Below are 238833 nucleotides of genomic sequence, written 5' to 3'. Positions count from 1 at the left end.
CAAAACGTTTTCAAAATATAAGAGAGAGAGAGAGAGACAGAGACAGAGACAGAGACAGAGAGAGAGAGACAGAGAGAGAGAGAGTGTGTGTGTGTGTGGAGGCGGAGGGGAGTTAAGAGTCGGAATATTGATCGTTCGTGATCTTCCGGGAGGATTCCTTGAAAGGATTGTAATTGCCTAGATGTTTATAGAGATTCTCAGTCATGCGGGTCATGGTTGTCCCAAAGGTTGTGTGTGTGTGTCACAAAGGTGCTTTTTCAAAGAGGAAACTGGGCTTTCGTGTACGTGCTTGTGTGTGTGTTTGAAGACGTTTCGTTTCTCATCCAGAGTTGAAAAAGCTGGGATGAGAAGCGAAATTTCTTCAAAGAAAAACAACTCCAGTTGCCTCTTGCGCCAGTACAATCCTACAAGCCAAGCTTATTGGAGACAATGTGGTGTAAAAAGCAGGCAAAAGATTAATATCGGATTCTTGGAAGCCTCATCATTTTATAGGACCCAAGTGTGATCCACTGTCAAATAATTTCCACTCTGCATACATGCATCAACCCTAACGTTGATCTGAGCGTTTTTACACCAACAAATGAATGCCACAAAAGTGCTTCTAAAACTCAGATCACCTTGCTTTTGCATGATTTTTTAAAGAAGTCCTTATAAACCAACATTAAATCATATGCCCCTTCTGTATTAGCAGTGAGCTCTCATGGATCCATAGGTTTTGATATTAGATCTGATCCTTAGATTTTATACAGGATTCACCTCACATCACCTTTTTTCATCAGTCTGGCTGATCTGACAGCTTTTGGTATATCTGTGGTGCAAGAAACACAGCTTTGATTTCCTATGATTTTGTACAGAGATTATATCCTCCTACCCATCACAATCATGGATCCGATTCAAGACATAGGTTTTATTGACAGAACTGAAACAGCACGGAAGAACAATAAACATTCTTTTCTGGCCTTTTCTCGTAGAAAGCTTTTAAGTCATTTCCATGTGCCTCACAAATGTGTGGAACTGTTCCTTTCCTGGCACAAAAACTTGAATCTTACCATTGATTATTCATGCTAATTATTTTAATATGGCATGAAGAATTATTTACCTGAACCAATAAAGGTAGTCCTCCACATACTACCACAATTGAGCCCAAAATTTCTGTTGTCAAGTGAGATATTTGTTAAGTGAGTTTTGCCCTATTTTACTATCTTTCTTGTCACAGTTATTAAGTAAATCACCACAGTTGTTAGTTGTTAGATTGGGTAATGGAAAGGCACACTCAGGCTTAGGCAACAACAGCTCTTTATTGTAACAGAACAAGTATGTACAATCCAGCGAAGGTTCAGTCTGACAGCAGCCCTTTTATAGGTAGCTGTCAGACCCTTTGACCAATGAGATTAAACTTTTGTTCCCGCCGGAACAGAGGACCTTGGTGGAAACCATTATAACAGTTGCTAATATCTAACACCCCTCCCCTCTCAGATGGAATCAACCGACTGGTGACGTAGTCACGCAGGTAGGCGGGGTTTTTGGTAGCTCTGCCAGACCTGCGCAGTTCAGTCGGAGGGTGTTCTTCGGACAGGTCAGACAGACTTGTTGGCTCTGCTCCTGGAATCTTTCACAGGCTCTAGCTGGAGCTTCTAGAGCCGGTTCACTTGGAGCTCGCTGCGGGCCTGCAACACAAGTAGATAAGTATCCCAGTGTCTTCAGGTTTGAGTTGGCTGTGGAAGGAGTGACTTCATGCTCCTTTTGGGTAGGGCTTTGGCTAACTCGTACAGGAGTTACCTCTGGCTGCCTAAGAGTGGAGTTGGAGAGGCGGCCACGGAGTTGGTCAACGTGCCTTCTCCAATTCCGACCGTCCTCGAGCTCTACGAGATAAGAGTGAGGCCCGGTGATGCCTATCACTGTGGCAGGAATCCACAGAGTTCCCCCGGCGTAGTTGTGGGTGTAACTGAATTCCCTACGCTAAAATTCTGAATTTTGCTTGTTGAGTCTGGGGGTGATGCGGCAGAATAGTTTGGGTGTAGCCGGTCTAAGTGGGACCTTAACCAGCAACCCATAAGAAGCTCAGAGGTAGCACTTGGCGTGATGTGTTGAATTAGAAGATAATGATCAACCCATGTTAGGGCCTTTTTTGCAGATCTCACCATTCTCTCTGCCTGACCATTGGAAGCCGGATGGAATGGCGCGACCAGGGCATGTCTGATTCCCTGTGCTGCTAAGAAGGTCTCGAATTGCATGGCCATGAATTGGAGTCCGTTGTCAGAGACCAGGACATCGGGCAGGCCGTGTGTGGAGAAAAGTCTCTGTAGTACCTTGATGACTGCTTCTGCCATAGTGGAGGTCATGAGGACTATCTCTAGCCACTTCGAGTAGGTGTCCACAACTACTAAGAATGTCTGGCCATGAACTGGGGCAGCAAAATCTATGTGCACCCTAGACCATGGTGCTTGAGATCACTCCCACTCCTTAGCGGGTGCCTCTGGGGGAGCTGGTCTGGACTCCTGGCACGGTGTGCAGGTGGCCACCCATTCTTTGATCTCCCTGTCCATGTTAGGTCACCACACGTAACTCCTAGCCAAAGACTTCATCCTGACCATTCCAGGATGCCCTATGTGTAAAGCCTCTAATACTGCAATGCACAGTTTGGGTGGAACAACGACCCGGTCCCCCCACTGCAAACAGCCATTAATAACAGACAATTCATCTCTTTTACAATAATACATTTTGAAATCAGACCCAACAGGCCCCTTGGGCCACCCCCTCCACACCCAGTTCAAAACTTGTTTGATCGTGGAGTCTCTTGCAAAGTGGCGGGCAAAGTCACTAGACAAGACAGGACCAGTCTCTAAGCAGTCAATAAGAAGGACTGGTGTCTCGGGTGTAGGGTCCGCAAGTAGTTCTGGCAGTGGGCAGCGACTCAAGGCATCAGCATGCCCCAAGGTTGAGCCAGGTCGATGGATGAGGCGATAGGTGTAGGCTGCGAGGAAAATAGTCCATCTGGTCATTCGCGGTGACAATGACACAGGAGTAGGCCGGTCCCCAGCCAGCAAGCCCAATAGTGGTTTGAGGTCCATGATAAGTTCAAAATCACGACCGTAGAGGTACTCATGGAACCTTTTTACACCGGCCACTGTAGCCAAAGCCTCACGGTCCAGCTGGCCGTAGTTCCGCTCAGCAGCAGACAAGGTCCTTGAGTAATAGGCTATGGGTGCCTCGGTTCCATTGGGCATGCGGTGGCTGAGGACGGCTCCGACGCCAAATGGTGAAGCATCGCAAGTTAACACAAGTGGCAGAGTCTGGCTGTACTGGACCAGGAACGTGTCTGCTGACAGAAGTATCTTTACCGTGGCAAATGCGGCAGCTTCGGCTCTGCCCCAGGACCACTTCGCATTCTTTGCCAGGAGATGATGTAAGGGCTCAGCAACGGTGGCTTTCTGTTTAAGAAAGACGCTATAGAAATTAAGGAGCCTGAGGAACGCATGCAGCTCGGTCTGATTGCGAGGTGTAAGGGTGTCCTGGATTGCTTTAATTTTTTTAGTGGTCGGGTGAATCCCAGAGCTGTCGATGAGGTACCCTAAGAATTCAACCCTTGGCACGTTAATTTGGCATTTTTCTTTTTTGAGACGGAGGCCTTTGTCTCTAATTCTGATCAAAACTGTTCGTAAACATTTGAAAAGTTGCGCCTCATTTGCAGCTGATACCAAGATGTCGTCAAAATAGGGGACGACTCCTGGAATCCCCTGCAAAAGCCATTCCATGACACTTTGGAACAGTCCGGGGGCGATACTAACTCCAAATTGCAGGCGGTTACATTTGAATGCACCCCTGTGCGTCACAATGGTTTGGGCCTCTGCTGTAGCGCCATCTACAGGCAATTTTGGGTATGCCTGCGCCATGTCCAATTTAGCGAATCCTTTGCCGGGGCCTAAGGAATGTAATAAATGCTGTACAATAGGTACAGGGTAAGCGCTTTGTTGTAACACTTTATTAATTGTGCACTTGTAGTCCGCACAGATGCGGACTGACCCGTCAGATTTGACAGGTGTTACTATAGGGGTCTCCCAGTGTGCGTGATCAACCGGCTCTAGGATTCCCTAGCCTATGAGCTTGTCAATTTCCAGATCAAGTTTAGGGCGGAGAGCGAAAGGTACTCTCCTGGGTTTTAGCCTGATGGGGGCTATGTTGGGGTCCAAATTAAAAGAGATTGGGGTCCCCACATACTTACCTAGAGTGGTGCCAAAGATGTCCTCAAACTCCTTAAAGAATTCTTTGGTGCTCTCATCTTTCAAGGCGTTGATACCGTTCATTTCTAGGCCCAGGGCTTCGAACCAGTCAAGCCCCAGGAGGCTCTACAGGTCACTGCTGACCACTGTCACTGGGAGCTGGCCGCAGAAGTTTCTGAATTGCACCTGGAAGGTGCCCTGGTCCACGATGGGGACTTGGTTCCCCTGGTAATCGCGAAGGTGGATGTCAGGGGCACGTAGATGCTGCTTCTTCAGGCTCGGGATAGCCTGCCTGAGTGTAGACTATGGTCAGTGATGGTCAGTGATGACCCTGTGTCGATCTCCATTTCACATGGAGAGCCCTCGATGAGGACTGTGACCTTCAGCTTTTTTGGCCGCCTTGTGCGGACTTGGCCGATTGAGGTGTGGTAGGTGACTCTGGAGTCACCCTCTGAGTGCCATGGTGGTGGCTGCCATGCCCCTTGGTTGGGCCTCTGCTGGCGGTTAGGTCGGCTTCTGGGCTGCCAGGTCGTTGTGGAGTGCTCGCTTCTGCAAACCTTGGCGATATGTCCCTTTCTCTCACAATGCGGCATATGGTATCACGGAAATGGCAAGATGATCTGGCATGGTCCCCTCCGCAACTTGCGCAAGGCAGGAGATGCAGTTTGAAATTGCGCGCCGGCTTGGTGTAGCTACTACGCATGCGGCAACTGTCATCTTCGCTTTCTGAGCCCTCAGCCTTTGCAGCCTCACGATGTACGCATGCGCTCTTTTGCACGTCTTGTGGAGTGCTTTGGCACTGCAGGGTTTCCTGTAGATTTAACAGCAGATTCGGATGCCCTGGCTTTGTCCAAGGCAATTTGTAGAGTGAGATTAGATTTGGCAAGTAATCTCCTCTGTAAATTAATGTCCCGCACACCGCATATGATGCGGTCTAGTATGAGTTCGTCTAGGTCTCTGAACTCGCAGTACACTGCGGCCTTTCTTAGCACCGCAACGTACTCATTGATCGATTCGCCTTCCTTCTGATTGCAAATATTAAATTCGTGCCGGCGGACGTGCTTAGACGGCTTGGGAGCGTAGTGTGTCCTCAGCATCTGTTGGAGCACTGACCAAGTGGCCGATTGGTGCTGCGTTGGCTCTGATAGGTCTTTGGCTGTTTCAAACACTTCCCGTCCACAGTAACCCAGGAACATGTTCTTCTTGCAGCCTTCAGAAAGGCTCATGAGGTCGTTGGCTTCGAGGAATACGATTCCCAGTGTTCGGTTACTGGGTCGTACGGAGTCGATGGGGCATGCATGGCCATTTTGTGTTCTGAGGGCGTTTTGAGTTTGCCACTCAAAAATGGCTGCTCAAAGCTGCGCAGAGCTCCGGGCTGGATTTAGTTGCTGGATTGCTACGTTCTTTTCGGTTCGCCTAGTTGCCTTCCAATCCCACCTTCGTCGCCAGTGTTAGATCAGGTAATGGAAAGGAACAACAGCTCTTTATTTTAATAGTACAAGTATGTATAATCCAGCAAAGGTTCAGTCTGACAGCAGCCCTTTTATAGGGACCCTTCGACCAATGAGATTAAACCTCTGTTCCCGCTGGAACAGAGGACCTTGGTGGAAACCATTATAACAGTTGCTAATATCTAACATTAGTAACAAAGTTCTTAAGTGAATCTGACTTCTCCATTGACTTTGCTTGTCAGAAGGCCAAAAAAGGTGATCACATGACCACAGGATATTGAAACTATCATAAATATGAACCAGTTGCCGTGGATCTGAATTTTGATCAAGTGACCGTGGGGATGCTGCAATGGTCATGTGTCAAAACGGTCATGTTACTTTTTTCAGTGCTGTTGTAACTTTGAATGGCCATTAAATGAACTATTATAAGTCAAGGACTACCTGTAATGTTTCTTTAATTGCTCCAGATATTTTCTGCCTACGATTTTTCTGAGCAAATATATTAAAGCAGATTGATTTCAATAAGCATTTTTTCTTCCAGACAGATCTGACTACTAGCCCTGGCTACTCACTTAAATTTACATTATTAATAAATAATGTAAAAGAAATAAAAACCTTATGGTAGGCTACATCAAAAGGAAAGTTAGCAGCACAGTCCCTATAATATATCCCCTCCTGGCCATGTACCTATGAATTTCTTAGGTAAGCATAGCCAATAAATTCATTTCATGTTTTTTACAAATATCCAAATCCAATCCAATAAGTATGGTGTATCTAAAGCAGTAACATTTGGGCTTTTTAAACCTAAAATCTTAAAACACTAATTTAGAGAGTGAGTCCTATTGAACCCCACTGTACTTACAGTATTTGAAATAAATATACTTGTAATATAAGTAGAAAATAAATGATTTGTCAAAGCATGTAGTTAAAAGCATGAATGTGATGTTTTGTATATTTCTAGAAGTTCTCCATATCCGGTAATATCACATTTATTTCTATAGTTTTTCAGCTGAATCTGTCCATCATTGGAAAGTAATTAGGAACAAATTCAGCTGTTGAAAATATGTAAATTTTGTATCAATTTACAGTATTAAATAATTATGCAATTTTTGTTTATTTCAATTAAATCCTGATTAAATGTATTTGCTTGTATAGTAACAGCCACAACAATCAATTTACAGAGATATTTTATATAGTAGTTTTGAATGGTAAGTTCGGGAAATAGAATGGAACAGATTTCTAAGTAAACATGCATACGATTGGGCTGTTAAATATTTTTGAAATAAACATGACTATGGCATGCATGGAAAAAAATATAATTAATAGATTTTGTTGCTATCATTTTTGTGATAGTTTGTAATTTGTTAGATTTCTGGAAATAATGTAGGAAAAGACACAGAGACTGAAATCATAAGAAACATATATATATATTTACGGCTATGTAACAATTTGTGATGCATTCTTCTGCACGTGAATCAAACTTTTCCCTTTGTTCTTTTCCATCACTCTTTATGTTTTTGAACTTCTGTGATAACCTCTCAATAAAGACGTATTTTAAAGTTACCATCATTTGAAAAAGACAGGAGCAGTTTCTCTGTTAAATCTAGTTCACATATTCAAGTTTCTCCATGAAATCCTTTGTATAATAAACAAAAATATAGTTCCATTTTTATTTGTTTGTTTGATTTGCAGGTCTGAATGGCAGGTCATGTTTTGGGAAAATATTGTCGCTTCCTTGTAACAAAACTGAAAATATGAGTTGTATAGGTGTTATTGTAAGGAAGATCATTCCTATATTGACAATGTATAAGCTAACATATATGAGGTGTGAAATGTTTGTATGACAGGCCTGATACTGATTTTGGCAATATATACAATTATCAATGTCTAAACTGTTAGTTTCTGCCATTTGTTCATGTGGCATTTGTTCATTGAGATCCTCTGCCTTAAACTTCTGCTTCCAAACATTTTACTTGTGGTTCAGACTTGACTTCCACTTCTTCCTTTTTTCCATTCTTTAGGCCCTGCTCTGGAGGTTGGTTTTTTGCATTTAGTTCTTTGATGGTCTTGGTTTCTATTTCATCTTTCTTCTCCTTGCTTGAAAATAGAGATGTTTTCTTGTATCTTTCATCAAATTGAAAAACAAAGTTGATTAATCATTAATCGCCGTACAGACATTCCAAAAATGAAAGCCATTATTGTATCTTGAACTGCACTTACTTGAAAGGCTGCGTCAGGTGTCAGTAATGTATTTATTTATTGAGCATATGGCATCTACAAAGCTCATGCAATCACTGTTATACAAATTTAGTTTAAATAAAGCATCAGCATATATCTATATATCTCTATCTCTATATAGGTGGAGGCTTGATTTTACACACACACACATTTTTATATATACATACATACATACATATACATACATATACATACATACATGTATATGTTTTATACAGTATAGGAGATACCATAATATATTAAATTATTAGCTCATAACCTCTATTTATTTATTCCAATCCTCTTTCCATGAACGTCACCACAATTTCTAACGTTGGATTTTCCCCTTACCAAAGGGACCCCCCCCTCGTGGAGTACTGTGAAGCCGTTACCATGGCAACTCCACAGCGCTGTACAGTAGAAGCCATTTTAAGGCGGTATAGTAGAAGCCATTTAAGGCACAACAGGCTGTATCTTAACAGAACATACACCCCGAGAGGTGTTAGGGGTGTCTTATCTCCACAGTATTTGTTTCCAGAGAGTAAGTAATCTATGTACCAAGTTTGGTTGAAATTGTTTGAGGCGTTCCAGAGTTATGCTGGAACGAACACACACACACACACACAAACACACACACACACACACACACACCATAATGTGTCAGTAATTGATGTTTCAGAAACATTTTTCTGAAAGCCTTTTCATCTGCTATGACAGAAACAAGGTTTTACCATAAACCACTTTGATTTTTTAAAATTAAGAGATGTAGAAAAAATATTTACTCACTGCCACTGCACTATTGCCAAATTGCAGATTTTTCTATCTGAACATACATTATACATTCATATATGAGTATGCCTTACTTATGTTTATGCTGCATCAAGAAGGCATGAATATTTAATGATTAAAACTACCGGTCTAATTGGTGACTTAGAACATTCTCTATACAGTGAGAAGAATGCCCAAGTCCTGTTACATATGAAAAGATAGCATTAGCGTCTACATATATGTTGTTGATAGAAATGCATGCATGTGCAAAGCAACAGGTTTTACTTACTTTTTGATATAGCAGATAGCTAAAACCATTGCAGCTGCACAGAAGAAGAGGGCAAGCACCAGAAGCACGATAGGTACAGCTGGAAAGAAGAAAGAGGTAACCTTGAAATCTTGGAGATTAAACAATCTTTTTTAAAATTTCTGGTGGCAGTATTAATGTTTTCTGGGGGGAAAATTCAAAATGCCTTTTTTTTCTCCAGTGTTCATAGATAGGACTCCAATGGCAGAAGAGTTTATACCATTCTCCACAATTGGTCGGATGTTGCAGTGGGATTCCTTTGCAGAATTTTAGGCCTTGAGCAGCTGGATTTTTCTTTCAATATATTTCTGCCTCACTCTATGTACAAGCCCACAAACAAGAAGAAACTAGCAAGTAAACATGGAGGGAAGTATGTAGTGGGGTACCGCAAAGCTCTGTCTTAGGCCCAGTACTCTTCAATATCTTCATCAGTGATTTAGATGAGGGGATAGATAGGGAACTCATCAAATTTGCTGATGACACCAAGCTGACAGGAATAGCCAACACTCCAGAAGATAGGCTTAAGATACAGAAGGATCTTGACAGAATTGAACATTGGGCCCTATCTAAGAAAATGAAATTCAATGGTGAAAAAAAATAAGGATCTACGTTTAGGTAAGAAAAACCAAATGCACAGGTATAGAACAGGAGGTACCTGGTTCAATAGTAATTGTAAGAGGGATCTTAGACTCCTAGTGGACAATCACTTAAATATGAACCAACAGTGTACTGCAGCTGCCAAAAAAGCTAATGCAGTCATACGCTGCATAAACAGAGTGTTAGAATCAAAATCACATGAAGTGGTGTTAATAACACTTTATAATGCCTTGGTAAGAACATACTTGGAACAGTGCATCCAGTTTTGGTCACTACAATGTAGAAAAGATGTGGAGACTCTAGAAAGAGTACAGAGAAGAGCAACAAAGATGATTAGGGATCTGGAAGCTAAAACATATAAAGAATGATTGCCGGAATTGAATATGTCTAGTTTAATGAAAAGAAGGACTAGGGGTGATATGGTAGTAGTGTTCCAATATCTCAGGGCCTACCACAAAGAAGAGGGAGTTAAGCTATTCTCCTGAAGGCAGGACAAGAAGCAATGGATGGAATGTGACAAGCAACTAGAACTAAAGAGAAATTTCCTGATAGTTAGAACAATTAATCAATGAAAAAACCCGCCTCCAGAAGTTGTTAATGCTCCAACACTGGACGTTTTTAAGAAGAAATTGGACAATCATTTGTCTGAAATATTATAGGGTTGCCCGCCTGAGCAGGTGGGTGGACTAGAAGAGCTCCAGGGTCCCTTTCAATTCTGTTTTTCTGTTAAGCATAATTTCTTACTGAATCTGAACTGGGATTAAATCGAATTGTTCTGGTTTCAAGATTAGCTTTGTGTCCTTGTTTATTGATCAACAATTAAACACAGACTAAATTTGGTTTTATGTTGCATTGGACAACATTGCCGCAATTTAGTTGTGAATGTACTTGCCAACCCCTCCGTCCTCAAAGCATGGATGCAAATCTCCATTCAATTATTTGTTCTTAGCTAACTGTATTGTCTGACTGCAGTTACAAGTTGGAATATTCTTGCTGTTGGTGTTTCTTTTCACCAAGTGAAATTGAAGAATTTTTAATTTTAGATATTTTAATACTAGAATTTAGAGAGGCAGCTACTAGTAATATTGCTATTACTTTGTTTAAAAAAATCTTTGAAACTGTTAATTTTGGGCAGAGTCTTGGGTGAAAAAAAAGACAAATATTTTAATGGCTTAGAAGTCCCCTCTGCTTTAAACAGAATTGCTTACTGTGAAAAAACTAATAACAACACATTCCTTTTCTGAAGACAAATTGGTGAGGCTAATATCAATGTAACTTGCTGAAAAAACTAAGGTAGTGGAATAGATTGTTTGCATTTCAGTGTCCAAAGGTATTCTTTTCAACATGTGCAACACAAAAACCAACCTACAGCTTACAAATCCATACCCATATCTAAATAGGACAAGAGAACATTTGTTCCTATTTTCAATAATCAGGGTCCTCAGTTACAGAGTCAGTTTGGTGTAGTGGTGCAAGCGCCAGGCTAGAAGCCAGAGGACTGTGAGTTCTAGCCCCACCTGAGGATTGAAAACCAATTGAGTGACCTTAGGCCAGTCACTCTCTCTCAGCAGTAGAAAGCAGGCTATAGCAAACTACCCTGTTTCCCCGAAAATAAGACCTCCCTGGATAATAAGTCCAATCGGGCTTTTGAGTGCATGTACTAAAATAAGCCCTCCCCCCAAAATAAGACCTCCCCGAAAATATTGCATCAGAGAAGCAGCCATGAGGTGACCACGCTCGCCACCTCTGCACTTCAAAAATAATAAGCCTTCCCCAAAAATAAGGCCAAGTGCTTATTTCGGGGGTCAAAAGAAAATAAGCCACTGTCTTATTTTCGGGGAAACACGGTAATTCTGAATTCTTGCTAAGAAAACTGTAGGGATTTGTCGAGATAGTCGCCAGGAGTCAACATGCTGACTGAAAGGCATCCTTCCTGCTCCCCATGCCCTCTATTATGCCAGAGCTCTTTCTTGCACTTTCCAAAATACTTTTGAGGTTTTTCAGCTGTACAGACTCATGGTGTGTTGCTCACTCATTTCCATTTTCTGAATGTATTCAGAGCACTCTTAGAAATGAAATTGGTAGAGGAGGATGACTAAGGAGTCACTTAACCCATAAGAGCTCCCAGTTTAGTATTAATAGTAAGTAGTAGGAGTGATAGAAGTGGCAATAATAATATGGCCCAAATTTTGGGGGAAACAAAAAAATTATCTTAGATTTTAGACCTTTTTAATGTAGACCCTAATTGAATTATAAAGAGTTTTCTAGTTGAGAGGATGAAAAAAATCCAAGTAATAACATTTTCTTGTACTACTTTGGTATATTTAAAGCTCTTCGTGTACATTGTCTACATATAATTCCTACCAAATATGTATCTTGTAAGTCAGGTAGCTGGAAGGTAGGGAAGAGAAATGTTGACGCCTGAGGGAAAGCAGCAACCTAGTGCATCCAGATTTAAGATTTGGAGTAGCAACTCTCCAGCCACTATGTTAGAGCAGCTCTCCCATTGCCTTATTTGGATTGTAGAATTGGTGGCTTAAAACAAGTCAAAAGTAAAAGACTACATTTCTGGTTATAATGGTTTGATTCATCTTACCACCTCAAAAGCACACTTTTAAAGTTCCCCACTAAGCCAGCAAAAATTGTAAACCTGAGCTGTTCTTTTGTCCTCTCTCTAACATAAAAACATGAAACTCAAAGCACCCCGTATGGCTATTACCTCCAAATGGGACACCTTCATTTTTAAAGGCAGTTCGTTTATCAGTGAAAATCAAATTTTCCTTCTCGGGAGTAGGTTCGGGAGTAGGCTCGGGAGACAACGTTTCTGTTACACATATGATGCGATACTTTGGGGGCTTTTGGGTTTGTGGTAACTGAGTTGTGTCAACCCCTGTGGAGGCATCCTGAAATGAGGCTGTTAAAGTGGAGTTCATCTTGGTGGAACTGTCTGGTAATGAAACGGTGCTTTCTTCCGGGATGCATGAATTAATCCACGTATCTGAAAAGAGGACAAGAAAACAGTGCAGTGAAATTTGTTGATGCACATTCTTAAAAAATAACAGAATGCAGGAGACATCTTACTAAGGGTTATTCTAAAGCAGTGTTTCTCAAACTTGGCGACTTTAAGTCCTCTGGACTTCAACTCCCAAAATCCCCCAGCCAGCATAGCTGGCTGGGGAATTCTGGGAGTTGAGGTCCACAGGACTTTAAGTCGCCAAGTTTGAGAAACACTGTTCTAAAGAGCTAAAAAGAGTAATATACCAATCCTATTAGATTGCTCAGAGATATCTGATATTAAAGTATTTGTCAGACTTAACTCTTCGCTTGATTTATACCAGTAAGATTAATTTTTGGAAGAAGCTGCTGTCTTCATTCTTCCTCCCTGTTCCACTGATTGTTTGTAAATGGGAGAGGGTTCATTTAGATCACTATAAAGTAATTTCATTTAATTTCTGCATCTGGATATGGTAGCTATCCAGATGTTGGTTGAATTTATCCCAGTGATATTTTCTAACAAACCTTATGCTCAAACTTTCTTACACTTAGGTCCAGTAGTTTCAATTTTTTCTTTCAATGATTTAGATGAGGGGATAGAAAGGGAACTCATCAGATTTGCAGACGACACACTCTAGAAGGACCTTGATAGACTTGAGCACTAGGCCCTATCTAGCAATATGACACTCAATGGTGAGAAAAGTGAGGTTCTACATTTAGGAAAGAAAAACAAAACAAATGCAGGGGTATAGAATAGGCCCAATAGTAGTAACTGCAAGTTGTATTCTTGGAGCCCTAGTAGAATATGAGCCAGCAGTATGCTGCAGCTGCCAAAAAGCCAATGCAGTCCTAGGCTGCATTAATAATAATAATAATAATAATAATAATAATAATAATAATAATAATAATAATATATTAAATTTCTAGACTGCCCCCTCTCCCCGGAGGGACTTAACAAAGTAATAGATTCAAGATCATGTGAAGTATTAATACCACTTTATAATGCCCTGTTAAGACCATACCTGAAATATTGCATCCAGTTTTGTTTGTCACGATATTAAAAACAAAATGAGAGCAGAGTGTAGAGAAGAGCAACAAAGATGATTAGGGGACTGGAGGCTAAAACATATGAAGAATAGTTGCAGGAATTGAATGTATCTAATTTAATGAAAAGAAGGGAAGACAAGTAGCAATGTGTTCCAATATCTAAGCAGTGTTCCAAAGAAGAGGGGGGGGGGGGTTGTCAACCTATTCTCCAAAGCACCTAAAGTCAGGATAAAAAGCAATGGATGGAAACTAATCAAGGAGAGAAGCAACCGAGAACTAAGGGGAAATTTCCTGACAGTTAGAACAATTAATCAGTGGAACAGCTTGCCTCCAGAAATTATGGGTGCTCCAACACTGGAGATTTTTAAAAAGAGACTGGACAACTATTTGTCTGAAATGATATAGGGTTTCCTGCTTGAGCAGGGGGTTGAACTAGAAGACCTCCAAGGTTCCTTCCAAATATGTTATTCTATTATTCATTTACATTCGCAATTTTTATTGTTGGGCTTTTTCGATATTGGAAAGACAATGAAACATCAGGCTGTAATTGAAAGAGAGAAATGCTATGAGGTGGGAATGCTATTGTGTCATGATTGAGATCATAAGCCACCATAAGATTGTGTTCTAAATCTTTCTCTATCTCTATCTGTCTATATCTATATCTACATCTACATCTACATCAGTGGTGGGTTTCAAAATTTTTTGGAACCTACTCTGTGGGTGTGGCCTCCTTTGTGGGAGTGGCTTGCCAGCCATGTGACCGGGTGGGAGTGGCTTGCCGGCCATGTGACCGGGTGGGAGTGGCTTGGCAGTCATGTGACCGGATGGGAGTGGCCAAGACAATGTCACTGAATTTTTTGCCCCAATGAATGATCTACAAAAAGAAGATATCAAAAAGGAAATTTATTATTTTGTGCACTTACTACTTAAATAAGATTAAAATAAGTACACAAAACAATAAAAGAGATACTTACAGAAGGCAAGTAGCTTACTACTTACTACTTGCATTTCAAAGGAAATAAATACATATTTAATTTTACACATGTTAACAGCTGTTGGAATTGTGTTTGCACAACAGTGGAAAAAACAAAGATATGAAAATGAATAAATATTAGAATGTGCAAGAATGAATAAATTGACAATTAAAACCAAGAAGGCTTTGAATACTTTTTCATGTGGAATTTGTTCTATCAATTGCTAACTAACAGAAACAGCAATTAGAAATCTAAAAGTATGAAAGAAAACACCAATTATGAAAGGAAAGGTCATTAAAATGTATAAGGAAATATTATTAGTACTTGATCATTATTAATGTGTAGATAACTGCAGGACATTACATACCCACAAACACAAACTATGACAGTGCCAGGAAAACACACACACACACACAAACAATTTCCCCCCCAAAAGACTGCAGATGAAACCAGTTTTTTTCCCTAACCCTAAGAACAGGAAAGACAAAGCCACAGGAATAAAAACCATCAAGGCATTGTGGGAAATTATAAAGGACAGTGCCAGGAAGCTCACAGAACCAGCAACCACCTCACAATTACCTAAACAACCAGGTATCACATAGAAACACACAAAATCTGGCAAAGCTGCCTTGCACCAACCTGGCCTGCCCATAGAAAAGAAGCCACCTTGAGACACATACCATACACCAACCTGTACACTTAAAAGCAACATATTGCATCACAAATAAAACATTTGCAAAAAGGAATAACATTTCTTGTAATAAACATTCTATAAACAATAAATAAATAAAAATTCCCTAAAAATAATTAAAAACCACCAGGTTCAGAGAACACCAAAGGACCCCACAGTCCTCTCCCTCATCTTTTTCCTTTTTGTCCTTTGACTTCTCCTCCTCCTCCTTTCCCCACAAACCCATCTAGCACTGATGATGTTACCTAGTTTGGTAGTGAAATGTCTGTAAAAAAAACCACCAAGCTCAGAAAGCAGCAAGGATCCCACTTTCCCCCACCTCCTCCCTCTTTCTCCTTTTTGCCCCCCCCCCCAAAGACTGCAAATGAAACCAGTGTTTTTTTCCCCCCTAACCCTAAGGACAGGAAAGACAAAGCCACTGGAATAAAAACCATCAAGGCATTGTGGGAAATTATAAAGGACAATGCCAGGAAGCTCACAGAACCAGCAACCACCTCAGAATTACCTAAACAACCAGGTATCACATAGAAACACACAAAATCTGGCAAAGCTGCCTTGCACCAACCTGACCTGCCCATAGAAAAGCACCCACTTTGAGATATATAAACCTGGTCTGAACACTTTTAAGCAACATATTGCACCACAAAGAAAACATTTGCAAAAAGGAATAACATTTCTTGTAGTAAATATATTTTATAAACAATTAAAACATAAAAATTCCCAAACAATAATTTAAAAAAGATATTCTATAAATAAAAAAAATCCTTAAAAACCATTGTTAAGTATTCCACCAGCAATAATTTATACTATAACTATTTTAAGGTATTGTACCAACTGTAACCATTATTCCACCAGCAATAATTTATACTGTACCATTTCAAACTACTCCACACACAATAATTTAAAATGAAACCATTGAAAACATTCAATACACAATAAATTACAATAAAACAATTTAAAACAATTCTATACACAATACATTTTAAAGTATTGAGTATAGAATATTTTAAAATGGTTTATTTTAATTTATTTTGGATAGAATCTTTTTTAAAATAGTCTGAGACAATTTTAAAAAAGAATCCATACACAATAAATTGAAGTAAACCATTTAAAAATATTCTACACTCAATACTTTTAAGTAAAAATATTTTAAAAAATTCTATGCACAATAAATAAAATATTATTTTAAAATACATTAAAAAAATAAAAGAAAAAAAACCAGGTTACTTACCAGCAGGCAGAATCAGCAGCTCTCCGATGCAACAGGCAGCAGACAGGCAGAGAGGCAGGAGGACAGGTAAGACTGTTTAAGACTGCTTAGGGCTTAGCCAGCCAGGTGAGGCTGGAGAGGGGAGGGTGGGGGGCTTTTGGCCTAGCCTCGCGGAGGCTTGCCACCCACGCCAGCCTGGTGCTTCGTCCCGGAAAGGCCCCGGGGCCTCTCCGGGGCGAAGCTAGCTTCCCGGCGGCCACGCTTCCCACGCGACGCCGGCGCTTCGTCCCGGAAAGGCCCCGGGGCCTCTCCGGGCCGAAGCTAGCTTCCCGGCGGCCGCGCTTCCCACGCGACGCCGGCGCTTCGTCCCGGAAAGGCCCCGGGGCCTCTCCGGGCCGAAGCTAGCTTCCCGGCGGCCGCGCTTCCCACGCGACGCCGGCGCTTCGTCCCGGAAAGGCCCCGGGGCCTCTCCGGGCCGAAGCTAGCTTCCCGGCGGCCGCGCTTCCCACGCGACGCCGGCGCTTTGTCCCGGAAAGGCCCCGGGGCCTCTCCGGGGCGAAGCTAGCTTCCCGGCGGCCGCGCTTCCCACGCGACGCCGGCGCTTCGTCCCGGAAAGGCCCCGGGGCCTCTCCGGGGCGAAGCTAGCTTCCCGGCGGCCGCGCTTCCCACGCGACGCCGGCGCTTCGTCCCGGAAAGGCCCCGGGGCCTCTCCTGGGCGAAGCTAGCTGCCCGCCGCCCGCATGGCCCACGCCAGTCCGCAGCTTCAGCGAGGCCTTTCCTCGCCAACGCTAGCCTCCCGCCCCCCCCTCGCGCTTAGTTGCTTACCTGAGGGAAGCAGCAAGCTCCTGGAAGGCGAAGAGAAGGGAGTTTTGAAATGGAGGACCCACTTTTAAACGGGTCGCCTCCAGCCCGCTCACTGATTGGCTGGACTCCAGCCAATCAGTGAGCGGCTGCCTGGGCTAGCTAGTTTAGTGCAGATGGGCGGGGGAGCGAGCGAGCTGCATTGGGATGGCAAGGGCGATTGAGCGACAGGACCGGTGCCGGTTCCCAGAAGTTACTTCCGGGTCCGGTTACTTCCGGGTTCGGTCGCCAACCGGTTCGCGCGATCCGGTGCGAACCGGTAGGAACCCACCACTGATCTACATCTACATCTACATCTATATCTATAACTATATCTATCTATCATCTATCTATCATCTATCTATCTATCTATCTATCTATCTATCTATCTATCTATCTATCTATCTATCTATCTATTTATCTACCTACCTACCTACCTACCTATCTATCCATCTGATATATCTCCCTCCCCTCTCCCCCCTCTCTCCCCCCCCCATATGTTTGATTGTCTTTCCAATATAAAAAAGCCCAACAATAAACACACACACACACACACACCAGTGTTTCACTTTGTAGCTTTTACAATACAAAATTCAGTAGGTAAGTGTTGACAAGATTAGAAAATTGAGGGGGCTATCAGAAAAAATAGAAGCATCAGGAACAAGTAAAAAAAACAGATAATGGCCACAATTATATGTTCAAAGCCCCCACCTCACCAGTACATAATAAAAGAAAGAGGGTTTTGATCATACAGAGCAGCCACTATATTGATTTTTTAAAAATTCTCTCTGTGGTTGTCAAAATAACAACAACATAATAATAAACTAGTGACTCTGCCTCCTTCCCCAAAAAGTAAATAAAAACTAAGCATACTTTCTCCAGACCATAGAAAGCTAAATGGCTTTGTCTGGTATGTTTGTCTTGGTGCCTTGTTTCCTTTTTTAAAATATGCAATTAATCAGACTAGTAGGAAAATTCAGCTGTGAGGTTGGAGATCAGAGTGATTTTCTACGTAAATAAGAGAAGGTCTCTTATACTTCCCAGGTTCTACCCTGTGGTCTTGACAAATGTATGTACAGGAGAATAGAATCATTAACATTAATGGCATCAGCACAATTAACAGTGCATTTAAGCAAGGGCGGGGCCGAAGTCGCGACGACACGATGTGCGGTCTCAATGCTCTGAGATCGCAATCGACACTTTTGCCATTGGGGATCTAAACGGATCTAAACTGTCCCGAAGAGACAGTGAACAGAAAGAATACGTCTTGCTGAACTAGGGAATATCGCAAAATCCCCGAAAGAAGCAAGATAAATTTCTTCAAGCCGGTGACAAAAAATCCAGCCAATGCTGATGACGTCGGGGCAGCCCCAAAACTGAAGGAATGGAAAGTGAAGGTTTTTCCAGCTGGTGAGGAATCTTCATTGTTTTAAAAGAGAGTCTGCCTATAAAAACTTAAAAATTGATTTAAATTGAAGAATAGAAGAATCAAGCGGCGAAATTAAATTTGCAACGGTTCTGGACGGTGGCTATCCCATTTTTTTACATGCTATCTTCATGGATGGAATCGTAACAAGCTTTTTAAAATGGACAGATTAAGTCTTCTTTTTCTACCCCTTTTTCTGTGATTCTCTGTGATTTATAGATCAAAGCTCTCCTCTTGCATCGCTGTGAGTATTTTTTTTAATTCATTTAAAGACTGGACCTCTTTTTCTAATTTGAAATATAAAACAGATATAAAAAAAGAAATATTTTAAAAGCACTACGTGCTGGGTGGTTTTGTTGATTGGAGCTTTGTGTACTCAAGCGGAACTTTTCCCTTTCTTCACGGTTTGTTTTGACGGCTCGTTACAGAGTGATAGGGGTAAGCCAAATGTCCCTTTGAAACGTGTTTTCAACCAGAGAAGAGGGGGGGAAATGGCTTTTGTGAATCCATGTTTTAACTTAAAAAAAAAACCTTCCAAGCGAGAGCACTTTTGTTTAAGATGGCGGAGTATCAGGAAAATGGAGAGATTGTAAGTTTGTAGACAATATTTTCAGAATTACTAAAACTAACAAATACATATGAGAGATGAACAAAAATTGGAATTTTTGGTACATCTTACAGAAAAACGTGATGGAAAATTTGATGATGTTCACCAAATGCAAAATGAGGTGATTAAAATTCAAAGAATTGAAGTGGAAAATGAATATAAAGCGATTAAACTTTCTGACATCTATGGTGGTTGGTTTGTTTTTGAAAATGCAAAGTATGGAATACTGAAAGAGGAAATAAATGGAGAGGAAATCTATTTCAAAGGACAAGATATAGAAGAAGAAGAAAAAAGTAAAGAACTTATGGACTATGAAACTTTATTAACGAAAATATGGATAACACTGCTGACAATTAAAGACAAGCAGAATAAAGAAGCAGAAAAAGGGCATCAGGATTATATGAGAGATCTTACAAGCATGGAATTGCTAGGACTAGTCCATACAAAGCTGACTAAGCTTAGAAGATTGATACCACAAATGGCAGAGGACATAAGATTGTTTTGTTATTGGAAAGATACAGGTTGATAGATTGAAGAGTATAATTTAAAATTACTAGCTAAACCTAGTGAAATTTAGTGATAATAGGTATAGTTAAATAAAAAATTGATAATGTGAATGTGTAGTGTTATGATAAGCAATAATTGGATATGAATATTGAATGATACCCATGAAGGGAAGGCTAGAAATCCTTTTGGATTATATATAAAGGTCAATAATAATAATAATAATAATAATAATAAAAAGAACTAAACTAGACACAGTTAAGTTCTGATTATTAGGGGGGAAATGCTAAGATATAGGATATAGCCAAATAAAGAAAGGATAATAATAATAATCTATATATATGTATGGGTATAATATAAGGAAATTGGATGTAAATTGTAAACAGCGATTTGGAAAGGAGGATTAGAAAACTTTGTTATTAAATATTATGGAAGTTTAGCTAGAATAGGATATAAGGATTTAATGTTAATGGAGGATTTTATGAATAAGTAAATGAAATGCCAGTATGTGGTTATGTATTAAATTTTGCTATATTTTATGATGAAGGACGTTTAAACAATTATAGTCAAATAAAAGTGGAGGTATAATGATGGTAATATGTATAAACATTTGAGTTAAGATACTAGAGTTAATATGAATTATATTTGATGATGGTAGAAGAGATGCACAAAAACCTTTTGTAACCAACTGATACACTTTCTATAGGATGTAAAGAAGGAGGATTTTTATGTTTGTTTTGAAAATTAAAAATAAATTAAAAGGTTTTTGGCAAACAAATAAACAAAAAACAGTGCATTTAATTTGATCCTCTGGCCAGGAAACATAGTGATCCCAAAATTTACCGATAGCATTGGTAGAAAAATCTTGATCTAAATGATCTTGTTGTAAGGTATATCCCAATATACTTGGTATAAAGGACTACTGAGATTAAATAATTAGAGACTGGTGATTATTGATTGACTAGTGAGACCCCAAAAAGAATTAGACAGATTAAACAGTTCCTATTTTAAAGATTAAACTTCAATCTTCTATATTAGCAATAGCAATAGCACTTAGACATATATCGCTTCATAGTGCTTTTACAGCCTTCTCTAAGCAGTTTACAGAGTCAGCATATTGCCCCCAACAATCTGGGTCCTCATTTTACCCATTTCGGAAGGACGGAAGGCTGAGTCAACCATGAGCCAACCTGGTGAGATTTGAACTACCAAACTGCAGATAACAATCAGCTGAAGTAGCCTGCAGTTCTGTACTCTAAACACTGCGCCACCTCAGCTCCATATTGTTTGAAAACTATTATAATACCAAGAAATAGGAGAAGAGGGGGTAAAAGAGGGCACAAATGAGGAGCAAGAAGATAAGGTGGAAGAAATAAAATTTGAAAATAAAATGCAGACAGATGATTTCACTGGGATTTATAGTTACAAAGAAAAAACAGACAAAGGGGGAGATCCCCCCAAAAAGAAACCACAAGATAGTAAGAAAGGGAGGAGAACAGGGAAAACCCTGGAGAAAGGTACCAGAATAATAACATTGAATAGTCTGAAGAAAAGATATTACAACAGTGATGGCAAACCTATGGCACGCGTGCCACAAGTGGCACGCAGAGCCATTTGTCAGGGCACGCGAGGTGCTGACCTGTCAGTTGGCCAGCACGCATGCGAGCGCTGGCCAGCTGAGTTCACCTTTTTAAAAGCCATTTTTCGCCCTCCCCAGGCTCCAGAGGCTTTATAGGAGCCTGGGGAGGGCGAAAAGAGTCTCCCCTGCCCCCCCGGAGGCCCTCCAGAGGCTTCAGGGACCGACCGGAGGCTTCCCTGATGCCTTCGGAGCGATTAAAACGACCCTCCGAGCAAACCGGAAGTCACTTCCGGTTTGCTTGGAGGATCCTTTTGAGCGCTCCGAAGGCTTCAGGGACCATCCGGACGTTGTGCGTGCATGCGCACTGGGGGGGTCGCGCGTTGCATTAGGGCGGGCGGCATGCCCGCACATGACCCCCCTGCGCTCCCCCCACTTGTGGCACGCGAGCCAAAAAAGGTTCGCCATCGCTGTACTACAACCATAAAACAGGAAAAAGAAAAAGAAGAAGTTAGGAGAAAGGGGGAGAAGAAGAAAAATGATTAAAAGTGGAATTTGTTAGAGCCCAAGAGAAAATGGATAAAAGAGGAAGAAGGGGAAAAAGAGTTGTATACGTAGATTAAAGCAGTTTCAAATTTTTTTAGAACCTCTTCTATAGGTGTGGCCTGTTTTGTGGGAGTGGCTTGCTGGCCATGTGACCGGGTAGGAGTGGCTTGCCAGCCATGTGACTGAGTGGGTGTGGCTTGGCAGTCATATGACTGAGTGGGCGTGGCCAACTTGTAAAATGTGGTGAAATTGACTTAACAACGCTCTTGCTTAGCAACCAAAATGTTGGCTCAGAAACTCTGGCATTTGAAGCACGCAAGTCTTAAAGCTGTCAAGCTACAAGACCCTTGCACCCCTAACCCTTTAGAAAAAAAAACCAGGGGTGTTCAAACTTGACACCTTTAAGACTTGTGGACTTCAACTCCCAGAATTCCTTCTCTCGTTCCTCATCTTGATGATGTGCGGACGGGCAGGGGAAGGGAGCTGGAACCGGTTCTAAACGGTTCTGTATATTTGTGGAACCTCTTCTATAGAGGTTAGAACTGGCAGGAACCCACCCCTGGATTAAAAGGAATAGTAGTATGATTGGTATTGTTATGCAACTAATTAAGAAATAAAAAAGTATAGCACATTGTTAATTGTAGAAAAAACTGAAATAATGTTTTCTATATTAAAACATAACTAGAGGATCTATATTGTTTATAATAAAATAGACCAAATAGAGAAAAATGAAATGATAATTTTGTGCAATTTTTGAAGGGGCAATTATAGATATTGTTTAGGTAATAAGAAAATATGAGTTTAAAAAAATGGGAAATAATGGAAGAGAATAATTTGGCTGAAAGTGAAAACCAAGCTATGATGTAAAATGGATTATGTAAATGAGAGGATGTAAAAGGGAAGATCCAGTCAACACTTTGTTTCTATAATATGTGTAAAGTTGTATGAAAAATAAAAACTATTATAATACCAAAATGACTATGCTATCTTAATATTTGCAGTGACGGGGGGAAATGGCCCTTGCACCATTCTTGATGTCAGTTTCTGACAGGAAATGTGATGACACATTTTAATGAACTGACTAGGATGTAAATGACAGCTGTATTGTGATATTGCTATGAGTCTCTGTGAAAAAGCCAAAAGGATAATTGGGTTCTGCATTATATTATAAATATGCCTGTCACCATGAACAGCCATGACAAAAACATAGCTGTTTGCTTGTTATTAAATCACATTCCTTAAAATAGAATAGAATAGAGTTGGAAGAGACCTTATAGGTCATCTAGTCCAGTGGTGGGATTAAATTTCTTTTACTACCAGTTCGGTGGGTGTGGCTTGGTGGGCATGGCAGGGGAAGAATACTGTAAAATCTTCATTCCCATTCCACTCCAGAGCAAGATGGAGGTGGGGGCAGTCAGAGATGGTATTTACCAGTTCTCCAGAAATGGTCAGAACCTGCTGAATACCACCTCTGATCTAATCCAACCCCTGCTCAAGCAGGAGACCCTATACCATTTCTGACAGATGACTGTCCAGTTTCTTTTTGAAAACTTCCAGTGATGAAGCACTCACAACCTCTGAAGGCAAGCTGTTCCATTGGTTGATTGTTCTCACTGTCAGAAAATTTCTCTTTATTTCTAGGTTGAATCTCTCCTTGATCATTTTCCATCCATTATTCCTTGTCTGGCCTTCAGGTACTTTGGAAAATAGGTTGACTCCTTCCTCTCTGTGACAACCCCTCAAATATTGGAACACTGCTATCATGCCTCTCCTGGTCTTTCTCTTCACTAGACTAGCCATGCACAGTTTCTGCAATCTTTCTTCATATGGTTTAGCCTCTAGTCCCCTAATCATCCTGGTCGCTCTTTGCACTCTTTCTAGAGTCTCAATATCTTTTTTATAGTATTGCGACCATACTGGATATTATGTCTCCTTAAAAGACAGCTTATAGTGTAAAAATTAGTATTAAGATCATGTCTAGGTTGCCCTTTTAAAATAGACAGACCAAAACATTCAGTACTCCAATATTGAATCATTTTCTACACGTCCTTCTCTATAAGAGTTCTTAGGAGAACAAGGCATATGTATGAGGGGTGAAATGCTACTGGTTTGGACCAGTTTGCCTGAACTGGTAGTAAAAATGCTACTGGTTCAGGCAAACCGGTAGTAAAAAAAATGAAACCGGTTCGGGTGAACCGTTTTGTCCAACGATCAGCTGTGATGCACGATTTATATTAGCTATAAAGCAGGATTTCCTGCTTTCAAGCTAATCTAAATCGTATGGCAGAGCGGATTTTCCTCCCCCTCGCTGTTTGCTTACTTTTGCAGGTGTGCTCGGTAACAGGTTCCGCCCACCTGCCCGGTCACACATGCTCTCATTGCTACCGAACCGTTAGCAAAGGTAAGTGGATTTCACCCCTGATATATACTATGAATGAAATTATGGCCTACCTTCCAATTTTCTAGTAGCATATCTTTTGTGTTTCAAGCAAGTGCCATCTAGTAAAACTCTTTATGGTTTTTCTCTTTATTTGGAGTCAAACATAAATAGCTTTGAGGGTTTTTTTAATGCTTCCTGAGATCTCAGAAAGTACATTACAATCAGTGGTGGCTTCTGGATCCCGTCGCAACCGGTATGCTGCGACATGGCTGGGCATCCGCAACGTGCAAGTGCGCCGTGCGCACATGTGCACCCACCGCCCATGACACACCAGCTGCTCGGTGGAGCATCGCACAGATGTCGTACACTCCGTGTATGTGCACAAATGGCCCAGTTGGGTCAAATACAGGTAAGGAAAGCGGGCAGGCAGGTGGGCCCTCCGGAGCACCGTACCGGAACAGTACCTGGTGCTCCCAGCAGGCACTGGTATGCCCGTACCGGGGAGTACCGGCTGTAACTCACCACTGATTACCACCCTAGATTGTCCAAGTGACCAAATTCTATCTCCAGAGAGATACTATATAACCATTTCTGATGAAGAGATGTACTTCTCCATCAATTGATGCCACTGAGATACCGTAAGTTATGGGGAGAATTCCAGATGACAACATAGGAACTCCAGGTTCCTTGCAAGTATAAATGAGATGACAGTACTCTTTATTCTGGTCCATTTTGATTATTTTAAAGGGCAAATCGTTCTGCAGTTTTCTTCTTTTTGTAATGCTCTTTCAAAGGATTTCTTTATTTCCTTGATTTAAAATCCATCCTTCTACGTAAAGCAATGAATATTTGAAAAAAATATATTACTGTAGTGAAATTAATGATTAGCAAGCCCTGTGGTAGAGATGCTATGTGTCTTTACAGATTTTGTATCTCTGAGAGAGTGTGGACAAATGCAGATCCCCCAGAAAGTGCAACCCATAAGTTGGGAGCCAAGCAGATGAAGGGCCATAAACAGGTCATCTTCCCAGCAGGAGAAGTCAACTTCAGAAGACTTTCCTGCAAATATTAATGGTGACCCATCCCTAACCTTAATACAACACAGGTAGTTCTCAACTTACAACAGTTCACTTACAACATGTATATGATTGTTACAACAGCACTGAACAATAAACAACGACGTTACAACAGCATTGAAAAAAAGTGACCTATGGCCATTTTTCACACTTATGACCGTTGCAGCATTCTCCTGGACACCTGTATAACCTTTTAAATTAGAAAACAGTATTTTTTGGTCACATTTAAAGCAATTTAAATTTCATAATGCTCTTCCACACTACAAACTTTGACTAAGGGAAAAAAACAGGTAAACTTGTCAACAGTGGCTTAGCTGACTTGTTAATAGTTTAACTGGCAATTTCTGAGTTTCTCAGGCTTCCCAGGAAGTTATTGTATCCTGAACCTGTGTACATTGGAAGTTGGCCACAATCTTCTAGTAGTATGGAAATCTCTACAATTATTATTACCTTAACTCTTTTAGGAGGGATTCTCTGATACTAAATATTATTATAATCCATATCTCATCCCACTTACCTGAAGAATTGTAACAATAAACACGAGCTTTCATGTCTGTCTGCATTCTCCAGATGGCAATCCCAGTTTTATTCTTCCCGCATTTTTCATTTGGAGTTATCCGTGAAATTACAACATAGCCTTCTGCTACCCAGCCAAAACTAGAGTGAAAAGCATTTTTTTCTGTTAGATACATGACCCTAGCAACAACGAAATGTCACTTTTCAAAGTGTATATATATATATATATATATATATATATATATATATATATATATATATATATATATATATATATATATATATATATATATATATATATATATATATATATATATATATATATATATATATATATATATATATACACACACATACATACATACATACATACATACATATACATACACACTACTGTATAGAACAGTGTTTCTCAGCCTTAGAAGCTTGAAGATTTGTGGACTTCAATTCCCAGAATTCCCCAGCTAGCATTCTTCCCCAATATTATTCTTTGGTTTTATGATTTGTGCAAAAATTTTAAAAAGTTGAAAATGTTGAGGTGAAAAGCAACCCTCAATGATACAGGATTATTCATCCTTTGGAAAACTGAGGAAAATTTCAAGAGGTTTGTGATAGGCATAGATCAGGGGTATCAAACTCACGTCGTCACAGCAGTATCACATGATGTATTGGGACTCCTCCCCCCCCTAAATTGGGCACAGCCAGCGTGTCACGCATCCGGCCTGTGGGCCAGGAGTTTGCCAGCCCTGGCATAGAGAGTTTTTGTTTCAAATTTCAAGGAAGCAAAAGTTGCACATTATTAGGTATACATTTAAGTGAACTTTATCATTCCATCTTCCTTGTTCAGTCCTGAAGCTAACAATATCATATTTGCAGAGGTGGGTTTCGGCCAGTTCGCCCCTGATTGGGCGAACTGGTAGTGGTGGCGGCGGGAGGCTCTGCCCACCCGCCTGGATGCTTCTTGGCATGTGCAGAAGTGTTGCACGTGTGAGCGCGAGCAAACCATTAGTAAAATAAATTGAAACCCACCACGACATTTTTGAGGTTACTTTCTTAGCCGACTCTTATTTACTCAGTTTGGAGTCTACAGTCAGAGGTTTCCTCCCATCAACCTTTGGCTATGGTCTTCATAGTCTCTCCAAAAGGTATAGGTTCTAACTTTTCTAAAGGGGAAAGCTATGAAATACATGGTAAATAATAATTAGTGCTATTAATCTTAATTTAATTTAAATTAAAGTCAATAGATGTTCCTTTTTAGCTTGACAATTGATTTTCATTTGGGGGAGTTTGCATGGGGATCACTTTACTCAAATGCCAAGTGTAATCTACAGCATGAATCATTTGTGCAAAAATTTAAAAAAATAAAAATATTCAAGTTAGGTGCTATGAAAACAACCCCCAATGACACAGGATTATTCATCCTTTGGAAAACTGAGATAAATTTCAAGAGGTTTATGATACACATAGACCAGGGGTGTCAAACTCACGTCGTCACAGCAGCATCACATGATATATTGGGACTTCCCCCCCTTCGCTAAACTGGGCGTGGCCAGCACACGATGCATCTGGCCTGAGAGCCGGGAGTTTGACAGCCCTGGCATAGACAGTTTCTGTTTCAAGTTTCAAGGAAGCAAAAGTTGCACATTATTAGGCATACATTTAAATGAACTTCAAGTGCTTATCTGAAGCCACACTCATTCATATTTATATACAAGTGATATACCTAATGGTTCTATGCATATGATCCTGTGGAGAAAAGAGGGAATAAATTTAATTTGGGAATAAATAATCACCTTTTTCTGCTTTAAGAATAAGAGGGGCTATTTAATTTTTAATTGTTTGCTTGCTTCTAATCTTGATTTATTTCTTAGTAATAATAACGATATTTTATTTTTAAAATGGCATTAAAAAGGTTATCTGTATGTATGTTAGCATAAAACATTTATAAGTAAATGTTGGGAAGGTTTTCTGTACCTGCAAGTTTCAAAGCCATGTTTCCAAGCAGCTTCAATCTTGGATTTGTGTGCTAGCTTTAATCCCAGCTGCCTGCAAACTGGTTCTGCTTCAGCAAAATTAAAATGAATATTACTCTTATTTGCGACAACTGTTACACCCACAATTCTGCAGTTTGACATCTGAATATCTGCAAATAAGCAGAAATATATCAAAATGATTACTAATGGATATTTAATATTTATGTATTTATTATATGACTAAATGGAATTTGCTGACAGCAAGAAAATAATAATGAGTTTAGACTTTCTAATACTTAAATATCTTAACACAAAGGCATTCACAACAGCGGTGATACCTGTAAACTAAAACCACCCCTCAAAATACCAGCACTAAATGTATCCTACAAGAATAGATCAAAAGGTGTGATGATTGAGACAAATTCTGAATGTAGGAAGAAGCAGACTTTTTAATGCAAGAAGCATTCTTTTTAAAAGTAAGTTGCTAATACTTCCTATGCAAAACCAAAAACTCCCCAAAAGGTCCTTACTGTTCTCACTCTTAGCATTCTGTATATATACATATTTCTCATTTCACTATAAGATGGAACTATGATGTATCACTAAGCAGAACACACATTCTAAATATCCAAAGTACTTGTTTTTGTAATATGATACGTTATTATTTTTCATTTGGGAAGTGCTCAGGACAGAAAGTTATTTCAGAATATTTTTGTTTGATACCTTATCCATGCCTCCTCTCCCCTACATGCCTCCTAATTTACCACAGTTCTTCAACCACATGACAAAATTAGCTCTAGTCCATGAAAATTCCATCCTTATCTTAAACGGACATATTTTTGTTAGAAAGGAGACACTGTACCAACCAGCCTTTTGAATCAGCAAAAATAAATGAATTAAATAAAATTCATTCTGCACATTACAACTACACTTTGCTAGTTTGCACAGCTTCTTCTTCCTAACTACGATTTACCAATTTGAGAAACAAAAATGAATTGTGATCTTCGTCATCTGAACAGATTGAAGATCATTTGCTACAACTTTGCTGGAACTTTGGCCATTAAACTTTCCTTAGACTTTATGGTGCCCTAAGTTTTATTTAATGTTTCATGCTATAAATAAACAAACCAACAAACCAACAAAAGACCAACACTGTTGTTCCTGGAAATAACTGTGTTCCCTTCTCCACCTTATAATATTGCAATTTTTGTTTAAAATATACCCTTCCTTGGTACAAGACAGAATATGTTGAAAAACTAGCAGTGTATGGTAACATACCTTTCAGAAGAATTGTACCTTGTGCCATGAAGTTTGCCATCCAGATTGAGAAGAAAAAGGACATAGTTCTACTATGGAATGCCATCGTTAGTAATACCAAAGGGCTGAGAGCTTCAGGCAAATTGCTGCTCTTCCTCCAATGTTGGTAATGCAGTGTGATGCTATTTCACCCTTTGAAGACTTCCAATATGGTTTTTTTCCTCATGAGTTGCTAAACAGCTTCTTCTCCTTCCTCTTTTACCACTTTGAGTGTCAAGGATGCTAAATAGCCACTGTTCAAGTGTAGCTGAACTTGTTGTTCTGCTCAAATGCCATTCACTGACTAAGGTCAGTATCTGGAAACACATGACAGCTTCCCCCACCCCTTCCCAACCTGTCATGGGCAGTCTGGAAAATACAATGAGTGCTGACTCAGAAAATGTACATCTGAGGAAGAGAGATAACATAGTGCAATAATCTTGTTCTTATAAACAGTGGGAAGATTTCCCAGTGTACCTCAGGTGGTCATCCTGTAATAGTTCCTGTTTAGCCACTTGCTATTTGTTCATCCTTCATCCACCTCATGCAGCTATTTACAAGAAAAAAGATGTAACATGGATTGGTTATTTGTGATGGAAGAATTTGTCTACTCGCTGAATCCAGAGGTCTAAACTATTTCAAAATGAATATAGGGTTGAAAGATGAAATGAATCAGGATTTCAAGGAATATCTGTTCCCATGTTCTGGGACCTTAAGATGCCACAACAAAAGGAGGCAAGAGGGTGCCTACTTCAGAAAAGGTCTTTCCAAGTGTGGAATGCCATCTTCAGAAAGGTTTGCCTGATACCCACATTGTCATCTTTGAGTGTGAGATTAACCTTTACATTTTTGCTTACATGATGCATTTTGTTTTTTGCTGTTACTTTTATTCTGGATGTGTTATATGCTGATATTTTTTATCTCTTTTTGTAGCCACTTTACAAAACTGTCTAAGATATCTCCTTCTTCATAGAAAATTGCAGCTGCCCATGCCCTTGAGTCAAACACAGCTCCTAGGACAGTGGCTCTTAAACTCTTTGACCAAAATACCCTCTCTTTTTTTAGTGTTGAATGTCATTAAATCCACCAGTAGCAGTGTCGCCAAACCAGACTGTTATTTCACACAAGCATTTCAGTAATAGCAGTCCAAAACTCAATCTTTGATTTACAAACAAGCAAATAAAATAGTTCTCTTTACCTCCAGGATATGCCCAAATTTAAGGGGTGTCAAACTCAAGGCCCAAGTAGGGGTGTCAATCTCAAGGCCTGGAGGCCAGATCCAGCTCGTGGGGTGCTTAGATCTGGCCCTTGGGGCTGCCTTGGAAACAGCAAAGGATCGGTCTGCAGTACGTCTGCCAGAGAAAATGGAGCTCTATTTTTGCTGGCAGAGGGTTGCAGGAGGCTATCACAGCCAAAAACAGAGCTTGGAAACCCATTTTCGCTGGCAGAGCGCTTGGGCCACCATAGGCACCCGACACGAGTGATGTCGACCTGGCCATGCCCCCCTGGCCACGCCCCCCTGGCCCCCCAAGTTCAAACACAACCCTGATGTGACCCTCAATGAAATCGAATTTGACACCCCCGCCTTAGAGCTAACTACCCTTAGTTTTAAGAACTACTGGCCTGGGGCCTGCATGAAACCTACATGTTGTTCTCTTGACAATAATATGGAAGTGGTTTTCCATTGCTTGATGCTGGAAGTCTTTTTGACTTTCTAGCTTAACATACAGATAGTCTGCCAAACAGGAAGAATTCTACTTACCTTTTTCTGAATCAGCCAAGGTCAACTAGGTGCCCTATCTACTGAGACAGAAAGCATAAATAAGAAACTTTAAAACAGATGGGAAAATTATAGTTGTGTACTGTAGATGATACTTGCTACAATTTCCGGCAGCCATGACCCTACAAAGCCAATGAGGAAGATTACTGGCAGCAGTATGGGTGGGGAAATGTCAGGATACTCTAAAGTTTAAACCAACATCCCCTGACCTAGTGAGCACCAGATATGCATGCTACATTTCTTACTGTTTCCCACCATATAAGTTGGTCTTCAGATTTAACCCCCCAAAATAGAAAGGCCGGTCAATTGTGCAGATTCCAAAAAGGGAGAAATATATACTTAGGAAACTGCAGTGATGATATTTATTCATTCATTTAATCAATCAATCAACCAACCAACCAACCAGCCAACCAGCCAACCAACCAATTTCTATAGCCACCCATCTCTGACAAAGGCTCTGAGTGGCTTACAATTTTTAAAATATGTGACAATTAAAAATCTAAAACATTTTAAAACCATAAAACACTAAAAACACCCAAATTAAATACACATACTTGTATATGCCAGTTTTGGTTGCTCCTCCCAGAATTAAGAAATTGCCAAAGAAGAGGTCCTTCATTTCTCGTGAAGCCCAAAATCTGTACTTAGGATGAGCTTTTAATTTCCCAAGTCCCATCTGTTTTAATATCCTATTTGTTATCAATAGAATTATATATATATTAGCTATATTTTAGTTAGATAATTAATGTTTTTGTTATTTTTCAGTAGGCAGGTGTGTTAAAAAAATCTATTTTATGTGTCTGTTACTAGACAGTCTGTTCTCCACACTATGCTACTTGACCATATTCTAAAATTTCTAAAATTTGGGAGTCCTATCAACTTTAACTATTAGTATTTGATATCATTATGTAGCTTAAGCCTGGGAAATCAATGCTTCCAGGGGTTATTTAACCACAAATCCCAGCTTCTCTCACCATTGTAGTTGAGGGAGTTCTAATTGAGCAACATTTAATCATATCATTTCCCAAATGCATTAAGTGAAAGTAATTTTGAATATAGTAGTGTTTGCTCGGTTTTCTGACCTCTGTTCCAAAATAGCCTTAGGTATGGTGTATCCTGTGGGTGGAGGTACCACTTGCTTTGCCTCAGACAACAAAATGTTATTTAAAACACAAAGGAAGTCTGAAAATGAATAATCATCATTTTTTGCTTCCTTGTCAGTTTATGGGCAAGGCTCCTATCTATGAAGACAGAACAATTGTGAACTTCAGTGTTTATTCTATGCTAATAAAGCAAAATTTGGCAGAATTAAGATCTTAGTATGTTCATACTAAAATTTCTCTGTGTCATACATGTGTGTGTATGTGGATATAAGCATAATGGTTGTCTAATGGTTTGATAGCTGAATGCAATGCAATGAAATTTCATTTTGATGTATGCTGATTAGTGTACATTTAAAGTGACAATAAAGTTTCTATTCTACTCTATTCTTCTATTCTAAATGTGTTCTCTACAGGAATTGCTATTATATGCACAAACACCAAATGTATAAATCACATACGAGTAACTCAAAAGATTCTGAAACAATGTTTTTATTTCCAAAACTCAAGTATGTGATGCTATACAGTACAATACTAGCACACCTGTGCAAAGTCTTACAAGTTTTAAACAAAAAAATAGTGACTCTTGAATTCCTCCAACTTAAAATACCAGTGCTGTGCACAAGAAACAAATGTGTCTTGTTAAAGCCAAATAAATAAATATTGCACTTCAGGAAAAATACCCCCAACCAACCAAACCTTGAAATAGCACTTATTTGGTGCAAATGGAGTAAGATGATCTAGTCAATTATGTGTATAAATCCTATAAATTTGAAAATATAAAAATGTCTATGTTCTGATATGGTAATGAAACTAAGGATCTGGTTTTTTAAAAAAATTCACAAAAGAGGGTTACTTATTTGTTTCTCATTCTGCCAATAACCACCAATGAACTAATTTTAAGCGTTATAATTATAGGTGACTTCAAATCCTATTAATGAAAAAGTAATAGTCTGGAGACAGCTGAAGAAAAAAACTGTTTATCTCAGTACTTTGCCTTGTAAAGACAATCATTCGCTTTGCATAAAATATTCTCCTCTCTAGGATGAATCAATTATTCCAACATTTTTTAATTTGCCCATTAATTCTTAATTTGAGTAAACATGTTTAACATTTTGTGTATAAAGCATTTCACGATCTTTTTTGTTACACGAAATGAAAACTGCATTGTAGATATATCTTATTAGTGAAGTTACTTAATTCAAAGGACAACAGTTGGTTTTGATTCCTTAGCCTCTTTCATTCACTCTTCCAGTTTGATAGTCAATAATACACATTCTCACTAGCCTTACTGAACATGCTTAATACCATTATTTTATTTACCTATGGCCATTTAGAGATTGATCTAATGCTAAAATTATACACCAGGTTGTGTTGAGCATTAGTGGTAGCCACTTCACTTATTAACCTCTAGGTATTCAAAACTATTTAACATAAAACTTACAAATTATGTTTTAGAGAAGCTTCTACTTCAAACAATTTCATACCTATTTCCTGCTTATTATATTGAAGGACAGATGTCCAGTAATCTAGGGCGAAATTTCATCCTGGGCTTTGCCTTTTTGTACTTCTCAAGGTGTAGAATAGACTGGCAGATTTTGTTTTTTCCATATGGGATCTCTGCTTTGTGATGTGCTTCAACCTGAATGTTGCAGAGATATTCTGACAACATTGTGGGTAACAGGACCAATTATTTTATGCACAATTGTTTGTTTGTTTGTTGAAATTTAGAAAATGTGAAGATCCACATAAGTACTTTTAATAAGTACTCTTAAGCCTTAAAGAGGTTTGTCATATCTATTTAACAGCTATGGGGGCAAAACAAAGCCTCCCCCCAAATGCTGCTAGAACTTGCCTGGTTTTTCGTGCTGGATTGGTGGCACCATCTAGGGCAAGGGTGTCAAACTCACAGCCCATGGGCCAGATGTGTCATGGGCTGGCCATGCCCACCCCTGGTTTAGCAAAGGGGGGGAGTCACAATACATCATGTGATGATGACGTGATGACACAAGTTTGACATTCTTGATCTAGGGGATTCTGGAGACTACAAGCTGCCTATTAGCCTTGGACCAGAAGTCACTCACATCCAATCACGTGAGGTAGGACAGAACCTCACCTTCATACACACTTCAAAGAAAAGTTCACATCCTGAATTTTTTTTGTCAAATGGTCCCTTTCGAATACCAAATAATGCAAGTAAATTTGTGAGAAGAGCTAAAGCAGCATGATCTCAGCAGGCATCATGCTTTTGCCAATAAACAATTTTACAAATTAGTAAAAAATATGCTCTGGGGCTTCTTTGCATTCCAGTAGCTGAAATGAACCAGAAAGGAATGCCTGAACTGCGAGCCATTCTTTCACTCTGATCTTTAAGCACTACTATTTGTGCTACTCAGTTGACTTTTACTTAATGTGTGGTTATGCCTGCAATTTGATGTTTCCTAACTTTGAATTGTGTCAGGAAATCTATTTATACTTTCAGGAATAAAAATCCTCTCTTCTGATTCCAAGGAGCAGAAAGCACATACCACATAGCATCTCCTGCCAACCTACTAAGAAGCTGTCTTTTGTTCCAGACATTTAGATTTAATTGTGCATGTTAATGTTCACTACAGAATACAATGGAGTTTTGCTGTTGAGGTGTTAATAGCATTTTCACACGATTTTTTTAAAAAAAATGTTTATTCAATAAAATGCAATAAAATAAATATGGATTAGTATGATCTATGAACTATTCCTAACTATTACTACAATATTATTTCATATTATTGGAACATGGTAGAACTTTACAGATGTAGTTTTTGTAAAGTTTCACTTTAAAAAAAAATAACAAAAATACATGCCCCTAGCCTACATTTCACCTATTTTTGTGGTGAGGTAGCAAGGGTCTTGTCTCATAAGTATGGAATCTACCTATAAGAAAACATTTCAGTGTTTTGCAGTTTTAGCATTAGCTCATCCGTGTCATTGTGAAATCAAATGCAGACCTCTAAGGTGTTGGTGAACAGTAGCCAAATTGAAATTTATAGGAAGAATTAATCCTAACATTTATATAGCAGGAAGTCTGTTGTGACATTCCGTAGAAGGAATGGACTTTACATTCCACTGATGAACTTCTCTATCCCCGGTTTTGATTGACTGCTATTCTTGTATTTCCCATACAATTTTTCCAATATTCAGGCACATCAATCAAATAACAATTACCATAACAGAGAAAACAAGATTTATTGGCTGGCGTGGCTTGATAATTAAAAAACACAATGCATTCACAAAACTGATGACATAAAAGAAAGCAGTGGGTTGTTGATTACATATACCCATCACAGGAGTGACAGCACTCTGCATTGTTCATCTCAAGTTTTAAAAAGGGTTATTCCTGGTGTCTCTTCAATAGGTTCTCCCCCCCCCTCCCCCCCCAGGTATGATTTTGTTACTGGTCATGTTGCAGTCCTGAATTTCCCCAAGAATACCGATGGGCAGCAGAACAGGCAGGTTTCGCTTGGGCTCCATCTGATTTCTCCGTATAGGAGAAGAAGTAATTGTATAAACAGGAGGTCCCCAGCACTACAGCAAAAACTGTAATAATGGCTGCTACAATCCAGAGCACATTCCAGTGTTTATGCAGTTTGGGATATAGTATCTGTACATAATGGATAACAACTTCAAGTTTGCTGTAAAATAGTGGGGGGGGGAATAAAAATGATAAAATGAGTTTTTTGGGAAGCATTCCAAATGTTTCTACTGCCTACAATGCTACCATCTCCTTTAAGACTCTGACTTAATATTTGATTTATTGTGCCTTGTGCTGAATATAACAGCTAGGGTGGTCTGCATTATGACAGCAATTCTTCTTCATTATCCATTTAGATTCTCTTGTTTGCTCAAATCTAAGGTTTATATAATATACAAGCCTCTTTCTGATGTTTATATTAATGGCATTAGAAAGAAGAACAAAGTAGCAGTATAAACCGCAAATACAGTCAAAAGTTGTTACTACATATTCAAATCCACTGAAGTTCTCAATGGCTATAATCACTTTATAATTTTAAAAAAAACAGAGTACAGAATAAAAGAGTTAAAAATATCTTTGAAGGTCTTCTAGTCCAACCCCCTGCTCTAGCCAAACCCAACATTCATTTTATTTAGTTAATTTATATAACCACCCATCTCACAAAAACATATATAGAAATCCACAGACAACCAGGAGCCTAATACAATGTCACAAAAACTACATAAACATACTCCCTTCCTCCCAATGATTATATGAACTGAAAGATTTCTCAGAAATTTTTTAACAGTGTTTGACAAAGAATCATGCATTTCTTCTGCAGGAATGCCCCTTCTACCATATCTTTTTTCTAAGCAACCTGTTATGTTTTGTTTTTAAAGTAACAGATCAATGATCTGCAAAAGGAATTAGCATGTCTTGTCACACAGAATTATTTCTGTATAAGTTTCTGCAACATTTATGCCAAACCTTCTGTTTTACAAATGCAAAAAAGTGTTGGCATGTTTTGTTTTAGTTTTGTATTTAAAAAAAACAGTAACAGAAAATATACTACAGTACTTTAATCCTAATCATGATCTAGTCAATAAATCAGGATCAGGATTAAAGTACTATTCAATTGTTGGACATTCCACATAGGAATAGCTGTTTAATCAGAAAAAAATAGTCTCCTTTTCATTATGAATAAGCAATGTCCTTACCTCTGTGGCTTGCTAATCTTATCATTTTCCATGGGCAAAAAATCCTTAATTTTTTCATGGATTTTCTCTTCACTCTCTTTCAACTCTTCACTTTCCTTGTTTTTCTTTAGGCCTTCCTGATAGCTGTAAGTATAGATTCATGATAAGATTAGAGCTGAGGGAACCTCTCTGAAATCAATAGCTTGACTGATTGGGGAGGGGCAGTTCAGATCTTTCCTAAAAAAACTAAAAGGAGACAATTTGGATATTTTCAGGGAGAAGGAAGCAGTTTAGTGAACATTTTAAACCTCCCCAATTTTATAAAAAATGATATAGCAATAGCTAGTATGTTACTGGTGAGATGAAAATTGAAAGCAGCTTGGGAAACCACAATTCAGTTCAGCTCTATTCTTTTGTGCCACCAAATCCATTGGCAAACTCAGAATTTTATTTCCTTAAAAGAAAAAAGAAAAGACTACAGAAGAACAGAATCAATTTCTTAATTATATTATGTGTCATTTCTGTTTTAGGACCCCCTGTCCATAAATTGTTGACTTCCAGAACTTTGAAATTCTTGATATATGGAAGGTCATAGAACCATTTCCCCTTCCACATTTATTACTTGGTCCATGGGGTTGCGAAGAGTCAGACACGACATGGCAACTGAACAACAAATGTATTCATTCCTGATGTATGGATTCATGGACCAGAATAAGGAAGTGTACACTTTCAGGAACAAAAGCAGCAGTGAGGATTCAGTTCATTTTTATCATGCCTGCAGCCAAAATATTGATGGGAATATGAGGCCTCTAAAATCTAATCTGATTTTAGATCTGGGGTTGACGAAAAGATTTAAAATGTATTGCGCCTCTCTAAATTTGAATTGTTCTCAATTACTTGAATAATATACATACATACATACATACATACATACATACATACATACATACATATATATAATATGTATTTGTGTTACAACCCCTGGTATGCCCAAATATGGGAGGAAGCTCACTACTCCCCCTTTCTGTCCTTCGGTTCATTACAGAAGACCATCCAGGCAGAAAACCATATTTTTATTTTTAATGTTGCCTTTGCTATGTTTGTGTTGTATTTGTGCTGATAAATAGTCTCCCTTTATTTATTTATCAGCACAAATACAACAATATATATATATATATATATATATATATGTATGTATGTATGTATGTATGTATGTATGTATGTATATGTATACATACATATATATATATATGCTGGTTTTGTTGTATTCGGGTCTTTTCCCATGTAGGATTGAGATTGTTTTTGCAACGTTTTGGCAAGATCTCACCTGCCATCTTCAGGCTTGGGCTTAAAATGGGAACTGAGCTGGCTTTGTTTCAGTAAGTGGAATGATTGGTTGGGTAGTTGTATCATGATTGGTAGATTGGTGCTGATTGGTGCTGGCTGTGTGTGCATTGTTGTTTTGTATTGTAACGGCTTGGGTGGTGGGTGGTGTTCGTTTATTGGCTAGGGCTGGTTTCCAGATGTTTGGTAGGCGGGAGGTATCATCAAGTTTATTCATGTTGTGGGGGTGTTTCTCTATTTCGATGGCTTCCATAATTATTCTCTTGTTGAGGTATTCTGTTTTGGAGATTAACCTGGCTCCTTCAAAATTGATTTCATCCTGTAGCTTTAAGGTGCTGGAAAAGGGAGGAAGTTTTTTCTTTTTTTCTTACTGCATTCTTGTGTTCTGTGATGTGTGCATTTATTCTCCTGTTTGTCTGTCCTATATATATTGCCGGGCAGGTTTTGCATGGTATTTCGTAGACTCCTTGGTTTTCTAGCTGGATTTTGTCTTTGGGGTTTCTTACTGAAACAAAGCCAGCACCCCATCCCCTCCCACCAAGATTTACAGAAAGACGGCAGCTCCGTTCCCATTTTAAGCCCAAGCCCGAAGATGGCAGGTGAGATCTTGCCGAAACGTTGCAAAGACAATCTCAATCCTACACGGGAAAAGACCCGAATACAACAAAACCAGCATACCTACACCCGTGAAAATCTACGAAAACATACATACATACATACATACATACATACATATATCATATATACATACATATATATATATATATATATATATATATATACATACAAATATCAGTACAAATACAACACACACACACACACACACACACACATATATATATATATATATATATATATATATATATATATATACACACACATACATATATATATATATATATATATATATATATATATATATACACACATACACATACACATACACATACACATACACATACACATACACATACACACACACATATATATATATATATATATACATATATATATATACATACACACACACACACATCCTATTGCCCTGAAAATAAGACCTCTCTGGATAACAAGCCCAATCAGGCTTTTGAGCGCAAGTGCATGTACATTGTTCTGTACATTGTTAGCAGAACTGTTAAGTTTATAGACAAGGCAATTCAGCGAAGAATCCATTTTATTAAACAGATTGGTATATTATACACAGGTATTCATCTGAGCTCTGATTTTTGTATTTAGCACAAATGTATCTATTCTTTTTTTTAATAAAATTTTTATTTTCAAACAAACACAAATACACAACACATATAACATAAAAGCCTCTTCAACTACATACAGTGTGTCGATTGGTTACAAGGTCTTTCTGCGTCCTTTCCATAGTCATCACTTGAATTTTATCAAAATTCACATATTGTCAATCAAGATATCTTTGTATACATTGTTATTATGCTTCCTTTGTTTGATTATCACTATTGCCTCTCCATTTTAGATAAGGTATTCTAAATATATAACCATTAATATTATAATGATTCATTATATCATCTTCAATATATGCAATAATAAAGAGTTATTTTTTATGCTATTCTAAGTCATTCTATTATTTTAGCACTGATAACATTCTCTAATAATTTTCAATTCCATGTTTTTTTCCCATTATTAGTATCATCAATCTAATGCACATGTATACAAATTGTTATAATTATTAAACATCCATTAAGCCTAGCTATTATTACATGCTTTCAGCGTAAGGCATATTAAATTTGAAGTAAATTTATATTATGACATTTCATTACATCACCCTGAAATCATCCAATGATATTATATCTTTATATTCTATTCTATATAGAATTGTTTATCTTTTATAAAAAGGCTTTTCAACATCATCTCCATAATCTTCACTTACAGTTTGTATACTTTACTTTACTTTACTTTTATTCATATTTCTAGACCGCCCCCTCTCACAAAAGGGACTCGGGGCGGTGTACAGTCAATGGAATACATAAAAAGAATACATAAATAAACAAATACTTAAATATTTAAATACCTAAATAATTAAATGCTTAAATGCTTAAATGGAGGAGGTTATAAAGACTGTACATTCAAGTAAAGCATTTAAAATACAATATTTAAAAAACGACCCCTAAAAATACCCCAAAGAATTAAATTTAAAATAGTTCCCCAGAAATTCCAATTAAAATATCTGCCAGGAGGTATAAAATTTCATATTATCAATCTAGTATATATAAATGCTTTGTTATCATTAGTAATCAATTATTTGACTATAGCTATTATTACGTTGTACATAGCACTCAAAATTTAACTACATTTAACTAAATTTTATTGTGACATTTCATTTCATCATCCTGTATCCTTCCAGAAATAGTGTAGTCCAATATCTCTTGCCATTTGTAGAGTCTGTATTCTAAGTGTTTTCTTGATAAGTCTTACATGGACTTCTCTTAAGAACTTGTTGTTCATTGTATGTTTTATAAGGATTCGAAACCCTCTATCTCCTCTTTTTATCAGCTTAGCTTTTGTTATCATTAGTGCTTCTGCTGAGATTACTCTCATTATTTCTGCCAAATTTTCTCTCCTTTCTTCATCTATGTTCTGACATCTGAAATAAAGTTCTCGTTCATTGATCTCTCTTTTCTATATTTCACACTTGTCATTTCCCTCCACTCTCAGTTTGCTGTCAGTGTCAACAATTTTCTTATCACTTTCATATGTCTCTGTGATTTTTTGAGCTCTGTCCTCAAACTTCATCACTGTCCCCATACTTTCTGTATTTTGATCTATAATTTCAAGTCTCTTTTCAATTCTCTCTGTGATTATTAAAACTTTTTGAATTTCTACTAAAATTCTTTGCAAAGTTAGTGCCTTTTCTTCTTCACATTGTGCCATTTTCCAGGTTATAAACACTGCCAAAACATCCGAGACTTTTTAGGTTTCAAACAAATTCAGTGGAGTTTTTCAAATCAAAGCTTTCTCTTTCCTTCAAAGGAACACCTGTATAAACAAAACGTTTTCCACTGTCCTTTCAGTAAACAAAGCCTATAGCTTTGTAATATCAGATATTGCCAAGCCTCTAGCCACTAGATGGCAGTGTTACCTCTTTTCCATCTGTTTTTGCCTCTCTCTGTAAACTCCAAGATCCGGAAGAGGAAAAAAATGTTTAAAAATTACACTCCGACCAAGCCTTAGGAGAGAAGAAACTTTTAATCCACGAATACAAAAAATGGAAAAAGTATAGAGGAAGAAGGAAAAAAAAGAGACCAGTTCATTTTAAAAGTAAGAGGCATTTGTAAAAAGTCCATCCATAGAAAACAAACAAAGTTAAGGTAGAAAAGATAACACAATAGTTTTAAACCAGGGTTAATTCACCGCTTATTTTCTTCTGTCTTCAATTTTATTTTAAACTCCAAGTCTTTTGGGTTTTCCCTTCTCTAATAATAAACATTTTTCTCACCATTTCGACACACTGTCTCTCCTGTACTGCTTCTGTTTCAGGGGCTTGTTCCAACCTTCTGCAGCCATTTTGGCTGCTTCTCTTGTAGCTGGAAAAAAGAGCTTTTTCCTGGAACAATCAGGGACTTTGCAATGTCCCTGAGATCAGCAGGACATGCTCTTCCCTATCACTGTTCCTTCAGAACAGTTTAGGTCCAAAAGGACCGTCCAGGAACAGAGATGTAGACAGCAATCCTGGAGCCCCAAGATTGCATGTCGTGTCGTTGCGACGTCATAACCCGCCTTCACAAATGTATCTATTCTTGTATTTTCTTTTCCCTGTTTTACCTTGGAAATAGACCTTGTATTTTACTTTTATTTTCTTTGATACGATTGTAAGATGAATCCAATAAATTATCAAATTATCATTCGATTTGTCTTGGTAAATACCAAATAAAAACAGAGGGTAAACCAGATGAAATGCAGATGTACTCAAATATTTATGCATCATGACAAATGGGCATATAAGAAAGCAAAAGCACAGGCTTTTATTGACATACAGTAATGGCTATATGAAACAAAAGATCTTGAAACTATGCCCTTATTAGGCCATCACATTTGTTAAATCTTCCGTGGGATGCAAAAGGAATTATACTGGCTATTTAGTGGCCTGACAGTGTATAGCTACTGACAGCTATATCTTCCCCCCTCCCCCAATCACTGACGTTGTAAACCAATTACATTATTTCTTAGTTCAGTCACAGTCTAAAATAATATTGACTCTTCAAAGTGCTGTAGAAAGTCAGCGCCTACCCTTTCTAGAAGAATGAAATATTTTGGGAAATATTTAAAAAAGCAGAATATTATATTTCCCCAAAGGGAAAAATGGAGAAACATTGGGGGGGGGGGGGTTTGAGGCAGAAAACAGCCCTCACTTTCCTTAATAGCCACAACAAATGTCAGCACTAAAGAGATAAAGAGCTTATTGGAAGAGGAAGACAAATATTTAGATAGCTATATTCATAGGCAAAGCAAAGACTTCAAGCAGAAATCCATTCAAAACAGGATATTTGAAACCCCCTGCAGCCAAGTCTGAACAAAGGCAGAATGGTAGGATAAGAAGCAGCCCCTTCACTCAAGATCCAACACAAGACGAAAGCCATTAAGCCCAATAGGAATTGCCCAACACTCTTTCAGAACCCAAGCCCCTTCATTGCACCATCCCAGAGCAGCCCAAACTTCACCTGGGAGCTCAGATAAACAATAAGCCAGAGGCTGACCAGATTAGCTCAGACAAACACCTAGGATTTGCATTTCCTCTTTTGCCTATAGAGCCAGCTATGACCCCTACATAACCCCCACATGACCCTATAGGAATCTGACAACAGCCAATAAAATAGGAAGCTCAAGTGCAAAGCCCAAAGAAGGTATAAACCACCCCCTCTGAACTCAATTGTTTCAGCTGCCCAGAACCACAAACTCATGTGGTTCTGCTTCATCAATAAACCTTCTTTCCAATCAGCCTCTATGTTTCCAGTGTCTTTCTCCCAGCTTGGAACTGAACCAGATAGATATTTCTTCCCACAGTCCGAATCAGTTTGAGACTGGTTTAAATATTTAAATATTTTACTTTCGTATTTTATTAATCTCAGTAAGCATCTTACTTTGGAAATAACTCCTTAACACAATAAATATGAGCTAACGTCACACAATGACTGATGTATGTTTAGTCATACTTTAGTTCAGGGGTGTCCAAACTTGGCAACTTTAAGACTTGTGGACTTCAACTCCCAGAATTCCCCAGCCAGCAGAGCTGGCTGGGGAATTCTGGGAGTTGAAGTCCACAAGTCTTAAAGTTGCCAAGTTTGGACACCCCTGCTTTAGTTGTACAGTACTTGGTTTTTGTAATTTGATTGCTATTACCATGGACATTATATGTATTATACCCTTTTAAGGGAGAGGCATAATTGCTATGGCAACAAGTATTGATGATAAACAAATGGCAATCATTTCAGTAAAGTGCCTTCTATTTCTCATTCTTGGAGAGAATGCTTTTACATCACAAAATTGTTGAGTTTCAAACCAAGGTAATTAATATTTTCTCCTTGTATTTATGGTATAATGTGTAGGTGGTGATGAATGACCATAGCAATTAAAACGTTTGTGCACCGAGTTCTCCAAAAGAAAAAAAATGGCACTTTGATAATTAACTTCCACTGAACAAGAGGCAGTGCAAATTAAATTTTTAACTGTGACCATTTGAGTGGAAATTGCCCTCCCTCTGAAAATGGCAACTTTAAAGTAAGGTGAAAGAAGACAAGGGAGATGTTTCTGCAAAACCTTATTTTGTACATTGTAATGAAATCAAGCGGATCCATTTACATTTGCAGCAGGGAGTTAACAAAAAGGGTCCACAATGCCCAGTCCTACATAAGCAAAGACATAAGCTCTCACCCTTTGTTATAAGCTTCCTCTTCTATTTTGGCTTTTGCCTCTGGGCTGATCTCTTCCAAGCTACTTTCTGTTGATGGTGAAGGACGGTGTTCAAAATCCAGGTCGCTGTTTGGTTTTCCACTAAGAGATTTAAAAGAAAAAATGATGCATCATTATTTAGGTTGCATATTAGGAGCATGTGGCAGAGGTGGGTTGCTCCCAATTTGGCCTGGATCAAGTGAACCAGTGATAGCAGCGGTGGGTAGTAAAAAAAATGGAAACCTGTTCTGACCCCCCCTCCCCGCCTGTGAATAAACCAGAACACAGGCCTGGCTGTTTGCCACTGTTTAATTACTGAGATAATGAATCCTTTGGCTGAGGGCCCAGACAACTCACGTTCAATAGAGTAGCTCTGCAGCAACCCAGATAATTCAAATGAAGCAACGCAGATAGTCCAAACAAATAGACACGGCTAGAATACACAGATAGATTTTCTTAACTACTAATTCGAACGGTTGCTTCCTGAAAATGTCCCCTCCCAACACCTCATCTATAAGCTCTCTTGGGAGGGGCCAATCCACAACCACCTGTGCTTAATCATCTTTTGTGAGTCTGCCTACGGAGTTGCTGCTTCCATTTCTCAGCCCTTCTCAATCTAGCATCAGGGACAAACTGCCTTTGATGTTCCCCAATGCTCCATGCCTCAGGCGCCTCCTGGTGGCCAACCAGCCTCTCTGGTCCCTGCTATGAGTCTGAACCCTGCACAGGGTCCTCCACATCGTCCAGGGCAGACTCATATGGTTCCCTCGCTATCCGAGTCCATCAGCAGCTCAACCGGATCCTGCTGGGCCACAACAGAAACCCACCACTGGTGTGTGGTATCTTTCTCCTCCCTCCCTCCCTCCCTTCATATGTTTCACCATCTTTGGGATTGAAAGGCTAAGGCTACCATATCTGAATGGTTACCACATGGCAGCAAAAAGGCAGCGTTTTCTATACCTATTTCCTGCTGTTTTGCAGCCCAGATATTCCCCTCCTTCCTGACTCCTGAGTCAACATAAAGGGGACCGTGGAGCCCGCTCTGCGGGACCACGGCTCACGCTCCGCGATCCCTCCTCCGCGATCCCTCCAGCCTCCCTCCTGCGCACATCCCATTCCCCGCCTTCCTAAGTCAACATGAAGGGGACCACGGAGCGCGCTCTGCGGGACTGCGGCTCATGCTCCGTGGTCCCCTTCATGTTGACTTAGGAAGGTGGGGAATGGGATGTGCGCAAGAGGGAGGCTGAGGCTAGAGGAGCCTCCTGCACACGTGGTCCCATTCCCCTCCTTCCTGACTCCCGAGTCACATGAAGGGGACCACGGAGCGCTCCCATTCCTGACCACGTGTGCAGAAGGCTCCTCAGCGCCTTCCCCCCCCTTTTAAATTTTCATGATGAGAGCAGTGCGGCTCTGCCTCCCCTGCCTCCCCTGACCGCACATCCCTGTTGCAGGGATGCATAAAGTATGATATGGGAACTGCAGAAGATGGCCATTGAAACCAATTCATCATCCTCCCCTTTCTTAGCTAAGGGAGCCAGTGTTGTCCGAAGATGCTTCGGTGGTCATGAGGCCAGCATGAGTATATACTGAAGCACATGGAACACTGTTCCCTTCTCACCAAAGTAGTACCTTTTTATCTTCTGCTTTCAAACGGCTAGGTGGGCACTGGACAGGAACTGGGGTAGGAACAGGAGCTCACCCTATTACCCAGCTTTTGGGTCTCAGTGTCTTTAACTACTGAGTCATCGTGCCCGCTTATTGTTTCCTCAACATTTTCAGATTTGCTCTTTCTAATCATCTTTGTTTGATAAGACAGTTGCTTGTTGTTTGTTCAGATTTAAATCACTTCCCGTAGTCCTTATTTTTGGACCTAGAAGCTCCCACTAAGAACATGAAGTATTGCCTCAATGTGTACATTCTTAATGAGTTCCACCATAGTTTGTGAATTACCATTCTTCACACAAAGCCCAGTACACAAGCACTTACAGTTCATTAATGGGCCACACCGTTAACTTGGAAGGAATTTCTTAGGAGTAGCTACACAATCATCCCAATAGAATATTATTACTATACTGTTGCTTTGTTTGCCGAAAACAATTATTACTCACAAGTAACCCAGGCTTTGCCAAGGCCCAATTGTTGTTTCTTATTTACTGAAACAACTTATAGGTTCCCAACTATTGCTTATATTTAAAAATAGAGGGGGAAAAAATAAAAACAAGAAATTATAAGTGACCCAAGGGCAAATGTAAAAACATTTCCACCAGAGGTGGTATTTAGCCAGTTCTGACAGGTTCTGGAGAATGGATAACGGAAATTTTGAGAGTAGGGAGGGAATGGGGATTTTGCAGTATCCTTCCCCTGCCACGCCCACAAAGCCACGCCCACAGAACTGGTAGTAACATTTTTTTGAATCCCACCACTGACTTCCACCCTCCCCACCCCATACGTTCTTGCAGTTTATTTATTTATTTGAGGGGAAGCAGGATTTTTTTTCAGATTCCAGTATTTTTTTCCCCTCTCACTGAAACTTGTCTTTAAAAAGAAACCCCAGAACTTGTCATGGAGATAAAGAATTACAGTAGACATATAGCACTTTAATAGGATCCTTTTAAGCATTATTGTATACTAATTTACAAATCACTAGTCATAATTCCAAAACGTCAGCAGAATCTTTTTTTTTTTCCAAATGTGCTGTATTTCCTGAAGATGACAAATTCTTTGTCCGGGGAAAATAGCAGCCAAAATAATACAGGCTTTCTAGGAAATACGTTCATGCACTGTTCCAAAACACAGAACATCCTGTATTCCTAACAGTATTCTTTTGACAAAACATGACACTATTGGCTTGGCTTGGGTATGCTTTGGAAATGAAGGAAATAAAGATATTTAAGCATCTTTATTCAGGAGTACAGTAAACTACTGTATCATTCATATTATCTTGGAATGATTACAAATGAGACTTAATGTTATATTGTATTGCTGATATTATCAGTGATGTAGTTTGTTTATTTAAAGGTCCCACCATTAAATAAGTGGTCCTAATCAATTCAGCTTAGCAGCCACACACACACACACCCCTAATCAGATACCAAAAATGAAAAGATCTTTAACCACAAGAGGAAAGCATTATCTTGTCTTATATACTCATTAATGGAGATAGTGGACCTCTACATGGGCAAAAGTTGGTCTCACAAAGACATCTGAACAACCAGATATTGTGGCACATAAGAAACTTAAGAAACTTCCTGGTTTTGCTTGCATTACTTGGATTTCTGTCAATGTGGGTAAGTCATGGTTTTAAATCATAGCAAATATATATAGGACTGCTTCCAACATGGCAGGGTCTAATCTATGCACTGATTTATTGATTGAGTGGATTGAGCATTTGCAAATCTGATTGAAGTTCATGCTTTAAAGTTTGGCTTTGTTCTAGAAAGCATCTCCTCTCCTCTCCTCCTCCCATGCTCCCCTTTCCACTTTCAACTTCCCATCCATCCATCCATCCATCCATCCTCTTTTCTTCTAGCTCAAAATTTTGATTTGTGTTTAAAAAGCTGCTGAAGAAAAGTGAAATAGCTGGAAAAGCAAGGTATATATCAAATGAAGAAACAAATAAAAACCTAAAATCTGTTCACTACATCTGCAATTTCCAGGAAGGTGGTCAAGTTTATCTTTCATCAAAAGAAAGCTAATGACAGTTTTTGCAAAATTATTATAGGATAAGCTTTCTCTGGACATGATGAGGTCACTGACAAAATTTTCTGAGATGACTGTTGATATCTGAGTGGTTTCTTTTAATGTCAGATTTGCCCTTATGTGTGTTTTTGCACAGAAGATGGTCGGTTTGTGTAATATAAGGTCTAGTAAGCACTAGAAAATGAGAAGCCAGTATGGACTGCTTCGTAAAAATATGGTTAAAGGAATTGACCGAAAAGAGCAGATTTGGCATCTGAATCTAGTGTAGGATTTAATTAACTACTCTGTATTTCTATTACTGTTGCAAGTTAATAGAGGATCTAAATGATGACTACCTGTAGTGTAGATGTACTGTATTAAACTCCAACAATCAATCAGAAGCTGGAAAGCCATCTGTGGAGATTTTTAAAGTTGGATTTCTGCTCTGAGCAAAATATGTGATTGAATTAAACGAGCCTTTTAAGCTCTATGTATAGGGTGTAGCAAGTAAGAAACAGATATAATCAATGCTGACTTGAGCTAGACACAGAATACCATGAGACTGTGTGCTATATACTGGGCTCTGAGGGAAGGCATGGAGACCGATTACTGAACAACTGCTTTTATTTTAAGAACTAACAGCGAACCAAGAAACAATTTAACCTGACAGCTCTTATATAGCCTAGCTGTCAAAACAGTCAACCAATGGGAAGCCTGGAATCTTCCCGCCAGACTGCAGTTGCTTCTGGACCAATCAGCACTTGCAAATTACGTGATTGATGTTCCCGGCCATAGTCGTGGCGACGTAACACTCCTTCCCCCCGGATTGCCCAGACGTAGTCCTTAAGGTAGGTGGGCTTCCGGCGCGTCCTGGGTTGGCCGCTGGGAAAGGAGGCTGCACTGACTCTGCCCCTGCTGCTGTTGGTGTTTGCTGATCGAGGCCCTCCGGAGACTCCGCCCTCGCTGGACTGCGGGAAATGACAGGTATGTCATCTGACGAGAACGAGGCGGGTGTATCAGGGAGGTTGGTCTCAGATGGACTGAAGTCTGGCCAGCAGGTGGCAGAGATAGGCAGGTTTGGAAGTGGCTCCCCGCTATGCACAACGGGCTGAGCTAATAGATTGGGTTGCATGTTGCGGCGCCGCAGCTGGTCCATGTGGTGGTGCCACTGTCGTCTGTCCTGTAACTGGACCCTTGTAGGGTTAATTGATTAATCAGTAGTTGGCAAACCACTGTGATTAAAGTCCACATTCCTTCCTCTCTTAATCCTTTGGCTCTTAATCTCTTTTGCTTACAAGAAAAGCACGATGGAATCTACACGTAGACATCACATTTCATGCAGCAAAATATTAACTAGGTAGAGAGTCTCGTATCTATATCATGAAGTGATCATGAAGTGTCCATAAGGTGTCCATGAGGAAAGCATGCATCTGTAAACCAATCAATAGTTGCCAAGTGTATTTTCTGTCCAATGAGCTTTTACTATTCTGAGAAGTTTTACAATAAAAGGGAGCCCCAAACAATGCTCTGGGTGGGTGCCCTTCAGGGTGCCTTCCATCGTGTGGCCTTCTCAGCACAACCTTACTCCTGCCTGCGTCTTCTTTTCTGTGTTACCAACATCTGGTGGCCCCGACGTGATACCCTCCTACTCATTCGGCTGGACAAGCCCAGGTGCACCTCAGCGAACTTTGCTCCCAATTTTTCGTGAGTATGGGGGGGGGGAACTGTCAGCTCCGCAGAAGGTTCATGCACAAGAGCTGCAGAAATTACTTAAATGTAATGAAATGACAGGAGTTAGTCTACGTAAATTAGAAAACTTAGTAGGTGAAATAGATTGTCAATGTCCCTGGTATCCCGAGGCAGGAACTTGGGAATTAGGGGACTGGATAAAAATTGGAGTACAATTGCATACCGAGCCACGAGCTCCTATTCAACATTTATTGTTATGGAAAAAATGCAAGGATATAATAGGGAAGATGGGGACTCATAAACTCAAGGCATTCTCCTCATCGCTATCTTCAATCCCAGAGGAGGGATTTGCTTCCCCTCCTTATTTTCAATTAGCTTTACTGGCTGCAAATACATTGAGGCCAGTAGAACCTAGTTCCCTTACTGCTCCAATATCAATTGTCTCTACAAAGGAGCCAATTGGAGCAGTCCGAGCAGGATTTCAAGATGAACAGAAAAAGGGAAATCTCACAGGACAAGAAATTGCAGAAGGGCTTCAAGCCTTCCCAGTGGTACAAACAGTGGATCCACAAGACCAGGCACAATATCAGTGGAATCCCTTACCGTATCAAGTGTTAAGAGAATTGAGGAAAAGTATCACTGAAACGGGGTTACATTCTACCTATACAGCAGGAATGCTGGAAGGTACTTCCAATGGTTATCAGTTAATCCCACAAGACTGGAAAGATTTGTTTAGAATGCTTCTCACACCTGCACAATATGTAGCTTGGAATTCAGAATACCAAAGAGAGGCTTATTCTGATTTTATTGATAAATTACAAGAAGCCTCCCAACGGCAAATTGATAATGAGGAAGCTAGTGGGGAATTAATGAAACGACTAGCTTATGAACATGCTAATGCAGATTGTCGTAAAGCATTGATGTCTGTTGTAAATAAAGGGGAATATACTTTAGCAGAAATGTTGAAGGCATGTTCAGACATAGGCACAAATACATTTCAGATGGATGCCTTAGCAGCTGCATTTAATTGCAAAAAACCTGGACATTTTAAATAGCAATGTCAAACTCCAGGTGGGAGCACCTATAGAGGCAATGGGCCAGGGGGGGGCGCAAGGTGCTAAACCAAAAAACAGTTTGTCCTAAGTGTAAAAAAGGATATCACTGGGCAAACCAATGTAGAAGAAAAAACAATAATCAGGGAAACTAGATTTTGGGCTTACGGCAAGCCGCGGCAAAATTGTCGCCTCTACAGTTAATTGCAAAGGAGCCACAAGCAGCAGTGCAGGAATTGATTTAATTAATCAGGAAGACAAATATATCTCTTCCAGGAGTTGTTATCTTAATGCCATCTCCATTGAAAGGTCCCTTGCCTGCTAATCCACTGGAAAAAAGGGAATTTTTGTAATCCCGGGGGTTGTAGATTCTGATTATGAAGGAGTCATAATGATACAATTTGAAACAAATATGCCCATGACTTTAAATAAGGAGGATTCTTGGGCGCAGCAAAAATTGGTTACCTGAATTGACTCAAGATCTCGCCGTTTATGGATTGCAAATAGCACCAGAAAAGGTACAAGTTAAAGAACCTTTTCTTTATTTAGGTCATAAGCTATTACAGACTTATTCACACCCACAAATTCCTCAATTAAAAATAGAGGATACATTGTCATATGTTAAATTACAACAGTTTTAGGTGCAATTAACTGGTTACGCCCATATGTGGGTCTTCCTACCAGTATTTATTTGGTGCATTAAAACTAAGAGATAATCCTTCTGATTTAATACAATTGACAGCAGCGCAGAAGGAAGTATTTGACCAAATAAACAATGCATTAAAATTAGTCTGGGTGGATAGATGTTAGGACTTCCCCCAGGCCTGAAAGTGTTGTTCCATGGTATTTGTGCATGTATGTTTATGTGTGTTGAGAAAATGGAGATCATTGGCTTATGTACAGCTTCCTGAAATAATTGTAATAACTGCTTTTCATGAAGAAAGAATGAAATTGGATTTTTGTATGTGAAATTAATGATTGCAGTGCAAATGTGAGTATGTTGATGGTAAAAGTTGGTATGAATGTAGTTTGATTCCCTTTCATATAAAGATAACAGTAAGTTGCAAGGTTGTTTAATGGTATGTGTGTGTATGCATGTGTGTTATCATTTCCAAACCTGAAGGGAGGGTGAGATCCTCTAATAAAAGAAAATGAAGCTTGGTGGCTTGTGAAAAAAAAAAAATCTTCCTGAAATACTTATGATTGGTTGGCATGAGCAAGCATGAAGATCTGATTGCAGTATGAATGTGAGTATGTGTCCCTGATGCCCCAGGGAGTGATAAGTGAAGGGATCCAGGTGCATGAATTCCCTCCCCCCTCTTCCTTCTGGGTCATTCTTTGGATGGAAGCAGGAAAGGCGGGGAGAATGAGGGTCTGCTCATTTTTACCATGAGTGTGTGTATGAAATGCCCCCAGTGATACCTGTGAATGCCTCTGTGCATCCCCCCTCCTTCTTTCCCTCCTTCCTTTTGGGTCATTAAAGGCGGCTGAAGTTTTTCTGCTCACTTTAACCATTTTTTTCTTTCTCTCTTCGGAGAAATATAAAGTAAATGGGTGATCTGCTCCTGCACTTTTACCTTTCATTGTTGTGTTCTTTCATCTTTATTTATTTATTTATTTATTCAATTTATAGGCCGCTCCCTCTCCACAAAGGGACTTGGGGCGGCGTATAATTCCATATACAAACAAATGATGATGAGGAGGTATATACAAAAACATTTTACAATACATAAATAAATAATCATGAGTTAAAACAACACAGTAAGATTAAAACAATTAAAATACCCCAAAAGTCAGAATTAATTAAAATTGTCCAGGGGGATTGGATAATGTAGTTATAATTCAAGCCAGAGCCCCGAACAATGCTCTGGGTGGGTGCCCTTCAGGGTGCCTTCCATTGGGTGGCCTTCCCAGCACAACCTTACTCCCGTCTGCGTCTTCTTTTCTACGTTACCAACAACCCTATAAGAACACGGGCCAGTTACTTGAACAATATGTCCCTCAACTCAGTTCGGGTCTGCTATAAAATTTCGTGCAAATACCTTATCCCCTAGACCGAAAGTACGGGTATGGCCCAGCGGCTTCAGAGGGGAGTCCACATGATAGGTAGGATGCAACTGGTCCAGTAATGTGCGGAGACCTGAGGTTGGGCAAGGTGTGGTATGTTGGGCCAGTAAATACTGATTAATTTTCTGCTCCCACTGTCCTGGTCCCATGCACTGTAGAGCCTCCTTAGTGGATCAGACATCCTGTTCTGCCTGCCCGTTGTTAGAAGGGTGATAGGGGGCGACAAATGCATGTCTAATACCCAGACTGGACAGAAAGGCTTGGAAAATGGCAGATGTTAATTGCGGCCCATTATCGGACACTATGGTGTCCGGTAAGCCTTGTGTGGCGAAAAGGCACCGCAATTCTTTTATTGTGGCCTCTGATGTGGTAGTATGCTTGGTAGATATTTCTACCCACTTCGAAAAAAGCATCTACACTATCAGAAAATTGTGGCCATTTACTGGGCCAGCAAAATCTAAATGCAGCGGGGCCTAGGGTCCATTTGGCAATCCCCATGTCCTAGTGGGGGCTGATGGAGGACTAGGTCTGAATAACTGACAAGGTTGACATCCTGCCACCCAGATAGCTATTTATTCATCTAATTTGGCCACCAGACGTAGCTGCGGCTTAAAGCCTTCATCCTGGTGATGCCAGGGTGCCCCTCATGGAGGTGGCGCAGAATGGGAGTACGAAGAGATGTGGGCACTACAACTCTCTGTCCTCATAATAGACAGCCTTTAAGTTCCGACAGTTCTTGCCGCCTGCGATAATATGGCAGGAACTGCTCGGCAACATATCTAGGCCAGCCTCTTTTTACCCAGCCTATGAGATAATGGGGTCTCATTTTGAATAGGCCACCACATCAGTGGATGATAATGGCAAGTCTAGATGATGGATCAAAAGGACCGTAGAAACAGGGCCGGGTCTTAAGTTTCTATAGGCAAGGGACAGCAACTCAAGGCGTCTGCATGTCCCATGTGTTTTCCAGGGCAGAATTCTAAGAGGTAGAAATATGCTGCTAAGAATTCTGTCTAACGTGTCATCCTAGGGGATAGTATGGGGAGAGTTGGACGGTCCCCTGCTATTATTCCTAGCAGTGGCTTGTGAACTGTTTGGAGAATGAAGGGGCGGCCATATAGGTAATGATGGAATCTTTTGATTCCTGCTACAGCGCCTCTTTGTCCAATTGGTATAATTTCATTCAGCTTTGGACAAAGAGTGGGAAAAGTAAGCGATGGGAGCTTCGCTGCCATCTGGGCAGCGATGGCTCAACACAGCTCCCCCACCATACGGGGAAGCGTCGGTGGCCAAGATGAGCGGTAGGGACTCGCAGTACTGCATAAACACAGTGAAAGATATTAAGAGAGATTTGACAGCCGCAAAAGCATGCACTTCGCGGCTGCCCCATGTCCAAACTGCGGAAGAGTCCAACAGCCTGTGCAAAGGTTCCACAACAGAAGCCTTGTGAGGTTAAAACATGGCGTAGAAGTTTAAAATCCTCAAAAATGCTTGTAGCTCTGTTTTATTGGTGGAGGCAGGAGCCCGTTTAATGGCTTCCACCTTTGAAGGGGTCGGATGGATGCCCCGGGCGTCTGTGTGAAATCCCAGGAAGTCTACGGATTCCACCCCAATGCGGCACTTGGATTTTTTAAATTTGAGACCCACCTTGCGGAATCTTTGTAATACAGCCCTGAATTCAGACAGCAGGGCCTCTCGATTTTGTGCTGTTGCCAGCACATCATCGAAATAGGGTAACACCCCTGGCAGCCCATGGAGCAGTCGCTCCATGATGCTTTGAAAGATGCCTGGGGCCACGCAGACTCCAAACTGGAATCTGTGGCATTGGAATGCTCCGCGATGTGTGACAATTGTTTGAGCGTCTGCAGTAGCATCATCCACTGTCATTTGCTGGTAATCTTGAGCTAAATCAAGCTTAGCAAATATGTGGTCCATGCCCAGTGAGTGCAACAAGTGTTGCACCACAGGGATGGGGTAAGGATGAGCTTGAAGGACTTTATTTAAATTTGATTTGTAATCCGCACAGATCCTGATGGATCCGTCGGATTTGATGGGTATAACTATAAGAGTCTCCCACTAAGCATAATCAACAGGCTCTAATACCCTCTGCTGCAGTAGCCGGTCTAATTCAGCATCTACCTTACTCTGGAGAGTAAAGGGAACCCGCCGGGCCTTCAAGCGGATGGGGGTTACACTTGGGTCTAAATTAAAAGAAATTGGGGACCCTCTATATTTACCAAGGGACTTGCTAAATACGTCTTTAAACTCCCTGGCCAGATCTTCAAATTCAGCGGTGCAGTCGGTGGCGTGGATACCTGTAATGGAAAAACCCAAAGCCGCAAACCACTCTAACCCCATTAAGGTAGCCAATGGCCCATCCACCACCATTAACGGCAGGGATCCTTTAAATTGGCCATATTCCACAGTGAACATTCCATAGCCAATAACTGGTATTGTGTTATTTTGGTAATCCCTTAAAAAGCAGCTGCCTCCTGCCAAATCGATTTTTTTAACTTGGGGCAGCAGCTGCTTGAGAGTTCCCCAAGCTATAATTGATTTCATAGACCCTGTGTCCACCTCCATTCTACATGGAGTCCCCTCAATCAGTACACTGATGAACAGCTTCTTGCGGCTGGCACTCCTCACAGCTGCAGTATTGACTGTGTCCATGTTGTCCTCCTCGCAGTCTATGGCATGGCAGTCATCTTTGGTCTGGAATGGATGCCTGTCCTTAGGTCGGTAGTCAGGGCGACTGGCCGGCTTGTCTTGACTTGGAAGTGCAGCATGGCAAACAGAAGCAAGATGTCTAGTTTTGCCACCTTGGCGGCAAACAGCTGACTTGAAGTGACAATTCAATCATAAATGGTTGCCTCTGCAGCTAAGGCAGCCCCTCTGTGGAAATTTTGCGGGTGACTTCCACTGGCGGTTTGCGGTCAAATTTAAACGGTTTACATCTTCAGCTGCCCCCTCTTCATCCTCATCTTCAGCCATCTGACGATTGACCATGGCTGCAGCTGAGGGCTCATTGTGCGTGGCTTGAAATCTTTGAATTTCAGCCATAGATAGGTCTGACTGTTCGGCCGCTCTTGCCTCATCTAAAGCAATGGTCAAGGTTGAATCAGACCTTGCCAACAACCGGCGCTGAAGTCGCAGGTCTTTAACGCCACAAATTAGCTGCTCTAACAAGGCTTCTTCTAAATCAGAGAAAGCGCAGTAAAGTGCTGCCCTTCTTAGAGAAACCATAAACTGGTTTATGGATTCAGTTTCTTTCTGCCTACACAATGGAAAAGAATATCTCCTGGCAAAACGTGAGGGAGCAGGAGCGTAGAGTGCCTTCAATTTGGCCAATAAAGTGTCCCATGGCACAGCATGGACAGAAGCTGGAACAGTTAGAGCCCGGGCCATGGAAAATGTTTCTGAGCCGCATACGCTTAGGAAATATCCCCTCTTCCTTTCGGTAGATATTTCAGCCAAATAATGAATTAAAAGGAAACAATCAAATCGTAGCATGAATGATTCCCATTCTCCGGGGCGAAAACCTCAAACAGAGGCACCGCCGTTAGTTTTGCCATTGCTTCCTAACTATAAGGTAGTTCTGAGGATTCGCTAAAGTTTTTTCGTTCAGGATCCCGCCCTCGTCGCCAGTGCTATATACTGGGCTCTGAGGGAAGGCACGGAGACCAATTGCTGAACAACTGTTTTTATTTTAAGAACTAACAGCGAACCAAGAAACAATTTAACATGACAGCTCTTAGATAGCCTAGCTGTCAAAACAGTTAACCAATGGGAAGCCTGGAATCTTCCCGCCAGACTGCAGTTGCATCTGGACCAATCATATAACATTACTTTATTCCCCATTTTTAAGGATTCCGTCTTACATGCCTTTTTGTTTTGGCAAAGTTGGTCTTATTTCTGAACATTCAGACAAGGAAACAGGTATATAAACCCAACCATATTCTTTTCCAAGTGCAAAAAGAAAATACTCCACCAAAAAGTTAATTATATTTGTTCCTCAAAGTATATATTTAAGAACAGCAATATAGTTGTACCCTTGCTGTATTACTATTTACTATATTTATCACTGTATTACTACTGGTATATGTGTTATTGAGCTGTATTATATTGCCTTGCTTTTTTTTGAAAAAGGAGATTTTTTTTAATGCCAGTTATAATTGTAACTCTTAATGAAATAAATATTAATGTACTCACTTCTCTGTAACTACAGGTAAGACTGGAGTTGATGTCAAATTGCTTCTTACATTTGATGAGTCAGACTGTAAATAAAGATATCCATTCACTGTCATTCAAACATCAAGAGCATAAACTACATTTAAATATATGAGATTACCCTGATAACGTGAAAAATATAATCTGTGTATTTTCCAAATAATTAATTTATCCAATAGGCAACAATTTCACTATAAACTGGAAGATTGATAAGTATTTCCTTCAGAGTTTTTAGACACTTTTTCACTTCCAACTGCTAACTAATGGCTTATGTGGAGTATGAGTATAATCATTAATCTATATTTATATGAATCTTTATATATGCCAGATTTAGAATATATGGAATTTTTAATTAATTGAAATCAAAGTTTTATTCCTTAAAATAGAAGAGAATTCTTTATTGGCCAAGTGTGATTGGACATACAAGGAATTTGTCTTTGGTGGATATGCTCTTAGTGTACATAAAAAGACGATTTTTATGGCAAAGATTCTTCCTCAAGAATCATAAGGTACAACACTTAATGATAGTCATAGGGTACAATTAAGCAACCAAATCATACTAGAAAACAATCAATATAAATCGTAAGGATACAAGCAACAAAGTTACAGTCATAAAAGTGTATTTATATACAATTTCCCAAGTTTAAATTTTACCAGGGAAGATGACACCAAAGGTATGGGCGACTGGCTAGGTGACTGGCCTGGGAGCTCAAACTTTGAAACAACAGCAACACTGACTCTCCTTCGAGGCATCTAAAACAAAAAAGCATGTTATATTTCAATTTAGATATTGACGATAGTTTCATGGGAAATCACAATGAAACAGATTAGAGCAAAACATGCAGAAAGGAAACCATGGGACTTCAGGATACAGTTGCTGTACAACTCCATCAAATTCACAAAGTAATTTTTATTGTAACTTTCAAACAGCGGCAATAGTTTCTGCAGCTCTATAACACTTCTATAAAAGAATCTCACAGAATGCAAAGTGCAGGATAATCATGTTTACTCAGAAGCAAACTTCATTGTCTCCAGTGGAGTTGATTCCCTATTGGTGCCTCAGGTTTGCTGTCCCCGATAGCTAAGTTCTTAATGTAGTGGCTTCCTAAGGGCCAAATTATATATTATGTTAAATTTATGTTTCCTTTGAAACACTTCACTATTTCCGTTTCTCAATCGTTCAAGCTCAGTCCTGCCTCACACTATCGCAGCAGTAAAAATCTCATGTCTCCACCCAATACAATTTTGCACAAAAAGCAAAAACAAACCAACTCAAAAGTCTAAACAGCCTCGTGCATTGTACGTGGCTCATCTCCTGCCTAAGACGGGAGGAGAAGGTGACAGTGTATCAGCAGTTTTACTTCAATCACTTTATGTGAGCTAGTGAGGGGGAAAATATAATTACCATGCCAACATTCCCCTCATGCTAATATTCCAGAACTGGGAGGAAGGGTGAGGCAGCAATTCTCTCAAATGGGGAAACTATCTTCCCACATTTTGCAGACCTCCTGCATTTTTCAGATAAAAATCAGTTCCATGGAACCTTCCTTCTGCATTGCAGCTAACCTGGAAATAAGATCACAAGCCGGCTTGGGAGTATTGTAAGCTACCTAGATATCCTACCTAGGACACCATGAATGATAAGTCTTCTCTTAAGTAGTTGCCTGATTCATCTCATGGGCGAAGAAGAACATCGGTTTAGTTAACAGATTTTCCAGAATGGATACTTATGCAAATAGTGCATTAAGCGGGTTATTAAAATTTGGAAAAATACCTTTCCAATAGAAAGAGACATGGATCTTGATGTCCGAGGTACACCATCATCTGTTCCAAAGTATGAAACAAAATCGAATGGGGAAAAAATGGTGGTAGAAAAGACAATAGACATTATTTAACCAGACTGTTTTATATTGAAAAGAAGGCTCATATCAAGCAACATTAAATATTATTATAAACTATGATTCAATATTGTTATGATGATCGATATGGATCATCATTTCAGTTGAATCCAAAGGTGCTTTTTCAAGAAGTAATGAGACTTTCTGTTTTTTCTTTGAAGATGTTTCGCTTCTCATCCGAGAAGCTTCTTCAGCTCTGACTGGATGGTGGGGACCATCCATTCAGCACTGAACTGAAGAAGCTTCTTGAATGAGAAGCAAAACCAGAGAATGCCCTGTTGCCTCTTGAAAAAGCACCTTTGGGACAACCGAGACCTGGATGACTGAGAATCTCCATAGACATTTTGGTTGAATGTGTTACAATCTCATAGTTTTTCTGAATATACTTAAATCAATTTTTTTTAAAAAAATACAGTGTTACTTAAGTGGGGTTTGATTCCAGGTGACTTCATAGCTACGGCCACAATTCGATAACAGCTTTATCACTGCCTTCTTTCCACGTTGTTTTTCAGTTCTCATTTTAGCTCTGAGCTCTGGAATTCTCTAGTAATCCATAAAACAGGTACTAAGCAAGCCTGTTTCCACTTAGTTTTTAAGCTTTGGGCTGCCTGCTGCTAAGGCCAAATCAAGATGCACAACTTTATTCAATAAATAAATATTTATTTATAAATAGATATTTTATATAAACAAGATGTCCCAAAAGTCTCAGTGCAGTTTTAAGCTTCCTAAAAAATATGGTAAGAGTTTTGGGACACCACATATTATCTATAACTATGTGGGAGAGCAAATAAAGGTTTTACAGCAATACAAAGGTGTGTTTAAAATCTCAGGACATTTTACCTGGAGAACCGTAGCTTCTGCTAGAATTCTGATTAGCAAGTTTCTTATACTCCATGAGCTCAGCATGGTCCTTTTCATATGTTCTTTTTAAATTCTCTACATACTGCATCATAACTTCAGTGGCCTTTGACATACGTTTTTCCTTGAAGAAATAGATAAAAACAACGCACATAAAGGTATATTTTCGATATCAAGGAAACAGCAGTATATAACACTATTTAGCTATATTATTTTACTCATAAGGAGACCCTGCTAATTTGGCACATATTGTAATGAGTATGCCATATACAATGTCATTTTTTGTTACTAATATTCAAATAAATGTTCCAGGGAATGACAGTATCCAAATTCTTTTAATCTACGACCCATTAAGGGCAGAAGCTATCATACTATTCAAGGTGATTTCCTGGATGCATTATGATCCCAAGAACTCTTAAAGTATCAGATATTCTGAGATCCTCCATTTTGGAGGCTAGATCCTCAAGATGAACATATGTTTATGCTAACTAAACCACATCTTTTAAACCTTACTATTATGTACATTTTTCTTGAAATCTACTAATTAGTTTACCTTATTTTATCTATTTATTCTGTGTGAAACTTCATTTACATTTCCACTGCATTAGTAAATTGAATGCCTTCAGTTCAAGCTTGTTTAAACTGTAAAGTTATTTTGCATTGTAAGAAAGAGAAAGAAAGGAAGACAAAAAGGAAAGAGAAAGAGAGAGAAAGAAAGGAAAGAGAGACAGAGGAGTGAGTGAGAAAGAGAAAAGGGGGGGGGAGGGAGACAGAGACAGACAGAGACAGACAGACAGACAGAGAAAGAAAGAAAGAGAGAGGGGGGGAGAGAGAGAGGAAAAAAACACTAGCCTAGATGGACCAAAAATCCAGTTTAGGGTGTTCAGACTTTTGTATATTATTTTAAAATCATGCCTGTTATCTGGGTTTCAGTCTCTTTTTTAGCTAGAGTCAGTCATGTATTGACCAATCAAGTCAGAGTGAGAATATATAGTTAACCAGCAGTTTTAAAAGTTTTTACCTGACGAACAGCACCAACCATTTCAGCCCGACTGGACAGTCTTGAAGCCAAACGATGAAGTACAGCAATGTCTTCCAATAACTTCTGGTACATCTCTCTATGTTCAGAGTGATGCCATAGGGAAGCTGAAGACTGAAACAGAGTATTCCATAACATATTAACTATATCATAAATTAAAAATATTATTATTTTAATCTGAAAAGTCAAAGGGCAATAAAGCCATAAGAGGATAATTTGCAATAAACATAATAAAATGGCACCCACAGAGTAAGTTTTCATCTGTTTCTAAAAATTTAAAAACTAAAAAATATAATATAAAATGAAAGGATTTTCTTTTATTCTAGACATACTGTTGACAATCAACATCCAAATAACCACTTAAAGGATTAGTCAAGAGCAGGCTTTCGTCATCCATTTCTCCTTCTCTCACTCAGAAGAGCATAAATTATTTATTATTTTATTATTTTTATTATTTATTAGCGTTTATATACCGCCCCCTCTCCCGAAAGGGACTCGGGGCGGTGTACAGTCCGTATCAAAAATACAACAAATTAAAACATAGTAATAACTACATAAATACGTATATGAGAGGAGGATAAAATATGCCAAACTGTACAGCTAAATAAATAAATCGAAATGTACAAAATTTAAAATCCCAATGTCATATCAGGTTAAATTTAAAAAATATCCCTCTAAAAACCAGTAAGAATGTGTATGCCAGGAGGTAGACGTTATAAATTATGCCAGACCAGCCAGTCGGAACAGGTGTGTCTTCAGTTTCTGTCGGAAGGAGCGGAGGTCAGTAGTGGTTCTAATGTCGGGGGGGAGGTCATTCCAGAGGGTTGGGCCCATCACAGAGAAGGCCCTACTCCTCGGTGTCGCCCGTTGGCATTGCCTCGTGGACGGCACCAGGAGAAGGCCCTCCCTGTGAGAGCGAATTGGCCGCAGGGATGTATGTGGGAGGATGCGATCCCGCAGGTAGCTAGGCCCTATGCCATGGAGCGCTTTAAAGATGGTGATCAAAACCTTGAAACGCACCCGAAAGACTACAGGCAGCCAGTGCAGCTTGCGCAGGAGAGGTGTTACATGGGAGTACCTAGTATTCCCCATGACTATCCGCGCGGCTGCGTTCTGGACTAGCTGCAGTCTTTGGGCGCGTCCCAAGGGAAGCCCCAGGTAGAGAGCGTTACAGTAGTCCAGGCGAGACGTCACCAGTGCATGAGTGACTGTGCATAGGGCATCACGGTCCAGAAGGGGGCGCAATTGGCGCACCAGGCGAACCTGGTGGAACGCCCCCCTTGCCACGGCTGCCACATGATCATCCATTGACAGCCGGGCATCTAGGAGGACGCCCAAATTGCGCGCCCGTTCCACAGGGGCAATTGCTCGGCCCCTATCACCAGTGATGGAATCAGCTGGCTGAACTGAGGTGCCGGTAGCCACAGCCACTCGGTCTTGGAGGGGTTGAGTTTGAGTCTGTTGTCCCCCATCCAGACCCCGACGGCTTCCAAACACCGGGACATCACTTCGACAGCCTCGTTGGGGTGGCTTGGGGTTGAGATGTACAACTGAGTATCATCAGCGTACAGATGGTACTCAACCCCAAAGCCACGGATGATCTCACCCAGCGGCTTCATATATGCATTGAACAAAGGGGGCGAGAGGACCGACCCCTGCGGCACCCCACAAGAGAGTGGCCTCGGTGTCGACCTCTGCCCCCCAGTCAACACACATTGCATCCGGCCGGAGAGGTAGGAGCCGAACCACCGTAAAACGGTGCCTCCGACTCCCATCCCCTCCAGCCGGCGCAGTAGGATACCATGGTCGATGGTATCAAAAGCCGCTGAGAGGTCTAATAGGACCAGGATAGAGGAGCAACCTCTATCTCTGGCCCTCCAGAGATCATCAACCAATGCGACCAAGGCTGTCTCGGTGCTGTACCCGGGTCAGAAGCCGGACTGGCGTGGGTCTAGATACACGGATTCGTCGAGGCGACGTGGAAATTGCTGCGCCACCACATTCTCAACAACCTTCGCTAAAAAGGGGAGGTGGGAGACTGGACGGTAATTAGCTAGCTCCGTTGGGTCAAGTGAAGGCCTCTTTCAAGGCAGTCGGTAAGGAACCCTCGCTCAATGAGGCGTTCACCAGGCCCAGAAGCCAGCCTCGCGTCACCTCCCAGGATGCCAGTACCAACCAGGAGGGGCACGGGTCCATTGAACATGTGGTGGGTCGCAGCCGTCCACGCAACCCGTCTAAATCCTCGGGGGCAACAGAGTCAAACTCCTCCCAGAGTGGGCTCACAAGACTCACTGAAGACGGCTCGTCCGGTCCACTGGGGGGGGGCCCATCCGCTCCGGATCTGAGCGACTTTGTCCTGCAGATATTCCCCAAACTCCTCTGCTCTTCCCTGCAAGGGTGCCCCCCGCGTCTCCTGCGACAGGAGAGAGCGGGTCACCCTAAACAGGGCGGCAGGGCAGTTATCCGCAGACGCAATGAGAGCGGCACAATGTCTACGTTTGGCCGCTCTCAATGCCACAAGGTAGGTCCGTAAATAGGCTCTTACCTGTGTTCGGTCAGACTCGGAGCGTGAGGACCTCCACCTGCTCTCTAGACGTCTCCTATGGCGCTTCATCACCCTTAGCTCCTCGGTGTACCAGGGAGCCCGGGTGGGTCACTGCCGTAGGAGAGGTCGCAGAGGCGCAACCCGGTCCAAGGCCCCCGCCGTCGCCCTATTCCAGGCGTCGACTAGGTCCTCTGACCGAGCGTGGGTCAGGGCTACAGGTAAAGGCCCAAGCTCCGTCTGGAACCTATCCGGTTCCATCAAGTGCTTGGGGCGGTACCAGATTGGACAAACTGGCTCCGCCTCCTCGCGGTGGAGGGTAGCGCCAGGGAAGTCCAGCCGGAGACATGAGTGATCTGACCATGACAGGGGCGTAGTCTCTAAATCCCCTATTCCCAGATCACTCGTCCACTGCTCAGATACAAAAACAAGGTCCAGTGTGTGGCCGCCTTCGTGTGTGGGGCCCTGAATTAGTTGGGTCAGGCCCATGGCTGTCATGGAAGCCATGAACTCCCGAGCCACCTCGGACGCTGCTCCCGTCGACGGCAGGTTGAAATCCCCCATAACCAGAAGTTTGGGTATCTCAACCGCCGTCTCCGAGACCAGCTCGAGGAGCTCGGGCAGGGCCACTGACGTATAGCGAGGAGCCAAGTATACAATCAGCAGACCCCACTGCCTCCCTGGGCCCCATTTCATACCCAGCGACTCACACCCAGGTATCTGAGGAACAGTGAACTCCCTCGGCTCTAGACAATCCCGTATAACTACCGCCACCCCACCACCCTTACCCAGGGCCCGAGGCTGATGGAATGCACGGAAACCCGGTGGGCACATTTCCACGAGGGGTAAGCCACCCTCGTGACCCAACCAGGTCTCCGTTATCCCTGCAAGGTCCAGCTCCCCCTCCGAGATCAACTCGTTAATGAGGGGGGCCTTGTTGGTCACGGACCTTGCATTGCAGAGCATCAGCCTCAGGCCCTGGCTCTGTAGTTCCTGACCACCTAGGCTGCGGGGGTTGGTACAAACGACCGGGCATAGCCAGCAGCCACGGTCTCCCAACCGACCTTGCGATCTTTTCTTGTCCTCGCATCCCCCCCTCCCCGCGACCGTTGTAATAAAACAACCCTCTGCTGGAATAAGTTGTTCCCTCTTCCCCCTCACCCCGCTCACTTCCTTCGTGGACTCACCTGTTCGTCTGGCGCTGGCTTCCCTCCTGGCCTGGTACTCCCCCCCCCTTCCTAGAACCCCCTAAAAACATAATAAAACATTTTGATAAAAAGCCCCTCAGCTTCCTTTTCTTCCACCTCTCGGGGTTCGCAAACCCGTCATCAAGGCTGGCCCTTGAAAGAGCCAGGGGCCATACCTGCGAGAGAGGGGCTTCACGCAGGTGGAGCAGGTCTAACCTCGAGTAAATTGTTGAATACTAAAAGTCCCAGTAGGGTAAGGTGCTGATAAAACAAAGTTAATAGGTAATAGCCGGCAGGGCTAAAGTCTCAATGGAGGACCAAGAGTCTTAAAGTCTAGATGGTAAATAATGTCTAGATGGTAACTTCAAAGGAAGGGGGGGGGGAAGGGGGGAGGTATTCAAGTGTCGCAAATGGTGGAGAGAGGCAAATAGTGGAGAGAGGCAAATGGTGGAGAGAGGCAAAGATGGTAAGTGGGAGGGAGATGGTTCAAATAGTCCCAGGTGAAGAATAATAATCATCTTCTAACTATAATCTACTTGTATTTCGCACTTGTTCCATCAATCCACTATTAACGTGGGAAATATAAAATACCTGAGCAATATACTGTATTGTTAGTTTACTGTTAGAATTTTTTTTATCTTGAAGAGATAAAAGATAGATCTTCATAATTAGAATTTAAAATGTTCTTATATTTTACCAAAATCTAGATAGATAGAAAAGTCAGAAAATGTGTAGACACCCTGATTCCAGTCAGGAAAATGTATGCTTTGATGAATTAATTGTTTAGCAGTACTTCTTATTAATGGTTATTGTTAACTCCAAATATTTGAATTCTTAGGCTCTTTTTTATACATAAAAATGAACATAGCCAAAGTTTGGCTCCAAAATTTAGAAAATGGTTTTACCGTGTCATGTTTTCACAATTGAGAATTTCTTAAAAGTTCAAGTGGGAACTGTTAGTCAGAAACCATGGCAACTTTTAATATACTATGTCAATTATTATTACTGCCAGTACAATCAACTTTCTTAAAAATGGATACTACTTCAAAATGATGGTAGTTGGCTTTCAAGAAATCATGATCCAAAACAACTCAGATGGATGGATGGACAAATGGATAATTGGGTGGGTGGGTGAATAGACAGAGGAATAGACAGACAAACAGATAGAGAGACAGAAAGTAAGCTGTCCATTCCGCCCATGTACCTCTTTTCACTGAAGGCCATTTCTGACCTTACACAAATTGTAGTGATAGTATGTTCATGATGGAAGAAAAGATCTTCAGAATTTTAAATATTCAAGCTTCCTACTGTTTTGAATTTGAAATGGGCTGTCCTGATTATTTCCAAAATGTTTGGATTTTGGAGTTTGAGTCCATCATGGAAGCTCCTTGCATGACAATTACTATCTTAGACCAACTCAACTCACAGTGTTGTAATTCATAGAAGAAGAAATTCTATGTACCCTGCCTTGAGCGTCTATATAAAAAAGCCAGGGCAGAAATCTAACAAGTAACCTATTGAAAATTTTAAAATACATAACACAGAACGTTCTGTGGTTCCCAGCATGTTTTGTCTTACCGTAACTGCTCCCCTGAAGTTGTCTAATTCCTTCTCTGTATTTTCTTCAGCAAGATTCCTTTCCCTTTCAGCCTGATTAATTCTTGATTCCAATGTATAGCTATCATTTCTGAACGCCAATGAAAGTTGTACAAATACATTCTGTTGCAGGGAAATAAAAATTAATTGATTCTTTTCATTAATCCTAAAGAAGATGAACAAAGGAATTAATTTCCACCAACAAACTCTTACATCTTAGCTTTTTAGGGGAGTTATGTTCCCTACTCAAAAAAATTCTACCTGTATAACTAGAAATGGGCTTAAGGTACCTACAACAACATGTACATAACATTTGCTTTATATTAGGAGTATCAAACTCAAAGCCCCTGGACTGGATCCAGCCCGCAGGGTGGTTAGATCTGGCCCTGTGGAGCTGCTCTGGAAACAGCAAAGGACCAGCCCACAGTGTGTCTGCCAGGGAAAATGGACCTCAGGAAGGCCACATCACAGCTGGAAATTCCAGATTGGGAAAACTGGTTAGATAAAGTCTCTTCCAATTGAGAAAAACTGTTAATGGTTTCATGGACAAGCCTGTGTAGTTCCTTTAATTACCCAAGAAGTGATTGACTGTTTTCATATTCTGGGATGTTTTTCTCCCTGATTCCCCAGTCTAATTTGCATTAAGATTTCTTAATGACCTTCCATTCAAATGCTAAAACTTAGTTGTTGAAGCTGAAGTCAATTTTTAATTGCCAATTCTTTCTTTGTAGAAATGAATAGAAAGTCTGAGTAAGAAATTGCCCTGAGAGATATATTCTTTAAAAGGCTTTTTTGGGAAAACCAAAACCAAAAACCAGCTTTGTGCTTTTTGATGTGATAATTCTTAGGCACCAGTCTCTTGAGCAATATAGTTTTAAAAGCTTCTTGTAAAAGAAAAGGTGATTCAGTTCATGTGGGCCCTGCACCTCTCCATATCTAGGAATTTTTACGTTGTGGCTATCTGATAAGGTGAATGTTTTTAAATTAATGCTAGATATAGAAAGTAATCGTTAAAATAACTTTGTGAAGGCTTTTCTCAGCAAAAGTATACAAAGTTTTGATTCTATCATGGTTTCTTGATTTTTGTTTCTTGAAAATCCTGATCACAGATCCAATTAAGTTTAATTCCTGTTCCATAACTCAGTACTGGCAGCTAAATAGAATTCTTCTGTTACCTCTTGATCTAATCTGATATGTTCAAATATGTTATTATAAGAGACACATTTTATATTCTATTTATTGTAAATGAAGTTTTGAGAACATTCTTCAAATATATTTTCACCGAGTCTTTGAAAATTATAGCATTCCCAGAAAGCAAGTAAAGCTTCTCAACAAAACAATGATCAGCACCAGCATTATGTGACACACAAAACTTGATTGCTTTTGTGCTGTTTAGATTAAAAACACATACCTCAACCTCTCGTTCAGTAAGTGGTGGAGCACTGCAATAAGAAAAGGAATAACTTATATGTTACATTTAAAAGCCATTTATTCTGTATACTTAATCAGCATCTAATGGGCCATTTTCAGCTAACTGCATATATGCTGTAATTAGAGAATGAAAAAATATACTTTGACATGTCTTACTCAAAATCAAGCACATTTAATTCATATTTTATCATTTTAAATTTCATTATTAATGTTAGGGTTCCAAGTAACACCCCCTAAAAAAGGAAGGTTCTGAAACCTGAGTTTCCTCAAAATTCCATTTTATTAGAGATGTCATATTGACACATCTGGGGAAAACCCGAATCTGAAAGCTTCCAGGTTTTCCCCACCCAGATGAAAGTTCAAGTCCCTGCTCAACATCCACATGTCCATCATATGGTCCAATCAGGCACCGTCCCAACTGGAGATGCCTCCCAGTCATACCACTGGGTGCAGAGCAAGATGTCATTGATTCTCTGAGAAGAGAATGTTATTTTGACTATATCTGCCAAACTCTATATAACCCCCCCTCCCAATTTCCCACAGCATTAAATGTGGCAGGCCTGAAGGCCCAATAACATTGTAAGATACAGAATCTTGGTTCCTTAAAAAGTAAAGGTTGTCCACCCAGAACCAGCCTCATTATTGTGGCTGTGAGTTGAGCATTTCATGAGTTTATAGAATGCGAATCGTGTTTCTCTAGAGTTCAGTGACAAGCATACTAAAATATAACGAATAACCATATTACTTGTAATAATTGATTATATGCCCTTGATATTACAGGATTATGAAATGACAGCGCTCAAGGTGACATATAATATTTTATTTTGGAATAACCTTGGAAAATTTGAAAGTCATGATTGGCTCAGGGTCCCTCATAGTTGACTGAGAGGTAAACCCTGTGTCAACTTCAAAACAGATCAGGCCTTCCGCAGCCATCTTTCCGTTTCTCAGATTGCCACACAGAAAGGGAGGTGGGAGAGGTTTGGAATGTCAGACCAGATAATAAGAACAGATCATCCCCATCCCATGGTAACCAAGGTCACCTCAACAGGTGCTAGCCAGAGACTAGAAGGAGTTGCCAAGGAGATGCCAGAATGCCTAACTGGACAATGTGACCTGTGACAATGAGGGAGTGAGTTATCTATTATTTAATTATACTGAAACTGCAGGAAATAGTTAAATATAAACAATGGTTTTGTTTTTATCCATGCCGAAATAAATCAGTTCTTTGAGAAAGCTGTACGTCTCAGAGTGCTGAATTGGTTGGATTCATTAATTGGAACGTTGACACCCTTGTCACCATAGTCTTAATTCTGTAAAACTGTATTACTTTACATTCCTTATGTTATGGTCTTGTAGACAAAAGTGGATTGAGAGAATCTCCACCTCTTCCCAATTTGCTTTAATGTGATTAACTACTTCTTTCATTACATATGTTCAGACAGTAAAATACCACTCACACATGGATTTACCTTCCTGAAAATGGTGTTTGTACACCAAGTTTTCGTAAAAGAATGTCAGGAATGTTGGGCATGGCATCGCATCTATTCTTTGACTCCTCCTCCTCCACTAAGAAAGGGATTGGTGAAGACCCTAAAGAAAAAAAATGTTTCATTACTAAAACAGAAGCAACCAAACAACTGAAGAATATTAAGTATCACAGTCTGATAGTTCAAATATTGTGGGAAGTTGGATGGGGGGGGCATTTATGCTCTAAGCAACCAATTTCAGAATAGATTTAATTTTTAAAAAATCAATTTCTGCATTACTGATTAAAATAAAACTCAAATACTCCAAGGGATGATCAAAGAATATTCCATTATTCAAAAATTAAGCAGACTTTTATTTTTCAGCAAATGCATAATCAATCCCTATATTCTGCTTGATAGGTTGTCTGGTAATAGTTCTAATAATCTCAAATATCATTGTAATCAACTGAATATAACTATATTCAGTATTTAAGACCATGGGTCCACTGTTGAGTCATTTGCAAATTTTCTACACAGCACATGTACAATATACACTTGTATAATTTCATTACAACCCTTTCATTACAATAATGGTGAACTTATAGTTCTCTAACTGTTATTGGATGGCAACTCCCATGAGTTTCACTCAGGTCCTATACTCATTTAGAGGGAGATTACAAATTAAGTCATCCTTACTAAGATTTTTAGCAAAAGGCTCAAAGTTAGAAAAGTGGTGTGGCTACCAAAGTCATATATAATATGTTTAGTTGTATTTCACCTCTTTCCTGTTCAGCAGCTTCACTTAGATCAGGAAGTTTAAGTCCAGCTAAATTTTGATTTCTCATCAATATATGTTCCTGGTGGAGGGAAAAATCTTGAATTATTTCTTAATACTTTTATTTTAAAAATAGCTTTTCAATAACAGAATAAAGTCTACTAAATACAGTATTATACATACATATAAAGCTGAGAGTAATCTAGGAATTGCTTGATTTAGTAACAAGAATATTGAGTCTAAATTCTATCCTACACTATACAACATTCCCAACATGATTCCCAACTATAAAAATGATACCAATATATGTAGCTGAGGGTTGAAATGAGGGGTCCTTGGGGCTCTCGAAGCTTGCTTGTTTTCTTGCAGGCATTTCATTACCCAAACTAAGTAATATCATCAGTGATTTGGGTATTGAAACATCTGCAAGAAAATAATCAAGTTCAAAGAGCACAAAGGATCCCTTATAAAAATAATACCTGAAAAATATTAAAAGGATAAAATATTGTTAAAATAATACTGGTGGGAATAACTAAAGAGCTAGGAAAAGAAGAAGAAGGCGCTAGGACAGCCAATTTCTTTACACGGCATCACTATCAAGTACGATAGTCTCACTAGTTGTCACCAGTCTACAAAAAAAGTCCTTTTTCATCTCAATTCATAAATAGCACAGAGCTTTTAAAAATGAGCCACATTCTGAACTGTATCCACAAATGGATTGGGAAACAGTAAAACAAAGTATTCTGAATCTATCCATTAAAAAGCACAGTAGATATGCCTTAAAATAGCTCTAGTATTAAAAACTTTTAAAATTACCAAGCTACAGTATCACTTCTTTGCTGTTTCAATTACTATATTTATATGGTTGCCAACAACATATTAACTGAGCAGCTTATTTATAGTAAATTATATGTTAATGCACAATAAAATAGTAAAATGCAATTTAAATTCATGTCTCTTATGATAACAAGTGTTTTTTTTTAAAAAAACCTCCACTAATCACCCAAATGCCCTCAGTAGTCTTATATACACTGAAGAGTTTTTCTTAAAATTAACTAATGAACCTAAAGTTCACACAAGTTTTCTAATGGTGCATGTGGTATTACCAGTAGGGTTTCTCCCCCCTAATATAATAGCAGATTTGTCACTAATTGTTACATGGGGAGGCAGGAAATTCCAATTAGCTTTTCCTCCTAGCATTAATACTATAGTAATGACAAATTTGCCATATAAACTATTATTAGCTAGACAGAAATATATTTTCTTTTAAGATCATGGCCAAAAAGACTGCAAACTCTGTTAAATCAACCTCCCATGTGTGCAATTAAACTTTTAAACCCAATATTCTTTCTACTGATACACCGAACTGCTGTATTGCAAAGGCATTTTCTTGTCATATGCATTTGTAAACTATCATCCATAAACTTCTTAATGTTTCCATTAAACTATAAAAGCTGAAACATTCCTAAAACCATACTAGCACTACAGCAAGTGACTTGGTGGTTTATATTTTACATTATACATTACATTTACATTATAAGCTATCAGGCTATGTTTAAAAAACCCATTCACTTGATCTGTGCTCATATCCCTCTGAAACTGATTTAAAATAATATTAAATATTATTTAAACATTTGAAGATTAAAGAATAAGTGCTTGCTAATATATATTGTCGTGTAAGACTTAAGAGTATATTTACTGACATAATAAGGGACACCACTGATTTCCTTAAACTAAGTTAATAAAATGCTCAACATAATTTCTAAATGGCTATATTTAGCGTTTGTCTCGGATCTATTCAAATTGTACTGGTTATGAGCTATTAATTTTTGCACTGTTACCCTAGTGCAGGGTTGTTGATTTTTGCCTTTATGTTGCTCCATTTTAGACAGCCTATGTACAAAAGTGGTTCCTTTGAGATCAGTTTAGTGAAAAACAAGATATAAAAGCAGCAGAAACACATTTATAGCAGAAACTCTTAAAGGAACATTACAGATTTATATGCAATGATGTATCTCCAGAAAGAAAGGAGGGGTTTTTTTTGGCTGTGAAGAAATAAAATGGTTTATTTCATGCACAAATATTACTTTCAAACATGACAGGACAATTTGTCAGCTTCTTCCTGCCTACTGTCTTACGTAACTAGTCCAAAGCTACAATGCTGTACAATCATTTATGTTCATTTTCCTAATGGAAGCTAGTTATGTTTTCTAAATGCAATAATAATTTTAAAAGTATTGATTCTTCATATGAGAAATGAAACTGAATCTCCACTTTATGAACCTGAAGTTAGAACGGAAGGCCATGTTATCTAGCCACTTCCAACTATCCTTCCTTGAGCCCAGTCTTTTTGGGAGGAAGGAAGACAGCCCCTTCTTCCAGGAAGTAGAAAGGGAGTAACTGCTTCCAGCCCTCACAGAGGAGCAGGCTACCTGTCTCTGAATATGAAGGAAAAAGCCCTCCCTCTTGCTGAGGCATAAAAAAAAACCAGACAGAAATTGCTTCCCGTCTTTACCTGCAAATGTTAAGATTTACTATAATAGCCCTTTTAATTCTGAGAAACAGAGTAATTATGAACTTCTAATCATGTTGCAACTATTAAGACTATAAAAACAGCTTCCCAGATCAAACCAAATCCTTATCTAGTCCAAAATTCTGTTCTTGCAGTAACCAATCAAAAGCCTGCAGGAAGCCATAGTCCGGATACGCCTAGGAGGATCCTTCCACTTAGGTTCCCCAGAACTAAGAGTCATATTGCCAGTGATAAACTGGAGGTAATAAATATAACCACTGTGACTGTTAATGCACAGGAAAATAAGCTGTTCCCACAGGAAACATAATGTCTTAGATGTTTCATTTCAGTTGACAGTTTGCTATAATTTTGGGAACGCAAATGTTAAAAATCATTTTTTGAAAAGTAAAAAAGTAACTGCATGAAAGGACAAGATAATAACCACAATCCAAAATTGCACAAATATCATTGAACAGACTTTTGGAGAGGCTACCAAAAAAGATGGGGACTTTAGTCACAATCTCCAGAGTCTCAGCCCTACAAAAATAAAATCAAGGGATGTCTTTCTGGCTACCAGCTTGACTGGCTTCAAAAAACACTGGATCAGTTCATGGAAGTCATAGAGATCAATGGCTATTAGGGTGGATGGCAGCGTGGCTGCTTGTGAAAGTAACATGTGGGGAAATTAATTAACATGTGCAGTTGGTTGACCACTTGTGAGAACAGATTGCTGGACCATATGGTTCAGGGGTCTGATCCAGCAGACACTGATTACACTCTATGTTATAACTCAGCATGATAGATAGAAGGGAAGTCTATCACATCAAGGTAGAGGCATTTATTTTGTGCAATTGATTTGAATGAATTCCCAAAGGTCTGGCTAGGTTTGTTTGTTCCGTCCTCACAGACTACTCATTTTACCCATCTTCCACATTTCAAATAATAATACAATAATACAATACAATAGTAGAGTTGGAAGGGACCTTGGAGGCCTTCTAGTCCAACCCCCTGCCTAGGCAGGAAACCCTATACCGTTTCAGACAAATAGCTATCCAACATCTTCTTAAAGACTTCCAGTGTTGGTGCATTCACAACTTCTGGAGGCAAGCTGTTCCACTGATTAATTGTTCTCACTGTTAGGAAATTTCTCCTCAGTTCTAAGTTGCTTCTCTCCTTGATTAGTTTCCACCCATTGCTTCTTGTTCTACCCTCAGGTGCTTTGGAGCACGTGAGGGTAGAATGTAATAATGTAATAAACTGTACATTTCTGGTATAATAAACTATGGAAGCAAAACAATATTTTTCCAGGTTTAAAATATAACTTACATCATTACACAGTAATGCTATTCAATTACTGAAACAAATACTGTATAGTTTACGCAGAACTTCCCCATATCAACTTATCAGAACTCACCTCTCTGAGCTTTGTCAGTTTCTGCATTCGAATTGGCTGAACTTGTATGTGAAGGTCTTTGAATGGTGGAAGCTTAGTTACTATATTACCAGCTGCTATATTACCAGCAGTTTTTTTAATATCTTCAGATGGTCTGAAAGGTGCTTTTTCTACATTACATGGTTCAGGATGATCCCATGATATAGCTCGTAGTAGAGGAAAGTGGTTATTAGATGCATTAAATTCAGTTTTATTAGAAACTTTGGAATCCTTCAATAGTGGTGCTGAGCCCTTTAACTTCGGGCCCGGTGCAATCATTCCTGGTCCAGATAAATGACCTTTGAAAGGAAAGTCGTTTCCTTTAATTTTTTTAGGGAATTCTTTCCCTAATTCAGTTTCATAGAAGTTCTTGCTGCTACTTAGAGATATTTTGCCAGTGTTGGAGTCTGAAGTGCAGAATTGAGGCAGATTATCCATATGTTTATATGGATCAAAGTTCTCCTTTTGCTCAGACACCTTCTCCTTTGGACTTTCCAAACCAGTTACGTGAGGAACCATTCTTCCCTGAGAATCTTTTTTTTGTTCATTCTCCTTTTGATTAGGTATTCCTTTGGTGGGATTCTGAAATTAAACAAACTAACTTAATATCAGTTTCTCTTGGGCATTGTATTTTCTAAACCCCTGCTTCTCTATTGAAGGCATCAGCAACAATATTTCAGTGGTAGAAGCAATCTCTTTAATATTTTTTACTTCAGAAAAAAGCTCATAAATAAAACAATTTGAATGGACTATTTGTATGCAGAGAACCTGGATCCAGCCCATGTAAGGCTTTATAGGTTAAAACTAGCACTTTGAATTGCATCCAGAAAAACCCGGGCAACCAGTACAATACTTTTGGTGCAAATGTTCTATGATCAGAGATCTTAATAGAATAACAGAGTTGGAAGGGACCTTGGAGATCTTCTAGTCCAACCCCTCATGCAGGAAACCCTATACCATTTCAGACAAATGATTATCCAATCTCTTCTTTAAAATCTCCAATGTTGGAGCATTCACAACTTCTGGAGGCAAGCAATTGCACTAATTGATTGTTCTAACTGTCAGAAAATTTCTCCTTAGTTTTAAGTTGGTTCTGTCCTTGATTTGTTACCATTCATTGCTTCTTGTCCTGCTTTCAGGATAATAGATTGATCCCCCTCTTCTTTGTGGCAGCCCCTCAAATAGTGGAACACTGCTATCATGTCATCCTTACTCCTTCTTTTCATTAAACTAGATGTACCCAATTCCAACAACTGTTCTTTATATGTTTTAGCCTACAGTTCCCTAATAATTTTTGTTGCTCTTATCTGCACTCTTTCTAGAGTTTCAACATCTTTTTTATATCAGAAAGATCTTGACAAACTTGAACATTGGGCAATATCTAATAAAATGAAATTCAATGGTGAAGAGTAAGGTTCTACATTTAGGCAAGAAAAATGAACTGCACAGGTACAGTATAGGTCAGTGGTGGCAAACCTATGGCACGCGTGCCACAGGTGGCATGCGGAGCCATTTGTCAGGGCACGCGAGGCGCTGTCCTGTCAGCTGGCCAGCGCGAATGCGCGCGCTGGCCAGCTGAGTTCACCTTTTTAAAAGCCATTTTTCGCCCTCCCCAGGCTCCAGAGGCTTTATAGGAGCCTGGGGAGGGTGAAAAGAGCTTCCCTGGAGCCTTCAGAACGCTTAAAACAACCTTCTGAGCAAACCGGAAGTGACTTCTGGTTTGCTAGGAGGGTCGTTTTAAGCATTCCGAAGGCTTCAGGAACCGTCTGGAGGCTTCCCTGACGCCTTCGGAGCGCTTAAAACGACCCTCCAAGCAAACCGGAAGTGACTTTTCGCCCTCCCCAGGCTCCTATAAAGCCTCTGGAGCCTGGGGAGGGCGAAAAAAGCATGTAAAAATGGGGGGGGGGTCGTGCGTTGTGCACGCATGCACACTGGGGGGGTGTCGCACGTTGCATTATGGGTGTGGCACACCCGCACACAACCCCCTGCGCTTCCCCCCTTGTGGCACGCGAGCCAAAAAAGGTTCGCCATCGCTGGTATAGGTGGTACCTTGCTCAATAGTAGTAACTGTGAGAGGGATCTTGGAGTCCTAGTGGACAACCATTTAAATATGAGCCAGCAGTGTGCAGCAGCTGCCAACAAAGCCAACACAGTTCTAGGCTACATAAACAGAGGGATAGAATCAAGATCACATGAAGTGTTAATACCACTTTATAATGCCTTGGTAAGGCCACACTTGGAATACTGCATTCAGTTTTGGTCACCACGATGTAGAAAAGATATGGAGACTCTAGAAAGAGTGCAGGGAAGAGCAACAAAGATGATTAGGGGACTGGAGACTAAAACATATGAAGAATGGTTGCAGGAACTGGGTAAGTCTAGTTTAATGAAAAGAAGGACTAGGGGAGACATGATAGCAGTGTTCCAATATCTCAGGGGTTGCCACAAAGAAGAGGGAGTCAAACTATTCTCCAAGGCACCTGAGGGTAGAACAAGAAGCAATGGGTGGAAACTAATCAAGGAGAGAAGCAACTTAGAACCGAGGAGGAATTTCCTGACAGTTAGAACAATTAATCAGTGGAACAGCTTGCCTCCAGAAGTTGTGAATGCCCCAACACTGGAAGTCTTTAAGAAGATGTTGGATAGTCATTTGTCTGAAACGGTATAGAGTTTCCTGCCTAGGCAGGGGTTTGGACTAGAAGACCTCCACTGTCCCTTCCAACTCTGCTATTGTATTATTATTGTATTGTATATCATGGTGACCAAAACAGGATGCAATATTCCAAATGTGGTCTTACTAAGGCATCATACAGTGGTATTAACACTTTGTGTGTTCTTGTTTCTATCCCTCCGTTAATGTAACCTAGGACCGCATTAGCTTTTTTGGCAGCTGCAGCATACTGCTGACTCATATTTAAGTGCTTGTCCACTAGGACACTAGGCAAGAAAAATCAAATGCACTATTCAGTACTAGTAACTGTGAGAGGATTCTTGCTCTCACAGTTACTACTACTGAGTAGTGCATTTGATTTTTCTTGCCTAAATGTAGAACCTTTTTTTTTAAATCAACATTGGATTTCATTTTGTTAGATAGGGATTTCCTTCACCAACTGGTGGGCTACTGAAGTTTGAGCTAATTGCAGTTTCTAAGTGATGCTCATATGCAAATTCATGTAATGGCTGGATTACTGACTGAAGCATCAATCACCATTGACAGCGCTCCCTGCTCCAGAAGGCTAAATTTACATACCCCAAACCAGACATTTCAATTGTATTAACAATACAAACTGGATAAGGAGAAAGTTAAAAGCACTAGCTCAGGGGTGGCGAACACGCGGCTCATGAGCCGCATGCGGCTCCCGGCCAAAATAAATGAGGCTCTTTGCCTCTTATCGTTATTTAGTATACTGTGGCTCGGATCGCGCGCTCCCTTTCGGAAGCTGGGGAGGTCCTTTGCAGGCAGCTAGAACGGGCCGCCTGCAAAGGACTTCCCCAGACTTGCTTTGAGGAGCACGGGGCGACTGAGGCTAGTTGTGAAGCCCCAAAGTCCCCACCGCCACCGGAAGAACTGCTGCCACCTCCTCCTCATCCTCCTCTAACAGGCAGCACTGCCGGATTTGCCGCCCGGCGCTGCGGCTGAGATGAAGCCGCCAAAGCTCCAGCCGGCATCTCCGCGCGTGGCAGCGGCGCCTCCCCTCCACTCGGAGCAGCTGAGCTCAGTCAGCGCTGGGTTACCCCTGCCCCCTCCTCCTCCTCCGCCGTGCTTTTGAGGAGCCATGAGGCTGCAGGAGCCAGTAGGAAGGCGGGGGGGGAGCAGGGGAAAAAAAGCCTCATGGCTCCTCAAAAGCACGGAGGAGGGGGAGGGGGCAGAGGTAACCCAGCGCTGAGCTCAGGAGCAAATCTGGTGATTCTGTTGGAGGAGGAGGAGGAGGAGGTAGCAGCAGTTATTCTGGTGGCAACTCGTACTCGTCGGCATCTTCAGCAGAAGCCCTGCCCACAATGAAGAAAGCAAAGATGGAGCAGATGACGTCGCTGCAACATGACTGGAGGAGGAATTCTGGGAGTTGAAGTCCACAAGTGTTAAAGCTGTCAGGTTTGAAGACCCCTGGGGGTTTTTTTCCCTAAAGGGTTAGGGGTGCAAGGGTCTTGTAACTTGACAGCTTTAAGAGTTGCGTGCTTCAAATGCCAGAGTTTCTGAGCCAACATTTTGGTTGCTAAGCAGGAGCGTTGTTAAGTGATACTGATATTATATAACACTTTGAATTAAGCGGGTACCTTGAAGAAACATAACTTTGAGTTTCAAATAATACTGATTTCGTTGTTGTCTTAGGTGACATCTGTGAAAAAAATTCGGGTGCTCAGGCATGAAAATGTGCCGCTCAAACACTATACTTTTCTGCTCACATCGAAAAAAAATTAGAGGGAACATTGCTTCCGGGTCTGTTTTGGCAGGTCACTGCGTGGTGTGGCTCTCTGACTCTCACAGTTTAAAATTTTGGCTCTTTTTGTCGAACTTGTTCGCCACCCCTGCACTAGCTCTTCTCAATAGAAAAAAAAATGCTTAACTTTTCACTCATCCACCAAGGGTTCCTTCCAAGTGACCTTTCATAGTGTTTTTGAGTCTGTTCTCTCACATTGGACTCTGACAACATGCCCAGATTTGGTGATGCAATCACTCGGTGTAGCATAGCTAAGCTAGTTACTGCCCATATAATTCCATTTCTCAAAATAACATTGTTTATCTGATTATATTAAATGAACAAAGAATATTAAAGCATATTTACCTGCAATGGAGACACCGACTCAACACTTGACGTGCATATATCAGAATCTATAATATGAAAAATATGCGATAAAAGTATTTACCTTGTTTGAAACGTATCAGACATTAAAGAGAGGCATGGCAATTTTAAGAAAATCACTGCACACCTTAGAAATTCCCTTATGAGCCAATCTATTTGAACACCTATAACCTGCTGAGAATGCGCTACTCTGGATCTTGTTGTATGAGGAGCCTTTCTCTGAAATGATGAAACATCCTCCCAAAGAAAAGTTATTAATTTCCCTGATAATTTTCACCTAATTCATATTCTCTCTGAAAATTAAACCCAGCTCTATATGACTTGTTTCAGATCTTCCTGCATTCCTAATTTTGTTTGTTAAGAGGATGCCTGCTTATTTTACCATAAAATTGCAAAAATATTCAGTGCATGTTAAGAATAGCCTCCCCCAATCTAGTGCCACGATAGTGGCAGTTCTAAAGGCATTTGATATCTGGAAAGCACCAGGTTAGTAAAAAGAGTTTTAAAAGTGATTAAAATAGACAAATTTGTGGATATCACCTAATTATGAGCAGATGATAGATCCAATTGAACCTTCAGGGTCAAACCCAAAATGTCAATAAGTACTAGCTTGAAGATAATAGTGTTACGTTTTCTATTCAGCTTTCCTTCTTGAGTTGCTGGTTTGATTGACCATTATGAGAAACATAATGCTTTTTATTTTAACTCCCTGCTGCAAAATAGCTCCTATTAAATTTTTGAAGGAAACTTCTATGTAAATATATTTACAATGCCTCTTAATAGTCAACTTTATGGAGCATGGAGGTATAAACCAACACAAAAGCATTATTCTTTCTTAGAATGTTGCACTAGTGATTTTACCTGTTGGATCTGGAAGAGTTAACGAGTTGCTCCGAGATGAAGCAGGTGAAACACTGGGGCTTAGTGATGGGGATAAAGCTGCATTAAATAAAAATGTCACTTGTGAGGCATTTAAATAAATTTTCTATAAAGGTGAAGTTAAACTCAAATCATGTATTAAAATTACACTATAAAACCAGTGTTACATACAACAAAACACAGAAGGGGTAAAAGAGCTTAGTTCAACATTGTGGTATAGTGGTATCTCGGTACTCATTGTTAATTGATTCTGGGATGTGTGATGAGTACCAAAAGTGATGAGTACTGAACAAATGTTTCCATTAAGGTATAACCTACTGAGTCTCAAGACAAGTTCTAGCGTGTATGTTGAGTACTAAACAAATAATGAGAACAGGGACAAACTGTTTGTGTCAAAATGTGTTATCAAATTTGATGAGTTTCAAAGCATTTGAGTACCAAGGTACCAGTGTACTTCTTAAACATCCTTCTGTATGGGATGGAACAGTCAGTAAGGATCATCCCCAAAAAGCATTTTATAAAATCAGTGAATTTTTCCCAGAGCCATTATGATATAGTGTTTAGGATGCTAGATTTGCAGCAGGTCTAGGAACAGGGAGATAGGTTCCAGAGACTATCCCCAGCTATGGAAGCTCATTGGGTGATTTTGAGCTAATTATTATCTCTTAGCTCAATCTACCTCACAGTAAGATTTTAGTAGATCTGAACATAGCAATTCCAGAACAAAAATGTTCTATTTCTGTCAAACTGTGGACAGTCTGGGATGATTGAATAGAATCTCTATGGTAAACTACCTGGAATTGGGGAAGCTGGATAATTCAAGTAAGTAAATGAGTAAATAAATAATGAACTGCTGGAATGCAGAGCATTTATAGCATGTGTTGAAGTGAAACACATTTTCTGTTTTGTGAACTCCTCTACACATGATTCTTGGAATAAAAGATCATAGTAGTTGTAGGTCAGCTAACCATGAGTTCCATTTGCACAGAGTCTGAGAGATGATATTTTGGAATACGTACCTGTGGGTGATTCTGAAAGGCTGCTTCTTGATTTTCTTCCTCTACGTGTGAGGAACCTCTCACTCACCTTCTTTGCTTCTTCTAATAATTCAAAGTTCTTCTTTTTATCTTCATCAGATATTTGTATATCTGGCAGTTGGTCATGTAGGAGATCAATTACATGACCTTCATTATCTAAATAGGAAAGTACTGCATTATACAATGAATGCATAACATAACTGCGCATTTGAAGTATTTCTTCCTGACTGCTGTAATGAGTGTATTACATACAAACTATTGGTAAATGTCTACTACAACTGACCATCTAAACGAGGCCAAGTACCGTAGTTCTCTATTCTGTGAGGTATTTTTACTATCTGTAAATAAATCTATTATATAGGTAGCCTCATATTAGTGTTTGGTTTTTTTGTGAGGCAACATTGGTTACAATAGCACATAAAATTGTCAGAAGTTAAGAAAGCATTTGGCATCTACAAGGTTAGGTAGTAATATATTTCTTTGTTCTTTGACATTTACAGGCCTTGAATCTTCTGAGATAGACAACATTCAGGATTACATCAATGCATTCTATAGGTAAGGGTGTGAAGGGTATGTTTGTAAGGGTATGAAGCCCAAAAGACATTGAAGTGATATATTTTCTTCTATTTTCTTAACATCTTATATATATATTCTCTGACTATAATATATACAAAATAAGATCAAAAACATTTGTATTGCATACAATATAAAGGGCCATACAATATTTTTAGAACAGAATCAATCTTATGGAAGCAAATGAAGCAACATTTGAAATTCTGCCAATTTGTTTGTATAAATAATTTGAAATAAAAAAATAAGGCAACAATATATGATTCTTACCTACAGAAGTCAAAGAGCTCCCTGATTTTCTAGCATTTCTGTTAGAATGTCGCAGATGAGGGCTAACAGGCCTAAGGGGAAAGACCCATATTGAAAACTGTTAAAATGTAAAAATAATATGTGTGAGCAGGTATGTACATCTATGTATAAATGCATCTATGGGCATGACAATGTTTCCATGAATCTATTCATCTTTATTTTGTGCTGTGAACAAAATATTGATTATTTTCTGTATTGATTGTTAAACTAGTAAATTGTGATGCATAAATACAGGCCAAAATTAAGATGCCACCCAAATGTTGCTGCTATGAACTCATTCATTTGAATGCACACAGCTAGTGGGAATTACCATATTTCCCCGAAAATAAGACAGGGTCTTATTTTCTTTTGACCACCAAAATAAGCGTTTGATCTTATTTTGGGGGAGGTCTTATTATTTTTAAGGTGCAGGAGGTGGCAAGAGAGGTCACCTTATGGCTGCTACTGTGTTGCAATATTTTCGAGGAGGGCTTATTTTCGGGGGGAGAGCTTATTTTAGTGAATGCGCTCAAAAGCCTGATTGGGCTTATTATCTGGAGAGGTCTTATTTTTGGGGAAACAGGGTAGGCCTTTATATCTTTATTAGATTTTTTAAATCTCTCTTTTATATCATAAGTAACTGAAGACAGTGAATATACATAATACTTCTTCCTCCTCCTCCTATTGAGTTGAACTTTGCCTTGCAACCCAGAAAAATGGTTTATGAACTATATATCTGAATTCAAAAGCATTCTGAATTATTATTAAAAAAATATCATAATGGTTCTTAGGGAAGCAAACTGAAATAATAAAAATCATAAGGAATAAGTACTTTCCTATATAAATAATGAAGGTCATGTAATATGTATGTAGGAAAAGGTTTTGGATTATTACAGACCAGTTTTTAAAAAATAAGCAATTCAATTAAATATTCTATTTCCATTAAAAGTAAGATAAATAATGTCCTTTAAAGAAACAAAGTTAACAATAGGTGGAACAAAAATTTAAAATTCTGGCACAATGAGTATCAGCTACTATTAGCTTGAAAACTGGCTGACAGTCCTATTTTCTGCTTTCAGCTACCTACTGATGCAAAAATAGTTGAAGCAAGCAGTAAAAAGGTGAAAAAGAGGACATGGAAAAGCAGTAGGGAAGGCGAAGGAGTAGAGGGGATGGTAGAGGATGGGATAATGGGTAAGGAACTGGATAATGGGCAGATGAGGAGGAAGATAACTGTTCCACTGTGGAAAGTGCAATTGTCCAAAGGTGCTGGTATTTATCTTTATTCAAAAGATGAGGCTCTACTTCCTTTGAACTTAAAATCCTCACTTTAAGTTCTCACTTTAAATCCATGGGTTCTAAAATTATGTTATTCTTGAAAAAATGTGTACTTTGCTTCCTATGTATAGCCTTTATCTCTTTGAAAGATATTTGCTTTAGCATAACAATTCTGACTTGAATCATTTAGGTTTCATTACAAGTAAATAAATTGCACTTGTATCCATATAAAATTGACTCCTCCAATAACATAGTCACCCTGTAGGGGAGATGGATAGCGTAAACATTTAATAAATAAATAAATTAAAAAACCATTTTCTAGAATTAAGGAACTTAAGTCTATATAGCATTGTATATTTTTTTTCAAACTACTGTAAACTTTAAGAAATGACATCAGACTCACAAATTTTCATCCAGTGTCTTTAAAACGTAAAGCATCATACAATAAATGAAAACAAACTATGTAGTATTAAAAGCTCAATACATTTGTACTTTTTGCCAACAGCTCATTCAGCAATTATTCAAACTTACAACAGTGCTTTAAAATAAAATTTATGAAGGGTCCTTGAAATTGGGGCCATTTCAGCATCCCCACATCACAATGGCCTTTTTCAACCTTTACATAAAGCTTCCCAAAAAGCAAAGTGAAAGGGGAAGTCAGCAGAAAGTTGCAAGTTGCAATCACATGATGCCATGCTTAATGACTGTGGGTGGTTTGTTTAATGACCACAACCGGAACTGATGTCATAAGTCAATGAAATCATGTTTCATTTAATATCTGTACTGCTTAGTGATGGAGTTGCCAGTCTCAATTCATTCAGGAAATAAGGACTATCTATATACCACCAGCAATGACATTCATCCAACTTTATAGCATGGTAGCTAAGGGACCCCTGAGGGACTATTTAATGATGGCAGGGGCTGTCAATTAAAAAGTGTCACTTTATAGGACCCAGAAAACATGTCTTCTCTGTTGCAGTGCCTGCCTTTTGGAATGATAACCTCCCATAGATTTGTATAACTCCCACCTTAATGGCATTCAGAAAATCATTCAAAACCAAATTTTTCTTCCAGAACTTAGGATAGGGTGGTTGCAAAATCCCATAGTATTTGGGTTCATTGATGTTTTGTAATCTGGTCAGTTGTGTTTTTTAATTGTAAGTCACCCAGAGTCATTAAGAACAGACAGCCTGAAAATTGAATTAAATCAATCAATCAACCAACCTATATTTTGGTTCCAATTAGACATTACAGTAGATAAGTGAACTCATATCTCCTTTAATTTTCTTAAATGGAAAGCTTAAATGTAATAGGGATGTGTGTATGTACATTTGTGGGAATACTTAAATTTACTCCACAGCCTTCACAAGCAAGAAAACAAGTGGGCAATGTAGATATAGGTGTCCTCCTGATTAGAAAAATATGGATGCCTCCATAGCTATGAAAGCAGTTAATTGATTAAAATATGGCTCTCTTAAGCTTTATCATTTTTTAAAGAGTGCTCTTGGTCCCCTAGCACAAGCCCCTTGACCATTTTTCCTCCCTGCCCATCAAGTATGGAAGCTGCCTCTCCAGAGATAGTCAAGAACTAACATTCTCTTTTAACAATTCACTCCCAAGCTTTTGGAATATAGGTAGCTCTTCACCAATAACCATTCATTCAGTGACCATTCAAAGTTATGATGGTGCTGAATGAGACTTATGGTCTTCTAAGCCAAAAGAAATGATTTTTGAAATACACTGAAATGCCTTTGCTGCAAAATATGGTTTTGAAGCAAAATATGGTTTTAGTTGCAGCCACTGCAGCATTCCTACAGTCATGTGATTGTAGCATGGATGCATGGCAACCAACTCCCAATTATACATCTTTTGGTCACGATTGCTACTTGTGTCCTTCCTTGCTAACTTTCCACAAGCAAAGTCAATGGGAAAACAGGCAGAAGTTAGCAAATGAGGATCACATAATATTATGCCTAACCAGTGACGTGCAGTCAGGTGAGGCAAGTGAGGCACAGCCTCACCACTCTCATCATGAAAAAAAAAGTAAAAGGAAAAAGCTGAGCTAGTTACTGCCTCACCGTGGATGACTCTGCTTAACTGTTAAAAAAAAGCTGGAAAAGGTACGTGTGGGTTGGAGGGAGGGGGAGGAATTCAAACTTCATCCTCCTGGTGCTGTGCAGGGCTTTGGGCAAAGGCTGGAGGGAAGGACCCTGGCTCGCTTGTGCTCTCCCTCCCCAAGAGTAGTTTGATTGCAGGCAGAGCCAGGTTGTGGGGCCAGTGTGTGTGCTACAGCATGGCTGTTTGCCTGGCTTCCTGCCTCCTCCTGTGGTCTCCCCACTGGTGCTCTCCCTCCCCAAGTGTAGTGACTTCCTCCCCAGGCCCCCATTCATTTCTCTCTCACACACACACAGCTGGATAAAACTATATAAAAATCTAGCCCAGCTTCACTGATTACAAGTTTGAAAAGGCAACGTGGCTCCACCTGCAATCAAACTACACTTGGGGAGGGAGAGCACAAGCGAGCACTGAGGAGACCACAGGAGGAGGCAGGAAGCCAGGCAAAGAGCCATGCTGTAGTACACACACTTCCCCCCAGCCTCTTTCTTTTGGAAGGCTCAGATCGGCTCCCCTCCGGCTTCTCTGCCTCTCCTCTCACCCCAGCCTGCCAGCAGGAGGTGGTGGGTGGGCTTTATTGTGTTCCAGGCATTTCCCACCCAGACAGCGGGCTGCATTTGCAATGGTGGAGGTGTTTGGGAAAGGCAGCAGGGGAATGGGGGGGATGGCAGAGGAGCTGCTTTCAAGCCACTGGAAAAGATATCCAATCCAACTTTTGTGTGTGGGGGGGTTTGTTTGAGAGTGAGTGAGAGAGGGAAGGGGTAGGAGAGATAGTCCAATCCAACTTCTGTGTGTGTGTGTGTGTGTGTGTGTTTGAGAGAGGGGGAGGAAGGGAGAGAGGGAGGAAGGAGGGGAAGGAGAAGAAAAAGAAAAAGAAAGAAGGAGCAAAGGAGAAAAACAAATGCTGTTGCTTTAAATTGGAACTGAGCATGTCTGGCTCTGAAATTCTGGGAGTTGAAGTCCACAAGTCTAAAAATATTTGAAACCCAGCACTGTGTCAGTGCCTCACCAGTCATAAACCTCACCGCACGTCACTGTGCCTAACACTCGCGTGGAATTCTTGTAACAACTATAGCTGGAACTGTTGCAATTGCCATCACAAAATTGGTGTGATCATGTGATTTTTATGCTTTACACCTGCATTGCTTAGCAACAGAAATTCCTGGACCTTTTTTTTTTATCCCACTTTTTCTTTCCACAGAAGGGTAGCTTAACATTTTTCGTCAAGCAAAAGCTTCCTTTTTGTTTGACAAATGTATATGCCTGCCCATCTCACCAAAGGCGACTATTAATGATCATGGAAATAAAATGGCACGCATGCATTAATTACCTGAGAGGTACATTTGTGTCTCTTTCTGTAACTGGTCTAACGGCACATTCCGGAAGAATTATTGAAGGTGTGTTGCATGTGGCTGTTTCAGCAGAGGTCTCCTGAACAAGAGAAGTACATCTCATTCAGACAGAATAAAATATCCCATTATTCTTACATGAAAACTTCAAGTTTACTCTCCCCAAGTTTGGCACAAGTATTCTATTTAACAAAAGGTAAACCCTTCCTGAAGCTAAGATAGTTTCCTCCAAAAGATAAGATGAGGTAAAACTCATCTGCCTCTATTCCTACATTCCAGCTAAACTTTGAAAAGACAGTTCTATTTTTTTAAAAAAATATTTTTTGAGGGGAAAAAATGCTTTCCCTTTCGCTAACATGTGTAAAGCACTACATATCACAAGGGAATTATCTAATTCTTGATTTGTAAGTGTGTACAGTTTTACAAGATCTTTCAACCCTCCCCTGAAACTAACTAAAGACTTCAACTAAAGATGAATCATACAATTACTTTAATTAATAACAAGAGCAAATTTTTAAAATGATGGACTCTACAAATTCCAGCCTATCCTAATGGTAAGGGCTTGAACAAAGAAACATTATGTTCAATGTTAGTATATCAACCACTTAGCTTGTATAACAGTAAAAACAGAATAGAATGAGATGTGATGGGCATATACAAATATAGGACAGTAAGAAATTGTACGTACATAAACAGATTTGCATATTTGTTTTTGCTCTCTCTTAAGCTTGTCAATTGTATATCTTGAGAATGCAAACTATCCTCTCTGGATTTTTATATGATTACTCTTATTAACAACAACTTTCAGGGAACAAGAACTTGATCACGATTACTGTCTTTAGTGAAACATCTTAGTAATAAATCAATTCTAAATATTTATACAGCCTTGGAAAAGCATCCCGTTTTTAAAACATTCTCCCTGACGGATGTTTACTGAGCAAACAGAAGACCGATCTTGTGATATCTAGAAATACATTTATACACTCACTGTAAAATATGATTTTGTAGGCCAGTGTCTACCTCATTAGATTAATAAGACAACTTATTCTGTAGGGGTATCAATTACATATCACAGTTTTAGAGAGTTAAGAGAAAATACTGAATTGTATTTTGACAGATGATGCACTTAATTTAAAAGCTTAGGATGTAGAAATGACTATACTTCTACGCAGTGATGTGCGGTGAGGGTTATGGCTGGTGAGGCTGGTGACGTCATCAGGAAGGCGGGGAATGGGACCACGTGTGCAGGAGGCTGAGGCAGCCTCAGCCTCCAACACACATGGTCTCATTCTCCGCCTTCCTGAGTGAACATTAAGGGTACAGCGGACTGTACTGATCCGCGTAGCATTGCTTCCTCCACCGGCGCCAGTCCCTTCCCCCCCCCACTCCTTCAAGGTCTCCCACCAACCTAAAGCCCGATCCCCAGCTCCCTCGGGCAAGGCTTGAGCGGGGTGAATGGGAAAGCAACGAAAGAGGCTGCGCTTTCACCCCGCTCAAGCCTTGCCGCCTGCAGCCACCGCCCGCCCTCACTGCCCCTTTCGTTGCTTTCCCGCCCGCCCTCGCTGCCCCTTTCGTTGCTTTCCCATTCAGGCGGCTGCGCTTCCCATTCCCATTTCCCATTCAGGCGGCTTCCCATGCAGGCAGCAAGGCTTGAGCGGGGTGAAAGCGCAGCCCCTTTCGTTGCTTTCCCATTCAGGCGGCTGCGCTTTCATGCCTTTGTCATCCGGCAGCGCCAACAACATTTCTGCCTCCGCCCTCCGCACGCCTGGACGAGGTAGCCAGAATGGCGCTGAGGCAGTCCGGCGGGCGAGCGAGCGAGGCGCCATTCTGGCTACCTCCGTCCGGGCGCGCCCGGGAGCTGCGGAGGGCGGAGGCAGAAATGTTGTTGGCGCTGCCGGATGACAAAGGCATGAAAGCGCAGCCGCCTGAATGGGAAAGCAACGAAAGGGGCTGCGCTTTCACCCCGCTCAAGCCTTGCTGCCTGCAACATTTCTGCCTCCTCAGCTCCCGGGCGTGGCCGGATGGATGGATGTAATATTATAATATTATATATATATATATATATATATATATATATATATATATATATATATATATATATATATATATATATATTATATATATTATATACTATTGTTTCATGAAGAGAGGTGGGGCTCTGCCTCCCCTGCCTCCCCTGACCGCACGTCCCTGCTTCTACGTTAGTCAAAGTTGCTTCATTTCTTGTACAGTACAGCAGATCAGGCTATAACAAGGATTTGAAAGGTTAACACTTCCCTTGAATCTAATAACTTAAAACAGAAGCGTACATGTATGTAATTATGACTTAACACATATTTGAGCTATACTTTTCTTCTAAAGTGTGTAAGGTAGGGGTGGAAAGGATACCTTGATTGTGAACCCTCTCCAGAAGGAGGGGTTACATATTTGTGTAACACAAGAGACATGGTACTCATAGAAGGAATACTCCATATGAGAATTTTCTAGTAGTTTTGATGTAAGGGTTTCTAGAGATCTTTCTCATTTTCAAAGTATACGCAACCATTTCACCTCATGTACTTTAGTGTTTCAGGGTCCACAGTAGCCAAAATATCATTTAACAATTTATCTGGGATTAATGGAACTCAAGAGACCGTTTCTTCCCAAAATTTGGAAGACTGACAAGATGAGCTTCCACTTGTAATACCAGCAGGCAATCATTCTGGAGTTTTTTCTTTCACTTTAAATCCACCTAATATTTCGAGAAACAGGAGACTCCTAGCTATAACAGAATAAGTGAAATGCCGAAGTAGTCAGGGACCAGAAGTTGGAGAATACCTCACAACCGTTTTAGGCATATAAACCAAATGGAAAAGAAAAGGCATGAAAATATCTTTTTTGACGTATGCTGTATGCTTTCCATCTGACTGCTTACTAAATTCACATATAACTGACTTGTTTATCTTCCACCAGGAAACTAGCTGTTAGCACAAAGGTGCAATTGTGTCAGAAAGCATGACAAATCACTTAAGGGTTCAACTTTTTCCTATGAAACTAAAGGAAAAGTAGCGGATGTTTTCATCCAGATGTAGAATACCATGTCCTAGGTTTGGAAGAAAATGATAAAAACAAAACCGAATGTGCCAGATATACATTGGTCTTAAAAGTTTTCAACACATCTCAGAGAACATAATGATAATTTTTAAAAGGTCAGTTAACTAGGTAAGTCCTGACATTGCAGATATTTAGTCTTCTAAGTTACTGAATGCATGAATTCATCATTGTACATTAATGAAAGTTTCTTGTTTTAAACAATCCTCATACATCACTTCGTTTTTGTACTTTATGTTCCCAAAAATATTTTTCAGGGGAAATTAGAAGGCAATGACGTTCATCAGTACACTATGAAACACACACACACAATTTTGACAGGATAATGCAGCATGCTATACTGTTAATTTATTTTTTTTAAAAAATCACAGGCTGGTAAGAAGAAAGAACAGTGATAGTTAAAAAGGAAATCTGTATGGTGTATTTCAGTTTCTAGCAGTAACTACTCCTGGCTGTCCAGTTTCTCCTTTAATACATGAAGAGGAGCCTATGATTTTTCTGATAACTGGTTCCACTATCAAACCGCTCTTAGCAATAAGAAGTTTTATGCAGCATTGAAATGATAGAATGCTTTTCATACATTGAACTTGCAGGCTGACAATTTAGGTAAATGAGAGGGTGAAAAATTATAATACAAATTACCGGTAGTCCTCAACCATTCATTTAGTGACCATTCAAAGTTACAACGGCACTGACTTAGGACCGTCTTTCACTTTTACGACCATAGCAGCCTCCCCATGGTCACGTGATCAAAATTCCAACACTTGGCAACTGGCATGTATTTGTGACTGTTGCAGTATCCCGGAGTTATGTGATCACCTTTTGCAATCTTTTGCCAAGCAAAGTTAATGGGGAAGACATGAATTACTAATTTAACAACTACAGTGATTCACTTAACAAGAGTAGTAAGAAAGATCATAAAATGGGACAACGCTGACTTAACAAATGTCTCACTTAGCAACATAAATTTTAGGCCCAATTGTGATCATAAGTCAAGGGCTACCTGCAGTAGAACCCAATGTGTCAGAAAATATGTTTTTGTCTTCCTTAGCAATCTAAATCTTGGACTCAATTATGGTCATAAGTCAAGAACTACCTCTAATCCATCCATACAACAGAAATCACTCAACGTAGGAATTTTCCATTCCCAAATCTAATTATTGACTAATATTCCAATTCTATCCAGTTCGCTAGAAAAGTGACAGAAGCTTCAAATGTAATGTAAAGAGTGGAAAAGATTATTGCTAGACCTCATGCCTAGCAATATTTAAGAAGATTAAAGAGAATGGGTGTAGTATTTTTTTCAAATAAAATTCAATACAATATGGTGTTAGCATAAGGTGCACTGTAGTGAAATTTGAGTATAGCTATATTCAGTAAATTGGGGACGTGATGGCTCAGTGGCTAAGATGCTGAGCTTGTCGATCAGAAGGTTGGCAGTTAGCAGTTCAAATTCCTAGCGCCACATAATGGAGTGAGCTCCTGTTACTTGTCCCAGTTTCTACCAACCTAGCAGTTCGAAAGCATGTAAAAATGCAAGTAGAAAATATAGGAAACACCTTTGGTGGGAAGGTAACAGCTCTCCATACGCCTTCGGCATTTAGTCATGCCAGCCACATGACCACCGAGATGTCTTCGGGCAGTGCTGGATCTTTGGCTTTGAAATGGAGATGAGCACCGCCTCCTAGTGTCAGGAACAACTAGCACATATGTGCAAGGGGACCCTTTACCTTAACCTACATTCAATAATGCAGTTATAACTTAATAATATACCAGACAGCAGTCAGAAATGCTTCAACTAGAGACAAACTAGAAAAAATATTAAAAGAACAGTTATCAAAACAAATTGTGGTGGAAGATTTGTGTGTCTATGCTTCTTCTTTCCCTACCATCAAGTTTATGTTAATTGATTATTATTTTATTAAATTTATGTTATGTTAGTTTGAAGTTTGTGCCAATATTTTATCTACTTGCCCAGCAAAATCATAATGTGGACATAAAGAATAATATCACAGAGAGCTGAATTAGAAAACAGCAGCTATAAACATCTAAGCATGGTTCAGATATACATCTGCAGAGATATTCATACTCCTTGTAAAAGAAGTAATATATCTTGCAAAAGATTCAAGATAACACATAAATAAAGATAACTTACTTACTTTGACAAGAGAGGACAAATTTGAATGCTGTGTCTCAGTTGGCTGCCTGACATCTTCAGGTACGGTTGGCATGATGGGGAGGTGAAGGACACGTTGAAATGCAATGCGGATTAAAGAGCACTGATGGGAAAGTCTGTTTCAAGTTAACCTCTGAAGATATGTACTGTGGGTGGTTATGATCCCAGGACTAGAGTAAGTGCCAAAAATAAAATAAAATCCATTTAAAGTCCAGACTGTTAACACTGGGATCAGTTTATAATAACAAGCAGCAATAAGGTTTAAAGTAACGACTTATGCTTCTCCCCAAGTTTTACTAAGTATGTCTTTCAAGATCTAATGAAACATAATAGCATCATTAAGACAAATTTGCTCAACATTCCATGAATAATTGCAGGAAAGGGTTTACTGGCAAGTTTGAGAATGCACTCTCTTTTCCAACTAAACTAGACTGATCCCTTAGTTGTTCATAAAAACTTAGGAAGAATTTTGGATATTGTATCACAATTATATCAATGGCATAACTTCATAAATAATTTAAAGTCAGTGTTGATATCACCTCTTGTACACAAAGGACTTCATATAAATATATTTCAGCAATGAACCTGTTCTAAATTAGTATTTGTTCCATTCCCAAAATATATTATATTTTTCTTTGGATTGGTGAACTACTATTTTCAATTTAGAGGGAAATCAAGCTTGCTTGGCAGTTATTGGCAGATTTTGGCCAGTCATTAATAATGTCATTGGCCAGAGAAGTCCATCATGCAAGGCAGATGATCTGACTTCCTTGGGGATTTGTAAAACTTCTTAACTCTTCTTTTCTCTTGAATAGGTTAAGATTTGCTCCAAGTTTGATACCCTTTAAACTAAATTCCAATTCAGAACTAAGAGAGGACTCTTATTTCCTTTCATTATAAAGATACCTTTCAATATTCTAACACAAGAAAAGATCTTAGGATCTTTTGCCTATAACAGTGGCTTTCTCTGCAAATTTGTATGAATGTAATTGATTTAAATGGAAAGAGCTGACAATAGAAACAGAAAACATTTAACAACCATATATCATCAAACCTTTCCTTACTACACACAAGGCAAGGCAACATTTATTACAGTCAATGACCAGAGCAAGTTAAAAACATTCAAGGAATATCCTGTTAAAAATTCTAGAATTAAATAATAAGTAAAATCTATATTAAAATCACAATTTGGCATCCAATATGTCAGTTGCATGCGAACAAAAAACAGCATGGCCTAACTATAATATAATATCAGTCCTTAAACTGTGAAGCCTATAGTCATTAGTAGTATAGTCTTTATTGTCATTGTACAAATAAATACAACGAAATTGGATTAGATTCAATAGAATACTAAAATGCAAGAGAGAGATAATGCAAAAGGATTTACTGCATTAATTGTGTAAAATAGCTATGATGGATTAATCACCTGGTTCTACATGCATGATCATAATTTATCTAAATGTTTTTTTTTACTTTCAATGATAAATGAATTGTTATTTTTTGATCACATGGACTGATTATATCAACTGATGGGCTAAATGTTTTTAAAAATGTATTCCTATTGCATCAATCTTTTTATTTAGTGAAACAAAAAAAAATCAGTCTGGATTAAAATGATAGAAAAATAAGAGGAAGAAAGCAACAAAGGAGAGAGAGAGAAAAGGAAAGAGAATAATAAAAGAAGTAAAGTAGTAACATCCCACACAGATGCAAAGAAATGTATGTTTTAGGACTGTACTGATTACAACTTCAATAATGCTTCAGAAGTATTTTCTATCCTACATGTGTGGGAGTGCAGCACTTCGCAACTAATCATTAGCCTTATTTTCAAGTTGTCTTTTTAAAATAGTTACATCACTGCAAGAGTCACATGCTTTCTTCCACACAAGCAGAGAGCAGTTATGCTCTTGTCAGCCTGCAGCATTTCTTCTGAAGCATTTTTGAAGCATGCATTACCCAGTATTGATCTTACAGCCTTACAACTACTGTATTTTTCAGAGTATAAGACGCACCAAGAGTTTGAAGAGGCAAATTAAAAAAAAAGTTTTTGCACTCTGCAGACTTCCCAAAAATGGCCCGTTTTTTGCAAAAAAAAAAGGGCATCAATAGCCTTTAGGAGGCTTGTAGAGTGCTCCTGGGCAGTGCCCCCCCCCCCAAAAAAACAAGCAAAAATGGCCCATTTTTAGGAGCACTCTACAAACCTCTTAAAGGCTCTGCATGGCCATTTTGGTGAAGGGGTAGGGTTTCGGGAGGCAAAAAATGCTGTATTTAGTGTATAATATGCACCCAGTTTTTCAGCCTCTTTTTTTAGGGGAATAGGTGTGTCTTATACTCCAAAAAATAAATAGGTGGTATGCTTATTTTTGATTGATCCCAATATGTTAAGAAGAGTCAGAGATGTTTATGCCTTGGATAGGAGACCATATAAATCCCAGGGCTGCAGACTGAGTAGGATCTGAGTAGGATGCTGAGTAGGATGCTGAAGGACAACAATGAAAATATCTTCCATGTTACTACCAAAGAGTCTTTGTTATTCCAAAATGTATAAGCCCATTTAGGAGATGAGATAGAAAGTTGAATAATGTCTATAATAGGGGTCTCTAACTCACATCATCATGGCATCGTCATGTGATGTATCGCAACTTTTTCCCCCTTCGCTAAACTGGGTGTGGGCATGGCCAGTGTGTGATGCATCTGGCCCACGGGCCACGAGTTTGACATCCCTGCTCTATAACAACCTAGAAATCATTACTGAAAATTTTACTACCATATTTTTGGAGTATAAGACGCACCTTTTTCCCCCAAAAAAGAGGCTGAAAATCTGGGTGTGTCTTATACACTGAATACAAATGTCAGCATTCCAAATATCATGCAGAATTAAATCATTGTCCAAGGCAAAGTTATCCTTAAAGCTCCAATTTAATAAGACAGACATGTTGGCATTATGTATGAAATTTCAACTCTGATTTACATCCTGGAATTCCACCCAGTTGAAAGTTCATGATCTTATGCCCACACCCATAAATCCATCACATGGTCCAATTATCTTCTTCCACGCTGGCGTCTCCACCCAGCTGCTTCCGGTCAGGTGTCGAGGTGCGGAGACAAAAGATGACCTTGAGCTTCTAGAAAAAATTACAACACATTCCACAAATCTACTCCTTTCTATTCCCCCCTCCCAACTACTACACTAATGAAACAGCATAGGAAAATAATAGAAAGTGTGGCAGGCCAAAGATCCTAAAAGAAGCATAACTACAGGGCTGACAACAGCATTTTTTCCTCCAGAAACCCTGCTCCCTTCACCAAAATGGCCGTGCATAGCTTTTAGAAGGCTTTCAGAGAGCTCCTGGGAGCTGGGGAGGGCAGAAATGAGCAAAAAATGGGCTGTTTTTTGCTCATTTTAGCCCCCCCCCCAGCCCTCAGGGTCACTCTATAAGCCTCCTAAAGGCTATCCATGCCCTTTTTTTGGACAAAAATGGGTCCATTTTTGTGAAAAATGGGCCGCTTTTTGCTCATTTTTGCCCACCCCGCCAGCCCCCAGGAGCACTCTACAAGCCTCCTAAAGGCTATTCATGTCCTTTTTTTAAAAAAAGGGGCTCATTTTCACAAAAAATGAGCCATTTTTGGGAGGTTTGCAGAGTGCAAAAACTTTTTTTTTTTAATTTGCCTCTTCAAAACCTTGGTGCATCTTATACTCTGGTGCGTCTTATACTCTGAAAAATATGGTACTTATATTGTACAATAGGCCAAACTGAAACCCTTCTCCTACCCCTATTCAGTTCTAGAAATGGTTCTAGAAATGCTACCTCAGAATTACCAATGAATGCACTAGCCTCTTACTCCTTTTGCCTTTCCTTAATTAAAACATATATCATTGTGAGGAGTAGCCTACAGGGTGTATTCAACAATTGGGGCCAAAAGAGATTATGCTGCAGCAATTCAGAGGCAAACACTGAATAAGCCAACAGTGACAGAAAACAGGAATCTGGCAAGTGAATTGAAAAGAGCAAGTGAGATAGAAAGAACCAAGAAGGGAAATGTCTGCTGACTATTTGCTGCTGAAAACCTGACTGTTAACTGCTGCTACTGACAATTTCCTGAGTTTTATTGCTTAGTTGTTGTGTCCGATTTGAGCCTTCCTCTTCCTGACTTGGTTGAAGCAAGCCAAGAGGACATATTAGGAATCTGACTTTCAGAGAGAGGAACTCAAAAGATCCTTTTTTATTTCCTCCTTTTTTATTGGCCTCCAACCAATTCATCAAGAGGTACAACTTCTGGGAACTCAAGATCAGAATATCAGTGTGTGGATTTGACTAGGACAATAGGTGGGGGAATCTCCAAGGAAGCATAAACAAGTGAAGAAAGCACTATTGTGATCTTCAAGGTGTGGGTGCAATGTTTTTTGTCTTCTTGCCTGAAAATTATACTTTCTGTTATTGATGTTGGAGAAAAGAGAAGGGAGATGGAAAAATGAAGAAGTCGTAGACAATAGGAAAAAAATCTCTTTAGCAAAGGCAAACGTTTGGAAGCATATGACCCAAAGAAGTAAGAAGTGCAGAAGGATGCTTGATTTCATTGGAGCTGCCAGAATGGCATCAGGCTCTTTTAGAGGATAATCCACAATCACTTGAATAAACCTTGCTCTAGATCACTATGGAAGAAAGTATGGATCAAAAATAAAATCCAAGAGCCATCTTCAGAAAGAATAGTTGTGTCATGGTGGCAGGTGAGGTGATTCCTGCTGAGAGGAAGTGAAGTAGATCAGTGCAGTCCCATGATAATAGTATGGTTTCCTGTAACAAGAGCATGGTGGAGACTGTATCAAGATTATTCATATTGCTTGACAAGTATTCCTTTTGATACACAGGGAGACAAATGATATAATCACAAAGAGACCTTGAAAGAATGTAGAACAGAAGAGGTAATTATTCCATTTTAATCTCCCTGGTCAGACTTTATTTGGAACAATGTGTCTAGTTACGGGCACTATAGTTCAGAAAAGACAGTGACATATTGGAGTGCATTCAAAGGAAGGCCACCAAGATAGTGAAGGTCCAAAAATAAAGCCTCATTAAGGATGATTAAAATATCTGGGTATATTTTAACTGCAGAAATGCAGTCAAACTAAATATAGTGTTGTTGTTTTAACTACAGGAATGAAATATAACAGTGGTCTTCTGACATCTGTAAACGTAGGTTGGAATAGATGATTCCCAACATCCTTTCAAACGCCAGGATTCTGAGAAATACCATTTCTTTTTTATTGTTTTTTTATTATTTTAAAATGTTTTACTGTTTTAATTGAGGTATGTTATTTTAAATTCTAAGTCACTCAGTATCATTGATTGAGATAGGCAGCTGTACACACTGAATAAAGAAACAAACATCTGGCTGACCGTGTGACCAATCCTTAAGATAAGACCAAATAAGATAAGAACAAATCTTAAGAACAAATGCACAAAAACCCAGAATTGAGAAGACAGCAAATGCTGCACTGGAATACGTACAAAAATATCATTTGCCTGCAAGAAAGAACAGGTGGGACCACAAAATACTTTAGAATTCAAACAGACAAGCACCTGCCACACAACACCCCAGACATAACAACTGTCAATAAGAAAGCCAGGGGGAAAGGCTGGATAGTGGATGTAACAGTATCTGGAAAGAGGAGAAGAGAAAGAACTGGAGAAAATAAATATAAGCAAAATGGCTATGACACAAGAAATCAAAGATAGTACCGATAGTAATAGGTACAAACCTAAAACATCTGGAGCACTATTGGCATTTTAAAAATCACCATCAGTCAATTGGAAAAGCAGCTTTATTTGGAACAGCTTGCATCCTACCAATTTACGTTTATCACCATCAAAAAATAACATCTGCCTATCCTAGGTCCTTGGGAAGAACCTGACTGTCAATTCAGCCTCCCTCAGTAACCAAGAAAGAAACCACTCAAGTCCATGTTTTCAGAATTAAGAGTACTTTTACTGCATCCTACCAATTTACCTTTATCACCATCAAAAAATAACATTGCCCTATCCTAGGTCCTTGGGAAGAACCTGACTGTCAATGCAGCCTCCATCAGTAACCAAGAAAGAAACCACTCAAGTCCATGTTTTCAGAATTAAGAGTACTTTTACTGGTTATGAGTAGATAGCAGCTAGCAAAGCAAGATCTGAGGCAAAAGCACGCGCAATCATAGATATCAATATGTGACCCAGCCCCCTCCCCCTAGTGACCCCAACCCCCAGTCCAATCCCCACACCCCACAGGTGTCAAAACCCATCATCAGGATGGTATGCCAGATGGTTGGCATTGGCGGCAATTCCATCTCTGCAGCATGCGAAGTAGATGGTGAGAAAACAACTCCCTTCTTCATTCACTCCTGTGCTCAAGCTTCCCCTCCCAAATACCATTTATCTCCCCCCTCCCCGTTTCAATGGCAGCCGAAAGCAAGCAGCAAAGCAGAGGCTGACACTGACAGGTGGATAAAAATGCCAAAATCAATCTAAACATCTGACTATGTTCGGTGACTAAGGAAATAAACCATGTTCTCCACTCCTTATGTAGCATAAATGGTCTGGACTGGTACACAGGAGACACAAACTTTCTGTCTTTCTGAAATATACCATCCAATCCCAGAATAGGAGCCTAGGGGTCATATATACAGAATTGAAAAGTGTATTGTTTATTCTCAAATAAGCTACACTATTCTCTTAAAGAGAAGAAAAGTATAAAGTTTCTTCCAGTTGTCCTGCTACGCGTAAAATGAAGAGCAACACTATGGGGAAAGGACTGACTTCTAGTCCAGATGACATTCAGCTGACAGAAGGCAGACAGGAATCATAGATTGTGGAATTTCAACGATATACTGGATTAAAACTTTCTTACATATTTGACATTACAATACAATACAGGGGCAAAAAATATTGTCCAGTAATGTTTTCAACGTAAGAAAATAGAACACAGAGAAATGAACTGAAAAAGATTGCATCTCATTCCTTGTAGATGAAATATAGTATATAATGGATTTTCTTCATTTGGCAATGTCTAAATGTTTAGCAAAGCCAGGTACACATACTGTAATGCTCAAAGAGATAGATTTTTAAAATTCAAAACCTTTCCACAGCTATTAGTTCTCTTTAAGACAAGGTATTATATAAGTTCCATATTGAATAAGTAATTGGTGCTTTTTAAAAAGATGATTATATTAATGTAGACTAGAAAATTAGGTTCTTTCTCCTGCAGTAGATTCTCATTCTGGGATTTCATTGTTCACACACTATAATCATTTGGAAATTGTGTGTGTGTGTGTGTGTGTGTGTGTTTACATATACATATATGCACACATGTATGTATGTATGTATGTATGTATGTATGTATGTATGTGTAAGTATAATCTTTATTGTCATTGTACTTAAATACAACTAAATTGGTTAATTTCTTTATATATGTACATATATATGCATATATATGCAAGGAATTTGCAAGTTGTTCTACTTATATCTATTATCAGTAATATCGGTTCTCCAAAATATCTTTTCAGTGATATCCTGAATCACAATTTCTACACCATTGTAAATTCTAGAAACTCTCTTGGATTCTTAATGTATGAATTATTTCAGTATTTTGTTCTGAAATTAAAATATTAATGGAATAAATGCTTATTAATTGTGACTTTATTCAAATTTGGCTCTAGCATGCTTTCTGCACAAATTCCAGTTTATATGGCATCCATTGCCTATTGGGATTTAAGATATTTTTAGCTGTCTTCCTGGAAAAAAACCCAGTTTCAGGAAACTTTTAAAACATAATAATTAAAAACATTCATTCCTAGGAGACATGCATTGTAATTTTAATGCTTGGGAAATTGCTCTCATTGGCAGTGTCATTAAGTTGACTCTTTAAATATAAATGTTTACAGGAACGTATTAATGTAGACTGAATACAAAGTAATAATTTAATCATAAGCAGATTTACAGAAAAGAAGTAACTATTGTATTTTGTGGTAAATTGTTATCTGATAAAAGTCATATGAGGATAAAGTGGAGGAGTTTATTGATTCTTGGTGAAAAGGCAGAATATATATTAAATATGTAACAGCCTTGAATTGAGATTAAGTTCCTCATTTCATGTTGTAAATCTTGTAGAAATGGAAAAAAAGTGAAACAAGATTAAAAGAGTCCGTCATAGGTTCCAGTGAAATTGTATAATGAGCTAACAGGGACAGCTAATAGAAATTTTCCAGGTGATTTCAGTAAAAAGAGAAGAGAATGGCCAAAGTGGTAATAATATTAGTGGGATGGGAGAGGGTGGGGATGTCACAAGAGCAAAGATGGCAGCTGTGACATCACAAATGAAACCCCTTCTCTTTCAACTATCCACCACACATTTGTTCAAAAAGGGTGAAAGTTGCATATGGTGTGAGAATCACCATCTTGCCTTTTTTTTTTTTAACTTTGCTTCCATGAATACTGCTACTGCTGCAGCAGATAAATTGTGTTTTGCAAGACTGTATCCTCAGGTTAGGCGCAATGTTTCTCAACCTTGGCAGCTTGAAAATGTGAGCAAGCTGGTTGAGGGATCCTGGGAGTTGAAGTCCATACATCTTCCAAGCTGCCAAGACTGAGAAACACTGGATTAGAAGAATGAAAAACATCTCTGGAATATCTTCTGACTGCATAGATTATGCATAGAGCTGTTTATTGTCTACTGTGGGGTGATTAACTGTTTTCAAGCTGATTTGCAAGAGGTCTGTAAGAAAGCTAGGTTTCAGGGCACAAGCCAGTGAACTGGGGAAAGCTAACAGGAGTTTGACAGAGCACAGAGGAGATTATGGGAGAATCTATAACTTTACAAATAAACAAATAAATAAATCAGACCTCTTCTTAGCTAATATGAAGATCTGACAAAAAGAAATAGAAGGTTTTCTACCAATTGTAGAACCAAAGTGAAACTGAATCAACAGGAATCTGCAATTGTGATCTGAAATGCTTGTGGAATGTTTGTCTTCCCACCTAAAAGCAACCTCTAAAATATATTTTTCAGCAATGCATAGTTGTAGCAATAATAATAATAATAATAATAATAATAATAATAATAATAATAATAATAATAATAATAATAATCTGTACATACCTACAATTCAGCTGATAAGAAAAGGTAAGGATTTATCAGTGGAAATAAAAGCAGAAGCTGAGGTGGAAAGAACTCCTTAAGTAAGACAAACAGAGGGGCAAGCCCAGTGAATCTGTATAACAAAAAAGGAACACAGAAAATATTGTGGCTCACAGGAAAACCAAAACAGTTTTCAGGCTCTTGCAGATAATGGAGATTCTGAGCTTTCACAGGAAGGTAAACTGAATGGAGAAACAGAGAAACTGTGGTAGACTCATTATTATTAAGAACTAAAACAAATGTATGCCAGTAGGATTTAAAATGTCGACGTGCAATATCTTCCAGGAACAGGAATATGACAGAGCAGTGTTCAAGATTTAAGAAGTCCATTGACAATTATCCCTTCCTGCTAACAACACTGCATAGGAAAGTATCAACCATTTATCACAGATTTTAAAGATCTTGGAAGGTAGATTCTGATTGAACATTAGAAAAAGTTTCCTAACAATAAGGAACAATGGAGCATTCCTCAATGAAACCAAATTCTTCCTAGAATGTGTTCACATTGCAGCTAGATATCCATCTATTTAGGATGCTTTAATTTGGATTCCTGCACTAACCAGAGAATGGAACTTAGTGCTACAAATTGCCCCTTTATGATTCATTGGATTGGAGTAGACCTCATTAACTGGATAATACAACTATTGTACAAAGGTACTTGCCAGAAATTAAAAGAACAAGCTCCTCAAACTGAATTGGGCAGCAGTATTGACACTCATCATGAGGGTTAATTCTCACACATCAGAGAAAAGCAACCATATATTAAAAACTGCACCTCTGTCCAAACTATTCTATTTTAAACTAGACTATTATGTTGCTAGCTGGGAGGAAGAGGCACAAAAATGTGAACACTGATTTTATTATACATAGGGACGGCATTTGCCACACACCAATCATTGGGATTCTTTTGCAATTGATAATTAGCTTTTCTACAATAAATCTACTCATTAGAAATGTACAACTGTTATTAATTCTAGTCCTGTCTATTAGAAGAATCCTAGAATCCTTTACCATTACAAACGTATACCCTTCACAACAGCTTGTACCAAGAAAATACTACAACATGTCAGATAGCAAAATACCCAACTTGGAATAATAAAAGGAGGCCTTAAAAGCTTGGCAGAATAATTTTAGCTAACTCTTTAAACTTGTGCCAAATGGACAAAAGCATGGAGGTTGCTGAACTCATTTAGGAAGAACATGATGTAATTGGGCAAAAGGGCACCCAACAAGAACAATGTCTTCCTCAGAGCCACTCTCAGAGGGATAGGCTTAAGGCCCAGTTAAGAACACTGACTGAACTGAGTTTCACTTACACTTTATAGAACAAAAGGCACATTTTATACGTAGCTCAAAATGTAATGTAAAATCAATGAAAAGCGAAAAGAAGGAACGATGCGCGCTCCCATCTTGTTCAGGTAGAATTCTTGCTATTTTCTGCAATAGCTCATGTGTAATCTCTAGCATTCTATATGGAGTCCATATGTAGGTTATGAAGCCAGGTTGTCTGTATCTCAGGTAGATCCATCCCAACCTAACTTAGAGTCAGTGTGTTATGGTGTTTAAGATGTTGAGTGTGTATTCTCTCTCTCTCTCTCTCTCTCTCTCCCTCTCTCTCTCTCTCTCTCTCTCTCCCCCTCCCTCCCTCCCTCCCTCAATTATCTTTGTAATTGTAAAGGAAAAAGAAGATGGAAGATATTCATAATGGATATAAATCAAATAAATAAAACCCAGAGGGTACTTAAAATATAAATGACTGGTGTTGTAAACTGCTCAAAAATAGATGAGGCAGGACAATGCAAATATTATTCTACAAGATAATTAAGACCATTTCAATAGAAAACTAGACTTAATCCCTAATGGAAATACAGCCAAAAATGAGATCTCTTTTGAAAATAAACAGCTTTCTATGGCTGCTTTTACTTTTTAAACTTAAGGATAGTGTTGGGTGATATCTAAAGGGCTTCTTCTCCACTAAATAAACATGAAATCATATTGAATATTAGATAATAACTGTTTGTAAATTCCAACATTGCTATTCAAAAATGTGAGAAAAAAATAAAGCTGGAGAAAGAAAATGCAATTTACTGAAGATTACTCATCAAGAATTTTAAGAAAAAAGTACATAGATTTAAAATAAAATTCAGAAGTTGGCACAGAGGTAGAACATGCTAATTTGCTTGGCTGTAATTGAGCTTGCATTGCAGTAAGGAAGAAGCTTCTTCTATTAGCTCATAAAATTCAGGGAATAAAACATTCAGCCTTTAGAGCAGAATAGATTGTATAATTAAGAATTTTATAAACTACAGTATATAAAACTGGTACAGAATCATGAATATTGTAAATTACTTCAAATCCAAAAACCCACAGCGCACTACATACTGATGTTCCAATCGTATCCAATTTAATATAAATAGGTTTTGTTTAGATGATTCATGTTTTGGAATTTCACTGCTTAAAATAGAGAGGCAGAATATTAATCTTTACCCTAAAGCTCAGATCTCAGAATTGGATGCAAAGAAGTTTTTTGAATTGCTGAACAGTTTAGAGAATATAACATGCAGGAAGTGATGTTCTAGGAGTTCTATTCCATAAAAGGAAAAAGTATTTAGAAATGCTTGGCTTTCAAATCCGTTATGTCCTTGCAGCTCATTTAACCACAGTAGGAAAGTTGAATACAAATAATCAGTAAACTTGCCTGACTCATGCCTAAATCTCTTGGCAGATGAAGGTGATTTACTCCATTTTCACAGCTAATTTGAGTGGTAACCTTAAAGAATCCATTTTACCAAGGCAAATAAAAAGAGGAAAATATAAGAATGCAAAGAATTTTAAAATGATTGCAAAGTTATATCAACAGTTTAATATATCTTGGGCATGACATATAAATCTCACAGTTTTATCTCATTACCCTTCTACTATGGTATAACCAGTTTTACACATAAACTCTAAATATTCACCTAAGGATGTGTTGCCAGATCGAAATATATTTGGAGGGGACAAAGAAGTCCTAAGCCTTTTATTTTTCAGGTTGATTCCCTTAATAAGGATTGTGACAGACATAATTTGGCTAAAAAGATGGGGAAATGGAAATGGAAAATAGGTCTTGATGATTTTGTTGAATGTTTCCTACATACTTGCTCTAATGCAAGTGCTCTACTAAAATAGTCTTCTGTGTTATATAGTTTTTAATTCTTTCCAATCCAACTGAATGTTAGAAAGAAATGATGTAAAGAGCTCAGGACTTTGCCCAAACCCAAAAGAAAGATATTTGACTGACACCTGAATAGAATGAGACTCAATTTGATATAATGGGGGAAGTCAAGAAAAAAAAATACTAAATTTGAAAATGGGCTGGATCCAACTGGCAGTAGAGAAAAAAATCAAGAATAAATTTCTTAGACAAAGCCCTTAAAGTGAAAGTTGAGCGGCAGCCCCCTCCCCTCTCTCCTGAAAGGAAAGGGGTTTTTGAAACCTGTTCCGTGCTTTCTAGTGCACGTGTATGCACAAACGCACATAGACGTTACACAAAGGGAAAGCAGAAGCAATTGTGTTTTGTACACAGAACAAAATGCAGATGTTACTTATGGCCACTGCTGGTTCAGAGTCTGGAAAGAATTCTAGAAGCCACATTTGCTATTGTTAAACAGATATTCAGGGGGAAATGAAGATTCACAGAAACCCATAAGAAATTACACTAAGTTAAATTGGTATTTTTCTTGCTGATCGATAATTACAGGCTGCCCAAGTAATGAACAGCTTGCTAAAACAATTTACGCATTTGAATAAATACAACTGCAGCAAAGCTGAACTGCCTATTAGCTTTATTGGGTCTAGCTATCTTTAAAATATCATAAACAAAGAAGTGTTATTCTCTTGAGCAGAACTCTCAATGTGAAAATATTGCAAGGCCAGAATTATTTTGAAAAGATTAACATTCTAGAACAGATTGCATTCAAGTTATCATGCAAAACATATTTCTGTGGTTTATTGGGCAATTTATTTACTTTACCTGTTTAAAGAAAGGGTAAATCCTACTGCACTAGTATGATCTGATTAGAGATACGAAACATAAATGTGGAATAATGCGGGAACCAAAAATTGATCATGCGCTGCAACATACAATACATCTAAAATTGTGGCTTACTACCCTAGATAAACTTTAGTTTATTCAATGGCAGTGTGCAAAATATAGCCAGTCACAAACCAAAGTATGTGTAAAATTCAGCCATGATGCCCAATATTCTGAACACTGTGTTCCTATTTCATAACAAGTTCATACAACTGCTGGAAGCATAGAATATATTCCAGAATATGGAGATGCAGAATCTGCCAGTCCTTCAACAGTATAAGCTCTTTGGAGTAAAGCTTTAGTATTACTATTCTAAAAGTATTGCACAAATTTTGTCTCTTCTCTTCCTTGAGGGATTTATTTTCTGGAAGGGAAACCATCAACTGAAGTGGAGTAAGACTACAAATTGAAGACAATAAAAATCTTGTTGCTCTGTTCCTCCATTTAAATTATTTTGTATGATTTCTCATTCAAAGTATCATCTGCCCTAGATTACTTTAAATTACCCTAAAGTTTAAATTCTAGCTCCATCAGCACTCCTAGATTTAGGGCTGTTTCTCTTACAATGGAAATTGTTAACAAGAAGCTTTTCTCAAATCCAGTAATGCTACTGGGATTAAAATAGGAGGGATTATGTTGTGAGAATCATAGTTGAAGCTTTATAGGCTTTAGCTTCCCTTTGTTGTTTTGAGCATTTTTACAAAGGAATGGTCTCAGTTTCATTATTATATATCACAGAGTTTACTGGACAATCTATATTAATAATTTAATCTGTAATAATTGACTATGCAGATAAAAAATTTCTTCTATTAAGATTTCCACCCAGTCTTGAGATTATATAAATTAATAATAAACTTTATAAGAGAGATACCAGTTGAACTATTACTATGTATGCAAGCTACTTGCTTAAAAATCCAGATTCGTATGCTGATATTTGAATAAAGCATGCATTTATCAAGAATCAGACTAGCAATATAAAGTTTCTTCCTTACACTACTGCATTTAAAACTCACCATACCAACCCCAAATGCTAACAGACAATAATAGGGCTGCTCTTTGTTATATATTCCCATGATCTCTTCCCTAAATTCCAAGATGTTAGACTCCTCAAGCACAATGCATGACAGGGTTCAAATTAAGAACTGTGTACAGCAAGATGCCTATAGTTTTTTAAAAAAACAGAGCAATACTTGTACAATATAAATCTATATGTCCCATTGGTTTTCTAATATGTACATAAATTATTATTACTCTTTTTATTTATGCACCATTCTGTCTTGTGAACAATCAAGTGGTTTACAAAGGGTGTGTGTGTGTGTGTGTAGTATGTGTGTTTTAAAGCAGAGTAAAACAAGTTCAAAATAATAATGAAAATACTAAAAAGAGAAAATACTAAAATCCTCTAACTTAAAAGCCTGGCAAAGGGATGTAACTATATATTTTCTGAACACTGAGAAATGGGGTCAGTTCAGCTTTTCAGGAGGTTCATTTGCTAGGGAACAATGTAGGAGAAAGCCCTATCTTGCACTCCCAAAATACAAACCTATTTATATCAAGGCATGGCTGCCTTTAGGCTGGGGACGATGCTCTGAGGATGCCAATACTGCCCTCCTTCTGAATTATTCTAAATATGTAAATCTAATGGGGTTTGGTTTAAGTGGTTGTTACCAGAAGGCATGTTGATTTTTGGGGAGAGCAGTAGAATCAGAATTAACACAGTTGCGGAAGCAGAGGCTTTCATGAAAAAACATACTGCTCTCTTAGGTGACGTGGGGGATGTCACACAAGAAACAAAACAGGGAGGGGCTGAGGCTCTGCCAGTGGACGGGGTGCGGGGTGCGGGGTGGATGCGACAACAAGAAGACTCAGATCACAAAAGTGAATTGAAACACTATTCCAAATGTTGTTACAATGTATTTTCAAGGAAGTGACAAAAGTAAAATGATTGAAACATACTGACAATTTTGTGTAAGCCTAAACTGCTAATATCTATGCAAATGTTCATAGTTTTTTATTTTTCCTTTTTATAAAAGTTGCAAGACCCGGGGGGGCTTCTCCCCCCCGGCACGATGTAGCTGTCAAAATGTTCCATAACCTCTTAACCTCTTTTCCCTTGTAAAAATTTTAAAATCAATTAAATTTTTTTTTAAAAAAACATCCTGTTCTGATGATAATGTTTGCAACTGTCATTTGTATATTCAAAATGGGGGGGGGCATACAGATGCTGCCCCACTATCGCTAATTAAAAGAATATATTGGAACTTAAAAAAATGTAAATCTTTGCCTCAGTGGCGGTGGTGCCATCAGTCAACGTGACTTAGGGAGCGACTATACAGATAGTCCTCGATTTATTACCACAATGGAGCCTAAAATTTAGGTTGCCAGCAAGGCATTTGTTAAGTGAATTTTGCCCCATTTTATGAACTTCTTGCCACAGTTGTTAAGTGAATCGCTGCAATTGTTAAGTTAGTAACATGGTTGCTAAGCAAACTTGGCTTTTGCATTGACTTTGCTTGTTAAAAGATCACAAAAGATGATAACACAACCCTGGGACACTGCAACCGTCATAGTTGTCAAGTGGCCGAATTTTGATCATGTGACAACATGGGGATGCCACAATGGTCATAAGCATGAAAAAATAGTCATGTCACTATTCAGTACTATTGTAACTTCCAATGATCACAAAATGAACTACCGTATTTTTCCGAGTATAAGACGCACGATTTTCCTCCCAAAAAGAGGGTGAAAATCTGGGTGCGTCTTATACACTGAATATAGCATTTTTGGCCTCCTGAAACCCCACCCCCTTTGTAAAAATCGATGTGCAGAGGGTTTGGGAGGCCTGCAAAGTGGTCCCCAAAGTGGAGAAGGCAAAAACGAGTGAAAAACGGGCTGTTTTTTTGCTCATTTTTGCCCCCCCCCCAGCCCCCAGGAGCACTCTACAAGCCTCCCAAACCCTATGCATGCCCTGTTTTTTTGCAAAAAAATGGCCATTTTTTGCTCGTTTTTGGGCCCCAGCCCCCAGGGGGACTTTGCAGGCCTCTCAAACTCTCTGCATGTCCTGTTTTTCACAAAAAAACAAGGTGTGCAGAGGGTTTGGTAGGCCTACAGAATTAAAAACTTTTTTTTTTTACTTTACCTCTTAAAAATCTTGGTGCGTCTTATACGGTGTGTCTTATACACTGAAAATATGGTATTTTAAGTCGAGTACTACTTGGACCTTAAACCTGCACTGTAGCTCAAAAATATATAAATAAAAAGTCCTAGAGTTACAGTTGCTCTAGAAAATTATGTATAAATATCAGCTGCCTATTTAATTTGATTTACTTACAATCATGGTTAATTTTCTGTGTCATTTCAGGATTTAATGGGATGCATAGCTCAGAGCAGACTCCTTGCCTGGTTCCATTCCTTCACCCATCTTGTGACTGTTCTGCCTTTGTTACCCTAGATTACCTCTCATTTATCTCGATCCAGGAAGACACCTTAAAATGCTGCCATAGCTCTGAGTTTTGGATAATATGTATCATATAATCCAATCACATAATCCTAATAGTCATAGAGCAGCATAATTGCAAACTGCTAAATAAACATAAAACACTTCTGGCCAAATACCTGGAGTGCAAATCTCTCTATTTTTAAGGGAGCAGTAATGCTAGAAACCTGTTTACTACAATTTTATGTGGAAGGGAGGAGACTATTTAGTATTATACCAAATGTGTTCCAAATGGACATAATAAATCTGTATCCTTCCCTATTTTCAGTTTGGTCTAGCAATATCATTTTAGCTCCTTTATTTCAGCTTTTTAACCTCAATTATAATTTTATTCTTTGGTTCAGCAAACAGTCACTTGAAAAATATAATATTTGGGTATATTTATTTACTGAATTTATTACACTTGCGTAATCAACTCAGTTACTTACATTTATCTTTATTTTTTACAAATTCTCTGAACAGTTTTCAGAAATGTTTAGCATATTCATAATCCTGCAATTAATATAAACATTCTAATATTACTTTACAATATTATAATTCCAAATTATATTATCTTCACAATGCAGCTCTGCCTACTCACTTTACCAAAACAAAACAACAACAACAGAACATCATATGCCTTTAAATGGATATCAAACCATCTAATACTCTTTCGGTCCCACGGAATTTTTTTTTTAGACCTGCTGTTTGGTTATTGTTATTGTTATTGTTATTTGGAGAAGGCTGCTTATATCTTAGGTTTTCTCATAATTCCTGCTTCCATCACAGAAACGGTTATAAATTAAATTAAGAATCTCTAATATATTTATGGAAGATTTCCGATTCTATACTGTATCAATAGCAAAATGAATTAACTTAAGAGTACTGAATTAGATGTATCCGAAGGAGCTCTTAATTCAATTCAGTTCTGGTTGAGTAACAAAGTGAATAATTATTCTGTTTAATCTGTTCTTCGTGTTGTCTATCACTATCCCTGGCTCTTGGAATTCTTGCACAGCTTTTAAAAATATATCATGAGAACCACATTGTGATCTTGAGCAAAGTTGAGAACTCCCCCTCCTCCAAAAATATTACTGAAATTTCAAGAGAACACCAAATTCCTCAAGATTACAGCATTCTTATTGATATCCCATTGAATTTGTCCTTTTCATGAGATTGTGGTAAATTTTATTATTGTATGGTTGTTTTAGATTTTCTTTATTTGTTCTGATGACTATTCTATATTTATTGTTGTTTAATAATTTCTTGAGTGACCATTCCTACTTAAGCTCTTTGATTTAAACTTCAAATCTTAATCTGTATAATTAAACTGACCACTGTACCACTTGCTTTTTTAAAAAAACCAACATTCCAGCACTTTAATAATCTTTTTCTAAGTAAGTTTATAATTTAATTTTGTTTGTTAGAGTGGCTGGATGCAAGCAAGAACGGAGTGATTTTTAAAATAGCAATAGCAATAGCACTTAGACTTATATACTGTTTCACGGTTCTTTACAGCCCTCTCTAAGCTGTTTACAGAGTCAGCCTATTGCCCCCAACAACCTGGGTCCTCATTTTAATCACCTCAGAAGGCTGGAAGGCTGAGTCAACCTTGAGCCGGTGAAATTTGAACTGCTGAACCGCAGCTAGCAGTCAGCTGAAGTAGCCTGCAATACTGCACTCTAACCACTGTGCCATCTCGGCTCACTAAATAAAATAAAAGTAAAAAAAAAAACATTTTCCTTACTGTCCCATTTACACCAAGTACATAAAGAACACATCAAAACCTCTGGATGCAACAACCATTTATATCATTGATCAAGTTTATGTTTTGACAAATTTACAGAATTGCAATGTAAAACGTCCCAGATTGTGTACACTTTTCATAAAAAAGTAAAGCTATTTCTGTTAGATCGGGTAATGGAAAGGCACACAAGGCTAAAAGGCAACAACAGCTCTTTATTAAAGTACAACAAGTAAGAACAATCCAGTGAAGGTTGAGTCTGACAGCAGCCCTTTTATAGGGAGCTGTCAGACCCTTTGACCAATGGGATTAAACCTCTGTTCCCGCTGGAACAGAGGACCTTAGTGGAAACCACTGTAGTTGAAGCAAGTATCTAACAATTTCTAAAATCAAATGGCTTGGAAATATTCTGTTTCTATTCTCTTATTTGTGGTCTCCTTAACCATTCATACATTTTTAAAAAGCTTCTATATTTTCTTACTGGTCCTTCAATATACTGGATATCTTTCTTAAATAAAGGCTGTGGGATAGTGGTGCAATTCAGCCAGTTTAGGCAAACTGGTAGTGGTGGTGGCAGGAGGCTCCACCCACCAGCCCGGACATCATCACGTCCTGTTTTTGAAGCTCTGCGCATGCACACATTCACATTTATGAACCAGTAGTGAAGATAAGTTGATTTCACCCCTGCTGTGGGACAATATGTAGATATTCTCAAGTGAGTCTCAGTTGGATCTTCACCATGTCAAAATTTCCAGGGGTGATACTATGCAACCCAAACAAATAGCAAGAAAACCATATCCAAATTGTAGGCGAGAACTCTGACTTCACCTTGCTTTCCCGGTTCTCTTTGCTTAGTGGTGTCATCAGAGTGCCAGGAAAAACTTGCTATCACTTCAGCATGGGGCGGCTTTGCAAATCTCAAGTTTCCTATCATTTGTTTCCTTGCTGCAGAAACAAATGACGTGGGGCAACAATGAGGGGGAGGAAATTGCCTGGATGCTGATGTTTGTACTCTTTTTTAGTTAGCCAGAGGGAGTGCTAATTAACTTGTGGGAGTATTGAGCGTAGTTAAGGTGACATTGTGGGTGCTGGGTATGAGATTCTTTTTCTGGATTTTGGGTGAAGATAATAACAAGGGACAAATGCCCTGATCAAACACTGTATTATCTCCTTATTCTAAAACAGACAAATTTCCTCTAGAATTTTGGTGCTGTCTTCAGCACGCAGGGCAAACACTCTTTTTCAATAATATCCTTGTTACTGGAGCATTTAGTTTATAGAAGATGGGCACATTTGTCTTTGATTTGATCTCTACTCTTATTTTACTATTTCTCAGTTGAAATGAACCCTAGCGATTTAAACAGGAAAAAGTTATGTGGGTGCATTTGAGGACATGGAGGTGGTTAAATCTGTTCCCTGCCCTTGGTGACCTACAAGAATAATTCAAAAGGTTGGGAGGTTTACTTTCCATTTGTCAAGGGAACAGAAATCTGCCTGCATGGGTTTTTTGTTTTTTTTACTGTTCTCTAAATCTTACTGAAAACGCTTACAAAAAGCCTTCTCTCAACCAGTGCTCTAAGTGTTAGGTCTACTATCTCCAGAAATCCCAGCATTAACAACTAACATGAATTTTGGAAGTTTTACAATTGGAAGGCATTTATAAGGTGTTAATTCTGACCAGCTTTACAAATTTCCTTATACTGACAATCTAAAATTTTGCTCACCTGCAAAATTTCATTTCTCCATATCTGCTGATTATTGTTCAGTCAGGTATAACTCCACAGTTAAAGCTAATAAAAATGAATGTAAACTAAACAAAGATTTTCTGAACAAGAATCCATTGGACTTAGATAACTATAATACATAAAAAGTAAACAAGGTGGGATAAGTTACAGACTTAATAATTATTACACTTCAGTATCTATTGAATTTGTAAACCTAATTCTGACAATTTGGTTTGTTTTAATGTATTCATAATATATATTAATATATTATAAAAAAGGCAACAGTAAAAATAAAAATATGGTTTTCTGCCTGCATGGTCTTTGTGATAAGCCGAAGGACAGAAAGAGGGAGTAGTGACCTTCCTCCCATATTTAGTCATACCAGGGGTTGTAACACAAATACATATGTATATATATATATATTTGTGTTGTAATTGTACTGATAAATACTGTATATATATATATATACAATTTGAATGTGAATAACTAATAAATGTATTCAGTTTATTCACAAAGGTTTTGAATTTAAATGAACAAATGGCAGTAAATGTCCTTATGTTTAATTATGTCAGCCTTCTCAGGTAGGCCAGACAGGAAGCATGACCAGATGAGCCAATTCTACTTTACTGCAAGACTTCATTAACAGAATCTTGCAAGTCTGAAAGAACAAATCTTCCACCATCTCTTTTTTTAGCCTAACAAATTAGGAAGGTTCGGTTCTGAGTTTTTCTCTGCCCATTTTGCTTTTGTGGGCTGCTTTTATCTGTCTGTTCCCTAGGTAGCATCTCCCCCCCTCAAAGTCATTCCCACATACCACCACAAATTGGCAATACCAATATTCAAACAACCTTTAACTGTACCAATCAAAATATGCCAATCAAAATAGAAAAGAGCACAGGTATAAACACTTTCCTCAGAAAAGATAGGCTCCATTGATTATTTTTTTTAAAACATGGCCAATTTACTGTGGCAATAGAATCTAAATATACATATTTTTTTATCTAACAGTCAACATTTGGTTGCATAATTAGTTACCATAGGAACTTTGTTAGGGTTACATTCAATGTTCCAGATTCACAACATACTTTAAGAGGAAACAGAAAAATAGGAAAATATGATGCCTCTTTACATTTGTCATACTAGCTTACTTTGTTTTTCAAAAGCCCACTGGCTTACTTTGCTAAATCAACTGCTCATTTCATCCTGGTTTTTTTTTCCCCTTTCCATTTCTTTTAAAACATTACCCAATGAGAAATTCTAGTAAGTTGCTTTTCTTTTAAAACATTACCAATGAGAAATTCTATGAATAACTCTTTTAAACTAAACAACTTTTAAGGGCATTAACAGCACCATCTAATAAAGCATTTATTGAAAACGTATTTTACAAGACATTTTATAAAGACAGTCCTTATATAAAAATAGGCTTACTTTACCTTGGATTGTTCTGCCCATACTCCGTTTTAGAGGGATGCCGTTTGCTGTTTGAGAGTTTTTCTTTGAATTCCCATCTTTGATCCAAGAAGAACTGATTAGGAAACATCCAACAACATCTCTTCTGAGTTGAAATATATTCTAAATTCAATGCATCTATGATTAACACATAATATCCAAAGATGAGAAACTAAGAGGCAACACTGAATTATGTAATTTGCAAATGCTTTTGCTGTAAAGCTTAAAGTTGCACTAACAAAAAAATTCCGTTACAGTTTATTTTAAAAGTACATGTTAAATCCAGTGTAATGCAACCTGACATACTGGATAAACAGCAAGCTGAAGCTTATTTAGAGAGAGAAAGGGAGAGGGAGGGAAGATTATTTTAAGGAATAACTAATTCTGAAAATAAGTTTAGACCTTATTTTAAAAGTCAGAAAAGTTTGCTTGTACTTTTGATGTGTGGATGGAGGGATTATACCTGTTAATAATATATATTCTTCCAGCTATTATGCCACTTTTAACATTATAAATTATGTACCTTTTCAATTGATCAAATCCACAGGTGAGCCAGAAAAATTATCTTGCCAGCTAATAACAAAGTTATCTGCATATTAATCAATTCAGAACTTTGATTGGGAAAATAGTTCATTGGTGAAGTGTTTCCTTTTCCAAATTAATTACCCACCCAACTGATTTATCTGGATATTCTTTGGTACATCATTATCTATCTATTCCTAGTACTAAGGTGACCAACTTTTTTACAATGAAAAGGAGGACAAAACACGTTCTATTGTCCAAAATGCTAAGGTGACCAACTTTTTTACAATGAAAAGGAGGACAAATAAATTGGAAAAAATATATCGTAAATAAAAGAAATATTTCATTCATTGCAACAATAATACACTAAAATATGATATATGCATAATAAAAACATTTGCAACATTTTATATTGTAATTATGCTTACATGCCTGTTAATTATTATTTAAATGAGTATTTTTCCATTGAATTAATATTTTTGTCAATGTATCATCTTCTAAGAATATATTGGAAATATCTGAACAAGAAATATCCTTCATATTGAATTTTATGGCAAGTGCTGCAGCTAGAGTATCAACATTCAATCTCGATTTCTCACTTGTCCCAAAATCATTGGCAATTGAAAAAAAACTCTTTTCAACTGCTGCATTAGTTCCAGGGCAGCACAACGTAAATTGAACAAGTATAAATAAATGTTCACATGGAATATGTTCATTTTTGAAATAGCTGAAAATATCCACCCATCTTTTATCAATTTCAACGTGTTGATTTTCCCATTGTATTAATTTTTCAGAATTTAAATATACATTCAGTCTTCTAATTTCTTCAAAGAGACAATTGTCGTCTATTTTAATGTCTAGCATTTCTTTAGATAAAAATTCAACACAAGATTCAATATCTGTTCAATATACTTGCGATGAAGTAAAAAAAAACACCATTAAAACTGTTTAATAAAATACATCACATAACACGCAACAGATTAGCCTTCAAATATCAAAAAGGAGGACATGTAGGAGGACACTTTTCGAGGGAGGACAGAACTTACAAAAGAAGGACTGTCCTCCCTAAAGGAGGACGGTTGGTCACCTTACTAGTACTATTAGTCTTCCACGATACCATAGTCTTTTGAGACTGAAGGATGCCAACACACTATTAGACTTCATAGAATTATCTAATTTATGTAGACAGTTCCCGAAACTCATTGATTAGCTGTAATTCAAGTATCAAGATCCTTTTATCCAATATCTTCCTGAATACAGATTAGAAAATAGATGTATCCATTCTCTACTTGCTTTACCATCACTGACCATGCAGCTCTCAATAGATTCTTCTTGAGATACTGTATCTCTCAACAGAAATAAGGTGCTTATCCTTGTGCTAAGGGCAGGATACATCAATAAAGCCATTTAATAATGTAACTTTGGACTTGAATGATTGAAATTATTCCCCATATTAGAAATAGTTCCTTCTCTCTTTTTGGAATACCATGTAAATCTTCCGTTTACATGTGAAATCTCAAGAAATAATGGCTCACAATTCAACCTCCATTTATAGACTTTTAGATGTGAGGGTGTACGTTAAAGGTTACCACACTAGAAATCAGTCAGCACGATCATTCAAAGATAGGTGCTGAATTTTCAGTCAAAAGGATTGGACACCAGACCAGAATACAACAAGCCTTGGTCAAAATAGACATCTGAAGAGGTTATTCATTATATCTTCCCTTTCTTTTCAAGGTGTACCAAAGTTCAACTATTTGTATCACAACAATTGTTTGAAGGATAAAATGAAAAGATCTGAGCCCATCTGGTGTCAGGAAGGATAAAATGCAAATATCTGGTATCACATGGAATATTTTTTCTACACACAGATAATCTTTGACTAACAACCATTCATTTAGTGACTGTTCAAAGTTACAACGGTACTGGAAAAAGTGACTTATGATAGTTTTTCACATTTACAACCACTGCAACATCCCCATAGTCATGTGATCAAAATTTGAAGGCTTGGAAATTAGTTCATAGTTATGAACGGTTGCAGTGTCCAAAGGTCATGTGATCACTTTTTGCCCGCCTTCTGACAAGCAAAGTCAATGGGAAAACCAGGTTCATTTAACAGCCATATTATTAATTTAACAATTATAGATGTACTTAACTGTGTGAGAAAGGTCGTAAAATGGGACAAAACTCATTTAACTGCCTCACTTAGCAACAGAAATATTTGGATCAATTATGGCAATAAGTTAAGAACTACTTGTGCAAGAAAGTGACAGCGCATATACAAATTAAAAAACAATGCATGTAACTGAGAAAGGGAAAGACTACCAAGTTGGATTACAGTTTTGTAGCATTAAATTTGGTAAATAAATCAAAGCCCCGGCCTACATTAAATTAATTCTATTATTTTGCAAAAAGTGGTGTAAAACTAAACAAAAAAACAGAGGAAAGAAAATTACCTAAGATGAACTTTTAAATGTATAAAAATGAATTTTAACTTGGATATTAATTCAAATATTAACATTAATTCCAGAAAATAATACAGTGCAATTAAATGATGAGGAAACACAATGAATAAAACAAGACTCAGATGCTGTAAAACTGACATTCAGTTCAGTCTTGCTAAACTTGGGCAATGTGTTCAGTTCAATTCCATAACCACATATAGCTATTGCTGAGAATTCTGGTTGCTGAAGTCCACACAATAGACACCAAGCCTGAGGAAAGATTGAAATAACTGATATTTTTTGGTACCAAAGCATTGTGCTAAGATCCAGTTTATGAAGTTTTAATTTAAATATATATATATAGAAAATTGATAAGATCCTAATTAATTTGTATACTTTCATATGAAAATGGAAAACAAAGAAACCAAGAACTTATAGAAAGCCAATTATGTAATCAAATAGCCCTTCATGATTTCACTGCAAAGAAACACCAAATAAATGAACTACTGCATATACAGGATAATGATGGTGTTATCCATTCAGTCATGTCCAAATATTGGCAATTATATAGACAGGTCTCTCCACGTCTTCTGATCTTGCACTACTTCTTTAAGTTGTTCTATGCTCTGTCTGGTGTCAGCTTTGATAGTATCATTACACAAGATAGTTTATACATGAAGCCCAACAAGCAAGACTTATTTAATTCTCACTTGTATATTACATATTGTTTAAAAATGCAGTTATTCACATCACTCTATAATGTTGGAAACTTGAAATTACCATTGCCAGGGGAAAATATGGCTCCAGAAGTCAAGAAGGGAAAACAAACTGGTAGCAGGAATATTGATTTTGAGCAAAATTGTACCTTCCTAATTTAAAAAAGGCAAAAACCTTTTAGAACATGACTCAGTTTTAATCAAGTATCAAATTCTATAAGCTGGACTCATAAATGTATATTAACTCTTCTCCATGACACATTTAAAGTAATTTTGATACCTTTCATTGAAAGCTTAATTCCCCTTTGAATACCATATGTAAAATAGTTCCAGAATTAGTCAAATTAATCTATCAGAACCAAGCAGTAACATAAGGGGCAATGGGGGATTTAGGTTGATGGCGGCCACAGCCTAATGCAAGTTCCACACACCTTTTCTATTTGTGTCACGATACCACATACCTACCTAAAATAATGTGTGATGCAATGCAATTTATCTTTCTCATGATAGTGGTGAGTACTCTAAATGTTGTTGGAATCAAGGTTTGTGGCACCTTAAAAACTTGCAGCCTTCTTCTGGCTTATGTTTTCCTTGATTATAAAATACTTTTATGTTAGATGCAATGTTTTAAGGCAGGGGTCCCCAAACTTGGCAACTTTAAGACTTGTGGACTTCAACTCCACAAGTCTTAAAGTTGCCAAGTTTGAAGACCTCTGTTTTAAAGCATGCACATGGATACTTATATAAGTATGTGTCTCCTTGTGCATAAACAATAAATCATTGTTCACTTAGATCAGAGATCCTCAAACTCTTCAGCTCATCGATCCTTTCATGAAGTTTCAAATTATTCACTAGGCTCCAACCTTACATGAAAATAATTTGATGAATCCTACTTTAACTAATAATAACAACAGCATCAACAACCCTTTGATAGTCCCATTGACCCTCAGGAATCAATACTGACCACTTAGGAAAAACCTGACCTAGAGGAACATGACCATTCTAGAAAAAAGAAAGTTACTGTAAATAGAATTAATTCCAATTATAGCTAGTCCTCCACTTAGAACCACAATTGATCCCAAAATTTAGGTGGCTAAGCAAGACAGTTGTTAAGTGAGTTTTGCCCCATTTCAAGGCCTTTCTTGCCACAGTTGTTGAGTGAGTCACTGCAATTCAGTGGTGGGTTCCAGAACTTATTGCAACCAGTACAATTGCAACGGAGCCCGGCATCCTCCACATTAATGCGCATGGCACGCACGCACACATATGCAGGGTGTGCATGCGTCTTACCATCCAGTGATGCCTCCGCGAGGCTCCAGCTGCTCAGTGGAGTGTCGCACAGGTGCTGTATGTGCCATGTGCGGAAGCGCCGAAGAGTTTAAAGACAGGTAAGGAGCGTGGACGGGGGGGGCCCTCCAGAGCACCATACCGGAACAGTACCCGGTGCTCCAGGCAGGCTCCAGTATGCCTGTACTGGGGCGTATCACCCGCAACCCACCACTGCTGCAATTGTTAAGTTAGTAACACAGTTGTTAAGTGAATTTGTTAAGTTTCCCCATTGACTTTGCTTGTCAAAAGGTTTCAAAAGGTGATCACATGACCCTGGGACACTGCAACCATTATAAATGCTTGCAGTTGCCAAGTATCTAAATTTTGATTACAGGGTGGTCTTATATAATGGTCTTAAGTATTAAAAAAGGTCTTAAGTCATTTTTTCCATTCTTGTAAGTCAAGGACTATCTGTAATAGTTGATTGGGCAAATGATCTGGGAAGCCCAAGGCTACAAGCTGAATTTGGAAATTGAAGAAAGATATCGGAAAAGACTATTACAAACTAGTTCTATATCATGCCAAGAGAATTGTATGACTGACTCTATGTAAGCCACTAGGAACTGCGCTTGAATCAAAAGCAATTTTCCTTTCCCTCTCAAGTTGTATTTCCGACAAAATGTCTACTTCAAAATTCACTGGCTTTCTAGTGAGTACATTGCAGTGGTGGGTTTCAAAATTTTTTAGAACCTCTTCTGTAGCTGTGGCCTGCTTTGTGGGAGTTGCTTGCCAGCCATGTGACTGAGTGGAAGTGGCTTGGCAGTCATGTGACTGGGTAGGTGTGGCGAAATGTGGTGAAACTCACTTAACAACGCTCTTGCTTAGCAACCAAAATGTTGGCTCAGAAACTCTGGCATTTGAAGCACGCAAGTCTTAAAGCTGTCAAGTTACAAGACCCTTGCACCCCTAACCCTTTAGAAACAAAACCCCCAGGGGTGTTCAAACTTGACAGCTTTAAGACTTGTGGACTTCAACTCCCAGAATTCCTACTCCAGTCATGTTGGCTCAGGAACTCTGGCATTGAAGTGTGCAAGTCTTAAAGCTGTCAAGTTACAAGACCCTTGCACCCCATAACCTTTAGAAAAAAAAACCTCAGGGGTGTTCAAACTTGATAGTTTTAAGACTTTAAGGTTTAGATAGGACACTTAGAGGCAGGGGGGGCGATTGGTGAGCCAGCCAATCAGTGAGCGGTGGGCGAGGCAAGCGTGGTGAGGATGGGCAGGGGGAGGGAGCTGGAACCGGTTCTAACGGCACGGTAGATTTGTGGAACCTCTTCTATAGAAGAGGTTAGAACTGGCAGGAACCCACCCCTGGTACATTGCAATCCACCCTCCACACACTATTTCTGGAGATAATTCAGAAACTTCAGCTCATAGAAAATATCTGTAAATTGTCTATTGATGAAGTAGAAAAAACAAGATAGGAGAAAGCTATCATATGTGTGGGCAACCTGTATTTTATGGACAACTATGCATGATCTTTTTAAAGACAGATCTCTTGAGATTTCACTGTCAGAATCCTCTGCCCCTGTTCCATCTGGTAACATCACTTCATCAACAACCTACTCATGTCACTGATGTTGCTGCCTCCAAGTGGTAGTGGTAGTAAATAGCCTACTGCAAGGTCAAAATATGAGGAAAACAGAATAGAATTCAGAACCACAGAAAGGTGAATACAAATACTCAAACACAAAGAGCAGGCAAAGTTTGGAGGCTTGAAACTTCAGAGCTGTACTTTTCCCAGGCCTAACTAGTTGCAGGAATAAACTATCTGTTAAAACACTGTTAGAAACAACCAATAATGATTTCCAAGGATAGGCCAAAGGGGACACAGGGACAGGCCAAAGGGGACATAGGATGGTGTTTTGGAAGAGTGTTCCAACAGACTTGAGACGTGTTAACAAAATAGAATTAGTAGAATACTTTATTTGACCAAGTGTGATTAGGCACACAAGGAATTTGTCTTTGGTGAAGAAGCTGTTAGTGTACATGCAAAGCAATACAGCAATAATAATCATAATAATGATACCAATAATATAGGGCAGGAGAGAATGTGAGAAGGATAATAATACTACAGTCATGCAACATGGGTGAATATACCTAGACATACACAGTATTATGAAGATTAGGTGTTCAGCAAAGTGATGGCATGAAAAAACTGTCCCTGTGTCTAGTTGTTTTGGTATATAATGTCCTATAGCAGCGTCATTGCTTTAAATGTTACACCTACCCGGATGAATATGATGATTAAAGATTTTTTTTTAAATACCCATTGTGGCTCCATATTGCTCCATATTTTTAAAAAATGTGGCAGAAATAATATGGTTGCCAGAAAGAACCTCATCTTTCATTGCTGCTAATTAATTCTTACACTCAGTTCCAAGTCTAGATAAAGAAAAGATGAAACTGAACACAGCAAACCACATTTTGTAACTTGGAAAATCAATTTACTACTGAGGCTGCAGCAGTGGTGGGTTCCTATTGGTTTGGACTGGTTCAGCCGAACTGGTAGTGGTTTGTCTGGAACCAGTAGTGCCCCTGAACCGGTTCTCCAGGTGGCACCATAGGCACCGCCATCTTGTTTTTCACTTCTGCGAAACAGTGAATTTTAATTGCACTGTGCATGTGCGCGTGAGTGAACCAGCAGTAGTGCCTGCTAGAACCTACCCCTGGGCTGCAGTAACATCTTTAGGAAACACAGCAGGGGTTGGTTGGTGCCAGTTTTATTACCGGTTTGCTTTGAGAGTGTTTTGCGAAGAACAATTTACAGTGAACTGTGCATGTGCAGTCACTACAAAACAATGCGGCAGCAACATCAGCAGTGGCAAGGGAACCGATTTGGGGGCATGGCAAGCCTGGGTCCCTGCCACTTCTGCGACCCAGGCAAAAATGCCAAAACCATTTCGGCCGAACTGGGGAGAACCCATCTCTGACACACAGCATATAAAAATATAGGGACACAGAAAGGCCTAAATGCTTAGGCCTAAGGGCCTAGTGACAATAGATATGGTTAAATAAACAATTGATAATGATAATAATGTATACATATGTATTGGTATGACAAGTAGTAATTGGATATGAATATTGAATGGTACCTATGAAAGGAAGATTAGAAATTATTTGGTTATATATAAAGGTTAATAAAAAAGAACTAAGTTGAATTTAGATAAGTTTTGATTATTGGGGGTGGGTGGGAATGCTATGATAATGGATAGAGTTAAATGAAGGAGGGATAATGATAACAATGTATATATATGTATGGGTACAACATAGGGAAATTGGATGTAAATTGTAAACAGTGATTTGGAAAGGAGGATTAGTGTTATATTCCTGTTCTTCCTCGACCTACGACCGGGGATTCCCTTGCTGAAGGCTAGCAACAGCCAAGCCGCGACTTAGCCAATCAGGCGTGGCTTGGCTGAAGGCGGGCTATTCGCGCTCCCCGGTTGGTCTCTCTGCTTGACAGCTCTTGTATAAATAGCTGTCAAGCAGAGAGACGCCGCTTCTCTCCTGTATTGCATCTTGCTGTGTTGTTACAATAAATTAGTTTGGAAGTTCCTCAGCTGTGTCCAGCCTCGTTCTTCCCCACTATTCTTCACTGGTGACGAAGGATGGGATCGCTCTGAGGCCGCGGACGCTGACGGAACGGACCACCGCGAACGAGCCGCTCGAGTTTTCAGCTTCTTCTACGAGCCACAAAACTTCGAGTATTCATGGCCTCGTTACCTCCATTCGCTCCCTTCGGGACAGCCGGTGAGTCCTGGGCTGGTTTCCTGGAGCGTTTTGAGTGCTTCATGACCGCGAGTGGAAAGCAGAACGTACCGATGGAGGAAAAGTGCAGCTTTTTCCTCAGCTGCTGTGGACCCCCAATGTTTAACGCCGCCAGGGCGTTAGCCGCGCCGCTGCCAGTCCATTCCCTCGACTGGGACACTTTGATGACTAAATTGCGGAGCCACTACACACCAACGCCATCAAAGATAGCACGGCGATACGCTTTTCGCCAGTGCGTTCAAAAGCCGCATGAGGATGTGAGCCAGTCCCTCCAGTCGCTGAGGACCACGGCCATCCCATGCGAGTTCCTGGACCTCGACGATAACCTGGTGGAGCAGTTCATCAGCGGGGTCAAGGACCCCAGGCTGAAGAGGCGCCTCCTAGCTCGGCTGAAGGTCACCCTGGCTGAAGCTGTCACGGAGGCGCGGGCAGTTGAGTTGTCCGAGCAATCAACCGCGGAGATGGACCGCTATCAGCTGCCGAACCAACCTGGCCGCACCTGCCTCATTGACCAGTTGGTGCCCCTGCCAAGCCCCGCTGACGAGGAGGAAGAGCTCGTGGCCCGTCTAGCAGCGCTGTAAAAGCGCCAGACATCGCAGCTTCCTCGCCAACCCGCGGCTGCCTGCCTCGGCTACGGGGGCAGCCACGACCAGTCAGCCTGCCCGTTCAAGGCGTCCATCTGCCGCCGGTGTTCCAAGAAGGGACATCTAGCCCAGGTCTGCCGGGCAGCGTTGCCTCAGCACCCTCTCCAGGGCTCTTCCGGCCAGCAGACGACTCCGGGACCGCAACAACCTCGCCGCCAGCAGCGCACGAGAGGCAACTGTTTCGCCGTCGAGCCAGCACCAGCGGCCGCCCCTGCTGAAGCAGTTTATCAAGACTCCGCAGGTGCTGACAGGATCAAGGCGACAGTCCTCATCGAGGGGGCTCCGTGTGTGATGGAGATGGACTCGGGATCGTCCCGCTCCATACTCTCCTGGGCAGACTTTAATATTATTTGCCCTGGCGTTTTAAAACGCCAGCTTGCCTCCAGCACCGTGGCCCTAAGGGACTACCAGGGGACACTTATCCCAACCCTGGGTTGCTACACTGTGAGGGTAGAATACGGGGACTTTTCTGGGTGTCTCCCCGTATTGGTTGTTGAGAAGCCCCTCCCCGCATTACTGGGCCTCGACTGGTTCCCTGCCCTGGGCTTATCCGTTCATGGGGTGCATTCCCTATCTGACATGCCCCCTGACGTGGCTGCCGTCATCGCCGCCTACGCGGACATTTTTGACGGACAGCTGGGGTTGTACAAGGGCACCCCCATCTCCCTTAACCTAGATCCCCAGGTTGCCCCTATTAGGCTGAAGGCCCGCAGGGTGCCCTTTGCCTTGAGGGCCAAGGTTGACGCGGAGATCGACCGTTTACTGGCGCAGGGCGTGCTGGAGCCGGTTGACTACTCACGATGGGAGACCCCCATAGTGGTCCCCGTCAAAGCCGACGGCTCCATACGTCTCTGCACCGACTTTAAGTCGACCATCAACCTGGCCCTCCAGGCAAACCCTTATCCAGTCCCTGTGGTACAGCACCTGCTCCACTCCTTGGGGCAGGGCTGTATTTTCGCGAAACTGGATATGGAGCAGGCCTACCAGCAGCTCCCGGTGGATGACGATGCGGCGGCTGCCCAAACCATCGTCACCCACCGAGGGGCTTTCCGCTGTCGCCGCCTCCAATTCGGTGTTTCCGTCGCCCCGGGGATCTTCCAGAGCCTCATGAAGTGGCTGCTCCATGGGCTCCCTGGCGTGGTACCCTATTTCGACGATGTCCTGATCGTGGCTTCCAGCCACTCAGGGCTCCTCAAAATGTTAGGGAAGGTCCTCGACCGTTTTAGGGGCGCGGGTCTTAAATTAAAGCGCAGCAAATGTTCATTTGCTGTGCCCAAAGTGGACTTCCTGGGTTTCTCTATAGACGCCCAGGGAATCCACCCCACCCCTGCCAAAGTCGCAGCCATTAGGAACGCCCCCACCCCCGCCTCCAAGGCGGAGCTGCAGTCGTTCCTAGGGCTTTTGAACTTTTACGCGCCATTTTTGCCGCACAAGGCGTCACTAGCCGAGACGCTGCATCGGTTGCTTGACCGATCCGCGGCCTGGCGCTGGGGCAGCCGCGAAGCGCATGCGTTCGTGGCTGTCAAAGACATGCTGACGTCAGAGGCAGTCCTAGTCCAATACAGCGACAGGATGCCCCTGACTTTAGCCTGTGACGCCTCCCCCGTGGGTTTGGGGGCTGTCCTGAGCCATGTCCTGCCCAATGGCTCGGAAGCCCCCATAGCTTTTTATTCGCGGACACTCTCTCCGGCGGAGAGGAACTACAGCAGTGCTTCTCAATTATTTTCTGTCATGCCCCCCCTAGGAAGAAGAAAACATTTCGGGGGCCCCCCCGCGCGACTGTAAATAGTATCATTTGTCTATAAAATTGTTATAAGTACACCTCTGCATAACATAGCACACCGGTCTTTCCTCGTCTCCCACCGTAGTCACATGCTTTCTTTCCTCTTTCCCTCTTACTTGTCCATCCTTCCTTCCACCCTCCCTTCCTCCTTCCCTTCCTTCCTGCCTCCCTTCCAGTTCCCTCCTTCCTCTTTCCCCCTGCCTGCCTGCCTTCTTTCCCTCCTGCTTATCTATGCTTCCTTCCTTCCTTGCACCTCCCTCCCTTCTGCCTGCCTGCCTTCTTTCCTCTTTCCCTATCCTCCTATCCTTCCTTTCTCCCTCCCTCCTTCCCTGCCTCCCTTCCAGTTCCATCCTTCCCTCCTTCCTTCTGCCTCCTTCCTGCCTGCTTGCCTTCTTTCCTCTTTCCTTCCAGCGTGTCTGCTTTTCTTTCCTTCCTTCCATCTCCCTTCTGCCCTCCTGCTTTCTTTCCTCTTTCCCTCTTACTTGTCCATCCTTCCTTCCACCCTCCCTTCCTCCTTCCCTTCCTTCCTGCCTCCCTTCCAGTTCCCTCCTTCCTCTTTCCTCCTGCCTGCCTGCCTTCTTTCCCTCCTGCTTATCTATGCTTCCTTCCTTCCTTGCACCTCCCTCCCTTCTGCCTGCCTGCCTTCTTTCCTCTTTCCCTATCCTCCTATCCTTCCTTTCTCCCTCCCTCCTTCCCTGCCTCCCTTCCAGTTCCATTCTTTCCTCCTTCCTTCTGCCTCCTTCCTGCCTGCTTGCCTTCTTTCCTCTTTCCCTCTTGCTTGTCTATCCTTACTCCCTCCTCCCCTTCTTCCCTCCCTCCCTGCCAGCAGCTCCTCCAGCATCCCAGCTGGAAGCAGCAGCACAACAGTCGCCGTTACCAGGGGCGAAGGGGTGGCGGTGGCAATATCGGGCGACCGCCGCCCCTTTGTCCCTTCCCCAACAGCGGCTGTTGCGCTTCCGCTTCCAGACGGAATGCTGGCGGTGGAGCTGCTGGCGGGGAGGCGAGCTACGCGGTGGCGAAGACGGGCGGTCCCATGCTTCCCTCCCTCCCACCCCCGCCCGAGCAGGCTTCTTGCAGAGCTCTAGCCCGCGGCTCCAATGAAAATCCACAGTCCGAAGTGCTGCCACTTCCAGGCGGGATATATTATGCCTCGCCCACGCCTTCGCCGCCGTTGCACCCAGATGGAAAGGGAGCCTTCGCGCCCCCCTTTACGGAGCCTCGCGCCCCCCCAGGGGGGCGCGCCGCACTATTTGAGAACCGCTGAACTACAGCCAGATCGACAAGGAGGCTCTGGCTGCCCTGTCCGGGATTAAAAAGTTCCACGAGTACCTTTACGGATGGCATTTCACGCTTTACACTGACCACAAGCCGCTCCTTGGGCTTCTGGCCGGTGACCGTCCGACCCCTCCCATCCTGTCTCCCTGCATGACCCGTTGGGTGGAGTTCTTGGCGGCCTACTCGTACGCCTTGGTCTACCGACTTGGGAAGCATTTGGGGCACGCTGACGCCCTCAGCCGCTGCCCCTTGCCTGTGCCCAATCCACAGACTGTGCCGTGCCAGTCTGTTTTGGCCATCGCGGACCTGCCCTTGCCGCTCTCTTCGAGAGAGGTGCTGCAGCGTCCCGGGCCGACCCCACTCTCTCCCAGGTGATGGCTTGGGTTCTGCGAGGATGGCCTGGAGGGGCGGTGTCCGACGACCACCATCCCTACAAGGCCAGGCAGATGGAGCTATCACTCCACAGTGGGTGCCTCCTGTGGGGTGATAGGGTGATCATCCCACCCGCCCTCTGCGACCAGGTGCTTTCTCGGCTCCATGAGGGCCACCCAGGCATAGCTCGCATGAAGGCGCTCGCGCGCAGCTATGTCTGGTGGCCCCGCCTGGACGACGAGATCGCTACCTGGGTCGCTAGGTGCTCCACCTGCCAACACTCCCGGCTGGCGCCTCCGGCTGGCGCGCCACAGGAGTGGGAGATTCCTCGTGGCCCCTGGTCATGCCTACACCTTGATTTTGCGGGGCCCTTCCGAGGCCAGGTCTTCCTGGTCGTAGTGGACGCCTATTCTCGCTGGGTGGAGCTCATCCTCATGTCCTCCACCACGGCTGAGGCCACTGTCCGGGCACTAACGCGCCTGTTCGCCACCCACGGCTTGCCGGACATAGTTGTCTCGGACAATGGCCCTCAGTTCGCGTCCACTGTGTTCCAGGAATTCCTGGCCTCCCAGGGCATCCGTCACGCCCCGATAGCCCCCTATCATCCGGCCAGCAATAGCCGGGCGGAACGCGCCATCCGCTCGGCCAAAGAAGCTCTTGGACGAATGGACACGGGCGACTGGCCCACGAGGGTGGCTGCTTACCTTTTGGTACAGCATTCCACCCGTGCCCCCTCTCCGGGAAGTCTCCTGCCGAGCTGCTGATGGGCCGGCGCCTGCGGACCACCTTAGATAGGCTGCACCCGTCCTATTCTGAGCAGCAGCTGGGCAACCTGGGGCCCCCTTCCCGCACTTTCCTTGAGGGCGACTCTGTCTGGGCGAGGGCCTTTTCAGGGGATTTGAAGTGGGTGCCTGCCACCGTCACCTCCGTAACTGGCCCCTGTTCTTACAGGGTCCAGACTGCCGACGGTGCAGACTGGCGCCGCCACGTGGATCAGTTAAGGCGCCGCCTGCTTCCGGAGCCGACCAACAGCCCTGCAGGGTCGACCGCCGCGGCCCCTCCAACGAGCCTCGGTCCGGCGCCGCAACCTTTACCGCCGCCTTGGCTGTTACCCCGTCACCTACAGCTGCCAACCGAGCCCGTGCCTGGCTCCATCCACTGGCCACCACCACCAGACCGCCCTTGCCCCGTTGGGACGCCAGCCCCCGAGTTGCCCCCTGCCTTGGCCTTTCCACCATCAGGCCAGCCCTATCCTGCTCTCCATTATGAGCATCCGACCTCAAGCCCGGAAACGCCCGTGCCCCCTCGACCCAGCCTACCTGCTCCTGTGTCTCCGCCTCCTTCAGGTGTAGGCCTCCAAGATGGCGCCCGGAGCTCCACTCCCTTCCGGGAGGAGCTCCCACGGGCACCACCTCCTCCTCCGATGGTCTGCCTTGTACTGAGGCGTTCTGGGCGGGTCCGACGCCGCCCTGCATACTTACGCGACTATGCATGCTCCGCCATCACGCATGCGCCCTCGCTGGGGGGGAAGGAGTGTTATATTCCTGTTCTTCCTCGACTTACGACCGGGGATTCCCTTGCTGAAGGCTAGCAACAGCCAAGCCGCGTCTTAGCCAATCAGGCGCGGCTTGGCTGAAGGCGGGCTATTCGCGCTCCCCGGTTGGTCTCTCTGCTTGACAGCTCTTGTATAAATAGCTGTCAAGCAGAGAGACGCCGCTTCTCTCCTGTATTGCATCTTGCTGTGTTGTTACAATAAATTAGTTTGGAAGTTCCTCAGCTGTGTCCAGCCTCGTTCTTCCCCACTATTCTTCAATTAGAAATTTTTGTTACTAAATGTTATTGATGTTTAGCCAGAATAGGCCATAAGGCTATAGTGGAGGATATTAGAAATAACACATGAAATGCCAGTATGTGGTCAAGTTTTAAATCTTGGTACATTTTACGATGAAGGACGTTTAAACAATTATAGTCAAATGAAAATGGAGGTGTGATGATGGTAAAATGTATAAAAATATCTGATTTAAAATACTTGAGTTAATACGAATTTTGTGACGACAGTGGAAGAGACGCACGAAAGCTTTTTGTAACCAACTGATACACTTTCTACAGTATGTAAAGAAGGAGGATTCTTTGTGTTGTGTTTGTTTTGTAAATTTAAAATGAAAAAAACTTGTAATAAAAAAAAGGAAGGCCTAAATGCTTCAAGTCCTAATTATGTCAGTGAGTCTCTCTTCTGTGAATATCCCTAGCATTTAAGAGAAATAGAAATAGCCAGTTAGAAATTCTGATACTAAAAACAAGGAAACAAATTCAGAGTAGAGAACTCTTCGTAATACTCCAATTAGGAATTTTTTAGGAAGAAAGGCATAAACTCTATGACTATTGCTTTATGATAAAGCAAAGCAATGCCATTTCTTACATTTTTAAAAATATTTTTTTAACTTAAAAATCAGGACTTTGCCAAAACATACATTAATTTACACAGAAGGAAGCCTACACAAAACTGGAAATGACAAGTTGAGAGATCTGGCTATATAAGAATATGCAATTTGGCTAGCTGCCCATGGGTCCGGACACTCAAGAATACCATTGGGATTATAATGAAAATGTTAAAATAGTTATCCCACATTGCTTATTTATTTTTAGTACCATTAATTCTAGTTCGCCCAAAGATTCTTTGACCACAGGCCTGTTTACAAAAAGTTTGGGCTGTTTGCATGACAAATTGCTTGATTCATTCTGTACCAACACAAAAGATTCACAAAGTATTTTAGTCACAATTTTTTGTCTATTTTCTCTATAAGCAATGTGAGCTCATGTATATTGGAAGAACAAAACTGCATTCTGTTCCTTCCTCTTAGTTTTTATAAAAAATCTAAATATCTTTTTGATTGACAAGGAAAGCCAAAGTTCCTGATAGGGGGAAAGAACCCCAAAGTACATAAAAAGTACATAGAAAATATATTTTCTGGTACATTGGATCCTACTGCAGGTAGTCCTTGACTTATGACCACAATTGAACCTAAAAATTATGTTGCTACTGAGACATTTGTTAAGTGAGTTCTGCCTCATTTTACAACCTTTCTTGCCACAGTTGTTAAGTGAATCACTGCAGTTGTTAAGTTAGTCACTGAATCTGACTTCCCCATTGACTTTGCTTGTCAGAAGATCACAAAAGATGATCACATGACCCTGGGACACTGTAATTGTCAAAAATATGAGTCAGTTGCGAAGCATCTGAATTTTGATCACGTGGCCTTAGAAATGCTGCAATCGTCGAAACTGTGGAAAATAGTCATAAGTCACTTTTTCAGTGCCATTGTCACTAAATCAACTGTTGTAAATTGAGGATTACCTGTAGCTGAAGAAAATGAGAGTACAGACAATAAAGCCATTTAGTAACTCATGAAAGTAAATTTCTCACATTTCAGGTTTACGGTTTAAAAGAGGGCCTACTGCACTCTTAAATCAACCATGATTCAGCAATTATTTGGGGCAGGAAGAAAGCCTTTATGTGGAAACAAGATGCCCAGTGTTCTGCAAAAAAATGCCTCCCTGCCTCACCATCACATGCATCTATCTAACAGTTAAATATTCCTCATGCACACATAATATGGTCAGTTTATATTTCAGCTGGACAACACATTGTTCCACAAAGAAAGCCATGATTAATATGACACTGCAATGACAGCCTGATCCCAAGCACCAGTGGTTATCAGCACCAGCACCATTTACAGGTTGTTGTGCTTAGTCCTTTCTTTAGCATTCTAGAAAGCTCTTCTGATTTGATGGAGTAGCTTTTATATGTGTGGAAAATCTAATGAAGCCTGAGTAAATGATGTTCTTTCTAGGGTGCCAAGTACCTTCATATCAAGATGCCCTTGAGTTAAACTTGACTCTGGGTAGCTCCCCAGACACAATCATATGATTTTCTTGGCAATAACATGGATGACTTGCCAATGACTTCTTCCATGATAGTTTTCAAGTTTTACTCTAGATCAGGGTGTCAAACTCAAGGGCCATGGGGTGCTTAGTCCTGGCCCACGGGACCACCCTGGAGACAGCAAAGAACTGGCCCGCAGTGACTCTGCCAGCAAAAACAGTTTTTTGCTGGCAGAGGGCTGCAGGAGGCAGTCGCAGCTAGAAATGGAGCTGACAAGGGCCTCCCATGCGCCATTTTCCCTGGCAGAAGGTTGCAGGAGGCAGTCGCAACAGGAAACGGAGCTTAGAAGCCTGTTTTTGCTGGTAGAGCACTTGGGCCACCACAGGTGCCTCCAACATGAGTGACATTGAGCTGGCCATGCCCACCTGGGCCACATCCACCCTGGCCTCCCAACGCCAAACACAATCCTGATGTGGCCCTCAATGAAATATAGTTTGACACCCTTGCTCTAGACCAGTTTTTCTCAAACTTGGCGATTTTAAGTCCTGTGGACTTCAACTCCCAGAATTCCCCAGCCAGCTATTGAGAAACACTGCTCTAGACTATAGCTTGGGTGTTCCTGGAGATATTTCAAACAACTACTAGCAAAGCCTGATCTTAGCCAAGCACAGACAAAATTCATTTGTGTTTGTCTGCACCTCCAGTTACAGTATCTTGATTTGTTTTAAAATAGCTGGAGACCTAATCATATCTACCTTTCAAAGCCTATTTTTTTCACATATTCCTTGTTGTTCAGAGCATTGGGGATGGTTTTTTGCGTTAGAAAAACAAGAATATTTTCTAAGCAGACTGAAGGCAAGTGAATACTAATAAACACAGACAGAAATCCAAGAGCAAAATACTATGCATTTGGCCCAATGCAATTCAAATATATAACAATCTGCTCTCGAAATAGTATTTGTATATTACAAAGGCAGGGGTGGATTCCTGCCAGTTCTAACCTCTTCTATAGAAGAGGTTCCACAAATCTACCGTGCCATTTAGAACCGGCTCCAACTCCCCCCTCCCCCGCCCATCCGCACCACGCTTGTCCCACCCACCGCTCACTGATTGGCTGGCTCACCAATCGCCCTGCCCACCTCTAAAAGTCCTATCTAAACCTTAAAGTCCTAAAGCTGTCAAGTTTGAACATTCCTGGGATTGTTTTTCTAAAGGGTTAGGGGTGCAAGGGTCTTGCAACTTGACAGCTTTAAGACTTGCACACTTTGCCAGAGTTCCTGAGCCAAAATGACTGGAGGAGGAATTCTGGGAGTTGAAGTCCACAAGTCTTAAAGCTGTCAAATTTGAACACCCCTGGGGGTTTTTTTCTAAAGAGCTAGGGGTCCAAGGGTCTTGTAACTTGACAGCTTTAAGACTTGCGTGCTTCAAAGGCCCGAGTTTCTGAGCCAACATTTTGGTTTCTAAGCAAGAGCGTTGTTAAGTGAGTTTCACCACATTTTACAAGTTGGCCACGCCCACCCAGTCACATGACTGCCAAGCCACTCCCGCTCAGTCACATGGCTGGCAAGCCACTTCCACTTGGTCACATGGCTGTCAAGCCACTCCCACAAAGCAGCCACACCTACAGAAGAGGTTCTAAAAAAAATTGAAACCCACCACTGCCTAGTAACTGCAATGTGTTTTACACATATTCACACTTTGAACCTAAATGCAATCTATGACATTTGAGGCAAAATGTTTTTGGTGAATACAGTCCTAATATGATGGATGGGGCTAGTCTCCTTGAAGTAATCAGAGACATGGCAGTGAACTGTTGTCAATTTTCACATCAGTTAAAGAATGCAATTGCCATAGTAACTGTGGAGGCATTTAAACAGAGCAACAGACTTTTTATAGCATCTTTTTGCTTGTTAAACTGGCATGTGCTTTTATATTCAGAGCAGATACAAGATGGCTTTTAAGGCAAACATGAATGGAAGGAATGAAAGAAGGTCCACAGAGAGAGTACATGATGTGCAAACTCTTGGGAGCATTAAGAGTCTTTAGTGTGATCGTTTATTTTTATATTTTATGTATTAAAATAAAGAATGACTAGTATTCAGAGAAACCATTAGAAAATTCTCACCTGGCCCAAAGTTTCTACCAAAGTAGCATTTTCAGCTTGCTCTCAAATTCAGATCTTCCAAGCTCTTTCTGAGAAAATATTGTGTATTTCTATAGTGTCCCTAGTAATAGCAAGTCACGTCTGCAATGGAGGCCTATTCACAGATTGAGAAGTAGCGAAAGAAGGGTACTTTGCATTTGCTGAGACTTGTTTATGCTGATTGTTGCTTCATAGTTTACAGAGCTGAGTGTTGCTTCTGAGTTGGCAAGATTATAAAAGAAAATCCTAGCTCTTATTCAGTTTACTATATAGGAAAACTCCTTAAAAGCTGCCACAGCAATAAGCACGACAGGATCCCATTTGTTTGGGTCAAGTTGGAAGTGAATTAGGATATAGAGCCAGGTCTGAACAGGGATGTTTCTAAGGGAATAGTTTCTGACTTAAATATCATCTGACAGTTTAATGAGCTATCCAAACTTTAATCAGCAAAATGCGTTTCATGCAGTTGAAGTTCTTCCCATGACTGATTTTGAGTCCATCTACTGTATGTGAATTAGAGCAATCAATAGTGATGTGCAAATACTATTATTTTTATTTTATACTGTATCATTGCAGAATATAATGTATTATAGTTTTGCTATTTTTATTGTTTAAGGAATTTACACAGCACAGACGGCCAGGCTCAGATTACCATATTTTGGATGCTTTATGCAAAAATCTAGTTCTCTGAAGAAGGTTCTAATGGAAATGGAGGAAAAGACAACCATAGCATGATGGCTGGGCTCACCATAGGGCAGGGGAGTCCAAACTTGGGAACTTTAAGACTTGTGGACTTCAACTCCCAGAATTCTGGGAGTTGAAGTCCACAAGTCTTAAAGTTCCCAAGTTTGGACACCCCTGCCATAGGGTATACCTATGGAAGACCTAAAGCACTAAGTTAGGAACAGATTGTCATAAAGAATATCTGTGTGGCTGCTAAAAGTTGACATCAAAGTAACGGCACATAACCAATAGGAAGATGAAAGAGTCCAATGTTAATATTATACACAATGGTTATTTCTGCAGTATGAGGAAGTAGGCTTCATTATAGGATAGCCCATGTCTCTCTTCTATTGTGCTTTACTATGAAAATACAATGCTGTTTTCTTTTATTATATACTTATTTGAACAGAAAACAAACAAACATTTCCCTCACAATAAAATATATAAGATGACTAAATAGATAGGAATTCTTTAAAACATGTTATTAATAAATTTGATCCAAACTCACTGTGTCAATACAGTGTAATGATGGGAGCTGATAGTATCAATAATTTGTACCCATAAATCGGTTTATTTCAATTCACTCTTTTGTTGCAGAAAATGACAGGCTTTAGACTTCTCAGGATACAGGAAAAGTTTATTTGGCAGCCAGGTTCAGAAACGTTAGCCCATGGCTAACCTTGCAAATTCTGAACAATCTTTATTATTGATGCATGCATTCTTATACATTCTCAAAGACAGTGTAACACTTTACTCATTTCTTATTAGTTACCTTGAGGAAAAAGCCTTATAAGGAGATGGGGGTCTTACTTCTCCTTTTGTTACAGGTATGAACTACGTGCCATTAACGAATTTTAATTGAACCTTGTGGTTTTGGACTTTTGACATAGGGACATTTGCTGGAACATGTTGTGGTTGAAGGCTGATGACATTTCCCTGTCCCTTTAAGCAAGCTTCTAACTGTTCCTTTAATGCCACGTCTTTATTCTTATATTTTAATCCATATTTTATTCTACTTTACTTTCATATTATGGTTTTTGGCACAGGCTTCCCTGAAATTTCAGTTAGGGTTTTGTTTTGAAAGTTGTGTAATAGCTTCCTGAGCAGAACATGATAGTGCCCTTCTATCAATAATCTGGACCACTCTACCTCATTCCCACCCACCCACCCCCAAAGAAAGTTTTTTGAGAGATTAGAATGAAATAAAGGCCTTGGGAGATGTAAAAACAAGTGATTACTTTTTAAAAGGGATATAAAAACAAATTATATATTTTTAAATTACACCAGGAGCCAGAAGTTTGAGTGAAGCTCTTCCCTTTCCTAACCTCACACTCATTTTTTCTTTTGCCTTCCTGACTGTTTTCCAGTCCTGCCCCCCTCCCCCCCTTTTTTTACTGCCTGCATCTGGCTGATTCTATTGTGTCGTGGATTAGATCTCATCATTGTGATTCCTCTTGAATGGGCTATTTAACATTTTAAACAGGGAAGAAGGTTTGCGCAAAAGCATATGCACTTTTTAAATGGTCACATCTTTGAAAAGAATCTTTTAAAAATAAGGATGGACTGGGAAACACCTCCATTCAGAGTGTCAATAAAGTTGAGTGGAGATATATAAGGACCCTCTTATCCTCACAGGAAAGACTGGTGCTCAACAGTACCATTTAAAAAGGGAAATAAGATCTAATTAAGGCCAAAGCCCAAATAAAGGCAGAAGGATAACACATACATTACATGTTCTGGCAAGACATCTCAATAAAAAAATCAATGAGTGCTGTGTTATCAAAGCAACTTAATTGTTTGTACATCAGGATTTAGAGGCGACAGATGGTTAAATTCAGGTATTTCTCTGCCCAGACACTTTTTAAATCTTCAGCTCTTCCACAAAATGCTAGTTTATATCATTAAGCCTTCACTTATATGTTCCTAAAAATAAGATCCAAAGCAAATATTCCTGTTTAAAAAGCATTAAGTTACCTTTCTACAGCTCTTGTTAAAACTCACAAGTTAATATAGGTTTCCTGCATGAAAATAAGTTTAATTTGAATGTTTTCATATTCAGCATTCTAGAATGTCACACCTGAACTGCTACACTTTAATACTAGCATTACAAGCTATAGACTGTAGTTGATTATAGTACTTGCTATAAATATTAAGAACGTCCTCTGTTTTCCTGAGTGATTTAAAACTTGCTTCAAATTCTATATCATCCAGCCCTTGAGATGGGAAAGCAAAATGATACCCTGGTGATCTTTCAGGAGTAACATACAATGAAGGCAACCAAGTTCTTATAGTAAATATTTAGGCTCCTAATCCTATCGGGTTCTGCATTCTGTCTCATCCATTCACATACATAAAAGCAGGGGATGTTGAAATGTGAGCATTAAAGTGTGACATTTCCTGCTTTCATTTTTTGGTTTAGAAAATGATGTCAAACATATCAAAAGTATTCAGGAATGGTTTGGCCCTGAATCTCAAAACGCTATTTTCTGATCCTTAGAGATTACAACTAACTCAAAGTCTTGAATATACAAGAAGAAGGCAAAAAAGAAAGAAAAACAAATATAGCATGCATTCCAACAGAGCAGTACATTAAGGGAGAAATGTACATAAGAAATTAAGAACACCAGAAAGCCCAGCTATGGGAGCTTAACATATACTTAAAGGAGATCAGTCAGAAGGAATAGAAATAATGTATTCTATTGTAAATAGCACCGTGCTGTTCAACATATTTGCTGTAAAATGCTGTAATGCCATACAAAATACATATTTTTTCAGACAAGCTATAGTTATTGAAAAGGGCTAGGTTATCACTCATATTACAAATATGCAATAAATATTTCCAGAAGTTAGAATTCTTGATAAATTTTAATAAAATAATACAACGGAATATTTTTAAACTTGCCCAGGTTTGCTTGTATAAATATATTATCCCCATAATCTTTCAGTTTATGGTAGCCAACAAACCTGAACAGAGGAATCAGAATGCCTAATATACTTTAAAACAGTTATTTATAAACAAATGCTAATTACCTGCAAAGCAATTGCAATCCAATCTGCAGTAAGGCTTTTTTTAAAGTTCATTTATACTTAATTTTAGAAATCCTTAAAGAAATCTCTTTACTTATACATGTTTTGTTTTTTTTAAAAAGAAAAAGAAATGAAGAATCACCATTCTAATGTCACAGTTTTGGAGACATATTCTGAAAAGACAGGTTCCAAAGTCAAGTAGATATTCCATCAAAGCAGGCAATTTGACTCTATATTCTATTAATTGACCATGTAGCCTAGAAGCCCATACAGTTGTACATTAGTGCTAGAATGCTTATTTTAATCATCTCAGAGCGCTGTACTTAACAATTAACATAAAGTCACAATTTACTGATAAAATTAATTGGTTTGAACATCAGCTGACATTTCTTGAGCATGGTTTTAAATAGCACAGGAGAAGGAAGTGAACTAAATACTTTACAAAGATGCCCCTGCTTATGAAACTGAATTTCAAGACAATAAGACCTCACTAAAGCATAATAATGTGGTACTGTACCTTTAAGGTAAAAAAGGTTCCTTGGCTGTAGAAAGTGCTTTACTCTTGGTTCGCAGTGACCACTTACCTAAAACTGAGCAATTCCTAATTTTCCCCATTCAGCAAAGCTTCTTTCTCTCTCTCTCTCTCTCTCTCTCTCTCTCCTATTCACTCTGGGAGCTTTTACCATTTAAGGTCAATGTGTAACATCTGGCTCCCTTAACAAAACTAAAGCACTTGCTAGGCTTAGCCAAGCTTCTAACATTAAAAACGCATTTTAAGAAACTATTCAGAAAGCTAAGTGAACGCTTTCCTCTATTTTAGCAGGAATGCTGGTGGGGGGGGGAGCAGATCCCTATTAGCATTCTCTCACAATTTATAACACGAGGACATTACTCATTTCTGAATAACTAAATTTAAAATGGGCACATAGGCAACAGATGAAATCTCAAGATTGTGTTAACTCTTAATGCAGGTGTATGTATTAGCAAAGGCATTTTTCTGGAATCATCTTTTCACACTATTTGTGAACAAAACTTTCAACAACATATTAACTACACCTACACATTTTGGAAAAACCTCTGACCCAGTTCCAGATTAAGACTGTATTCTCCTATTTAAAAATGTAAGCTAAAAAATCATATCCAAAAGGATGCTATTTACATCTACTTGCATCTTACATAATAAGAGGAGAGACAAGCAGTAGTTTATTTTTATACCATGAATCTCATCTAGCACAACCTGATTTTAAAATTTGGACTCTCAAACTTACTTGTAGCCATAAACTCCTAGTTTTTATGGCCTTAGACAGAATATGAAATCTTCTATCATTTATCATATCACAGACTCAAAAATGGAATCAATCCATTCATCAATCATGTTAAGTACATCAATCATGTTAATATGACTGGTTTTTTGTGTTTTTTTAACTTTTAAGCAAATTGGATAAATACCAAATTGAGCTTTTAATGAAGAACAAAAAGAACTTTATGAGATTTATGCTGGGATTGTACTCTCTTGAGATGCATACCTTCCCTCCATTAACACTACCTAATTTGCCTTTATGGCCTTTTTTCATGATTGTCTATGGTAGGGATGTCAAACTCGTGTCGTCACGTTGTCGTCACATGATGTATCGCGACTCCCCCCCCCTTCGCTACACTGAGGGTGGGCATGGGCAGCGTGAGATGCATCCAGCCCGTGGGCCACAAGTTTGATACCCCTGGTCTATGGACATCCTTAATCTTCCAGATCATGGTTGTCTCAAAGGGATTTTTCAAAAAGCAACTGGACTTTGTTTTTCTTTGAAGATGTTTCACTTCTCATCCAAGAAGCTTCTTCAGTTTTTTCATGACCTATTCTGAAGACATTACTTAAAACAAAAAAAGGTAAGTATAAAAAGTGGAAGGAGGGGGACATAACTAAGGCAGAATATCAGCAAATAGCCCGAGCCTGTAAAGATGAAGTGAGGAAAGCTAAGGCTCACAATGAAGAAAGGCTTGCCACAAAAGTAAAAAATAACAAAAAAAGCTTCTTCCAACATGTTAAAAACAAGAAAAAGGTTAAGGAAACAATTGGTCCATTGCTAGGAGAAAGTGGCAAGAAGGTAACAAGCAACAGGGAGAAAGCAGAACTATTTAACTCATGTTTTGTATCTGTCTTTACACAAAGGGATAAAACAGTCCAACCTATCAAAAGCAGCACCACAAAAATCAGATTAGGAACACAAATTGAAATAGGGAAGAAAATGGTAAGTGAGCATCTGTCTACCTTAGACGAGTTCAAATCACCAGGACCGGATGGATTACACCCCAGGGTTCTGAAGGAACTAGCAGACGAGATCTCAGAACCACTGAATTATATCTTTCAGAGATCCTGGAACACCAGGGAATTACCAGAGGACTGGAAAAGAGCTGATGTGGTTCCCATCTTCAAAAAAGGGAAAAAAATAGATCCAGGAAACTACAGACCTATCAGCCTGACCTCAATACCAGGAAAGATTCTGGAAAAAATAATCAAGCAACGAATTTGCGAACACCTAGAAGCAAACAAAGTAATAGCCAAAAGCCAACATGGATTTGTCAAAAATAGATCATGCCAGACTAATAATATTGCATTCTTTGATAATGTGACAAAATTAGTGGACCAGAAGAATGCCGTCGATATAGTTTACTTGGACTTCAGTAAGGCTTTTGATAAGGTAGACCATAACCTACTACTAGATAAAGTAGAAGAATGTGGGTTAGACAGCATCACCACCAGATGGATTCGTAACTGGCTGACCAACCGCACTCAACGTGTAGTCCTCAATGGAACTGCATCTTCATGGAGGGAGGTATGCAGTGGAGTACCCCAAGGCTCTGTTTTAGGCCCAGTACTCTTCAACATCTTCATCAATGATTTGGATGAGGGAATAAATGGGGAACTCATCAAATTTGCAGATGACACCAAGCTGGCAGGAATAGCCAGCACTCCAGAAGATAGGCTTAAGATACAGAAGGATCTTGACAAACTTGAACATTGGGCACTATCTAATAAAATGAAATTCAATGGTGAAAAGAGTAAGGTTCTACATTTAGGCAACAAAAACGGAATGCACAGGTACAGTATAGATGATACCTTGCTCAGTAGTAGTAACTGTGAAAGGGATCTTGGAGTCCTAGTGGACAACCATTTAAATATGAGCCAGCAGTGTGCAGCAGCTGCCAAAAAAGCCAACACAGTTCTAGGCTGCATAAATAGAGGGATAGAATCAAGATCACGTGAAGTGTTAATACCACTTTATAATGCCTTGGTAAGGCCACACTTGGAATATTGCATTCAGTTCTGGTCCTCACGATGTAAAAAAGATGTGGAGACTCTAGAAAGAGTGCAGAGAAGAGCAACAAAGATGATTAGGGGACTGGAGGCTAAAACATATGAAGAATGGTTGCAGGAACTGGGTATGTTTAGCTTAAGAGAAAGAAGGCCTAGGGGAGACATGATAGCAGTGTTCCAATATCTCAGGGGTTGCCACAAAGAAGAAGTCAAACTATTTTCCAAGGCACCTGAGGGTAGAACAAGAAGCAATGGGTGGAAACTAATCAAGGAGAGAAGCAACTTAGAACTGAGGAGAAAATTCCTGACAGTTAGAACAATTAATCAGTGGAACAGCTTGCCTCCAGAAGTTGTGATTGCCCCAACACTGGAAGTCTTTAAGAAGATGTTGGATAGCCATCTGTCTGTAACGGTATAGGGTTTCCTGCCTAGGCAGGGGGTTGGACTAGAAGACCTCCAAGTTCCCTTCCAACTCTACTATTGTATTGTATTGTATTAAAACACTCGATGTGTTTTCTCCCTCTCCTCCCCCCTTTTTGTTTTCTGGTGAACGTAATCATTTTGTCATGAAAAGGTGCTGGGTGAATTTTGCACTATTTTGTAAACAATTTGTCAATTTGATAAAGATGATGCCTTAGTACAAATTCTGGATATCTGAAATCCTAGAGCAAGAATCAGTTTGCTATAGTGATTAAGTCCTCAGGTGGGAAACATGTGAGTTCTAGTCTTGCCTGGGTAACAAAGCCAGCTGGATGACCCTGGAACAGTCACTCCCTCTCAGCCTTAGGAAGCAGGTAATGTTAACTCATTTCCAAAAAGCCTTGGGAGGAAAACTGCAGGAACTACAGGGCTGCAGGAACTGCAGGGCTGTCTTGGAAGCTGAAAAGGCATTCTGGAGGTAGGCAAATATAATAATGTCCACAGTCTGTTTGTGGTGTGCAGTGGTCAAAAAAAGCAAGAGGTCAGATATAGTATTACAATACAACATCCACTGCATCCAACAAAAAAAGTTGGAGCTTGCATTGCAGTGAGCCATTTATCATCTTGCCTGTTTTAATGTTGCATACAGACACTACACAGTTATCAGGAAAACTGCACGATCATGACTATGAAATCACCAGGAATCAAAATGAATCTTAGAGGGAATCTTCCATGACCAATACTGTTGCCTTTGATTTTTACGTAATTAATATTAGTACAGGTGCTTTCTGAATAGTTTTTTTTTAATTATTCAAGTTTCTTAAGGAGTTTTATTCAATAGACACAGTGGGAATAAGAATGGTAGCATGAGTGTAATGGGCTTCTCTCTCTCCATAAAATATTAATCGCATGGGAGAAGATACTTAGTCACCACAGTCCGAATATGGATGCTCTTTGACCATTTTCTAGAAGATGTTGAAGACTGAGCATTTTGCATTATGATGCCTCTTTGTTTCGTATCTGTCTGATCAACATAGCGCCAATTAACAAGAAGCTTCTGAATAATAGCAGGGGGAATATTAGCATCTTCTTACATTTTATATAAACACAAACGTTAAATGCAGCAGTGCATCAAGAAGTATGAGTGATAATTAAATACAAGAAGGGTTAAGAATGTATTGGATTACTACTGAGCAAATAACAAAAGTGATTGATTTTTTCGGCAAGATCTCACTTGCCATTCTTCTTTTTTTAAGCCTAGCTGACAGCAGCCTGAAGATGGCAAGTGAGATCTTGCCGAAACGTTGCCAAGACAATCTCAATCCTACACGGGAAAAGACCCAAATACAACAAAACCAGCATACCTACACCCGTGAAAATCTACGAAAACAAATATATATATTTGTTTTCGTAGGAGACAGGATGGCAGTCCACCACTGAAAGCAATTCTTCACCATATCTTCACCATATCTTCACCATATCTGGTATAGAGAGCTGAAACTGAGAGACTGATGTCAGCTAATCTTGAGCTGATTATACTAGGATTGCACAAATGCTGTAACCATTTGGGTGAAAAGAATGAGCAGAGCACGAAGCACACTGATATTTGGAGCTGCAAAAGATTCCGGGAAACAAGTCTATCTGTACTATGGAATAGAAAATGGAAGAAAGTCCTTTCTCGGGATTCATCAGAATTTGCTCCAATAAAAGTAAACACCTGGCAAATGTAAAGGTCCCCTTCCCTTTGCACTTATGTGCTGGTCGTTCCTGACTCTAGGGGGCGATGCTCATCTCCGTTTCAAAGCTGAAGAGCCAGCACTGTCCGAAGACATCTCTGTAGTCATGTTGCCGCCATGACTAAATGGTGAAGGTGCACAGAGCGCTCTTACCTTCCCACCAAGATGGTCCCTATTTTTCTACTTGCATTTTTTATGTGCTTTCGAAGTGCTAGGTTGGCAGAAGCTGGGACAAGTAATGGGAGCTCATGCCGTTACGGGGTGCTAGGGAATCAAACAACTGAACTGCCAACCTTTCTGATTGACAAGCTCAGCATCTTAGCCACTGAGCCACCACGTCTCTCCCTGGAAAAGGTAGCTCACTGTAAACCAGAAATCCTCAAAGTGATAAATTGAAGATAGTTCTTCAAATCTCAATAGTGGCAAAAAAAAAAACCCATATGGGTTGTCTGCTATGCCTTGTAAAGGAAGATAGGCTGCCAGTGGTGTATTGCATTTCAAAAGGAAATGCAGGGTACCAGCCAATCCAGCAGCCCTGAATGCAATCACCAGGACTAATATTTCAGGACTTATTTACAGAGTAAGAAAACACATTTCCTTGAAAACCAAGAAGAAATAAACCAAGTACCTTATGGAGGAAAATTTACTATAAAGGAGAAAGAATCAAATCTGACAAGTTTTCAGAGTTCAAAACATGAAAAGATGCCTAGAACACCAAGTCCTTAAAAAGTTATGGCACTCTAAAATACATACGGTAGTGGACAGAAAGAATATGAGGTCATTTCAAGATATTATATTGCAAAACATTGATATTAAAATACCTACAGTAAATCATGTCCTTAATTTTATTCAAGTCTGTTAGAAGTTCTTTCTACTCAATCTTATATTAATGTTACTATTTCACTTTAAAATATTTCACACATATGTCAACAATTAGTAACCTTAATATTTAACTAGTCCCAACTTTATGTTAAAAATATTACAGTAATCCTTGACTTACACTCACAATTGGGACCACAATTTCCATTGCTACGCAAAGTGGTTAAGTAACTCAGGTTCAATTTTATGACCTTTTTGCCTCAGTTGTTAAGTGAATCACTGCAATTGCTAAATGAATCATGTATTTATTAAACAAATCTGGCTTCCTCTATTGACTTTACTTGTTGAAAGTTGGTTGAGAAGGTTACAAATGGAGATCACATAACCCTGGGACATTGCAACCATTGTAAATATATGTTGAAGCTCCCGAATATTTATTATGAGACCATGTAAATGCAACCATCTGTAAGTCTGGCTGTAAGTCACTTTTTTCAGTGTCATTTTAATTTCAAACAATCACTACTAATAGTTGTAAGTTCAGGACTATTTGTAATGCAATTTGTAATTTAAGTCTGTCAACACAGTAAACTCTCCGTCTTTTTACTGCTGTATCTTCTACCCAGCCAATGCTGTTTATTACTGCAGTAATTTCAAGCTATTTGTACCAATGAAGACTGTTTTGATTTTTTGGTTTACTAGGGTATTAATTTAGCTCTCCTTCTAAGCCATTTATAAAACTATTGCAGAACACAAGGCTTAGCTATGAAGCTCACTCAATTCAATTCATTTTAATTTGTTACCATACTACCGATGAACACTCTGAGAATGAGTTCAAGCTATACAATTGTCTTTCATTCTAGCTTTGCCGCCTGCACTAGTTTTTCTTATTAGAATCTTGTTAATACTATACAATTTGTTAAAACGGGGAAAAAATCCAGTAGAAAATTGTCCATACGTGCCTAGAAAGTACATTCTAACACTAAAGTGAGCTCTGCAATGAAATCCTATTTTAAAAGCACAAGCATAAACAAATCTGGTTCTCAATCTGCCCTGAGAAATTCTAATTTTACACAAGGTTTCTTGAAGATGTTATTCTTAGTATAACTCGTGGAGGCCAAGACCACTCTTCTCCGTTCATTAGCAAGAACGTTTATTCCCAGGGAAAAGTTATGCCAGTTGAATTACAAATGTCACTCCAAAGTTAAAACTCCAGTTAAATAGCTTAAAACAGCTAACTTTTTAAAAAAAATTGATATGAGGAATCTTGGATGATTTTACTGTATATTAATAAAGTAGGGACAATCAGTTATCATTGACCAGGCTGTTACCATATTTTTCGGACTATAAGACGCACCAAGATTTGGAAGAGGTAAATTAAAACAAACGTTTTTGCATTCTGCAGATCTCCCAAACCCTCTGCATGCCTCGTTTTTTGTGAAAAACGAGGCATGCAGAGATTTTGAGAGGCCTGCAAAGTGCTCGTGGTGGCTGGGGTGGGGGCAGAAATGGGCAAAAAATGGCCTGTTTTCCACTCATTTTTGCCCTTCCCAGCCCCCAGGAGCACTTTGCAGGCCTCCCAAAAGCCTTTGCACGTCCATTTTTGCGAAGGGGGTGCGGGTTTGGGAGGCTAAAAATGCTATATTCAGTGTTTAAGAGGCACCCAGATTTTCACTCTCCTTTTGGGGGCAGAAAAGGTGCATCTTATACTCCCCAAAATACGATAATTGTGTAATCACACTTTAGATGAAGATTATATACCTCATACTGGGATTGCATTTTGGTTTTAAAATAAACCAGAAGCAGTTTTTGTCAATGCTAAAAAGAGGGGGGGTCGGGGTTAGCGAGATGGGATAAAAATTTCCATTGGACTCAAAGTTACATACATTCTCTGAAGTTATCCAGGGGTGGGCTGCTACTAGTTTGCCCAGGCTTAGGAGAACCCGTAGCTAACATTATGGCCGGTTCGGAGAATCTCCAAATCCCACCCCTGGTTGGCCCCACCCACCTTGGCCCTCCCAGGAGTCTCCACATGGCCCATTTTGGATGCGGGGTAAGTGCAGGGCCTGCACAGACGCTCGGGGAGGGGGGAAAATGGGCCTCCCAGAAGGCTTCTGGAGCCCAGGGGAGGTAGTTTTCACTCTCCCAGAGGCTCAAGGAAAGCCTCTGGAGCCTGGGAAGGCAAAAACACCCCCACACCATGGTATAGGAGGCCAACTAGGCCATGTCCATTGTTGCCTTGCCCACCCAGCAACCGGGCAGAGAACCCATTGCTGAAATTTTGGAAGCCCACCCCTGAAGTTATCTAATTCGGAACCATACTAAAAACCATACTAATAACAATTCTTGTTATTACCTCCAAGTAGTTTCTTATTGGATACTGCCTACTCCATAGTGTCATCCAACCTGATAACCTTATCTATCAGGTTAAAGCTGTGTTATGAATTTCATAAACTGCTGTTAAATTTTATTTTATTTTAAAAAAATAACCTTACAGCATGTATTACTGTTAACATCAAGAAATCATTTCAGATTACAAATCATTATATAAGAATAATTTGGTAGCCAAGTTGTAATTTTTAAACAATCGTGATTCCTCCAGAAATGCAGATAATCCCATTCTAGAAAAATGTAGGTTGCCTTACGGGTAAAATTAATATACATTCTAATATATAATGCCATTAGATTATTTTAGTCTTATCTTCTTACCTTATTGAATATTTTGGTTTTCATAGGCGACAGGACTTCTTTCTGTAAAGAATATCTGTCATCTTCTCATACCAAGGTAATTCAAAAATGTGAGAGAAAAATGATTAAAACAATAAATGCAAGAAACCAAACAACATTGTAGAAATCGTGCCAGTACCATCTTCACAACAATACTGATTTGGCATTTATCTTCTTATAGTTCGTACAATAGCCTGGCAACCAAAACCTTCAGAAGAAATCCAACAATCCAGTCTGATTATACCTAGCAACAGTTTCACTCATCTTCCTACTCAGATAATTGAAACTGATTATAAAAGTACTAGGTTACAATTCAGTAAAATTTAGAGGGCTAAAGATTCTTTATTCTTGCAGTGGGAATTGAAGATTCTACATTACTACATTATGGAATCATGTCATATTCATTTCTTCAACTTATAATCATTTGTTCAGCAACCGCTTGAAGCTACAATGGTGCTGAACAAAGGGACTTATATAATCTGTAACCATAGTTATGGCTATTGCATAGAGGTGGGTTGCTCCTGGTTCGGTCCAGATCGGGCACATCAGTAGTAGCGGCAGCAGCTATGCCCACCCACCCGGATGCAATCTCATAGGCGGGAGGTATTGTCACGTTTATTCATGTTGTGGGGGTGTTTCTCTTTTTCGATAGCTTCCATAATTATTCTCTTGTTAACGGCCTGGGTGGTGGGTGGGGCTTGTTTGTTGACTAGGGCTGGTTTCCAGATGTCTGGTAGGCGGGAGAAATCGTCACGTTTATTCATATTGGGGTGTTTCTCTATTTTGATAGCTTCCATAATTATTCTCTTGTTTTTTAATGCCCCCACCCACCACACAGGCCGTTACAACACAAAACAACAAAACAACAATGGACACACAGCCAGCACCAATCAGCACCAATCTACCAATCATGATACAACCACACAGCCAATCAATCCACTTACTGAAATAAAGCCAGCACTCCACACACCCCCACCAAGATTTATAGAAAGACATCAGCTCCAACCACGCTTTAAGCCAAAAACAGCAGTCTGAAGATGGCAAGTGAGACCTCACCAAAACGTTGCCAAGACAATCTCAATCTTACACGGGAAAAGACCCAAATGCAACAAGACCAGCATATATACATACATATATACATATACATATATGTGTGTGTGTGTGCGTGTGTGTGTGTCAGTGGTGGGTTCCTACCCTCCAGCAACGCCTCCAGCTGCTTGGTGGAGCGTCGCACAGATGCTGTTCGTACCATGCTCATGTGCGGAAGCACCAAAGAGTTTAAAGACAGGTAAGGACAGCGGACAGGTGGGCCATCCAGAGCACTGTACCAGAACGGTACCCGGTGCTCCAGGCAGGCACCAGTATGCCTGTACCAGGGAGTAGTGCCTGCAACCCACCACTGGGCTGTGTTCATGTGTATATTCCAGCATAACTCTGGAATGCCTTGAGCAATTTCAACCAAACTTGGTACACAGATGACTTACTCTATGGAAAAAAATACTGTGGGGGTAAGACACCCCTAACACCTCTGGGGGGGGGTTCTATTAAGATACAGTCTGTTTGCCTTAAAATGGCTTCTACTGTACTGCCGTAAAATGGTTTCTACTGTACAGCACAGTGGAGTTGCCATGGTAATGGCTTCACAGTACTCCACAAGGGGGGTCCTTCTGGTAAGGGGGAAAATCCAACATTAGAAATTACGTTTGGTCCGGACATTTCCCCCTTATAAATATATACCTGGACAATGCTGGTTATCAGCTAGTCCTGAATATAAAAGCCATGTAGAAAGAGAAGAGGACAACATTTGCTCTCTCTATATTGATGTACTAACACACCTAGCATTTTGTATCACTGTCCGTGCAAGATGGGCTGGTGATGAGTTTTTCATCTTCATCTGAAGGCTCTCTATCTCTATAAATTGTTTTTTTTTCCAATGAGAAGGGGAAGATAGCTGAACAATAGTTTTCCCATGAAAAAATGAAATCTATCTAGCAGTCAAGAAAACATTGAGAGACCTGTCCCACGCTCCCAGAATCCGGCGTCACTCTGAAAAGGATTAAGACTTAAATAGGTCACAGACTACCTAAGCCTCCTCTTCTAACCTTAGAAACATCCCATCCTAGCATCAAGCTCCATAGATGACCTCCTCATCCCTGCAGTTTTTTCCTATTACAGTAACATAAAACGCTTCAGAAACAGCCACAAGCCCTATAAGAATTACCACCAGTATCTCTCAAGGGTGAAACCAGTGGAAAACCATATTTTGTTAACCTTTAAAGGACCTCAGTTGTCTGCAGGGCCAGCTCTTTATAAGCCTAATTGCTACTTGCTGCAATTCATTGGAAAGTGAATTTACTTGTTTTATCTGATATTATCTAATTAAGTCCACCAATGGCAGACTTACTAATCTGGAGCAGACCTACTTGCCGGTAGTTCAGAACTATTTGCTTTAAATTAAGCAGGACGAGGCGGGAGTCCCAGATGATCAGGCTAATGGTTGAATGTGCAGGTGTGTGTGTGTGTGGGGCAGTAGCTATGGAGTTCAGGCAGGTGCACAGTTGCCATGGGGGAGAGGTGCCATAAGCAGACACTATGCAGAGTGGATGGATGGGCGAAAAAGCAGCAGGAAAGGAAGTTACTTCTGATTTCCTGCCGACTTTGAAACAATAATTTGAAATATTAATTTGAAACAATAATTGCATGATATTGTATCTTTTCTTTTGAAATAGGATTGAATATTTTCTTAAAACAGAAACTATCCTTGTACCTTCAGAAATCTGAACTGAAGTGTTTTCAGAAACTCTTGAATATTTCACTATTTCAAATTGTCTCACAGAAGTATTTCATTAATTATACAAGCCAATTCTTTCAAATATTATAGCAGCAACCAGATTTTCCTTTTACAGCTCAATTTTATTTTTATATTAACCAATGCAACAGTTCTGTCTCATGCCAGATTCTTAACAATTTCTGATATGATTTAATGTCTTTCCCCCTTTTTATTATCGGTTTTCTCAGATATATCAACTGTTTCTCAGATTTGGTCTTTTTCTTAGGTTGAATTAACACTTACATTCATGTTCACAAAACTGTTTTGCTTAAATAAGGCTCAAGATGGTATTTGGGAACACCCGCATTGCCCTTTCAAACAGCAAGGATAACAATTTACCATATAGTTGGGAAAAGTTTTCATCTTTGCTTCAAATGAATGTTGTTCCATGTGTACTTCTGTTTCATTCATTTGTTCTGTCTCTTGGTGTTCAATATTAAGACTAAATACAAGTTATATCAATAACTTGTTAATGGTTTTACTACAAGAGCTGAATTTACTATATTTATTACAAGTGTTGAATGAGCTTCAGTTTCTCACATTGTTAAAGCATTTTGGGGTTAAAGTCGAATGTCCTAATAATATGGACAATTTCATACATATAAGATCACAACTAGACTAGAAGTGTTTGAAATGTGGATTTACAGGCAGCTATTACATATACATTGACAAAATCAGAAATGAGCAGGTGATAAGCCTGGGAAAGCCAAGGGAAATAATCAAAACCATAAAAAAGCAAAAGTTAGAATATTTTGGATATGTGATGCAACACCCAGAAAAATACAGCATACTTCACTTAATCCTCCAAGGAAAGATTGAAGGCAAATGAGGTCCAGGCAGAAGAACATCATGGCTTCAAAATCTAAGGGACTGATTTTGACTATACTCAGCAGCACTTTTTCATGATAAAAATAGGATCGCCAACTTGATCGCCAATGTCCGATGATGGATATGGCACAAGAAGAAGATCATAACTAACACCACTACCTTATTTCATCATAAATTATTCTATGTAGAGTCATTAATGCCACAATGAATCAGCCCAAGAGAATAGCACTAAGAAATGGCCTTTCAAATTAGAAAGTGCACTCTCATTCACATTTTTTTTTGTATTTTAAAAATAGATTCTCTTTCCAATGAATTATGCCCAGTGCTAGGAAAACATGCAACTCAAAAACAATATCCATAATAAAGATAACGCAAGCCTTGGAAAGATGAAAAATATATATTTGATTAAGTGTTCCCGGATGGACGGGTTTATCTTTTCGCTATTGTTTATGTTCTTCCCACTTCCTATTTTACTTAACCACTGAAACATGAAAACTTTACTTTAAAAAAAAAAGTAAATATTCTAAAAATATGCTATGTAACTTTTAAATTGTTTTAAAAGGAATGTTTTTTTTCTTATAAATAGCTGCCCTTAATTCCAAACTCAGAGAAACCGGAGTGGTTTAAATATTATTTTGGCTCAATCTGAAACATAAGTTGCTCTTCAAAATCTCTGGCGTCTAGTCCAGTTTACTTAAGTTCAGCCTGCCTGTTTATTTCTAGTTTGTTATATAAACAGTTCATTTTCAATCAATTTGTTTACATTGAATGGTTAATAGATGAATCAATACCAATCTGGAATTATTAGCCCAAATAGAAATTACCAACTCCGAATTAAAAGAGTCTCAGCAAATAGTCATTCAAACATTACTTTTCTGATTATTGCCAATAGTCTGATTGCCAAATGGCAATAGATTTTTCCCTCTTCAAATGCCTATGGAGAGTCTCAGTCATATAGGACATGGTTGTCCCAAAGGTGCTTTTTCAAGAGGCAACTGGACCTTCTGGTTTTTTCTTTGAAGACATTTCACTTCTCATCCAAGAAGCTTCTTTAGCTCTTACTGGATGGTGGGGAATGGAAGGATTTATATTCCTTGCAGAAAGTTGGTCATTTGTATTCTTTTAGCAACTTGGCTTGCCCTCTAGGATGACGAAAAACAAGTCTGAACTTGATTCTCTGCACCATCTTTTTAAATATTTAAAGTATTTGTCATTATATCCAAACATATTTACCTCTTTTCAATCAGACATTTGTGATTTGAAAACCCTACTTTTTCTGTAGGCTCAGGCTGATTTTGTGACCTACAACCCAGTGGTGGGATTCAAGAATGTTTACTACCGGTTCTGTGGACATGGTTTTGTGGGTGTGGTAGTGGAAGGATACTGCAAAATCCCCATTCTCTCCCCACCCCACTAACCTGCTTTCCAGCTCCGTTCTCCTGTTCAGGGCAACAAAAGAAGATCAGCTGGGAGGCAGTGGGGCAGTGGTAGGTTGCAGGTGGCACTCCCCAGTACGGTCATACTGGAGCCTGCCTGGCGCACCGGATACCATTCTGGTATGGTGCTCCGGAGGGCCCACCCGCCCGCCCGAGCTCCTTACCTGTCTTTTAAAGCTTCCGCGCTTCCGTGCATGCGCATGGCTCATACAGCGCATCCGTGGAGCATCGCGGATGCGCTAAGATGCATGTGTGTGCTGCGCGCATGCATGTGCACACCGCCGGGCCTGTTCCAACCGGTACGGTTGGAATGGGATCCGGAACCCACTACTGCAGCAGGGGTGGGGCCAGCCTATTTGCCAGTTCTCTGAACTATTCAAAATTTCTGCTACCGGTTCTTCATTCTGAATTCTGAACCTGTCAGAATTAGCTGAATACCACCTCTACTACAACCATCCTTATCAGCCTGGACATTGTATAGAATCAAAAATAAAAAGTACCCAGATCTCTCTGCCTGCATAATTTAGTGAGCAATGCAATACAATCAAGCAATATAATTGAAATCATCAGCAGTTAAGATTAGGGATTCCAACTAGTGTCTCTGAACAACCAGATAAATTATCTTATTGTCTTCTACTAGATACTTAAGGATAACAGGAGTTAACACACACACACACACACACACACACTGGAGATAATACCATAAGAGCCAGTTTTGTCTAGTGGTTAAGCCATCAAGCTAGAAATGGGAAGAACATGAGTTTGAATCCCGCCTTAGCGATGAAAGCCAACTGGGTAACCTAGGGCCAGTCATCCTCTCTCAGCCCAACCCACCTCACAGGGTTGTTGTTATGGGGAAAATAGGAGGAGGAAGGCGTGTTGGATATGATATGTTCACTGCCTTGAATTATTTGTAAAAATAATAAAGACGGGCTGCAAATAAATATTAAATATAATAAACAGAATAAATCTGTTTTCCATACTATGCATTTCGCTTCAGCTAGCTCAGGGGTGTCCAAACTTGGGAACTTTAAGACTTGTGGACTTCAACTCCCAGAATTCCCCAGCCAGCTGCTGGGGAATTCTGGGAGTTGAAGTCCACAAGTCTTAAAGTTCCCAAGTTTGGACACCCCTGAGCTAGATATACATCATGACTTTGTAAATAAACATTAGACTATTGGACATGAGTGGCTTATGCATTCAAATAAATGATAAAATAAATGTCATAATAAACCTCATTTCCTTTGCTTACCTTGCACCATAAACATAATTAAGCTATGGTATGGATTATGAGTCTCCGCAACAGGATTTATGACCATGCTAACCCCAAAACACCCAATACAATTATTTTATTATGACTTGGCACAGTGTGCAAACATTGACAAATCAGGTTCTTTATGTCAAAGTTGCAGTTTCCAGTCACTTATATAAAATTGCTTATATTTAAAACCCTACTTACATAAAACAAAGCATGCCAGGATAATTTTGTCAAATGCTGTGAACTTTCCAAAAAGATTTCTAATTGCTGTAGGACTTCCCCCCCCCCCCCAGATCTTGATGAATGGGCATTAGTTGGCCAGTACCTGTAATATAAGTGCAAGCAAATGACCTGTAAAAAAACATGGTATGCAAAAAATACAGAATAACCTAGTTGGAAGGGACCTTGGAGGTCTTCTAGTCCAACCCCTTGCTCAAGCAGGAGACCTGATACTATTTCAGACAAATTGTTGTCCAATCTCTTCTTAAAAACCTCCAGTGTTGGAGCACCCACAACACCTACAAACATGTCACTCCACTGATCAATTGTTTTGTCAGGAAATTTCTCCTTACTTCTAGGTTGATTCTCTCCCTGATTAGTTTCCATCCACTTCTTCTTGTCTTGCCTTCAGGTGCTTTGGAGAAAAAAATACTATACTGTCTATTTAAAAAAATCCTTTGGAGAAAAAAATACTATGGTTTTTTTTAAAGTTTATTTGTACTGATTTATGTGGCTACACATCTCACAAATGTGACTCTGGGCAGTTGACAAAGATTAAAAAAATAAAAACCTTTACAATATAAAAATACATTCCATAACCAACTGCAACACAATTGGTGAATGGGCTCAATTACTGTTCCAACCTCCATGCTTGGGAAAACAACAGATCTCCAGTCTCCTAAAAGGTGAGCAGAATTATGCCAGTTTAATCTCAAGCACTATGGTTTCAGAGAGCAGGTGCAGTACAATGATTAACCATGTCTTTGAATGTAATCTTGGAGCCAGGACTTCTTTGTTGATTTTGTGCCCTCTGAAACATCATCCTTCCAGAGGTTTGTCTGACCCCAATTCTGCTCTTTCAGAAAAGCTATAAAAACCTGGCTTTTCAAACAGGCCAGAGCAGAAGATGATATGTCATCTTGACCTTGTGTGTAATGTATAATCGATATTTGTGCCTACTTTTCTTCCCAATTCACTGCAGGTAGTTTTATATTGCAAGTTTTAAGTTAAGTTTAATTTTATATCATAGTAGTTTTTAATTTGGTTGCCTATAAATCTATATAAATAAAGCTCTTTCCTTTTATATGCAGCTGACATGTAATAGGATTCTAGTTTTAGTGTTAATTACATTAATTGGTTATTAGATTAAATTCTATTTTCCTGGTAAATTTAATCTATTTGGGGTTAAAGTTTAAATGGCCAGACACAAGATACTTTAAAAAGAAACTGTTTTTATTTTGACAGTAGAACTGCTGCCCCCTTCTGACACAATTTGCATGGTGGTTTTTTTTTTTTTTTTTTTGCAATTTTAAACTTTATTTCAATCATTTTGCCACATCTCATGACATGCACTTATACTTATTATTCCAGCCAAACCTCAAGTTAAAAATCTTAAATGAAACATGAAATATTTCAGTTTAAGTCTAGTTAGGCAGAGTTTAAAAAGGACAGAGACAAGAAAGGAGAATGAATGTTATGTAATGCCAAGAAAGATACCGTACTTGGTATTCCTACTTAACTTCCAGTTTGGTCTAGAAGAATGCTTATTACCATATTTCTTCCATAAGTACTTGAATATAAGTTCTCTCTCTCATATTTTATTATGTCTATTTCTTTAAAGATATTCTTGAAAGTTTCCTATATAGTTTGAAATAATAAAGCTTCAAATACAAAAGCATATGTTTTCCCAGGAACCTTTATATTCTAATTGAAGAGACAAATTAATTCTGATTACCAAAAGGAAATATTAACATAAAGTACAATATGTATAATTATGTATGCATATATAGTGTTCCCCATGATAAGCAGATGTAATTTCCCAGAAAAGATATATACAACAGTCCAAAATAATGTCCAATTCAAATTTAGATACAACATCCTATTAACAAGCATCTTTCATTATTAGAGTGAATCTTCAACTTATGTATCTCACCAGATTGTTATTTTTTACTTTATCTACCAAATGTTGAAAAATTCAAAATAAGATTTTAAAAAGGATAAAAACAGGAGGAAATTTTCTGAGGATTATGGTTTATATAGAATACAAAATGAAGATGTATTAGTTCCTTGAATGGAGTGTTGAAAGAAAAATCCGGTCTGGTTCCAACCTGGGAGAAAGACCCTGGAAATAAAATGGAGGCTGGTTGCAGGAAAGGAGGTCTCTTTTTGGGGGGATGCCAGAAATTTCAGTGACAGCAACATGTTTCTGGGGTGGCTGACAAAATGGGATTGAGAATGGGTGGATTTTTATATATTCTTTGGGGCTTTGTGATTGAGATGCCTGTTCCTGTGTAAGAATGTGTCCTTTAATATTTTATTTTCTGTTGCCAGATTCCCATAGGTCATATACATGGCTGGCTCTACATGGAAAAGGGGAAATGCGAATTCTGTTTGTCTGAGCTAATCTTGTCAGTTTTGGCTTGCCTAATTATGCTGCTTATTTGGAATATCTTTGTTTATGAATAAATTGGCCCAGTCTTTCTGAATGGATACAAAATCTGCATTTCTAAAGATCAGCCTGTTCAAGTTTCTGCTTGAGGCAGAAGACTGGAGCTGCTTTCTGCCTTTCTGCCTTTGTTAAGATTTTCCCCCTTTCTTCTCCTTTAGAGGAAATATTCTATCCTGCTTCCTTTTAATATTAAGAATAAAGAATATTTTAAAGGAGGGGACTTCTTACAGGGGTATTTTTTATTTTTTGATTGTTCGTCTGATGTTAATCTATGCTTGCTGGTGGGGAAGTGCTTTGTTCTTTTATTCTTTTGAATCTTCACATCTGAATAATTCCCTTAATTATTTAATAATTACTCATTCTTTCAACTGGGAAAACCACTTTAATCACATTGTTATTATTCACTAGTTCTACTATCTAGAACAGGGCTGTCAAACTCCCAGCCCACAGGCTGGATGTGTCATGTGCTGCCCATGGCGATGCCCAGTTTAGCAAAGGGTAAAAAAGTCCTGATACATCACGTGATGTAATATTTGACACCCCTGATCTAGAATGAAAAAAATCCAAATAGCCACTAGATACCTGCAAAGCATTAAGAGTTTTATATCTATTTGTGCAGCTCACATATCCTATTATCTACAAGTTTTTGCAGAGCCTAATTAGACAACAATCCAATTTTCCAACATTTGAACTGAATATAGTACTTTATTTGGCCAAGTGCGATTAAATACAAAAGGAATTTGTCTCCAATATAAAAGCATATAGTGTATATGCAAAGCAACAGAATAATAATAGTAATACCAGTAGAAGGGGGAGTAAAGAAGATAATTACAAGGATAAATAAAACAACTACACAACATGGGTTAATAGATAATTTCAAGATACAAATAGGAATGTGATATACTACTGTTGGAAGAAATGTCCTTCTGGGTTCGGCTCCAAGTGGGGAAAAAGACACTGGAGACATGGAGGCTGCTTGGACAGGACCACATGGCCACAGGTTTTAATGGTGGACAGGACCACATGGCCTGAGTCCTGAACAGAAAAGGTGATCACATGCTTCAATGTTGGTGGAGAAAAAGAGAAGGGAAGGGAAGAGAAGAGAGTGAAGAAGGGCTTGCAGGGCTTTTTATAATCTGTTCGGCCCCACCTGTTTCCTGTTCCTGTGTAAGAAATGTATTCTGATTGGTTGTCAGACTCACATGGAAGGGCAACCCTCTAGGCTGTGTTTTGAATCCAGGTTTGGTTGAGTTCAGATGCCATGTGGTCAGTTGAGTAAAGTGCCAATATTATCATGCCTTAATCCCATCCCCCTGGAGCTGGTGGGGAGAACTCTTTATTATGTAAAGTGGACTAGCTTGGCCTTCTTAATGGCCCATTGACAAAGTGGGGATGGGCAGGAAGCTGCAGGAAATTACTTTGTGTTTAAAATGTGTTTCTCCCTTTTTCACATCCAGGAAAATATAATATTCTGCCTTTTCAATATTTCCTAGGATACTTCATTTTTCTGGGAAAGGGCTGGGTGATAACTTCCTACACTACAAAATAATTCCTATTTTCAATCAGAGATTAGTTTTTGAGTAATTACCACTCTTTTCAAATATTAGTGAGGGCAACTGCAATAACCAATCCTACACAGCTTTGGACACAATATGTGAAGCATGTTGTTCAGAAGGATTTTTATGGAACAACTGCTCCACCAACAAAGTTATGCAATTTTAACTCCAACAAATGCAAAATTTACCAAGAATAGTAACAGTTTAGTTTGATTCATTCCATGTTTTTTTTAACGTGTAGATTTTTCTTACAAGCAACTCTGTGGAAGAACCCTCTATACACCTGAACATATTGTAACGTACATTAAGATAGCTAATCCAAAGTTTACAAATTACCAATAAAGAATATTTGTAACTCAGGATTGAAATGAGTGCTCTCTTGAGTTTTCTTGTTTTTTTTAGACGTTTCATTAACAAAGTAACATCATCAGTGCAAGTTATTCTAAAACACAGCTTTTGTTTTTAAATCATTTTATGGCCCCTTTCATTTATTCATTCAGCAAATTACAAAACAGAGTACTGTAGGTGAAATACCTATTGTTGGGAGATTAGCAGTGTCTAATTTCTAGTAATTTTTTAGATTTTATTTTTTTTAGTGATTCACAAAGATGCCTGAACGTATTAAAGTAGGGTTGTAGAGTCTGGGCTATATTGACTGTTCCTTTTTAAACAGCTAATTATAGATATGTTCAGGAGAAACACTCCATCTCTCTCCCTTCTCTTTGACAAGGAGCGTGCGTGTGTGTAAATATTTACAGAACAGCCCCATCTATTTGAAATGAGCTCTCCATACTGCATAATATGCGAATCGTTTACTTCTCAGGTGGCTACTGCTGAGAAGGATAAGAGCTATTCCCCTCCCCGCCCTTCCCCGCTATTCGACTGCTGCCCAGCGTAGCAGAAGATCGAAGAGGGAAAAGGACCAGTCCGTCGCTTCTTCCCCCTCTTCCTCCGTCCCTCCCCCAGCGCGTCGCCCTCTTTCGCGTCGCCTTCCGCGCATGCTTCCGAGGCTAAAGCTCGACAGCGCCTGCGCGGACGGCGACGGCGGTGGGGGCTGTTGGTCCGACGGCCGCTCGGGCGGGAGGCTGTGGCTGTGGCTGTGTGAGGTGTTTTAGGGGGCTGTAGCGATTTCCCCCGTAGCTGGAGCGGCGGCGGCGCTGTCACTCGCCATCATGTCCCGGGGCTCGATTGAGATCCCCCTCCGGGATACAGACGAGGTGAGTTGGTGCGGGGCTCCCCTTGGCTCGCTTTCGGTGGCTCCGTGTTTGTCTGAAGTCGCTTTGGGGAAATTGCACATCCCACCCGCTTCCCTTGGAAGAGCTTGGAGCTGTCCTCGTGGACCTGCTGGGGAGTTGGTGCTAAGTAAATCTGCTACCACTAATATTTTGTATGCGTTGCTTGCTTATCTATCTATCGTACCTACCTACCGACCTAAGCTATCTAATCTATCTAGTCTTACTATCTATAGATGCATGGAGCCTGTCTGGTCTCGTGGTTAAAAGTCCTGAACTAGAGAATTGGGAGACTTGAGTTCTTGTTTTAGGCGACACTTGGAGCCAGTCCCTCTCTCTCAACCCAGAGATAAAAGCAATGCTCAGCCACTATTCTAGACAATATTGTCTAGAAAATTGCATAGATTGGTCCAAATAGTTACCAGAAACCGACTTAAAGGCAAAACAAACATACAAAAGTACATGCACATGTGTACCTATTGTCAGCAGTACTTGGCAGTTTTGATATTCCTCAACCTGTTGCTTCCTTTAACAGTTGATAAGTTGGGGAGGGGGGGAATGAAGGTATAACAATATTTTTATAAGGCACTAATCCATAGGGATCTTGAGTCTGCTTTTATTAGTGTTAACTTTTCTTTGTTTGGGTAAAATACACAGAGGTCACTGCTGTTACTGTCATTTTGCCTAGCTGCATGTGCGTATTTGGAGAGTGAATGCAAGATTATTTAGAAACTGTCCCAACCTCTATATTTTTGTAAAAAATCTCTCTCTCTCATCTTCCTAACCAATATTGTTGAGAGCTCAGCAAATGTACACCTGTTCACTTCTTGAACAGGAGACTTGTAGACAAGACTGAGATATAAAAGCAAAAAAAAACACAAGGCTCCCAGAACTAGGAGTAAAAATCTATATGACCATTACATGGAACAAAAAGTAGGTTTTCAATGTCTCTTCATTGCCATTGTCTTACTGATCACCTGGAGTTTTGCAGGCTATGTATTATAGCCTTGTTAACAGAACTGTTTAAACCAATTCCATATTGTAGAAGTTCCACTGAATTTGGTCACACTTTTAGCTTAGATTTACTGCTACTGTGCAGATTTACCTAAATGTGTATGGTTTCCAGAGGAGGAAGAATTTCTTCTGCATTGGAAAGTAATCAGATTCTGTGAATGAGTCGTTAATGTAGGATGAATGCATGGAAATCTTATTTTTCTGTGTGCTCCTGAGTAGAAAAGTTATCCTGAATGAGATGCTGCCAATCTGTATAACTCCAGAAATCCCCTTTTAAATAATTTTAGTCCAGGAGAGGGCTTAACATATTGTTAGGAAATATATGTAGTGGGAATTACTTTTTAAAAAAGTTTTTGCTTTGTGATCTTATTGTATGTGCCCTAATAACTAATAAAGTATTAAATTATGAATGTTGTCATTTGATTTTTAGGTCATTGAGCTTGACTTCGATCAGTTACCGGAGGGGGATGAAGTTATAAGCATTTTGAAACAGGAACATACTCAGCTGCACATATGGATTGCCCTAGCGGTCAGTTGCATCTCCGTTTGCTCTATTTTATTTATACTGTAAGCGCATGCATATTCCAAAGTAGTGATTATTTTTCATTGATAACTTTCTTTCACTTAAGATAATGTAGAAATGTATAAGTATATATTTCTGTTCCCTCATCAAGATAATCATTTGTGGAAGATTTGAATGGAATATCTGTATTTATTTTAGTAGCAGCATTTTTGCAGTAAGGCCTGTACTTTTCTTTTCTTTTAAAAAAATGAGTTTGGTAACATGATGACACCATAGTAGTGAGGTCAAAGATTTTGGTTTGGTTTGCAGTGGAAAGGGAAGTTCAAGAAATAAGCTAGATATATTAAGCAATAAACTCAGTATACTTAACACTATCTTTTGTTTTACCTCCATCTCAAATATCAACAATTGTGCCACTAAAATTGGTACTTTTCCTGCAGAAATTGGTGGCATGATTTGAGGAGGCTCTTGCACTCAAAAATGGAACTGGGTTTGTGTGCAGCCCATGGATTGCCCACTCCTGTAAGAGTGAGAGATTATTCACATAATAAAACCATTACACACACACACTATTTTCCATCAACAATGAAAAGGATGACATATTACAGATATGGCCCGGAACTCTGATTTCTTGTCATAATTTAATTAATATGTAATTGCTTAACTTTATGTGCTATGCATATTTTATGAATACGGTTTTAATAGATTGCTAAATGTATTTTCATTTACTTTTTAGCTGGAATATTACAAACAGGGCAAAACGGAAGACTTTGTGAAACTATTAGAGGCCGCTCGCATAGATGGAAACCTGGATTATAGAGACCATGAAAAAGATCAGATGACTTGCTTAGATACCTTAGCAGCCTACTATGTACAGCAGGCTCGGAAAGAAAAGAACAAAGATAACAAGAAAGAGCTTATTACCCAAGCTACACTGTTGTACACTATGGCTGATAAAATTATCATGTATGATCAGGTAAGATCAATTAATTATGAAGATACTGATATGTTTGGCACACTGAAATAATCTCTCTTAAAAATGAGAGGTTTTCTACTTTGTTTCATTTTTTTTAAAAAAAAAGATAATGCAGGATTTGATTGCATTCCAATGACAAGCTACGGTAAGTCACATTGTTTGGTTTATTGTATCCAAAAGTGGAGCTTTCATGGATCAGACTATGATTCAAAAGCAGTACCTTAACCATAATGTATAACCATATTTTTTATAGTTTAGTTTACCTAATTTACATCAGTGTACCTAATTTACATCACTAGTCAAGTTTTGACTAGTGGCTAGCTTATGGTTGACACTGCTTCTCATAGATGGATGGATGGATGGATGGATGGATGGATGGATGGATGGATGGATTGGATTGGATGGATGGATGGATAGATTGATGGATAGATTGATGGATGGATGGATGGATGGATGGATGGATAGATAGATAGATAGATAGATGATAGATAGATAGATAGATGATAGATAGATAGATAGATGATAGATAGATAGATGATAGATAGATAGATAGATAGATGATAGATAGATAGATAGATAGATAGATAGATAGATAGATAGATAGATATTGGTTAGATAGAGAGAGAGAGAGATAGAGAGGGAGGGAGGGAGAAAGAGGGGGGGAGCCTTTAGATGCAAAACAAAATCTATAAGTAAAAAATCTCTTGCCCAGAGATTTGCAGTGTAATTCACAAAAAGGAAGATCCATTGCACAGCTATTAGAATCTTAGGCATATCTAGCTAGTGTCCAAGTATTAGTTGCTAGTAAATAGAATTAATGAAGATTTAGATAAAGATAAAAGGCCATTACCACGCTGGGGATAAAAGAAGGAGGCTAGAAATAACAATCTTCTATTTAATGACAAGCATTTCTTGCTGCAATGAAGGAACCTACCGTATTTTTCGCCCTATAAGATGCTCCGGAATATAAGACGCACCCAATTTTAAAGGAGGAAAATCTAGAAAAAAAAGATTCTGAACCAAATACTGTAGTAAAATATTTTATATCAACTGTATAAAGTTAACAGCAGTTTAAGAACAATTTTATGTCAACCATGTAACATATTAAGAACTATCTTTACTCTCATTAACAGTCAGTAAAGTCAGTAAACAGTGAATCTAGTGGTCTCATACCCCCTCATATCTCATCTGGTGCTCTCTAACCCCCATATTTCATCTGGTGGTCTCGTAACCCCCTCATATGCATCTGGTTTGAGTGAATGCTGCTGGAAAGGAGATTGTAAAAAGGAGATTGTTCCTCTTCCCTTCCCTTCCTCCACCCCACCCCCCAATCTCTCCGGATTCTCAGGAGGCAAAGCCTTTGAATCAAGCTTGATCGTGTCCCTTTCTAGGTTTTTAACTTCCCAATCTAGCGTTCTGAGAAAAGCTTTCGTAAAAAGGAGATTGTTCCTCTTCCCTTCTCTTCCTCCACCCCCCACCCCCCCCCATCTCTCCGGATTCTCAGGAGCCTTAAAGCAACGCCTCCTTAAACCAAAGCCTCTGAGTAACTGGGAAAGAAAGGCGTGATTTTCGGGCGGCAGTTTTCGGCAGGTTCCAAGCGCGGCTTTCTTTCCCAGTTACTCAGAGGCTTTGGTATACTCGGCCCTCACCCTCCTCCTCCTGCAAGCGAAAGGTGCCTCAGAGATTCGGGGGGCAGCTCAGGGGAGACAATGGCCATAACAACTTCACTCCCCAGCAATGTGAGGAGCCGCTGCCCCTGCCCCCGCCTAAGCCCTCCCGGGAGCCCAGCCGAGCGGGAGCTCTGAAAGCGAAACCTCTCTCCTTTCCAGCCATCACGATCTCTGCAACGCCCGCTTTGCCTGCCCCATTTTTAGATGACCCAGGTGGCTACATTCGGCGAATAAGACGCACCCAGATTTTCACCCTCTTTTTTGGAGTAAAAAAGTGCGTCTTATAGGGCGAAAAATACGGCAGTTTTGGCAATCTTTTCTGCCACTGTTATCCAAAAAGTTCAATGTCCCTTCATTGGACCATAGTGCATTAGACTAGGTCAATAGATAGAATTAGTGAGTCCCCACTTCAGTTGTACCATTAGCTGTGGAAGTCTGAGTGATTTTGAACCAATTACTTCCGATCTATTAATGTTATACGGTTGTGTAAACAAAATATTGAAGGAGAGAGCCAGCATTAACACGTGGAGGAAACCTAAGGTATAAATCAAAGAAACGAACAAAGATAACTCAGAAATATATATCCATACACTATATTGGAGAAATAGTAATAGAGCAGATGGATAACATTTATTCTCTTGAGTTCTTCAAATATTTTTCAGCAACAAAAATGGTTATGAGTAATGTAGAAATGCAAAGATCAGATAGAAATTGTAGATCAAGAATTTGTTGCAGATACAAACAAGCTTTTTAAAAAATCTGCTAGCTGAAAAATTACATTTTCCTGGTGCAATTTGACATGCTGCTGAAAAAGGAGAAGAGGCTCCAGGAACTATATAAAGGATTTGTGCCTGTTGGTCACTGGTTGTCTATCATTTGCTATAGAAAATAAGTGGATACAAAAGGAGGAGGACAATGAAACCTTTTAAGCAATTAGGCAACACTTCAAAATAATGAATGTAGGAGCAAGGTGTGATTTTGAAACTCTCATGACTTAGAATGGTTTGTAGTAATTTCTCCTAGAAATAAAAATTAAAGATAATTTCCTGCTTTTCTAGAATCACTTATTGGGAAGAGCCTGTTTCTGCCTTCTGGAGGGGGATAAGATGGATCAAGCAGATGCACAGTTTCATTTTGTACTCAATCAGTCTCCCAATAATATTCCAGCCCTTCTTGGTGAGTCAGTCATATTTTGTCTTCAGGGAAACAAGTGCAGTTTAACAGTGTTGAGCCCAGCAGTCTTAAGCGATTGTGATCTTTGGGATATACAAGGGAAATCTGTTTCACCTTGGTACATAGCTTCTCGTTGCTGAAATCCAAAACAAGCCCTCTTACTTTTTTTTTTGCTAGAAATGATAATTTCTTGCTCATTTTGGACTTTGAATTTAAAACAGGAAATAAAAAGGAGCCCGGTATCATGACTTGTAATGACTTACTTAGCTTAGCTTGTTAGTTGAAATGGATGGTTTTTCCTATAATAAAAAGAAAAAGAAGCAACTGCCCCTCCCTCTTTAGTACTTAGTGCCTGGCAGCATCACCTGTAGAAAGTGGTCATGACCTGCTGCGAAACCAGTTGAAAGAAACTGTAAGATTCAGAGTCTCGTTTAAGATGACAAAGGTAGAAGAGAGTTCAACAACCAGTTATGGTTTTTATCGGGCCTTGCGCTATTAATAAAAATAGAGCATTTTGAAATGCATTTGCTGCACAACCAATGCAAGCAGAATGTTGACAATTGGGTTAGAGGGAAATGGGGACATACTCATGACTTATGTTTTTTTATACCATCTTTTCAGGGAATAACTATTATTAATAGTTTCTGCTGGTAAATTGTGAACTCCTGATGTCTATCATAAACTTTAGAGGTATTTATGATCTTTTACTCCTCCTTTGTAATAGGCAAAGCATGCATTTCGTTCAACAAGAAAGATTACCGAGGTGCCCTTGCCTATTATAAAAAGGCCCTGCGAACTAATCCTGGCTGCCCAGGTAAGAAACAAAGCACGCACAGTAAAAAGGTAAAGGTTTCCCCTGCTCAGTTGTGCCTGACTCTAGGGCAGCGGTTCTCAACCTGTGGGTCGCGACCCCTTTGGGGATCGAACGACCCTTTCACAGGGGTCGCCTAAGACCACTAGAAAACACATATTTTCGAAAAAATATGGAAAACATAAAATAATTTTATTGTTGGGGGTCACCACAACATGAGGAACTGTATTAAAGGGTCTCGGCATTAGGAAGGTTGAGAACCACTGCTCTAGGGGATGGTGCTGATCTCCATTTCCTAGCCAAGGGATCCAGTGTTGTCCAAAGATGGTCATATGGCTCTCATGACTCTACACCAAGGTGCACGGAATGCTGTTACCTTCCCACTAAAGTGGTGCCTATTTATCTGCTTGCATTTGCATGTTTCCAGCTGCTACTCTTAACGAAAAGTCAATATTTTATGTAACAGTGGTTTGGGGTTGAGGCAGTGACCAGCCCAAGGTCATTCAGCTGGTGTCCTTGACTAAGAAAGGAATAGAATGTGTTTCTTTGCTCCCCACCCAGCAACCACTATATATTGGCCACCTATAGATTTTTTATCTTTTTTAGAAAATATATCTGAATCTGCAGCCTTTCTAAATAACAGCTTTTGGTGAATAACAGAGATTGTTACCAGAATCTGGAGCTGCTCTGTGATTCAAATTTTAGCCAACACTCATGAAAATTGCAGAGGTGAAGTTAAATAACTTTGTGGGTTTTTGTTAGGGCTATGCAGTGTTTTAAATCTGATTTACCAAAGATGCCTTTGAATGTATGGGGTTATAAATGTCTGGAACACCTGAAGGCAGCTCTGCCCTTTCCTAAATTCATGCACTATCCAGAGGGAAAAAATTGTGGTTGTTATAGACATGTGTTTGTGTCTATCATGTTTTTGAACCATATGTTGGAAACTGAACCAGAGGTGCTGCACTACCTCATCTTTATATCTTAGATGAGGATTTTGGAGTAGCTCATCTAATTAACAATTTTGTATTCTCTGGAGTTCACCTGACAGAACCTCACATGCAAAAATGCTGTTTATGCAAATGAACATAGGAACTCTTGAGGAAATATGCCTACTATTATGTGCAAAGTGCTTCAGAGTCATTAATATACAAGTAGTAAGAGAATCTTCAGGTTAAGAAGGAAACATAAATGACAATGCCAGCGTAATGTAGTGATAGATGAATCACTGTAGTCAGCCCAACTAAGTTGTTGGGCTGACTTTGGGGAAACTCAGTTTCAAACCCTCCCCTCAACCCATGAAAGCCCATTGAATGACTTTGGGACCTTTTGTTCTTTGATCCCAACCTACCTCACACAGGTAGGGAAAAAAAAATGGACGTGCTATGTAGGACACCATGGTTCCTGAAAGAAATATAATTCAACTAAATAAACATTGGAAGTGTTTACTGTTTTTGTCTCCTAGCTGAGGTTCGTCTAGGCATGGGCCATTGCTTTGTAAAGCTGAACAAGCTAGAGAAAGCTCGCCTGGCATTCAGCAGAGCACTGGAGCTCAATTCCAAATGTGTGGGGGCTTTAGTTGGATTGGCTGTTCTGGAACTAAATAACAAAGAGGTGAGTGAGTTTAACTAAAACGGTAGCATCCCAAGACCCTGTGAGGCTATAATCAGTTTTTTGAGTGACAGGAAGGCAACCATGGATATTTCACAATTTGAAATAAAAACCTGATTATTTCTTTTTTAATAAATGTATAGTTCCTTTGATTTTGAAGGAGCAGTTGCTGACTAAGTAATTTAAAATAGAAGTAATGGAACCAGCAAGTGTCTTTTGGTTTTATAAGGTTGCTTAGTATATGCTTCAGACTTGTGATATTGCGCCAGATTATCTTAGATTGGCTCTTCTCTTTTATCTGCATCACAGGAACAGAGAGCAAGGAATGTAATTGCACAGATTTTGTTACATAGGCCTAAAATAAAGCACCAAATAAAATCTGTGCAAAGCTTAGTCCACCTATACATTTTGATGGTTATAAAATAATCAGATCAGGCTTGCTAACATTTATTACTATAAGAAGCACAGCTACAGAAAGAAATGGCATCCATGTTCATGTTAATTGATTTATTTTTTAAACAATCCCAGCAAAAGCCATTACCTACTGACATGGTTTAATGTGATGAAGATGATTTGCACTGCACTAAATCTTGGATTTATGCGCTCCTGCCCACTATCACAGCCATGAAAAGATAAAACATTTTCCATTTGAATCATGTACTGCTGTCATAGCTCTGAAGGTGAATTTTTCACATGGTAGAATTTTCTTATTTTTCAGAAAAAGCTGTTATTCTTCTAATTGATATACCATTATCAGTCTAACCTCATTCATTTTTACGGCACATTTGTGAACAAACTATTTTTTCTGCTGGGACTGGCACCCATCCGCATGGCCAGTCAAGGTTGTGACCAGGATTCTGAAATCAATTTTTAAAACAGCCCTTGAATTTTTAAAGACAATAATTAAGAAGTTAAAATGCATTTTACTATGAATAAAAACTATCAATATTCCTTTCAGGCGGATTCTATCAAAAATGGTGTCCAGTTACTCTCTAGAGCTTACACAATTGATCCTAGTAACCCTATGGTATTAAATCACTTGGCAAATCACTTCTTCTTTAAAAAGGTAAGACAACAAGAGTGTGTTTTGATATATGCTGCTAGCTGAATTTTTTAAAGCTGTTTCATAATGTTAGATTAATTCAGAATTGCCTGAAATCGTTCTTATTTTTCATCATTCCCATTGTGAAATGGAGTTGCATTTTGCTTTTCATATCTTGTGGAAGTGGGGACATGTTAATGCAAATGATGAAGGTCATAAAAACAAGTTTCTTTAGTCTTTGTCTGTGGTATTCATCTGGAAAATATAAGCTATAAGTATATATTTCACAATGATGTGAAATTTGCAGACTGGCTTCAGAAGGTTCATTAATGTTTGTGTGTGCGTGAGGGGGAGGAGGAAAGGATAGATACACACACATGAATCATCTTTCAAACATTGGCTGAATTTGTACATTACACCAACCCAAACTTCAAGTTGGGACATTTGTAAACAACTATTATGATGGTCACACTTTAAGGGTTAAGGATTGTATAGGCAGCAATATCTTCAGGAAATTATGAATTATTGCATTTGTAACAAATGGTCAATCTAAGATTTCTAAGAACTTGAATTTTAGTCTATACCTCAGACCATGGGTTTCTGACCTTTTGGCTTGCCTGTGTGCCACATTGAGTGAAGAGGAATTGCCTTAGATCTCATATAAAATATGTAATTAATGTACATGAATAACAAATTTCCTTTCTTTTTATATTTTATTATACCTTGTGGAGTGGCATTACTAGACTGTGGGTTGGACACACCTGCCTTGCAATATACTATATTATACTATACAATACTATAAAAATAATATGATAATCTTATTTTCTTTATACAGGATTATGGTAAGGTCCAACATTTGGCACTTCATGCTTTTCACAATACAGAAGTGGAAGCAATGCAAGCAGAGAGTTGCTACCAGCTGGCCAGGTCTTTTCATGTTCAGGTATATTATGCCTTACATAACCACTCTTTCTGTTTTGCAATCTTATTTTCCTAAGAGTTTTCCAAGTTTTAACGCCTTTCTTCCTTATGTTCTTCCTTTCATTAGGAAGATTATGATCAAGCTTTCCAATATTATTACCAAGCCACACAGTTTGCCTCTTCATCTTTTGTACTGCCATTTTTTGGACTGGGTCAAATGTACATTTACCGAGGAGACAAAGAAAATGCCTCACAGTGCTTTGAAAAAGTTTTGAAAGCCTACCCTAACAATTATGAGACCATGAAAATTCTTGGATCTCTCTACGCTGCTTCAGAAGATCAAGACAAACGAGATATTGCAAAGGTACAGTAGGCCTCAAGAGATAAGAACAAAATTATAATTCATCACTCTTTTAATTTAAGGCGAAATCTCAAACTCAGTGACAGTTATTTTTGAGAAATGCATGTACAATTGATATGTAGACCTGGTATATATTAGAAAGGATTTTCCTGTCATGCTTAAATTTAGAGATATTTGGAACTTGTTTTTACACTACTTGTAAAAGTGATTATTTATAGAATGCTGAATTTTAGACACTGCACACAGTCCTTAAGTTAGGTCTATTCATTCAACAACTGTTTAAAGCTACAACAGCCTCAGGAAACTATTTACTCTGTGGCACTTTTCAGGGAAATTCTAAATCAATTATACGGAGTAATAAGTTGCTTTTTTTTAATAGGGTCATTTAAAGAAGGTGACCGAACAGTATCCAGATGATGTAGAAGCTTGGATTGAGCTAGCACAAATCCTTGAGCAGACAGATATACAGGTATATAAAAGGTGGGTAAAGTAGGCTTGTTTCATGCTGAACAATTACACATTTCACTAAATCCTTCCACTGTCTCTAAATGTATAGGGTGCTCTTTCAGCCTATGGCACAGCAACACGAATACTTCAAGAAAAAGTACAAGCCGATGTTCCCCCAGAAATTTTAAATAATGTGGGTGCTCTCCACTTCAGACTTGGAAACTTAGGAGAAGCAAAGGTATGAATCTCAACTCCTCAACCACAGTTACTGTTTGTATATGCCATATGTTTATAACTTAGATGTGCGGGAAAACACGTATGTGCATATGTGTATGTATAATGTATGTGCACGCATGTATAAACACGCACTTTTTTCCCCTCATCCTTTGCATTTAGAAATATTTTTTGGCATCCCTGGATAGAGCTAAAGCAGAAGCGGAACATGACGAGCATTACTACAATGCAATTTCCGTGACAACGTCGTACAACTTAGCCAGGTTATATGAAGCAATGTGTGAATTTCACGAAGCCGAGAAACTCTACAAAAACATCCTAAGGGAACATCCAAATTATGTTGATTGTAAGAAACTTCATTGCAATCCTTAAATTGAAAATAGCTGCAAGTTGTATTTTCAGATTGTTGTAAACTAGGATACCTCACAGATCTGTGTGCATTAGGTTGTTATTAGAAATACTTTATGCAATAATTTCTCTTTGATTCATATATATCATTGGGTGAGGGTAGGATCTCACTGCCTTGAAGGAAATGATGGTACAAAGCCACTGCTGGACCATCTTGGATAATTCCTGTCCAGTGTCTCTTTTAAGAACAATGGTGGAGAATGTGGTTGGGGTATAGTGCCAGAGATTCCTGGAATAAGCATTTTCAGTCTGACTTGGGTTCTGGGCATAGTGGTGAGATGCCAATGAGTGCACTTATGAATGACATCTGGTCAAGCTGGCATGGAGATGGTGCAGCTATGATGGCCCTGCATGATGTGTGAGTTTCAGTACCATCAATCATGGTACCCTTCTGTAATGGCTCCAGGGGCTAGGGAATGAGGGTTGTGGTGATTCTTCTCCATGGTCAGTTCGAGTTGGTGTTGATAAGGGGTAAAGTATCAAGCACAATATTCCTGCTTGCAGGGTCTTTATGGTCTTATTTATCAGCTACATGAAACCATTGAATACACTTACCCAATGGCATAGTATCACGTATCATCTATATGTTGATAATATCCAATTGCACACTTCAACTTGTAGCTGACCATGTGATGCTGAAAAGTTTTGTGGGGCTTGGAAGCTTATGGATGTGGATGGAGAGGAACAGGCTTAGACCGTAATCCTAGCAAGACTTAAAAATAAGATTAATAAAATTTAGAAAATCAGGAAAATGATCACATATGCTTCCATAACCAGTAAAACACTGCTTTTATAAGCCATTTTTTCCTCTTTAAATCCAAATATGCAAAGTACATCCAGGTGTTTTAAAAGATAAACCTAACAGGAAAATGTGAAGATAGCATTGCTGCTTGACATCTTTATAGGCTCATATTAGAATACATTTTTGTGAACTTCTGAAGCATCTTGTGTTTGACTCACGTAGCGTTAGGAAGATTTGCTGCTGTAAATAGGCTTTCTATTGTTCCTTTTAACTTGACATTAAATGACTGGCATCATTGTGTGATCCTTTCGAAACTCTAGTACAGCTGATGGTTGGCACTACAATTACATTGTTTTGCTTTTGTCCCAATCTGGTGCAGTAGAAAAATTGCAAAAGTCTCAAAGCACAAATAGGCATCATTCAAAGTGCTTATTAATGAAGATACAATGTTCTGGAAATGAGTCTTTGATCATTAAAATCTATTCCCTTTTCTTTAGGCTACCTGCGTTTAGGAGCTATGGCTAGAGATAAAGGAAACTTTTATGAAGCTTCTGACTGGTTTAAAGAAGCACTTCAAATCAATCAGGTCAGTAAGCATTTGCCATTATTTAGAAAGCAATTTCACAGCTGAGGCCATAAATTCTAAAGATTTTCTGTGGCCAGTTAACAAACCATGGTTAACTTTTTTTAAAGAAAAGACCATATAACCAAATAAATATACATTATTCCATTGCTGGTTTAACATTTTCATAGTGTATTTTTGTATGAGTAGTTGGGATGTCTCACGGACAGCATCTATTGTGGAATTTTTTCCCCTTAAACTTTTCCAAAGTTTGAGTTTTAGCAAAGTTCGCTAAAGTTTTTAAAGCTTTTATGGGGTGCCTCTTGGAGCTGGGGGGGAGGTGGCTCTTTTTTAACCTTAAGTACTTCTTATTATAGTTAAGCTGAGTTTTAGTGTATTGGAATATTATTTCAGGACCATCCTGATGCTTGGTCCCTGATTGGCAATCTTCACCTGGCCAAGCAAGAATGGGGTCCAGGACAGAAGAAATTTGAGCGAATATTGAAACAGCCATCAACACAGAATGACACTTACTCTATGTTGGCTTTGGGCAATGTGTGGTTGCAAACTCTGCACCAACCCACCAGAGACAGAGAGAAGGTAAATACTCTGCATCTTTACACTGTCTTTTTTGCAGCTGCTTCAATGGATGAACACTGCTTTTTGTCTAATCCTGATTTTCAAATCCAAAGACTGCTGGAAGAATGGATTTTCCATCCCCCAGTCTTCCTGAATAGGAGAGAGGAAGTTTTGTGCAGAAATGGAAATTGTCTTATGTAATATAAAATGACAATCTCATTAATCAGCCCTTACTCTTTATGTACTATGAATTTATGATACACTTGAACAACAACAAAGAGCAAGACTTTTGCGAAATTGGCCTGAAATGGAAATCTTAAAAGAAATGAGAGGACAGACAGTTTTCTCTCTTTGCCAAGGATTTTACATTAGTTTTTATATTGATTGTGGGATGCACTTGATATATTTTAGCATTTGTCTTAATATATTTTATTAATATGTTTTAATATATTTAATATTTCTTGAGTATCCAGAAAAGTCATTAAAACATTTTAATATTGTAAATACAACTAGTCCACAACTTGGGATCACAATGGGAGCCAGCATTTCCATTGCTGAGCAAAGCAGTTACATTGAGATGTGCACGATTTACAACCTTTTTTTGCCATAGCTGTTAAGCAAGTAGATGGAGTTGTTAAGTGAATTGTGTGGTCATTGAGCAAATCCTGCTTCCCCCCATTGACTTTGCTTATAGGAAACCGGCTAGGTACAGGGGTGTCCAAACTTGAGAACTTTAAGACTTGTGGACCTCAACTCTCAGAATTCCCCAGCCAGCCATGCTGGCTGGGGAATTCTGGGAATTGAAGTCCACAAGTCTTAAAGTTCTCAAGTTTGGACACCCCTGGGCTAAGAAGATCACAAATAGTGATCCAGGGATGTCAGTGTTGTAAATACATGGCACTTGTCAAGCGTCCGAATTTTGATCCCAAGACTGAGAATGCCGTGATAGCCGTAAGCGCAAGGACCAGTTATAAATCATTATTTTCAATGCTGTTGTAACTTTGAAAGAGCACTAGCTGAATGGTTGTAAGTCGAGGATTGCCTGTATTTATTTTCTTGAGAGCTCCCATGTCTCTTGCAGGAAAAACGTCATCAAGATCGTGCCCTAGCCATCTACAAACAGGTCCTCCGGAATGATCCCAAGAATTTGTATGCTGCTAATGGCATAGGTACTAAGATGTCTTGTCTCAAGTTTTCCTTTTAAATTACAATTTTGCAATGACTTTGCATGGACCTGGAAATTGGATTTTCCTTTGTAGGAGCCGTGCTGGCACACAAAGGATATTTCCGTGAAGCTCGTGACGTTTTCGCCCAAGTGAGAGAGGCAACCGCAGATATCAGCGACGTGTGGCTTAATCTTGCACACATTTATGTGGAGCAAAAGCAGTACATCAGTGCTGTGCAGATGGTAATCCTTAACAACTATCTTAACTTAGGACATGTGTCTTGTAAACATGGAAGTAAGAATTTCAAGCTGAGTCTTTTCTGTAAGGAGGATTTTTACAGCTTTGTTGGCATGATCACATCATGCTGGACTAAATTGGATCATTCCACAAATGTTTTCAGTACTTTTTGCTTTTCTTTTTTCAAAAAAATAAATTACATTTAAATTCTTCTGGTTAATGGCTATATGTACAGAACTGAATCAGTGGCACTGATTTTTTCTTTATAGGCAATCCTAAGATGGGCTCTTTTCACCGATGGTTATTGCATATACTAAATGTCCTGGGTTCCCATTATAATAAAGAATCGGAGATGAATTGCTATAACTGAAATACATAATTGGCATGACTCTATTAAATAGCCAGATGAATTTATTTTTAAGACTGCAGTGTTGAAAGGAAATCGAAAAGGAAAAATCTTTCCCATGGATCTGAAAACTGATGAAAAATAAGTCATGAAATTACCGTATATACTTGAGTATAAGCCGAATTTTTCAGTCCACTTTTTGGGCTGAAAAATCCACTTCGGCTTATACTCCAGTGAACAAAAAATAAATAAATAAATGTGGCTCTTTAAACATTTTAATGCGGCTCTTCTGTGTGCCGGGCACCCGCTTCCCTCCCTCCTCTCGGGCTTCGGAGGGAAGCTTCTGCATAACCCCGGCGAGTGACAAGTCTCCCAGGCTCCCATGATTCCGGGGGCCATCGGTGGGGGGGGCAGGGTCCCCCCTCGCGTTCCTCATCTTCCCGGATGGCCCCTGGAATCATCGCTCACCGCGCAGAATCTCGCCGCTGCTCCACGCCGTGGAAAACAGGCGCGCGCGTACAGCCCGGCAAATTACAGCCTGGGAGACTTGTCACTCGCCGGGGTTATGCAGAAGCTTCCCTCCGAAGCCCGAGAGGAGGGAGGGAAGCGGGCGCCCGGAGGGAAGCTTCTGCATAACCCCGGCAAGTGACAAGTCTCCCAGGCTGTAATTTGCCGAGCTGTACGCGCGCGCCTGTTTTCCACGGCGTGGAGCAGCGGCGAGATTCTGGGCGGCGAGCGATGATTCCGGGGGCCATCAGTGGGGGGGGCAGGGTCCCCCCTCGCGTTCCTCATCTTCCCGGATGGCCCCTGGAATCATCGCTCGCCGCGCAGAATCTCGCCGCTGCTCCACACCGTGGAAAACAGGCGCGCGCGTACAGCTCGGCAAATTACAGCCTGGGAGAGTTGTCACTCGCCGGGGTTATGCAGAAGCTTCCCTCCAAAGCCTGAGAGGAGGGAGGGAAGCGGGCGCCCGGAGGGAAGCTTCTGCATAACCCCGGCGAGTGACAAGTCTCCCAGGCTGTAATTTGCCGAGCTGTACGCGCGCGCCTGTTTTCCACGGCGTGGAGCAGCAGCGAGATTCTGCGTGGCGAGCGATGATTCCAGGGGCCATCCGGAATTCTTTTCCCTTAGAATCAGAATGTTTGACCCTAGCTTCATCTGTATTAATATTTAGGGGAAAAGGAGAACCTTATCAAACCGTAAATCTCCTATACTGCATTAGAATGAAATGGAATGGGATAGGATAGGATAGGATAGGATAGAATAGAACAGAACAGAACAGAATTCTTTATTGGCCAAGTGTGATTGGACACACGAGGAATTTGTCTTTGGTGCAGATGCTCTCAGTGTACATAAGGAAAAATAAAATAGAATACATTCATAAAGAATCATAAGATAAAACGCTTAGTGATAGTCCAGGTTACTAATAAACAATCAAATTATACTAGGAAACAAATAAATAACAATATAAATTCTAAAGACACAAGCAAGATGGTTATAGTTATAAGTAGAAAGAAATACTGTAGGTACTATTCAGTACCATGTGTGCGCCGGGGAACTGCTTTTCCAGTTTCTAGTGCTCCCTCATCCCCACACGCACGCTCCCGCTCCCGGCGAGCGATGATTCCGGGGGCCATCAGTGGGGGGGGCAGGGTCCCCCCTCGCGTTCCTCATCTTTTCGGATGGCCCCTGGAATCATCGCTCGCCGCGCAGAATCTCGCCGCTGCTCCACGCCGTGGAAAACAGGCACGTGCGCACAGCTCGGCAAATTAAAGCCTGGGAGACTTGTTGTCACTCGCCTTTGCAGAAGCTTCCCTCCGAAGCGTTCCGAGGGAGGGCTGTAAACTTCCCTCCGAAGTCTTGGGATGTTCTGAGGAGCCCCCCAAGGCAAAACGCCGCTGCCAGGTAGTTAAAAGTACGTCTCTGATTCGTCTCTGTCAGTCTCTCTCTGATTCCCTCTCTCTCTCCCTCTCTCTGTTCCTCTGTCTGTCTCTCACACACACACACACACACACACACACACACACACACACTTTTAGCAATTTTATTGTTATCTACCTGTATTTTTATTTTTGAAATTTACCGTGAGCTGCTGCATTTCCCAGCCTCGGCTTATACTCGAGTCAATAACTTTTTCCAGTTTTTTGGGGTAAAATTAGGGGTCTCGGCTTATACTCGAGTCGGCTTATACTCAAGTATATACGGTACAGATAACATATTGGCAAACTTTTGATATGCCATGTGTGATAGAGTTTGTACTATGTATCATAGAAATTTATATACATGGGTTTGGCTACTGCTTAGAAGAGATCTTTGCAAACTCATTTATAAGGCGCTGTTCAGCATTGTGGCTGCAGTGCAGTTTTGTCTGAAATACTATAAAAGTTGGCAATTTAAACTAATTCTTCAAACGTTTATTCTTTTCCCCACCACAGTATGAGAATTGTCTCAGAAAATTCTATAAACATCAGAACACAGAAGTATTGCTATATTTGGCCCGAGCTCTCTTCAAATGTGGTAAATTACAAGAATGCAAACAAACATTGCTAAAGGTAGGAAGTTTCTAATATTTACCAAAATGGTTATCAGTAATAGTTGTTATTAAAGGTTAGATTATATACCCTAGAATCATATACAGTCACAGTTATTACAATAAAACAGCCATGTTGGAAAACAGTAGCCTAAGTAGAATAAAACTTCTATACAGGAAGAACAGGATGCAATATAGAGCAGGGGCTCCCAAACTCTGAGGAGTGCCTCCCTTAAGGAGGTGCAGAGACCAGGGACGTATGAAGAACCTTTTAGTTGCATTTTTAAAATAAATCTACCTTCCTCAAAGTGTTTCATTGTATTATTTTCAAACAGTTCATTTACGTTCATTTTGTATTTGGATATTTTTAAGGAAGGCATGTGCATTAATATTGGGCTAAAGGGAGGTGTGATGGCAAAAAGTTTAGGAACTCCTGCTACATAGAGAGTCATCACAAACCAAAATCACAAATTATGGCTACTGTACAACATAAAAAAGGAGGTGAATAATCATACGCCATAGGCTGTTCGGGGAAGTTTCCTCTTCTCCATCTTGTGGGAGAGCCATTACTTGAGAGAGCCTAAATGGCTTCATAGGTATGTCGTAATAACGGTTTCTGCTTTCTGGCCGGTTCACATTGGTTTAATTTTAAATTAAATTTGAATTCTCAGGCAAGACACGTAGCACCCAGCGATACAGTCCTGATGTTCAACGTGGCTCTTGTGCTGCAAAGGCTAGCTACCTCTGTCCTGAAAGATGAAAAAAGTAACTTGAAGGAAGTACTAAATGCTGTGAAAGAACTGGAGCTAGCACACAGGTAAGGAGATAAAATCTTTATTTAAGAACCCTCCCCTGTATAATATGCATTGCATTAAGAGTATGGTGAGGGTGGTGATGAAGATAAAATCAAATTCTAGCCTAGCTTAACAAACTATATTTATTTTGTATAACTTTGTAATGCATCTAGAGCAGTGGCCCCCCAACCTTTTGGGCACCAGGGACCAGTTCCGTGGAGAAAGGTTTTTCTGTGGACTGGAGAGGGCGTGGTTTTGCATGCTGCCTGCATCCCATGGATGGGGCTTTGTGCCAGTCCACGGACCAGGGGTTGGGGACCTCTGATCTAAGAGACAAGATTAAAGCTGTTAACTTTATTACAGAATAATAAAATATTTCATAAGCTCTGTCTCATAGCTTTTAGACTTTCTTTCTGGACATAGATGTGTGAAGTCCTTAGCATTACCCTCCACCTAAAAAGTTAATGAGCTAAATAAAAGCTGCAGGGATGGAAAGGGAAGGCAGGTAGATTTTTTTTTCTACAAGTAATCCTTGACTGATGAATATAAATGGAGCTGGAATTTCTGTTATCAGTCGGCGTGGTTGTAAATGGAATCATCACATGAATGGTCCCAATTTTAGGACCTTTTTTTACCATGGTCATTAAGGCGGTCAAACTGTTGTTAAATGAACCGTTGTAAGTTGTGGACTGACTGTATTGCTGTGGTCCTCGAAAATTAGTGGGTGGATAGAAATGCAGGTTCGGGACAGATGAGTATAGATAGTCCTTGACTTACAACCACAATTGAGCCCAAAAAATCTGTTAAGTGAGACATTTGTTAAATGAATTTTGCCCCATTTTACGACCTTTTTTGCCTCAGTTGTTGAGTGAATCACTGCAGTTGATAATTTAGTAACCCGGTTGTTAAGTGAATCTGGCTTCCCCATTGACTTTGTTTGTCAGAAGGTTGCAGAAGGACCTTGGGACACAGCAACGGTCATAAATATGAACCAGTTGCCAGGCATCTGAATTTTGATCTTGTGATCATGGGGATGCTATAAAGGCTGTAACTGTGAAATATGGCCATAAGTCGCTTTTTTCAGTGCCATCGTAACTTTGAACGATCAGTAAATGAACTGTTGTAAGTCGAGGATTCCCTGTACATGTGAACATTTTCAGCAGAATCTAAAAATCCAGGGAGTCAGAAGATGAGAGCTTCAGAAATCTAGTGCTCTACCCTGCCTGTTTTAATATACAAAATGGGGCCAGGAGGGGAGGGAGGTCCATTCAAACAGAAACGTGTCCCATTCCAAAGGGAGCTTTTGAATCGCACGCTTGTTTTTAAAATTACATCTTTTTTAACTTAATGTATTGAGGCAGGCTATTCACAGTTTTATATAATACATTGCTTTATCTCTTTTGTATGAGATGTTCCTAGAATAATCAGTTCATCAGGTTCTGAGAAAACCTGTCTTGACCCATCTGCAAGATGATTCAGTTTCACTTTTAAAAGATGCACTCCAATCTCGTTGAAAAAGTAGCAGTTGTGTTGATTATTATAAGAGTTATTGGCAATTAAAATACTTCCAGAGCACTTTATTCTCTAGGAACAGAAAGAGTGATTTGATGGGGAGTTAAAGATGGAGAGTGGGATGCGAAATTAAAAAGCAATTTCTTAATTTTGACATCATCTAGTTTATGATTAAACTTTTAACAAAACGCACAGGGTGAAAAAGACAGATTATTTTGGAAGAATTTCAAGATATCCCTAATTTTCTGTTTCTCATTCAGATACTTCAGTTACTTGAGTAAAGTGGGAGATAAGATGAGATTTGATCTGGCACTTGCTGCAACCGAAGCCAGGTAAAAAAAAATGTAACCAGTGCTTTCAAGAATCAGTTCCTTGTGAAATAAGCCAGGTATTTGAATTGCAGGTTTCAGTTTACAGACATTTAAGGTTAGCTATGTACATCTGTATCTTTAACCCACAAGGGAAGGAGAGTCAACTTATAGTTAGGAGATAATGTTGACTAGCCGTACGTGTAAGCTATATTTCTCTAAAGATTCTCTTTAATGAAGAAAAGCTGCCTTTGTCTTTTGGGAAATTGGGAAAATCAGATATTTATCATGTACTGGCGCTCAAGGCAATGTAACCCAATTAGTTGGATAAATAATTGATCTTTTCTAGGGTAGAACAAGTTGAGGTGCCAGGCTATTGCTTTAAAAAGTGATTTGATTGTTTAGAGATAAAAAATCTTCTAGGAAATTTAGCAGTGAATTCCCAGCTGCATTGATCTGTTTTTCTTTTAAAAAGACATATTTACTACAGTTTAGTCTCTAACTACTAGCATTCACGAGTCCGTTGTTCTTGAAAAGTTTCGATTTGGCCAGTGGCATGAAATGTGTTTTTCATAGTTATTTCTGCTTTTGTTTGCAAATTTAACCCCAACTTGTAGGCAGTGTTCAGATCTGCTGAGCCAAGCTCAGTATCACGTAGCTCGGGCTCGCAAGCAGGATGAAGAAGAGCGGGAGCTGCGAGCAAAACAAGAGCAAGAAAAAGAACTGCTGCGTCAGAAGCTGCTCAAAGAACAGGTCCTTTATTCCTTATACTGCTATATTTTTAAATTTTACGGTTTGGTTTTAAGGCCAAGTTTTAATTTTTATAAACTTGTACAGGGGTCTATTTAATCCGATCTTAATTATTTTTATTATCGATTGTATGGTTTTAATCTGGTACCTGTACACCGCCCCGAGTCCCTTCGGGGAGAGGGGGCGGTCTAGAAGTCTAATAAACTAAACTAAACTAAACTAAACTAAAACAGAGCAGCAATCACTTTCTCTGCTGAGTTAGGAGGTGTGATGCTACAACAAAATGTAATGTAGCTGTACGATGAATAAACAGGGATGTCGGCTCTGAAGATGTAAATGGATAAAATAAATTTAGAAGCAGGTTTACTTTAAGGCTGCAAATGAGGGGAATGAAACCTTAGATGCCTCATCCAGTCTGTAACCTAAAAACATCTTGCTTATTTTCACTTGTCTATTTACAGTAGTGAATTCTCTTCATATTATTTTCAGAGCATACTGTTTTAAGGCAGACCCCATGTCATTGTGGTCACAAATAAGTCTTCTTATACTTTATTTAAAAATAAATAACTACAATATTAGAATGGTGCTTTTCATAGAACTGTAATGTAACAGGTTTCCTTGCTGATACTTTTCCAGGAAGAAAAACGTCTCAGGGAAATAGAAGAACAGAAGAAACTTTTGGAACAGAGAGCACAATATGTGGAGAAGACTAAGAATATTCTCATGTTCACAGGAGAAGTTGAAGGCTCAAAAGAGAAAAAGCGTGGTAGTGGAGCTGGCCGGGTAAATAAAAATAGAGTTTTTAAAAATGATTGTTTTATGGCCATGTATTATTAAAACTCTCTTGTCAGTTTAGAACAGGGGTGTCCAAACTTGGGAACTTTAAGACTTGTGGACTTCAACTCCCAGAATTCCCCAGCCAGCATGGCTGGCTGGGGAATTCTGGGAGTTGAAGTCCACAAGTCTTAAAAGTTCCCAAGTTTGGACACCCCTGGTTTAGAACTTTCAATTGAATGAAATGGTTCATCAAAGGGCAACCGTTTTTCAATTAAGTACCTCAGCAGGGCAAACTTAAAAGAATGCATTAAAATCTAGGACCCATCGCTCCTATGTCATGGAAACTTCAAAGGCCTGCACACCAGTTGTATTCGCAAAATTGTGGCTGCTGACACACACAGTTAACCGCGGTCACATGATTGTGATTTTCAACTAATCTTTCCTGAAGCCTGTAGGTTGTGTGTACAAAGGAAGATGGGAGGGGCATATTCCCATGTCTTTCCTGTCTCCCTCTGGTCGCTTCACCCAATTGGCTGATGGCAAGGCCTGACTACTGACTGGAAATTGGCTGGTTCGGAACCAAAGGCAAAAACTGAAATCTCTCTTAAGAGTGGTGGATGGTCAGGGAAGGACAAGGGAGTAATTCAGATCCTGTCCTATCCTGTTCATGTTGGAGGCACAGTTTCAGTCATTTCTGGTTTGAAAGTATTAGCCAGTGACATCACCATTGCCTAGGGTGATGTATCCATGAAGGAGCTGTAGCGAGTGATGGAAGCTCACGCCTACCACACAGCAGCACTCAGGCCTCGAACCTGGGCTTGCTAACTTCCAAACCCAGCATCCTAAACATGTGAGCTGCCATGCTCCAAGAGTAATTTGAATGCCTGCTGCCAAGTGAGGGTGCTAATGGTCGATGGGTAAGCTCTTTTTCTCCCTGGAGGGAGGGAGTCTTTGGGGACACATCAGGAAAGGGAAGACAGGTACGGTTTTCCTTGTCCATAGTTCCCTTTGTTTCTCTTGCTCTCAGCAGAGTAGCAGGCAGTTCCATAGGTCAACCAAGGAGAAGGGGGCTTCACCAGAGCTCTGCTGAGGGCTGTGAGGGAAGAGGAAACAGTGCCAGCCTATATTATATATGGAAAGAAGAATGATTCAAGGGGTCGATGAGTTTAGTAGTATAAATCTATAGACAGCAAATGCTGAATTTAATCAGATCAAAAAAAGTATTCACATAAGAGACATTTAGACCAGTTTTGTATTGATTTTGATATGCAAACATTTCTTTTTAAGCCTTAATTTTAAGTGCAAAAGAGGCATTTTTTAAAAAGAAAGAAAGTAACAATCTTGTCTATTTTGGCTCTTTGGTTCTTCTACACCTCTGTTTAATGACCGACAAAGTTTTTTGTCATTGATTATCTCTTTTATTTCCATTGAATCATTTGAAAGATCATCTTCAAGTATTCTGTCTGTCATTCAACAAACTTTTCATTGTCTGTTTTCATTGTTCTCTATTAACTTTTATGGTTTTCTTGGTTCCTCATCATGGTATTAGCAAGTTCTGGTTCTACTTACTTAACTAGATTTTCTCTTTTTCTGTAATATATTGTTTGCCTATATACATACAGTATATGTATTTCTTTTGTTTTAACAAAATTTCCCGTTCTTGGCCTTTTCTCTGCTTTAGAATTTTTTCGTACAGTTATTTCTAGGATCCAACTGAGTCCTCCTTTAGTCCTTCTTACCCATTTTAATTAAAATCAAATAGATTTTGTGAGAAATCTGTTCTCAGTTGCAAACCCACTCCCCTCATTTTCACCCTTAGGCCTTTCAACGTTAGAAAATCCTGGCCGAATTCAGCTTTATGGTTTATGTGATGAGATCATTTAAACCCCTTATATTTTATCTTGGTTTCAAGCAAAAAAGCTGTCTCCCATGAAATAAAATTTTCTAATATAGTCTATGATCGAATCCTCTCTTAACTTTATCTTTTCATAATTATGTTAGAAGATCTGTACCAAACAGTGAGGCTCTAATCAAGATGACTGATCCAATTAAAAAACCCAACAAATATAAAGATTTACAGAGAGCTATGAGAAGATGGACTTGTGATATAGCTGATTGATGGTTGAAATCTGCTGATTTCTTTCCCTAAAATCAAATCCTTTTACACTCAGAATTTTCAGACTGCCAGCATCTCTTCTGATTCATCCAACATCTCTGGAGTCTTGGCTGATCCTAAATCTTTAGCTTCTGTCTCATGCTGATTATCTGTCTCATGGGTCTTTCTGACAATAATCAGACATATTATTGTCAAATCAAAACTCTTCTTAAGGCGTTTCTCATTGATCAACTACCTCTCCAAGCATCTACTGCATCCAAATAATACAATGTGTCTTTTCTGCTCTCTCAAAATGATACATCATGTTGTTTGCCTCCTTGATAAACATGTTAAGAAAGCCCTAATCCCTTAACTATGTCTGTGTGAATGTTTGCCAGTTCTTTTCCATTCATATCAATTCATTTCTTTTAATTGCTATTAAAGTGGTAATCAAAATGAGCATTAAGATCAGATCTCTGAGAGAATAGGAGAAAGTAAGCTGAGGTTTTGCAGCATTAATTTACATTTTATAATAATTGCTCAAAACATACTTCATTTTAATGTTGCATTAGTATAATCCAGTATTGTGTGATCTTATCATTTGATTTCCTGTGTTCATAATCTCTACATGTTCAGATGCTCACATTATATTTTCCGATAGCTTTCTATGTCAAATTATTGGTGTCTTCATCTGCTTTATTCCATTTGATTATCACATAATTTACTTGATTGGTTGTATTCTATGCCTGTTGATCTTTTTTTGGGAATCTGTTAAAATAAGTCTTTACAACATTTCTAAGAAAAGCAGCAACACTAGTCTAGATTCCATAGTTCTCTACATTTGATTTTAGTATTCTAATATTTTATGTTTTTCATTTTGTTTTTCCGTCACTTTTAATTTTGAGGTGCTCTTAGTTACAAATGACTGACAGGGCTTAGTGTTAGTTAGCAAAAGTAGCATTAGAAGATTAAAGACCAATTCTACTCTACCATTCTTTTTTTTTCAGTTTGTGATTTGTGTTAATCTATGTTTGCATAATATGAATCCTAAGAATAACATTCTGAAAGGAAGGATTAAAAAACCCCGTAAATTAAGTGTGAAATTTTCTAACTGTATTCTTTTAAACTAGAGGATAACTCACTTCCAAAATGCTTGAGTAAACAGAGGATTTTCATCTAAAAATAACAATGCATTGTGGCTTATGATTTTTGTGACAGCGTTCCAGAAAAACTGGAGAATTTGATGAATTTGTCAATGATGACAGCGACGAAGATCTTCCAGTATCCAGAAAGAAAAAGAGGAGGAAGGGCAGTGGCAGTGAACAAGATGGCGAAGAAGAGGACGGAGAGAAGAAAAAGAAGAAGCGCCGAAGGTGAAATTCTTTGGAGGGAAAGGAGGGTGTACACAGTGAATTTGATCATTCACATTGGGAAGTTTGATTCCTTTTTTTCCATTACTGCTCAAACCTGCTTTGCTGCCTGATTATGCACTGCATAAAACTCAGAAAAGAGCAGTTTTTGATAGTGGGGAAATAAAGAAGCCTTGAGGTGTACTTGATGTGTAGCCATGGCATCTGAACTGCAATTTTTGGCATTATTATGAACTGGTGCTTACAAGTGTCTTTTTTTTTGCTATTTTAGATGTGTAAATACCAGTTTTTAATTGCTGTTTTATGTTTTTAAAATTATTTGAAATCATTACAAGAATTAGATCTGCAGTGAGCTTTTTTTTTTAAAAAACGAGATCAATCAAATGATGCTCATTATGTTTGTCTATATTGTTAAGTAATTTTAATGTAAAGTTCTGGAACTATTAATGGAAAATGTTTACGTAAGAAAAAGCAAAGAATTGGTAGGAGTTTTTTTCTCTGTAGAGATCTGATCAGGACACAGTGTTTATAGAACTTTGTTGATTATTTGGATATGTGTTTTTCTCAAGACCTCAAAAAGGAGATGGTGATACTGATGATGATGAAAACGAGACAGCACCCAGACAGAAGAAGCGCCGCCCAGCCAAAACTGAGAAGAGAAGAATGGTGAGATTTATAACTATTTCATTAAGTGGTATTTGAGTATAATTAAAAATCTTTAGTTTAAGGTTGCATGGCGGAATGTCCTAGAAAGCATTGCAAGTACCCATCCTCGCTTGCACGTAGCATTGCTTTTCTTATTTCTGTTTGAACTAAATTGAAGACTTGGAAGCATCTTAGCATGGACCTTAGCTAGAGGTCCCCACCTTTTCCGGGCTAATAAACATAATTTGTAGCGTTGTAAGGACATGTTACAAAAGAGCTGATGAGAGGAAGAGGCTTGCCCATTCATGAAATGGCTCCAGTGGGAGATGTAATGCAGTTCTAAAAGACTGATTTCCTAAAATGGAGTCTGCAACACCCTTGAGCCTCTTTGCTTATCTTTATCTGATAGGTTGACATGCTTTCTTTCAGCGCACTTGCATCCTCAATCATTTGTACTTTCTAATCAAGGTTCAGGACTCTTTAGAAATTCTTCTTCTTCCATGTCTAGATCAAATTTAAACTGACAGAATGAAGCCACCTTCTTGGCTTTGTCATTGGCCAAAACTAAGTCATTAATAGTACATGCTTCTGGTAGTAGCCAACATACTAGCAGGTGGGCCAGGCTCTGTGTCTCTCCATATTCACATAAGCGTGTTGTTATCCACTAAGAGCCTCCACTTGAGATTATTGGTTTTACATTAAGGCACTACAACCTTCAACCTATTCAGGGTCCTTCACATAGCATAAGGGAGGTCAGATCCTTTAGCCATATCTTTCTTTAATGTTACGTTCCTTGCTCGATGGCCTCCTTCCGCCATCTTTTCATTAATTTAAATTAAATTAACGTAGTTCATTTAATTTAAATTAATTAATTTAGAAATGAAGACTATACAGCAAACTTCGAGTATCTCTGTTGATGTACCTACACAATCTGAAGCCGTGGGAGGAGCAAGGCCTAAGAGATTTCCTACTGATATGAGGGCTATGTTTCAGAAGCTTCAAACTAAGCTTGACGATGGTCAGGCTGCGGACCTGGAATGTTAATGGACTCAATTCCCCACAAAAAAGAAGAAAGGTTTTCTATTATTTGAAATAGCATAAAAATGATGTAATTTGCCTGTAGATTTATGAAAGTTAAGGCTTTATGGATTAAAATATGGTGGATAATGCAGAAGAAGATTCTTAAAAGAAAAATTAAATTTGCTCCCCAATTTTTTCTATTGGGCATAGTACCTGACTGCACTGTTGCTGAAATTAAATTAATATTGTATATGATTACAGCAGCTAGACTGCTGGTAGCACAATATTGGAAGAAAGCAGAATTATGCTCTATAGAAGAATGGATACTTAAGGTAGCAAATCTTGCCGAAATGGATAAAATTTCTGTATATCTAAAAGATCACTCTTACGATAAGTATATTATAGATTGGTATCCCTGGATTGATTTTGTAAAATTAAGGTACGGTTCAAAGGAAGTGTCTATGGGATTTGGTTGAGAAATGTTTCATAAATATGTAGTAATGGTTTTGGAAAGGAGGTTATGATGGTTTTTCTCCTTTTTTGTCTTTTTTGTATTATCCTGTTCTTATTCTGATATATGCATATTATTATTGGGATATTTGTTTTTCAGATTTGCTGGTAACTGTGCTTCTGTCTCTATCTGGGAAGTCAGGGGTTGGGTTAGGGAGGGTTAGGGTGGGGAAACGGGGTGGGTGGGTGGGGGGAGGGGGAGGGGAGGGAGAAAATGTTTAAAAAAATTTTTTTTGTTTTGTGTAAAACTTTTCAATAAAAAAAGAAAAAAAAGAAAAAAAGAAAAAGAAATGAAGATGTGGAAAATTGGAGCTTATTTCTTCCAGGATAACAGCTTTTGGTTCTTGTTCTGTTTTTAATTTGAAACATTTTTAATACAAAAAGTCGAATGGAGGTGGTAGCTAGGTAGGTGTAGGAGATATTCATGTGTATCCTGGCATCTCCAGGCTCACAGCATATATAATAACCTCCTTTGTTACGACAGAGTATAGCAATTTCTTGAAAGTTTGAATGGTTTTTCTCCATAGTTTTTTAGTTCAATCTTTAGCAATTGGAAATTACTTTTATATCCTAGACCTATGGGATTGGGTGCAATTTAATAAGTCGTTTTATTTTTCCATCACAAGCTTCTGTAATAGGAATATTTAATAGTTTATTTTATTAAAGAACTGAAAGTCAATTTTCTTTATAAGCTCTATCCCTTTCCCCCCCCCTATCTGCAGTCCAAGCCAGAACGCTTGCCTCTTTCAATGAAGGGAAAAATCAAATCTAAAGCCATCATTTCATCAAGCGATGACTCATCTGATGAAGATAAACTCAAAATTGCTGATGATGGGTATGTATACATTGGAAGTAATAGTGATTGATTTATTCTGATAAAAATGGAGTCACAGTTAACATGTATTTTCTTCTCCATTTCAAAATTGTGAAAAATGCATACACCCTAGTCCAGTGATGGCGAACCTTTTTTTGCCCCCGTGCCATAAGTGGGGGGAGCGCAGGGGGGTCGAGTGCGGGCGTGCCGCACCCATAATGCAACGCGCGACCCCCCCCCAGTGCGCATGCGCGCACAACGCGCGACCCCCCCCCATTTTTACATGTTTTTTTTTTGCCCTTCCCAGGCTCCAGGGGCTTTATAGGAGCCTGGGGAGGGCGAAAAGAGCCTCCCCGACCCCCCCGAAGGCCCTCCGGAGGCTGACAAGCTAGGACACAAATACACACAGGCACGAAGTCTATAATATGCATAATTCAGAATCCCCGGACGTTTACATTTCCACGACAGTAGTTCTTGAACCACCCAGCTGAGCAGACACGCATACATAAAACGAGCGTGAAAGTCGCTGGGCAAAACCTGGTGAGATTCTCTCAGTTTGGGATCTCCGCTCTCATCTCTTTCCCCTCCCCACGCCGCTCTGTCGTCTGCATTTCCCTCTCGTTTTATATCCCTTCCCAACGCCACTCGCGTTTCAACGCGCGCCCCAATTCCACGCGCGGGCGCGAATGTGAACCAGCGCACACGCACACACCGAGTCAGACACAGGCTGAGCGGGCAAACCTGCGGCCGCCAGCCAGGCTGTCAGTCCCTTTAAGAGTGGTGCCTCTGACATCATGGCCAGCTGCAGTGAGCCGGGCTGGATGCTGCTAAACTGGGGATGATTGTGAATTCTCCTCGCGCCCCTCGTCAGTTCCCAGCCAAGCGGATCCCGTGATCCAGCGGGATCTGGTAGAGGGGGCGCCTTGTGCTTTCCATCCTGGGTGTGTGTGTATGTGTGTGTGTGTGTATGTAGGTCCGTGAGCAGGCGCGCGTGTGTGTGTGTGTGCGCCTATGTGTGCGCGAAAAAGCGGGGGAACCGAGTCGGACGGTCCCTGAAGCCTTCGGAACGCTTAAAACAACCCGCCGAGCAACCCGGAAGTGACTTCCGGGTTGCTCGGAGCGTGGTTTTAAGCGCTCCGAAGGCGTCAGGGAAGCCTCGGACGGTCCCTGAAGCCTTCGGAACGCTTAAAACGACCTTCCGAGCAACCCGGAAGTGACTTCCGGGTTGCTCGGAGCGTGGTTTTAAGCGCTCCGAAGGCGTCAGGGAAGCCTCGGACGGTCCCTGAAGCCTTCGGAACGCTTAAAACGACCCGCCGAACAACCCGGAAGTGACCTCCGGATTGCTCGGAGCGTGGTTTTAAGCGTTCCGAAGGCTTCAGGGACGGTCCCTGAAGCCTCCGGGGGGGGCGGGGGAGGCTCTTTTCGCCCTCCCCAGGCTCCTATAAAGCCTCTGGAGCCTGGGGAAGGCGAAAAATAACTTTTAAAAATGGTGAACTCAGCTGGCCAGCGCGCGCATGCGCGCTGGCCAGCTGACAGGGCAGCGCCTCGCGTGCCCTGACAAATGGCTCCGCGTGCCACTTGTGGCACGCGTGCCATAGGTTCGCCATCACGGCCCTAGTCTATCCTAAATAACTTCTAATTGAAGGATAATAGAACTAAATTATGAACGATTAAGAAACTTTTTCAAAATCCAGGTAAACCAAGTGACTCTTCATTATGTTTCCTCTTGATATAGTGTTTTATATTTTTCATGAAAAACACAATATCTATTAGTATTTCCTATGTCTTCATGGGAACAGGTAGTCCTTGATTAACAGCTGCTCTGTTTAGTGACTGTTCAAACCTATGCTGACAATTAGGTTTACAATCAGTCCTCGGCATCCTCCACAAGCATTCGTCAACTGGCAGTCATTTACGATGGTTGTAGTGTCCCACAGTCATGTGATTGCCATTGTATTTATTCATATCCCCTTGTTTTAAAAAAAACAAATAACTCAAGATAGCAAACATATCCAATACACCTTCCTCCTCCTATTTTCCTCACAACAACACCCTATGAGATGGTTGGACCGAGTGAGTGTGATTGGCCCAAAGTCACCCAGCTGGCTTTTATGGTTAAGGCGGGAATTGAACTCAGAATCTCCTACTTTCTAGCCTGGTGCTTTTACCACTAGACCAAACTGCAACCTTCACAGCTGGCTTCCAACAAGCAAAGTCAATAGGGAAGCTGGCAGGAATTCATAATAATGTGATGTTGCACTTAAAGATTGCAGGAAATTTGCTTAATGACTGCAGCAGAGCTGATGTCATAAGTTGGGCACAATCACATGATGTTTCGCTTAGCGTTCATGTCACTTAATGGAGTTGGCAATCCCAATTGTGGTCATTGAGAGAGGATTACCTGTAATAAATTGGTAACATTTAATACTTCTTCGTTTGGAATCCCCCAATTTAGACCTAAAGGAGTATTAGGCTAAGGAAGGAAATTTAAGGAGATACAGCTTCTGTTTGGCCTTCGTGCTCAATGTAATTAATCCTGATTCGGTGCATGGGGATAATTCTGGATCTATGTGGAAAACGCACCAAAAGCACTAATGAAGTGCAAAACATTTTGATTCAAGTCATCTGAAGTAAGAAATACCTTGTTTCAAATGGGAAGCAGCTGATTTGCACTCCAAAAATAACCGTTTAGAACATTGGGGAAGTGTTTTGAGCTAATATTCTGTCTCAAGATCAGAAGTGATCTTTCATATTGCAGGTGGCTTTATTCAGAATATTTCAGTAACATCTAAAGTGCAATTATGCATAATTAAATTTCCTGAAAATGTATAAACGTGGTTAATGAGTACTTTCTTTCCTGGCTACAAAATTAGATGAAAAGGTATAAGCTGACATCTCAAAAACTGTAGAGCAGTGATGGCGAACTTTTTCGGCACTGGTTGCCCAAACAGCAACATGCATGTGCACCTACCGGAGCCTCAGAAACCAGAATACCATGCATGCGCACCGGCCAGCTGGTCTTTGGGTTTCTAGGGCTCTGGCACCCGCGAAGATCAGCTGGCCGGCACGTATGAGTGCGCTGAAAACCAGAAGAGCAGCTGGCGATGGCGCACATGTCCACAGAGAGGGCTCTGCAAGCCATAGGTTCGCCGTCACGGCTATAGAGATAACAGCTTAAGGACAGTCTCAGTACACCAAGAATAAATGATCACAAATGATATTTCATTGAACTTTCTTGGCGTAAGATCAATTATGCTGGACAAAATTAAAATAACTCCCAAGAACTTGAAGTATTTCTCATACAGCTTAATGTTTTGCTTCAGAGGTTTTTCATGTTATTTTTCTCTTTGCTTGAACAGCAATGCCAGGAACAGCAACAGTGACTCAGATGATGCCGAGCAGCGTCGTAACAAAAATGTTGTGTCTGACAGCGATTTGGACCACAGTAACAAGTCTGGCAGCGAGGGAGGCAGTCCCAGGCGATCCAGTGCCCGCCCTTCAGATGAAGACTCAGACAGTGATGGTTCCGTGAGAAAGAGAAGACGGTCTGATTCGGAGCAGTCAGATAATGAGTCTGTGCAGTCAAGGAGAAGTCAATCTGCTGGTTCTGAGAACGAATCTCGCCCAGCTTCCCGCAGTGCTGAGTCAGAGAGAGAGTCAGAGAGAGTCTCTGACAATGAGGGCTCGGCTAATGAGTCTGAGCCAGAGGCTTCCAACAACGAGGCTTCCGAACGAGGTTCATATCGTGGATCTGATGATAGCGATTAAATGTCAGCTGCACCCTGGTTCTTATAAACTCTTTTGTAAATACATATCCCTCTGAGCCTAATGAGAAGGATAGACAACTGTCATTTAATATCTCAACATTGATTTTAAAACTTGCATAGCTATGCTTTAGGAACAGAGTCTTGAAACTTTTCCTACAACATTTTTCTACTGAACTACCCATTCACTAGAGTCTAGTGTTCCTTTAGCATATGTGAGCTACTCAAGTACCACATTTGGCAATAAGTAAGCTGCATACTTACGTTCTGTAGGCCTCCTAGAGTTGCCCTATTGGGAAGATGGGTGGCATATAAATGTAATAGATAAAATAGGGTGTTGAAAAGTTTATTTTGTTGAAATGTACATATGATCTGAAGATGAACCAAATGGTCAAAATGGTAACGTGGCATCCAGTTATGCTCGCTTGAACCACCTGAAACAAATGCCTTGAAGCCCTCTGATTTGGGTGGAAGATTGTAGCTCGTCCTGCCTTGCCTGGTCTTGCTCGATGTAAAGAATGGGTCTACAAGCTGTCATTCTGGCTAGCAAGCTCTTTTTGTTATGTACATACCTCTTGTAGTAAAATTCTAAATTTTGAAATGTTTTTTTTTCTAATTTGAAAATTGCTACAGGTACATAAATAAATTATAGCTTTGTAATGTGGCCGAATTGCAATATTGTACAAGAGCCCTCCTGGAATAAAATGATCTGCTTGTGGCATGTAATAGTCATTATCATCTGTTCAGAGTGGCCCACTTTATTACGGCTTTTGACAATTCTGTTTTCTGAAATAAATCCTTTTGAGTTCAGTATTAGCATTTTGGTAGAGGATTGCATTATGGTAATCCTGGAAAGTTGGATTTGGGCATCTGCGGGATTTAATTTCAAATTTTAAATTACCTAAATTACTTTTTCAGTATTCCTCGACTGCCCATTTCCAGTCCATTTCCCTATGTCAGAAGTACAAAAAGTGCATATGGGCAGATAACACTCAACTACAACTCCCATCATTTCCTATTAGGAACTATTGACTTGTATTTAACTTTATTTGGTCAAGTGTGATTCGACACACAAGGAATTTGTGGTACAAAAGGACTCAGTGTACATGCAAAGCAATAGAATAGTAATCATAGTAATAGAGTGAAGAAGATAATATGGATAAATAATAATGCCACAACCATACTATATGGGTAAAGATTCTCAGTCATCCAGGTCATGGTTGTCCCAAAGATGCTTTTTCAAGAAAAAAGTCCATTTGCCTTTTGAAAAAGCACCTTTGGGATAGAGATTAGACAGCACTGTAAGAATTAGATGTTCAGCAGAGTGATAGAAGGCGGGAGGGGGGGGGGACCCATCACTGTGTTTAATTGTTTTGGCATGCAATGGCCTATATGGCAGCATCTTGAAAGTAGGTGTTGAAACTGTTTATGTCCAGGATGTGAAGGGTCTGCAGATACCTTTTCAGCCCTTCTGACCTGTGCAATACATAAGTCTTCTCCTATTCTGCTAGGAGTGCTAAAAGCTGTAGTTCAGTACAAGTAGTCCTCAAGTTATGACCATAATTATTGGTCATAATTGTGATCAACTATTATGACAGTTGTCTTGACAGTCATAAATTAGATCACCCATGTGACTGACCTGATTTTACAACCTTTTTTGCAGTGGTCATTTAGCAAACTGCTAAAGGTTTGCTATGGGCTGATTTTGCTGATAGCGGTGAGGAGGAGGCAACTGTTGAAACTTCAAATCCAAGTCATAAGTAACCCTCTACAACTGTTACTAAGCAACTGGTTGTAAGTCAAGGATTACCTGTATCATGTAGAAGGTTGCAATTATTTCTGTTCAAACTCCAGGTGCCAAGAACAATATTTAATAGAAACAGCAAAGCCGCGTAATGTCTGCTGTCTTGATTAGTAGCCTGTATGATTTGATTTGTAATTTGGAAACACGGTAGAAATGATAACAGACCAGTTTTTGATATTGCTTATCTTACACGAAGAAAGAAAAACCTGTCATGTAGCATTCTTGTACTTTCACTCTTCAATCGTTTTAAGGAGCCCTAAAAGAAGTAATTTTCATTTGTTGTTAGCAATGGTAAACCAGAAATATGGGAATGATTTGATCAAATGAACTAAGCGATAAAGAAATGGGTAAACGCAATGTAAAAATTGACATAATAGTATTACTTGGTTCACAATTTCCGATAATGTGATGACTCTGATATGATATATTCTGGCTATTCTCTGCAGAGAGTTTGGCACCTGATATTTATAAGGATGTTGTAAGATTAAAAAATCATGATTGGCCATGCCAAATATGGCTGTTGGGAATTGTGGTTCAGCAAAATCTGTTGAGTAGGAACTTTTTCATTCTCATTCCATAAAGTTAACCTACAAAGCAAATTATACCAAAGTCCACCAACAGAAAAGGAGAGGCTGTGACAAGTTGAGCATTATAAGGAATGAAAAAGTTATTGTTGAAATTTTTGCCACTTCATTTTTTCCTTCAAAACGTTTCGCTTCTCATCTAAGAAGCTTGGTTGAGAAGCTTGGATGAAGTAAAGAAGGTTCTTGGAGATGAAAAGCAAAATATTTTCAAGGAAAAAAACCTCAAGAAAGTCCACTTGCCTTTTGGAAAAGCACCTTCGGGCTCTTTCACGTAACTTTTTCTTGTTCTAGTTCAAAGTCTTCATTCTTTGGGAGTGAGTTATTTTTGCTTAGGAAAAGCTGCCAAGGGCTACATTGATCGACTTTCCCCACCTTCACCTCTTGCCAGCTTCAGCTTCCCGTGTTTCTCTGCTAACACAGTCAACACAACCATTGACTGTGTTAGCAGAGAATTAAGGAATTGGAAGTTAACATTACAATTGTTGGGGATTAGTTCTTGAATAGAACAGGAACTTCCATGAAGCAGCAATTTTTTAGGCTGCAAAGTAGACAAGGGCACATGCTATCAAAATGAATTTGATGCTATTTAAATTAACAGTGCTGTCCATATACGTTTTCTGTCTAATGCAATGCATTTTCAAATAAAATTCAGTTATTCTGGAATCGGCTCCATTAAAATTGGCAGATTAAGATGGGTTGCTCAAGGGGCATATGGAATGCATGTTTCAGAGGTGCTTGTGTGCGTGCATGCTCCCTTTTTGGCACTCGGTGCTGAAAAGGTTTGGCACCACTGTTCTATGCTATTATTTACACATATCCTTTTGATGCTGCTGCATTAGCCCAGTTTCATGCTGTGAAATGGGGCAAACAGCCCATGTGAGAGAAAGGCCACACTATGTTATTCCTTCATGCAACTATTAAGTTTAATTTATCCTGCTAATGCAAAGTATCTGGCCCGTGGAGTGGTGGGATGAAAAGCAGCTACCAACTTGTAAAGTAGTGCTTCAAAAACAGCCTTTCAGATGTTTTTCACAGCCAGGTGATCCAGGGCTGGTGAGTGAGTAGGGAAAGGGCTGCTTTTAAAGTAGCGCTTTAAAAGTGGGTGGGTGGGGGACATGTCTCCATGTCTCCTAGCTTTTTCAAAATCATCTGAAGTTGACTAACACTAATTCAAATGCAACCGCCGTATAATGCCTGAAGGAGAATTCACCCACTGCTTTGATTCTTCCCATATATAAAGTACATCCACCAAATTGGTTGCTGAACAATTTTGGTAGGTACTCGTGTGTATATACACATGCACAAGTGTGGCAAAAAGAAAATCAGTTTGTGAGTTCTCCTCCAGGCTTAAAAGATCTTTAGCCTTGTAATCCCAAATAAGCAGGCCAACACTTCCCATTGAATTAGTATATTTATGTTGGTTTAAATTGTTCTTCATTTTAAATGTATTATTTCATGGGTTTTTTGTGCACTACAAATGAAGATATGTGCAGTGTTCATAGAAATTCGTTCATGTTTTTTTCAAACTATAGTCCGGCCCCCAACAGTCTGAGGTACCATTATCCCTCCTTAATTCACCATTGGAGGCTTTGTGTGTGTGTGTGTGTGTGTGTGTGTGTGTGTGTGTGTGTGTGTGTGTGTATGTGTGTTGATTCTCGCCTTCTTTCGCCTGCTTCCAATGTCTCTCAATGCCCATCTTGGGGGTTTTAGTTGCAGTCTTAATTGGTGCAGTTCTCAGTCTGGTTTATTGTGTGGTCATCTGAAACATATGATTAGGAGTTATTTTGAAGAAAATCCTGTTTGTTTTATTCTTTTTCTAATGGCCTATTTTAAGGAGCCTGAAGCTGCTGTTGTAATGAAGTTAGGCAAATGACAAGAAAAAGTACACTTTTTTTCCTTGGGGGGGGGGGTGTTAAGTAAATAGATTTCTTGGGTTGAGCAAGTATAGCAAGGACCACCTAGCCACGCCCACCTAGTCACATGACCACCCAGCCGGTTTGGCCCCCCAACAGTGTGAGGGACTGTGAATTGCCCCCCTGGATTAAACTTTTTTTAAAAAAATTTTAACTTGTTTTTATATTCTTATTAAACATTTATGACATGACTGCATTTGGGATGAATAAAAAAGAAAATATGCCTTTTTAATACTGTGATAATAATGATTATGAAATAAATGCACAAATACAGTATCATCCAATCTGATTGACATCCAATTGACTCCAATTGGTTTACAAGTCAAAAACATAAATGAACCCATCATAAATTCCCTTTTTTGAATCCTAACCACCACAATTCTCATGGAAAATATAATTTCTCCTGAAAACAGAAAGGTCAGAGTGCTCTCCTCAACACCTTCTGAAGAGCCCATCGTGAGGCCAACTTAACCACAGAAGACAGGCTGTTCCAAGATATCACGGTCATTCTTGAGAAGGATAGCCTCTGGGCCCCTTTCATAGAAGGGAGTCTTAAGCATTACAGGATGGGCTGGTTCTATTCAGGAGAGAGTTCTTCATAGTCTTGTTGCCACTTCCTTGGCTCAAATGTTTATTTCCCTAAGATGGCATGGCTATCACGCGAGGCCAGGAAAGGGCACATCAGAATAATAGAGTTGGAGGACTTCTAGTCCAACCCCATACTCAAGCAGGAGAACCTATACCATTTCATACAAGTGGTTGTCCAATCTCTTCTTTAAAATTTCCAGGGTTGAAGGTAAGTTGTTCCACTTCTGGAGGCAAGTCGTTCCTAATTTGCTGGGAACTGTCCTCCACAGCAATTTAGGAGATACTTCATAGTCATGTAGAAAAAACTAGGCCCCTGGCTTCTGCAGAGGCATAAGCCAGTGTAACGCTTGATTGGCGCATTTCATAGTGCTTGTCAGTGCTTCTGTGAGCATTTTAAGCATCCTTTGAAAGAGCATGAATCCTGTGCTGTATAGAAGATTGATTTAAGCTGGAACAAAGCTGTTGAGTGGCGTGCAGTTAGTTCTTTCACCAATATGTTCATTAGAAGTTTATTTGCTGTTTCTTCTGACAAAAGTACTTCTTCTGACATATGTATGTACCATATTTATTTATTAATCGCATTTATATTCCATCTCATGGAAGGTGACTCTGGGTGGCATACAACAAGCCAATGAAACATTATATCTAAAACATATAATAATCACTGGAAAAGTTTTAAAACTATAAAAGCAAAACAGGAAAAGAAAATAATAGATACTGGGACTATTAATAATAGTGGAGTCACTGCATCAGTGTATCTGTCCTCCTGGATTCTCAGGCCTGCTGGCATAAGCAGGTTTTAAGGCACTTTTGAGAGATTGGGAGTAATGAGACTGACCTCATTTCTGAAGTGAGAACCCACAATGTGGGTGCCACAGCAGAAAAGGCCCACAAAATGTAGCTACCTAGACAATGGAACTCCTAATTAAGACTAAGATTAAGATCACTTTTATTGTCATTTTTGACTGTGAGCACACTGGCACAAATTAAAAATGAAATTCTGTTGCCTGCTCACAAAAGAAAGTATATATCTACTCATACATAACACACATAATCACTGTCCATTTTAAATACATAGCAGAAAGAGGAAATTTGTGAGTTCATATGGAACAAAACTGTGACTGAATCTAGATCAGGGGTGTCAAAATGACAATAAAAGTGATCTTAATCTTAGTCAACCCAGAGACTGGATCAGGCCTGCAGGGTGCTTAGATCTGGCCCATGGGGCTGCCCTGGAAACAGCCAAGGACCAGCCCACGGTGCTTCTGCCAGCGAAAACGGAGTTCGGAAGGCTGCATGTGCCCCTCCCCGAAGCTCTGTTTTCACTGACGGTGGATTGCAGGAGCCTGTCAGAACCAGAAGCAGAACTCACGAGTGCTGTGTGTGGCCCCCTGAACTCTGTTTTCTTTGGCAGAAGGTTGCAGGAGGCTGTTGCAGCTGAAAATTGAGCTTGGGAGCCCATTTTCGCTGGCAGAGCACTCGGGCCACCACAGGCACCCCAACACAAGTGATGCTGAGCTGGCCATGCCCATCCCAGACCTCCAAAGTCAAACATAACTCTGATGCAGCCCTCAATGAAATTGAGTTTGACACCCCTGATCTACATATTCTCCTTCTAATACCACAAAGCCTCCTCTCAGAAGGTAACAAGAAAAACAGGTCATGAAGAGGATATGTAGCATCCCCGACAATCCTGTGGACCCTGCTCAAGCATCGGTTATATGCTACAGTATGTCCTGGATAGAGGGAAGTGAACTATCAATAATCTTTTCTGCCATCCTCGCCACTCTCTGCACTGTCTTCCTGTCCCAAAGCAGTAATGCTTCCAACCAGACAGTAATGCAATATAACAGGATGCTCTTGATCGTCCCTCTATGGCAAGTGGTAAGGACAAAGGAAGATGGATGTACTTTTCTCATGTGACACAGAAAATGCAAGCCCTGGTGTAATGTAGCCATACTCCTACTTTTATTAGTGGCTGTGGCTTCCGGCCCCCCGGTTCAACCAGGTGCTTCCATCTCTGGCCATTGGGGGCGTGCAACTAGCCCCCATGGAACAGGTGCGCAATTTGGGCGTCCTCCTGGATGCCCGGCTGTCCATGGATGACCATGTAACAGCCGTGGCAAGGGGGGCGTTCCATCAGGTCCGCCTGATGCGCCAATTGCGCCCCTTATTGGACCGGGATGCCCTACACACAGTCACCCATGCGCTAGTGACGTCTCGCCTGGACTACTGCAATGCTCTCTACATGGGGCTTCCCTTGAGATGCACTCGGAGACTACAGTTGGTCCAGAACGCGGCCGCGCGGGTGATTATGGGGAGGACTAGATACTCCCCTGTAACACCTCTCCTGCGCGAGCTGCACTGGCTTCCTGTGGTCTTCCGAGTGCGTTTCAAGGTTTTGATTATGATCTTTAAAGCGCTTCATGGCTCAGGACCTAGTTACATGCAGGATCGCATCCTGCCCCACACATCCCTACGACCAATTCGCTCACACAGAGAGGGACTTCTCCGGGTGCCGTCCACCAAACAGTGTCGGGGGGCGACACCCAGGAGCAGAGCCTTCTCTGTGATGGGCCCAGCCCTGTGGAATGACCTCCCCCGTGACATCAGGATTATTTCCGATCTCCGCTCCTTCCGTGTACAGTTGAAGACCCACCTTTTTCAACTATCTGGCCTGGCTCAACCGTAATTTTTTCGTTTTCCCCGACTGTTTGTTAAATTTTTATTGTATATTGGGTTTTATTATTGGGGTATGTAAATGGTTTTAATTGTCTAAATGTTGTAATTTATTACCTCCTCCGTACATGTATGTCTTCGTATATATGTATGTTTATGTGTTTGTACACATGTGTTATGTTTTATATGTCTTTAGTGTACGCCGCCCCGAGTCCTGCTTGGAAAGGGAGCGGCTAATAAATTCAATATTATTATTATTATTATTATTATTATTATTATTATTATTATTATTATTATTATTATTATTATTACTTCCATGAACTTGTGCATAAGGAAAGTTGATCCTACCTGAACGTTCTTCTCAGCGTGGTGCAGGAGGGTCCAGGAGTGGGTTGTTCAATCCTTATTTGCCCAAGACACTGAGTCAGAATTTAAGCCACGCCTCCAGCTTCCTCTGCTGATATCCAATTCCGACGAGGTGAAGCTCCAACTAGAGAAACGAAATAAGAACAGGCCCTGCCCGCAGCATTAGTAACCCCCGGGGACCTGGACCTAACCAAAAAACAACTAGGGTGGGACCTGGACCATCCTGCGCCACTCTGAGAAGAATGTTCAGGCAGGACCAATGTTCCTTCTCCAGCTGATGGCGCAGGAGGGTCCAGGAGTGGACATACCAAAGCGGCAGTCCTAGGGCGGTAACTCACTGGTTCGTGGTACCCGAGGGCGCATGTACTCCTTGCAGCACCCTACACCCAAATGATGCCTCCGCAGATGCGAACGCATCCAATCTATAGTGCTTAATAAAAGGTGAGGGGGAAACCCATGTTGCAACTCTACAAACATCCTCGATTGGAGCCTGAGTGTTCCACGCAGCCATGGTGGCCGCACACCTAGTTGAATGAGCCATTATCCCCTGGGGCACTGGCTTGCCCTTTGCCTCATAAGCTCTGGCAATACAAGCTCACAACCAGCGTCCAATAATAGAAGAGGACACCCTTGAACCCATGGCAGAAGGCTGGAAGGAGACAAACAATGCCTCTGTTTTTCTGCGGGGCGGCGTTCTCCGTATGTAAATATGGAGGGCCCTCTGCACATCCTGCTTGTGCCAGGATTTCTCCTGTCTATGAGAGAGGTTGGGACAGAAGTCCGGCAAAATTAACTCCTGAGCCCTATGAAAATAGGAGTTTATCTTTGGGATAAAGGCGGGATCAAGCCTCAGAACCACTGTGTTAGGCTGGAAAATACAAAGGTTCTCCCTGACAGAGAGGGCACCTAACTCTGAAATCCTCCTAGCTGATGTGATGGTGACCAGGAAAACCACCTTTAATTTGAGGAACTGCAAGGACACAGTCCTCAGCGGTTGAAAAGGAGAATCCACTAGGGCCAGGAGGACCATGGACAAATCCCAAGAGGGGAACCTGTGAACTACCGGGGGCCAAAGATTTGCTGCCCCCCGTAGAAACCTCTTCACCACCAGATGACGGCCCAGGCTATCCCGGCCGTCCAAGACCAGGACAGTCGACAGGGCCGAGACTTGTCTCCGAAGTGTGTTGTGGGCTAACCCCCTATCGAGCCCATCCTGAAGGAAGGCCAGGATATTCAGGAGCGAGGAATGTTTGGGGTCCACATGTGCCTTACGGCACCAAGTACAAAAGGTGGACCACGTGGTGTTATAAATCCTGGTTGTGACTGGGTGTCTGGACGCCACGATGGTTCATATCACCCGTGAGGAGAACCTTGCCTCTCTCAGGATCTCCCTCTCAAACACCAGGTGGTCAACTGGAGCCATTGAGGCTCTGGATGGACCAGGACCCCCTGGCGTAGGGATATCTTATCCTGCAGGATTCTCCAGGGTTTGGTAATGGACAGACCTAACAGGTTCGTGAACCAAGGCCTGCATGGCCAGTATGGGCGACCATGATTACCTCCGCCTCTTCCTTCACTATCTTTCCCAACACCCCTGGAATCAGTGGGAGGGCGGAGTGCATAAAGCCGACCCGGGGGCACCCTGCTGCTTAGCGCACTGCTCCCCTCCGCTCCCCGAGTTGGGAACCACGTGAAAAACCTGGGGAGCTGGGCATTTTCCGGAGACTCAAAGAGGTCTACCACTGGCCGTCCGAATCTCCTGCAGATCTCCTCAAACAGACCCTGGAGGGCTACACCATGTGCAATGGCTCGATGAATAAGAGATTGAATGTTATTAACTCCTCAAAATCACCAATATCCTGACTAGGCCCAGGCCTGGGTGCCAGCTGGTGCCTATGCCCCGGGTCAGGAACAGGCATAATGTGTGTAGGCAGATGGTACTCGCCTTCCTCGTCCTCCACCTTCGAGAGTGGGGGTGAGATAGAACTGGCCCTTGGATCCAGAGATCCTTGAAGGGGAAGGGGATGGAGAAAGTGGAGCCACCCTCAGATGGGGGTGTGTGGACCTTACAGAGGGCAAAGGGGCCTTATCTCTGTCTCCCTGTTTGGCCTTCTCCACATTCCCTGTACCCCCTTGTCTGGAGGAAGCTTGCTTCACCAGTGGAGGAGGATCCTGTGGGGAAACCTTTCTCTTCTTGGAGCTCTTTGAAGGAGCTGCAGGAATCAGCCATGGTCTTGTAGCAAATTCTCTGCCCAAGGCCGCACCTGACCAGTTCAGCAACCAACACAGCAACAAAACTCCTGTTGTTGATCTGTGACTGACCTCACCGGAGCTTGCAGTCACAATGAGTCTCGTAGCAGAGAAAAAGAGGAAACAAAATGGCCGCCGACCATGTGACCCCCCCTGGAGGTTCAACAAAATGGCCACCACCTCATGGCCACTTAACAAAATGGCCACCGCCATGAGGACCTTCCCAAGATGGCCACCGCCCAAGGAGCTCTCCCAAAATGGCCACCCCCAGGGCCCCATACTCACGAGGGAGAAGCCTCCGGACAGAAACCAATGGTGCGGGTGAGCAAACAGCCCTGAGATCATCCAGTCGGCTGCGCAGCCCTCCGCAATTAACAGCCAGTGCTGATCACGCCATTGTCGTTCCGGACCATTTGCAGCTACACAGGAACGCCGGCGTGCCGCACACGCACTCCTCGCACTCACAGCCTCGATGTCCGCCCGCTGCAGCCCCTGAGAGCCAGCAGCAACGCAGGGTAACCTTCCTGGCCTGCTCACAAGCCAGTAATCGGAAGCAATTTAAACGGAGCCACAATGGACTTTAATGGCCGGCCCAGCCGGAGCTTGCCTGCGAGGAACCTGGGACCTCCAGCAGGGTCTAGCCCATACAATTATGTTGTGGCCCAGCAGTGGCTGGCTGAGCTGTTGATGGACTCTGACAGCTCAGACCATTGTGGGACTGCTCTGGAGGATGAGGAAGACCCTGGAGGATGTTTGGAGTCAGAGCAGGAACTAGAGAGGCCTGTTGGCCACCAGGTGGCATCTGAGTCAGGGAGCAGTGAAGAGGAGCAGAGGGAGGTTGTCCCTGATGTGCGAGTGCGTAGAGCTGAGAGAAGGAACAGCTGTGGAGAAGACGTCATAGAAGGAAGTAGGGACAACTGGCTATGGGTGTGGCCCCTCCCAAAGAGTTTATAGGTGGAGCGACGGGAGGGGAATATTTGCAGGAAACAACAGTCCATTTTACTAGCCGTTGAGAAAGCATTCCGTAGGTCTAATCTTGGTTTCTTGAAGATAACGTTCTAGGCTCCTAGCCAAGGGGTGGTTTTATGTGTATAATTAGTTGTGGCAGACAGCCAAGCCTGTGTCTGCATATTTATTAGAATCACGGGACAGAACAAATTAGATACTCTAGCACAGTGGTGGGCAACCCGCGGCTCGGGAGCCACATGCGGCTCTTTACACCCTTTAATGCGGCTCTTCTGTGTGCTGGGTGCCCGCTCCCCTCCCTCCTCTCGGGCTTCGGAGGGAAGCTTCTGCAAAAGCCCGGGCGAGTGACAACCAATTTTGGTCCTATGACTGCAGAATGCTGCAAAATACCATAAATGCAGGCCAGTTGTTGAGTGTTTCAAATGTGATTGGAACACTCAACAAGGTGACCACAGTGTGTGTGTGTGTGTGTGTGTGTGAGTGAGACAGACAGACAGAGAGAGGAACAGAGAGAGGGAGTGAGGGAGGGAATCAGAGAGAGACTGACAGACAGACACACACACACAGAGACAGAGAGAGACAGAGAGGGGGAGGGAGGGAGAGAAAGATAGACAGACAGAGAGAGACACACACACACAGAGTGAGTGATTAAGTGAATGAGTGAGAGACAGACACACCCACATACACAGAGTGACAGAGAGAGAGGAAGGGAGGGGAGAGAGACAGAGGGAGAGACAGAGACAGAGACAGACACACACACACACAGAGTGAGTGAGAGACAGACAGACAGACACACACACAGAGTGACAGAGATGGGGGAGGGAGGGAGAGAGAGACAAAGAGCCAGAGAGAGAGAGAGAAAGAAAAAGAAAAAAAGAAAGAAAGTGGGAGAGAGAGATGAAATTAAAAACAACAACATACAAACCTGACTTACTCAAACTATCCAAGGAAATGCAAGGCCAATGTTCACATTAGTGGTTGTGACTTTGTCAGTCAATGTCAGGATGTAATTTTCTCTACATTGTAAGGCAAATTTTACGGAATTTAACGTTATCGATAAATAATATTGTTCTAAAGTTTTTGTTTTATTAGTTGTGTTATTTGTATCCTCCCGACCTATGTGGATACTTGCATGCAGAATATTCTCAATAAAAACTTATTGAAACTAAAAACAGTGTACCATCCTATGTATTTTCGGTTTTAAAAATGTGGCTCTCAAAGTAAATTTCAATCGTGGTTTTGGCGAGATTTGGCTCAGTTGAAAAAAAAGGTTGCCCACCACTGCTCTAGCACAAGCAGGTGGAAGAAAAAACTTGTGAGCCAAGTTCAAACACCTTCCATCCAGTAGTGACATCAATTTAATTAAAAGAAAAAAAATTCAAACTATTCTAGGAAAGAAAACCAATTTTCACTAACAGCAAAGGTTTTCTACATCTCTTTTCGGGCAAGACTGAGTCGGAATTGGATATCAGCAGAGGAAACTGGAGGCGTGGCTTAAATTCTGACTGAGTCTCTTGGGCAAATAAGGATTGAACAACCCACTCCTGGACCCTCCTGCGCCATCAGCTGGAGAACATTATGTTATCACCTTGACTGGTCAGCCCTTCTGGAACTTGAATCATGCAACTACACTTCTTGTGCTACTTTGTGCAATACGTGATTACTTATATCACTCTAGGTATGTATAAGCCACTTTGCATACCCTTTTTCTGCCTGCTTTGAAGCATTAGACATCAATGAGAATGGTGTAATACCAAGTTTTCTCTAAAGCAATGTTCTCCAGGGCTATGTCCTGGCTATTTCTGGTTTTTGCAGGCTACAAGGTTAGAACAGATTTTAGTTGTTCTCTGCTAGCATCTCTATCCTCTTGAAACAATGGAGTTAGCTTGCTATTGATTAACCCATTTCACCCCACATAATCTCTTTGGGCATTTTGTCAGCCAGGAAGGCTATTTTTGAACCTGTGTTCAATGCAATTTTAGAAGTGTGTAGTGCTTGTGTTCAGAAATAGTCCAACTGACAGTGGGGTAGGATGCAGAAACAGGATCAAGAGCGCTTCATCCAACTTCATCCCAGGTTTCCCTTAGAGCCTACAAAACTTCTGTCATGCAACTCTTCTAAGCTTTTGATGGTTTGCTAATTTAATAATACTTGACACTGTAAATCATATAATATAGTAAAAATCTCACAATCCTGTGCCTCTTTACTGAGTTGGGTGTTTTCACAATATAATTTTATGTTGCACATTAGTGCTGGGAGTTGCCTAAGACAGCTATAGCAAGACAGTATGCTTTAAACCCACCATTTTAAAGTGAGATGGATAGGAATTGTGATTCAAAAGGAGGGAAATTAGTGTCTGTCTTAACATTCTTCTGATTTCAAACAGGGAATATATTCCCATGTTACTAGAAACTCCATTGTACAGTATATTTAATACAATACCAGAGTTGGAAGGGACCTTGGAGGTCTTCTTGTCCAACCCCCTGCCTAGGCAGGAAACCCTACACCGTTTCAGACAAATGGGATTAAAATTTGGGACCCATCGCTCCTATGCAATGGAAACTTCAAAGGTCTGCACACCAGTTGTATTCGCAAAGTTGTGGCTGCTGACATACACAGTTAACCACGGTCACATGATTGTGATTTTCAACTAATCTTTCCTGAAGCCTGTAGGTTGTGTGTACAGAGGAAGATGGGAGGGGTATATTCCCATGTCTTTCCTGTCTCCCTCTGGTCCCTACACCCAATTGGCTGATGGCAAGGCCTGACCACTGACTGGAAATTGGCTGGTTCGGAACCAAAGGCAAAAACTGAAATCTCTCTTAAGAGTGGTGGATGGTCAGGGAAGGACAAGGGAGTAATTCAGATCCCATCCTGTTCATGTTGGAGGCACAGTTTAAGTCATTTCTGGTTTGAAAGTATTAGCCAGTGACATCACCATTGCCTAGGGTGATGTATCCATGAAGGAGCTGTAGCGAGTGATGGAAGCTCACCCCCGCCACACAGCAGCACTCAGGCCTCGAACGTGGGCTTGCTAACTTCCAAACCCAGCATCCTAAACATGTGAGCTGCCATGCTCCAAGAGTAATTTGAATGCCTGCTGCCAAGTGAGGGTGCTAATGGTCGATGGGTAAGCTCTTTTTCTCCCTGGAGGGAGGGAGTCTTTGGGGACACATCAGGAAAGGGAAGACAGGTACGGTTTTCCTTGTCCATAGTTCCCTTTGTTTCTCTTGCTCTCAGCAGAGTAGCAGGCAGTTCCACAGGTCAACCAAGGAGAAGTGGGCTTCACCAGAGCTCTGCTGAGGGCTGTGAGGGAAGAGGAAACAGTGCCAGTCTATATTATATATGGAAAGAAGAATGATTCAAGGGGTCGATGAGTTTAGTAGTATAAATCTATAGACAGCAAATGCTGAATTTAATCAGATCAAAAAAAGTATTCACATAAGAGACATTTAGACCAGTTTTGTATTGATTTTGATATGCAAACATTTCTTTTTAAGCCTTAATTTTAAGTGCAAAAGAGGCATTTTTTAAAAAGAAAGAAAGTAACAATCTTGTCTATTTTGGCTCTTTGGTTCTTCTACACCTCTGTTTAATGACCGACAAAGTTTTTTGTCATTGATTATCTCTTTTATTTCCATTGAATCATTTGAAAGATCATCTTCAAGTATTCTGTCTGTCATTCAACAAACTTTTCATTGTCTGTTTTCATTGTTCTCTATTAACTTTTATGGTTTTCTTGGTTCCTCATCATGGTATTAGCAAGTTCTGGTTCTACTTACTTAACTAGATTTTCTCTTTTTCTGTAATATATTAATACAATACAATACAATAGCAGAGTTGGAAGGGACCTTGGAGGTCTTCTAGTCCAACCCCCTGCCTAGGCAGGAAACCCTGTACCGTTTCAGACAAATGGCTATCCAACATCTTCTTAAAGACTTCCAGTGTTGGGGCATTCACAACTTCTGGAGGCAAGCTGTTCCACTGATTAATTGTCAGGAAGTTTCTCCTCAGTTCTAAGTTGCTTCTCTCCTTGATTAGTTTCCACCCATTGCTTCTTGTTCTACCCTCAGGTGCCTTGGAAAATAGTTTGACTCCCTCTTCTTTGTGGCAACCCCTGAGATATTGGAACACTGCTATCATGTCTCCCCTAGTCCTTCTTTCTATTAAACTAGACATACCCAGTTCCTGCAACCGTTCTTCATATGTTTTAATCTCCAGTCCCCTAATCATTTTTGTTGCTCTTCTCTGCACTCTTTCTAGAGCAGTGGTTCCCAAACTTTTTCAGTCCACCACCCCCTTGGTGCTACAAACTGATCCTCAGTGCCCCCCACCCAGTGGTGGAATTCAAATTTTTTTACGACCGGTTCTGTAGGCGTGGCTTAATGGGCATGGCTGGGGGAGTCATGTGACTGGGTGATTTTCATGAAGGAATAAAGATAGTAACAGTAAAATTCAAAACTGTAACAATTAATTGCACATTTATTCAAAATCCAATTTAAAAACCTTTGTAGTTAGTTAATTCAACAAAATCGTTGAAGATGATCCAGTGATATCAGATTTTCAAAGTCTGATAGTCATTTATCAAGAACCTTAGGAACTAGTAACTTAGTAAACTTAGCAAAATTTAGTAACTATTTCACTGTTCAGTAAATTGTTAATGTGATGGATGGGCTTGATGAAGTGATACCAGTTTCCCAATGTCTGGTTTTAAGTCACTTAGCAGGAGTCTTAAATCACCACATTCAGTAATCTGGAGTCATTTTCTTTGCTTGGAGACCACACTGAAGCCATATTCCACCAAATATGATGTTGGAAATGCAACAAGGAGCTTCTTAACCACTGTCCATAGTGCAGGATAGCGATCAGAAATTTCTTTCTGTAACTAAAACTCTTGGTACAATTTCTTGAACTTTGGCTTCAGCTCAATGTCATCAACATTTGCTTGAATTATTTGATGAGATTATTGCATGGTACCTAGGGAGTCCCAATATGGAAAGTGAGAATGGGAACATTTTAACAGATCTATATGTTCTTGGGTTATAATTTTCACTAAAGAACCATGGGGATGAAAAAGGAAATATAGGCAATGGAGTCCAATCCCCCTCCTCAACAGTTTGAAAGAATAACTCTAGCAAAATGCAGCCTTTTACCTCTTTGGGGAATCATTATTATTATTATTGTTGTTGTTGTTGTTGTTGTTGTTATTGTTATTATTATTATTATTATTATTATTATTATTATTATTATTATTATTATTATTATTATTAATTATTTATTTTCCCAATACAACTCATGCAAAGGGTCATCCACAACTACATTACATTTTCCACACTCATATTTGTGATTCCTTATAACTTCTTTAAACTAAACATTTTTAGTACAAATCAACGCATTGACATATATATCACTAATCCTATCTCTTCCATTGACATAATTAACACCTTATGTATTGAATACAAGTATATTAAGTATAGGTTAAACATGAATTGAATAACATCTAATTCAAATGTATAAGCTGTGAATTTATTATATAATCACAGGCAAACATTGCACTTATGCCTAAGTTCTCTACCCACGCAAATTATAAGACAGATAAAACTATCTTAGCTGGCTGTTGTAAATATTACTCTGCTAATTCAACAAGAAATGCTACTGCATGAATTCTTAATGCAGAACAAAACTAAAAGTGATTTTAGAAATTTTCTTTCCAAGTTAATTCAAAATGTATATCCAAATGTTCCTCTTATTTTTCCCCAAGCACTAGGGAGGATTATATTCAAAACCAGACACTTTTGCTCTGTGTGTGTGTGTTTGCTTGCTTCTGGTCTCCAGAGTCAGAAGGGCCGGTTGGGACCCCCAGAGGTCATCTAGTCCCACCCCAGACAGTGCCTCCCCGCCCCACATTCCCCAGCCCCACCTCCTCTGGGAAGGCTCCGGTGGGGGGTGGGAATGCAGAGCCCCTGCAGAGAGCCCCTGCTGCTCTCCCTCACCCTTCACTCTTACTCCCTCCCTCTCTTCGCAGGCCGAGCGGCCGCAGCGTTACCGGGACTGTGATCATGGATGTGCTGTTGCCCCGGGGGGGGAGGGGAGGTCTGGCCGCCAGCAAAGGGCTTCCGCCGAGGCACCCCATGCAGGCAAAATAGCGAGCGAGCGAAGGAGGATCAGGCAGGGCACCGAGTCCCCTTCGCCTCCCACTTTGTCTTGATGAGGTCACTGCAACTTCCGGGCGCGGACGGATGGAGGTAGCCAAAGCGGCCCGGGTGGGTGAGCGGGCGAGCAATGGAGGATCAGGCAGCTCTCTCGTTCGCTCGTTCGCCCGCCCCCCGGGTTTCCGCACCACTCTGGCTTCCTCCGTCCGTCCGCGCCCGCAGCTGCAGAGACCTCATCAAGACAAAGTGGGAGCGAAGCAGTGGTGTGTTCCTACCAGTTCGCACCGGATCGCGCGAACCGGTTCCAGACCGAACCCGGAAGTAACCGAACCCGGAAGTAACCGGCCCCGGCCCCGTCGCTCGCCATTACAGCTAGCTCGCTCCCCCGCCCATCGCAGCTCGCTCGCTCCCCCGCCCGTCCGCACTAGTCTAGCCCAGCCCACCGATCACTGATTGGCTGGAGACTCCAGCCTGGAGTCCAACCAATCAGCTCGAGGCGACCTGTTTAAAAACGTGGCGCCAATGGCCAAAAGTCCTCTTTTGAAAAGAGTCTTTCTCTTTTGGAGACTTCTCTTTTCAAAAGAGTCTTTGCTTGCGATAGTTTGCTGACCGGGTCTGGAGTTTCATTTCTTCTTCCCTTCGCCTTCCAGGAGCTGCTTCCCTCAGGTAAGCAACTAAGGCGGGGCGGCGGGAGGCGGGCGGGCGGCGGCGGGCGAGTTTTGCGAGGAAAGGCCTTTTTCAGGCCCGATAGAAGCCGCAGCCTCGTGCAGGCGCACGAGGCGGCGGGAGGCAGGCAGCGTGCAGGAGGCAGGCGGGCGGCGGGGGGGGCGAGCGGCGGCGTGGCAACCTAGTTTTGCTTGGGAGGCAGGCGGGCGGCGGGGGGGGCGAGTGGCGGGGGGGCACATGGCGGAAGGCGGGCGGGCGGCGGAGGCCTAACGCGCGAGCCATGGGCTCGCGTAGGCAATGTGGCCGAGGGCGGGCGAGCGGCGGCGGCGGCGGCCTTTCCTCACGAAAGCCGCAGCCTCGCATAGGCCACGCGGCCGTGGGCGGGCAGGGCGGCCTAACTTGCGCGAGCCATGGGCTCGCGTAGGCGATCTGGCCGAAGGCGGGCGGCCGGGTGGTGGCGGCCTAGTTTTGCGCGGGAAGGCCTTTGGCCTTCCCTCACAAAAGCCGCGACCTCGCGTAGCCGATCTGGCCGAAGGCGGGCGGGCGGGTGGCGGCGGCGGCAGCCTTTCCTCACGAAAGCCGCGGCCTCGCATAGGAATATTTTTAAAATGGTTCCCTTTTTAATTGTATGTCGAATAGTTTGAAATGGTTAAAATCTAAAACATTGCTGGTGAAATAACAGTAACAGTATAACTTAAAATAGTTACAGTATAAGTTATTGCTGGTGGAATTATGGTAACAGTATACCTTGGCTGATACACTACCTTGCAGTATAAATTATTGCTGGTGGAATACTTAACAAAAGATTTTTTTTATTTATAGATTTTTTTTTCTAATTATTTTTTGGGAATTTTTATTTTTTATTGTTTATAAGTTGAAATTACTGCAATAATTTATTTATTTGTTTGGAGTTTTTCCAAATGTTTTCTTTGTGATGCACTATGTTGCTTAAAAGTGTTCAGACCAGGTTTATGTGCCTCAAAGTGGCTGCTTTTCTATGGGCAGGCCAGGTGCAAGGCAGATTTAGTGTGTTTCACCCTCCTTGTTAGGTAATTCTGAGGTGGTTGATGGCTCTGTGAGCTTCATGGCACTGTCCTTTATAATTTCCCACAATGTCTTGATAATATTTATTCCAGTGGCTTTGTCTTTCCTGTCCTTAGGGTTAGGGAAAAAATAGCTGGTTTCATTTGCAGTCTTTTTTTTGGGGGGGGGGATATTATTTTTTGGATTTTCCTGGCACTGTCATAGTTTATATGGGTGTGGGTGTGTAATGCTGCGGGAGTAGGCTTAATTATTGTTTTCTTTCATACTTTTTTCTGTTTCCGTTAGTTAGCAATTGCTAAAACAAATCCCATGTGACAAAGTATTCAAAGACTTCTTGATTTTAATTGTCAATTTATTTATTCCTGCACATTGTAATATTTATTCATTTTCATAACTCTGTTTTTCCACTGTTGTGCAAACACAATTCCAGCAGCTGCTAACATGTGTAAAATTAAATATATATTGTACTCCCTTTCAAATAGCCAACAAAATATTTCTGGTTTTAATTCCATATCTTGCTTTACCATTGCTTCTAACCACTAACTTCTGAATAGCTACTTGCATATATTCTTGTTTTTTGGAACTGAGAACTAAATCTACCTATGACATTCATTCTTGAACTGAAGACTATATCTTTCCTGTTTCTCATCCTTCCTGAAAAGACTATACATTGTTGGTTGAAATCAGAGGTCCCTTCTGTTACCTGTAGTCCTCAGCTTACAACCCTCAGTCCAATATTGTTTTATTTCTTTGGCAGGCAGTTAGTATTACTTGGCATAATGAAGAGGCAACAGAGTATGACTGCTTTCTTCTCCAAAAAACCAAGAGTTGAGGAATCAGCTGATCCAAAACAGGCACCACCAGCAGCGCCAGCGCCAGCAGCAGCAGTGCCACCAGCAGCACCAGCGCCACCAGCACCAGCGCCACCAGCACCAGCGCCAGCAGCACCAGCACCAGCGCCAGCGCCAGCGCCAGCAGCGCCAGCACCAGCGCCAGCACCACCAGCACGACCACTACCACCAGTTGAGGTCGGCGAAAGCAGCAAGTCCATCGACTCCACTGTAGTTCCACAACTTCCTGATTGCTGGAATTTGCAGCAATACAGTAACTTCAAGGACAAGTATGATGGACTGGCAGTATCCGACAAGAAGCTGGGTTGTGAGTACTGTGCAAAACCCATGTTCTCGTTAGAGCAAGATATTCATGTTTCCAAAGAGTGGAAACATTTCCAGGTGGCACCAGCAGGGAAAAGCAAGGATGTACAACAAGCATCACTCCGAAAAAAATTAAGGGAACATTTTCAATCAAAAGCCCACCTTATTTGCGTGGAGACCAGTAAGCAACGGGAGCAGGAGGCTTTTACCAAATCCATGGATAAGTCAACTGAGAAACATTTATCCACTACTTGCACAATATTTATCACCGTTTACGATCTGGCGCAAAGATGTAATCCCTTCTCAGACATCGAAGCGCAAGTAAATTTGCTAAATACAGTTGGAGTGGATGTGGGAGTTGGCTTGCATTCACGGAGATCTGCAGTGAAAATCGTTGAATTCATTGCAAACCAAATCAAGACCACCGTGTTTTCAAGGATTATTGCAAATAATCGAAAGGTGTGTCTAATTATTGATGAAGCCTCAACACTTTCAATGAGAGCAGTGCTGATAGTTTTCGTTAAAGTTGAGGATCCAGAGTGCCCAGCAACCATCTTCGTTGAGCTTCTGGAATTACAGAGACAAGATGCAGAGACCATATTTTCTGCAGCAATGGAAAGCTTGCATAGAGTTGGATTTACCACCGGATATCTACGCAAGAATTTAATCACTTTCTGCTCCGATGGTGCCAACGTTATGCTTGGAAGAAAATCTGGAGTCAGCGCCAGAATAGCTCAAGAGTTCCCAAACATCATCATCTGGCACTGCCTGAACCACCGCCTGCAACTTGTGCTGGATGATGCAATAAGAGAAGTGAAGCAGATCAACCATTTCAAGATCTTCCTGGACAAAGTACACACCACCTTCCACAAATCCTGCAAGAGCCAGAATGAGCTCTTCCAAATCTCTGAACAATTGGGCATAGAAATTGTGAAGATTGGCAGAGTTTTGGGACCAAGATGGGCTGCCTGTAGTTTAAGGGCAACCATGGCTGTGTGGCATGCTTATCCAGCGCTACATCAGTTTTTTCAGGGAAATGAAAGGTTCCCGGGCATGGCTTCCCGTTTTGAAAATTTAAACTTTTTGCAGGATTTGGCCCTGATGATCGACATCCTAACTGAGATTTCTTGGCTGTCAAATACTCTACAGGGGAGAGAGACAAATATCGTCATGGCCCAAAAGTTAGTATTGCGGACAATCGATTCTTTTGAAATCCTTAGACGGGATAAGGGCAAATGTGAAAACGAACTTGTGGAATTGCTAAAAACAGAAGCCTTCCAAAACATCAACTTAGCTCCAAATCACCGATTTGTTGCCCTTCCTCGTGGAATACTTGTGGAAAGCATCATCACCAATTTAAAGAAAAGGCTGATGGATTGCGACCATCTAAGAACAGGTAGCCTATTGCCAACACCAAACAAATTGCACTTTATCACTTATCTGGAGCCAGATTACTGGCACATTGAAGATGTAGTCGTTCCATGGGCTGAGGCAGAGCAAGCATTGGATGCATTTGGCAATATTTTTAATCACAACATTAACATTAACGACTACAGAGATTTTTTGGAAAATGTAAAGAAAAATCCACAGAAGTACAAAATTCCTGGCAATATCCGGAAAGCTAGAGATATTGTCAGAACAATTGCTGTTAGTTCAGCAGAGGCAGAAAGGGGGTTCTCAAAAATGAACCTCATATGTTCGGAACAAAGAACACGCCTAACTGTACAAAACAGAAGTAATCTGATGGTGATAAGTGTTGTTGGCATACCTGTTGAGAGATGGGACCCAATTCCGACAGTGAAAGCTTGGCTCAGAGCGCACCACCACACAGCTGATGATCCACAAGTGAAGACGAAGAAAGCTGCAACAGAGGAATCTGGAAGCCTAAGAACACTATGGAGATATCAACAACCAGAAAAGCAATAAAACAAGTAAGTACTTGAGTGTATCTCTTTCATTGTGCTATTCTTATGTAAGGTGCAAGTGCAAGCAATTAAGGTCTTGCTTCCTGTGTCTGTCTTTATGCAGGTATTTCAATACACTTCTATTGAAAAGGTGGTGTGCAGAAGACGGGCAAGCTGGTCATCTCTCCTCTGTAAGTAGCTGAGTTTATTGCTGGCTGAGTGGTGTGGTCTGTGCTGTGTTCATCCTTGAGATGGTGAAGTGCAAGCAACTAAGGTCTTGCTTCCTGTGTCTTTATGCAGGTATTTTGGCTTCCGTTGAAAAGGTGGTGTGCAGAAGACGGGCAAGCTGGTGATCTCTCCTCTGTAAGTAGCTGAGTTTATTGCTGGCTGAGTGGTGTGGTCTGTGCTGTGTTCATCCTTGAGATGGTGAAGTGCAAGCCCTTCATGCTTCCTGTGTCTTTATGCAGGTATTTTGGGCTTCCATTGAAAAGGTGGTGTGCAGAAGACGGGCAAGCTGGTCATCTCTCCTCTGTAAGTAGCTGAGTTTATTGCTGGCTGAGTGGTGTGGTCTGTGCTGTGTTCATCCTTGAGATGGTGAAGTGCAAGCCCTTCATGCTTCCTGTGTCTTTCTTTATGCAGGTATTTTGGCTTCCATTGAAAAGGTGGTGTGCAGAAGACGGGCAAGCTGGTCATCTCTCCTCTGTAAGTAGCTGAGTTTATTGCTGGCTGAGTGGTGTGGTCTGTGCTGTGTTCATCCTTGAGATGGTGAAGTGCAAGCCCTTCATGCTTCCTGTGTCTTTCTTTATGCAGATATTTTGGGCTTCCATTGAAAAGGTGGTGTGCAGAAGACGGGCAAGCTGGTCATCTCTCCTCTGTAAGTAGCTGAGTTTATTGCTGGCTGAGTGGTGTGGTCTGTGCTGTGTTCATCCTTGAGATGGTGAAGTGCAAGCCCTTCATGCTTCCTGTGTCTTTCTTTATGCAGATATTTTGGGCTTCCATTGAAAAGGTGGTGTGCAGAAGACGGGCAAGCTGGTCATCTCTCCTCTGTAAGTAGCTGAGTTTATTGCTGGCTGAGTGGTGTGGTCTGTGCTGTGTTCATCCTTGAGATGGTGAAGTGCAAGCAATTAAGGTCTTGCTTCCTGTGTCTTTATGCAGGTATTTTGGCTTCCATTGAAAAGGTGGTGTGCAGAAGACGGGCAAGCTGGTCATCTCTCCTCTGTAAGTAGCTGAGTTTATTGCTGGCTGAGTGGTGTGGTCTGTGCTGTGTTCATCCTTGAGATGGTGAAGTGCAAGCAATTAAGGTCTTGCTTCCTGTGTCTTTATGCAGGTATTTTGGCTTCCATTGAAAAGGTGGTGTGCAGAAGACGGGCAAGCTGGTCATCTCTCCTCTGTAAGTAGCTGAGTTTATTGCTGGCTGAGTGGTGTGGTCTGTGCTGTGTTCATCCTTGAGATGGTGAAGTGCAAGCCCTTCATGCTTCCTGTGTCTTTCTTTATGCAGGTATTTTGGCTTCCGTTGAAAAGGTGGTGTGCAGAAGACGGGCAAGCTGGTCATCTCTCCTCTGTAAGTAGCTGAGTTTATTGCTGGCTGAGTGGTGTGGTCTGTGCTGTATTCATCCTTGAGATGGTGAAGTGCAAGCAATTAAGGTCTTGCTTCCTGTGTCTTTATGCAGGTATTTTGGCTTCCATTGAAAAGGTGGTGTGCAGAAGACGGGCAAGCTGGTCATCTCTCCTCTGTAAGTAGCTGAGTTTATTGCTGGCTGAGTGGTGTGGTCTGTGCTGTGTTCATCCTTGAGATGGTGAAGTGCAAGCCCTTCATGCTTCCTGTGTCTGTCTTTATGCAGGTATTTTTGGCTTCCATTGAAAAGGTGGTGTGCAGAAGACGGGCAAGCTGGTCATCTCTCCTCTGTAAGTAGCTGAGTTTATTGCTGGCTGAGTGGTGTGGTCTGTGCTGTGTTCATCCTTGAGATGGTGAAGTGCAAGCCCTTCATGCTTCCTGTGTCTGTCTTTATGCAGGTTGTTGGAGCAAGGTGGTGCAGAAGACGCAAAAAAGGACAGTAATTTTCCTTTTCTATTATTTTGTGTGCTTGTTTCATCCTAATGCAGTGCATGCAATTAAGGTCTTGCTTTCTCTGTCTGTCTTTATGCAGGTTGTTGGAGCAAGGTGGTGCAGAAGAGGCAAAAAAGGACAGTAATTTTCCTTTTCTATTATTTTGTGTGGTTGTTTCATCCTAATGCAGTGCATGCAATTAAGGTCTTGCTTTCTCTGTCTGTCTTTATGCAGGTTGTTGGAGCAAGGTGGTGCAGAAGACGCAAAAAAGGACAGTAATTTTCCTTTTCTATTCTTTTGTATGCTTGTTTCATCCTAATGCAGTGCATGCAATTAAGGTCTTGCTTTCTGTGTCTGTCTTTATGCAGGTTGTTGGAGCAAGGTGGTGCAGAAGACGCAAAAAAGGACAGTAATTTTCCTGTTCTATTCTTTTGTGTGCTTGTTTCATCCCAAACTGGCAATGAAAGAGTTCATTTCTGTGTGTTTTCTTTGTGCAGCCCATTCACTGGAGTCCGTGATACTGAACACTGGCAAGAACAGTCATCCTCCTTCTGTAAGTAGCTCTTTTATTGTTTTTGTACTTATTTTAGTCTTATTGTAGTTCACCCATTGTGGCAAAGAATTCAGTGACATCATCTTGACCACTCCCACCAGGTCACATGGTCGGCAAGCCACTCCCACCAGGTCACATGGTCGGCAAGCCACTCCCACCAGGTCACATGGTCGGCAAGCCACTCCCACCAGGTCACATGGTCGGCAAGCCACTCCCACCAGGTCACATGGTCGGCAAGCCACTCCCACAAAGGAGGCCACACCCACAGAGTAGGTTCCAAAAAAATTTGAAACCCACCACTGGAGCGAAGGGAGGCAAAATGGCCTCCCTTTGATCACTCGCTTTCCCCTCCTGTCCGCACTATGCTAGCCCTGCTCTCACTGATTGGCTGGCTCACCAATCATCCCGCCCACCTCTAAGAGCCCTATCTATAGAAAGCCAAGCAGAAAAAAAGTTAACTGGTTTAGATAGGGCTCTTAGAGGCGGGCGGGGTGATTGGTGAGCCAGCCAATCAGTGAGTAGGCAAGGCTAGCATAGTGCAGGTGGGCGGGGGAAGCGAGCAATCGAGCAGCCTTTGGATGGGCGGGGGTGAGTGAGCAAACTTGTTCTGAATAGCTCGCTAGAGGAGGCCACCTCCAGCACTCCTTTGCCGCCCCCCTGGCCTCTTACCGCCCCCCTATCGCCCCCTGGCCTCTTACCGCCTCCCTAAGCCATCTCACCGCCCCCTAGGGGGCGGTAGCGCCCACTTTGGGAACCACTGTTCTAGAGTCTCCACATCTTTTCTACATCGTAGTGACCAAAACTGAATGCAGTATTCCAAGTGTGGCCTTACCAAGGCATTATAAAGTGGTATTAACACTTCACGTGATCTTGATTCTATCCCTCTGTTGATGCAGCCTAGAACTGTGTTGGCTTTTTTGGCAGCTGCTGCACACTGCTGGTTCATATTTAAATGGTGTCCACTAGGACTCCAAGATCCCTTTCACAATTACTGCTGTTGAGCAAGGTACCACCTATACTGTACCTGTGCATTTCGTTTTTGTTGCCTAAATGTAGAACCTTACTCTTTTCACCATTGAATTTCATTTAGTTAGATAGTGCCCAATGTTCAAGTTTGTCAAGATCCTTCTGTATCTTTAGCCTATCTTCTGGAGTGTTGGCTATTCCTGCCAGCTTGGTGTCATCTGCAAATTTGATGAGTTCCCCATTTATTCCCTCATCCAAATCATTGATGAAGATGTTGAAGAGTACTGGGTGTAAAACAGAGCCTTGGGGTACTCCACTGCATACTTCCCTCCATGTAGATGCAGTTCCATTGAGGACTACATGTTGAGTGCGGTTGGTCAGCCAGTTACGAATCCATCTGGTGGTGATGCTGTCCAACCCACATTCTTCTACTTTATCTAGTAGTAGGTTATGGTCTACCTTATCAAATGCCTTACTGAAGTCCAGGTAAACTATATCGACGGCATTCCTCTGGTCCACTAATTTTGTCACTTTGTCAAAGAATGCAGTAAGATTAGTCTGGCATGATCTGTTTTTGACAAACCCATGTTGGCTTTTGGCTATTACTTTGTTTGCTTCTAGGTGTTCGCAAATTCGCTGCTTGATTATTTTTTCCAGAATCTTTCCTGGTATTGAGGTTAGGCTGATAGGTCTGTAGTTTCCTGGATCTGTTTTTTCCCCTTTTTTGAAGATGGGAACCACATCAGCTCTTTTCCAGTCCTCTGGTAATTCCCCGGTGTTCCAGGATCTCTGAAAGATATAATTCAGTAGTTCTGAGATCTTGTCTGCTAGTTCCTTCAGAACCCTGGGGTGTAATTCAACCGGTCCTGGTGATTTGAACTCGTCTAAGGTAGACAGATGCTCACTTACCATTTTCTTCCCTATTTCAACTTGTGTTCCTAATCTGATTTTTGTGGTGCTGTTTTTGATAGGTTGGACTGTTTTATCCCTTTGTGTAAAGACAGATACAAAACATGAGTTAAATAGTTCTGCTTTCTCCCTGTTGCTTGTTACCTTCTTGCCACTTTCTCCCAGCAATGGACCAATTGTTTCCTTAACTCTTTTCTTGTTTTTAACATGTTGGAAGAAGCTTTTTTTTTGTTATTTTTTACTTTTGTGGCAAGCCTTTCTTCATTGTGAGTCTTAGCTTTCCTCACTTCATCTTTACATGCTCAGGCTATTTGCTGATATTCTGCCTTAGTTATCCCCCCCCCCCTTCCCCTTTTTGTACTTATCTTTTTTGCTTTCAATTTGTCAGAGTTTTTTATGCAGCCATGCTGGTTTCTTTTGGGAGCTGTTATTTTTCTTCTTCATTGGTATTGTGCTAGACTGGGCTTTTGGAATCTCATTTTTCAAAATTTCCCAAGCTTCTTGAGTTGTTTTCCCTTTGAGGATTCTCATCCATGGAATTTTTCCCAAGCTCTCTCGAAGTTTATTGAAAGTAGCTCTCTTAAAGTCCAAGTCTCTGGTTTCACTTTGTCCTACTACTTGTGTTTGCACAATGTTGAATTCCAACATTGCATGGTCACTTGCCCCCAGGGTTCCTGTGGCTTCAACACCTTCTATTATTTCCTCTCTGTTAGTGAGAATTAAGTCCAATATGGCTGATCCCCTTGTTCCCTTTTCTATTTTTTGGGAAACAAAGTTATCTGCTAGGTTTGTTAGGAACCTGTTGGATCTTCCACTTGGTGCAGAGTTTGTTTCCCAGTTGTTGTCAGGGTAGTTAAAATCCCCTACTACTATTGTGGTGTGCTTCCTACATAACTTAGTTAGCTGACTAGCAAAGTTCATCTACTTCCTCTGCTTGGTTGGGTGGCCTGTAGTATAGACCCAGGACAATGTCATTCCCCCCCCCCAACCTTTAATATTGACCCAAATGCATTCAAGATAGTTCTCATTGTTGTGCTCTATTTCTTTTATTTGGTCTATTTCTTTTAAATAATTTAAATCCTTCTAGCTGTATGTTCCATTTGTCGGTTTCATCCCACCAAGTTTCTGTAATGGCAACAATATTGTATCTGCCCACTTTTACTTGAATTTCTAATTCGCCCTGTTTATTCCTCATACTCTGTGCATTGGTGTATAGACATTTGAGTCCATTTTGATTGACCCTGTGTTTACTGTCTACATAACCTGTGTTATGCCTGACTGCCCCTATTTTCTTGCCACTTGTTTGATTCATGCACATGGTATGGCACTCACTATTAAATGCTTGGTTTTGCTTGACAGCGGGAGTGATAATCTTACCCGCACAAACATCTGTGTTACATGCACTGATAACCCTATGAATTTTAGATTGCTGGGGACAGAAATGTTCTGTATCAATTAATTCTGTCCCCGCTGTTCAGTTTAAATGTTTATCCAGAAAATCTGTGAATTTAATGCCAAGTAACTCAGTCCCTTTCTTGGATGGGTGCAAACCATCTCTTTTGTACAGTTTTTCATTGGACCAGCTGCAGACATCATGACTAATAAAACGAAAGCCTTCCCTTTTACACCACTCCTTTTGCCACACATTAAACTCTGCTACACACTGGCCCTTCCCTTTTTGTTCCTTATATACTGGTAAAACCTCTGAAAAGATAAGCTTACAACCTATACTACTAAGTCCATACCCCAAGCTCTGGAAATCATTCTTCACAGAAAGTACATCTTTTTGGGACAGATCATTTGTGCCAAGATGTATAATACCATCAACATCACAGTCCTTACTTGCATTCTTGACTATCTTAAGAATACGCCTCTTATCTCTGCTGGCAGTACCACCTGGCAGACACCTGACCTCTTTTAAAACTTCCATATCCTTTCCTAAATTTACATCCCTTATGATTGAATCACCAATCAGGTGACTTCTCTTTTTGCATACCTTGCTCTTCTTGTGCGACTGATGTGATACCTGGTTCCCCATTTCGCCTTTCCGAAGTAAGTTCTTCATTTTGGACCGTGATCTCCTGCTTATGAGTCCTCATTATCACAATTACCTTGACCTGTCTCTTTAGTGTCCCCATTAGGGTCAGCAAGGGCGCTATATCTGTTATGCTGGGTCACAGCAAAAGCTTTTTGTTTTATGGTTCACAGCTCTCACCCTGCCAGATCCCAGAGTTGTCCAGACTGCTCTTCTCCTGTGGGATCTTTGCGGTAGGGGGGGCTGATAGCGTGGCATCTCCGTAGAGTGGAATGGCCGAATTGGACACCTAATTTCTGCTTGGAGAACACAGATTAGAGATTCTAGATAGGTAATCTATGTAGACTAGTAATTTATGTAGACTCGTAATTTCTTCTAAATATATCTATGCAATCCTATTGATTATCTTTTACCAATTGGAAGTTACTCTGCTTATCTTTTTTTAAAGATTTTTTTTCTTTCCATTTATATTCCTTCTTGTAATACTTGGTAATAGCATCCCATGGTTTTGCTCTTCAACCAATCACATTTTGTGAATCTCAGATGTGCTTTGAAATATACTGTATTTAGCTAACTTCAATGGGCTAAAAAAGTGGCCAAGTCCAATCTATAATCAAGGCTGGATTAGCAATTAGTAATGCCAGATCTGACCTGAGCCAAGTAGTGGTTACCATTTTCAGTTGAAACATCTTAATTATAATTAAGGAAGTCACTGACATAATCAGGTTTAGAAAGGATTTACTTTCAAAAGTATTATTCCCACTTCTAAATTACCATTCAAGTTGCAAACTGGCCATACTAAACTTGTGTACAAATTTACATTCTGCACTTCAAATGGTGCACATTAGGGGAAGCATCAGGTGTCTTCTCCCTGGATCAAAACTTGCTGTGCCTGGAAATGCACCTGGAATGTGTTCTGGCTAAAGGTACTCAGGGCGGGACAGAAAGGAAAACAAAAATGAGTGTTGGGTGGTGGTGGTAGGTAAATGCAACATGCTGGTCAGATGGCGGGAAAGCAAGTAGGCTGGTTGGATGGTGACAGCAATGACTGTTGTTATAAAGGTGATGGACGGATGGCCCAATCATATATGCTGCTTTAACTCAGGAGTATCATCAGGGAGATGAGGTAGTCTTGGCTGACACAGACTAGATGGAAGGTGAAGTGCATCAGCCTTGCCCTATTTCCACTGAAGATTCCTCTGTTTTTTCTTCAGATGAAAGCCAGAACCAAATTGTTGGATCATAATCTTCACTAAATAATCCTGCCCAAAACTCTAGCATGCATGTTTTATGCATTTTCCAGTTTGTACACACCCTATTCTAATTTATTCAATATCCACATGGCTGTATAATTCTTATTCTCAAACCTACAATTCAAAAAAAACCTGTCAGGTCTCTGAGATCTGACTCAATTACTTGTATCACTGATGCAACTGTTTATTTCATAGCCAATTACAAGAATATGAACCACAAAAATGGCAAAAACATGACAAAAACACACTAACTTTCATGTAAAAAAATTAATATTAACTAATGCCTTATATTATCCAAGTAATATACAAGTTATTCTGCTTTTGTAAGGTTTCTACATATATTAGACCATATTCTGTAAAATGGAGCTGGTAGTCTTGGAAGAACTTCCAACTACAGACGAAAGTACAGTAGATTGTGTTAATCCATTATTTAGTTTGGATTTTGCATATCAGGTAAATCCAAACCATTTTTTTAGGGTTACTGAATGAGCCATGGCTAAGTGTATAAAATAACAACCAACTACAGAACATTTAAGATAGTAACTTAATAGTGCCTGCAAAAATAAGGGGAAAGCAGCATACACCAATTCTTCGTTAGTAACAAAATTTAAAGAAGAGTTTTAACTGCCACCCAACTTTAGGTTTTAGATGTAATTATTTTCTCCAGAGTATTTTGATGATAGCAACACTGAATCCAAGGTCAGTAAAGGCTAAAAATGCCATAAACTCTCCTTCCACCTTGATACCTATGAGCCTGGAATTTACATACTGCAAGTGCAAGACTATCCGTTGGACATAAATGGGGTAATCGAAAAATACTGCTTTAGTAATAAAGCCATTTGGAATATTGTGGGTGTTTTGGACTCTGGAAAATGCTGTCCAGTTTCTTTTTTCGAGAGGGGATAGATCTAATCAAGCATTCAATAGTTGGCAAAGTAGTTTATAACAGGCAGTGTAAGGAAGTAATTGTATTCAGAAAAATATAATGGGATTATACAATATTTGTTCATAGAAAGTCAAATTGAGACAAGAGCGAAGAACACATTTAGATCAATCAAGGCTAATACTTAAGACAATGTTAAGTACATAATAAACTATTTAGTCCTGCTCCATTCTGGCACTAACCTGTTGATTCCAGCGATGTAAAATACTGGAGCTAAGAGGCAAGTTACCTAAATTTTAGGAATATTATGTAACTTTACTTTGTACTATCCCAACTCCCTATTCCCAAAAGATTTTCAATACATACATCATTTTAGCTTCTCTTTCTTTTGTAATTTTTCTCAGCAGTGTAAATAACACTCTCTATTAATCTTTCAAAGATTAAACACATGTAAAGGGAACACAATACATTTCTTTTAAGGTAATATAAATGTAAACAAAACAATATGAATTTTAAATATTTGGATCTGAAAATAGAAGAGATATTTAGGATTTCAAGCTAGTTCTTTAGATGCTGTGCTGATAAATTTTGGAAAGAATGCAATGTTAATATTGCTGTCTGAGGCTTACAATTCATAAAATCATGATTGCAGAATTGCAATGCCTAATTGTGCAGCCTTTCCCCCACCCAGATGTATTGAACTTGAACTCCCAGAATTTCTGGGAATATTTAAAAATACAATTTTTTAGGCAATAGGGAACAATTAATCCTTACCAATTTACCCTTTTCAACACTTGGCTCTTTCAGTTGTCTTACCCTGGGTTTTAGAAGATGTCAAGGTATCAAGCACTTCCACAAGAATTAACATTACAGGGATCTCAAACATGATTCTGACATATGGATCAATCACAGGTATTTTCACGATTCACAATTGGGAAATAATGAAACAGGGCTGCCCTGCCCACTCCAGAAACTTTACGATACAAGGTATACCTAATTAAATGGGATTGAGGGATAGTCACGTAATTCCTGCTTCAGAATCTATTTTCAAAGAAAATATAAACAGCAGCCATTTCAACAAACATTCAAGTATCACAATGTTTATTGATAGATACAAGTATATAAAATCAGGGCATGAACATGTCTTGATAAATTAAGTAGACTTAATTCCAATACTATCATAGGGACCAATTCAGTTTCTCACCATTTTATTTCATACCCACAAAGACCACTTCCATGGGCATTTATCCACCTCTTCAAACTGATCATTTTTGTGCAAGTAAACCATGTTTCTTTTTTAAAGACTTGTGCACTTGCCCAGGCTCAAGGATATTAAAATCTAGCACATAAAGCCCATTACTAGAGGTAGAAATACAGGCAATATACTATTACGGCAACCACCATCAATTACAGTTAAGGATTCTCTGTAACAACCAAATGGATAATCAAATATTGCAACAACTCAAGTATTACACTGAGCAAAGTGCATTTCTACAGTATTCAGTGTTGCTATTCAGATTTCTAACGAACAGCCTATGGTAACTGGCATCAAAGAAGATCCTTACACAGACTGCTTCTGAACTTATGATGTAATTATTGCATGCTGCTAATACACTGTTATCTAAACATTAAAGATATTCTAAAATATTTTTATGGTAGACTATGATTAAAACATACTACAAAAACCCTTATGCAGAAACAAGTCCTACTGACCCGCTACTGCTTTAAATATTGTGGAAACATTACAGCGGAATGAGTTTTCGCAGTGGTTAGGTCAAATGCAGTTACATCATAGCAACAGTATGTTTGCACAATTTAAGGCTTTGGCTGGTTTAATCAGCATCTTCTTCAGATTCTTCTTCCTCTGCTGTTTCCAGCCAGGTCAACCACTGGTTTACCTGCAATTAAACCCAAATACAATTATTAGAATGAGAAAAAGAAAGGAAATTCAAATGTATCTGGGGATTAACTACATATGAAACCCCTACATAATAATTTATTAAGAGTGTTAACTTTATTAAAAACATGAGGCATATTTTTAATGACTCCAATTTTAAACTTTATAGAAATCAGATTGTTTACAGCGTATTCTATGTTTTCCCTAATGAATCTACAAGTGCAATGAGGTAACTGTTTTGCTTAAACCTATGGTTACAAATACAGTGAGATAATTCACCTGGAACAAAGCTTTGCCTTTCCCTGGAAACTCTTGAGTAATATCTTCTTTCCATGCCAGAAAAGCTTCTTCTTCAATGATTTCCATATCATAGAAATGCACAAAGAAGCGCAGCAACATGCCTGTAAGAAAGATTTTCCTTTTTAAAATTCAGATCTTTTAAAGCACCACAATTTTAAGGTAGCCATGTCTTTAGCATCAGTGGCACTAAAATTTACTCTTCAGTCATTTCGCTTAGTTCCATAAAATTGGTTAAGCAAACCTGACACTAACTTATACAAACACCTCTCTAACTACATGACTATAGGAACATCTGCTTGAAATCCCTCTTATCCTGGTGTCATATCAAATGCACATGAAATAAGGGGAGGCAAAAGGTTTTCTTCTTACCTTTTGGAAAATTGTTGTTGTAGCAGTGCACTTGGAGTGCATACAGGGCACTCACTTGTAGATCAACATGGTCATGAAGGAATTTCTGCATAACTGGCTTAAAGGAAAGAAGCAGCTGTTTTTCTTGCTCCAACTGTTCTTTAGAAGGAGCAGATGAAGAATCTGGTTCATCATTAGGTGGATTTACTTCACTAGAAATATACTGCAAGAAACTAAAAGAATTGGAAGGAAATTGTTTAACATACTCATCCGTGTAAAGCAACAGAAAAGCAAAGATTTTTCGTTGCTAAGCATATATAGATAATAGAATAAGGAAATAACCCCACCATTGCTATATAAGCATATTATAGTATTTTAGCTCATGCATGACATGCAACAAACTGGTTTCAGTTGCATTTCTCACCTGGTCATCAAAATATTAACAAATCCCTTATCTACATGTAGTTTTGGTGAAATGTTGTCTTTAATCCATTTATAGATTGTTTGAGGGGATGGGTCCAACTTAATTTGCTTCAGTAGCTCCTTTTCCAGTTTCAGAAGTGGAAACAAGAAGCTAAGTCCTTTCCCTTCCAATATCTCCAGCATTCGATCCTTATTCTGGTCAATCTCTGTAATATAAAGATACAAAAATGTCCCAAATATTCTTTGAGCATGTCAACTTAATATAGTACATATTCAGCTCACACTTTTAAAACTCCGTAATATTTAACCATATTTTCTAACTAGATGTTTATTATAGTTACCCATCTACTTCCTAATTCCCTCTGTATCAATGTATTCATTTCTTACCTGGCAGCATCTTTTGCATGTTCACTTTGCTCTGTTGGAAAAGATCGGTTAGCCATTCTCGATCCTGCAGCTTGGCTAACTGCTGAAGGCAAAGTAGGAAGAGGGGAAAATGGGTGCCACTTTCCAATGGTTGTGCTAGTTCAGAGATGCTCACGAGTTCTGAAATTATGGCACGAGCTGCAAACTGTGCTAGATAGGATTTTACCAGAGGGATGTCCACCTCTAGTTTAGGGCACTGGTCCAACACATTTAGGAATGCCTGAAAAAAATTTACTAGCATTAATTACATTCTCTCATGTCTGGTTCTGACAACAAACAATGCAAAGACATCAAAGTGTACTTATGAATATATGTATTACCTGCATGAAGTTGTCACTAGTAGCTATCCCTTCCTGTTTAAGTAAATTGATTAATGCACTTGCTTTTTCTTTATCTTCATCTGATCGATCTAGTGACTGAAGTATTATTTTGCTCAGCATCTCAGAAATAAAATGTTTTGGTGCCCTCATTTCTCTCACACTGTTAACAGCATCATTGGCATTTCCATTGTTCAAATATTCAGTCACAACAGTTTCCTAAAAAAGGAGGAAAATGGTTTTTCTTTTTCTTTAATTCTTTAGTTATCACATACTGTAGTTTGAGGGCAGACTAAATGAACTTACTGTTAACTTGAGTAGCTCTTCCCTAGAAGGTGGTGGCTTTTTAGTTGTCTTTGCAGGCTTCTCCTGAATAAGTGGCGGATTTGTTTTGAGACCAAGTTGAGGTGGCTTAAAAACAAAACACCAGAAGTTTAGTGGTGTATTTATTAACAGTAATGCATAAATCTTAAATATTTGCTAGTTTCAAACAGCAATTTTAAGAATCTTTTAACCAAGCCTTATCTGTGGCACTGTGGCAAATTCACAATAATAGTATCCTGGAATAGCCCTTGAAAGGCTTTCACTTTTATGATCACCTGTAAGCATATATATTCTAAGACGCTATTACTTAGTTGTCCCAATCAAATTTGTTTACCTGGATTTACTCCCAAACAAGCAAATATTGTGGAATTCCAGGATATTGCTAAGCATTTGTTCTTCTGAACTCTTAAATAGAAAATGACTTACTGGAGACATGTGCTGCAATGCTCCGAAGTGCCTCTATAGGACACAATATTCTCAGATATGCAATTACTAATATTCTCAGATATGCAATTACCGCAATAGAAATTAGGCTACAGCCTTAATTGTTCCCTCCCCATTATTTTAGTATCTTAAAATGCATATGCTTTCTAGAAAGCAACCTTTACAATGAATATAATCAATAAATCTTTGATTAAAACATTACAGAAACATTTACCTGTCCCAGAGGTGGTGTCTGAGTACGTTGTGGCTGTGCACTGGGAGGAATCATAGTTATCTGGGGCTGAAGCTTTGGCACTTGGTTTTTGTTTACTACAAAACACTGAGCAGGTCTCAGACTAATCTGTTAAAAGAAGCTGGATATTAGAAATCTGAAGTATGGGTCTATTATGGTAGCAGTGAAAACTACCCACAGCAGAGTTGCATGTTATTTACAAGCACTGCTAAGTTATAGCAACAAATTTGTTACAAGTTTATAATGGCTTTTTATATCTCCGTTCAGCAACTGTAATTACTTCAACAGGTCTTGTTTATGATTAAGATATTGCCCTCATATCTCATAATCTTGCTCATAGGACACTGGAAACTCCAAGGAGGGGGGAAAGAGAGGTAGAGGAGTGAAACTCCAAGAAAAGAGGGGAGAGGGGGAAGCAAGAGGTAAAAAGATAGATAACTTGGAGGGAGGAAGTGAACAGCAGGAAGGTAGAAGGGGAGTTCCAGTTTTGATCCTCATAATAACGCGTCTTGTTATAATCATTGGGCATCTTTTAAAGACTGTGCCTATTCTTTTTCAAGGGCATACCTCATCTGCATTAAGCTGTCCCTTCTTAGAAAACCGTGGAGGCATATCCTTAGACTGTCCTTGTTGAGACAGAAGTCCCTGATTTTGATTATGGTATAGTTGGCTTTGCCCCTGTTTTCAAGACAATGAAAAGAAAAAGAAAGACTATAACAGTGTAAATTTTTCCTTATCATAAAAATATTTTCATATATTCTATGTGTATTGCATTTTACATCTTGTTAGAATTTCCTCTACCATGGTGAAAATATGATTACTATCTTACCTTTCCATCAGTTCTAGTTTCCAATTTTTCCTCACAAAAATCCTGTGAGGTAGGTTGGATTTAAAAAACTGCCCCCAAGTTGTTCCCTGATCTTCCTTGGCTAAGAGTGAACCTAGGTCTTGCTAATTGTAAGCTAGCATTTTAAACATCTCAACGGTTACAGATGGGTTGTTTTATAAGCAAGCTGATTTGGGTTGATCTAATCAAAAGGCAAAGTATTAATTCTCAGTCTATGACTCAATCTCAACAATTACATTAGTGCTACCCAAACCCGAATCAATTACCCCAAATTGGGTAAAAATGATTTTTCTTTTCTCATGAACTCATTATCCATCATAACAGGGACATTTAAATTGACTTAGAGATTGCCACATGTACTAGAATATATTTAAAAATCTCCCAATTTGTCCTACTAAGACAAAAAAATGATGAAATCACCAATAGTAATTTGTTGAAATGACGAAGATAATTTAATATTGTTTTTGTAATACAGGCAATCCTCAGGTTATGACTATTATTCTTACTGTTATGACAGTACTGAAGGAAGGGATTTAGGAACAGTCCTTTTAAGTGCGATAAAGACTTTCTGATAAGCGATTTTTAGGTCATGAAGGAAAGTTTGGGAACCAATGAATTATATTACAGAAGTGTTCATAAAGAAGATGCATCAAGTATAATATCTAGGAGCTACTAATTATGCTTTGGATTTCACATAAATAATGGCAAAATATATTCTCTTTATTCTAAATTTTAGAAACTGGAGAAAATATGTTAAACAGAAGTGCAGCGAGTGAAGTTGCCTGAGGAAAGAGGCAAAGATTGCGGTCAATTCTACTCCTTTATTCCTAGGTGCTCCTGATGCTGGGGGGACATTTAAAAAACACACCAGAAGAATATGGAGAGAAAGAGAAGTACTTTTGTTACTTACAAGGGGAGTTCCATGTTTTCTATTGAACTTTCAGAAGATGGCAAGTATTATACAAGCAGCAGGTGCAGACATAATGCCTTTTTGGAGAAGCAGCTAGGGGTACTAGAGATAAACTAGTTCATCCATCAGCTGTTGTGAAAAATGTACTGGACAACAAAAAATGCTTGAGAAAGAACAATAGTGGCAAGCCCCAAGAAGAAAAAAGCAAGCCAGGCAGGAGATTGGAGAGATGACAGAATGACACGAAAGAACCAAACTTGTAAAAATGAGCTTTGTTTCCTTGGAGCTTCGAAATAGATTCCCTGCTGATGTTATTTCTAGACTTCTGGATGAACTGCAGCTGTCACAGGGGGCGAAGATGGCTACGCAAGTTCTGCAAAGAGGACAATTCCCGTCTCTGCCTTGAGGCAACAGCAAAAGGAGATGCTTATTTGAGACTTCCTACTGAGGGATTAAAGCATCAATCAGCAATGAGCTAGCAGTCTTATCAAGAGAAAGGTGCTGCCTTTCACAGGCTCACATTTGGGATGCATTAGAAAACGTCTCAGGACTCCCTAAAGGTCACTGAAGAAGTCTTTTTTAGTAATTCTGGTGGGAATAAATAGCAGACAGTGTTGAAAGCATTGCAAGACTATAAAGAGCTGGGCTGTTGTTAAGTTAAAAAAAAAAACTCTTCTCTGTTGAAGGCTGTGAATCCTGAAGCAAAATAAGCTTAAGTTCACAAGAGAAACTAAAAGTAACATAAAAGTTTGGGTTTTTTTTTAGTTTTGTCAGAGCAAGAAAGCCAAAATGGACAACTAGAGTGTCCGGGAACAGACTGATTATATCCAAGAGCCTTAAAAGAGCATGGCTATCAAGAATGGTTGTAGTGCCAAATGAGTAGTAAGGCAAGTGTGAAGATGACCCAGGTGACTACAGACCTATAAACTTGTTCTGATATTGAGCAAGCTCCAGAACAGAAATTACTGTTAATCATTAAGAAAAAAATCAACATTGCTTGGCAGGAATAGCATGTCTTTATGAAAGAACAAAGCATGGCGAAGCAATCGGATCTTCTCTATTGTTTGCTTGACTACGGAGATAAACTTAATTCCCAAACCATTTAATCAAGTTTCTTACAATATCCTTGTAAAGAAGATGACAAAATGTAAGCTGTCTGCATTACTGTTATAAGGACATAAGATTAGTTGAACAAATACAAGAACATAAGGCTCTGTGTTCAACAGTGATTTATAAAATGGGTTAAAAACAACAAAAGATTAAGTTTTTGGCTAATAATGGGGACAATATCAGGATTCAAAAGGACATGACAAGCTAGAACAATGGACAGAAACTAACAAGAAGAATTTTAAGAAGAATGAGCGGTGTCTGCATCATTTATGTGAATTATCTGGTAAATCGCAAAAAGATTGAGCTAAGAGCATAATGCAGCTCCAAGAAAAAGACAATTTTTATTTGCATTAATGATAGTACAGTTTAAAGATCTACTTGATATTAATTAGATCACAACTAAATTCCAGCATCTTTTCTTGACACTGTCAATACCCTTCCAAAAATACAAACTTGAATAAAACAAAACAGGAATAACTGAGACAGATAAGAGCTGGAAGAAAAGGCTTATTTGAAAGCTGGTCTATGTGAATAGAATACAAGAGACCTTTTTTAGTATTGTTCCAAAACACAGGACAAGGAACAGTGGTTTTAAATTATTGCTATTGTTGCTGATGCAAGCCATTCAGAATTATGCAATGTATGATGGATGGCCATGCACATTTCCTACATTTAAAAAACAGCATTTTTCTTCTATCGGTCACTTACTGGATTTTTCAAGAAGGATTTGCCTAGCTCTCCAAAGTGGGATTGAACAGGAGCCATGAGGTGTCCCCCATGGCCATTGAAAAGTTGATTTGACCGGTGTCGCCCCATGGTAGGTGAAAATCTGTCTTGAATAACTCCCGGACCAGTACCAATTCCACTACCTAAATTCATAAAACACACAAAAACAAGAGGATTATAACTCAGGATATCTTATTATCAAAGTAATTAAAGTAAAAAACACACATATCATTTCTTCACTGAAGTAATAGTAATTACCAGGCATTTGTCCAAACATATCAGCAAGCCCTCCAAGTGGATCCCTGTCAAGTTTCATCCTGGGTGGCATAAACGGTCCCTCCAGAAAGAAGTCACTTCTCATTCCTTGAGACAAAGGAGGAGGAATAAAAACTCCCAGATCCTTAAAAAGAAAGTCAGTTGGAAATCAAATTAAAAGCAGAATTTCTTAATACACCTTAATGACGATTAATGAGCTGCACAGCTTAATCCGTATCTTGTGAAATACTTACTTTCACAGCATCTTGACGGATTTGATTGATAGTCTTTGGTCCATTGTCAAGAAAAGCTTTGCGAGGAATCCAATTGTGTTCTCTCAACTCCACAGTATCCTTCAAGGATTTAACAGAATATTAGCTTCAAGGCATATGCTAGATTTGTCACAGTAAGCAATTTTATACTCTTTACCTGCAGCAGGAAACGAATCCTTGCCGGCAATTCCTTACACATCATCAAGGAGCGCATACGGGCAAAGTACTGATCCATTAAGGACTGTTGAGAAAGAAATTCATTACATTTGGCAAGTTGACAAGTTATCAAACAGAACGAACTTATTAATATATACAAGTTATTTTTATTTGCTAATTAAACATGTTAAGTACAATATTTTAATCTACAACAACCTATCCCAGGAAGATGAATACTAATAGCATAAATACAGAAATGTATATATGTATGCAATTCTACTAATGCTTACCTTGGCTTTTGCATGGTCTAGTCTAGGCCCTACTGTCCTCATTATCTGACAGAGGCACTCCAAATCCTCCCCCATATCCTTGAGTTGGACTCTCTTCTTCTTTTCCAAAAGCTGGGTAATTTGAATAAAAATTTTTTTACTATCATTTTACAACTTATTTTTACAAGCTGTTTATCAATCGGTATTCAATAACATTAAGCCATACATCCAAGTAGCAAAACAAATGATGTTTTCACTTAAGATACTATGTCCAAACAAGCTACACAATTCCCTTTCAGCCTAGCGTTTTATGCAAATTCAACATTTGATTCCATCTATAAACTACTGGAAAATGTTAAGGATTCCTCAAAAAGAACATCAACACAATTGGTACTTTTGATTAGCAACATTTTCACATGAAATCCAACCACCTGAAAATACAAATAAGGTAAAACGACCCTTTAGTTCTGGTTAGTGTTTTACATTCGTGCTAACATGCCTAGAATTTTCTATAACTTATCCAGATTACTCAAGCAGATCTAACAGGTTATCCTTAAGGTGTAAAAAAGGAAAAACAATTTTTATTTTAGTAAATGTATTGCTAAGAGTGTTTGCCCACCATGTAGTCATTAGCAGATACTATTTAATTTTTACGTACTTTACTAGCTATCTCACCAATGAGGTTTACATAGTAAAGATTTAAAAAAATACCACTTACTGTTTTGATGCACTTATGAAGGATAGATTCATGAATAAGATCAAGCTTGCCAAGTTCTCCAATGAATTTGATGTTTCCCAGCATCTTGATCTTAGCAATAGCTCTTTGTTCCTCCTCCTCTGGGAGGAGGGGGCCATCTTGCTTATCATAGACTAAAAATAGAGATAGGTTTTAGACATTGTTCTACTTTTATGACAAAAACAAAAACAAGCAAATCAAGAAATACAGTATTCTGAAAACTTACTATCAACATTTCTGGTTCGGTTTTCAAATTCATCTTGAAGTTTAGAAATTAAGAGGCGTCTGAATGTCTAGGATTTAGAATGCAAACATTTTAATGTCTTGTCTTCTTAAAATACCAATTCTTATAATAGCTTTAGTCCAAAAGAGAATTATACTCACTGTGCTTTGCTTCTGTCCTGGATGACTCTCTGCGGATGGGCCATCAAAGTTGGGTGCATCTTCTGCCAGTCGCAGACATAGTTGAGCATATAGCGAGCTATACTTTGGCTCTTCAAGGGCTTTGTCTACGATCTGAGAGCAGAGACTTCATAAATTATATGGAAGTTTAATATTTAAAACTTGCATTTTTAAATGACCCTAGCTAATCCTATCCAGTTTTATTGATGTTTCAGAAATTCACAATGACAACTATGCAGTACAAAAAACTATAGTGTAATTAACATTCCCTACCTTGCTCTTCCTCTAAACAATTAAGTAACAGGACAATCAGTATTCAATAATTCATTAATCTACCAGGTATCAATGTCCAATAAACAAAATCTAATGTATTTTAACGGACACAATAGTATAAGGTAAGCTGCATTTCCATGCTTGATTTCTACTCTTGGAACCTGGTGTATAATCATGACACCTGAAACACACCAGCTTCGTGTTTTCCCACAGGCCACATTAGAGCCATATTATTTGCTGAGTCAGTATTCTCTTGCACTTAGAAATTTCTACCTTTACTAGTAAGATAGGAAAAAGCTCAACTTATTTATGTAATCTTATAAGCATATATAGGAAACAATACCACTACATAGTGATCATTTGAGAATAATTCATTCTCTAAGTTGCTGTTTTATAACATAACCTCTATAATATCCATGTTCACAGTACACTGAACCTGCAAGCTGTACATTTTGAGAACCTTGAAAAATTATACCTGCCATACATGATATAAATTTTATTAAACAGCATTTTTCTAATTAATTTATGTTATCTTACCAGCAGTATGATCCCCTTTAGGATGAGTTTAGACTCTACACCCACATTGAGGAGCTCAAGGCATAGCTTTTCAAACTTTTCAGGAGTAAGCTTATTTAGTATGCTAAAGGAAAGAAAACAAATCAAGGCTTTTCTTAGTCAAGATGTGACTTGTTTACTGCAGTTTAATTTATAAAACCTTTTTGCTAGAATTAAACAAACTGCAAGCAGTTTTCAATTGTAATCTGTTAAAATTAAGTGTTATACTAAATGGGTTATTGTGAAACTGGTTGCTCAAAATCACCAGATGCTTTGAAAGCCCAGATTGTAAGTGCTGGTTTGGCAATAAAGCAAGCAACACACTAGGTACAGGCTTAAGTGGGTTCCAAAAAACAGAAAAGCTAAGAAACAAGGATACTGAAATAAAAATGTTAAACTAAAAGAAAAAAAAAAGATGCTGAGATGAGAAATGGAGAACTCAAGGCGGAAGGAGGCAATAAATAAATAAAGCAAGGTATTAAGATAGGAAATGCTTAGTTTGAGCAGCCTTCTAATAAAACCAAGACATTAAAAGCTGAATTACAGGTAGTACAAAAAGAGGAAAAATGGGTGGAGAATAATATAACAGAGACATGGTGACTAAACTGTGAGATAAAACAGATAATGCCATAAAAATCAGGACTCTGAATAAACAATGGGTGCGAAATACGAAGTGAAAAGCAAGAGAATGAACAGAGTAAAAATGCAACGCCTTGACTCTAGATTCAAAGCACTCAGGAAACATTCAGGCAAACGTTATTAAATATGGGCATTGGTGTCTAGAGTCCAATGCCCATATTTAATAACAAAGCCTTGACTCTAGATTCAAAGCACTCAGGAAACATACAGGCAAATATTATTAAATATGGGCATTGGTGTCAAGAGTCCAATGGATCTATTAGAACAGTAATGAATTCTGAGAACTATAATTCAACATCATTTAGCGAATCAGTAAATCAGTGGTGGGTTCCGGATCCCGTTGCAACCGGTATCGCACAACGGGCCGGCCGTCCACATGAATGCACGCAACGGGCTGGGCGTCCACATGAATGCGCGCAACGTGCACACACATGCATACTTACTGCCCGCGACACCTCCGTGACGCTCCAGCTGCTCGGCGGAGCAATGCGCTGGCACCGTACGCTCTGTGCGAGTAAGCCCCGAAAACTTCAAATAGTGATAAGGAGCACAGGCCCCCCAGAGCACCGTATTAGAATGGTACCTGGTTCTCCCGGCAGGCATCGGTACGCCCGTATCAGGCCCCCACTGCAGTAAATTCTTCCTTCTGCCCTATACTGTGCTAACTCAACATAAAAACAACATACCAAATGAACAGAACACAGCAGCAGCTTAATACATTTGGGTTGTTGTTTTTTTTGCTTCTGCCTGGAATCATCAATTAAAGAAGTGCCATCAAGCATTCTTAAGACCAAATAAGCAACTCAATATGGGCTGAACTAGTTATAGTCTAATGGACTGGATGTACAGACCCCGCCCCTTCAAATTATTTATTACTCTTCATTTTATCTCCATGTTTTTAGATAGATAGGGCGATTTGCCCAAAGTCACCACTATGTTTCCATGGCTAAGAGATGATTTGAAAATGTGTCCTCCATATCTAACCCACCTTGTCTCTATACCATGCAGGCTCCTTAGATTCTATGGTCAAAGAGAATTCAAGAACACCTTTAGAAAACTATGGCTTTGTAAGTAGGAAAATCTCAATTGGAAATAAATGGCTGGGAAAACAAGTATGCATTCTGTGTCTTAGATGTGAATCACATACTGGATTATAAAATTCCACTGACAATTAAATCGTTACCTCAAAACTTACCCTCTTACTTTCCTGAAGATTGCATCATGTCGTTCTTTGTCATTTGCGGAGTCGTCATCTCGTCTAGTGCTTCGTGAAGGAATCCATTTCTGAGCGTTTTGCCCTGGGGTTTTCCCCAGGAACTCGCTTTAGAAATAGAACATTAAGTCATTAAAACCTACAGTGTATTCCCATATAATCTGCAAACAATAGGCTCAATTTTAAACTTGTTTTCGGGACACTCAAGCCTGAAATTTTAGCACTATAACCTGAATTTTTAAATAGTAATTATTTTGACTATTTTGAACTCATTTGAAGAATTCTCTTACAAGAGCAGTTATAGCTAAAAATTCTCAGCAGATGTAAAAGAGCCATACCATGTCAAGTGTAACGGAATAAAAAATTAAGAAGGAATTAAAGCAACTAAAATATTGAAACTTGGAGCATTCTATTTATGGAATGACCACTTCATGTGTTATGGTGTTCTGTCATTTTGTTCTAAATTTGAAACAAAATGGAATAGTTAAATTGTCCTTAAGTATTCAAAAATTCCACAATTTGCATTTCTAATCCTCTAAATTATGAGGAATTTGGGTCCAGTGATTCCATTTCTGCTTTCACTGGTTGGATCAAGTCAAACAGGCTGGGGAAGACAGTTAATTACATATTCAAAGATCTATGGATTTCTACTTTGTAGAAAATAGAGGTAGACTTCAGAATTGATTAATCCACATTAAGAACTGAATTTCAGATACTATTGCCTGTATAAGCAATCTTCTACCCCTTTCACTAAGCAGTGTTCCATTTGCTTTCTAATGCCTAAAGATAAATTTGACTCAAAAGGCAGAGCAAACTGAAAACAGGCATCATCTCTACCTGCAGTCATTCTACTAATGCTGTTGATATATGCTAGACAGAGGGTAACTGTCAGTCCTCCAAAGGTAAAGAGATTTTCTCATTATTGTGAGAGCTCAGAAGGAAGACTCTAGGCCCATGATGGCGAACTTATGGCACATGTGCCGGAAGTGGCATATAGAGCCATCTCTCCAGGTACGCCAGTTGGTGTTCATGCGCATGAGAACACCGGAAGAGCAGCTCCACAGCATGCATGTGCATGCCGGGAAGCTGAGGTTCCATTTCCAGCATGCATGTTGGTCTTCGAGCGCGCATGAGCACTAGAAACCAGAAGACGAGCGTGCATCCTGGAAACTGGAAGCTCAGCTTCCTGGTGCGTGCATGCGCACCAGGGAGCTGCTCTTCTGGTTTCTGGTGCTCCCCCGTGCATGCACTCCTGTTTCGGCACTTGGTGCCGAAAAGGTTCGCCAACACTGCTCTAGGCACAGTCAAGTAGCGTACTGGAATATTTAGCATGCACATTATTTCTAGCAGTACCAGCTAAGAGCTTAATTCTAGCACTAGGTTTTCCTTGGCACACTGTAAGGGGGAGAGGAAATTACAGGCCTGTAAAGCATAAGGAAAACACTTGCTGACTTACTTCAAGTACAAAATGCAACAATCAACACCGCTTTAATGGCAGATGTTTGGATGACCAGAGTGCAGGACTAGGCAACATGTGTCACATGTCCTCCAGTCAAAATTTCATGTGAAGCTCTTTAGCATAGGTGACATCCTATAATCTATGTCAAATGTTGATTTGCTAGAACAACTGATCTTCCTCAAGGCTAACTTGCTTCTGCTTAATTTTTTTGATCTGCCTGAATTCTTTTCTAACGCTATTGTCAACCAGCAGTTGCCCCAACATTCAGTGTTATCTGATTAGCCGGATAGGATGCTCTGATTCTCAGACTATGTATGTCTGTATCAGAAATTACATTAGACAATGACTGCTGCATTCTTGGAGTTTAATATGGTAAATAGGATTCAGAATGGATTATCAGCCATTTAGCCTTGCAGTCCTAAAACAGAAATGAGGAAGCTGTTTTAAATTCCAAATGTTCCCTTATTGTGGAATATTCAAAATGCTTTGGATTTCATGGTATCCCCCCCCCATTAGAGGTAAACAAGTACCAGACAAAAACCTTAAAATACTAAGACACGAAGTAGTTAACAGAACAAAACACTGATTGGTTTCATACAGATTTTTAATTTACATTTACTTACAATGAATTTAACTTTGCAAATTAAACAATGCATCACAAATCTATACTAGCCAATATAGCATTGCAGTTAGTATGCAATTTACCTGTTGCCGGCAGTCTTGGGATAGTGCTGAAGCGCACCCCTACCTCCTCCTCCGCCTGAAGAAGCACTATAAATAAAGAATAATTGCTAAAGAATTTTTGTTTTGTATGCAGGAAACCAAAAATTTGAAGTTTAACCAGAACTATTTTATAAATAACTTCATTTGTGAACACGAACTTCCTTGGATAATTAATTTTTTCCCTTCTGCACAGGTTACTATTTTCTGGTAACCTGATCTGAATCAACTAATATCTTTTATATGAAGCTAAAATCAGATGAAATATCATCCTATTCTTAAAGTCTCTATAAAAACAACAAATACACAGAAGATACTTATTTGTTGCCTTTTAATATATGATCTGCAAAACTTAGAAACTGTGTTAGTGGAATATAGTTGGTAACTCATGTATTTAATTTCATTAGTTGTAACTAATTCTCCCCAAAAAAAGAAACCTTAAAAGGCTAAGAAATGTTTCTTCAGACAAAAATGCTGTGTGTTCCCATCTGTTTCATTGTCATAAAGCTTTACTTACCTGAAACGAGAAGCACCCCCTTCTGCAATCGCACTCTCCACTTTGGCGGCTTGGCAATGAAGAATCTTCCAAAGAATAATAAATTGACAGGATAGGGAAAAACAAAACCTAGAAGGCAAGAGTTAACAATGTAAGTTTTTGATTAAGGCTTCAATAATAGCACTCCCCCTAGATTTAAACAAAAATAGTTTCCCAAAGATTTTAGTATTCAGAGTCTAAATAATTATTGTTTCCTAACATCTTATAGTTTGCCAGTCAGGAATTTCTGAAAATTTTACTTGGCATCAGAGCCCAAGTGTTTTCCTCATCTCAAGTCAACCTTTCCTTCTGCTGATTCCACAGACATATATATCCATGAAAGTCTTAAAACATTATATAATTTTAAATATTTCGCAATAAATGAGGTGTATAAGCAAAATCTAAGCAGTCTTAACAAACACTCACGGTCTAATATTTTACTACCCAACATGACATGTGCTTATAAACCCGATACACACAGGCAAATTGACAAATCCAACCCAATACAGGTAACTTTCAATACCCTAATGTATATTTATATCTTTAGCTATACAAGTCAGGATTACTGACATCGAAGAAAGCGGAAGCAACACACAAACGGATTTTCCCAGGAAAGATCCCTATTAGTGTCCCAACTTAAATTGCTGGCCTTTTTTACTTTAATTAGACTTCGAAGTAAACCAAAACACAAAGGCGTCCAATCCCACCGAGGCCCGCCTGATCTGTAACCTCCACGGTTATTATTCCCGCCACCGACCTAGCCTTAAAAATACGCCTGCAAGGCGGGAGAGAAATGGCGTGGCGAAGCCCAAAGACCTAGAACACCCCTCCGTTTAATCTCGCCGATCCTCGGAACAAGCCGTAGCCAGCTTCAAGCATCCTGTCCTCGATCCCTCCCTAGCCGGCGCTGGGCACCGCCCGACTCCAGGCTCAGGCGCAAACCCGGCAATAGGCCCGGTCTTTGTTCTCGGTCCACAGCCCCATCCGCAATTGCCGGCTATTCAGCCCCAGCAACAGAGATGGGGTAGTTTCCGGAGCGAGGGGACCGAAATTGATTGACCTATTCCACTGAGAGACTAAACACTGTTCTTTCTATCTTTCCTATGGAATAATAGGAACCACGGGCGAAAAATAGTATATGCTCTATTCGTCGAGCCGCGTGAAGGGCTAAAAGGCAGCCGAGTATCGCGATACCGGACTTGACCTATTCCACTGAGAGACTAAACGACCTTCACTCAAAGTCGGCCGCCTTTCTCCCCTCAGACACCGGCTAGGCGAAGACCGGTGCCGGCCGCCATTTTGTTATCGGCAAACGTGCAAGACCGAGATTGCAAACGAACAAGATGGCGGCGGTTTTAGGTAGCCGCCATTTTGCATACCAGCAGCCGATTCTTCCTTAGCCGCCTTCGCTCGCCCCCCGCCTCAAATACTCCCAAGTCCAAGCAGTACCAGCCCCGTCGATTTCCCACCCGGATTATCATCTTTGCCAACGACGGTCATTTCCTCACCTTCCCTACAGCCTCGTCAGCGTCCCCAGGACCGGCGGCGAGGGCTGGGAAGAGGCGAGAGAAGGGAGGGGGAGAGGGAGCCGGGGATCGGGGCTGGGAGAGGGAAGGGGGAGAGAACGAACGGCAGGACGGATCTCTGAATCACCACAGCAGCTACCAAGCACTTCTTTCCGTCACCTCCATAGAGATCGGACCAACTCGCCGCCGCTTCTAATACGTACTGAGACAGCCCACTAACTTTATTACACAGCGTGCAGCTAAACCCTCCTCAACAAGCCGGCTTCCAATCGCCGGCTGAGACTTTGTCGGGGTAGCCAATCACAACGAATAAAGGAGGTGGGTCCAGGGCAAAGGAGGGGGAGGAAGAGAGGTTGGTTGACGGGAAGCAGCGCCGCAGTGCAGCATCGGATTCACAAAGACTAGCATCTCCTTTCTCCTGCGTACAAAACCAACTCGAGGGGCAGGTTGCGCAAATGGCGTACCGGGTTAATTGGGACAGGCTGTACGCCGCTTTTTTTCCCCAGCGCCGTATTGCCTCCAGTGACAGAAGCTGGAAGGAAGCTCTCATTGAATTTCAGATGCGGCTGTTCTTTGGATCGGTTTCAATAGCGTGCCCCTTTTGCAATGGCATACAGATGCCCCCACCCCAAGTTCCCGGAGAAACCATTTGGTGGGCTTTGTCTTGATAAAAATGATATATGCTTAGAAGCAGCAGATTGCATGTAGACGAAGCTCTAGTTTAGAAGAGGTACCCGAAAAATCAGGACGCCGATTCCAAGAAGGGATGAACAGGTCTGGGCATTGTTAAGGAAGTGCCGTGATTGTGCTCTTTCCGATATGAAAACGGTTACTGAACACGTTTCCTCTCCTCCCCTCTGTTCCTCGTCTGCTCCAAATCCATTTTTATCAGGCTGAAGAACAATGTTCTAGAAAAACGGCTCAAGTTTACCTCTTGGCTCTGACAGCAAGTGAACTGAATAATGCGTGATCTTTTAGAATAATTTCAGCAAGACTCAGCACATCTATCTGGGCTCACAATCAAAGTGCTGAAAATCCTACAGGGCATAATGTTGCTTGCTACATATCCATCTTTTACATGATGTAACCATTTGCCCCGAAAACACATCTCACATTGGGGTTTTGAACACATTTTGAACGCTTAAACCAAAGTATCTGGTTTTCTGTATCAAATAAGTAAATACTTTATAATTTCCTGATTGGAAAAAAAAATCATTTTACTTAAACACTTCTTTTTAACTTCCAAGAATGGTGGTATCCAGCTCATACCACTAACAGCAATTTCACAATCATTCATTCCAAAGCATACTTGTGCAATAGTTAATGACTTCCCACCTCACATGACTCTAGAAGACATTTAACACATAAATCTTATGAAATTATGTGCTTGTCACAATCCGATATAAATTTTGAAAAAACAAAACATAGTGTATTGTTACATTGTATTACTATGACCAGGCAAGATATATAGATAACCTTTCATGGTTAGTGCCTCTTGGCTAATAATCATATCTTACTGTGTAGGATCTGAAGAAGAAAAAAGGAAACTAGCAAAGGAGATACAACTGAAAAGACTGCAGTTAGCTAGCAATAAAAACGTGAAAGGAATCTCACTACACATACTGTAGTTTGCTTCTAAAGAATCTAAGCCTCCTCCATTGGATATTTCCCTATTTCCCTGCACTCAGTTGATACTGCAAAACTATCAAGGCCTTCCAATTCTATTTCTTTACAATAAAATATAGGCTACATCTAAAATGTCCTATCACTTGAGGAATGGACATACTGAATACAATATTTCAAATTCTCTTAACTAACTACCTTCATATTTCTTTAGAGAAAAGACCTCCCTCCCTCCCATTTTTAAACATGACACTGTACACACATATAGAGAAGGTACAGTTTATTATGTCATGATCTGAACCATCCTCTAATTATTTATTCTGAATTTCAGTGTACGTACTAAATCGAGATACCATTTTGTTAAATTCTGGATCACTAGAAATAATTTTACCTATGACTCAGCACTGGTGAGTGAACACCCACACATTTTCTTTTATACAATCTAACTTTATTTGCTTGCTTTACCAGATTCAACCTCATTTCATATAAATATACAGTACATTAAAAACTATGCATGTGAAATACTTATCTTAAAACCATTAAAAACTAGGACCTAGCCACATCATTTTGATTCCAGACAAGGCTTTAGATGTGACACAAATACTGACTTGTGGCCTTGATTCTATGGCTTAATTTAAAAAATTGAGGATCTGAAGTGCTGGCTCTGAGTAGATTGATAAAGCTCTACTGAGACAATCAGAACTGTCAATGTTCATTAGCAGGATTCTGCAGAGTGGACAATACTGACTCCCAAAGATCAAAGGAACTATCCAAAAGATCAGTGTTGTTGTTATTACTATTCATAGTACTATTCGTTAAAGTAAAATTTATTAAATTATTTTCATATAATAAATGTTGGGAATCAATGGACAATCTAAAACTTCAAGAAGAGATTGACAAGGTGAAGAGTTTGAGGACCCCTTTTCTATTGTATGCATTTGACTGGCCTTCCAGTTATGAAATGTAAAATGAGTTTTATTATGGCATACTTGCCAAAATGCTGCTACTTGGACTAAGTTGTTTACGAGACACTGAGGGAACTGCTTTTCACTTCTCTCTTATCAAAGGGAACAGTTCCTCTTCCCTATTGAGTGAAAAACAAAAAGGTAAAGTTTAAAATAAGTATCTTTAAGTGAAATGGTGGTTCAGGTAATGACAATAAATGTCTAGCACTGTTTGTTTTACATAATCTTTGTCAAAAAAATGTGTGTTCGCTTCAACATATTTGCAAATCTACATTTTTAAGGGCGAGTTCCATGTTAATTTTACGTAGGTATTATTTTGAAACTAATTCT

General features: G+C 40.1%; 4 protein-coding genes across 9 annotated transcripts; 1 reads left to right on the top strand and 3 right to left on the bottom strand.

Annotated features, from left to right (window-relative positions):
* Window positions 1–6766: 6766 nt before the first annotated feature.
* On the bottom strand, window positions 6767–29617 carry LYVE1 (lymphatic vessel endothelial hyaluronan receptor 1). Its single transcript, XM_081939046.1, has 6 exons — window positions 29199–29617; window positions 27922–28090; window positions 25949–26088; window positions 12280–12558; window positions 8946–9024; window positions 6767–7795 (listed from the first exon to the last, which is right to left on the bottom strand). The coding sequence occupies exons 1-6, from the start codon at window positions 29281–29283 to the stop codon at window positions 7618–7620; spliced, it is 930 nt and encodes a 309-aa protein (XP_081795172.1). The 5' UTR covers window positions 29284–29617; the 3' UTR covers window positions 6767–7617.
* Window positions 29618–32585: 2968 nt separating this feature from the next.
* On the bottom strand, window positions 32586–136117 carry IRAG1 (inositol 1,4,5-triphosphate receptor associated 1). Of its 6 annotated transcripts, none has more exons than XM_081938148.1 (22): window positions 135871–136117; window positions 112707–112860; window positions 100220–100331; window positions 91062–91248; window positions 85794–85913; window positions 81053–81123; window positions 80195–80368; window positions 79158–79235; window positions 78279–78325; window positions 73477–74076; window positions 69554–69632; window positions 68779–68899; window positions 67287–67317; window positions 65858–65998; window positions 60533–60664; window positions 59494–59635; window positions 58530–58579; window positions 57410–57508; window positions 56738–56802; window positions 44025–44144; window positions 36804–36926; window positions 32586–35767 (listed from the first exon to the last, which is right to left on the bottom strand). In XM_081938148.1, exons 4-22 carry the CDS (start codon window positions 91112–91114, stop codon window positions 35527–35529), a joined length of 2487 nt encoding a protein of 828 aa, XP_081794274.1. In that variant the 5' UTR covers window positions 91115–91248; window positions 100220–100331; window positions 112707–112860; window positions 135871–136117; the 3' UTR covers window positions 32586–35526. The 6 variants fall into 6 exon arrangements, with proteins under 6 accessions (XP_081794274.1, XP_081794272.1, XP_081794273.1 ...); XM_081938146.1 differs by having other exon boundaries at window positions 85794–85894; window positions 135871–136116; XM_081938147.1 differs by having other exon boundaries at window positions 85794–85894; window positions 135938–136116.
* A 19845-nt stretch (window positions 136118–155962) lies between these two features.
* Window positions 155963–188486, top strand: CTR9 (CTR9 homolog, Paf1/RNA polymerase II complex component). Its single transcript, XM_081950710.1, has 25 exons — window positions 155963–156158; window positions 157618–157716; window positions 158447–158686; window positions 161415–161532; window positions 162254–162343; window positions 163806–163954; window positions 164910–165017; window positions 165829–165936; window positions 166042–166278; window positions 166655–166744; window positions 166832–166960; window positions 167119–167302; window positions 168604–168692; window positions 169083–169268; window positions 170329–170416; window positions 170507–170655; window positions 173432–173548; window positions 174198–174343; window positions 176093–176164; window positions 176758–176893; window positions 177527–177673; window positions 180981–181135; window positions 181702–181798; window positions 184030–184142; window positions 187481–188486. The coding sequence occupies exons 1-25, from the start codon at window positions 156114–156116 to the stop codon at window positions 187887–187889; spliced, it is 3501 nt and encodes a 1166-aa protein (XP_081806836.1). The 5' UTR covers window positions 155963–156113; the 3' UTR covers window positions 187890–188486.
* A 31199-nt stretch (window positions 188487–219685) lies between these two features.
* EIF4G2 (eukaryotic translation initiation factor 4 gamma 2) lies at window positions 219686–235870 on the bottom strand (the record flags this gene model as incomplete). Its single annotated transcript, XM_081945913.1, has 23 exons — window positions 219686–220499; window positions 220778–220899; window positions 221168–221379; window positions 221571–221775; window positions 221957–222215; window positions 222316–222531; window positions 222619–222723; window positions 223295–223420; window positions 223880–223990; window positions 226888–227048; window positions 227164–227305; window positions 227415–227513; window positions 227590–227673; window positions 227879–227989; window positions 228576–228727; window positions 228820–228886; window positions 228978–229109; window positions 229806–229908; window positions 231658–231783; window positions 233840–233905; window positions 234372–234479; window positions 235147–235205; window positions 235769–235870. 23 exons carry the CDS (start codon window positions 235868–235870, stop codon window positions 220434–220436), a joined length of 2934 nt encoding a protein of 977 aa, XP_081802039.1. The 3' UTR covers window positions 219686–220433.
* Between the last annotated feature and the right edge of the window lie 2963 nt (window positions 235871–238833).

Source organism: Natrix helvetica (genome assembly GCF_964273705.1).
Source record: "Natrix helvetica genome assembly, chromosome: 1".
NCBI lineage: Eukaryota > Metazoa > Chordata > Lepidosauria > Squamata > Natricidae > Natrix > Natrix helvetica.
Note: the sequence above shows the minus strand (reverse complement) of the source record. Positions and strands in the feature narration are given on the sequence as shown.

Coding starts and splice junctions, on each gene's coding strand:
- LYVE1 (XM_081939046.1), bottom strand. CDS start 29,283: ATGGCATTCCATAGTAGAACTATGTCCTTTTTCTTCTCAATCTGGATG. Junction 28,091..29,198: donor AGGTACAATTCTTCTGAAAG/GTATGTTACCAT, acceptor GCTTATTTGCAG/ATATTCAGATGTCAAACTGC. Junction 26,089..27,921: donor CATGGCTTTGAAACTTGCAG/GTACAGAAAACC, acceptor TTTTCACTCTAG/TTTTGGCTGGGTAGCAGAAG.
- IRAG1 (XM_081938148.1), bottom strand. CDS start 91,114: ATGTCAGGCAGCCAACTGAGACACAGCATTCAAATTTGTCCTCTCTTG. Junction 81,124..85,793: donor GACACAAATGTACCTCTCAG/GTAATTAATGCA, acceptor CTTTCCCCTTAG/GCCTGTTAGCCCTCATCTGC. Junction 80,369..81,052: donor GAGCTCTTTGACTTCTGTAG/GTAAGAATCATA, acceptor TTTCCTATTTAG/ATAATGAAGGTCATGTAATT.
- CTR9 (XM_081950710.1), top strand. CDS start 156,114: ATGTCCCGGGGCTCGATTGAGATCCCCCTCCGGGATACAGACGAG. Junction 158,687..161,414: donor AAATTATCATGTATGATCAG/GTAAGATCAATT, acceptor CTGCTTTTCTAG/AATCACTTATTGGGAAGAGC. Junction 174,344..176,092: donor GAACTGGAGCTAGCACACAG/GTAAGGAGATAA, acceptor TTTCTCATTCAG/ATACTTCAGTTACTTGAGTA.